At 43.9% G+C, this 227,649-nt stretch overlaps 31 protein-coding genes across 32 annotated transcripts; 19 read left to right on the top strand and 12 right to left on the bottom strand.

The window, feature by feature from the left end:
• Window positions 1-4,844: 4,844 nt before the first annotated feature.
• LOC6608193 (gram-negative bacteria-binding protein 3) lies at window positions 4,845-5,247 on the top strand. The gene has a single exon (XM_002032902.2). It carries the CDS (start codon window positions 4,855-4,857, stop codon window positions 5,155-5,157), a length of 303 nt encoding a protein of 100 aa, XP_002032938.1. The 5' UTR covers window positions 4,845-4,854; the 3' UTR covers window positions 5,158-5,247.
• Window positions 5,248-62,859: 57,612 nt separating this feature from the next.
• On the top strand, window positions 62,860-81,699 carry LOC6608190 (metabotropic glutamate receptor 2). Its single transcript, XM_032715687.1, has 17 exons — window positions 62,860-64,017; window positions 66,103-66,245; window positions 68,432-68,602; window positions 69,097-69,241; window positions 73,476-73,618; window positions 73,978-74,086; window positions 74,191-74,362; window positions 74,486-74,592; window positions 75,106-75,255; window positions 75,377-75,510; window positions 75,749-75,939; window positions 76,515-76,649; window positions 76,731-76,893; window positions 77,008-77,221; window positions 77,623-77,774; window positions 80,448-80,631; window positions 81,167-81,699. Exons 1-17 carry the CDS (start codon window positions 63,114-63,116, stop codon window positions 81,697-81,699), a joined length of 3,750 nt encoding a protein of 1,249 aa, XP_032571578.1. The 5' UTR covers window positions 62,860-63,113.
• Window positions 81,700-83,094: 1,395 nt separating this feature from the next.
• LOC6608189 (maltase A1) lies at window positions 83,095-85,052 on the bottom strand. The gene is given in 7 exon segments (XM_002032898.2): window positions 83,095-83,185; window positions 83,251-83,394; window positions 83,455-83,523; window positions 83,525-83,574; window positions 83,576-83,875; window positions 83,933-84,137; window positions 84,139-85,052. Coding segments are annotated over 7 exon segments (1,728 nt in total). The 5' UTR covers window positions 85,032-85,052; the 3' UTR covers window positions 83,095-83,118.
• A 298-nt stretch (window positions 85,053-85,350) lies between these two features.
• LOC6608187 (maltase A1) lies at window positions 85,351-87,577 on the top strand. Its single transcript, XM_002032896.2, has 3 exons — window positions 85,351-86,926; window positions 87,151-87,294; window positions 87,372-87,577. The coding sequence occupies exons 1-3, from the start codon at window positions 85,356-85,358 to the stop codon at window positions 87,454-87,456; spliced, it is 1,800 nt and encodes a 599-aa protein (XP_002032932.1). The 5' UTR covers window positions 85,351-85,355; the 3' UTR covers window positions 87,457-87,577.
• A 1,400-nt stretch (window positions 87,578-88,977) lies between these two features.
• LOC6608186 (maltase A3) lies at window positions 88,978-91,747 on the bottom strand. The gene is given in 4 exon segments (XM_002032895.2): window positions 88,978-89,919; window positions 89,988-90,583; window positions 90,655-91,111; window positions 91,113-91,747. Coding segments are annotated over 4 exon segments (1,740 nt in total). The 5' UTR covers window positions 91,733-91,747; the 3' UTR covers window positions 88,978-89,852.
• A 56-nt stretch (window positions 91,748-91,803) lies between these two features.
• On the bottom strand, window positions 91,804-94,104 carry LOC6608184 (maltase A3). The gene is made up of 6 exons (XM_002032893.2): window positions 93,832-94,104; window positions 93,314-93,774; window positions 92,804-93,256; window positions 92,291-92,745; window positions 92,093-92,236; window positions 91,804-92,038 (listed from the first exon to the last, which is right to left on the bottom strand). The coding sequence occupies exons 1-6, from the start codon at window positions 94,040-94,042 to the stop codon at window positions 91,870-91,872; spliced, it is 1,893 nt and encodes a 630-aa protein (XP_002032929.1). The 5' UTR covers window positions 94,043-94,104; the 3' UTR covers window positions 91,804-91,869.
• Window positions 94,105-94,837: 733 nt separating this feature from the next.
• Window positions 94,838-96,965, bottom strand: LOC6608183 (maltase A3). Its single transcript, XM_002032892.2, has 5 exons — window positions 96,139-96,965; window positions 96,023-96,079; window positions 95,767-95,965; window positions 95,229-95,680; window positions 94,838-95,106 (listed from the first exon to the last, which is right to left on the bottom strand). The coding sequence occupies exons 1-5, from the start codon at window positions 96,948-96,950 to the stop codon at window positions 94,887-94,889; spliced, it is 1,740 nt and encodes a 579-aa protein (XP_002032928.1). The 5' UTR covers window positions 96,951-96,965; the 3' UTR covers window positions 94,838-94,886.
• Window positions 96,966-99,267: 2,302 nt separating this feature from the next.
• On the top strand, window positions 99,268-101,249 carry LOC6608182 (maltase A3). Its single transcript, XM_002032891.2, has 4 exons — window positions 99,268-99,442; window positions 99,505-100,870; window positions 100,936-101,079; window positions 101,142-101,249. The coding sequence occupies exons 1-4, from the start codon at window positions 99,295-99,297 to the stop codon at window positions 101,206-101,208; spliced, it is 1,725 nt and encodes a 574-aa protein (XP_002032927.1). The 5' UTR covers window positions 99,268-99,294; the 3' UTR covers window positions 101,209-101,249.
• A 163-nt stretch (window positions 101,250-101,412) lies between these two features.
• Window positions 101,413-103,517, bottom strand: LOC6608181 (maltase A2). The gene is made up of 3 exons (XM_002032890.2): window positions 101,993-103,517; window positions 101,810-101,938; window positions 101,413-101,750 (listed from the first exon to the last, which is right to left on the bottom strand). The coding sequence occupies exons 1-3, from the start codon at window positions 103,492-103,494 to the stop codon at window positions 101,678-101,680; spliced, it is 1,704 nt and encodes a 567-aa protein (XP_002032926.1). The 5' UTR covers window positions 103,495-103,517; the 3' UTR covers window positions 101,413-101,677.
• A 1,929-nt stretch (window positions 103,518-105,446) lies between these two features.
• Window positions 105,447-107,700, top strand: LOC6608180 (maltase A1). Its single transcript, XM_002032889.2, has 3 exons — window positions 105,447-106,776; window positions 107,183-107,378; window positions 107,438-107,700. Exons 1-3 carry the CDS (start codon window positions 105,447-105,449, stop codon window positions 107,643-107,645), a joined length of 1,734 nt encoding a protein of 577 aa, XP_002032925.1. The 3' UTR covers window positions 107,646-107,700.
• On the bottom strand, window positions 107,632-112,710 carry LOC6608178. Its single transcript, XM_002032887.2, is given in 12 exon segments — window positions 107,632-108,162; window positions 108,217-108,391; window positions 108,457-108,826; window positions 108,962-109,311; window positions 109,371-109,480; window positions 109,790-110,023; window positions 110,418-110,831; window positions 110,892-111,066; window positions 111,128-111,497; window positions 111,556-111,905; window positions 111,965-112,074; window positions 112,494-112,710. Coding segments are annotated over 12 exon segments (3,237 nt in total). The 5' UTR covers window positions 112,654-112,710; the 3' UTR covers window positions 107,632-107,743.
• Window positions 112,711-114,806: 2,096 nt separating this feature from the next.
• On the top strand, window positions 114,807-118,203 carry LOC6608177 (probable cytochrome P450 4ad1). The gene is made up of 9 exons (XM_002032886.2): window positions 114,807-115,014; window positions 115,765-115,874; window positions 115,928-116,207; window positions 116,783-116,852; window positions 116,911-117,037; window positions 117,097-117,258; window positions 117,377-117,617; window positions 117,672-117,854; window positions 117,910-118,203. Exons 1-9 carry the CDS (start codon window positions 114,849-114,851, stop codon window positions 118,119-118,121), a joined length of 1,551 nt encoding a protein of 516 aa, XP_002032922.1. The 5' UTR covers window positions 114,807-114,848; the 3' UTR covers window positions 118,122-118,203.
• Window positions 118,204-119,324: 1,121 nt separating this feature from the next.
• LOC6608176 (larval cuticle protein 4) lies at window positions 119,325-119,948 on the bottom strand. The gene is made up of 2 exons (XM_002032885.2): window positions 119,858-119,948; window positions 119,325-119,800 (listed from the first exon to the last, which is right to left on the bottom strand). Exons 1-2 carry the CDS (start codon window positions 119,867-119,869, stop codon window positions 119,474-119,476), a joined length of 339 nt encoding a protein of 112 aa, XP_002032921.1. The 5' UTR covers window positions 119,870-119,948; the 3' UTR covers window positions 119,325-119,473.
• Window positions 119,949-121,326: 1,378 nt separating this feature from the next.
• On the bottom strand, window positions 121,327-121,931 carry LOC6608175 (larval cuticle protein 3). The gene is made up of 2 exons (XM_002032884.2): window positions 121,840-121,931; window positions 121,327-121,783 (listed from the first exon to the last, which is right to left on the bottom strand). The coding sequence occupies exons 1-2, from the start codon at window positions 121,849-121,851 to the stop codon at window positions 121,457-121,459; spliced, it is 339 nt and encodes a 112-aa protein (XP_002032920.1). The 5' UTR covers window positions 121,852-121,931; the 3' UTR covers window positions 121,327-121,456.
• Window positions 121,932-122,741: 810 nt separating this feature from the next.
• LOC6608174 (larval cuticle protein 2) lies at window positions 122,742-123,384 on the top strand. The gene is made up of 2 exons (XM_002032883.2): window positions 122,742-122,829; window positions 122,894-123,384. The coding sequence occupies exons 1-2, from the start codon at window positions 122,818-122,820 to the stop codon at window positions 123,260-123,262; spliced, it is 381 nt and encodes a 126-aa protein (XP_002032919.1). The 5' UTR covers window positions 122,742-122,817; the 3' UTR covers window positions 123,263-123,384.
• Window positions 123,385-124,019: 635 nt separating this feature from the next.
• Window positions 124,020-124,554, top strand: LOC6608173 (larval cuticle protein 1). Its single transcript, XM_002032882.2, has 2 exons — window positions 124,020-124,071; window positions 124,124-124,554. Exons 1-2 carry the CDS (start codon window positions 124,060-124,062, stop codon window positions 124,481-124,483), a joined length of 372 nt encoding a protein of 123 aa, XP_002032918.1. The 5' UTR covers window positions 124,020-124,059; the 3' UTR covers window positions 124,484-124,554.
• A 3,086-nt stretch (window positions 124,555-127,640) lies between these two features.
• Window positions 127,641-128,248, top strand: LOC6608172 (larval cuticle protein 1). The gene is made up of 2 exons (XM_002032881.2): window positions 127,641-127,711; window positions 127,776-128,248. The coding sequence occupies exons 1-2, from the start codon at window positions 127,700-127,702 to the stop codon at window positions 128,154-128,156; spliced, it is 393 nt and encodes a 130-aa protein (XP_002032917.1). The 5' UTR covers window positions 127,641-127,699; the 3' UTR covers window positions 128,157-128,248.
• A 2,016-nt stretch (window positions 128,249-130,264) lies between these two features.
• On the bottom strand, window positions 130,265-137,541 carry LOC6608171 (COP9 signalosome complex subunit 7). The gene is made up of 5 exons (XM_002032880.2): window positions 137,268-137,541; window positions 136,955-137,207; window positions 131,039-131,259; window positions 130,700-130,853; window positions 130,265-130,561 (listed from the first exon to the last, which is right to left on the bottom strand). Exons 1-5 carry the CDS (start codon window positions 137,451-137,453, stop codon window positions 130,539-130,541), a joined length of 837 nt encoding a protein of 278 aa, XP_002032916.1. The 5' UTR covers window positions 137,454-137,541; the 3' UTR covers window positions 130,265-130,538.
• A 3,305-nt stretch (window positions 137,542-140,846) lies between these two features.
• LOC116800709 lies at window positions 140,847-141,229 on the top strand. Its single transcript, XM_032717191.1, has 2 exons — window positions 140,847-140,928; window positions 141,015-141,229. Exons 1-2 carry the CDS (start codon window positions 140,847-140,849, stop codon window positions 141,227-141,229), a joined length of 297 nt encoding a protein of 98 aa, XP_032573082.1.
• Window positions 141,230-146,725: 5,496 nt separating this feature from the next.
• On the top strand, window positions 146,726-156,916 carry LOC6608170 (UNC93-like protein). The gene is made up of 6 exons (XM_032716907.1): window positions 146,726-146,843; window positions 153,677-154,068; window positions 155,103-155,648; window positions 155,924-156,351; window positions 156,414-156,576; window positions 156,639-156,916. Exons 2-6 carry the CDS (start codon window positions 153,707-153,709, stop codon window positions 156,703-156,705), a joined length of 1,566 nt encoding a protein of 521 aa, XP_032572798.1. The 5' UTR covers window positions 146,726-146,843; window positions 153,677-153,706; the 3' UTR covers window positions 156,706-156,916.
• Window positions 156,917-157,552: 636 nt separating this feature from the next.
• LOC6608169 (alpha-protein kinase 1) lies at window positions 157,553-225,056 on the bottom strand. 2 transcript variants are annotated; one of them, XM_032716905.1, is made up of 11 exons: window positions 224,537-225,056; window positions 204,597-205,390; window positions 164,932-165,397; window positions 163,644-164,198; window positions 161,735-162,998; window positions 161,445-161,680; window positions 159,444-159,624; window positions 158,668-158,724; window positions 158,181-158,264; window positions 157,937-158,085; window positions 157,553-157,861 (listed from the first exon to the last, which is right to left on the bottom strand). In XM_032716905.1, exons 2-11 carry the CDS (start codon window positions 205,350-205,352, stop codon window positions 157,737-157,739), a joined length of 3,873 nt encoding a protein of 1,290 aa, XP_032572796.1. In that variant the 5' UTR covers window positions 205,353-205,390; window positions 224,537-225,056; the 3' UTR covers window positions 157,553-157,736. The 2 variants fall into 2 exon arrangements, with proteins under 2 accessions (XP_032572796.1, XP_032572797.1); XM_032716906.1 differs by having other exon boundaries at window positions 158,668-158,721.
• LOC6608168 lies at window positions 181,088-182,182 on the bottom strand. Its single transcript, XM_002032877.2, has one exon. It carries the CDS (start codon window positions 181,978-181,980, stop codon window positions 181,240-181,242), a length of 741 nt encoding a protein of 246 aa, XP_002032913.1. The 5' UTR covers window positions 181,981-182,182; the 3' UTR covers window positions 181,088-181,239.
• Window positions 183,177-184,729, top strand: LOC6608167. The gene has a single exon (XM_002032876.2). The coding sequence runs from the start codon at window positions 183,274-183,276 to the stop codon at window positions 184,189-184,191; it is 918 nt and encodes a 305-aa protein (XP_002032912.1). The 5' UTR covers window positions 183,177-183,273; the 3' UTR covers window positions 184,192-184,729.
• Window positions 185,140-185,976, top strand: LOC6608165. The gene has a single exon (XM_002032874.2). The coding sequence runs from the start codon at window positions 185,318-185,320 to the stop codon at window positions 185,795-185,797; it is 480 nt and encodes a 159-aa protein (XP_002032910.1). The 5' UTR covers window positions 185,140-185,317; the 3' UTR covers window positions 185,798-185,976.
• Window positions 186,346-187,439, top strand: LOC6608164. Its single transcript, XM_002032873.2, has one exon. The coding sequence runs from the start codon at window positions 186,612-186,614 to the stop codon at window positions 187,368-187,370; it is 759 nt and encodes a 252-aa protein (XP_002032909.1). The 5' UTR covers window positions 186,346-186,611; the 3' UTR covers window positions 187,371-187,439.
• LOC6608163 lies at window positions 187,589-188,485 on the top strand. The gene has a single exon (XM_002032872.2). The coding sequence runs from the start codon at window positions 187,682-187,684 to the stop codon at window positions 188,459-188,461; it is 780 nt and encodes a 259-aa protein (XP_002032908.1). The 5' UTR covers window positions 187,589-187,681; the 3' UTR covers window positions 188,462-188,485.
• Window positions 188,487-189,670, top strand: LOC6608162. Its single transcript, XM_002032871.2, has one exon. It carries the CDS (start codon window positions 188,625-188,627, stop codon window positions 189,480-189,482), a length of 858 nt encoding a protein of 285 aa, XP_002032907.1. The 5' UTR covers window positions 188,487-188,624; the 3' UTR covers window positions 189,483-189,670.
• On the top strand, window positions 189,744-190,627 carry LOC6608161. The gene has a single exon (XM_002032870.2). The coding sequence runs from the start codon at window positions 189,940-189,942 to the stop codon at window positions 190,462-190,464; it is 525 nt and encodes a 174-aa protein (XP_002032906.1). The 5' UTR covers window positions 189,744-189,939; the 3' UTR covers window positions 190,465-190,627.
• LOC6608160 lies at window positions 190,809-191,777 on the top strand. The gene has a single exon (XM_002032869.2). The coding sequence runs from the start codon at window positions 190,880-190,882 to the stop codon at window positions 191,753-191,755; it is 876 nt and encodes a 291-aa protein (XP_002032905.1). The 5' UTR covers window positions 190,809-190,879; the 3' UTR covers window positions 191,756-191,777.
• LOC6608159 lies at window positions 191,815-193,480 on the top strand. Its single transcript, XM_002032868.2, has one exon. It carries the CDS (start codon window positions 192,045-192,047, stop codon window positions 193,428-193,430), a length of 1,386 nt encoding a protein of 461 aa, XP_002032904.1. The 5' UTR covers window positions 191,815-192,044; the 3' UTR covers window positions 193,431-193,480.
• Window positions 193,456-201,422, bottom strand: LOC6608158. The gene has a single exon (XM_032716909.1). It carries the CDS (start codon window positions 194,342-194,344, stop codon window positions 193,478-193,480), a length of 867 nt encoding a protein of 288 aa, XP_032572800.1. The 5' UTR covers window positions 194,345-201,422; the 3' UTR covers window positions 193,456-193,477.
• Window positions 225,057-227,649: the final 2,593 nt, after the last annotated feature.

Genomic DNA, 227,649 nt, shown 5'->3' with positions numbered 1-227,649 from the left:
CCCATTCGCAGGGGGTGCTGTTTGTCCATTACGCGCACTTGCAGCTACAAGGTTTCCGCTCATCCACTGAATGCTTGCCGAATGAAATTCGCACAAAAGCTAGCTCATTACAAAATTTTTTATGAAACGTTTCGCACTCGAGGTGCAGCTGGTTGCCATTTTTCCATTCATTCAATGCTGTCCAAACAAAACAGAGCCATCGGCACTCTGCACAATTCCTGGCCATTTTCCCAGCTCAGCTTTCCGCCCTCCAATAGCCACCCCTAGCCTCCACCTCACCACACCCACATTAGAGCGCAACTTTCAGCGCCAACGCATTTGCATCGAGTGGTGAAACAATCTTGCAGCTGCTGCTCGTGAAACTTACAGGAGCTGCCGACAGGAACTTTCGCAGACTCGTCGTTATCCTCAGCCAGCTCGCCTCACGAGTTTCACGTTTATTCCCTTTACGTGCGAAGTGGCGACCGGCAGGACTGCACATCATTGTCAGCCAATGATTCCGTATGCAGGAGCCAAACCATTTCCGGACTCCGCCACGTGTGGCGATGCCTAGCGGGAAACTTTTAGAGCATTACTTTCATTTGCATAAGCAGTTCGATAGCGCCAACCATCCGGCCAACTTTGAAATTCGACTTAAATCCTGCGAGAGACAGTATTTAAATTATATTTTCATATTTCCCAACTTCAGTATATATGGTATGCAAACAAAACTAGATATATTCATGACTACAGCCTCGCTGAGAAGTTGATGTTACCAGCAGGATTGCAGGGTATTCCACTACATATAATATACAACTTGGTCGTATCCCCTCATATTTTAATAATTTCGCGATAATGTGCAAACTTTTTGTCTGCGAAATTGTGTGAGTTTTTCACAGAGCCGCTAATTTTGCGATCCCGCCGCGCGATGAGCACTTCTGCCGAGTGTCGCGGCCATTACGGTTTATTAGATGCAGGCGTGGTGTTTCTTGGAGCCGGCGGAGTGGTGCGTCCGTGGAGCAGCGCGTCGCATGCTCCCTGCATTCCGGTAGAATTTTATAAGCTGTGGATGTGCAGGCGGCGCCAACGACCGTGACAACGACGTGCACACGTCACCAATTATGCCCCCTACGCCGGGTGGGCGCGGTCCGGGCCAGAAGTGGATGTTGGCCTTGCCAACAACGGCTCCGTCTTCGCCTTGTTTCGCTCTGATCGGCTCGGCGGCTTCCCTTGCACTTTTTTTTATAAACATGTCATTGTCGGTCCCGGGATCTTCATTTAAAATTCAATGGCGTATGCGAACTGCGTGATTTTAGCCCTCCGTCGCATTCCGTGCCTCCATGCCGCGAATTCCAATCACGGGAGAGCTGGAGCAGGAGCTGGAGCAGCTGGAGGAGTGCCCCGCCCAACGTTTCGGCGAAACATCGCAAATATTTGCATTTGCCGTGGTTGGAGAAAATTTGTAGCGCTAAACTCAAAAGAGATCTCCTGTCGGATTCGCAACAGCAAATCTCGCAATTAGTGACATCGTGGGTGGCAGGTACGCGCTGGAAGAAGGATATTGCTTTTCTCGCCTGGCTCGGGGAATTTTCAATCATGGCAGCAGCACGTTCAAATGGGTTTTAAATACAGGTATTTGTTGTTGGCAGATATGTACCATGCATTTTCCGGGAATTTCACCAGCTTGCTGTTCACATATTTTTGCACTGAACTATATGCTATTTATTTGCGCTGTTCCATGAAAAGTGTGTATTCCTTCCCGTGAAGTATTTCTTGATTGCTCTCTTTACCGCAAACTATTTTTAAGAAATGTCATTCCGGAAACCAACAGAAATAAAATCCTTCGCTATGAGAATCGCTAGAAACTAAGTTTTTTTCTCTTTTTCCTTGGAATTATATTCATAAACTTCTAATTACCAATTACAAAGAAATTTTTAGAAAAAAAGCTCTTTTATTCGAACTTACTCCATATGTAGCAGTTTAAAAATATCCATTAATAAATTATTTACACTTGATTATTGGCATAGTTATTCCTATGAGGCAAGTAGTAATATCCATGTGAGGGAATATTGATGCAACCCACATATATAAATATGTACATGTATGTCACTTCATCCAAGTTTTCATCATTTCGAGAGTTCTCTCGTTCGTTAGTCGAGTGTGGAGTAGCACTTCTAGAAATATCCATCTCCTGAATAAACGTTAATTTCCTGATAAATGCCCATTTGCTCGGCAGAAGCTGGGTAAACTTTCCCTGTGATGTGGAAACTCTTGAGCTTCTCCTGTGCACACTTTTTATGCCTCGATTGACTTAAAGTCCGGTGTCGAGTGCCAGCTGTTCTTAAGTTTGCCCCCATCCCCGTTGCGATGCTGATGTTGCAGTTTTCCGGGCTGCGCCCAGTAGGCCATTTGGCCGGACTTCAAGTGCCCGCTTCTGGCCATTGTTGTCTGCCGTTTTAACTGTTGCATTGTGGCCAGGCCATTTAATTTGACGATGTCTGCCCGGCAGTTGCAATATTGTGAGTTTAATCGGCGAAGGGGGGCTGCTTTTATTGCCGCGACTGATTCAATGACTGCGAGATTATAATGCAATGAAGTGTAATTGTTTCGATTTGCATTCGGTGCAAATTGAATATTTTGTTTTAATTTACAAAATTAATTAAATGTGTCGTCTGTTTATGCGCGATGAAGATAATACAATATTTACAGACCAAGTTGTTTGCCTGGTAAATTGCTAAATTTGGCATTTTCCACGGAAGTAAATCACGCAGGCACACACACATTGCGTTAAACGATTTAATGATTTCGCCCATAAAATTTACGCCTTTTGTTATTAAACTTTAAGCTGCCCAAAAGCCAATCAAAAGTGTGTAAAACTTCTAAGGCACACACACGCACTCAAGCACTCCGCACGCAATTCGCACGCACAAAAGTATGCAATAAATTTGGCAGCGTTTTACGACTGCTCATCGATTTGCTGACTAAAGGGGCTGCAGGGTTTGAAAGTGGGCGAAACCCGGGGGCTAAAACACCAACCGCAGGTACACATTCTGCTAAAGAAAATGGAAAAGGCAAGGCTTAGGGCACCGCACAGAAAAACTTTAATTTTATTGCATTGCCATGGGTGCTTTTGGGATTGGGTTTGGGTTTGGGTTTGATTGCGAATTGAAGATGGAAACGGCAAACAAAACTGACACAATGCGCAGCTTTGCTTGCTCAGCTTTCGACTGTTGTCTTGTCAAGTTGATGTTGGCCAACAGTATTGCCCTTTTTCGGTAGTCAAGAAATGGGTAAGCTCCATATGAATCAATGAATCATTTCTAGAGGTTTCTCTTTAACTATTAACTCTTCATAATCGGAATAGAAATAGAATTGGTAGTATTTATTATTTGTTTGAAGAAACTTCTCTAATTTAAAAGGTTTTTAAGAAGAGTGTCCCATGGTGGCCAATGGCCATCAAATCCAGATCGCATTGAGCTGTAAGACGATGCGCCTTAATGCGGGAAAATTGCATTTATCCGCATTGTTTTAGCCGCTTTGATTAATCTTTAGTTTGCAACGCTGTCGGCTAAAACGGCAAAAGCGTTCGGCTATCGGAGGGCGTTAAATGTAGCACATAATGTGGTTCTGGCAGCAGAGGAGAGGCGAGGAGCCAGGATGTGCGGATACGAAGTCCTGGGGAGTGGGAATTGCTTCAATTCCGGGCTTGCCTTTTAGCGCAACGTAATAAAACGGCATAAAAATGTTGAGCATGTGGCGCCTATTTATAGTGTATGACCGGCAAATGTAGCTCGTCCCTGGCGGGGAATCCCCTGCTAAATCTGCGGCTGGAACCTCAGCCACGCCCCCTGAAAGGCTGGCTGTTCAAACATTTTATGTGTTTTATACAAATGCCTTGTCTTTGCGGGCCATACTGAGCATAAGGGGCGCATACGCAACATTGAGTGGCGCCACACAACAAGAGATTCCAATAAGAACAACAGCAGGAATGGCCGTAATGAAGACTATCAGATGGTCATAAGGATCGGGGGAGGCCATTGTGGCTTTTGTTCAGCCTTCAATGGGTGTTGCTGGCTGTTTGCTTTCCGCGTCCATTCTTTTCATTCTATTTCTTAGTATTTGGAGCGCGTTCTGCTTTAAAGCCAAATAAAGTCAGCCGCCATTAGCCAAGTCAGGGTGGACACATGCACTAAGCAAAATTAATTAACAGATCCTGTTTCTTGACCCAGATCTCTGCTGCTCGCTTGATTTGCTTTACTTAATTAATCAGCAGTCATGTGTGGCTGCCGGATGAAGTGAGTCGGGATGCGATGCTTCCAGAAGGATGCTGTCAGGAGCAACCGAATGGCCTGACAATATTTTCCAATTAAGCGAGAGGCGTATTTAGCCGTCCCTTCGGGTGCATTTATGTGTGAAACTACCGCGTGCCATAAACAATCTGTGGCAAACAATGAAATTCTAGAGAAAAATTGCGTCGAACTATCTTAAGCCCCTTAATGTGTCAATAATGCTTTCTGAAACTATTAGTCATCCGAGAGCCATAACAAAGAATTTCAATGGGTACGATAAACATCACGTTCCGTGTAGGTTAATTATTATTATTATATTATATTAGATAACCCGAAAAGCGAAAGAATATCTATGTGCTCTTTTTTGGCAATTAAATCGGTCATACATATCGACCTTAGATTATTTCGATCAAAATTGCAAGAAACAAAATCATTTTTTTTTTGCTGCATGGGGTTAAAGACCCCAAGTCTACGTAATCTATACGTATTGATTGGTCTTATCTCTTGTCGTGTACATCTATTTACACTGATAACGTGGCTCATATAAGCGAGTGAACTGTTTGAGAACTGTTTAGTCTGCAATATAATGTCCGGCTATCAAGTCCCAACAGCTCGAGTAACTTCTTCAGAACGACGGGGTTTCGAAGTATCTATAGATGATGAGCCGGGAATTTCACTGTTCGCATTTCACGGCAGACTGAACGAACCAATTGTTGATCTGGTGTATCATACCTGGGCGGCGGATATCATTGGGAAGGATAAAGATGGCCGATGGACGTACACCAATCGAGATGTGGAGCTACAGGACGGAGACGTGCTTTACTACTGGACTACAGTGCGGTATAATGGCCGTGACTATCACCGGATGAACCAGAGTGCCAGCTTCTAAAAAACATGGATTCAAAGGAATATAGTATTGTTGTGGATGTTCCGTTTTTAGTTTTTTATAATAAACTAAGCGGTTTGCAAAAACACCGGAGATACTCTTTTTATATACTGAGATTAGATTTTCGCGGCAGTTGCATGATATGTAACTGTGCACTGCTGACAGTTTCTCTGCTGTATTTACATAAAAATCACAGAAAGCGAGCGAAAGATTTATGTTCCATCTGAAATAAAAAGGAAGTGAAAAAAGAGACAAATGAAAATTCCATAAACAAACAACCACTTGAGAAAAAGGACAAAGGAAAAGGAAAATAGCTGCAAGAAAAAGTTATATTTTTACGGTAAATAACTTTGCCCAGAGCTGGAAATTTCTTTGGAACAAAGAAATTGCGCATTCGCCATGTGGGATTGCAGGGTGCACGGTTCAAAAAATATGGGCGTGACAGACGGAGGCAGGTTTTTCCGAATGAAACCGGATGTAAAGAGTAAAAAGCAGTTGCTCGCACAATATTTTCTAGTGAAAATGCTATGCAAATTGATGTAAATTAACTTACGGAGCTTTTCTCCCTAATTATGTATTTGTCGACCTGATGTCGGAATTAACGTGCAACTTAAGTTTTCTCCCCCCAAACTTTCCCCCATTTGACCGGCATTGGTAAGCCCAAGGAAATATAATTCACAAATTGAATATAATTTCGGGCGACAGGCTCTTGATAAAATAAACATGCGTAAATAAGCTGATTACACGCATATTTGCATTTATACAGCTCCATTTCGGCCACGTATAATCGCACAGAAATGTATTCAAATTTTATCATATTTTAGTTCAACTTTCTCTCCGCACTTTCGCTCTTATGATTGCTTTTTTATATTCCCCTGCACCTCTGAAAATTATGTTTGATACCAGCTCGAAGGCGCAGCAAAAATGAAATTTTCGCCGCAGGTGTAATATTTCTTCATTGTGTGATTTAAATTCGTTTCGTTGAAGTTGGAAGTCGGAGCGGAAATAAGTTGAGAGGAGGAAAATGGGTGGCCTTTAACAAGATTTCATTGTCGGTCGCCAGACGCACGACTTTCGTTATTTGCTTATAGCCGTGCTCGTACATTTCACATTTGAATAACGAAGTGAACTTTTAAACATCTGCAATCGCGGGAAATGTTTGATAGTTTGATCCGATCAATGAGAAAGTTGGCCATTTTTGTCAATATCTATGGTTTTCCATTGGCCAAGTTTAGAAATCGATTGCGAAAGTACTTAGGCGCGATTTTTCCGTGCATATTTATGTGAAAACTTCTATCGATATGGTATTAACATTAATTTTTTTTTGAGTGTTCGTAGAGAAAAGCTTTATTACTTTAACCTCTTTAAAAAGCGAAATCCTGGCCAAGTTCATAGCCGCGTCTTATGTATTTGCATAATATGTTTTTGCACTGGAAAATCACGGTCAAAGACTTGAGCTTATTACCATTTGTTTGGACTAGCGGCAGGGCCAAAAACCAATTCGATTTGGGGAACAGCCCGGCTGAAGGACGAGGTTAAAGAAACTATGTCGGCAGACAAACTTGGCTCAAAAGTTAAACGAGGCAACCCAGTCACAGACGTCTAAGGAGAATGGAGAAAAATAAAGAAAATGCCGAAAGTCGTGTATGGCATGCAAAAAAAAAAATTTCACTATGAACTCTGCGGCAGACAAAGAAGACATTTTCCGAACCTCTGGGGGTTCGGTGGGTAAAATATCTGGGTGCCCTGCGGAGCATGTAAATTTCCTTTAAGCTGGATTTTATTAAATTGTTTGTGTCGCTTTTAGCATTACGAGAATTTTATTTGCGTGACGATTTGCATGATCTATGAGCCGGTTGATGCTAAGAAGTGTTTAAGCATCTTAGTCCCGGCCTAATCCTCCTGCTCCTCCTCCTCCTTTCACTGGGAGTGAAATCCTTGTCAATTGCTCTGCGCAGGGTAGTAGAGTCGTCCTTAATTTCGGCTGAATATAGTGCGTCAGATGGGCCCACGTACTGAGCTAACTGAACTCGAACTGAATCTAGACGGCATCAACATGTCATCTGGGCCGAGTCGCACGTTTGAGCCAAGTGCGTGATGAGCTTTTCCTCATTTTTGGTTCCAGCCTGCTAAAGGCTTCTGATTCCACTTCTGCTTCTCCCATTTTCCCATTTTCCAGCAGACAGCCAGCGGGTGCCATAAATCTCGGCAGGAATTGCATTTGTGAGTGAGCCCGGCTCTTTTGTGGTCAGCGAGCTGGATCCGGGTGCTCTGACTCAAAGGCCACCTTTGTCATGTGTCAACCCGAGTTGGTTTGGTTTCCACGAGTTGGTCTCAGATCTACGACCACTACGAGTATGTGCCGCACGCTTTGGGGCTTCTGTTAGAGCCCCTCAGCGCAAATGCCAAAAGGGTTAAGTCTTGAAAGGCTGCAAAGCATTTTATTTGTTGGTTCTTGGCATTTAACAGCTTAAGACGATTAGAACTGCCAGCTCTGTACAAGGAAAAATGTCAATTTAATTGTGTAACAACATCTTGGCATTTGTAAAGATGCTCTATCTATTTATTTATTTACTTAACAAATCAATTCTATAATATAGTTTATTTCATAGCTTGAAGGCATGTAAAGTATCTAATAGCTGCATTCGCAACGAGAGCAAAATATCTCCAAGTGTGGTATTTGACTTGGGTAGTAGTTCCCGCATTCAGATGCAAATCATTTGGCTGCCAGGCTCACTCATAAATTAATTGCATACGCGACGAGCTAGGCAGGCATGGGAAAACAAATTAGATGATTATTTGCCAAAAATTACATTAGCCACAAAATAAACAACTTATGGGCGAAGCAGAGGAAAATCGCCCACATAGTCATAGGGAACGAAATGCTTGTGCGTAAATTACGTAGATTTCCTGCAACTTAATTTATGTTTGCATGGCGACAAGCAGACAAATATTTCCCAATCGCATTTACTTGGGAACCAGGCCAGTAGCTTCGGTAAACATCAAGCCAGGCGCACAAATCGGGCGCATAAATTGTGGCACGCTGACAGGTTAAGGGTCATGATTGCATTTCAGGTAAATAAAAAGGCCACTTAGGATAACAGGAATATTTTATTTATTCCCAGGCTTCGAAATAATTTAAATTACCTTACAGTGGCAGCCATAGTTACTTGGGGCCCTACTACTAAATAAACATATATTTATATTTCGGTTAACATCAATCTTCGAATTTACATTTGATTTCCATATACATGCTATCTTATTTGCATATTTAAACTTTTTTTTAGATTTTAAGAATCAGTTTGATTTAGAAAAGTCACCCCACCTTGTTTTAATGGTACTGCGGGTAGGAAGTTCAGTTGGGCTCAAGAAAGAATCGATGCCCTTTCTGTCACAAAGGGAGGACTCTCTAGCAGGATGTGCCGAAGATTTTCTGTGTACTGGGTATCAGATAGTCGAGGAACTGGGCCCTTTGCATTTAAAATTAGTTTAGGATTTTGTTTTCTTAAGAAAAGAATAATCCCGTCGACTATTATGCAATTCTCAACAATGTGAGCAAGTTGGAATACTTAATTTTTTTCCCGGAACTGTTTTTGCACTCGAGCTATTTTGTTGAAAGCTATTTAGAATTTCTAGCTTAGAGGATGTATGTATCCTTGATTTCAGAATTCCGATGTACCAACAACTAATAACACATGCAGCAAACTGCAAAATGTTGCAGGGTTTCATCAGATATGAAAACAGGGAATGCTCACCTTCGCTTGATGCTGATAAAAAGTGCATAATTATCGCTCAGCATTGTTTTGCTGTTGTTGGTAAAAGGCATAATAAAGAAGAACAAATGTAATCGCAGCAACTAGGCAAAGACTTGGCAACTTTTACCCCTTGGCACTGCATAAAAAGCGCACAAAGTTGTTCCTTGATTTGAACAAGTCACAATTGACTGCCGTTGAGAGGATTACAGTCGCATAAAACGCACAAATGGCATTTGCAATGGCAACAAAATGTCAGTTAAACGTCAAGAGAGCTGTGAAAATAGCAGAGCAAATAAATGAGCTTGCTGCACAAATGCATACAAATATATTGCATTTTTCAATGGGGAAACACACCAATCATAGTCGCCTGAAATGAAGTATACCTCTCATAGCCTGCCTTCATTCCTTTTCTCTATAAAACAGGTCAAGTCGTAAATTCTGTGCAGTTCAGAGTTGAAATCTCCCCACAATGTTGAGTTTAATTCGCCGGCAAGTGAGCTGTTAATTGGTTGACATTATGGGATTCTAGGGTAGTGACCCCCTCAACGATTTGCAGCCTTAATTCATTCATTTTATTGCCGGTTTCCTCATCACCTGGAATGTAATGGACCTGGAGCGCCGAAAAGAAATGCTTAAGGTCGCCGTCAGGCGTCGTATTTTTAAAATTTTACGCCGCACAATTAAAATACAATTCATTTGCAGGCTTTCTCGTGGCTCTTTTCCGCTTACTTATGTCATTTGGCTGGCTACCACCACCCCAAAAATTCTGGCTATTCTCGATGAAGTTGTGTCCTTTGCTGTTTGTCCTTCGGTTTATTGCTATGACAACGCGGCGGCTACTTGATCTCCATAAATTGCCCCGCCCCACGACTTTAATTAGTTTCTCAGAGTTGGGGCTCTCTGATTTAAAAGCAATTAAATTGTTGGGACCATTAACCGCATGGCCACTTTTGAAGTTGCCTCAGTCCTATTTTTACCGTTTGTCCTTCGGCTGTAAATTCTTATTAAAGATTACTATCTCAACACTTTTAAATTGGAATGGAGTCTATAAATTCTCTAAAGCTAACGTTACCATAACCCAATGCTTCATGTGATTTACACATTTGTTACAGTTCGGTATACAGACATTGTTTACTATGATTTCCTCATTTCGCCAGCTGAGCTGAATTGTTATTCTGAATTCCGTTTCGGTCAAAAGAATTTTTACCATATTCAGATTTGACAAACTCAGAGGAGCACAACCAAAGTCAATAAAAGATATTAAAAATTGTTCACCCTACCAAAGGAAAACAAGTCTTATATAGTAAGTTACTTTCACACTAAAGTTACTAAGAAATAAGAATAAGCAAAATACAAATGATTTACTACATATGTTATACTTTTATACCATAAAATAATGTATGTATACATATTTTTTACACGGCTCAGTGGTAAATTCGTAAATATTTTGTATATGTTTAACCCCGTATACCTTACCATACCTTCACTAGACTTGAATGCTTTTACTTGCAGGTCATATATGAATATATAAAGGTAATGTCCAGACTTTTATTACTGTGTTTTAGTGCTTTGTGTTACAAGGCTCATAGCCTTGTGTTGCCATTTTCTGTTTGTGTAGGAATGCAGGAGTGTCTCCGTGTTGTTTCTTGTAATTAAACCTCGTTTTTGCAGGCCATTCGTCATTGCATTTTTAAAATTGCCAATGAAAAACGCATAGACCTTCTTGTTGCCGTAAACATTTTGTCCCGACATCAGGAAAAAACATCAGCTTTCGACAATATGTTGACACATATTTTTGTAGCAGCCTGCCGTCGGCAGAAAGTTTCCGGGATCCAAGCCGATGTGGCACAGTGTGTTGGGGGCAAACAAAAACTGTGGCGCCTATGCTCACTGGTCCGGGGTCAGGGGTTAGGGGTCAGGGGCACCCCTTTGGCAGCATCCCCTTCAGAGCATCTCGGCACTTGTTAGTGGCCATGCAGTGAGGTTTATGCAGTCAACCATTGCGAGCTTGCTCCCGAATTGCATGCCATATTTGCCTTCCACTTTGACATATGCAAATATTTCCCTTGCCTTCGGTTTGCTATGGCTTTGGCTTTGGCTTTGCTTCGCTCCGTTGGCTCTTTGGACGAGTATGAATTGTCTGCTGTTTTCTCCGATTTGCAGCTTGTCTCATTTCCATCAGGCTGCCACATCGCCCTCATATCTCAAGTCCGCACCATCATATCTCGCGCTTTAAGGCGGCACTTAAAGTCGGGATGCTCTGGCTCCCACTGAGAACTCTGTTTATGGGACGCAATAAATCCCCGGCTCATTGCCATCGCTTTGCTACGCTTTGAGCAACCAGTCAGTTTCTAGCACAGTGGAACCTCGTGATCTCGAAAGATATTATTTACATTTATACGAAACTAAAATTAAACTATGCTTTAAAGTGGCTTAAATTCTGGGTTCTTTTAGTTGCTCACATATTCAGCCTTTATGTGTGTAATCAGCTTATTGATTGGTCCGTTTAAGTTAATGCATTAGATGTATATCTTAGGAATACTTAACGCAAGTAGAACAAAAAGCAATAAATTTAAATTTTATATTCCTCCGGAATTCAAAGTACACTTCGTTGGAGCTGAATCTTTTCCATATTAAAACTCTTTTACACAAAGATAAACATTAGCAGACTTTAGTTTCGAAAGAAATGTGAGACAATTAAAAAAAAGCAATGGAAAAGATACAATGGTGAAGCGATCAAAGAACTTGCATTATCCCATAAAAGTTTGCGAACTGAAAGTTTCTTTTGAATTTTTGGCCAGGTATGCACATGCAGCTAGCCACTCAAAGTCCTTGTAAATTGAACTTTAAATGTGCAGCAACTGAAGTTCGACTGTTTTTAAACTGTTTTAAAACGGCTCGGCAAGTTTTTGTGGTTTCAATTTGTTCAAGTTGGCCACAAGCCACAGGAAAACGCCGTCAGTGTGAAGTGTAGAGAATGATTTACTCGGTGTTGCAAGGAACTTAAGTGAATACTTCGGCCAGCAGGATTCATCTGAGATTACGTTGCACTGGGGAGGTAACTTAAATGCCGTCAATTGCTAGAAGTTCGATTATTACTTTTCTTTCTTCAAGTTGTTGCGTACATCCAAACGACTAGCTTTAGTCCAGAAAAGCATTGAGGCCAATAAAAGTTGAAGTATGAACCATAAATTTTTCATTTCTCTATCGGATATTTTGCGATACTCTCGTGGAAAATATGTCGGACACATAAGCATGTTTTTGTGGCTATCGCTGTCTTAATGGCTATTGGTCCGACGTTTGGCTCATTTATCATGATTTGGTTTAAAGAAGTGCTGCCAGCTGCAAGCCGAAATCAATTGATGCTTGTTTGCAATTTCTTGTGGTATCTTTTTATACTTTTGTTGATGGATCTTTGCCGCGAGACCAATAAAATATGACCAATTCCACAGGGCAAAAAAAAAAAATGACAAAGTGCCGAGCCATTCCCCAAATGACAAATGGAGACATAGGATTTAAGGAACACGAGTGATGCAGCTTCATTTGAGCACACTTTACGACTGGCAGGGCAACCAATTAACGAAAGTAGAGCACTTTTTTGCGCATTTGTGCAACTTTACATCGTCTCGCTTTGTTAACCCTGCAAACTACGTTGCCATCCGCAAAGCCTTTTCATGTTAGCACAGTGCAACCAATTGCCCCCAGCGGAGAAAGTCAAGCAGTCGCAAAACGAAAATGACTGCATTTTACCCTTCTCTTTCCTGCCAGCCATACAATATGGTCCAATACTTGGCACAATGAACAAATGTAGGAAAGCTATTGGTGTTGCTGCATTTGATATTAACGGACCGAAAACACAGCTCGACGGTTGCCAGCTCGGTTGCTTTTAAAATGCTGGGAACAAAGCACTGCTCTGGAACTGATCAGGTTTTTGGTTCAAGGGGTGAACTTTTGAAACGTCCTTGACGTTTCGCAATGGCCGACATTTCATAGAGCCTATTTGAGTGATTTATAATACATCTCGTTTGTTTATTTCTATGCCCGATACTTACAGAGCGAAACGTTTTCGACCGGATTAAGATTTAAAAATACTGCCACGCCCACAATCGGCAAACCTGTCACGTCCACATGGTTGAAAAATCTTTGAAATATTTCTCTTTTTTTTTTGTTGCCTTGTCAACTGTCAACTGCTATCGATATGGCAAGAACATGGCCCACAAATTTTAAACCCTTTAGAGGCAAGGTAGACACTTTGCCTTGGCTCATGTATATTAAACATCTAGCGAAGCCCTAAAGAAGTTAGAAAATTGAACATTTCCTTATAATAAAGAGAAGTGTGAGTAGTTAATGTGAGCAACGCTAGGTGGCGCTTGTGCGCAATCTTAGTTGCATTGTTGCTTGCATATTTTCATTTCCTTTTCCGTTTCCGTTATAGTAAAGGAACGCTTTTGTTTTAATTGGTAGTTTTATTATAAAACAAAACACAGGAAATTTAATGGTTTTTCAACGTTCTCTTCAAAAAGATAACAAAAAAGGTAAATATTTGAATTCACAATTTTCCAGGTTGCGACACATCATATATGCACATCATATATGCACACATCGCAAAGATTTAATTTCCTCTCCTTTGGACGTTACCAATGAGTATAAAACATGTGCTGTCACCCGCTAACCGCAATGTGTATAGGCCAAATCTTTTTTACGGCGAGAAAAAAACTAGTTTGATCGCTCGCAGCTTCCCCTGAAATGACAGTTTGTTCATTTTTTAACGAAAACAAACATCCAGCCGGCATCCCGAATCGTCGAACTCTGTGGCCTGGGGCCGGTTTTCGGGATGGTGTTCACATACCCGTTCAAAGCCTGACAAAGGATTCGGCCAGCAGTTCAAAAGTCAGCCATTATTTTCGCTTTTTACAGCTCGCAACAGCTCAGCAATTTGTCAGGCTAACGCGTCGCCAATTGACGCCATTTTTTTATGATGCCCCGTTTTTATGCTGCCCTTTTGGGTGGGCATACTGGCGTGGATATGGGCATGGATACGGCTGAGGGTGGAGGTGTGTGTATGGGTAGGGGCGGGAATGAGGAGCAGCTGGTGCCGGAATGGAATGCCAGCTTGGCAGAATGTAATCGGACAATGGCAACTTGCCAGCAGCAGCGTAAAAAAGGAGAATATGGATCAAGGGTTCGCTTCAGTCAATCAGCAGAGCCGACAAAAGCGGAAGCTTATCTCGAAAACACTAAGCAGTAAGGAGCACTAAGCAGTCCGCATCCAGCAAGCAGTGGAATAGCATCCGGAGCCCATTTGCATGCCAACGTATTGGGGGGCAGGCTAGCATGAAAATAATTTTGCCGGCATGTCGGAGGACGTGCCGATAAATGTCAAAACATGCCAATATGCGAATATATATTTCCATATTATACATCGCTATCTTATGCTATTTTTTCCGCCTCCTTCCCTTTGTATTTGTGCTTTTTGTCTGGAAGGGGCACTGAAGGCGCTGCACACAAAAGTGTCACACATGAGCGCCCGAGCGACTGCATTCGACATTTGGAAGCTGAATGGCACCATTCATGCTCGTTATATACGCCAGTTTATGTCTGGCTTCTTGAAAACCCGGCTAACAAGCACCTAGCTCATGAAGGCCATTCAACAGACACTTCTCGGAACTACGCGCTTGCAGAGCTTGGGGCCAAAAACGCGATTTACATTTCTTAAATCGGCTTAATGGCAGTCGGAGATGTGCTCGCTAAAGGCTTTTAATTTAATTTGTTTTCCCGCACCGATGCAATTAATTTTTATCTTTATCGCTCGAAAGCCTTGCCGCTGCTTGAGTCGGCTTTCTAATTGAAATGGGAAGCCAGAATGTGCAGGAGGTTACAACCTTTTACCCGCCATAAATTATAAATCAATGGGAAAAAAGCCATTCGAAAGCCCACACAAGCCGTCGTCTATGCTGCATATTTGATGGGAGTACATTTTGTCAATTGTTCACTTTTTACGACTGCACGAGGTGAAGCGGGGCACTTCTGGCCAAATGGAGTTCTTTTTATGCTAATGCATTTCCCACAACGGGGACTTCGTTAATATTTATGAAATGGATTTTCCTATTTGGACGCAAAGCCGATTAACGGACTAGCAAGTAAGGATGATTTGGCAAAGGAAAATCTAATTATTTTGGCTGGCAACCATTTGTTTGCCCAGTTTCCCACAGGCCCCGATGACATTTACAGAGTTAATTAAACTTGATTTCGTTCTTTGCCTTTGTCTTGCCTTGCCGCTTTTGTGAAATTTAATTGGCATTCTAATAAAAACCAATTCGAAGCGACTGCAAAGTGTACAAAGTATTGGTTCTTCAATTGCCAAACTGAAGTAAAATATATCAAACCAAATCAAGTGTAAAATGCGATTTAATCACTCAGCACAAGCAACACAATACATCTTTTAAACAACACAATGTTATTTTTGACAAAACAAAAAAAAAATTGAGTGCCATTTACTAAATTGATAAATGAATTTCTGTACTGGCAGCCGCATTCTTCCTAAACCAATGGCTTGTCTGCTCCGAAAAGGGTTTTATTTGGATTTCTTGGCATGTTTTACATGCCAGTTAACGTGCAGCAAAACCAAACAAACACAGAACCAATAGGCAATCCATTCATGTCTATCCATCCGTAGACCCGACGATTTGCGGACTGTCAGCAAATTTCCGGAACAAATGCATTTCGTCGCGAAGCTCCATAAATTTCAATCTCAAACTGAGCTCAATATTTAAAATCAATCTTCCAGCTCGCTTATATGATGCTCACTCGATTACAATTGTTTCCCAATCACTAATCAATTTCCCTAGCAAACATTTCATTTATCAATTACATCTGCAAACGCAAGTCCGGCATTTGAATGCAAATCGACGAAAAACAAGGCCTCACAAAAACACGACACAACATGGTTTCTATAATTAAATAATAAATTGCAAAGATGGTCGTTTTATGTTTTGCCGATACCTTGAAATTATGCATGCAAATTCAAATGGATCCTTCCGGTCGTTTTTGTCCAAAAAAAAAAAACCGTTGGACTGGTAAAAATAATTTGTTCAAATTAAACATAATTTTCGCCGACAATTGGGGGTTTTATAAAACCCAACATAAGTTATGGTATGTTATAAGTTATATTTAACCCTGCCTGCATATGCAGAAACAAGAAATTGTGCAATTTTCGAAATTCATAAATAAAATATTCTGGTTGAGGGTGCCTTAAAAATTATTAAAATATTTTTAAAGGATTTCCGTGATCATCACCTTTTCAATTTGGTTTTACTAGGTTCCTGAATCGCAGATAGTTCAATGTAATATCTGATTTTTCTGATTCCTAAATACATAGAAGTCAATTTTAGTGAGCAACAAAGCTTAATATAAATGTATAAATCGACTTTTAGTTGAGTAGGGCGACAACCTATCACTTCTTGTACAAAACGTGTAATTAAATTTAAATATGATGCTGTAAAACAAAGGCAGCATATTCAAATAGAATGCCGTGATTAAAGTCAGCTCAAATGACAAGCTTTTGTCTAGTCAATTCATAAGCCTAAGGCATAATGATGTTATGTTTTGAATTGGAAAGCAAGGACCAGCCACTTACAACCTACCTTTAATTTTGACCGAATTTATTAAAGAAATGAAAACTTACAGAAACGCAAATCGAGGAGTTCGACTCTTGCAACGCATTTCAGTCAAGTGCCTCGCTCATCGAAGTTCAAAGGTTACTGGCGTTGGTGGGGTTGTGACTTCCCCTGGGTTCTGTGCCACATGTGATGTGGTTCAGCCGTGAAAGTGTGGCATTACTCATGCGATTCTGCATCGGGTGTAAGCTAAATATATGTTGGTACATACATGACTTCGATGCCAAACGCGGCCAAGATGGGCGTTGCCCCAACCATTTGATTAATGTTAGTACCCGAACTTGACCGGATCTAAACGTGGGAGATAGCCTGGGCAACAAGTGTTGCTATTCGGCGGCAGTGCTGTCCGAATCTGCAGAAGCAAAAACATATATATTGCGAAAAGCTGTTTCCAAAAATTGCCAAAAGTATGTCAACATTTGTATTTTTGATATATCGATTTACATAAATAAACTTAAATAAATAACTGAATAGCAATGAACAGTGACAGTATTTACTTTTTTGTACAAAAACAGCATAAGTACGATTTTTTATGAACTGGTCCATTTTTGGATGCAATTGTCGACCACAGTTTTGTAGAGCTTAAGAAACTTAAACAAGTCTGCCAAAACTTTTGTGAGAACTTTAAACAGTTTAGCTAAACTTTCTCTTTATGACATTTTTAAAGAAAATTCATAACGACATCGTCTATGGAAATTACATTCCTTCTTCTTGTTCAAACTTTTTTTATGAAATATACCCAAGGATGGAAATTCTAAAGAAGTTCAGTTTTATCGTAAAATTGCATAAATTGCTAAACTAGCAAGATTTGTGGGTAAAATCACGAATAAAAAGGTTAACAAAATTTTAGGCGTCGCTATTCCTAGCCAATAAATCGCTAAAGTGGCAGCACTGTTCGGCGAGGCCTGCAAGCCAAAAACTAAATGGAATTTATGATGTTCTGCGCTCCGAAATGATCGCAAAAAGGCAATCTAATGGAAAATTCTATTTTCCCCGCATGTAGTGGGTGTAAAGGGTTTCTATTTCCTCGCATGCAACCAAACACTTTCGAGGGCTATTAAAACATATGGCCGAGTTTTGTCCAGTCATTTTCTACAAGCCAGAAGTGCTGCTGTGCTGGCTGTGGTGTCCCTGAAAATTTCTTTAGCTAAAACTGGGTCAGGACAAGTTTATTCCCACTTTAAATCTATTAAATATTTTAGCAGCCGCATGTGCAGCCATAAGTTATGCAGTTTTATCGAGCATGGCCACTTGTAACTGCCACATTATGTTATTTACTTAGGCGATGCATGCTTCGTTAAGTTATTTAATGTTAACCCACAAGTTAAACAAATTATTCAAGCAAATAAAACTCATAAAAAAATGTTATTTATATTGATTGAAGTCGCGCACTTCTCAATACGCCTGTGTTTTAAATTTATTAATGTAGCTGTAAGTTGCAAGCTGGCATTGAATTGCGTTCTTATTTACGAATACGCAATTCATATCTTGAGCATTAAATTAAGCCCGAGAACAGGCAGACTTCATATTAATTCAGGCACATATACAAATTAAGTGCATTGACCATGAGCCATGCATTAATTGCGGCCATTTTTTATTCATGATCCATGAATCAGAAAATACGTCAAGTATAACGAAGGCCGCACTCGGCACTCGCACGAAATCGACATTCTTTATATTTTAAATGTATTGATTTGGTTGCCTGTATAGTCGTAAAATAGTTTTACAATTTATACCGGATTCAAGCACTATTTACATAATATTTAATCACACGCCTCTGCAGCTTTGAGATGCCGACTTAGACGGACATTCAGCCACTTTTTTTTTATGTAGATTGTTTACATTTCTTAATCATGGTCCAAGCTCTTGTCGTACAACTGCAGACAAGAGCGCCATGTCCCGCAAACGAAGCGTGCATATTAAATGACCGGCAACGCGGCGTATACGCAACACAAAGGACACTGCGATCTGCGGCTGAGTGTGAAGTCGGTAGAAGTGTTCGCCCGCTGATTTTTTACCACCCACCTCGTCCGCGCTGTCATTCAAAACCATCCACCCAATCCGCCCGCCTGTCGCTCAAGTTTATGCAAACAAACACTGCGGAATGCGAAATGAGCGAATGCAGCGCGGTTGCATCTGACAATCAAGTGGTGACGGGGGACGTAACACGCCCCGTGAATGCCTGAGTGGGTGCCGACAACAAGTTGCAGCTGCTCATTAAAGGCTTTTTCAGATCCACCGACAGGCGCTTAATAGATTTTTCGAGAGGCCTCAGTTTCGCTTAAATCCTTTCCGTCTGACGGATTTCGCAGAGATCAACTAGCGCAGAACAAAAGTTGTATCTGCGAGATTTTCTCATATCCGTGCGGAAATTATAAACCTACACGTGGCTGCTTGCCGAGAAACAAGTTGAAGTTGGCTGTGTGCTAATTCCGTCGAACTAGTGGCTTTACTGCCAGACTGATATGTGCAACTTGATTTGTTATTTGTATTATTAATCCATAAAGGAGCAGTTCAATTGTAGCAAACATTTCCGCATTGCAAACATTTTATGTAGTGAATTCAATGTTCTTCAATGAAATAAAATCTTTAAATCAAATCTTAATTTTAATGTTTACAATTTTGTCATTCCCTGACTTGCATTTCCGCGGGAGTCCTTTTGCTAATTAGATCCATGACAAACCGCTCGCGCTGTCAGGCTGATGACAGCGTACAAAAAAGGGTTTGCAAACTCAAACATTTTCATAACTTTATTAGCGAGTTAAGAGTACCGACATTCAGTCATTGGCAGCAAGGATGAAGGTCCTGCATCGGAAGCACTCGAGGGGTTTTTTTAATGACTTTCTGGCTTTCGCAACTAGAAGTTGGGGCGGACTGAAGTTGAGCTGAGCGGAGCGACCAGGGAAAAGTGACTATGTCCGAGACGATCATCAATCATTTTTGATGTGCGTTTTCATGGCCTTCGATTACCGCACTAAAAACCCGAGCTGCCAGTGGGCGGATAGGTCGATGGATTGAATATTTAAAGGAACGTTTTTATGATGGTCCGTGAGCTTCGGACTTGAACTGGTCAATAAATAGGGGGTCGGTTCAGTGGTGCAAGAGTCAACTTAAAGTTGATTAAATTAGAAATTTTATGGCCTCAAAACAAAATGTCAAAGTTTTTACAACTGCTGGTCTGGAGCGGCAGCCTTGAAAGTTGATAAATTGTGGCAGAAAGTAGCGTCCACGGCCATAAAAATCTTTAATCATTCCAGTGACACGGACACGGACACGGACTCGGACAGACGACGAACTCTAGGCGGACAGCTCGAGCTCAAGCTCTAGCCGTTCCAGAAGCCGGGGAATGAGAACGAAAGTTTCGGACGAGCGTGTCGGGCCGACCATAAACAGGAGTCGGGTGAGAACGAAAGTCAAGGCCAAGCCGCTCGGGAAACCATTAAGCTCCTGCCAAGCAGCCGCAACAGGATTCTCCAAATGGCAACTGCTAGTCGAAAATGTAAACCAAAACTTTTGCGGCGCGCGAGTAAAACAATTAACTCAAATTAATTCACATCTAAGTTTCGGAGTTGGAAATCTCCGTAGGGTAATGCACTTGGTAAATAAGACAAATTAATTTGCTTCCTTTCCGCTATTGACGCTATGGTTTTCAAAGTTTTTATCAAGTTAAAGGGGCTTAGATGGAAGCGGATTAAAATGAAAATATCCAGGCTGGTTTTAAATGGATTTATGTATATATGGAATTTATGTGTCTTACGATTGCATTCAAATTATTGAGTCCGAAGATTATGTTGTACTGGAAAACCAAGCGGATTCTTGGCCCCTCAAGAGGCAATTTAATTTATTTAAACTCAGATTAGATTTACTGACGATTCGAAAACATTTTACATGTGGAGAAACAAATGCCCGACCATATCCAATATAGAAACCATTTCACTAATCTCCGTGCCCATCGCAGATCTGCTGTCCGGGTGACCTTTGTGACATTTTTATGGCAGACGTACAGCTAACCCGTGTCCGTGTGGAGGATTGCTCCTTTGGCCGGGCATCCTGGACTGGTCCCTTTGCCCGAAGGTTCGTTCCCTTTGTGATTCCGACGGGCGCCATGTGTTTTATGATTTGGGTTGCCGTAGACTAAGCCCAACATGCTCCAGTTGGTCAGCGGCGCTTTTTATGCAAATAACAAGCTGCCAGACAATCGGGCTTGAAGTGAGGACTTTAAGCCGCATACCGCCGCACTTTGCCGTTTAAATCGCTTCCTGCTATTACGAAATGGATGAAATCAATTTTTTACGGTTTGCGAATTTCGCGCACGTTTGCCACGGGGAAAATAGCAGAAAGCACGCCAAATCCGCACAAAACAACGGATAGAGCAACTTAACTCGCTGTCGTACTGTTTTATTTCATTTGAAGGAATTGCATATTTAGCAGAACATTGAAAATCAGGGACCGGCAAGTGCGGAAACCTGCGCTGTTGGTCTTCATTTGCATATTGCTGATTGAGTATGAATTTTGGCAAGCAGTTGCATAGATTTCCATATTTCATTAAGACAAATGTCGGCGAAAGATCAGGGGTATTGCGGTTGAAAATCTTCGATGTAAAAGACCTTAATGTCATATACAATGCAGTGTTACTCTGAAACAGTAATCGATACAAATGTATGTCTTTAGGAGCAACTCTACTTATATTCACTTTATTATTCATATTCATTCAAGATTGTGCAACTTCTTAACTTCCATCATTTTTGTATGCAACGCCTTTAAAGTTTGCTGCTTCTTAAAGAACTTTTAGTCCGAAGTATTCACTTTCAGCTTAATGTTGGACTGACATGTCGGTCCCTTTGACAAGTTATCTAAAATTCATCGGTGGCATGTTTCGGGGAATCCTTTGTCGCCTTTCTCACGTGCACTAATTGGCCTGATTTTATAACCAGGCTGTTTGAGTGGCCGCTTCCGAAGGGCTCACCGGTTTGCAGGCGTCAATGAAGGCGAAAGTTTGTGTACGTGTACACTGCATTTCTCTCCAGAAGCTCCGGTTGTTGTGGCACAATTAAAAAGTTTTCGCTTTAAGGCGTTTGATAATGGGAAAAGTGCACACTCAGTTATGTGCTGCTTGCCCCGCCTTTGGCTGCCGGATTCGCAGAGGAAATTGAAACTCTAATTTCACCATCGCACCGGAGGCAGTTATAATTCGCTGGGCGTGTCGGGTCCAGACCCGTACCCAGAGGCATCATTAGCATTATTATGAGACAGCCCATTACCACGATTATTGTCATGGCAGCAGGACAAAGTTTCCCACTTGCCAAAAGAAAACTTTCCCGTTGGTTTACGAGTGTGAGAGTTCTCTGCGGTTTTCCAAAAACCATAGCTATTTTGTCAGGAGACATTCGTAGTTTGTCGCCATTTATTGCCTGCCTGGTTTGTCGGCCAGGATTAGGAACAAAATTTATACGGCCCATATAGCCATACATGCTAACAATTTGGAAGCAGCCTTATAATTTCAATACTTTTCGATTTAAACTAACTATCGTAAATTTATATATTTCCTCTGGTATCAATACAAAATATGTTCGTTTAAGTGAAATATTTCATTATACATTTTATTTATTTTATCCGGATCACTTTTAAAATATAATTTTAAACGTAATATCCAATTTACCGGCAACAGCAGGCTGAGGCCATTGAAATTAGTTTCATCTAACCACCATAAAACCAAAATAAATAATAAATTTAAACGCTCCACCGTTTTCACACTAATGTATGGGCTTTTCAATTTATCCAAAGCCAAAACCGCAGGCCATCATGTACTTCTAACTATATTGACACGACAAATATCAGCTGCTATTAGGTGTTGAGTTTTGATTGGAGAGTGTTTCGTTACCAAAGCGATTTAAGTGAATGATGACCAAACTTAATCAACCACTTTTACCAGATACTCGAGTTGCATTTTAAACTTACCTGCCTTTGTTCTTGACAAAGTATGAGTCGGGTTGAAGTTAATAATCGTCATAGACATCATGTTCTTCTGGGCAACAATCAAAACAGATCTCGGAGAATGTAAATGCACAACATCATGTAGTGGGGCGAAGCCGGAACACAATAGTGTTTCCAATTTGGAAGGCAAATGCGACTGCGTTCTCCGGGCTTTAAACTAATGCCGTGCACTTTATCATTCGGCACAGTGGGGCGTTGAGGTCAGGCGGCTGCAGCTCGGTGCACAGTGGGCGAACCGATAATCTGGGCAGAGCTCCATAGCTCCTCCGCTCGGGCACTTTATTTATAGCTCGGCATTCCATTGTGCGCAGCACTCCATTTTGGCTGACCACCGGAGCCACCTGCCATTTGCCATTGCCCCACCAGCCGCCGACCGCCAGCCACCTGCCACCTTCCAGCTGATCCGCCGCCCATCCACTGGCACATGTGCGGAATGTGGTATGTCCGGGTCTCTGGGGTCACTTAATGGCGCCACGTCCACAGCCACGTCCATGTCCATGTCCATGTCCGTTGCAGTGTCTGTGTTTGCTTAGTGTCTAGGACTCCCACTGCCACGTCGAAGGGCTGTCATCAGCGTAATTATGCTGTCAACAAAAAACGAGAAAAAGCTCAACGTGAAGGAGAACGGAACGGATGGGCATAGTCATGGACCTGAGGGGTCAGTCCCAGGAACCGAGGGCCGAGAACGGAGAACCGAGAAGCAACCAGGTCATCGTCATCATTATCAGCTGCTTGTCGTCCTGCCGGCGAAAACGGCAAGCAATGGTATTAAATGTTTAGCACGTCTTACCCGGATTGTCCTTGTTCTTGGACTCGGGCTGTTTTTTCAAGCTCTCGTGCAAATATTTATTTAGTGCTCATTGGCACGCACTTTACACGTCTTCTGGCTGACTGCCTAATTGTGCGTAAAGCGTTTAACAATTTTTTGCACTTCATTTGCAGCTGACGACAGACTGAATGGGAGTAATTAATAGAAAATATAAACTTACAAAAAAGCAGTCTTTGATTTACGGAAAAAAGAGCAGGTATCTACTTAATGTGCACGTGATCCTGAGCCAACTAAAATTGGATATCGAATTTATCGCGGGTAGCTGGAATACACTGTTTCAGTATTCAGTATTCCATTAATTGAAGTTATTTGCCAATTTTAAGATAATTTGATAATAATTTAATCATGTCAGTAGAGAATACAATGAAATTGTCTACTTTAGCAAAACAGTTGCTATATATTAAAAGAAAACTGCGACTTAGTTAGAGAAAATTAAGTGAGAAAATAATCAAATTAAATTCAGTTAACGAGCAAAGAGGACTTAAAGTTAAAGAGAATACTTGGTCCTCCAAAAGTTCGATAATTGTTATTATGTCACAACCACACTAACATGTGTGAGTAAGTCAATTTTGGGCTAACCGAAGGAGGGATGGTACACACACATTTTAATCCTTTATTTTTACCAACTGTGATGGGGCCATTGGTTATTTTGTGCCAAGTCCTTGTGTCCTCTTCAAAATTTCTCTCTGCCCCAACTAAAATTCTAGATGATTCCTGTGGAAGGTAAAAGTTTTGCATGTGAGACGGGGGGTGAAGCAGTTTTAAATGACTCTGCACAAAGTCAGCAGAGATGAAGACTTGGTATTAGGTTTTGCGGCTAATCTTCTGAGAGTCCCATACCACGATAAGCTCTTGTTTTTCTGGGTGCGACACATGTTCAACATTTACTTTTGCGGGAGGACGCACTAATCTGCAGATGTTTTGTCAACTATTGCCGTACATTGTCGGTCTGCCCGGAAAAGCCAACCAAGCGTGTTTGATGTATGGCGAAGGAAAAAGTTATGGCTTCCTACATTTTTGATTGCTCACGGAGCTATCAGCCTCCCAGAAAGAAGACGAATGTTCTCCTGGGCCACGAATCGTGTTCCATTCATCAATTATGACTGTGGTTATCTTCTTTTTAGCTAACAGGCTTAAAGACAGCGGAGAACATTGAATCGTTGCCAAAAGGGGTGCTAAAAGCAAATGACCCACGCGTCGTATGCGTAATGTGTAGTCCCATAAGGCACGGTACGATTTGCCCCAGTGAAAACATAATGTATTATTACAGGCAAAAAAATAAATGTATTTTTAATGCATTCCTTCATATTTATTTTCAATAAAATTCTTAGCGCTCGCCATAATTTTTAATATCCTTGCCGAGTGGCAAGTTAACAGACTCGCCTGCAGCCGCTTACAGAGCTCTGTAAAGAAATTTCCCAAACATCAGACAACAGCATCCCGATGTCCTTGTCTCCGTTCGGAAAACTCCAGTCAGTCCCAAACGCGAATCCTCAGAGCACGGTCGTTCCCTTAGCCATTGTCGGTTCAAAAACAAGTTGTGAACACATTTCCCAACGATACAAAAAGTGCAAGTGACTACGTAGAAAACGTTGACAACTGGAGTTTACAAAAAAAAATTATAAAACACGCTGTTTTAATATAAAAATTATAGAAAATTATTAAATTTGTTAAAAATACAGAAAATGTTGTGTGGAATTGCAAAAATAAATAATTGATAAATACAGTGAAAACTGAAAATACCTTGAACAATGTTGAGCTTGTGAGCAACACGAGATTAAACTTACGTGCATAAGAAGAAGTTATGCGGAAATGTAAAAGCTGAATATAATATAAACAAGTTACATAGAAGTGTGTGAAATTTACAAAGCAGAGGCTCAAACTTTAATAGGATAAAGCAGAGAATTCGTGGATAAAAAGTGAAAACGTAAGTTCTTACTGCATCGCAACCAACAATAAATGAAAAATGTTCGCTCCAAGACAAATGCAAATCTATAAATCTCGGTAGGCAAAAATATGGTTCTTAGCTGGCTGGCTTATTGCTATTGTTGTGAGCTTGTTTGCACCGACTTAAATGCAACAAAGCTGATTTATGGCACAGGCCCTGAGTTCGCCTCTCGTGGCCAAGAGGGCGGCAGGGTCAAAGGGCAAATGCCGGGGGCACAGTGGCAACAAAAGGAACCTTGGCCAGTGTCAAAGACGGCGCTCGGTTATATATGACTTACTGATGCTCCGCCTTTGTCGGCAGCCGGGAATGCTGGCTTGGTTGCTCCCGGGGTGACAAATGTGGGGACTAGGGGAAAATTAATTTGCCAGCCGGGACGAAGATCTAATAAAAATCAATTATTCGGTGAAATAATTGCGCGTTCAGAAAATGAAAATTCAAAACAAACAGAGAAAGGCAGAATGAATAAGCGGATGGGTGTTGTAAAAATTAATGGCTGCAAAGTTAAATGTAAATCGAAGGATTTGTATAATAAAAATTGGCAAATTTCCCGAAACGAGCCGAAGCGTTCCACATTTCGTTTAGACTAGAGACTCTGATTTCAATGTTGCCAAAAAGCAATTATCATTAAGTTTTCCGAATCGTAGTGGTTCATTACTTCTGGGAAGGTTTAATTTAATTCATAATTTACGGCTTAAATTCGGCAATCCATAATAATTGATTATTGTTTGAATTTAAGTCTGTAGCTCTTTCCTCCGGAAAATGTAATCATTTAGTGGCTTAACTTGGAGAATGGACTGACTGCAGTGTGTCGGACGTGATTTAATTTGGACTTACATTTTTATATCTTTGATTTCATTCCTTTTTTAGCTAATGGACTGCTTTTGGATGAACTGTGCTCATTAGTAATGGGTCATTGAGCAAGCGAATTAGAACAAATGCCACCATGGCACGAGACTTTAAGAAAATAGTAAAGGTTTTCTTTTGATCTGTTAGGTAAAGTGTCCCTATACCTAGTGAAATAAATTATATCAGTAAAAATCTAAACGGAAAAACTCTTTTCTTAATACCATTTAGGCCCACATTGGCTTCTGTTATTGTTACAACTTTCTCTAAAACGAGCAGGCAGATTATGTGGGTTTCCACATTAAGTTTTCGAGCTTAGTGCCTTGGAAAAGGGTGGTAAAAGGTTTCCACTTTCTTGGTCAGACCTTTTTGGTCAGGTTAAATAGTTAACCTCGCGAACCAAAGGAAACTCTTGCAAAGTTCTCATCTCAAGTATCTCAAAGTTGATTATGATGAATTAACTTTTACGTCTGCAAATACTTGCGCTTACCTGAGAAGTGTGACTTAAACTTTCGCACTTTAAGGACATAACTGCCCAGTTCGTGCTGATTAAATTGAAAAATGGTTATCACGTATTCTCTTGCCGATTTCACACTCCTTGGCCGGGTTCTTTTTGCCCCCCAGCTTACTTAATTAAAATGCCCTTTGCGCCTTCACACAGCAATTATGCGAAGGCGTTTCCTATTTAAAGTGTAGAAAGTCTATTAAATTCAGACGAGGTGGCCGATGTCCTGGGTCTGTGCGCACAAACTGCCGTTTGCAACATTTTCATGCTCGAAGGACTTTCGGCCATTTCGGTGGGGGTGCGGTACCGGATGCGGGGTGCGGTTGCGGGTGCGGGAGCGGGAGCTTTAAGGATATTAGGATGGGCAGTGAGGCGTGGCCACGGGAACGCCTTGCTGTCACTGGATATGCATGATTGATGCTGGACCCTATCATAAATTGAATTCGCCCCAAACGAAACCATTGCCTTAATTAAATTTTCCATGAGCAGATTAAGAACAATAAGTGCTCTAGTGCAAATTAAGCCCGGGGGTCTGCGAGTGCGTGAATAAATAAATATTTTAGGAGCGAAAAAGGAAGCAAAGTTTGTGCGCTCGGAAGTGGTGGCATTCGGGGCCCCTCAGCTGCCATTAATATTTATTATTTCTGCTTTCTTTCGGCGGTTTACGGCTCTTTAAAGCCGACCATGGCTGTCATTAAATGGCCAATTGTCTGAGATGTACCGAGCACGACCAGCGGGCATTTAATAATTTGGGAACGAGGGTCGGAAAGAGCACAGCTTTAAAAGAACTTTATTTGAATTTAAGATAGCTGTCCGTTCGTCCGTCTGTCCTTAAAAAAAAGTCAAAAAGATTTTTTTTCTTTTTTGATTTTTGACCTTCTTTTTCCTTGTAACTTCACTAGCTAATGAACGGGTATCTGATAGTCGAGGAACTCGACTGTATGGTTCGCTCTTGTTTTTGTTAAGAACTATAATCGGCCAGTTGAAAGTTGGGAAAGCCTCTCAAAAATCTCTCTTGCAGCTGCATTTGCATTTGATTGTAATAGGATTAGTTGCAATTTGGTTCTGGGAAGACAAACTTTTAGTTTTGCCTTTTTGTCAGCAATCGGAAGACGAACATCCTGCACTAATGAGCTGCCCGGCACCCAAATTGAAATACAATTGGCTCTGGGATGCGCTTTTGTGCAATTGTTGGAGCCATACATTTTGTATCGCCCCCCACTCCTCAGCCAGTTTTAGGACTTACATAAGCAAAGAAACTTCTTCGGCGAGTGCTTTAATCTCCATTAAATATTTATGCTTGAGTCCTTTGATTTATGAAGCTCCTGCTGGAAGTTCGCCGCTTTTCGTCCTTATTTGCGTTACAAATACGCGACTCATGGCTGAAGTAAGTATGTGAACATCCTCGTACGGGAATATATGAGGGATTACCGTCGTAGATCAACAGATAAGCCAATGTGGCTGGGGCCACAGCCGCTGTTTTCCCTATTTTTCCGCTTTCCCACTTTCCCGCTTTTCCCATTGTGCTGCCATTATTTATTGAGGACGTGTGTGGAGTGCGCACTCGATAAACTTGAATAATGCGGTTAATTATATTCATGGGCAGATGAGCGACTCCCCCGATATTGTGGGTTTGGCAAGTCGGGCCCTTGGGCCCCATTTAATTAGCTTGCTGGAGGTCAAGCTGGGCATCTATTGAATGGTTGATAAGCCTGGCCAACAGTGCAGCCATAAGTTGCAATATGTGCGTTTTGATGGACCCACCCGTTTGATGGGGAGTCTCCATGGCTAATGAGCAGGAATAAGCTGTCATGCGCCGGTATTAGATAGCACGCAATTATAATCCCTTAACTGTCTACTACACTCGGCTTCCTCAATGGAGATTTTGATTGTGTTAAGTTTTAGCATTTAGAACATATTTCCGTACATAGAAATGGTAATCGTTTAATTATTTATAAAGCTTTAAGTGTTTAAAAATAAATAATGTTGTGTATGCAAACACTTTTCGAAATAGTTTGTAAATTGAAACTGTTTTCAAACACACACATCGGGCTGAGGTGAACAAAACCGGGGGCTGTTCCGATTCCCAATTAAAAAGAGAAAGGCACCAAGCGGGGGCAAACAGCGAGTCCGACCAATTTCAAGCACAATCAACTTTAACCTCCTTCGCTGAGGAATCGAAACGACAGGACGCAAGACAAATGGAAATGACTCCCGCTGGTGTAGTCGGGGCATTTGTGGCAACATTGTGTGCCCCTGTTGTCGGGGCAATATCTCCCGTGGAGCAGGACTATCTGGTGCACGCATCATTTGCTCGGCATACGTACGTGAGTGACAACATTAAATAATCCATTTAATGTGGCGTGTATATCATTTCGAATGCTATCAGTGCCAATCTCCATATACACGCACCGCCAAAAAACACAAAATCAATAAACAAACAAACAAACAGCCGCCTTGTCAACAGAAAGAGGCAGGATCCGGAGAAACTGGGAACCGCTTTCCTCGTGGACGAGCTTCCATGCTTTGTCTGGCAGCCCAAGGCTGCTCATCCCCCATCTCCCGCTCCCGCTCCTCCTCCTTCCCCATCTCTTCCTCACTTTTATCCTGCACTGACGGTTTCCCGACTGCTGACAGACAACACAGTGGGATTGAAGTGGACGGAAAGGAGCTTCACTTATAGGCAAACAAGGAAAGTCGAGGTTTCGGAAAATTAAAGGTGCTTTTATGCAGTCTCCTCGGATCCTTTGGAGCATTTTATTCTAATTCATTTCAAATGAACTGATATGCTATTCTTTGCAAGCTTTGTGCATGCCAATACAACAGAATGAGTAAAAAGTTAAAAGGTAAGTCTGAGCATGGCTGCAATTTGCACGCCATGAAACGGAAATTCTAGGAAAACCCTCTTCAAGCCATCCGCTTCAGTTGGCTTCTTTGCAACTATTTTCCAGAACGCGGGTGTTGCTTTAAACGGTAGCAGATTTTTGGCATAACATTTTCGCGAAGCCTGCACTCGAACTAACCATCAGGGCTGCCAGTCGTCTGATAAAAAACGGACAGCTCAGACATAAAAAACGGAACAAATTGAAATTTTTTCTTCAAAAAAGCACAAAAAAACTTAGACAGAGGGTGATCTAAGCAAAATTTGATTTTTGTGGACAATATTGCTGTAGTTTGTTTGTTACTGTACGTTGAGTTTGTTCCTATAAGTTGGTGGCATATGTCAGGCGGCAGCCAAAAATGTTAGTATCATATTTATATGATGAATATGACTAAATACCTTTCTCTGTACATTATTTATTATATTTATTTAATTTTATTATTATTATTCAAATAAAATAAATGCAGTTAAGATAGTTTTCTGGACAGGGACTGTATAAAATTTGTTCCTGCCGTGGACGTATTAAATATGAAAAAAGGCAATACTTCTATCAACCAACATTGAAGGTACCTCATAGCTAATTTCTAGGAAAATTTAGCAAAACTCAGCGACTGCAGTCACTTTACTACCTATTTTATGTATTCATAATATATTGCACTGAACAAAGTGCAAGATTTTTTATCGAAAGCGGACAGCGTGCATACTTTATTTTCTAATGTCTAAAAAAAATATTTAAAAATATATTATATTAGTTTTTAAGATTAGGCAATTTCATATGTTGGTACTCTTATCAGACAGGATATTTTTATCACTCTTGGTAAGCAATAGTTGTACCCTTCTAGGCAGACACTAAGATTGTTCAACCGTTCAGTGAAACAGCGTTTTGCCAGGAAATGGGCCGTGAGCACCAGTGCGGTGTACCCCAACTGTTTCATATGTTTCCAGAGAAAGGCGTTGCCATGCCTTTTACCTTTGGCTCCTATTTCGCCGACGCTCAGGCTCAGTGTTTTGCTTACTTATTCATTTGATAAAGTAAGGCGGAATGTGGGGACCGCGTCCCACTTCAATAAGCATATGATTGCCGGCCCAACTCAAGTCGACTCAACTCGACTCGCCTCGATTCGGGGATGGGAAGGGGAGTTCCTGGTGCTGAACAGCTTCTGGAATGCGAAATGTGCCTGAGCTCATTTCGGTCTGTGTAAAGCAATTTCCGTAATGAGTGCTCTCCTGCAGAGCACTTAAAAGTATTTGGGGCCGCCTCCCTGCGCCGCCTCTGCTGCGTTACGCATACGCCCTGTGTGCTGAAAATGACTTTCGACTTTGTCGGCCAAACGCGATTTATTTTGATTAATTCGCCGCTCCTTTTCCGCACTTGACGTAATCTACTTATGAAATCTTAATACTCTGCACAAAGATTGTTTTCAATTTGCAGCATGTGTGGGCGCGCGCTTGCATATTGGAAATTCAAATGTTTCCAGTTTCAAAAACCAATTAATTAGGGCGGAAATTCGGAGGAGCGCGGGCATACAGCGCGTAAACGCATTGACACAGCATCAATTAACCCGACTAGAAGCCCCGAATCGAGTTAATTACTTAATTTATACCGACCTCCGGGCCCGCAGGCTCACTTGCGAAATGGGATTAATTTGTTTACTACTGGGTCGGAACAGCCGCGAGGAATGCCGCCGGCATAGCTTTATGGCCGTGCCAATCTGTTGGCCCAGAGTCCTGCCGGCAAAGGACATTCGATGGGCACAGGAGGGGGTCGAGCAATGGCGCGTGCTGGCGCGTGAGCCACATTTATTGGCGCCGCTGACCAGAAAACTTTTCGACTGGAAAACTTGAACAAAATCACATTGAATTTAGCACTATTTTCGTTGGCCCTGACTGAAAAACGGGCGAGTGAAGAATTAAGAGTTCTCCACAACTGGCAGACATTTGCATGGAGCGATGCCAAGCTCTCCGACTAGCGTCACAGTGGACGACAGTAGGACCTATGAAATGGTCATGTGATGAGTGCCTTTAAAGCCAACTTGTAGAGCCAGCCGCAAAGCCATTGTTGACCTGGTCAACTTTAAAGACGTCCTAAACGCCAGCGATGACGGGCATGAATGGAGAATCAGCTGCTGCTTTCGCTTCCCTTTCGCTTGGGATTCGCTCACGGGAGATTTGGCTACTCCACGGAGGTTTTTGGCTTATGCATGTTGGACGCCACTAATTAAAAGTTGGCCGAAAACTTTTCCACGGTCGTCTCTGTTCTTACAGTCGAATTTTTTTTATGCCTCGCTTGGCCGGCCAAGACGACAAAGTGAGAGCGCTGAAAATAAATGTTCCAACTTTTTAATTGGCAAGACAATAAAAGTGATAATAAATGAAATTATACGAATAAGATGCACGAAAAAATATTCGCAAACTTTTGGGCCACGGCGAGGAAAGGTTGACCAAATTGCGTGCGGCGGAATAAATTACATTTCACTTATTTTGAATGCTACCCGTGGAATACTCTATTTGGCTTTTATGCATTCTTACTTTGTAAAAGAGTAAACTGGATTCGTTGAAGAGCTTCTTTTTTTTCGTGTGTTATGCCGACAATGGGAGTTATTTAAAGGATATTAAATAATTAAATAATAGATTTAATTGTACTTCTTGTAAAGTGGCAGCAGCCCATTGACTGACTGATTTATAAGCTCATTATAAATTTTACCAACCCGCAGGCGTGTTGACAAATGGCGCCGCACACATTGTTAATATTTAATCTCGAATTTTTGCGCTTGTGTCGGATTGCATATTCATTATGGATAATCATGCTTTAAGTGGTCAGCCGCCAGTCCGGCGATCCAGCCGGCCGCGTCACGTGCCAGCCATGGTCGGGTTAATAAATAATATTTCAAATTGAGAGCCCACTATATGGGTCCACTAGGCTGCATGAACAGGAACAGGATTGGGGGTCATTAATTTTGAATTTTCCCGCAGCCCTTTTCGGGTCTTGCGCTCAGCTGAACTTTGTGCATAATTTGCGCATAAAAAATCATGGCCAGAAAGTGTAACATGGCCATTACCTGAATGGTTATCTGCATGTGTTCATGCACCACATAAAATACTTGGCATAAAGATGCGGCTGAACGAGGGTCGAAGTGCTTCTGCGCTTGAGGCGGAAAATTCTTTGGAAAATTGTAATAAATGAGATTTGGCTACGCGCCTGCGGAGTCTGCAAATTCTGCTTACAAATCAGAGCGATTAAGCGAGCAAAATAATAAATTCAATAAAGTATGCTTTTAAAACGGCCTAAGCATTTGCGTTCCTGCTTTGCAGCCTATTGCAAATGTAAACAGTTGCCAGTAAGCTCTTTTCACACAAATGTGAGCAAACAGAAAGTGCGTAGGCATTAAGCTGCCTGTCCTGTGTCAGCAAATAAGGACATCCGGCTGGAACAGATAGAAAAAAATGAAATAAAATGGTTACGCAAAATGTCACTTGCCAGGAATGGACCAGTAATAATACCCACCCATCATGTTTGAGTCCCAACTTAGGGCTTAGCCGGATGCTTAGTTGCAGGGGCTGGTAATCTAATCAAAGTATTTGCGTTAATTATAGGGGGCTAATTAAATAACAGGCTGCCTGACAAAAGGGCTCGACTAGCTGGGCCGAAAGCAATTAGCCATTTTGTCGCCGCTTAATGAGGCCGTGTAATGGGTTTTCGATGGACTCGTGGGTTGCCAAGCACTTATTTACTCGTTAAGTTATGGTCCAATTGGCAATAGCCTTGGGGTATGTTTGCTTAGCCATTTTTACACATTTATGCTTCATTGGAACAAGGAAATGTTGATAAACTCAGCCGTAGGCATTTAAACTTGAAACAGCAGCTTGAATATGGTCCATGCATTTATTAAAGCCAAGTTTGCCTAACATGCTGGGACAGAAAAACCTTTTACGCCTCTGCTCGTATATTCTAGCATATCACCCAAATTTGTTGACTTTGCCGACAAAAATAGCTGCAGGATTTTCCCGCCTTTCCGAGAGAATCCGGTCACAAGGCCCAAAATAAGTGTCAACTGCCATGTGAAAATAGACAAGATGGGTGGACTGGCGTATATTGCCGAAACGTGGCCATAAATTAACGAGCGGCCCGACTAATGAAAATGTTGGGCCCAGTATCTCAGTCCTGAATTACATCCCAAAAATTTAATTAATCTCATCAATTTGGACTGACAGGCATTGGGCCTTCTGCAGTGGCGAGTGACATTCCTCAAAACGTGAATAATGGAGATATAAACTGGAATGCGCACGATGCGTATTTATCGGGGCAATGGTATAAAACTATTATTATTTTAATTTTCAATAAACTATTGGATTCCGAAATGAATACCCATTTAATTGGGTTTGTTTTGTGTGTCCAACCAATCAGCAAAATAGTTTGGATTCATGACTATTTATTGCCTAAGTTTTCATAAAGGTTAAACTTAAAAAGTAAAAAACAGGTTTATACTTCGAATAAGGATAACTGACATACAATTTTATTTCCAAGACTTTATAAATAGCATTTGGATTAACTTAGCAGTAAAAAGCTATAAAATCTATATAAAATGTTGATGAAACAGCCGCTAGTTGGAGCTTTAAAGCACTCGATCTCTTTAGTCTTTACATTATACATACTTTAAGATATGCATCAGATAGTTCATCTTTTCAACAACATCTCCTCGTTGAGAGGATAACTTTAGCCAAAACGAAAGCGTCTGTGTGCAGCTGTAATAATACAAATGTTTGGCCATTTTTATGCATATTTCCACTGCTCATTAAACTGGCTTAAGTACCAACATTTATAATTCACTTCCCTTCCGTTTCTGGTCGTTGTGCTTTCCTATTTATATCCTGGCTAACTTGAGTTTCCACTTGCGTTTTATTTTTCAGCTGTGCAACAAAGTTGGCAGCCCATAAAAATGCTCTGGACTGGAGTGGGTGAAAATTAGCAGCCACATCAATTTCAGCGGCGAGTCAAACTTAATTAAACGCGTGTTGGACAGACAAATTTTCGGACCCTGTCGAGACTTAATTGAAATTTAACCAACCGCTCGCACCGCGAAGCAAATGCGTTGGCTGGCACTGCTCCTCCAGGCTCTGCTGCCCGGCTAGATTGCCGCTTTCCATGCCCACGTCCACGTCCATGTCGATGTCCATGTCCAAGTCCTTGCCGCACTGATCGCCCACTACAGCTGAAGTGCACCAGGAATAACGATGCCGCCGCTGCTGCTCGCGTTCATATTGCTGCTGCAGCAGCAACAATTGCTGGCAGGCAGCGCGACCGACCAGCAATTAGCCGGGGCGACTGATGACGGAATGTCGGCCGCCGCATTAAGCGACAATTTAAATTCAACGCTTGTACTGGTAGCTGGTAAAACCATAAAAGCCATTGAGCGACAGACGAAAGCTGCAGATAGGGTGGCAGGCGGCGCGACGGATAAGTTGCAAGTGACACCTGCAAACCAATTACCTGCGAACACAGCAGCTACCTCCACTCGCCCAGCTGTGCTCCCTACTTTGGATTCCTTTATGGCCACCACAATGGCAACCGGAAACCAGTTGGGACCAGGCGCACCAAGGGGGATGAAAAGTGCGGCAACCTTAGAAGCAAACTCGACAACAACAGCACCTCCACGAGCAGCAGGTGTGTCAGTAGCAGCAGCAGCAACAGAAGCAGCAGCAATAACTGCAGCTATTCAAGCCTCGGCAGCAACATCGCCGACTCGTGAGCAACACACGCTGCCCCCACGTCCTGCAGTGGGGCAAATGGCACGGATAAATGTAGCAGCAACAATAGAAGACCAAATTGGAAGAGCAGTGATTCCGAGCAAAACAAACAAGGCCGAGACACCAGCAACACCCTCTGCCACATCCACGCCCTGTCCCACGACAGAAATATTGCCAGCAAAAACAAAGCGCAGCGAGTCGGACAAGACCAATAAGATTGGCCAGAGTGTTCAGAGGGACGATATAAAATTCAATCCGGATGCCGCACTAACCCATGGCTATGCAAATGCCACAGAGGCGTGGCCAACAATGACAACTGCCAATATTGTGGCAGGTCCATCCGCACCGACCATATCGCCGGCACTAACGAGCACGGCGACCAGGATTGGTGGCAAGGCGGTGCCCACGCCCCGGTTACTCGGATCCGGTGCGGCGAATGTGGGCCAGATACTGGCCAAGTCCCTGGACAGTCCGTCCCCGTCATCGTCATCCGGCTGGCCGGTTAAGCACGCCGCTGTGCTCGAGGGCGATGTTATATTGGGCGGCCTGATGATGGTCCACTCGCGCGAGGACAGCATCACCTGCGGACCCATAATGCCGCAGGGCGGCATCCAGGCCTTGGAGGCGATGCTGTACACCTTGGACCAGGTGAACAAGCAACAGCTCCTGCCGAACGTCACTCTGGGCGCCCACCTGCTTGACGATTGCGACAAGGACACCTACGGCCTGGAAATGGCTGTCGACTTTATTAAAGGTAAGTGCATCCCGCTCCTCGGCGCTTTCCCAATGAAGTGCAATCTAAAATGGGCTTGCAAAATATATTTACTTATATTTACGCTGCTAATTAATGAGCGAATGCCGTTCCAGAAATCAATTCAATATTTCTGAGAAGTACAATATTATATAAATAGTAAAGTGGGCGTTGGAATCTGCAATTAAATAGTTCTTTATAATTTTTGCAAATGACGCTGATATTTGTGAGTAATAATTTTACCATTTAAAAACAGATTTTGATTAAGTAAAATTTTGTTCTAAAATGAGTTTAAAGTTTATAAAATAAATGAGTTTAAATTACTAGATGGAACCTTTTCCTTTTGACAAATTTACCATGAGCCGAATTTTATGTTTCTCCAAGTTATTCGGCAATTTATGGCTAAACAACTTTTTCCTTCCATTTATTAAACTTTTTCTGTTGCAACAATTTTTTCTTTCAAATTACAGGTTTTATTTTGATTTGTGTGGCAGGTCATAAATTAAGAAAAAATTGTTTTCAGGGTGGTTTGCCACGGTATTGCGGCTAACCAAATAGCAATTGCCATACGGATAAAGCTCAGAAACGTTTTAATTATACCATTAAGATTAAACTCCGCTCTTTTACCAGCAATGTAGAGAATGGCTTTAAAAATAGTTACTTGTTTCGTTTGCAACACCAAATTAAGTCTTTCTCTTTATTTATTGTATACGTCATTCTTCGATTTTTTCCACAAAAGCCTCGTATGAGGCAGCATTTAAAAGGGTTTGTTTGATTGCTTGGAAAAAAGTGCATATATCACACATTTATGCATTTTGACACCGGTGTAAATAAAACTTGTGGGTGGTTCTACCCAGCCATGCCGTGGCCAGATTTTTTAAAGTTTTAATCTCCAGACAAAAAAGTGGTGAATGAAATTTAAATGTAAAATAATATTTACAAAGGGTAGTAAGTGTCTGAAACGAACGAGTGTGAAATCCAAATGAGAATCTCAGAATCCGTGTAAATGTATTTAAATATTTGCTTATTCTACATGTACATGTTTAGTAAGTTCTCTACGGTCTTGTGCCCTTGACATCAACTCCACATTGTTCTTTACGGACTCTTGTGCTATATCACAGGAAGGCATTTTGCAGGAAAATGCAAACAATGAACAGCAAATAATCCTCCCACAAATTGAAATCGTGGTTTGTTCATTTGAATTGCCGTGTCATTAGCATTATTACCTTCAACAAGTATTGAAGACCACCATTGTACACCACTTTTAACTTCCACTGAATAGCGATTGAATCTTTGTTATCTTTCGTTTGTGTGCAAATCGTTTGCCAATATACACGCAAATTCCATGTTTAAGTTCCATCGAATTCAATTGTTGCCTTGCATCACTACCGGAAAAGGGAGTCGCCCGCCCATTTTTCCGGCATTGGGATTGACTTTGTCTGTTTACCGAAGCGCTTTGGGGCACATCACCGCAAAGCAGTTTCAAATTGTTTAGAAGGTAGTTCCCTTAGCGAATAGTAGTAATAGTAGTAAGTAAATATAACAGGAAGTATAATTTTTGCATTTCATACATATGTATTATATACATATTAACTTAAACAAGAAACTAGTTGAAGCCCATTAGCTGCTTCACTGAATATATGTTATTTTAACTGTAAGTTTAAAACTTTATTGATGGTCCCCCAAATTTGTTTAAAAAGTAAACCTCCCTATTGCGCGAAAACTAAACATATGAGCTACAATAATAAAATAATTTCTAAGTTAAGTTGTATTAAATATTAGGGAATTTTTGCTAAAATCAGTGGTTTAATATCTTGGCTGCCCGCAAATACCACTTCTGTTTATTCTTGAACTATTTATTTCAGCATTTTACTACGGCTTTGGAAAATGGCCTTTAAAGCATGTATATATTAACGATTTATAAATTTCAAGTCAGGAGTGCTATTTATTGAGTTCCATGGTCTACAGGATTCCGTGTGGAAGCTATGTTAGTCCGGTATAACAGTCTGTTAGCTTTTGCGTGGTTTGAGTCTCCGGTTGAAATCCAAAGCATAGTTCAAGTCCTGGGACTTTTGGGACAATGAAAGCTCAGTATCAACAACAGTGCGGAATGTGGAGAATTCAAAATTTTTTTCGTGGAAGTGCATACTTCTTATTCCACAAAAAAATGAGAAAAAGAAATGGCTCTTTTCGTTTCCCTTATTTCTTATTCCACGAAAAAAAGAAAAAAGGAGCACTTTTTGTTGCTCTTCCACGAAAAAAACACGTATTTATGCTTTTCCGATCTGGATCTGGTAACCCTGGTAGGTAACACGCGGATTTTAAAACCATGCGATCACTGGATAATTCGATTCAAAATCAATTATGAATTACAAACTGCTATTTGCTTTACGGACGTTTGTTGGAAAGTTATGTTATATTTGTTATATTTAATTAAGGCTTCATTTCTAATACAAAACGGTGCTCAACTTCATTTTATCCGTTTAAAAAAAAAAACCGAACCGTAAGCGGCAGCAGCACCAAATATTCAATTGCATTTGTCTGAAATTTTTTCCATTGCAGATTTCGGCGTCTTTCCTCTTTTGTCTTCCCTTTTTTTTGCGCACGTTTTTCCATCTTTCCCGACTTCCTAAGACTTTCGTACATATGCGGCTTTGTGCGTGCCTGTGTGTTTTGACTTTTAACCAGGATTTCTGGCTTTCTTTGTCTAGTTTCCTGTGCCTGTTTAATTTGTGTGCCTCTAAGCTGGCTAAGCGGGGAATTATGTTCATTCCCATTTCGGCTGGGCTTTCACTCGAGTTTTGATGGGGATAATTGGTGTGTCTGTGGGATGTAAGGCAGAACCTTTGCCTTAACAAATTTCCGAAATACGGTGTATATCGAAAGTGCTAAGCTTTTTAGTTTTCCTGATTCACATTCACGGGTCCCGGAAAAGCAGATTTCTAATCAAGATGCAGTTGTTCAAGTGTGTTTAGTATTTCTGTGTTCTTCTGGTCAAATTTATTTTCTCTGCAATATGGGCGAATGTCCACTTTTTGGTATGGGTTTAAAAAACATAATTACTCATTATCGTCATTAACATTTTTTTAGAAGTTTTCTCATAGTTTACTTTATTTTCGAGAGATATATCTTTTCACAGTTAAACAATTTCACATTAATGATATCTTCTAACAAGAAAAAAAGCATTTGTACTGTTTCCCGACTATCAGGTAAAGTTACTACGCTAATTAACAGTAAAGCTACTGACTTTGAGATTGCACTCACAGATAGACATGGCAACATCGACTTAGATACAAAAGCTTTATGTCTGAATAGATTTTTTTTATTGTACTATACGTGTAACTAGTATTAAGGTATTAAGTAACTAGTATTAATGTGGCAATTTGAATAAAGAAGAGAATTCAGTTATGCAAAGCAGTTTAAATTCTAAGTAGTGCTTCCTACTGTAAGGCCGAAAGCCAATTTCCTTAACTTTCGCCTGAACTTCCTACGTACTTATGCTTAAAATACCTACAAATTGTTCCTTACATTGAAATTGGCATGGCTTCTTGAGTGGTCGCTTTCTCAATCTCTTTCATCTTGAGAAGTTCCAGTTACATTATGAAAGAGTCTAATCATTCTCAATCTCTTTCATTTGGAGAAGCTCCAACTCTATTTTGAAAGGGTCTAAACGTGGGCCGACGTAAGCATTTTGTCCTCTGCTGCAATGGCAATTTCAGATTGTCCTGCAGATGCCATTGGCTACATTGTGTATGTTCTGCACAGTGAGTTTGTATTTTGTAAGGCTGCACTTCTAGATGATGACCATGTTTTTATAAAAGACTTATATTTCTGTGATTGTTGAATGAATAAATATTGTAATTAATGTATTCAGAGGCTCTTTACTTGTTCCTAAATAAACTATTGTTTTTTATTCGGTCCCACAAATGTAATTAGCGATTAATTGTCCGTTCTGGTGTTTTTAAGTCTATTATGCATTCACAATTATTTTTTATGCAATGCCAGCTCGCCTGTGCAGAAATCAATTTGCTGGAATGCTACTAAGCCAGTCGCACAATGGCGGGAAAAGCAAACATCGGCATAAGCAGCGATTCCATGAAAGGGCAATAGTTGTCGGCCGTAAACGACGAACAGTCAGAATGCATAGTTCGAGGGGGTTGAGGGGGTGGACGATTTGGCAGGACATCTCTTGCGGCCATCCCCCACCACCACCCCCAGGCGCATGCTAACAAGTGTTTGTTCCATTCATAAATTCTACTACGAGTGCGAAGAGACCCGAGCAAATGCACGAAGTCTCATTTCTGTTCTACGGTTTTAGCACAACCCGGTCGTGTCCTTATTTTAGATCACGGCTCCTGCCATCGTGCCTGATATCAGTGGAAGTTCAGTTCCACGCCGGTCCTTTAACAGCGCACACGTCCGCGGTGGCTAACCTGGCCTGATTCTCAATCCTTATCGGGCGGAACACTATAAACTATCGTCGGGGGATAAAGCACGTATGAAGTGGATGTGTCGAGGATGCCGCGAATACGTGACAAACAAATATACAACTAAATCAAATTCAACGAAGCTTAAACAAAACAACTTGATTCCCTTTAAATAAATAAAATTACCATAAGTCCGAATTAACAATACATAAAAGAGTGACGGAAACCCAAGGTTCTAAAATATTAGATTTGTCTGAATTTCTGCTAGAGTTGAACTTTAATACCAAATAAACTTAGTGTATGGTAAGAACTAAAGCAAAAGCCATAAATGTGCAGTTGAATCTGGCCAATGAATGTCGCAGCAAATGAAAGCAATATTACCAAATCTAAGCAAAACAAATCTAAGCCAAACAGATCGAAAACCGTATTGCAAATTAAGTGTAAGCCACTGGCTTTGAGCTTTTTAGAATTAAGTTACTATTGCCGCAGCTTAATAAATCTGGAGACGTCTCGCCAGGCAAAAAGATAAATCTTAGGAAGGCCGAAACTGATTTCATTATCAAAATATAAACACAAAGTCTGTGCAGGTCAGACTTTGGTTAACCTTTCCTTTTTCTGTTGGGCTGTAGACTTTTGGTTCGGCCTGGCAGCAAAAAAAAAGGACCAAACAAATATTAATTAATACAACTTCTTAATTATTTTTGGGGGAAAAGTAAATTTGGCCGGACACTGGGAAATAAATCTGAACACAGAAAGTTGGTCAAAGTTGGTACTTAGCTACATTTTTTTTACCTTAATTATAAGTTGTTGGGAATTGGCACAGCAATTCGTTTTAAGGTCTAAAATAGGAAAAGTTTGACAGGAGAATCTGAAGTTGAAGCATTTTAATTAAAGTGAGCAGCAGGGGAGTGATGTGTTGTCATGCCTTTAAATAAAGTGCCAGACCGAAAATCTGTGGAAAATTGAATTGAAGCTCTGTGGATGCTACAGTTGCCATTCTTTTGGATTTATTCATTTGAGAAACGTCCGTCGACGGGCAGAGTATCTCGAACGAATTATCACACATACGCCGTGTGTGCGGCCCAGGTGTTCGGATAAACTTTGCTGCCAGGCTACAGCAATTAGCAGTATTTAGGTGTAATTGCGAAATTATGCAAAAATCACAGACTGCCGGCAGCTCGTTGGCAGATAAGAGGGAATTGGAGTGACGAAAAAGGAAATGGTCCCATAATTTTTAGCACAAAATAAGCAAGCAGGTGTGTGAGCTGATTGTCAGTTGGCGCAGTCCTGCAGCCACAGGATATTCCATTTCCCAGCCCGACTTGCTGACATTTTGTAATTTTATGTTCGTTTATTTCTGACCTTCCTGTCACCCCTTAAGCGTATTAGAAAAATGCCATGGGCCAGCGATAATTGCCCAAGTCTCTGCCAGTTTCATTCTCCAGGGCATGTCGGCTTTTAATGATAGTTTTGGGACCCGGTCGCCGGAATGCTGGGAGCTTCTAGGCCTCGGTCACGTAGCTGTGATGAATGCCCTAGCCGGAGTCTGGGTTTTGTCGTCTTTCCTTCGTAGTTGCTGACCAATTTTTGGCTAACGTCCGCTTTGTTACGACCTGGCCTTTGTTTAATTGCAAAATAGGGCAATTAATAAATTTGTCTGGCGAAATCCCAGCCTTTCCATTACCTTTATTTACCTTTGCTGCTGTCTTCGGTCGTTTCAGCAGTTTTGTCGCCTCCACAGGGATCTGTCGGCACAGGGAGCAGGTCGAATTAAAGGAGTATAGGAGCGACAGGACGAAATGTTTCGTACCATTAAATATCATGGTGCAGTTTAAAGTTGCAACCTTTTCACTTTCACAGCACTAAACGAGACCGTGGCGCTCTTTCATTTGACTAATTTAATGCTTTTGATAAATAATCTTTAAGATATTTCGAAGCATAATATACAAATACGAAGACGGGTGGTAATTAATTCACTTTTACATGCTCGGCACTGCACTGAGCGAGATTGCAACTAATGAGCAGTGAGTGACGTGGTTGTGAGCCACTGGCAGCACACAGAGAAAGCAGCTAATTAGCAAACAAATTCGGCGGGACTACACGCTTTTTGTATGAATGCTGCGGAGATGTCAACATAAATAATCATGCTGCCGTTCAACGGGGCGTATGCTCAATAATTAAATCGAATTAGTGTCTCCTAATGAGCATGCAAGCGGGCACTTTTCTATTAATTTATTTATGGCCCGACAGAGCCATAAAGGCGGAAACGTAAATACACTTTGACTCTGCTCCTGCTCCTACTTGCGCTCGACCTGTTGCCCCCGTGGCCAGGCCATTAATTCTCATGAGTAAAATAATTAGAAAATCAAATAGAACAACGCCACGGCGGCCCTGCGTCAAATGTTTTCGCGGAACTCGGGTGCTCCGCTTGTCGGGTTGTTTGGTTGTCGGTTTGCATCCGGCGGAAGCGGAAATGGCGCAACTGTGCTAAACTATAACTTGCGCGTAAAGTTAAGCAACTGCAAAAAGTTTCAGTTCCAATGCTGCCAACGGGAGGGCGTGGCAAGTGCTAGAGTGTAAGTTCGCCGAGGGAATTCGCTACATTGCCCTCAGAAGGAAGCTAAAAGATTGCGTACAGCGTACAGCACACTAAAAGAAATGCATATTGAATGGCGGCTACATGTTCCATCCATTCCGTCGCAGTTCATCTGCTCGCAAAAATGTTATTCAGTGGTGTAACCAAAGTAGAGTCATTTTCGAATCGCGGGCTGAGATTTTTCGACAGTGCAACTCGCCGGAGTCCGGCTAAAAGGTTGCCAGTCTGAGTTTTAATGTATTAAAGTTTGCTTAAAGTCCTATTTAGAAATATGCATACGAAAACTATGCAGCTGACGAGAGAATCAGCTGCCATATCAACGCGCCTTTGACAGGTGCGAATTAGCGAGGCGAAAGACAAAAGTTCTGCCGCAAACTTCAGTGATTAAATCCGATTTGACAGCGGTAGGCGGGAAAGGTGCAGGTGAACAAGTCAAAGGTAGTGGCTGGGGCCCGGGGTTGTGGGAAAAAAACTGCAGTCAGTTTCAGATAGTTGCGGATTCGGGTCGTGGTGTGGTTTCTGCTGTCACAACTTGTTAGCCAAGTGCTGCTAATTATGCAATTATTTTTTCGCCTTTCCCCACCGACTTTTACGACTTTTTTACGACACTGCGCAACTTTTGCCAACTGTGCGAAAGTTTTTTTATGGCGCCGCGGACAAGTGGTCAGCGATTTAATTTTAATTGTATTTAGATAAGATTTAATGGCGTTTGTTCTGGAGCAGAGCGCAAGCAGAAAGTTAATCAACTCCCAGAGATTGTGATGCTAATTTGCCTGCAGTTCGCGTCCTCTTCTTCCTTTTTTTTTACCACTAAAAAATGAGTCATTGCGATGGCAAAGGACACTGCGTGCGGCTAGTACATACGTACATATGCTTGCGTATGATATATATTTCACGGTGCCTGCACAACAGTATGTGCAGTAAAATATTTAGTGCTTAGTCCTGTGGCCTCCACATGCGCATTTTCGGCGGTTCCGCAGGATTACCGTGTGAGCAGCAGACAAAAATAAATAGTGAGCGCTAAGCATGCTCGAAAACGCCGAACAATAGACCGTGCCTTATGTACGCCCATATGGGCACGTGTGTGTGCATTCGCCATATACCATGCCGTACTATACTCCTACAGCGACAAGCAGCAATAATGATCTTTTTGTTACACATGGGCCATGGGCGGTGGGTGGTGGGTGGTTGGTGTCTGGCTGGGGGCGTGGCAGAGCAAACAAACATCGCACACGCACACACACTCTTGCGCTCAGGAGTGCAAATACCCACACATAGACACACGCACAGGCGGCCAGCATTTATTTTTGTTTGTCATGACTTTGCGCTTTTGCTGCGAACAGAATGGAGCGAAGGGGAAGGAGAAAGTGGGCAGGAGAAAGCAGCGCGGAGAAAGTGGAAATGGGAAAGCGGAGGAAACGAGCGGCAGTACACGCCATTTTCGGCGCTTTGTCTCTTTTCCTCCGCCGCTCTGTTTGCATTTGTTAGCATACAATTTGGCATCGGCACACACGGCGGATGGATTATTATTTTGTCGCTAAAGTCAACAACCAGATCGCAAGGGCTTTTGATGTAAGCGTATGAGGGGAAATTGCCCAGTGGAAGTTGTTAACTACAGTGCACTTTTGTCTTTCCATTTCCCCTGCAAGGGAAACCCTTAATTCCAAGTTCCTATGGAAATTATTCATCTTATTTGGCAATTACTTTTATGGCAGTGGCTTGTGCAATTTCCTTTATGCATTTTAATCTAACTGCTTCGTGTGCAGCTAACCTTTGACTTGCGAACTAGCTTTCGGTAAGGCCACAAACGCTATAATTAATTTTGCCACAGCACGCTGGCAGAATTCAAGATTCGCGACAATTATTTAAGGCCACGGGCAATGGGAGTCCGCAAGCCCTGGCTGAAATATAAAATTATTTGCCGGCCATAAACAGGGCTTCATGGTCAGGCAAGGGCGCACACGCAGTAAGTAGGCAATGGATTTTTTCAATTTGCGTTACTTGCCAAGATGTTATGCAAGTCACGCTCCGATCCGCCCAGCAAACAAGCATATACATACATATGTGGGTGTAGCTATATGGATGTACATACATACATAGGAGTATACACGCGACGGGAAAGTGGGCAGCGGTAATTCACAATATCATGTGCTCAATGGGCTGTGAGGCTGGGGGAATCCCGCACCAGTCGCTGCTGTTGCTCTTTTGATTTATGCGACATTTCCACACATTTGCCTGCCATTAACATTTTGCTTCGTTGCCTGTCAGTCGTCGTCCTCATCGTCCTTGTCGTTCCTGTCGCCAGTGTCCTTGTCCGATGTCTTTTGTGTGTCAGCAGTTCGCAGTTCCACGGCAGACATCATCCTGTTCTTGCCCAGATTGAAATTGATTGGGAACTCCCGGCAGATGCAGTGGGCATCTTTCCGGAGCAACCAACTTTGGCTGAGAGCAAACTTCTCTGCACGCAGCTTAAGAAATGACAGGAAGTTCTGTAACCACGAAGCGAACTACTGAAAACATGACTTGTCTGCTCATGAAATTTTAATTTAAAACTGTTTCCGTAAACAAAAGCGAGAGAATGCAATTGAATACGCTGCTATTGAGCTAAATTCTATTTTGTGGTTTCCATAGTTTCCAAAACGGGTGTAGTATTTTTCGGTCAGGTGGCCACGGGGCGTATGCCTAATGAAACACACACACAACTGAAATTCCGTCATAGCAGATATGAAGGTATCTGGCTCAACTCGAAAACTGATATATTGCTGAGCACAGGCATAAGTATAATATAACCAAAAGAGGTTACTTGGGCCCAATCTCCCATCCATATATGAAAATGTTCGCTGTTGCTGAGTGGCTGCCTAAGTGCCCGGCTGTCTGGACCCGTTTCGAGTGCTTCAGGCCCATCTCCTCATCCGAAACACATGTACGGGCCATATTTACGAGTAAACTACAAGAATAAGCAGCCGGCTCAGCGACCCAACTCCAGGCAGAGAAAGTGGAGAAGGGAAAAGGCACTGTCACCCCAGGAAGGTGGCCTAGGTCGAAGCTCGCAGGATGGCACAATGTGGGTGCCAGGGGGAATTGAAATTTATATTTACGCAGCCCATAAATTTCTGGCTTTTCGGCTCGTCCGTTCTGCTGGGAGCTAGTGCTTAGGCTGCCAGTGCTGCCAAAGCTAACTATTTTCCTGCGATGTTCATAAATATGAGTTGAAAGCGAATAAATCCAACTAGGCGATGATATTATTAGGAACAAAGTTCATATATTGGACAGAGTATCAAAAATCCCATGAGCTTCAAAATAATCTTTGGGTTCTTTGCTCATTTTCTAATAAATTATGAGATGTTTTTAAGGTCGTTATTTAAGCACAACTTAAATCGTAATAAGATTTACATTCTTTTTGTTACAAAATTTTTATTTACACAATTTGATTAGGTTTTTCTATATATTTTACCATTTTTTTATCCCCCACCAATGCCAAGTTCATAGCTCCTTGATGGACAACTCTGTGCACACATCCTGTTTGCGGAAGAGGGTGCGTTGGTGGACGTGAGTGGCGATGTGGAGAGCTGTCATGTTGCTCATCCCAACTTCTTGGCTAACCCACGCACGTCTGCCGGCGACAAGTTTTGGGCCGGGCCCTTGTACTCGGCTTGTGCGTGTCTGCGGCGAGTAATCAAATTAAAAGTTGGAGCAAGGAATTGCTTTTAAAGGCATTAGGCCGGCGTCAAGTCTTTAATGTTTCATGTGATCGTTAGCAGCGGACGGTGGCTGGCGAAAATCTTTACAGCCTGCAATCTTCCTCAATTGACAGCTCCGCGAATGCGATGCTGGCACGCAATCAGCCATCTGCCAGAGTGCCAGGACGCAGGAACAGCAACTAGATAATAACTTAATTACAGCTTAGTGTGCCAGTGGGCCGTGTGGCTCCATATTCGGGCAATTACAATGGGCCAGGCTACACCTGGCGGGCCGGAAACATGTGTATTATCAAATGCCACTCATTAGGCGCCAGGCACCCGGCGCTCCCCCTTGAGTGGTAATTTATCTCAAATGCTCTGCGGCCTACACGTGTACACAGACACTGCCCCTTCCGCACTCCACTCCGCTCCACTCCGGTCCCGATGACAGGAGACGGTGAACGTGGAGCGGCTGAGATGGCAAAAATAATTAAGCCACGCTATGCGTAAAGCATTAACATCGGAACTAGACAGCGGCAACCACATCCACGGCTACATGCTGGCAGATTGCTAGGGAACCAGTGATGGCGGCGTGACAACTGAAAACTTTTCGCTCTCTGAGGACTCTGAGGGAAAAAGTTTCCCAAGATAGTTGCCGTGTAAGTGCAGGAAGCTGCAGCGAAGTAAATTAAGTTTCAGTACTTTTCGAGTGTCGATTGAAGGCCCTGCGCATAAATGACAGGTGAAACCAATTTGATATTTTCCCTCATGGTGTGTCAAAAACACTTTGTTTCTAAGGCTTCAATAAATAAAGTTTATGGCACAATTACCGAAAGTTGGAGACCACTGGAAAAGCATTTTGGAAAAGTGTGCTTCTTAGGTCTTCGGACTTAAAAATACATTTTAGCATACCTTGAGGTAACTTTTATGGTGTATGGGAAACCTTGGCTTATGAGTTTAAAAGGGGAATGGCTTCTCGGCGAATGACTATCTGGCTGCTTGCGCTTCCATTCTCGTTATCAGCGCTATCAGGCCCACTCCGATCATCTCCAGAGCGTGTGGCTGGAACGATTTCCTCTCTCGGCCACTTTAATTGGCCCTCGAGACCACGGCAACGGCGTCTGCTTGGCGTGCACTTTCGCCCGTCGCCATTAGCCACGAAACTTAGCCGAGTGTCGACTAGTACTGTAGTACTCTAGTTGCCCACCCACCCATCCGCCCACCGTTTCGAGCCCTTTTCCACACGCATTTCATTTTTCCTAAATGAAATTTTTTTGGCTAAACGGCATTTATGGTCACGATTTCCCACGGCTGTATGTGTGTGTGCGATGATTTTGCATATTTAGGGACGTCTGCGCCGGCGCCTAATTGAATCTGCAAGGCACGGGCGGCCTGAGGAGGCTGTCAAGTGCGACAGAGTGGTAAACTAATTGGCTTTCGGGCGGAGAGCCAGCTTGGCTTGTTATTTTTAACTCTTTTCGCCAGCCACAAAGTGCTCACAAGGTTAACCCCAACCGAGGCATTGCGGCTCCAAGTCGGCCAGCTGCATTTGTCAACCGCAAAACCAAATCTCTGGTGGATAATTGACTTTGGTCAGGGAATCTATAGCTGATAGGTCGATTTGCATGCTGTGAACTACCCAGATATACGAAGTAAGATTCCAGCGACACATTGTGGAATGTAAGTTGAGTGGCATCGATTTAAGCACTTGAGTATCCGATCTGAAAACTAATTTAATCAATTTAAAAATAAAATTGGGCTTTTTAAATTCCAGCTAACAGTTATTTTCATTAGCTGCAATGGATATTTATCCAATGGAAACAAAAATGCGGCAATCAAAGACAGCGTTCATCGGAGGCCAAAATCGAAGTACAACAGAAACTCAATCCGGAAGTTGAAACCCACTGCGATGTGGGAGGGCTGGGTTGTAATTAGGGCGATCAGAATCCATCAGAGCAGGAACTGAAATTTAAGGGCTTTATTCCCTTTGGCTTACTTTTACGGTTCCAGCTTTAATTAAAAGCAAATTCAGGCTCCACTGGACGGGCGCTGTGACCTTGGCGCTCCGCCCCCCAGAAACATCGTCCGTTATTGACAGCCGTGCGGCGTATTTAAGCCGTAAAGTACAATTTGGGACATGAACGTGGGGGGCCGGGAAACAACAAGAGGGCCGGAAACGTGTGACACATTTGACCCTTTTTTGCAGCTACCACTTGGCATAATCAAATTTACGCAGCTTGGACGCTCGTGCAGCTGTTGTGTCGAATGCTTTTCCGGTTTCCCCTTGACTTCCGTTTGTCTAACTCGCTGGCTGGGCTCTTGCCTATATTGGTAGCATATTAAAATGGGCTGTCAAATGGCTTGAAACTGCTGTCGTTTCCCATTTTCCAATTGTGCTTTGTTTGCCGTTTGCATTCCGGTAATTCTTGAAAGCCGAATATGTTTGAGTCCCTGGCAGAAGTTTTGACAACTGAATATACACGCATTTATATTCGAAGCGAATGTGCGTTTTATATGGTTGTTGGCACGTTTTTGCGTAGATTTCATACTTTAAGGAATGAGAATTGACTTAATAATCAACAAGACAATTTCAACATACACTAGATTTGAGATCCGGCTAATTCACATAGGAAAGCTGCAGTGATATCGTTTATTTGTTTATGAATGTTCAATGACTAATTTTAAAAGAAAAACTCTGACGACGAGCATCTCTCTGAAATGTGAATCTCCGCTTTCGCAGCTGTTGTGTTTTTGGGTCGAATTCCCTTTTTGGAATGTTTTTGTGAACAATTGCCACTCTCTGCTCTTTGGCGACCCTTCGGCCAAGCAATTTAATGTGCTTAAGGAATTTTGACACAATTTCGGCAATAATATCGAAATCGGCGACCCTTTTCCGGGTGTCCTTTGAACCGCTCACGAAGCCAGCCCTCGGCGAGCCGAAAGGTCCTGTGCCTGCAGTTCCCAGCTTGCCAATTACACAAACTCTGGGCATTAAATGTGCTTAAAAACAGCTGAAGCCACCCGTCCCGCAGATCCATTGTCTAACCAGCTCTTGTGGTGCGGCTATTAACGTTTTCAGGCAACAACTACTTGCAGCTGGCAAAAATCGTGGGGATTTTAGATCTTCGCGTCTTTTATTCAGCTGCCTGTTTATTTCTCCGTGTTTATCTGCCTCATCGTAAAAATAGAAATAAAAATAAAAATATTTATGCTGCGCTACGGGCTTTTTTCGTGAGATTTTTTATGATCCCGTCCGACGAGCTATTAAAAGCCGAAAGCGGGGGAATACACATATATTTGAAAATTGGCCGCCAAACGAAAGGCGCGGGCTGGCTCAAGGACGAGCCCAGATTCGGAGCGCGTTTTCGGGGCCCAGGACCTTTTATTAATTCCAATACATTGAATTTTCCGTAGACAAAAAAGCGTGTTTAGCATGGCAAGCCGATTAGGGCTCGGGTCCGCCCAACTTTAAAGCCTTTAAAAGGCTTACCGTGCTGGCCAACGGAATGGCCTATAAATTTTACATTTAACGCGGCCCGAGGATGACTCTTTTCCAGGGAATCAGGACGGACAGCGAATTTGTCCGGCTCCAGATGCTGGCAGCTCGCTGGTCGCCAGGACATTTTTATTTATGAGCTGGCAAATTATGCGCCATCAACGCGGACAATTAGAAACTCAATTGCTGTGCCGGAGCCCAAAAACCTGCCGTCCCTTGCTTCGGTTGGCATTCAAAATGACTTGTCAGTCCGGGCTTAGCAAATAATTTTGCATAGTTATTGGGTCCTTGCCAGAAAGTCATTTCGTCAGAAGGGCTTATAACTTTAAGTGAGCCATCTTTCAGGATTAAAGCTGGACAAACTTTCTAGTCCGCAGTCTAAGCGTCCCTATTTGACATATAAATTAATATAGCTTAAATGCTTGGTTGATTTTGTGAAATAAATTAAATCCGTTTTCTAGCTTGTTTTTAACTGTTATTAATAATTAATCTTCTAATCAAAGAACAAAAACTGAACATGTTATGAGTTGCAATTAAATGCTGAGCGATTATGCACTTATTTAATTGTATATACTAACTAAACATGTTAACATATCACAAATAGCTTGTCACACATAGAAAAAAATGTCAAATGGTTTCTATTTTTATGTTATAATTGTCTGAGTTATTTAATTAAAATATCCGGACTGAGTCAAATGCTTGAATTAAAACATCCGCGCTCAATTTATCATCCTTAAGGCCATATAGCCTTGAGCAGGTTTGTTGTAAAGATTTATCGGCACTGTTTTAATGCTCTGACTTTACTGTCCTTAAGCTATTTTAATGCCGGGTCCTGTCCAGAGTTCGAATCATTTCATCGCCCTGAAAACTAAGTGCACATCAAAAACTTCGGATGGAAACTTGATAGAAACTTTCTGCCTGAGCTACAAAACCCTTTTACGATGTACTAAATTCAACGCTCTCCAAGGTCGCTGGTCAGCAACAATGGCACGGGCTTCTCATAAAAGTCGAAAATCAAAATGGCATTTTTCGACACCATCAAAATGGCATTTCGGTGCACCAAGATGGCTGGCGTTCTAGCCCGGAATGCCGGAAAAACCGCAAATCCGCATGTGAGTCATGGCTGTGCAGTTAACTCATTAAAAACGGCCAAAAAACAAGGGCCGGCGATGGAGCGTATGCGTAACATTGTTGGCGCTTTTATTAGACCTCCTCGTGCTGACAGCCCGTTCTTGTCCTGGCCAACAACTTCCACATAATCAAAAGCAGTTTAGCTGCTTTCAAAAGATAAGCGTAGCTCATTGTGGCCCGTCGCCGCTTTTCCGGCTTTTCCTCAGTCTCCTGCGAGGTCTTGGATGGGTTGACTGTGTGACATCCTGACTGTTTGTCATAATAATAAAAATGCCAATTTGTTTTATGGGCGACAAGTTAAGCTTGCCTTTGCTTTGCTTTGATGTTGATTTTTATATTATGATGTTGGAGCGCCCATCCCCCATGCCCCATCCCTGTTTCATATGGGGCCACATCCCGATCGAAATTCCCCTCAGAATTCAGTCAGCTTGTTTGTTTTCTGTTTCGGACCTGGGCAACAGACACGTGCTTGTTGATACATATATAGTAGGAGCATATAGCGATTGTCTGCTGTACATTGAAACTGAAGTGGGAGCTCTGTGTTTCTGTGTTTAAATCGTCATGCGCCAATACGTAGTTCGTTAAATATTTAAAAGTGCTACAGCCTCTTTGGTCTGAAATGTAAAAGAGTACGGATGTTTGATCGAAATATGTCCATCAAAAATAGCTGAAAGGGAATTCGTTCGACTTGCCATAAAATACCGAAGGAATTAACTGCATCCTGCAAGTTGGAGCTGCAATCTCCCAAAGCAATAAATCATAATCTGCCACAGGCCATGGCCAAAAAGGCAGAAACTGTGCAAACTACAAACTACTACATGATTTACGACACTTTAAAAACAAGCTGGAAATTGGCCGAGAAACTGAGTTTAACTTTCATTTTGTTATGAGTTTTAGCACCAGTCACATTCTAATTTTATTCAAATTTGAATTAAACACGTTTGGGTTATTTTCTGTGATGGAACTTCGCTTTAAGAACTTTACTTTTTAAATTATGAAAAAAAAACTTAAACAAACTTTATATTTTTTTCCAGCTTTTATATGTGTAAAAGCATTTAAAAAATGCTGTGTATTGTTAACGGTCATTTGTTTATTCCCTGCATAATTCAAATAGTTACACATCCTTAAAATAGCGTTCAAATGGGTTCATACAAAAATCATTGCTCAAAATGAGTTATTTTTGCATTCGACCTTGCGTTTTTATGGAAATGTGTTTTATATTAAAAGTTAATTTGTAATATGTAGGGAAAAATGCATTTCAACCTTAAAAAAAAATATTCACCGACACATAGCATAAGTGTCATGAATAGTTTCAATTTAGTTTGGCTTTAAACTGAGAGATGATTTGGCGTAGAACGGATGGACGGATGGCTGTATCGTCTTGGCTGCTAATACTGATCAAGAATATATACACATATATGGTAGTAAGCACCACACTAAGGAAATAGGGAGGCAACCATTTGTATGGTATTTTTTCCTAGAAAAGAGGCCTTTGTCGAAACATATTAAATCTATAAAAATATTTGCTCTATGCTTTTTTTGCAGCAACTTTAGTTTGACTTGTTATTGTTTTGCTTTGCATTTCTTACATTTTATAATTGTATTCATCAGCCGCATATTCTTTGAATTTCTAGCGTAAATAAAAGTTTGTCCGCTTCACTGGCTGGCCGATGCAAATTAACGCCATTGTTTTGAATATTTCTTTTTCCATTGTTTTTGTCTGGCTTTGCGGGCGCACAATTTGAATTATTGATTGCCGAAAGTTTCCTTTTTCGTCCCCGCGAAACGTCCAAATTCGTGTGACACCCATCAGGCAGCCACGCCCACAACACACCTCCGCCCGAAAAGAATTGCTTTTTAGCCAATTTGAATACACTTGCTCTTGTTTCTTATTTTTCATATACACACTTTTCTGCTTCTGGAAATTGTTTTCCCCAAAGTCTTTGTCTTTTGAGCTTTCGCCCCTGTGGCCGACGAGGCTTCTCTGTACACTTGGCTTCCGGCTGTTATCAGCCATCGACACTAGGGACTCACTCATTTGGGCTGCAGGATGTGTCGTCCTTGCCTGCTCCTTCGCCTTGGCCTCCGCGGGCGCGGCGTTAATGTAATTTGGATGCCAACAAATATTGCCGACGCTTTTTGTTTGAACTCCGGCTGACTGGCTCAGTGGCTGGCCGTGGGCCATGCCACGCCCCCTGCCCTGCTCCTTCGCCAGGGGTGTTGACTTTATTGAACCATTTTTTCCATCGAACCTGATTGACTAGTGGGCCATGTTTCCCCCTTCCCCTTGCCCCTTCAGCCCGTATTTTCTTTGCTTCCTGGCTTTTATTTCGCTTGCCGCAAATTTGCTTTGGGTTCGCCTTAGACACTTCAACTCAACCGCAGCGTCAGTCGTGCATGCCCTTTCCCTTTCGGTTCTGCTCGCCGATATCAGTCAATTTCAAATGTCAATAAAATGGAAATTTTATAATTTTACTCCACCGCCAGCGGTGGGGCGCCAATCTCCTGCACTTTCGCACTCTCCTGCGACGCCTCGAACTTAATGAGATTTTATTTATTGACTGTTGATAACAGGAGAGCGTTCCTGGGCGGGAATCGCAGGAAATCGTAGGGATTCGGAGGGAAAGCCTCGTCTAGGAGGCTTCTCATGCGGTTTTGAGTGCCTTATGAAGCCTATTTTATGGCTGCTTTAGTGGCTGAATTTGGTGTTAGCATAAACGCCGCTCGCAGTGGCGCATACAAATTTATCTTTTATCGACATCAATCTTAATGGTGCAGCATTGCTAAGCATGCTCAGTCGAAAGATTATGATTCAGCTTTATTAGTGAAAAGCCACACACAGCCAGGAAAATGCGTGCTCTAGCAACCTACTATAAAGAAGATTATTTTCGAGTGTGGACTCTTGAGTTGAAATCATTTATCTTCCAGCACTTTGGATTTATGTTTACTTTATGTGTACACTTTTGAATAATTTTCTTTTTAAAACGAAGCCCCCTCTGCACGAATCGATTCGGAGACCGAATATATCTGCTAGCCCAAACTTACCAAATGCTTGATGGATTGATATTTATGCGTCTCCTTTTTTTATTTCCCTCGGCTCGACGTATCCTTTTCCAGGCAAATATTATGCCAATTTTTTGCTCTTGGTCGGGAACTCATAAAAATAAAAGAGGCAGGACGTGGCACGCACGAGCTGCCACTTTGAAGTTTCAATTTTCGGTATTTTATATTAATTCTGTCTATGGTTTTCTGAATTACTCCAAATGCGATGGCTTCACGTGTGTGTTTGCCTTGGCACTTACCACGCCCGGATGGCTTACTTCGTCTCTGGCCGTTTTAGTTTTTATTTTCGGGTAATGTGGCGCATAAATGTGGCAAGGCACGTCTGAATCGCTCCCCTTTTGCATATCCGCGCACATTTGCACGTAACTTGGAATGACAGCCCACAAATGCGCAAATGAGTTTTAATTAAAAAGCCGGAAAAATAAAGAAAACATCAACATTGCACTTTTACCCCGTGTGCATGCTGAATAATTGAAGCCCCCGCAGAAGCAGAGGATCGATTTAATGCCGTGGGCGGCGCGTTAAACATATAAAGCCGCTTAACTTCGGCGCATTCTTAAATATTGTTTCGTGATAATTGAAAAGCATTCAGATTCGGAGATGGGCCCCAAAAACAACAATATATCGTTGAAAAAGGAGAGCAATGTGTTGTATTTACAAGTAATTGTATCGCAAAGACTGTATATTAACATTAAATATAAAAATGTTTTTCCACTTGTTGGCCCTTTTGCATTTCAACGCGAATCAAAATGTTTCATTTAAATTTTACATAAAAAAGTGAGTGGCAGCAGCACCTGGCGTATTTTACTTAATTGTGCGACACCCCCACAAAGTGTTTTTCAGTATTGGACTGCCAACAAGGCGCATGGGGGATTATTAAGTTTTTGCCCGCGGAGCTTTTTGCTGGCCAAAGTAAACACAGCTGCCGCCAGCGATGTTTTCACAAACGAAAAAGTTATATAAATTTTCTACTCAGCTCAAGATGTCCTCTGTGCGCTTTAAAATTGCGAGGTATTTAAATTAAATAGTGATAATCAAGCAGTAGCGTAAAAATTATCTTGTTTGCTTTACAATATAGTAATCCCTATTTACTCGAAAATGTTAAATGCAAATTTTGTATTGAGTGAATTTTTGCAATTGCTGTTTATGTCGCCTTAGCTTTTATGGCACAATCCGAAATACGGACTTTAAACACATTTTCAAGCGTTTTCCCCGGCACTCAACTGAAATTCACACTTTATAGCTGGGACATGAAAAGTTACACATACGCCACGTAAGCCGGCAGTAAAGTTAATTTTATTTTACACGAACAATCATAAAAAATGCATTGGCAACTCAAGTGTCTTGTCAGACGCCTTCGAAATCCGAAAACTCCAACTTGAGACCTAATTATTTACGAGTTGCCACGAGTCGAACATCGTCCGACGGCGTTAAAAAGTCAAATTATAATCATATCGTAAAAAGTACGACTCTACGTGTGCTCAAATTATATTTTGTACAACCAATTCGTTTCATTTCGTTTACAGGCATAATATTTTCTGTGTTAGCACCTATCCACCTAATTTGACGTCATTTCATGTAGCCAGTAAAAGTGCTCGTTCAGCCATTTTTCCCTGGTCATCCGGGTACTGGAATATTCATGAAAGGCCCCAATTTCCATGAGTTCACAACTTAGCAAAAGTTCTGTGGCCCGTAGTCATAACATCCAGCCAAAGTCCAGGCTTGGCATAATGCAATGTATTATCTCGGCTTATTTTAATTGCAGCTTGGCCTAAAGCCACGCCTCCGGGCTCAGTGGGCGTTGGTCCCCTGTGGCCAGTGAACTCCATAAAATATTGTTAACACCATGTGCAATTTTCAATTTGCATTTCTGCAGCTTTTTGCACAGGACGCTCCTCCTCCATCCTGTTGCATGTCGAGAGCTCCTAAATTCTCAATTTGTTTTGTGATTTATGGGCCGATGGGGGGCGGGGGCATGGGAGTGCATGCTTAGCTCCGCAAGTCGTGTAAATGATTATCCGTGGGCCAAATTGCAGTTTCCCTAATCGGAACTTAGCTTGCGGCATAAATTAAAACTGCGCGCAATTTGGTTTTTACCATCCTGCAAGCTTGGCCAACTTCTATTATACTCTTTTTGGGGTTTCGGCCATAAAAACGCCATAAGCTGTCACTAGCAGCTAAGAAGCGGAAGGGCCATAAAGCAATTGCGACTGCCCTTTTTGTTCCAAGTACATTGTTTATATCGTTTGTGCAGGATGCGAGTGTGGTTTGAAATAAGTAAAATTTAAATATTCATATAAATAATGAGTGCAGTAAGCTGGTAACTTTTGAACTAATGTATATCTACCGTATATGGCAGTTCCGGAGCAGCACTTTACAGCACTGCCACCAATAATAATATTTTACGCATATGCATATTATTTTTAAGCATATGCAATTTCAACTTATATTAATTGAATTTAACTTACAAGTTTTAAGCCTCTGGTAAAGAACGCATTTCCTTTTTTTCCTGAATAAATGTCATAAAGTGTTGATTCGCCCGGCAGCACGGAACTTCATAAATACCCACATTGGATAGGCAAATAAATTTGAGCCCGGCTGAGTGCATTCCAGCGTATTGTGCCCCATGTCAGCATTCGATTTCCGAACCAATATAGTGTCAGATTGCCCTCGCCAGCTGGCTGCTGCTTTCCGCTGGCTGCCACTGGTGGCAGTTTGCTGATATTGACTGTTAGCCAGCAGCAAGCACACACAAACTTATTTGCGCTTGCTGAGTTGCCATAAGGATCTCGGTCCTGCCAAGTGGCAAGCAAACATGGTGTGGATTATTTACAGCGCCGTGCACAACCATTTGCGAAAACGATGTCCTGTGCGCCGCACTTCCCGCCGCTTCCAATCCGGGGGAAATTAAGGGAGAAGTGTGAACCTCTCCGATAAGCGGAGGAATTCCGAGGGCTATCATGCTTATGACATGGAATTGTGCAAACCAGATCGAGTAGCTGCACCCGAACAGCAGACTCCACTGCTCCTCTGCGTCTGCCGCTCGAATCTGTGCTTTTCCATGACTTACAGGTGTTGAAGGTGGCAAGGTGCATAATTTAATGGAAAGTTTAGTCTGAGCAAAGTACCCTTTTCTTCAATATTCCACTATGTTGCAATTTACACCAAACTCTGAAATTCCTTTAAATAAATATCCATTGGAAAAATTGATAACTTAGTGTATGTGAGCTAACCATATACCCAACGTCAAAAAACCCTAAGTAGTAGAATGCCTAAATAATTGGTCTAAATATTTTTTGTGTACATTTACACGAATTCTATGCATTATGAACATACTTTATGCTTTACGGATCAGAAAGGAAAGTCCATTGGCCGTTTGTCGTAAACGCGCAGCGGAATTCAATTAGCCAAATGACCAAAAGCTGGCCAGTATTCAAATCGAATTTTATAGGAGCTAAGCCCACCGAGTATGCTATGCATAATGGGCTAGTGGTTGTTTCATCGGCCAGCGCGATTATAATTCACCAGCAGTATCCGAATCCGTATCCGTAAGCAAGACCATGGGCGTGGCACTTGGCCAAAGTGCCAGGTGAGCGGACAAAGTGCGCTTGAACATGCCGAAGGCTTTTGGGGAGGGGGGATTGGACGAAGGGAATCCGAGGAGATGGGTCCAAAATTAATTATGAAAATTTTCACTTTACGGCCGCTTGCTGCCACCACGTTGACTTAGTTAGTGTAATGCGTGTATTTGTCGAGCTGAATTTAATTACTGCAGAATAGAAAGCATTCTCGCATTTCCATTGAGATTGGTTCGATGGACCCAGGGAAATATCATACGCAAGACAATAGACAATACACGTGGTGATTGGTGGAGCTTCACTGGCAGCAAACTATTCATTTTCAGCAGGTTCCGGTTTGATTTGGCTCTCTTTGCTGGTCGGTATGCCATTTGATTAAGCTCAAGGTTTGAGGTTTTCCTGCCACTGCCACATGTGGAAGAAAACAATTTGCTGCTAAATTGCTACATGGCGCTGCCTGTTGATTTCCTGTCATCCGTTCCCTAAACGATTGTGAGTGGAGGTGGGTGTGCGGTGGTAGTGTGTGTGGCAGGATAATTGCATTTTTATATGAGACTTCCGCTACATTTCACTTAATGGCTCCGTTTGATTTCCGGTTCTTTTGTGCCACTATTTGATTTTTGCCGCCTTAAAGGCATGTGATTGCTTTCCAACGTCCTTCTATTAAGTGGCATTTGTCATTGCGCTGAATTGAATGCATTGTTTCAATAGTGCGCGGATCCTTTGTACTTATTTAATAGGTATTAATTTATTACAAAAAGCTTTTCATACATAAGAGTATCAAATTGTTATGTTATTGTTGATGACGATTAATTCAATTAATTTGTTGGCTTACCGGCCATAACTTTATTAAAACACAAGTTGGATGCTCAGCATTAACATGGAATTTAATATGCCATCGCTTGCAAATAAGCCAAGTCCTGTAGCATATATCTCCATTACGGTCATTTCAGTACCGACCCCGTTTCGGGCCAAGGAATGGGGCCATCTAGGTTGGCCCCAGGCGCGGAGGGTTCGTCCTGGCCAATACATAAAAATACGGGCTGGCGAATAACAATAAAACCTAGGAAATTATTGATACGAGCCCGGCAAATGGGCATGGAAATTGCTTACCAATGCGCAGAAGTCCACGTGTAAGGACTTCCATTTGGCGGGCCAGAGGACTGAACTAAGCAAATATGAATAGACTAAATGGAGGGCACGTCATGCATGCCGAGGACCCACTAATATCAAAACAAATATGCTCGGCCCACGCAGGCAAAGTTTTATGCCAAATACTTTAAGGCAAACTTTATTAGCTCCCAAATACCTGAGATTTCGCCCGGATTGAGCGGAAAAAGGGAAAACGGAGCAGCCTGCAACCCGAAGGCCCAGGGCCAATGGAACTCTAGACAAAGCTCCATCTGGACCGGAGTGAAAGGCAAGGGGCAGCTGTGCCTACACTAGAGAAATGTAATTGATTTCATGTGTTTGACGCGCTTTTGCCCCGGGGACCTCTTATAATCCCAACTAAGCACGCAGACAAACAGAGCCGAAATTAAAGGGAAGTCCTGGCAAGAACATTGAACTGTTTGACAATGCGGGGAAGTGGTAGACTGGGTGATGGAAGATTTTCCTTAAATTTATTATTAGCCCATAAAGAAAACTCAGAGCTCTGTGTAGCCCTTGCGCGCTTACGCATACCAAATATCTTAGTTCTTTGGAACGCTTTGGGTTGCCAAAAACTGGAACCTCGCCACCCATACATTGTTTGTTTGTGTGTACCACTGAATGCCGTGTGCTGGGAATATGAAATGGGCGAGCGGAAATCATCTGATTGGATCATTCACCGCAGACATGGCCAATTTCATAACTTCGGGCCACCCGAATCTTATTGCCCGTAATACATTTGCGCGGTAATAAAATTAAAAAATGTATTAACACAACTGTCACAAATTCGCAGGAGCGTAGGCGAGACGTATCTGCACATGGAATTTGCAATGTCGTGATTACCAGCTACCTGATCCCTCGTCGCCGGGGAGGCTGCCAACTTTCTGTGTTCCTGCCATGTCAACGAAATTTATCACAGACTCACATTTGTAACTGGCAAAGGACGAGGAGATGTTAGGCATTTGCATGTCTCGCCCCGCCGAATTATTCATATTTTGGGTGCGAGCGGCGTACTTCTGGGGCCGCCTTGTGTTACTATTAATTCTGTGTTCCTGCCGGCAAATTGAAGGCGACGCCTGAACCTGATCCTGGGCCAGAACATTAGCTGCAGCCCAAGAGGCTCAGGTGTGTGACAGGTGATTGAATGTTACTTGATGTGAAATTTTCTTTATTGTTTCGCCCACGAGTTTATGCAAATGCCGCACTTCGTCTGCATTTTGAAAACGACAGCAAATGAGATGTGAAATTAGAGTGGGTGGGCCATAAATCACCTCGCACTGACACTAGAAAGTTAACAAAATCAAGAGCACAATTGTATGGCCAGGCAATCTACTTTGCAGCCAGAGCAACCAATAAGTAGTTTCTGAATAAGAATACACAAACTAAAAGAAACAATTCCCTAATGAGTGCGCTCGTTATTTTGCGATTTACACAACTGAAGCATTTCCTTTGATATATTAAGAAAGCCTACTCTTGAACATGCACATTGAAGAGCACAAAGGCTTTTTAACACTGAGTAGTGCTCGAAAATTAAATGTCAAAGCAAAAGAAGGACTGAAGTATCGAAAGGACGACTTAATTTATGCCAGAGTAATGTACACGCCACTCCAAGGTCAGATTTACATGAAAACTCATCAGAGTCCTTCACTTTATGAAACTGTAAATCGCATCGACGAAATCAATTTGCACAACAGACCGATTGAACGAATGGAAAAGCCAACAAAATGATGTCGTCTGCGGCTCTTAAAGTCTGGCCGGGATTACATAAAAACGTTTCGGTGACAGAGAAAAGCGAAATTTAACGAAAATTGAAATCAGCGAAAAGGGACTCGGCGAACGAACAAAATGCTCAATCAAATCAAAGTCGCCATACAAAATGCAAAATAAGACAATGACAAAGCGGAGTGGGTGTTCAGCTGAGTTGGCCCAGACTGAGATGGGTTCGGATGGGTTTGGATGGGTTTTCCAGGGTATTCTAGGGTTTCTGGGGATTGGGCGGGGATCGCTCCTCGTAATGCTCGCCATGAACATTGTCCAACAAAACACGTTGAGACAAGTGTCACTGACAGCTGGAGGCAGTGCTCGTTATGCAAAAAAATCTCGAGAAATGGCCAAGAATGGGAAATTACGTGCCGTCCCTCCACTGAAATCGATGTGAACCGAAAATGCCGAAAAAATCCTTTAAAAATTATTTACATAAAGTTTAGTATGTGCAATCCAAGAGATCAGAGTACAAATAAGAAATTCTCGGAAATTCTCAACTCTTGGTCGGTACTCGCAAAGGAAGTTAAGGCGAATTCCCAGAAGGTTGGCTTTATTCTGTATAAATAGGTTTACCAAGCTCATCCGATAATAGAATCAAAAAAATTATTGGTAAACGTGAGTACTCCTTAAAAGGATTTATTCAGCATTACACTGATGAAAACCGCTGTGTTATTAACTTTGACAGCTTAGTCGTTCTACGGACTTTATTAAGGGCGAAGTTGAGATTGTCCTAATTACGACTTTGTACCATCACATTAATCGCTGATAGCCGTAGCTGAGAAAACATCTACACGGACAAGTCGATGGGCCCGGAGTCACAGGATAAGCGATTGTCGGATGAGAAGATACTCTGACGGAGCAGCGACAGATGTAATCAAAATAAATTACGAGCGTGTAAGCAGCCTCCAGTGTCTATTACGCACAATAAAAAGGGAAAGCACCATTTGTTTAACGCAATCTCATTATTCGATGCGTCCTGGAACCCGGAGGCGCAGATGCTGCAGCCGGCGTGGTTGGCGGCACCCCGACAATTGGCAAACTTGGAGCCGTTCAACCACCCAGCCACCCATCTAACCGTATAACCAGCCACCCATCAACCCACCCACTGACCCACAGACCCCGGTGTCATTCCGGGTTACCTTGATAATGCCGCTGATTACACTGATGATAAGTAATTTTGTAAACTCCAACTGCAGGCCTTGTCTAAAGTGGCGTTAACGCGTTTGTTGATTAGTGGGGCGGGTGAAGTAGACGAAAGATGGGCGGCAAGGACGGGTGACCGGCAGGGGGGGCTGGAAGCACTGAGAAGCTCATTACGATGCCAACAATTTGATTAATTACCGTTGGCAACCCTCCGGCAAGACCGTCTTTTCGCTTCTTTTTCCACTGCCCGTGGCAAAGGATTCCTTGCATTTTGCCCGTATTTTCCTCGTCTTGTGGCGGCGCGCACAATTTTATGCAAATTTAATTTACCTCAGGGCAATCATTTTTATGGGCAAATGCCCATGGGCCACGCCCACTTTAGCCCCATATTCGTGGTAGGTTGACAGTTATAAGCTTGGGGCTTGAAAACCTTTTGGGGGTTTGGTTGAAATGGAGGTATTTCTGTTAATATTGCGGGGTGACCACGTCGTTATATTTAAACTTTTAACGAACTTATGGACTATTTACAATGAACATAAGTATAAATAAAAGAACTGAAATAAATATTTGTGAAGATCATTTAAAAATAAACTGATCGAGTATATAAATCTATCAATGAAATATTTGAGCTTTTATTTGCTGTGACATTTAAGCCTGCAAATTATTTAAATAAAATGTTAACATAAACGGTATGAAAACAATAATATTGTAAACTAATTTGACCCGTTATCGCTAGTTGAAAATATTTATTAGTATATCTGAATAAATTCAAAATCAATACAGCTGCAAATGCAGCCACGGTTAAAATGCAAAAGCGGAAAAAAACCCATAAATTGTGAGAAATCAACGAGCACAAAGCCCAAAATGCGTCGCACATATCGCCAAAAGCAATTGAACTGTGAGCTAATCCAAAGCATATCCAACCCAAATCCGCGCATATAAAAATAAAGCGCGATTCGCGCGAATTTAGAATATATCACGCTAAAAACCGAAGCCAAGGCCAATATGAAAACAGTCTGTGACGACAGCAAATGGTCCGTGCAAATTTGCTTGCTACTGCTCCTGGTCGTCCTGTCCACCTGTCACATCCTGCAGACCGAAAGCCAGGTGGTCGGCGACATCGAACAGGCGGACGACGGGCTGGCGTCCAGTCATCGTCGCAGTCGCAGTCACAGTGCCAGTCACCGAGCTCACGTTGGCAATGGCAATCATCCTGGCTGCGAGCACCTCCATCATCGTCAGCATCGCGGCAAAAGTCACGCCCGGAAGCACAGACAGAGCCATTACGAGATGCTCGAGCTGGAGCAGCGGCAGCAGCAGATGGGCAAGCACTGGCGTCAGTGGATGAGCCACCTCCAGTCGCCGGATTATGCCAACGATGACCCATCGCCAGATGGCAGGCGCGCCTCGCCGGCTAATGCAGACCTTACCTACGACCACTTCGAGCTGGAGGACTACCAGCGATATGCTAATATTGACCTGGCATCGCCGCGCTCCGGTCGTCATCGCGGTCGCCACCTGCCCCTGAACAACATGAACCTAATGCTGCCGCTCAGCTCGGCGGATGGAAGTGGCAAGTACCTGAGATCCCTGCCGGACTCGGTGAGCTTCCAGAACGATCGATTGTACGCCACCCAGCCGCAGAGGCACTGGCCCGTTAAGCGGGAGGCCATCGTGGAAGGCGACGTCATTCTGGGCGGCCTGATGATGGTCCACTCGCGCGAGGACAGCATCACCTGCGGGCCCATCATGCCGCAGGGTGGCATCCAGGCCCTGGAGGCCATGCTCTTCACGATCGACAGGATTAACCGGGAGCAGCTCCTGCCGAACATCACGCTGGGTGCTCATATTCTCGACGACTGCGATAAGGACTCGTATGGCCTTGAAATGGCCGTGGATTTTATCAAAGGTAAGCAGTAACTGTGAGTGAGCAGTTGCAAAGCATAAGTAAAGGTAAAATCAAGAATAGTGACTCTCGAATATTGAATATCCTTTACTGAGCTAGGGAGCGAAATCCGCATTTCTCTAAATATTTAATATAAATTATAAAATGGAGATTTGATTACTAGGTTTTAATACTGCTTAAATTTCAAAAGTAAACTGAAACACATTTGATTACCAATAATTACGTTTCACAATTTATTTTTAAAATTTTCACAACCTTTAAAAGTTGATTTTATTTACCTACAAATTATTAGAGACCAAGCGCACAGCGTACACATTGCTCATACGCCACGTGAAACAGCCTCGGCTTATTTTCGCATTTATATGCAAATTATGCATACCTCTGGTTGTGAAACTTATGTGGATTTCATTGTGAGTAAAAGTTGTTTCAGTTGCAGTTGCATTACAGCGGTTGTTGTGTTGTGAAAGCCACGGGTGGAAACTGTTTGCAAATTTATTCAGGCAAATGATAAACTGAATTAGGGAGCGGTATCTCTGGGGCTTGTGTAATCCAAACGCTCGGCTCGGTGAAAGTGGTTGCTCAACTCTCGTGCAACGAATCAACATCCCCCAGATATAAATTTCATTAATAAACTAAATTAATAAATAAATTATGGGATTTCCGGGCGTAGGATGGGAGCTCCCTTGCCAACTAATATGCATAATTCCCTTAAGACAAAACGGCTGGGCATGAGATTGCCTTGCGCAAGGACATCGAGGGAAGATCAAGGACACACAAAATGCCGCTTATTACTTTTATCGGGCCGAACAAAGAGCTGCACACACTCAGTGCGCGCACACAACACACAACACACACACACACAACACACCCACACACACACACATAGTGAGCAGTCAGCCAACGATTCATAATCAATTGGGCACAGAGCCAGCATCCTTGTCATCGTCCCAGAACACTTTCTAATCTCCATAATTTCATTATTTATGTGCGCGGCAAGGATTTATTTGAGCGACGTGCTGTGCTCCTCTCTATCTCTTTCGCTCCGTGCATTCCCGTCTCGGTCTTTGTTGCGGGTGACGTATGAAAAACATAATTTTCCAAGTCACTGAATTATATTGACAGGATTAGGCAGGCCGTAAACTATGGCGATGCCCCACTGTGCCCGCACACACATTCCACATTCCACCACCGCGCTCCGAAATCGTGTGTATTTGGTTAATAATAATCTAGTTGGGCATCGATTGTATGGCCAAAATGAAGCCACTATCCGTGGCGGAGTGTTAATTAATTTGCACTTCAGCGCAGCTGCTGTGAGCACTTGATAGTAGTGGGCATGGCAATTCTCTTGGGCTTGGCTTTATATAGTTTAGCGTTAAGGCGTTAACTTGTGGCCTTCAAAGTTCTTAATTGCGGCATTTTGCATAAGGAAAGTTTCTATGAAAAAAATAAGTACGTACATAACTATAACAAGAAAAGGAGCAAATGTTTATATACCATTGCTGTAGTTATTTATTTGAATATTAAATATACAAAAACTGAATACCTAATAAGAACACTTTATGATTAAAAGCAACAATTATTGATCAATCTTCTTCCGATTCTTGGTGTTAAAACTTGTATAATCAAAAACAACTAAGGTGCATTTATTTCCATTTAATTTTCGATTGGCAGCTATATAATAATGAGTTCCAATCCAACTTGGACCGACTTAAAACCTATTTTGGGAAAGTTTTATGCAGACTAGTTTATGTTGAAACGTAAAAATATCCTATTTTGTATTTCTATTTTTGTATTTTGTAGAGAAAAGTTGTGAGAGCCATATTTAATTTTGCACACATGAGCATTTTAATCAGTTTTGTATACATTATTTCTAACTAACTCTTCACCAACAGAATAAAATGAAATTAAATTGGTCCGATATCGGTGGCCAAACAAAATAAAGGCGCATTGAGTTGTGCCATGTTGCAGGTGGAAAAACTAGCTGCAATATAAATGCTTTTGAATAATGCGAATTTCGGGGGAAAATCTCTTTTACCAGCACAATATAAACAAAACTGCTCAACTATTCCTCGATATTTACATTTTCAGGGTCCATCAGCAACATAGATGACGCGGAGTATCACTGCAACAAGACGCAGGTGCGCAAGGTCATCTCGGGGGTGGTGGGTGCCGCCTCCTCGGTCACATCCATACAAGTTGCCAATTTATTGCGGTTATTCCGAATTCCCCAGGTGAGTTTCCATTGTGTGATCACTGACTGTGCGACTCAGTGCGTGCGAAGTCCAAAGGTCATGGCACAAAAGGGCATCCTTTTTTGTTTTTAGTTCAGATTTTGCTTTACGCTCGCAGCTACATGTATATGTGCTAGTTTGGCCAACAAAGGTTTCTCCTATTTCGTAATTAAAATTTCCAGAAGCCACATGGTAACTGTTGTAATGGCTGGCAGGTCTTTCGGTTGGCTTTGCCGATTCATAAGTGTCTGCACGTGCCACTAAATTAGTCGAGTCCGGAGGCCAACTAGAGGAACAAAGTGCAGCAGTTGCAAGGAAGTGTTCAGCTGGGGTGCTCTCAGCAATCATAACAATTAATGTAATTATTTTACTCTATGTTCAATTTATCTTTGATATTCGATTTCAAAATGATGATTTTTAGCCGCTAAAGAACTGACTTACTTATAAATGTCCTACCAAAACCAATAACAAACTGGACAGATCGACTATCAGATACCCGTCACTTGCACTACCGTTTAAAAAGCTTGTATCTAGAGCATTGGTCGTATTTCAACTGCAAGCGACATTGCATTTTTTGGGTGTTCTTCATGTAGTGACTAGAGCGTGAAAAACGCCACAAACTAATATCCATTTCTGATTCAGGAAGGAATGTAACATTTTCCGAGTGCCGGCATGAATCACGTGCTGGAAGTTGAAGGAGATTGAGTGCCCGGTTCGGCTGCTCCGGCAACGTGAGCTGGAGCCAAAAGTCAACAACGCGACAATAACTAAGTAGCCAACTGCCACCGCCTGACTGCCAGATCCCTTCTCGATATATATAGTATGTGCTCAGTACTACTTGGATGCCATTAAACGCACACGAAGTGCCAGTCGAAGGAGCAGCAGCCGTTCCATGCAGGCCCAGCTATCGTCCCGAAAGGACCTCATAAATCAGCAATAAACATTTGATTGCATTTGGTTTGCACGCGTGGATTCTGCGCTGGCTTCGCATAAACAGCACTTTCGAACAAATTTTGTGTGTTCTGCAATTCAAATTTCTGGTCGATAGCGACTTAGTGAGTTTCGTTTAGGCTTAGCGGAAATTGGCAGCAATGAAATGTTCGCAAGGACACAATTCGAATGACAATGCAGTTAAAAATTCCGCACATGCAATATTTTATGGCTTATCGTATTTGGATAATAGTGTTTTAAATGCTTGAACAAACAATACTTTGCTGTCTTTTCGGTTTAAAGTAACATTTTTGCCGTCAGAAGTTGCTGTATTAAATTAAATGGTTATTCAAACATTTCATTTTATCTATCTTGAAAAAAGTACGAAAGTACTCGTATATATATAATATATATATTAAATATAATATATTGTTTTTTGTATGGACTGACAAGTTTTTCACCATTATTCATACTTCAATAAAAGTAAATATTTGCATCTCTAGTGAGTCAATTATCAAAAGTCAACAAAGCCAGAGCTACACAATCATTTTGTTATAATTCGACGCTTTAATGAAAATCTAAAGTACTTCTGATTAAATGAAACTGAGAACGCCGTAAACCATAGGTAAATTAGTCACAGAAATAAAGTCTGGTATGAGTTGCAATGCCTGTCTCGCCATGAGCGTTTGACAAGTAATCAAGCACTTACCCAGAAACTGTTGACTAATGGTAATGACACTTAATTAGAAGCCAAGTGGTTCATTAAACACTTGCAGTTGACTTGCCACGCCATCGACGATTTGCCCCAGGATGCACCTAGTGCCTGGCCCAAGTGTTTGTGGGCGGATCCTCCTCTAACCGAACGGTTTATGTGTGCGTGAAATTGGTTTCCCGGCTTGGGCCAGGTCACCACAGTTGGCCTTTTGCTGCAGTTGCCACAGCTTTGGGTTTCGCAAGGTAATGCCAGCTGATGTTTTCTTTGACAGCAGCATTGTTTGTGGTTTTTGGGAAACAGCTTAAGCGGGAAAATATGAGCGAAAAACTGGGAAGGAGCTTGCGAAAGGTTCTGCAGAAGCGATAGCCCAGAACGAGTGCGAAAAAATATGAAAATTAAATGGTGAACCTTAAAGTGAAAGGGGTTCTTACATAAAATAGCACACTTGCCACTTTGTGCCAACCAAGCAATAGCAATAGTTGAACACTAAAATGTTATCCCATCATATTGTAAACCGCCTCCCCACATTTTTTCCATCCAGGTGTCGTACTTCTCCACCAGCCCCGAGCTGAGCAACAAACAGCGGTTCGAGTACTTCTCCCGCACTATTCCGTCGGATCACTACCAGGTGAAGGCCATGGTGGAGATAGTGAAGCGGATGGGATGGAGCTACGTCTCGATTATCTACGAGGAGAGCAATTACGGAATCAAGGTGAGTGTTTATGTATGGAACTTTGATTAAAATGGAAGAGAGGAGTGCATCTATGGTGGAGAAAAGGGTTTAAAGAATCAGAATTCTATGTTTAAAAAGAGCTCGTTAAAATTCAAATTTAATGTATGTTGCATTTTACATTGTATTGAAAATCTATACGAACAGAGATCTTTAAACATTGAAAAGTGTTCAATTAGTTTCAGGCACTCAAAGTTCCTCCTTTTTAAAGAACTACATTCCATCTTTTTAATTTTACCTAATAAGGCAAGTCAAGTTGACTAGTAATCCTTAAACGGTGGCTCTTCAAAATAATGCCAAGTGCCGTTTAAACTCGTTAGCAGCACTCCATTATCATATGTTTATATCCTCAGTCGCGTGCAGTGTAAACGATATACATTTTAAGTGAACGCCTTGTATCCTTGTACCTGCGTCAACATTTTACCCATCCCACCACATGCGTTTTTATGGCTCACCCACACTGCACTTGTTTTCAGGCTTTCGAGGAACTGGAGGAGCTCCTGGCACGCCATAACATTTGTATTGCCATCAAGGAGAAGCTGGTGAAGGATTCGGGAGTGGCCGAGGACATCGCCTACGACAATATAGTGCAGAAGCTTCTGACGAAGCCGCGGGCTCGAGGTATGTAACTGGGGAGTGGGAAGTGGGGATTGGGGATAGGGGATAGCAGGCGATGCGCGATGCGGCGGAGGAAAAGTGAATTTTCAACCGGAACAGCGACTAAAGTCTGCCAGTCAAAATGCAATTTAAAATGAAAATGTCAAAGCGAAGGCGCAGTGCAAATGCGAAAGGAAAGCCCTTCGCAACGCCCGCGCAATGAATGCGATCCGGAGTCGGGAACTATGCTAGGATTTTTGGCTGGGCGACGGAAATTGCGTAAATTAAATGAAAATATTTAAAAACTCCCTCGCCAGCGCGCCGTTGTGCCATCTGTCCCAGCGGGAAATTAAAAAGTTCACGACAAAACAAACGGAAAAGTTATTTGCAAATAAATTGAGAGATAGTCGCCCAGAAGTGGGCTAACTGATACGTCCAATACTGTAGTGGTGCAAAAAAGTGTGTATTTGTAATAGCCAAAAATGAAGGTCCTGTCCATTGTCCGCGGACAAAAAGCCAGGAGTAGTACTTGGCGTCCCCGAGGTCTGATGAATGACACCACCTATTTGACATGGCAAGCAATTAAAAATTCCAGTCAGGGTTGGCCAAGTTCAAATTTATCGGAACGATTTTTCAACCTAAATGAAAACGATTTTTCCACATGGCATTGCTCCAATCTGCGGCAATCATGCGATTCAGCGGCGAGATAAACAAAAAATAAATGTCAATCAATTTGAGTTTTCACATTTTGTGTTCCCCTGTCGAATATCAGCTGCCAGTGGCAGACGCCGAAAAGAAATATAAATTAAAAATAATTACCGCCCACAGCTTTGCGCATATCATTAGTCAGTGCCGCGAAAGGGTGAAGAATATCAGGGTCGTGCCCGCCAATAAAAAGCGCCAGGTCGACCAATAACAATTGACTTTTGTCTGGCAAACAATTTTTGATTTACATAAATGCGCCATCAGGAGTCGTAAAGCAGTCGGCCCAGTCGGTCGCCCAAGAAAAGGGTTCCTCCGCCACCATTATTTATTGTGATTTGCGATTTGACGCCGCTTACAGGGCGCTCGCTGCCTCGCAACGATTAATCAATTTGACAAAGTATTTTCCCTGGCATCAGTTGTTTAATTTTGCATATCGAGGGTTCTTTCACTGCTTCCGGTCCTGCTCCTGGTCCTGGTTCTGGTGCGGGCTCCAGTTGGGTCCCTGAAAAATGATGCCCTTCCGGATCCGTAACTGCGGCTGGTAACTGCCGCCAGGGGTGAACTTTACGCTTGTTCGGATCCCCACACATGTCACTCCGGAGCTAAATGGAATGTGGGCGGGGGGCCGACATGTTTTTCCTTTTTATCGCCGATGTGCCAAGCTGATGCGATTTCAGCCAAGACATGGCCGGCCCCCGCCCGTTTTAGATCACTTTCTGGCCCGGCTTTAAAGTTTCCCCCTAATCTGCATAAATATCCTGGCGAGTGGACTCTTAAATTAAATTTGATATCCCTGCTAAGAATAACCGTGGTGCTCGACTGCTATAAACAGGCTACTGTGTACGAGAAAGCCGCTCAAGTGTATGTCTAAGGCAAAATGAAAATCCAAGGAAATTATCCTTCACTTCACAAAAGTATCGACAAGTTTTCCCCTTGTCGCCGCCGCTGCCTTTGAATAAGATTCCCTCCTCTTACGTCGAGTGGCGGAGCGGCAGTGGCAAATCGATACCGGGACATGTTGAAGGGGCAAAAAATTATGGCTAAGACAAAGGACCTCTTGGGCGGACAAGTTTGTCCAGAGCGAAACAATAAGGGCTGAAGAAAGCTTAAGAAAATTTGGTGAGCACCTAACCAAAGGATATTTTTAGGAGCTCCTGAGTTCCATCCACAAGACCACAAGCGACTTAGGTGTCGGCTTTGCCAATTAGCCATTGGGAACGTTGTTTGCTTGGAGTTTCTAATGATATCTCCACACTTTTTTGGACTTACTGTTCGCTTTTTGGGCCCAATTAAACTATTGTTTTTCTTGCAAATTGAAGAAAAATACCTTGGCAGAAAATCTAAATATAGTAAAGATACGCCGCCATATGCACTGTGGTTTTTTATGCGTTTTTTTGGCAGAAAGTCAAAAAAATTTTTGAACGGAATAAAAAAATTTTTAGTTTCTTTATATTTAGGATAGTCTAATTAGATAAAAAAAAGTCGATTTCTACTTTTTTATGCAACACTGCCTTATTGCCCACCTCTCAAAGACAGCTGATTGTCGATAACATGCGTAAGACAAAATTGGCGGCAAATCATTGTGCAACATTTGTGGTTAATATTTCCTCAGAGAATTAAAAAGTTTAAGGTGGTGTCATGGAAAACATTAGGCCAGGTATGTAGATTTGTAGTTCAGTAAAATTTTTGTGTATTTTATATGTTTTTGTGTAGTTGTATCGTGTTTTGTTTATGTACCTTTTTTACAGTCAACTTAACAAATGTAGCTGTGTTTCGTGGAATATAACTTTTGTATGGCAAACCACTTCAAAAGAATTTTAACGGCAAGTTATTAACTAACATGTGTATAATATTATACAACTGTTTTCATATGCACCTTTTTGTTCCTTTTTGAAAAAATTACGTTTTTGTAGATGAATACTTGTTTGGGCATGCAGAGCTGCTTGACATTTGGAGCAACAATAGTCGCTCTGAGGATGCAGTTAGGCAGCATATATTTAAAAAAATTGGTCAGAATAATTTAAATGAATGTTGTATTTCATTGATAAATAAAAAAGTTTAGTCCTTCTTTGATTACATAAGGAAACATTTGCCAGGTTGCAATAGACAGACTGTCGCTGGACAGTTTGAAGAAAAAACACTTCAAATGGCTGGCATCTAGTATTTGTATAATCGCTGATTGGAAAACTCCAAACAAAGTTGGTCGTCCAAAACTAGTTTATGAAAAGGCTAGTGACAGACTTAAAAGAAAATTAGCTTCGGACCTTGCGGATGAAAATAATAATTCTGTACCATTACTCTTGCATGCTGCTTCAGTTTCGGCTAAAAAAGGAAATGAAAAGGACATGGCAGTTGTATTAAAAGCAGCTGGTAACAGCGATAATATCAATAATATAAAAAGAAAAATGTTCTCTTTTGAGCCCACACAAATGTCCGTCGACAATGCATTAGCCTTTTTATTTGAAAAAGGATTTACAAAAAGCCAATACATCAATTTAAAACGGAATACAAAAGTATACGGCTTAGATATTTACCCATCATATCCTGATGTTCTTAACGCTAAACTAAAGCTTAGACCAAATGGCATCGAGTATTTTGAGAATAAAGCGCAAGTTGAGTTACAACAACTCTTAAACCACACAACTTCGCGGATTCTTGAAATGCAGTATGAAACTTTCAAAGCAAATACCAACTCGATAGAATGCCAATTAATATTTAGCTATGGATATGATGGATCAACTGGTCAGAGTATTTATAAGCAACGTTATGAGGAAATCGGTGCTGTATATGATGGATCGCTGTTTGTTACTACAATTGTACCATTAAAATTAGTAGACAATGAACAAAAAATTATTTGGATCAACAGATCGCCACAATCTATACGGTTTTGTCGTCCTTTAAAAATTGAATTTATTAAGGAAACTCGAGAGCTTATATTAGCAGAAAAAGAAAACTTGGATACCCAGATATAATATCATAATATAATATAATTAAAAATAGATACAATTTTTTTTTTTTGGTAATGTAAATATTTTTATGGCATATCGGCCAGATCGTTTATATGGCAGCTATATGAAAGTTGACCAAATCACTTGAAACTTTGTGAATCATCTTGGGGGAAGTAAAGAGTAACACAAACCAAATTTGGTGAAGATAGGTCATCATTTCGAATTTCTGCGAAAAAAAAACGCATAAAAACCACTGTGATATGGTGAACATCTGAAAAAGTGGTTGCATTACATCAATATATACGCTTGGTCATGTGTACTTTTGAAGACTTGCATTACGCCTAACGGCTATAATAATCCCACTTAATTTATACAGCATTTGCGTAATTAATATTCAGAGCGAAATAATGGGCTGTCATTTAATACTGTAAAAACACTTTAAGCCGCCAATGAAGGGGCAGCCCTCGAAAAGGAAAACACAAGAGCAGTTGGCAGCTGCAGATTGTTTTCTTTTGCGCACAAAAGCCGCTCATTTACTATTGATTGCAATTAAAATTAATTTCTTCCTTCCTCCTTTCGCATCCTTTTAATCCGCCGCTGCCCAGGGGCCATTATCTTCGGCTCGGATCAAGAGGTGCGACAAGTGATGCGGGCAGTCCGCCGGGCGAATGCAACTGGTTCCTTCTCCTGGATCGGATCCGATGGCTGGAGTGCGCGGAATTTGGTGTCCGACGACTACGAACCGGAGGTAGGTGAACTATTTCGTCAGATCGGATGACGGGCCAGTTACCGTCAGCCGGAAATTATGAGCCCAAATGGGCGGAACAACTAGGTTTGATTAATGGTTCGGATTTCGGTCACATACTCACGCACATACGAAAGCCCAACCCCACGACATGATAACCAAAAAATTATAAATGATGGCGGCCCAAAAGAACACTTTCACACGCCCTTTCCCATGATGAATTATGGTTCAATTTGGATTAATCGTGTCTGCGTCTGTGCGTGGCTAATTAATTTGTCTAAGCCCTTCAAGCCCAGAAATGACCCTCCTCTTCGATCAAGCTCATTAAGTATACGCCGCGTGTGTCTTGGTGTCATCAACAGGTGGAAGGCACACTGTCTGTGCAGCCGCAGGCGAATCCGGTGCGCGGGTTCGAGGAGTACTTCCTCAGTCTGACGGTGGAGAACAATCAACGCAATCCCTGGTTTGTGGGTAAGTGAATTACCGCTTAAAATTAAAGTGGTGTTCATTAATGCTCTGATATAAGTAGTCCTTTTTTAGTTTTCCCTTTCGCTAAATGGTTATCTTGATTTCAGAATTCTGGGAGGATCATTTCCAGTGCCGATATCCCGGCAGTACGAGCACTCCGTACAATAACTACACCAAACAGTGCACCACAAAGGAGCGACTTTCACGCCAGAACACTGACTTCGAGGACCAGTTGCAGTTTGTTAGCGACGCAGTGATGGCATTTGCATACTCCCTGAGGTACAATAAAGCTTATTTCGAAAGCAACCCAGTAACACTTTAAACGTATTAAGAAAGTTATAGTTGCTTTCTCAGCCTAGGAGGTAGCAATAAATAAAATGTAATGTAATTTCCTCTCCTCAGGGACATGCATCGCGACCTGTGCGGCGGAGGTCCTTCGCTCTGCGAGGCCATGAAGCCGACGAAGGGTGCAGACTTGCTCAAATATTTGCGAAAAGTGGAGTTTGAGGGTGAGTGAGAAATGAAAGCCGTATATCCACTTGTGTAGGATAAAAGCAAGTTAAATTAACGGAGTAACTATTCCCGGGGATTTTTAAAACAGGATGTCAGACTGACTCAAATCCCTTCGCTCTCGATTAGTTCCTTCAGCCGGCAAGTGTTGCGCAAATAGCTTAAGTGGAAATTTCCTGCCAACCCGTCCTTTCAGTTGGGCCAAAAGCCACACACACACACACTCACTCACACACACAATGGCATATCTCAGCCTGCGAGAGTCCTACAAGGCGCATTGGCCATGCTTTCGAGTGGAAAATGGACTTGCTTGTCATCGTCATTGAACTCGATTGAAATTCAATAAATTACACAGACAGACGGACGGGAAGAGCCAAAGGCCCTGACTGACTAGCGCAGATTGTCAATTTTCTGATAGGGCGAGCGGGCAAGCGGCAAAGTCGGCGAAGTCGTCCCTGGCAGGCGTGAAACCATAAACCCATTTAACTCCTATTCGATCAATCCCTCCGCAGGCCTCAGCGGCGACGAGTTCCGCTTCGACGGGAACGGCGACGGTCCGGCCCGGTACAACATCATCCACTTCAAGCAGTCCCAGGCGGGACAGTACCACTGGGTCAAGGTGGGCGAGTACACCGAGGGCGAGCTGCGGCTTAACATGTCGGGTAAGATAGAGCCCCATTGGCCTCCCAGATTTTTAAATTCTAAATGTGTTCGGGAACTTACCAAGATGCGTTCCTCCTCCTCATCAATAATAATTTTGATTTCATTATCCCGCTAACCCAGAGGTGAAGTTCAAGCGGCTGAGTCCCAAGCCACCGGAGTCTGTTTGCAGCCTGCCATGTCTGGTGGGTCAGGCCAAGAAGTACGTGGAAGGCGAGAGCTGCTGTTGGCACTGCTTCAATTGCACAACCTATCAAGTAAGTGAAGCCCATCTGGGGCCAGTAATTTATTTGTTAGCCCTTCGAATAGATTGAAATGTAGTGAATTATTCCGGAACTAACGCGTTGACGGGAGATGGGAAAAATGGTGACTAGCAGGCAAAAACAATTAAGCCATCAGGCCTGAAAGGGGCTGCAAGTGAATGGCAAACATGCCGCCTTTGTGCTCGCCCCATCCATTTATCAAGTGTTCCTTTGTGCGGTGCGTCCATTGCAGATCCGCCACCCGGATGACGAGACCCACTGCAAGCTGTGCAAGCTGGGGACTCTTCCCGACGCCCACAAGCAGTACTGCCGCCCCATTCCGGAGATATATTTGCGTCCGGAGTCCGCCTGGGCCATCGGTGCTATGGCATTCAGTGCGACCGGGATCCTAGTAACGCTCTTCGTAATGGGCGTATTTGTCAGGTGAGCAGTGCATACACCGCGATAAAAGCGGTTTAATTGTATTTAATGGCTTTCATAAAACCATTTAAAACAATTCAGAATCAAAAAACTGATCATATCATTAAGAAAACATTCAACCAGTAAGGCCGTTTTTAATAGTAATGTGAATATTTTTCTTAACTTCAAATAATTTTACCAATAATAAATTTAATTCTGAAGATAAGGTAGTTATGTTCTTGTGTTTATAAGTATAGTTATTTTAGTTGTATTTGTGACAAGCTAAAGGGCATCGTGATCTAATTGCTAAAAATTTCATGAGGGACTGTTTTGTAAGCTGTAAATTTCCTATGAAGATAGTTTCAAATAAGGCATACTCTTGATTGATTTGTTTTTCTCTGACTGTATTTATTGGCACAACACTGTGCGCTTGTATGGATATGGAAAGCAATTAAAAAGTTTCACCATTTCCGGGCAAACTTCGCCACAAAGTTAACCAGCAGACACATAAAAATGATGCAGTAATTGGCTCAAGAAAACGTCGTTGCAAGTTTGAAACTGAAGTAACGCCTTTCCCTCCTCCACTTTCCACCCAACAGGCACAACGACACGCCCATAGTGCGTGCCTCTGGGCGGGAGCTGAGCTACATCCTGTTGGCGGGGATTTTCATGTGCTACGGTGTCACCTTTGCCCTGGTCCTGAAGCCGACCAACATAGTGTGTGCCATTCAGCGGTGAGTGTGCAAATTGCCGAGATGATGCGTGCGAATTTTCATCCGAATCTCCTGCTCCTCCGCTTTTCCGCTTTCCCACAGGTTCGGTGTCGGCTTCTGCTTCACGGTCGTTTATGCAGCACTGTTGACCAAAACGAATCGCATTGCACGGATCTTCAAAGCGGGCAAACAGTCCGCCAAGCGGCCCTCCTTCATTAGTCCCAAGTCCCAGCTGGTAATCTGTGCGTGCCTGGTTAGTGTGCAGGTGAGTGTGTGGAGTGGTCTGGCGGCGCCCCTGGCGGTGACCCACGGGGCGGATGTGGAATCGAGATGCCCTGCGATGACTCCGTGTCATTCGTTCCATTCACTCCATTCGCAGATACTCATCAACGGCGTTTGGATGGTAATTGCGCCATCACATGCCATGCACCATTATCCCACACGCGAGGATAATCTGCTCGTCTGCGACTCGTACATCGACGCCTCCTACATGATTGCGTTCTCCTACCCAATCTTCCTGATTGTTATTTGCACGGTCTACGCGGTGCTCACGCGAAAGATTCCGGAGGCTTTCAACGAATCTAAGCATATTGGTGAGTTACAGTTTTTTATTTCCAGAAGAGCTATAATTCCGCGTAATTGGCTTTGTCTTGGAAGGGTCTGTACAAAAAGCCCTGCATGGGTTTGCATTTTTCATATCATGGGTCATTACAGCAGCAATGCTATTAACTGGTTTATTTAGTGCATAAAATAACCTCACATGCGCATTACATAGCATCATTATTGTATGAATAATCACCTCCTCATAATTAAGTTATGTGTATTGTATATTTGTAATTTGGTTATTTCGAAACAATACACGAATGAAATATTTATGGGTCTATATTTTATGCATTGCAACCTCAGAGTTCTAGTTCACAAATGTTTTATAATTATGAAGCCATAACGCACATAATTGGCCATTTTGATTGATTGCTTAACCCTATTGTTACAGGATTCACCATGTACACGACTTGCGTGATTTGGCTAGCTTTTGTACCGCTCTACTTCGGAACCGCCAACCACGTCCCGCTGCGCATCACCAGCATGTCGGTGACTATCAGCTTATCCGCCAGCGTGACCATCGCCTGTCTCTTTTCGCCCAAGGTGAGTCCGGATAGCTGGGAGTGGGTTGGGCTGGCCTTCAGCTTGGGTGATCCATCTCCGCCCGGGTCCTCTGTAAATTGATTGGTAATTGCGTTATGCATTAATTATTGCGCATTTATCTGGCGACCGTTGAATGATTTTGGGTGCCGCAGTATGCAGTAGCCATCGGCGATTTTATTCCATTTCATTCCGTTTATACCGGACGCTGGGACGAGTGTTTCATTAAAATGCAATAAGACGGATGATGAGGACTGCCGGGAGCCAAGGGTTTGGTAATTCAACAACTGGCTGCATTGATTGCGATGTGTTGCTTCCAACCATATTGTTTTTAATGCCCACCCTTCCTCTGCGTCCATATTCCTTGGTCCTTGGCCATTTCATAATGTTCCTCCGAGAAGAAGCTTAAATGTCAACAAGCCATGTCCTCCCACGAAGCTGAACTGGTCATGATCTCCTCCCAAAGGCGCGCGTCCCTTATGTTGGCATACTCGGTCCCCATGCCAACATATTTTTTAATACGCCCTGCTATTAGCCATTAAGATGCAAGTAAACTGCCAGACAAGCCAAATATAGCCAGCCAGTTGAGTTCATGGACTAGATGATGCAGCATGGAGGAGGAATCTTACATTCAAGCACTGATAACTTCATTACACGGAAACACGACCTTTGACAGCAATGAGAAACGCAGGAAAGGAATTTTATAAGGAAATGTCGAATAGCGTGTTTGATTATTTTTTGGAGAAGTATTCCAAGCATGAAAGTCAGATCAGATAATACAAGTTATATTGACAAGCAATGGAAGTCCCTCAATTGTATGGCTATTGAAAGGGAAAGACTTTTCTAGTTAGTTTCCAAAGGCTTTCATACATCACTTAAAGGTGCCTTTTCGCCAGTGTCTATGCCATTTAAGAGCAAGGAGGTAGAAATAGTCAATCAGCCAGAAACTTGATTAGCAACGGAGCGGGGCTCCCACAACCGCACACGTCATAGATCTTGGTCCCGGAGCGGAGCGGGCTACAGTTTATGGTCTGTCTGCATATTCCGGGTGCAAAGTAGAACATAACCCCGGGGAGGCGAAGGGCCGTAAACACTCAGCACAGGGCTATTATTAAATGTCGGAGCGGAGCATTCTTCTTGGCCCAGTGGCTGCTAACCGGGCCAACTGTACGCTATCAGATGTCACCTAATGCACGGTTGGTTTGCGACGAGGAAGGAACACTGTACTGCGCACACGGCAAATACAGTGTGCACAAGCACACGAACCGCATCGTACACCTTGAGCCATAAAAATGCAATTTACAACTGCTTGTGTCTGGCAAAAGGAAAACAATAAAAGGCTGCCATGAATGCGGCATGCCACACAACAACTGGGGATCACCGGACTAAGAGGCAACAAACTAAGGCCCTGCCGCTAAGGTGCCGGCAGCCACGCCTCCTTCCGCAGGACAAAGGCTGGCAACCGAGGTGGCAAGCCATTCCGACTTCCGACTGCCACGCGCCCTTTCTGCTGTCCGTCCGGCTCTGCCTCAGTTTGTTTTCGAACTTGCCGCGTTTGCTTGCGGTGAAAACAATAACAAGGGGCGTCCAAATGGCAGCCAAACAATGTCAAAGCACAGCTGAAATGACCCACCGTGCTACGTAACACAACGCAGCGTATCGCAAGTTGAAACCAGGAGCACTGCTCGCAATTTGCGCTAAATTTTCACTAAGCGTTTAATGGATGCTGCCATTATAGTAAGGAGTATGTGTGCTCTGTACCAGAAGCTCGCTTTCGTGGCCAAAAAAAAATTCGATTTGACTTTAAAGCATATTAGAAAGTCAGGACACATCAAGAAATTGGTCTAATGTGTTTTCATGTATTGTCTTAACAACATTGAATAGTCATTTTATTAGCGGTATTTTTTTACCCCTTACTAATAGAGTAAAAGAGTAAACTAGTTTCGTTGAAAAGTATGTAATAGGTAAAAGTAAGCGTAAAAAATATATATTCTTGATCAGGATCAATAGCAGATACGATCTGACCATGTCCGTCCATGGAACTATATATGCTAATAAGTTGAGATAGAGCATGCTGATTCCAGAGACATAGACGCAGCGCATGTTTCCGTATTCCGTATCTGGTCCCGCTGACGGTATGGCCGTGTCCTGCCAGAGCCCGCCACGGATCCCGTCACAGATCCCGGTAGATCTTCTAGCTAAGTAACTGGTATCTGATAGTCGGCGAACTCGACTATAGCATACCCTCTTTCTTTTTATTCAAATTAATAAACAAAATAAACGAATGCGTGATTTAATCCGTCCAAGTTATATTATTCTTTAAGTGTACGTATGGTAATATGGGGCTTAGGCGTGCACTTCTGCTCCCTGTAAACGGCCCAAGTCGTTGGCCTTTGCTTTGACCACATTACTGCTGGCCGTCGAAGCCGGAAATGGCTAATGACACTTGGGTTTGGATTGGGAATGGTACTTGGCCACTTGGGCGTTGCAGGTCACGCACTGACTTCCAATCAAAGCCGTAAGATAAGCCATCTTGGGGAGCCACGAAATTGGATATCGCCTCCAAATAGCTATTACACACAATGGGTCGTTCGATTAATGCCTCGAACGGGAAATTAACCTAATTGGAAAGACGCACTGCTTTTCTGACTCGACCCTACGCTTGCGTCCTTGCAGCTGTACATAATACTCATACGCCCCGAGCGCAACGTGCGCCAGAGCATGATGCCGCCTCGCTACGGCAATATGCACCGCACCGCTGGCACAGGACCCTCGTCCATGATGGCCGCCGCCGTGGTGACCGCCGCCACCTGTGCCCAGGAGGAGAAGATCCAGAAGCATATCACTCCCACAAACACAGGTCAGTAATTAAGGGATATCGGCTAACGTGTGTCCCGGGTCAGTAAACGCAGCGCTCAAAATACACACACTTGGTGTCGAGCAAATGTATTATTGACATATGTAATTTGCTGTTGAATAGTGCAATTAAGAGGTATAACAGTTGCTCGCCTCGTTAATCATTATCGATCAATTAATCAAATTATTGAAAGTGAGTCGATTTTATCTCCTGACAATGTATTAATCGTATTTTGCAAAGAATTTATATCAATTAAAATATATTACTTTATTAACCCTTTGCACCAGCTGTACCTATCTCTCGTATTCATTTTTAATTTTTGTGGAAATGTTTCAATTAATTAAGAAAAGCTTACCATAAATTGGGTAATATAGCAGGTCTTTAAGTAACTTTAGCTGTAAAAGCTGTACAGTTTTATCTAAGAAATAGTAAGGTCAAACTAAAGGTATATCCTTATTAAATTTAATTGATTTAAAAATGGATAGGATAGAGAAAGAAACTCAATTTATTTTTATCATTCACTACCCATAACTTGCAGAAAACTCGCTAAAGACGAAGAAATTGTGCGAAATGGCCACTCAGACAATTTCCAGTATAATCACGTCGCTGGACATCAATGCGTACAATCAAATACCATATGCCGATCAATATGTGCCAAACAATGCCACAACGGCCACGACCACGCCCACAGATAAGGGCAGTGGCAACGGCAACAGCAACAGCAATAGCAATACGAATGGTAGTAGCAATAGCAACGGCAACAGCAACAGCAATGGCGATGGCGATGTGGCAACAGAGAAAGTCGTGGCCAACAATAATAAAATCAATCAGCGGCAACATGGCCAGCCGGCCGTGGCATTTGCCATCACATCGACTAACAATCACATAAGCGGCCCAGCAGCAACCATAACAACAACAGCGGCAACTGGCGAAAGAACAACAGAGGCGCTGGTGGCTACAATAACAACTCCATTGGCAACGGGGGATGTCAGCGAAACCGTGTCCGTGGCGCCCAACAATGGGCATGGAAACGGGAGCCAACGTCCGCCGGTCCTGCAAACAAACTTATAGCTAAACGCACAACAATTGCAGCAGCAGCTGCTGAAGGAGCAGCAGCGACAACAAGCCGAGCTGCAGCAGCAACATCCGCAGCAGCAACATGGAACACAAAGCTCTTCCAGCGACACCGGTAGCACGGGCAGCGGCAGTGCGGCGAAGAAGCGGGCCGCAATTCCCGTTTAGCTGCCACCGGAGATTCGAGATTCTCGCAACCATACGTAAGTAGAGGAAAGTGTCTGTTGACCCAAGCGATTCCCGATAGGGATGCGGAAAAGCAGACGGAGGGGAGGGCAGGAGTTCGTGCCAGGACGGGACTAAATTGGGAGTAGCTGGGCCACAGAAATATCTTCAGATCTTAGAAGGCGAATTAATTCTAATTTATTTCTTATATAAGTTTGTTTTATACCTTCCACAATATTTCGAAGTTCTTATATATTAGTTTCTCGATAGCTGTACAACAATGTATCTCAATAGTGAAGATATTTCTGTGGCACCTAAGACTTTCTTCAGATTTTAACAGACACGCAAGAGTTGTAAGTAAGTAAGAGTCGGCTGATCAAAAACCTTCGCAACTCTTCCCAAAAACAAATGTGTTTCTCCATTTTACACTTCAGCACAAGAGTTAAAAAGCTATATTTAAAATAACTTGTCAACCTTAATATATCAATAAGTGTTTAGTACTTAAGCTTATCTAGAATTCTAAGCGTTGTTTCAAAGCGTTCCGAAAGAAACAAAAAAATGAAAATGTGATATAATTTGAAAAATGTGTTTTCTACAACCGAAGCAACTTGCAAGCTATCTGAATAGTACACGAAACTTATAGGCTAAGTGAGGCAAACGCTGTACAGTGAGCACTGGATGAAGAGGACTTTTCGAGGGCGCAATTATGTTCCAAAAGGGCTGGGACACAGCCCCTTTGCAATGTAGCAGCTAGTTAGAACAATTACAATTGCATTTATTGTGTTGTTTGAGCCCATCAACATGGTAGATTTAATTGTTGTCCAACTGAGATGTACATATGTATGGTATTTAAGGCATAATTTTTTAGTCGTAGCGACACCTCGATGTGAATTCGTATTAAAGTTAATTGTGAGCAGCTTTCAACTCGAAATGTGCTATCTCCGAAAACGCATAGTTAAATATTTGTTATAGAGCGCAAGTAATGCAATTCATGTCTAGCCAAAACATGGGGTACAAAAACTAGCGAAATTTGTTCGTTTTCCGTGTCTGTGTGTTCAGTGTAAATAGTCGTTAATGAGAATCCCATAGAACATCCAAGAATTGAATGTCTTTCGAATTAGTTACTTGATGTATAGTTAATATTACTATTATAAACAAAACGCTAAATGTTTTTTGGCCGCATATGTATTTACGAATAAAGCAAGACGAATATCAAAGAATCAAAAACACTTTCCATTTAAAAGATGAGTTTTATTCGGTGGTTAAGACTAAGGCTTCCGAGGGATCCAGGCTCAAGGCTTTCGGATCGTGCCGAGTGCTGTTCAAAAGACAATGAGTACTTATAAAATATCATAATTAGCTGAGGAGCTCTGCTCCACTTACCCCTCCTTCTTTGTGGAATCAATGCTTCTTATGAGCAGCTGCAGGCTTTCGGTACGGCTCTTGTCAAACTGACTCAAGTCAACGGTTTTAGCTACCGATCCGAAGTTAATCACAAGAACAATGGTGTCTGATTTGGTCAGAGATCTACAAAGTGCGAAACCAGGTAAGGTAACTACTTATCAGGAAAATTATCCCACCACCTACCGTTGGACTACGAAGATGTCCTCAGAAAGTGCCTGGTACTTTTTGGACCCATTTTGCAGAGTTTTGGAAGTGTGAGTGATCATCGCTCAATTCCTTCTCAACATTTATCGTTGAGAATAAAGTCAGCAGCCAGAGGCAACCAGGTGGTGGATCCATTCGTGAACCCGGCATTAGTGCCTCCAGTCCACTGGAATGGTGTCCTCTCTGGATCACGGGTGTACTGTTCGTAGATGTTCGGATTCGAGTTGCAACCCCACGGATCGACAGTGTCCTCCCAGCTGATCTCGCCATCGGTCATGCCGATCTCCTCGCCCTGGTAGGTGACACTAACTCCCGGCAGGATCATCACCAGCATGTTCATGCCCTCCATGTGCTCTTTTCCATACCGACTGGCTGCTCGTCGTTTGTCGTGGTTTCCTAGCTGAAGTCGTAATTATTAGCACCAGATAAAGATCATAGGTTAATGGTTCCAACTTACCACCCAATTGGGCGTGCGACCTGCTGGAATGTTTTTTAGCCACAAATCGATTACCTCCTGTACGTTGCTCGCAGAAAGACCCTTTTGTTCCATCACGGTAATAAGGTTGAATTTGAACGGTAAGTGGGCTCCCTCTGTGCTTCTATTTCCGTAGAACTGCATAGTAAACCAGGCGGGGGAGTACATCTCTATCAGCAAAACACTCGTTGCCCCCGAAAATGCGTTTGTGGTCATCAAGTACAGTACGCCACTGATATACCATATCGATAGTCTCTGGCTGATTTTCGATGTACGTGGTGGTCAGATAGTCGCGATCCTCTGTGTCCTCGGTGGCCCCACTCACAACCTCATCAGGAAATTGACCGTCGCCATCGGGCACGACCTCAAAAAGCGGAGGCAGTGCATCGGACCGAAATCCAGAGACGCCCTCGTTCAGCCAGTAGCGCAGCACCCGCTTCATCTGCTCCACAACCAGGGGATTGCGATAGTTCAGATCGGGCTGCTGCACAGCGAACTGGTGTAGGTAGAACTGCTGACGCACCTCGTTCCATTCCCAGGCACTTCCACGGAAGTACTGTAGCCAGTTGGTCGGAGGCTCCCTCTTCCCAGTGGTGGAATTTATCTTCCCGTCGTGCCACACGTAGTAGTCCTCGTAGCCCTTCTCCCTTTTAACCGACTTCAGGAACCACTCACTCTCGTTGCTTGAATGGTTGGGTACGAAGTCCAGAACGATCTTCAGATCCAGCTCCTTGGCTTTCTTGATCAATGTACGAAAATCTTCGAGTGTTCCGTACTCCGGCTGAATGTCAAAAAAATCGGATATGTCATAGTCAAAGTCGACCATGGGCGACTTGAAGATGGGCGATAGCCAAGCAGCCGTTACGCCCAAGTCCTTGAGATACTCTAGTTTGCTGGTTATGCCGTTCAAGTCACCAATGCCATCGCCATCGGAGTCTTTGAAGGAGCGCGGGTAGATCTGATAGAACTGGGCGGTTTGCCACCAGTCCTTGGTCGTTTCACTGGAGGAGCTCTGCACTTGACATGCCTCATTCGAGGCAATGGCTAAAAGCAGAAGTGTTAGTAGCGACAGAAGCTCCATTGCCTGGGTCAAATCAAAATACCTTGTGCGAGCAGCCGGCAAATGCTCGCCCTTTTATAGACTGTCCACTCAACCGGTTAGATAAGACCTCAAATTGGAAATGTTTGATTAGTCTAGGGTAAGTCCGCCTAATCGATTGTGGAGCATTCACATAGTCATCTCCGGAATTGTTATTGGAAAATTTCCAGCTCAAGTGCTCTTTCGAGTGTTTTGATAAATGCATACCCTACTTGATGTGGGGCTATCATTTAAGCTCTGGTAATCCCGTTTCCGTACTATTGTATAAAAGGAACACCGCTGAGTCCTCGCTATCAAGTAAGAAACATGCTGGGAACGCGGTTAGATCTTTTTGGCTTACTGGCTTGTGGGCTGCTTATACTGGCACATCCTAGCTGGTCATGTGAAACCACGACTTCGACGACAGTCACAAAGGACTGGTGGGAAAATGCCCAGTTTTATCAGATATACCCGCGATCCTTCATGGACTCCGACGGCGATGGAATCGGAGATTTAAATGGTATCACCAGTAAATTGGAGTACCTGACGGATCTGGGGGTCACGGCAGCCTGGCTATCGCCCATTTTCACTTCGCCAATGGTTGACTTCGGCTACGACATATCCGACTTTTTTGACATTCAGCCGGAATACGGAACACTCGATGACTTCAGGGCTCTCATCAAGCGGGCAAACGAGTTGGACCTAAAGATCATTCTGGATTTCGTGCCCAATCACTCAAGTGATGAGAACTCTTGGTTTGTAAAATCTGTAAATCGCGAGAAGGGCTACGAGGACTACTACGTTTGGCATGACGGGAAGGTGAATTCCACTACTGGCGATCGGGAACCCCCTTCCAATTGGCTGCAAGCTTTCCGAGGAAGTGCGTGGGAGTGGAACGAGAAACGTCAACAGTACTACCTACACCAGTTCGCAGTGCAGCAGGCTGATCTTAACTACCGAAATCCCTTGGTCGTGAAGCAAATGAAGCGAGTGCTTCGCTACTGGTTGGACCTTGGCGTTGCTGGCTTCCGCTGCGATGCCGTACCAGTGCTCTTCGAAATCGAGCCGGATGCAGATGGTCAGTATGCCGATGAAGAGCTTAGCGGTCTAACGGACGACGTCGACGACCGCAAGTACCTGAAGAGCGATCTCATCGAGAACCGGCCGGAGACCATTGACATGGCGTACCAGTGGCGCGTGGTGATGGATGACTACCAGCGCATCCACGGAGGCGATACGAGGGTTCTTCTAATCGAGACCTATGCTCCGCCCTCCTACACAATGCAGTTTTACGGAAATCGCTCAACGGCCGGTGCCCATCTGCCCTTTAACTTCAATCTGATTACGGTTCTGGCCAGCGATGGTGTCTCTGCCGGATCCATCAAAACAGCAGTGGACAACTGGCTGAACAATCTGCCTGCCGGACGCACCGCCAACTGGGTTATAGGTAATCACGACCAGCGTCGGGCGGCTAGTCGATATGGAACCGCCAATGCAGATGCCATGAACATGTTGGTCATGGTTCTTCCCGGAGCTAGTGTCACCTACCAGGGCGAAGAACTGGGTATGACCGATGGCGAGATAAGCTGGGAAGACACCCAAGACCCAGCTGCCTGCAACTCGAACTCGGACATCTACGAGCAGTTTACACGTGATCCCTCGCGGACTCCCTTCCAGTGGACGAGTGGCACCAACGCCGGGTTCTCCACTGCATCCAAGACTTGGTTGCCACTGGCAGCAGAATACAAAACGCTAAATGTGGAAACGGAGGCGGCAGCTCAGCGCTCTCATCTGAAAATCTACAAGGCGCTGGTGGAGCTGAGGAAATCGTCGCTGCCACTGCAAAACGGATCCACTAAATATGGAGTCGTTGGGGAGAATGTGTTTGTGGTGAAGCGGTAAGTAAAGTTTAGCAACTAATTTCATATTTGTCTCAAAATGTGGGGATATAAAGAGCGTATAGAGCCCCGAGCCATAATAAACTGGTGAGCCAGTAAGTCACACTTCAGAAATGAAATATGCACACCGCATACAAGTAGTTTCTTCGCCAAGAGTTATGCACCGGGAGCAACGTATACTGCAGAAATTCCTTCGAGTACGTACCGAACCATTACCTTTACAGTTACATCTCCGGCTCTGCATCCATAATTTATGTGGCCAACTTTGCCAGCAAGGGTGTCACTGTGGATTTATACGAATTCGACAAGACGCTGCCCACCCACTTGACGCTCCTCATCCGCAGCCTGCAGTCCTCGAAGGCGGAGGGGTAAGGCATCTCGTCCCCATGTTGACCGTCTGACTATCTGACCGACCGTTCTGACATTTGTGCGGACATCTTTTCAGCTCTCAGTTCGAGGTCACCGGATTGAGTCTGGCTGCCGGCGAGGCCTTGGTATTGAACAGCAGCAGTTCTTCCCGGTTCGATTAAATGGCGATTCCCACCAGGCGCACTTGAATCACACTGAGTCAGGCCACTCAATCGGTATTTATCTTCGGCTCAAAGCAAATATGCCGTGGCTTGCATAAATAAATATATAAGTGAAAAACCAGACAAACAATCCACTCCACCCCAGATACACCGCACATATCCTGAAATCCCCCCCAGCCCCACTCGGAGATAAGCTCAAGTGCCCGGCATACTCTTTTAATTCCCACTCGGCGGCGGGCTCCGCGTTTAAAGTGTTTACACACAAATTAAAGTCAAGCAAAAGTCCCGGCCTCGCCAAGTATTTGCTGTTTCACAATGTGTGTGCCTGAGAGCTTAAGAATGTGTGCTACACACAATGTAAATACGGACGGCGACCAGGGACTAGGCCTAAAATTGTGGATGTTGGCCTGGGACCGGGCCCCATCATCTCGGAGCACTTTGAAGTCGGGACCCAAATAGGTGGGGAGGTTTTCATAGCTAGATTTATTACCAATCTCGGAAATTCGTGAAACAGCCCTGCAGTATTTACTCTTGTATTCGCGTACGAAGGAGAGGGCAGGCGAAGGCAGAACTTCAATTGCGTTATAAATAATTAAATTGCGTTTACACATGGTAATTGGCAGACGCCTTGCGATGCCCGAGCATCAAGTATACGCACCATACTCTTTGAAACTTATTCCGCTAAGCATACATACTTTGGTGGCCAACTTGAGTTGGCTAAGAAGTTGGGTGAAGTTGGCCTTTCGGACCGCTTGATCCGTCTAAAATACCGACTCGGTAATTACGACTTGTTCGAGAAGTATGACGAGATTGAATTACGGAGTAAAGCATTAAGCGTTTGCCTCGAAATCTCTTACAAATTATTGCGTCCCTTTCGGAAATCGCCCCATTCGATTTGTTCGATTTTGCTTTGACGCTGAAAAATTAGCCGTCTCTCCTGGCAGAACCACAAAAATGAATAAAATGGAATCTTGTAAATGGCTGCGTGACCCGTCAGCCCATTAAAAAGGTCACCGACACGGCGCCGAGTGACTGGGCCACTTTACCCCTACGCACGTGACCAGAAACCTTAAAAAAATGAATGAAACTGTGAAAATGAAAACCGCAGCACAGACAGTGGACAGCCAGTCGGAGGTCCAGTCGCACAAAGCCATCAGCCTTTTGTGCATTTCATTTTCGGGCAGATAATGAAGTTAATTTCCCAAAGAGTCTGAGCCACAATGTTTGATGAAGGTGCTGGGATGATTACATTTAATATGATTTTCATGATTTCCATGACTTTCGCAGATTTACGCAGGTCGCACAGAAGTTTGCTCCCCTTCCGATTGGAAAACTTTTAAAATGCATTAAGCTCGCTGTAATCTGCAAGGACTCATGGCCCAAAAAGCCGGAAGCAAGCAAAGCACCCCATCCCGGCACATCCTTGCACATTTGGGAAACGTATTCGAAGCTCCGACAGCGTTTGCATATTAATTATGCGAGGCTAATATTTGAATTTGATTTCGGACCAGATCCTAACGAGCTGCTCTGCTGCTCTCACTCCCTGCTCCCTCGCTTCTGATTTGGCACGTGCCACCTGCAGAGCTGGCCAGGTGAGGCCTGAAAGTTAATTTAATCACAGGTCGCTCATTAATTGCACCGCAAACATGGCTCATAACTGGCGACCAACGGCTTGTCGGCACTCGCTCATTTGAATGGCTCTCACGTACCTGATGTTTTGCGGGATGATGTTTTGGGTACTGTTGACGTTTTTGGGGAAAGGGTTGCCAGCTAATGCCGCAAACAGCGTGCCGATGACAGAACTATTGTAGGTGATGAGCTCTGGGGTTTTCAACTGGGCCTGATGATGGTGCACAACAGTTTAAAGTGATTTGGTATATCAGAAATTATGCTCGTGCTGACTAAAAATAGCGATTTTGTCGTTTTTGCCATAATTTCACTTAATTTTTATGAGTAAATTAAAAAGCTTAACAGGGTCCTTCTACATATGGCTTTTAAGTGCGTAGGCTATACTCACTAGCGCACCCAGGCACCCACACAGGCAACGCCCACGCACGCTCGCTTATGGTTGCCTCATTTCCGAATCACCTTCTGCGGTCCTTTGGTTTGCGTGGCAGCAACGCTGCGTATGCGTGATTTGTGTGTCTTATCAATCACGTCTAATGGAATTTCCTTTGCCTCCACCAGCAGTCCTCGGCGCGACTGTGACTCTTGAGCCAGGACAAAGTTCCTTAATAATTTATAATAAGTTGGCCCAGCACGCGACCCTAAAATTGAAAAGTTTTGCAATGTCGTTCGCGCGAATGACTTATGCGCCCATATAGCAAGACATTATCGATGTACTTTATGTATACGTATTGTTCTTCTTCAAACTTATGATTATGATTATGTAAACTCTAGACAGACTCCAAAATCAGGGCTGCGTAAGGCTCCAGCTTCAAGTTGCTCAGTGTGACGCTATCACTGGGATGAGGAGAGGCAAACGAAAAGTTAGCTGAGGACTTGACTAAGGGATGGAAGAGGAGACTTACCCAACTGTGGCCTTGGCTTGCGGATTGAGCAGCTTGATTTTGTAGCTTCCAGTCGCATATATGGCACTGGCTACGTCTATTCCAGAGACACTGGTGTCCAGCACATTGGCAACCAGCACATAGGTGGGCTCCCCGCTCAGATACCTCCTAATGGCCACCACATTGTCGCCCACATTCGCATATCGAGTGGCGCCAAACCGCAGAGTCTTGGATTTTCGTAGATCCACCAGCTGCTTGTACAAGCTCAAATGGCTGGGACTCGTGGAATTCTCCGCCTTTGCATTTACGGTAACATGGTTTGGATTTATTGGCAGCCAGGTGGTGGCGTTAGTGGAGAACCCAGCGTTTGCCTCATCGCTCCACTGGAATGGAGTCCTGGCGGGATCGCGAGTGAACTGCTCGTAAATATCCGAGTTGGAATTGCAGGCCGCAGGATCCCGGCTGTCCTCCCAGCTGATGTCCAGGTCAGTCATTCCCAGTTCCTCTCCCTGGTAAGTGATGCTCACGCCGGGCAGGAACATCTGCAGCATGTTCATCAAGTCGATGCGGTTCTCGCCGTAGCGACTTCCCACTCTCCGCTGATCGTGGTTACCCATCTGAAGATGAAAAATATTATGTTAAATTTTGAATAATATAAATATAGAAGTGAATGTCCTGAATAACTTACCACCCAGTTTGCTGTCTGGCCAGCCGGCATTTGGCTCAACCAGCTACTGATTATCTTCACGAAGCCCGACGCATTGAGCTGAGTGTTGTTCTTGTCCCCATTGCCGCCAATAATGAACTGAAAGTTAAAGGGCATCTGAGCACCCTTGGTGGTACGATTGCCATAGAACTGCATCACATAGTCCAGGCCGGAATAGGTCTCCACCATGATAACTCGCGTGTCACCGCCGTGGATGCGCTGGTAATCGTCCATAAGAGTGCGCCACTAGAAAACCATCTCCACCGTTTCGCGCAGATCCTGAGTGTAGATGTGCTTCAGATAGGAGGAGTCATCCGGATCATCGGTGTATCCACTCAACGGCTCGTCGGGATACCGACCATCAGCGTCTGGCAAGACCTCAAAGCACCACGGCACTGCGTCCATGCGGAATCCAGCCACACCTCGATCCAACCAGTAAGGCGAACTGGTGTAGATAGTATTGCTGGCGTTCATCGTTCCACTCCCAGGCGCTTCCGCGGAAGGCTTGGAGCCAGTTGGACGGTGGTTCCCTTTTCCCGGTAGTGGCATTCAAGTAGCCATCGTGCCACATGTAATAGTCCTCATAGCCCTTCTCCCTCTTGACCGACTTCTGGAACCAGACGTTTTCATCGCTCGAGTGGTTCGGCACAAAGTCCAGGATGATCTTGATGTTCCGCTTTTTAGCCTCCGCGATCAGTTCATCGAAGTCGGCCATTGTGCCGTACTCCGGCTGAATGTCGAAGAAGTCGGAAATATCGTATCCGAAGTCCGCCATGGGCGAACTGTAGATGGGCGAAAGCCAGGTGGCAGTCACTCCAATCTCCTTTAGGTAGTCCAACTTGGAGATGATACCCTGCAGGTCGCCAATGCCATCGCCATCGGAGTCCTTGTAGGAGCGCGGATAGATCTGATAGAATTGTGCCACTTGCCACCAATCTCGAGTGGTGTTCGTGGCCGTAGTCGCTCTCTCAAGGTCGAGATCCACTGCCGCTGCACTCCCAAGGGCGCAGTGGATCCCCAAATCGAGTATCGCTGTGATTAAGATTTTAAAATACGCCATGTCTGACTGACCAAGTGAGCTGGTGGGATCCCGCTTTTATAGACGGCCCCCCAGAGATTTTTCAACCGATATCAGCTCGAGTGCTTTGGATGACTTTATTGTGAGTATTTTATTATTAACTAGCATATGGTGGGAACTCATCGGTTGCTTAGATAGAGCCCCACTTGAGCCAGCCATAGATAAACCCCCAGCACGGGAAGAAAACGAGCTTCTCCGTTGGTGGCATAGCTATAATACGAGGAGGTGGTCTGAAGGACTAGCGAATCCTTGGGCTGCAGCTGCAGCGATGTGGAGTTCACGAGATCGCTGAAAGCAAGGGAGATATAAAAAGTGGATTATGCAATTGCTGAATTGACCTACCCCACTTTGACTTGAGATCGCTCTGTGACCACCACAACTTTGAGTTGAGGTGGCAAGTCGGGGAAACTCTGCAGCAGATTTATGGTTTCTATTCCGTCGTAAATGTTCAAAAGGGTCAAGTACGTTGAGTCACGCTCGAGATACCTGCGGAATTCAATTGTTATTGTCGAAGCCAGTGGAAATATTTTTATATGTCACCGTTTAACGGCCAAAACTGCGTCGCTGAGGGCCTTTACTTCAGTTTCGCCGCGTTGAAGGGTCTGGGACTGCTTCCTTAACTGCCAGAGCTGTTTGAAGACGTTCAGGTGACTAAGGGGCTTCTGCCGCTCCAGCTCCACATTCACCTCCTTGTAATCCACGGCGATGGGCAGCCAGGTCCTGCTGGCGTTGCTGAACCCAGCGTCCTGGGCATCGGTCCACTGGAAGGGCGTTCGCTCCGGATCGCGGGAGTACTGCTCATAGATGCTGGGATTGGTGTTGCAGGCAGAGGGATCCACCGTGTCCTTCCACGAGATCCACACGTTGGTCATGCCCAGCTCCTCACCCTGGTAGGTGACACTGGCGCCGGGCAGCGTGGCAGTGAGCATGTTCAGCATGTCGACACGATCCCTGCCCAACCGGGAGCCCACTCGGGGCTGATCGTGGTTACCCAACTGGCAGAAAAGTCAATTAGTTTCAGATGGAATGTTTGTTGTCTCATGGACCACCTACCACCCAGTTGGCGGTGCGGCCTTTGGGCATGTGCTGCAGCCACTTGAGCACTGTTCCCTCGTAGGCGTGCGCATTCGACGAGTTGGACAGCTCACTTATCAGCAGAAAGTTGAACGGCAGCTGAGCGCCCTCCGCCGTCGCATTGCCGTAGTACTGCATCACGATATCTATGGGTGAGTAGGTCTCGGCCATTAAGATGCGGTCCTCCCCGCCGTGCTCCCTCTGGAACGCATCCAGCACCGCTCGCCACGAGTACACCAGGTCAATGGTCTCCGGCTGATCCTTGGTGTAGATGTGCTGCAGATAGCCATAGTCCTCGGGGTCGTTGTCCCAGTCGTTACGTGGCTCATCGCGGTACTGATTCTGATTATCCGGCGCTATTTCAAATACATGGGGCACTGCATCAATGCGAAAGCCGGAAACGCCCTTCCTTAGCCAAAATCTCAACACGTTCTGCGATTAAAAAATATTAACATTATACAAACTATTTTACTTGCTATTTTTACTCACACTCATGGTCTCCCGGACCTTTGGATTCCGATAGTTTAGATCCGGTTGCTTCTTCACGAACTGGTGCAGGTAGAACTCCTGACGACCTTCGTGCCACTGCCAGGCACTTCCCCGGAAAACGCTAATCCAATTGGAGGGCGGATGCCGATTGCCGTTTTCCATACGCCCAGGATGCCATACGTAGAAGTCCTTGAATTCCGGATCACGAGCCGCCGAGCGACGGAACCACTCACATTCATCACTCGAATGGTTTGGCACAAAGTCCAGGATGATCTTGATGTCTAGCTTTTTGGCAACCTCCATTAGGTGTTCAAAGTCCGCCATTGTTCCGAAAATAGGAGCAATCTCAGTGAAGTTGGCTATATCGTAGCCAAAGTCAGCCATGGGTGAGGTGAAGATGGGCGATAGCCAAGTGGCCGTGATTCCCAGCTCCTTGAGGTAGGGAAGTTGCTCCGCGATGCCTGTCAAACACGTTAACTATATGTACTGATACATACTTAATAAACCGCTCTCCTCACCATTCAGATCACCCACGCCATCGCCGTTGCTGTCTTTAAATGACCTTGGGTAGATCTGATAGAAGGCCGCGGTCTGCCACCACTTGAGGTCACCACCATGTTCCCCGATGCCAACGAAATCTGCATGGTAATTGGGATACGGTTGACCCAGAGTTGGGCAGTGTATCTGGAGGAGCACTGCCAAGAACGCTATCAGTCGGTATTTTATCATTGCGACAGCCTATATTTAATAAAGCGGTCTGATTAAAGCAGATCTGCCTTGGGCAGAAGACAAATGCGACTGGCGATCGAATGCAAACAGAATTATGCGAGGCTTTCCGTATTTAAATTTCAGAGAGTGCGGGAGAAAAGTGCATGGGCTTAGTTGTTGAGTAGTTATATCAAGTAAAAATATTGCATGTATTACATAAGTGCATCGAGTTAATTTATTCGATAGATTAACATAGATAGTTATGCAACGAGGAATTTATTGGTCAACAAATATATTTTAAATAAGATTCGCTAATTTGTTAGCCCCCCTTTTGATTATTTTCTACGCCCATGCAGAATATGCATGATTTTATTTATAAACTGCGCACCCGCTCGAGAGAAAAACGAGAGCCACAGCGTAGATCTTGTGAGAAACATGAGCACCGCGCTCAGTATACAGATCGCCGATTGCCGGAGAGGGGTACCTAGTACTTATCAGCGAGGAGGAACATAAACATATTGACTAAGAAAATATTTACAGTACCATAAAAACAAATATCTTGTCCGACCCCCAGGCGTTTTGTGGCAAATCTAGCCCCAATAATCACCACATATAAAGTGTTAGCATTTGGTACTTTTTTTAATAAGCTAAATTTCCTAGTAACAATGATTTTACAAGAAAGCGGTGATCTTTCTTAGCGGTATTAAATTTTCTACATATTAAAGTGCCCCATTGCTACCTATTATTTGTGCTGTCACAGAGATTTTCAGAGCATTAATATAATCGTCACCAAAGGGGAGAGGTCATTTGAGGGAGTTCAATCATAATGCTTTTAAATGGTTTAATTCATCACGAGGGGAGTAAACTAAGCAGTTGTTGTGGAACGCAGCACAATGGCCTCGTGGGGCATGAGGGTGACGCTGCCGGCGGACACCTGGTCGCCGACCTTCTTGATGGACTTCTCGGTGACCAGGGCGTACTGGAACTTGGCGGGCAGGCTGCCAAACACATTGGACAGGTTCACATTCTCGATGGAGTCGAAGATGTTGAAGAGAGAGATGTACACGAAGTCGCCGCTCAGGTGGCTGCAAAGAATGGCAATTGGAGAACGTTTAATTAGTATTTTAATTGCGATTAGGATCTAAAAATCAACCGGAGAAAGTGTTGCTTATGTACTATTGGAAGAGCGCATAGTTCGTGAACTCACCGCTTGACGGCCAGGACGTAGTTGCTAACAGCCTTGACCTCGGCGGATCCTTCCTCAATGCTGGGCTCCTGGCGGAGCTGCTGCAGACGCTTGAACACGTTCAGGTGGCTCAAGGACACGCCGCGCTCGGTCTTGACGTTCCTCTGGCGATAATCCGTGGACACCGGCAGCCAGGTGCTCTTGCCAGTGGTGAATCCAGCCATCGTCTCATCCGACCAGTGCATCGGAGTGCGGGCTGGGTCACGGGAGTTATCCATGTAGTTTTCCTCGTAGCAGTTGCAGGCTTGCGGATCCACGGTGTCCTTCCAGGACACATATCCGTCGAGCATGCCCAGCTCCTCACCCTGGTACGTGATGCTGCAGCCGGGCAGAGTGAGCAGCAGGATGTTGAAGAGGTCAACTCGATCGGCTCCGAATCGAGAGCCCACACGGTTCTTGTCATGGTTACCGATCTGTTTACGGGGGATATTATGGGTTATTAGTCATGAAAACATTAAATTGTAGTGATCAACTAACTGCTAATCGCTAATTAACTTACCACCCAGTTGGCGCTCTTGCCCTCGGGCATCAGATTAAGCCAGTTGTTAATCAAGTACTCGTAGTGATAGGCATCGGAATCGTAGTGCAGATTGCTTATCAGCTGGAAGTTGAACGGTATCTGGGCTCCATCGGCGGTTTCGTTGCCATAGTAATGCATTACGATTTCAATGGGGGACCAGGTCTCCACCATCAAAATGCTATAAAGTGATAACATTATAACTAATCCCTTGTTTACAGGAAAGTCAAAGCCTCACCGCTCATCACCGCCATTGTCAGCCTGGAACTGCTCAAGAATTTGGCGCCATTCGTATCTTTTTATAAAGAAAGCTTAATTGAGTTTCTGGCCATATCCGTAACCATCTAAACTTACACCAAGTGCGGAGTCTCTGGCTGATCCACAGTGTAGATCTTGTGGGTGTATCCGTACTCATCTGGATCGTTGGTCCAATCGTTGCGGGGCTCATCCAGATAGTTTCCATTCTCGTCGGCCTCAATCTCAAAGGCGTGGTAGATGGCATCCACGCGGAAACCGTCGACGCCTTTTTCCAGCCAGAATCGCAGCACGTTGTTCATCTCCTCGCGCACCACGGGATTACGGAAGTTGAAGTCCGGCTGCTTCTTGTGGAATTGATGCAGGTAGTACTCCTGGCGACCCTCGTGCCACTCCCATGCGCTGCCTCGGAAGACGCTCACCCAGTTGGTGGGCGGGCGACGGTTTCCGTCCTCATCGAGGAATCCCGGGTGCCAGATGTAGTAGTCCTTGTACTCCTCCTCGCCGGCAGCCGAACGAAGGAACCAGTCGCACTCATCACTGGAATGATTGGGCACGAAGTCGAGAATAATCTTGACACCCAGCTCCTTGGCGCGGGATACCATATTCTCGAAGTCCTCCATCGAACCAAAAAGAGGATCGACCGCCTTAAAATCGGAAATATCGTAGCCGAAGTCGGCCATCGGGGACTTTAGAAAAGGAGACAGCCAGGTGGCAGTCACACCGATCTCCTTGAGGTACTCTAGCTTCTCAGTCACTCCGTTTAAGTCTCCGATTCCATCTCCGTCGCTGTCTTTGAAGGATCGCGGGTAGATCTGGTAAAAGGAAGCGTTCTTCCACCAGGGTGCCGCGGCATCGACGGCCAGAAGGCCAAGGCCCAAAAGCAGGAACAAGCTATTCCAAGTGGTCATTGCTAACTGTAAGTGTTATGATTGGAATCGGTCTCTTATATAAGGCGATAATCTACAGGTCTTATCGTTTCTAACTCTTCAGTGCGAAAGCCTGTATGGCCACCTGGGGAAAATATATGATGCGACCAAAATAGAAATGGGAGATATTTTGTATAAGTTAGATGGAGTAATTTACTAATTGATTCCGATAGTGATAATATCTGACAATACTATTGGGACTATAATTCGGTTATCTAGGTCTGTTTTTTGGGTGCTTTACACTTAAAAACATGACTATCTGAAAAGGCTATTATTTGATCGATTTCCATTTATTTGATATTGACAGGTATTCCCCAAGGATTCAATTACTGAACATAACTTATAATTTATTTGTTCAAGTAATGCAATTTAAAATGTTTGATAAGATTTTAATGTGCTTCTAAGACTGGTGGCACTCTAAATGGCGACAGTGCACTATGGGGCATTTGGCCTGTTTTTTTTACAAAAATTAATAACTCCTAAACTATGGGAGATATTTAGATGAATTTTTTTTTATGTGTTACATATGCCCCCAGGAATATTTTGGAAAAGTGGGCGTGCCCCCAACTCCGCCCCAATTTTTTATTTTTATTTTTTTTTAATATTATATTTTTAAAGTTAATTTTTAATTTCAATATTGTATACAAATTCATAGTCGTCTTCGTCTTTACAATCAATAGAGTCTGAAGAATCGGTGTCAGGTTCAAATTCGCAAGCTAACATTTGAAATTCAAATTTTGAATGACTTCTGGTGGAAGAGATAGTCGCTTATGTTTTCGAACGAATTTATATTTGCCTTGGCTGGGTTAAAAAAAAGAATTTTAAGTATGTCTGCAAGATCCAGCAGGCCGCGCTTCCGTGCAGCTAGCATTGCAGCTTGACCCAAAAGACGTTCGTTGTGGTTCTGCGCCCATACGAGTTAATCTACTTGATGTCTTCGGCCACTCAAACTTTTAAAATAATATTACGTTTTCGGGCATCCAGCTAATTTCCTTTCCTTTTTATTTTTCTCTTTTACCTTCAGGACTAGGTGTTCTTCTAACCACTTTGAAAAAACTTTCGAAAGTTCATATTGTTTTCGATTGCATTTTCTCCAATTTCGCAAAAGATTGACTGAAAACATTCGTTATTATTACTATTCGTTAATCATTCATTAAAGTCTAGCTTGCTATCAGAAAAATGCCCACTAATAAAAGTGCAAAAAGAATTTTCCTTTTGACGAACACCCTTTTGCTTGCGCCACCCTTCCAGCAGGGCAGCATTGGCAATCGAGATGTTGTTCCCTAAAAAATGAAATTTCTCAAAAACCCGCAAAAAACGCACATAGAGACTACCTGATATGAGTTAGGAATTGAACACACTACAACACACATACTGAACCAATTTGAACAAATTGTTATAGCTCTATTCAAAGTTGAAATTTTTTTCTAACAGCTACATGTTGACACCACATGCTAAATGTACAAATTGTTAGAAATAGACGCATACAATAAACAATATATTAATATATATACATAATACAAACCTGAATATTGATTATCCATTTCAAATTTTACTCTTTTACGATCTTCTTTTAAAATTTTAACACTTTGAAAGTTAAGCTAAATTTTGCGCTTATTGCAACCACCTGGTATATGCTCGCAACAGCCGACTTTAACAGCTGTTATTATAACAGTACACTGTTAAAATTACTTTTGCCGGCTAAAACATAATATTTTAACAATGTATTTCCAATGTATTAATACTAAAATACTTCAATTTTGCATACTTGTGAAAAACACATTTTTGCAAAAAAAACAGGCCAAATGCCCCATAGTGCAGTGGTCTAAAGTCGACGAATATTAATCAAAATGTCTAGCAACATTAGCTTTATAATGACCTACACTCATTTAGTTCCAGTTATTGAATCATTCTAAACAAATCAGTTATCAGTTATCCTTGAACCCCCCATTCTCTCATTATTTTTATTATCCGAAAGACCCAAGTAGGCCAAGACTCCCCCCTGCGAAATCCGAAAACCCAGTCCCCCGATAAGATATGGCTATGCAGTTGGATTCATTTACCAGCCAATCTGTCTCATGATCTCTAGGCGTGAGCTGCCTAAAACAACCGTGAAATTGACTCCAATAAATTCCACAGCCTGCCTATCATGAGAACCCGTTCGTAGTGTCGTGCGATCGTAAATCTGCCATCCCCTCGGAGGTAATCAGAAATAGTTTGCTATATGGTGGGTTTATCACCACCTTATCAATGGGAGCGGTATGCTTAAATAGAGGCACCTTATAATCCCTCTGGCCATTGGCAATCGATCGATTTAGTGGGAGCCATGTTCAAGTTGCTGGTGCTATCGTGCCTTTTGGCTTTGGTTCTACCTTCGCTGGCGGAGGTTGGCTGGTGGAAGTCGGGTCAGTTCTACCAGATATATCCCAGATCTTTCAAGGATAGCGATGGCGATGGCGTGGGAGATCTCATAGGTATGTAGGCGAGTCGAAAGCGTACTACTTAGGCTCTTATCTTACTTCACCCTTGCCATCAGGTATTACGCAACAGCTGCCTTACCTGAAGGAAATCGGAATCACAGCCACCTGGCTATCCCCGATCTTCACCTCGCCCATGGCTGATTTCGGCTACGATGTGGCTGATCTTAAAGGTATTGATCCCATATTCGGCACAATGGAGGATTTTGAGGCGCTGCTTGCGCGCGCCAAAGAGCTGGACATCAAAATCATTCTGGACTTTGTGCCGAACCACACTAGTGACGAGTGCGACTGGTTCATCCGATCGGCCGCTGGCGAGGAGGAGTACAAGGATTTCTATGTGTGGCACACCGGCAAGGTGGTCAACGGTATCCGCCAGCCACCCACCAACTGGCTCTCCGTGTTCCGCGGTTCCATGTGGACCTGGAACGAGCAACGGCAGGCGTACTACCTCCACCAATTCCACGCCAAACAGCCCGATCTAAACTACCGCAACCCCAAGGTTGTTGAAGCCATGAAGGATGTGCTGCGCTTCTGGCTGCGAAAGGGTGCTTACGGCTTCCGCATCGACGCTGTGCCTCATGTCTACGAAATTCCAGCTGATGCCGACGGCAACTGGCCCGATGAACCCCGGAACGAGGCAGTGAGCGATCCCGAGGATTACACCTACCTGCAGCACATCTACACCACCGATCAACCCGAGACCCTGGAGCTGATTTACGCTTTCCGCGATGTGATCGAGGAAATAGACGCCGAGTTGGGTGGCGACGACCGCGTCCTGCTCACCGAGGCCTACTCTCCCCTGGAAGTGTTGATGCAGTACTATGGAAACGGCACCCACCTGGGCTCCCAGATCCCCTTCAATTTCGAGCTGCTGGCTAAGATCAGCTACAGCTCCGATGCCTACCACTACTCGGAGCTGATCCACAACTGGCTGGACAACATGCCAGAAGGTCAGGTGGCTAACTGGGTGTTCGGCAACCACGACCAGAGTCGCATTGGCTCCCGATTGGGCGCCGATCGCATCGACGCCTGCAACATGATCATCATGGGACTGCCCGGCGTGAGTGTGACCTACCAGGGCGAGGAGATGGGCATGACCGACGTTTGGATCAGCTGGGAGGACACCGTGGACCCTCAGGCCTGCCAATCAAACGAACAGGAGTTTGAGCGCCTCACTCGCGACCCAGTGCGCACTCCTTTCCAGTGGAGCGACGAGGTCAACGCCGGATTCTCCAACGCCTCGATCACCTGGCTGCCTGTGGCCAGTAACTACAAGTTGGTCAATGTGAAGAAGGAGCGTGGAATCGCCCTGAGCCACCTGAACGTCTACAAGCAGCTGCGAGCTCTGCGTGATGAGCCTACTTTGAAGCAGGGCGATGTCTCCGTAACAGCCATTGGTCCGAATGTGCTGGCCTTCAAGCGGTAAGCTGGAACAATCGTATAATTTACCCAAAGACTGGATATTGACCGGATTTCCTTATCAACAGAACCTTGGCGGGCTACAAGTCGTACATCACCCTCATCAACATCAACGATGATGTGGAGTCGATCAACTTGGACTCTGTCTTCACCTCCATAACCACGCAACTGCAATATGTGGTGGTGAATGATAAGAGTGTGCGTCGCAAGAAGTAAGCACTGGACACCTGAGAATATCTTTAACCATACAAGACTAACCATTTTATCCTTTTAGCGACCTCACCTTTTCCAACTCCGTGCTGCTGTTGCCCAAGGAAGCAGTTGTGCTGAGCACAGTTTAAACTAATATAATAGGTCCTTAATAAAGAATAACACAAAAATATTTTGATCGCTTAACTTCCTTAATAGGGTTGGACTACTTAACTAACTGCGCTTATCTTTACGATGGCCCCATGCCAACTTGTATAAGCACTGATTAGAAACAGACCCACTGGAAGTTTTGAATAATAGCCATTTAATTTATTGGCCAATTAGGCAATACTAAATTCGTACGATTACTATCGATCACGTTTATTCGCAGATTAATCCATAGCGATAGCCAAGCGACAGCGCAGGCCAAATGCCTATATCTTAAGTGGGTGTCTATAAAATCTAGATGTGGTAATTGGCACTCAAAGTTCGGTTTAATATATTTCTGGGAACACATATGTCGAAACAGGGCCTATCTTTATGAGGGACCCCAGTGCCATTCGTACTGATCAAAACGAACTAAACAAGTAATTCTTGGTACACCAAAATAAGTACAAGAAGTTAAGCCAACCAGCGTAGAACGACTGCTTCGTAGGGCATGAGAATGATCCTCTGTGACAGATCCGCTTTTTGCCTGTAATTCATTTTAAGTATGCTAAAAGTATAGAAATCAAAAAAGTAGAGAAAACCTACCCCGGATAGTGTGTGGAGTAGGCAGTGGCCAGCACATACTCGTAGGTTTTGGGGGCCAGGCCATCGAGGATTTCCATACCGTTGCCCATGTTGACCAGGATTCGATACTCCTCGCTGATTTTGTTTGTGCTGTAGGATATCGGAGCTTAGGATCAGCTATAGAAGAGGATTTGCTTCACCTACCGAATGATCTGTAGAACCTGTTCCGTCACCGCCTCGTAGGAGAAACCTCCATCGTCTTTAAACGCAAGAAAGGCGGAACTGCTCTTAAGTGCTTGAAGACCCTTAAAGATGTTCAGGGAGGATCTGGAAACACCGCGTTCAGTCTGCACATTGTACCTTTGATATTCGGGGCTTAGAGGCAGCCAGGTGGACTCCCCATCAGAGAAGTTGGCATTCTTTCCAGCCGTCCACTGCATTGGCGTGCGCTCTCCATCGCGATCCTCGCAGGAGTCGCCGGTGCACTCCACGTCCACGTTGGACATGCCGATTTCCTCGCCGTAGTAGGTGACCGAAGAACCTGGCAGGGCGTTTACAATCACATTTAGCAGATCCACTTTGTGAGCTCCCATACGATCGGCCACTCGGTTAGTGTCGTGATTGCCAACGACCCAATTGGCCGTCTGGTGCTCCTTCCACATGGTATTCATCCAGTAGTCGATGGATCCCACAACATCCTTGGCGGTGGAATATCCACTGAGATACATCAACTGGAAGTTCATGGGCAGCTGGGTACCCTGATGGGTGCTGTTTCCGAAGTAAGCACTCAGTGTCTCCACGGAGGAATAGGCCTCGGCCAGCAGAACCCGTGAATCGCCTCCATTCTGTGCCCGATAGTTGTCCAAAAACTCACGCCACTCGTACATGAGATCCACTGTGGCCGGCTGGTCCTTGGTATAGATGTGATCGTGGTAGTCGTAGGCATTGGGGTCACTGCCCCAACCGCTAACCGGTTCATCCGGATAGGATCCGTCTGCATTGCGGTGCTCGTAGATGTGTGGAACTGCATCGATACGGAATCCATCCACTCCGCGGTCCAGCCAAAACTTCAAGACATCCAGCATGTGCTCCCTGACCATTGGATTGGTAAAGTTTAGATCCGGCTGCTTCACCTGAAACTGGTGCAGGAAGTACTGCTGGCGCTTCTCGTTCCACGTCCACATGGGTCCGCTGAACACACTGACCCAGTTAGACGGAGGATCTCTTGCACCAGTTTCCTCATTCAGCTTTCCATCGTCCCACACGTAGAAGTCGTCGTAGCCGTCTTCGCGATTCACGGACTTTTCAAACCACACGTTCTCGTCGCTCGAGTGGTTGGGTACAAAGTCGAGGATGATCTTAACGCCCAGCGACTTGGCCTCCACTATAAGGGCATCGAAATCGTCTAGAGTGCCGAAAATCGGATCGATGTCGTAGAAGTTGGAGATGTCGTAGCCGAAATCCGACATTGGGGAGGTAAAAATGGGCGACAGCCAGGTGGCAGTGATGCCTATTTCCTTGAGATAGCCCAATCTCGAAGTAATGCCTTTCAGGTCCCCGATGCCATCGCCATCGCTGTCCTGGAAGGAGCGCGGATATATCTGGTACAGCGAGGCGTTCTCCCACCAATCGATATCCGCAGCACCCTCCTGGGTGGTGGAAATTAGAAGGAGAGCCGCTAGCCCGAGATGTGCCCACTTTGGCATTTCGATAGCGTTTGAGTGGGGCAAACTCAATTTGCTAATACCAATTGCCATGTAGCGATTGAGCAGTCGATAAGGCACAATTGCACCGGCCAACTGGTAATCTATCAGTTTTATCGCATATTTGCTAGATTAAATAACAGCGGACTGGTCTTTCCCGCTCTCAATAGCTTTTTTATTTTGTTGGGCATTCCATTTGGCGGCGAAATTTCGTAAAAGTGCAATAAAGTACGTTTGTTAAAGATATAAATTGATGACTGGCCTGAGAAACACAAGCTGCATCAATATCTTTTAGTACTTTACTATTTGTATGCGGTGCAGTGCGTCACCATAATATACATTCCAAATTCAAATGAAAATCACAAGTATAATATATATATATGGCTTGTAAAATTTATAAAATCTTACAAAAATATTTGTTTTATGAAGGAAAATAATCTTTTGAGTCGCATGGGCACAAGGCAATGGTATATTGGTTGAAATTGGCAAGACAGATAATAAATGGGCAAAAAGCTTTTGCTTTTTAGATTTATAATACTGATTAGGTCACCATTTTCGCTTTACCTTTACTATTCCACATCATTATTCTCCAAAGTTCACAAAAGATGAATACATAAATTCTATGTAGAATTCCTGATACTATTCTAGCCACGATTCGAAGGATGTTTTTGTATTTTCGTGATAAGCTTTTTTAAGTACGGGCACTCATTAAACCACCAGTGGTTTCATATAATCAATGCAATCAACAAATATATTTTGAGTTACCTGTTAAGGTGGCTTACTGCACTAACGCAACCTGGTGAAGGCTGCATTTATTGTAATTGATAGACAGGCGGACGGACATGCCTAAGTGGACACTAAGGTTCTGATCAGGAATATCCTTAGTAGGATCAAAACCACTTCATATTACTTTTTAAATTCATATGAACGAATATAGCATAAAGGATATACATTTCATTTACGCGTATATGTAATTGATGAACTAAAGGTACAAGTTACTGCGGGTAAAATATGACATTTTTATAGAGTTAGATAAAGGCAGGAAATACTTTCCTCAAAACGCTTATCATGTGGATGGTCGACCTACGCTGATACTGACAATAGTTTAGGCATTATTGCAACGATGATTATGTATTGTCACGCGATTAAAATGCCCCCAAAACTTCCATAAGGTTATCTTAAAACATTTCCACAGCATTGTTAAGTGTTAAGTAATCATGGTTTTCCAGCTTGTTGCTTGTTTGCTTGTAGTTGAAGGAGTAGGATTTGTCTGCGCTCCTATCAGGTGACTAATGTCCAATTCAAAGGCCTACCATAACAAAAACAAGAGAGAACAGAAAAGACAGGTGCTTCGTCTATAGGATACCCATTACTCACAATGCAAAACCTTCGGTTTCAGACTGGATCCCAGCAGCGGAATGTAAAAGTTAGTTAATTTTATATTTACTTTAAATATATAGTCTGCTTTTAACCGTAAGAGGGCATGTGGAAATCTTTTGGAACTATCTCTAGATGTGTATGCTTTTCTAGAAGAAAAAGCCTTATTCTCAACTTTTTAGCTATATATTTCTCATTATTCCGATATAATACATTATATAACCTCATAGGACCGGAAACGCTCGTGCTAATATTTTTTTCGCCGAACCTTCATACCCTCTTCCTATTACCGGTAACGAGTATACAAATAATTCCGGAAGATATTTGTCGCAAAAATCGGTATTTTTCCAGCAATCCGAAGACATTTGGGAGTGGGTTAATGGCTTTACGTAAAGCTTCGCTGGGAGTAAGAAAACAATGACAGTTTCGGTTCGACTCGAGCACCCTGAGAACTCATGGGAGCTGTTTGCACAGCAATTCAAATGGCCACTCAAAATGGCCAGATCTCGATAGGTGCCACCTTATCGACTAGTATAAAAGGCACTGTCAGCTCTCCAGCCCAAACAAAATCGATCAAAATGCGCCCGCAATCAGCTGCGTGTCTATTACTGGCCATCGTTGGCTTCGTGGGAGCCACCGAGTGGTGGGAGAGTGGAAACTACTACCAGATCTACCCGCGCTCCTTCCGGGATTCCGACGGAGACGGCATTGGTGATCTGAACGGGGTCACCGAAAAGCTGCAGTATCTGAAAGACATCGGCTTCACGGGCACCTGGCTGTCGCCCATATTCAAGTCGCCCATGGTCGACTTTGGCTACGACATTTCGGACTTCTACCAGATCCAGCCCGAATACGGAACCATGGAGGACTTTGAGCGCATGATCGCCAAGGCCAAGGAGGTGGGCATTAAGATCATTCTGGACTTCGTGCCAAACCACTCCAGTACCGAAAACGAATGGTTCACCAAGTCGGTGGACAGTGACCCCGTCTACAAGGACTTCTACATCTGGCACGATGGCAAGATCAACAACGAGACTGGTGAGCGGGAGCCCCCGAGCAACTGGAACTCTGAGTTTCGCTACAGCGCTTGGGAGTGGAACGAGGTGCGCCAGCAGTACTACCTCCACCAGTTCGCCATCCAGCAGGCCGACCTCAACTATCGAAATCCGGCCGTGGTCAACGAGATGAAGAATGTTATTCGCTTCTGGCTGGGAAAGGGAGTCTCCGGATTCCGCATCGATGCAGTTCCCTACTTGTTTGAGGTGGATCTCGATCGCTACAACCAGTATCCGGACGAGCCACTGACCAACGACCCCGTGAATTGCCCCGACCCCGACGACCACTGCTACACGCAGCACATCTATACACAGGACATGCCGGAAACAATTGACATGGTGTACCAGTGGCGTGAGTTGGTGGATGAGTTTCATGTGGAGCACGGCGGAGATAAGAGGCTGCTGATGACGGAGGCGTACACCAGCTTCGAGAACATCATGACTTACTACGGAAATGGAGTAAGGAACGGCTCCCACATTCCCTTCAACTTTGACTTCCTGACCAGCATCAACAACGCCTCTAAGGCCGGAGAGTACGTAGATCATATTAAGAAGTGGATGGACGCCATGCCCGCCGGCGTATATGCCAATTGGGTGCTGGGCAACCACGACAACAAGCGAGTGGCCTCCCGATTTGGTGTCCAGCGCACCGACCTTATCAACATCCTGCTGCAGACTTTGCCCGGCCACGCGGTCACCTACAATGGAGAGGAGCTGGGCATGACCGACGTCTGGATCAGCTGGGAGGACACCGTGGATCCGAATGCCTGCAACTCCGATCCCGACAATTACTACGCCCGATCCAGGGACCCTGCCCGATCTCCCTACCAGTGGGACGCCTCCTCCAAAGCAGGTATGAACTTGTCTATATTTTCCCTGCTTAGTATGAACAAACTACACTGAACCAAAACATTTGGTTGATTGCGTTACACAGACTCCGAAATCACCTCACTGAAGGGTCATCTGACATTCTTTTGGAATACAAATGTGAACATTAAGAAATGCACTAAGAATGATGGCCGTTTGAATAGAATAACTAATCAATTACATTGACGTTGCAGTGCGATAAGAAGCTTTTTATATTCTGATAACAAAAACATTTGTGATACTTCTATAATACTTATCTAAAATTTACTTATGAGAAGCCCATTGTGGGGGAAATTATGTAGCATTGACATTTCAACACTTAAAATCAGTGAATTTTTCATCCAATTGTAGTTCTTATTGATATTCTATTTATATGTATATACCACTTTCAGGCTTCACCAGTGCCGATCACACCTGGTTGCCAGTGGCTGACGACTACAAAACCAACAACGCCCTGCAGCAGCTGCGTGCTCCTCGTTCCCACCTGCAGATCTTCAAAAAACTGGTGCGCGTGCGCAAGGAACCATCTTTTCGCCAGGGAGAACTCAACATTCAGGCAATCGACGACGATGTGATCATCTACTCACGGCAAGTCTAGCAATCTTTATTAGAATGCCTCGATTACTAATAGTTTGTCTCTCGAATAGTCAAAAGAGCGGGAGCGATCTCTATGTAATCGTTCTCAACCTGGGCAGCACCTCCAAGACCTTGGACCTGACCAAGTATTACGGACTGGGCACCCAGGCGGAGGTCATTACCACGTCCTTGAGCTCCCAGTACATCGATGGCGACGTTATCAAATCTACGGAGTTCATTGCCAATCCCTATGTGGGCAGCGTCCTAGTGGCAGTCTAAGCTAATTTTATTCAAATAAGTGACAATAAAGTAGCAATGTTAATTAAAATGTGAATTATACATGTACTTATCAAAATTTTTAGCCTGCAAGAGTTTATTCATCCGAGCTTCGTCTTCATGCGTATATGCAGACCATTTTCGGACTTCAGAGTCATGGATGCCGACAAAATTGGATCTTACTTATGAATGTGAGCATCAAGGCTCTTCTTCTCCTCCGGGGGAAGACCTAGAGTTGTGCTTATATAGCCATCCTTGGAAACGAGCTCATCCAGAGCTGGCAGCACCTCGAAATTTCGAATGATCTTGGACACCACAGTCTTGATCTCCAGCAGTGCGAACTTCTGTCCAATGCAGTTTCGGGGACCAGCACTAAATGGCACATACTCAAAGGGCCCTGGTTTCTCACGATCGAAGCGTTCCGGCTGGAATTTGTGAGGATCCTTAAAAACACGGTCATTGTATCCCAACATAAGAAGGCCCAAGTTCAAGGTAGTGCCTTTCGGCACAATGTCACCATCTGAAAACATATTCCTGATTACTAATAACGCCTAAATTTGTTTCGAAGATATACCAATCACGTAGTCCTTCTCTGTAAAGCGACCAATGAAAGGGACACTCGGATAAAGACGTTGCGCCTCCTTTATAAACAAATCCAAATGTTTCATTGTGGATATCTCCTGAAATGTGGCATCCCGACCAAGTCCAGAAGCGCCCATCACATCGCACTGCTCTTTAAATAATTTTTCCTGCAATTCGAAAGCAATATTTTATTAGAATTGCTTTGTGAAAATCTTTTCTTCAAATCGGTAACCTGTTCATCTGGATGTCGAGAAAGTAAGTAGACTGCAAAACCTACACCAGATGTTGTAGTGTCATGGCCTTCAAACATAAAGGTGGATACTTCCTCGTAAAGCTCTTGGGAAGTCAGAAGGCGTCCATCCACTGTGGATGACAGCAGAGTGTCCAAAAATGCCATTTTCTTGCGGGAGAACTCATCAGCCTTGATGTCGTCTTCAAGCCCTGATTTTCGGACTTCGATTCTCTTCGCTATTATCTGATTGGTAAAGTCCTGCAGGGTTTTCAGAGTTTTACTATATTCTGGATATTCAGGAGCAAAGCGAAAGAGGTATTCGTTGCGCTTCCACGGACTGAAGGCTCTCATCTTAATGGTGTAGGTAATACTAAAGTAAACAAAAATTGATGTAAATCTGTAGGAAGTAGTACTAAGGCATACTTTGCTTAAGTATGAAAACGTCAAAAGATATACTTAAGCTATAAATATACATTTATATTTTATATACATACATAATACATACTCTTTAAAGGCCTGCACAACGGAGGAACTTCGGTTCTCCATGGCATTGATGGACACACCCATCGCTGTATCGCAAATGACGTCCAGAGTCAAGTAATGTGCCTCTTCCTGGAAGTCGAAGATGTTGCCTCAGTCTGCCACCTTCTTCAGTTGATCTATGAACTTGGTGGAGTTCTCGTTCATCACTTCGTGAAAGTCCCGCAGGATGTTGAAGTGGAAGGCTGGGGTTATCATCTTCCGGTGTTTGTGCCATTTGCTGCCAGTACTAGTGAGGAGGCCTAATCCCAGCCATGGGTGAGTGAGATCATATACATCGGACTTGGATATCAGAGTCTGACTGCTAAGTATAAACTGCGCAAAAGCTGCATTGTACCATCCTCGCCTGAGCGATATAAATATGTCACACTCACCTCCATGTATTTGGGACTAGTGACCATAATATTCGAGTGGTAGCCTATCCAATAACGAAAGTTATCCTTGCCGTACTCATGCCACCAGCCAAAAAATCGGTTCAAAATCTCTGAAGAGCGAAGATAAAACGAATTATATTAAGATTACTTGCTCTACAATTAGATAGAAGCCATAGTCTTTAATACAGCAAATAACGACTGATGTCTTCCCCTGAGAAGAATTGGTTAATTAATCCCCACTGCAGCGACCTTTAGTATATTTAAATCACACGGATCGGGCCAAATTACTATTTAAGTCTCAGTGTTATCATTCGTACACAATTGTTATATGATCAGACACCTATCGAGCGACGTTATCTAGAGGAGACTTTGATCCCACACATTGAGATTTGTCTAGTTTGTCCGGATGGAGCACCTACCTGTGGGAGTCTTTCCCATCTGATGGGCATTGCCCACCAAAGGCAGCATACTTGGGCCCTGGAACTTGTTCAGCATTCGCTTTCGCCGCAGTAGTCCAAACTCGAAATAGGTCACCAAGAACAGCGGAAGGGCAAGAAAAGCGCACAGTACGGTCCACATTTTGAATGCGACCACAGACAACCGATCGGTGCAGCGAGTGAATCGGATTTGAGTAGAAACCTCAAGACTCTCTGCTTAAATACTCCAACCGGTCGCGGCAGACAGTTCTCAGTCTCTCGCACTTTGTATCTCACAAATAGTAAGCAGCCTATGACGACATTATCTCCCAAATTTGAAACTCATTTATGGGCATTCAGCATGACTTTCCATTATGCTGCGATTCAGTTTCTTGATGCACATTTGTTTTAAAAATGGCTTACACGTGTGGAAACTATCATTTCAAATGTTACCATTTTAAACTAATTAACATAGTCCCAATGGTTCGTTTAAAAAGTTGTATGTGTTCTATGAGACGCAGTGATTAACAGATCCCTAATAATTGTATCTGTGGAGACGACACACCTAAACAAGCCCAGGTATGCAAAATTCAAGCACCAAACTTAACAGAGATCAATAAATTGACACTTTAGTGCCTTTCCTTCAGTCGAATGTATAGACCATTTTCGGATTTCAAGGTCAGCACAGCGGAAAGAATCGGGTCGTATTTGTGACGGTATGGATCGCGCTTCTTCCTCTCGGCATCAGGAAGTCCGATAGTGGTGTTTATATAGCCATCCTTAGAGACAAGCTCATCCAGAGCAGGAAGCACCTCAAAGTTCCTAATGATCTTGGATACCACCGTCTTGATCTCCAGCAGGGCGAACTTCTGACCAATGCAGTTTCGGGGTCCAGCGCTGAAGGGTACATACTCAAAAGGTCCTGGTTTCTCCAGCTCAAAGCGCTCAGGTCGGAACATGTGGGGATCCTTGAACACCTTTTCGTTATAACCCAGCATCACGAGACCTAAGTTCAGTGTGGTGCCCTTGGGTACGAGATCTCCATCTATAAGCAAGTATGGTACTGTTATGTAAAGCCCTATAAATTGATTTAATTAATGGTTACCTATAACATAGTCCTTCTCTGTATATCGTCCAATAAAGGGCACGCTGGGATAAACACGCTGGGCCTCCTTGATAAAGAGATCCAAGTACTTCATTTGGGATATTTCCTGGAAGGTGGCATCGCGACCCAGTTCGGAATTACCCATCACCTCGCGTTGCTCCTTAATTAGTTTGCTCTATAATAGAAAGGAAAAATTAGTTATTTAAACATTTGGCGTCTCAAGCGATGTACTAAACCTGTTCATCTTGATGTCTAGAAAGCAAATAGACAGCGAACGACACTCCAGAAGTGGTAGTATCATGTCCTTCAAACATAAATGTGGAGACCTCTTCGTACAGCTCCTTGGAGTTCAGGGGACGACCATCGATAGTGGAGGACAGCAGGGTGTCCAAAAAGGCCATTTTCTTGCGAGTGAACTCATCTCCCGTACTGGTCGAAACTGCACCCGATTTGTGGGCTTCAATGCGCTTAGCGATTATCTCGTTGGTAAAGTCCTGGAGGGTCTTCAGAGTCCTGCTGTAGGCCGGGTAGTCCGGAGCCAATCGATACAGCAGTTCATTGCGCTTCAGCGGGTGGAAGGCTCTCATATTGATGTTGTAGCACATACTGAAAAGTATGAAGAGTCATGCAATCTGATGGTTCGACTACGAAGTACGAAACTAACTCTTTGAAGGCCTGTACAATGGACGAGCTGCGGTTTTCCATTGCATTGATGGACACACCCATCGCTGTGTCGCAAATAACATCCAGGGTCAGATAGTGGGCCTGGTCCTGGAAGTCGAAGATATTGTCCCCGGCAGCAACCGTCTTCAAGTGCTTGATAAACTTGGTGGAGTTCTCGTTCATGACCTCGTGGAAGTCCTGCAGGATGTTGAAATGGAAGGCTGGGGTGATCATCTTGCGGTGTTTGTGCCACTTGCTGCCAGTACTGGTGAGGAGACCCAATCCCAGCCACGGGTGTGTTAGTTGATAAATGTCGGACTTTGTGATCAGCGTTTGACTGCTGAGTATGAACTGAAGAAGTACGAAAATATTAGAGTCATCATTATTGTTGGAAATTCGCTGCAACTCACTTCTAGGTACTTGGAACTGGTGACCAATACATTAGAATACGTTCCAATCCAAAAGACGAAGTTGTCTTTTCCATACTGATGCCACCAGGAGAAAACCGTGTCGAGTATTTCTATATAGACGTGAGAAAAAGCCATTAGTAGGCGGATCGCGTACCAATATCGGTATTCCGTAGGTTATCATTGTTTGTTTTTGGCACGCGATTTTCAGTATTCATTAGTGCAGTAAAATACATACATCGCATATTACACAACACAAATCAAAGCCTCGGCATTATTTTTGCGATTCTCGACCTAGGCTACGATTAGCCCATTTCTACAAGTGCCAGTAGCCCCATTAACTGATAGTTAACACCCTTGTTTTCCGGTCATAAAGTCGCTGGCCCAAAACAACCTTACTGGAATAGCCTCGCCGCTGAGTAGATTCGATGCGCAGTTACCTCAGTCACAACGCTATTCGAGATGGGTAATTTCAGGTGTGTCCTCTGCGTGGCTAAAACCACGACCTATCCAACTACTATGGAAAACCCACCTGACGGATTCTTGCCCATTTGATGAGCGTTTCCCATCAGTGGCAGGCCGCTTGGGCCGTTGAACTTGTTAAGCACTCTTCTCCGCCGGAATGTGCTCAACTCCAGATAGGCAACCAGCAGCAGTGGCAGGGCCAGAAAAATATACAACACGAACCACATTTTCGATCGCGAGTTCCAAGACAACCGTCCAGTCCGCGAATCACTGGAAATATGAGAGCTTATTTGGGCTGGCGGGCGGTTTAAATACGAGAGATACCAATACTCCCCAGTCGCTTGCTCTCTTTCCTACCGTTTCCCTAATCCAACTGTAGTCTCCCGAATATAAGTAAATATTTTGGTGCTTTCAGCATGACTTGCCGAATCAATATCAAGTTTTCTAAGATGAGCCCCCTGATTAATCGTTAGATGAGATGGAGAACCAATAGTTTTCGAGACTGCACTTAAATGTGTAACAGTTAACTTTTTTAATCTGTATCCAGTATATATTGTTTTATGGCGGCAAACAATGGGATAAGACAAACGTTGATAAACATTCGCTCACAACAAGAAAACGAAGTCGAGTGCATTGATGAACACATTATGTTTGCAAAATGTTTTTGAGATTACTCTTACGGAAATTGAAGAGAAGAGAGAGAGTCGCTTGCTCTTCTTAGCTTATCAGCAGCAGCAAGACTCAAATTTGGTAGAAATCACAAACGTAAGGTAAAATCCACCGCAAATTTACATTTACATGTCAAAAATGAATAATTATTTTACACTAACAACAAGATCAAGGCGATTTCCTGGTGTGGAGACTGTTTATGCAGTGAACTTTTCTGAATGCAATACACTTTTTGCGACTTCTCCTTTGGAAGATATTAAATAAGACTTTATTTCAAATAAAAACCGAAATTATATGTTGTCAAAGAAGTATTATATATAGATTTATATTACTTTAAACCATCGAAAGGCAAATCTTTTATATTTATGCCTATTTATTTATTTATATTAAATTTTTTATCAAATATGATTAATGTTTCGATAGAGTTTTCGTGACTGTTTTGGGCGGTTAGTGGGGCTGTGGCAATCTTCTGAAACAAACTTGCACGCTTAGTTTCAGCATTCTGGGGCTTATAATTCCCGAGATCTTGTCGTTCATATGGATACTCAGTCGAACCGACATACGGACATGGACAGAACGACTATCTTACACTTAAGGAGGTCGATACCGCTTCCTGCTACATGAATACAAACCCCATGTGTACAGGGACAAAAAACAAGAATATTTTTATAATGACTTGTAGTATTTAATAATGATTAAAGTATATGGGAAATGCACTCATTCGTAAAAATATGCTTTTATAGAAATCCGTTCAAACACAAGATAATTCGTGAATTTATATAAAAATGAATAGCTTTGAAGATAAATCTAGTGGAAAGAGAAAAAGAAAATATTGAAGAGCAAGACCATTCTCTTCGTTGTTCTTCGGTTATCAGCACCATAATATACATTTTTAAAGAAAACGTGTATATGTCGAATTTATTTAGTTGGTTAAATCAAATAAGTCACTTTGGACGGCATTCCGCCTAGTGACGAATCGCACTATATATACAGGATGTAATGAAAAGTTCTGTGGTTGCACGATCATAACGAGTAAAAGAAAAGTTTATATGTATATGATATTTTTTAATTTTTTTAGTATTTTGGAAATTATCTATCTTTAACGATTTGTTTTAAAATGCAATGCTTTGTAACCATTGAAGTTCCGTATTGATATTAAAATTATCCAAAGTGAATTTATAAATTGCAAAGTCACGGTAAATATATAAATAACATTCAAATTTTATTTTTAAATTTATATGTATTTAATTGCCAATATCAATCGTTATTCCACACACCTTAAAAATCTGATTACTATTCCGAAAGTTATCTATTTGACCTTTTGCGTTAACTATGTTGAACATCTTATCGTTCCGCTGGTTAATCTCTCTTTCGGAACCCTCAATCGAAAGTGTCCCTATTCATAATTATTGCGTGTCAAAAGTTTTGGCTACCGCCCTAATTCATTATCACAAAGCGACTAACAATCGTTTATTGGCCCCATATCTTCTGGCGATACCAGAAGGCCTTTAGACCCACACGTCATCAATTTAGTGAGTCAATTCCCACCAGGTAGTCCACAATATTTATCAATTACCGACGGCAATAAAGTAATAGTACATCGATTGCAAGCAACAAAAAATAAATAAAATGCATAAAGTTCAGATAAGCTATCAAAGGTATAATCGGGCGAAAATTGGTCACCGACTAATCTGCGAAAGTTACGGCAAACCAGTCTGTGCGACATTGCGAGCGAGAACAGTTGGGCGGCATCATGTTCCTAATAGCTATCGCCATCATTTTGGCCACCATTTTGGTGTTCAAGGGAGTGAGGATATTCAACTACATTGACCACATGGCTGGCATCATGGAGATGATCCCAGGACCCACGCCATACCCCTTTGTGGGTAACCTGTTCCAGTTCGGTCTCAAGCCAGCCGGTGAGTACTAGCCAACTAGCCTGCCTATATTTATGAACTCTTCAACGTTTAATGCCAAAGTCGTGGCTCTGACCGAATCCGCAAGCACCTGGGAACTTGCAGCGATTGAATGCGTTCATTTCCCGGTGGTATGGAGTTGCACATTTGGATTTCATCTCGGATTGTGCTGATTTCCTCGACTTATTTATTGTTATATTTGCTACAGCTTTCATCATCAGGCTCCGTGCACATTTCCCGAGTGCCTTTCCTCGCACAGCTGAATAAATTCGGTCCTGTTTTCCGCCCTTCCCTGCTCGTGCCTAAAGTAATCATTTAAAATGCACAATGCCCAGGGGAAAAGCGATGGTGCACTATACTCTCGATGATATAATTCTGCTCCCTGCTCGGCTGGGGTTCCATTTCAATATGGACTGGCAAGAGCTGCACATTGTTGTGGGATTGTTATTATTTGTTATTTTTATGCCAGCTTAGATTGCTCTGTCATGGCTTCAAGAAGACGTTCGAAAAAATGTAAAATTACTCGGTTGCAGTGATTGTTTACTGTCCAGAGCTACAATTAGTAATATAATTACCTGAGGCACACCAAACTGGGCAGAAGTGCAAGAAAATTGATTGCAACTACCAAAATTGACTTGAAGCCTAATTTGCGGAATATTCTGCACAACTGCAGCTGTAATGCTCCGCAAACGAGGCCGTTGGGGCTGGGAGCTAAAGTGTTGTGGGCTCATCAACTCTATCTGTCTCCCACAGAATACCCCAAAAAGGTCCTGCAATATTGTCGGAAATATGACTTCCAGGGATTCCGCTCCCTGGTCTTCCTGCAGTACCACATGATGCTGAGTGATCCGGCTGAAATTCAGGTGAGTCCCCCACCGCGCCCATCATCCATCAGCTCATTGTGTTTGGCCTGCAGAACATCCTGTCGAGCTCATCGCTGCTGTACAAGGAGCACTTGTACTCCTTTCTGAGGCCCTGGCTGGGCGATGGCCTCCTCACCAGTTCCGGTGCCCGCTGGCTGAAGCACCAGAAGCTTTACGTCCCCGCCTTCGAGCGCTCGGCCATCGAGGGTTACCTGCGAGTGGTCCACCGGACGGGAGGACAGTTCGTCCAGAAACTCGACGGACTGTCGGATACACAGGAAGTCTTCGATGCCCAGGAGCTGGTGGCTAAGTGTACCCTGGATATTGTGTGTGGTGAGTGGGGGTGCACTTGTTTATTGAACATGGCATCGCAATTTTGCAGATCAATTTTACGTGCACAGCAAAAAACGTTGTTACCCATCTTTTCACGTAAATCAATACCATTGTATAATAACTAATAACTTTAACTTTAATATTCCTAATTTGCAAATATTCTATTCTCGTCAGAATATAGGCATTTTTTTGGACAGACAGAGCAGACTTATACATTTCCTCTATGTGTACGATTGCCAAACTTTACACATTTGTCCAGTCGTTTTTTCGGCCGCGTTTCGCTCCTCGGGCGCCTCGCTCTGTTATTTTTTGTAATTTATTATGAACGTTTTATAAAAAAGATTTATTGCATAGGAAATGGGTACAAGTGCCGCAGATTGTGCGGGCGGAAAAGTTTCGCGGTCGAGGCAATCGCGCCCATTGATACACACTCTGCTGCATCTTGTGGGGCAAAGGATTTGAAGGATTTTTCAGTTAACCGTTGGTAATTTATTGGGATTTTTCGGGATTCGTTCGGGTTCATTTAGTGAGCTCGGATCTGCAACTCTTCACCATCTCTTCATTTTTTCCGACAGAAAACGCCACTGGCCAGGACAGCAGCTCGCTGAATGGAGAGCCCTCGGATTTGCATGGTGCCATCAAGGAGTAAGTTCATCTGAGTAGTCCCAGGACTAAGCTCTTAATTCCCCCCTCCCTTTCCCAGCTTATGCGATGTGGTCCAGGAACGCACCTTCAGCATCGTGAAGCGGTTCGACGCCCTCTTCCGCCTCACCTCCTACTACATGAAGCAGCGCCGTGCTCTGTCGCTCCTGCGCAGCGAACTGAATCGGGTAAATTCAGCCAATATAGGGCAAGAATTAATAAAACTCGAAAGCTGATTACCTCGCAGATTATCTCGCAACGGCGACACCAGTTGGCTGCGGAAAACACGTGCCAGCAGGGCCAGCCAATCAACAAACCCTTCCTGGACGTCCTGCTGACCGCCAAGCTCGATGGGCGAGCCCTCAAGGAGCGCGAGATTATCGAGGAAGTGTCCACATTTATATTTACGGTACGTAGCACTTAAATATATTAACCCTTGCTCATCAGCAAATATGTAAAAACATTACTAAATGAGTTAGTACTTGTTGCATATGACATTAATACTATAAATAAACATTTTTATATAGGGTCACGATCCCATTGCCGCCGCCATATCATTCACGCTGTACACCCTTTCCCGTCACTCGGAGATTCAGCAAAAGGCTGCCGAGGAGCAGCGGCGCATCTTTGGCGAGAACTTTGCGGGGGAGGCGGACTTGGCTCGGCTGGATCAGATGCATTATCTAGAGCTGGTTATTAGGGAAACCCTGCGCTTGTACCCATCTGTCCCACTGATTGCTCGAACAAACCGCAAGCCCATCGATATCAGTAGGTAATGCGCGAAATGTGGGTTTCGCATATTATAATCTCCTATTCCTATAGATGGCACCAAGGTGGCCAAGCGGACCACGGTGATCATGTGCGTCATTGCCATGGGCTACAACGAAAAGTACTTCGACGATCCCTGCACATTCCGGCCAGAGAGGTTCGAGAACCCAACTGGAAATGTGGGCATCGAGGCTTTCAAGAGCGTTCCATTTAGTGCAGGTCCAAGGCGCTGCATTGGTTAGTGTTCATTGGGTTAGATAGTTTATTTTACTAATTTATATTATTTTTACAGCCGAGAAGTTCGCCATGTACCAGATGAAGGCTCTGCTCTCCCAGTTGCTGCGCCGCTTCGAAATTCTGCCTGCCGTGGAAGGACTTCCTCCGGGTATCAACGACCATTCCCGCGAGGATTGTGTCCCACAGAGCGAGTACGATCCTGTGTTGAATATTCGTGTCACGCTTAAATCGGAAAATGGTATCCAGATTAGGCTTAGAAAGCGATGAATTAACATTAAAGCAACTTATAAATTGATTGTATTCATTTATAAAATATAAAATAAATTTTTACTTTTACTCATTATACGAACTTGAAAACTATTTTATATTCTCCACGATTCGCATTTCTGTGACCATTATAACCCGTTTCGAACAGTTCTCATAATTATTTCCTTGCTAATTATCAAAGTTGACTTAGCAAATATTTCATGTTAATTTGCAGGCATTTGCTTATTTGTTGTTAATTAATATTCATTTCGAGCAGATCACCAGCTTGGCTTTTATTTTATTGCAAAACGGAATTGAGTTCGCACTACTAATAAAAGTGGGATGTGCAGATCCCAGCCGCATAGAAACACCTGTTCGATTTGTACAATCTATTATGTTCCATGTTTATAAAAATTTGTTTGCCAAAATAGACCCCTAGATTTGTTAACTAATCATCATGTGTCTGAAAACTATAGATGAAATTGAAAGTGTCATTCAAAATTGTGTTATTAATAACGTTCGAAAACGTGGCCTAACTTTTACATAAGATAGAAACTATTACAGAATTAAACAAGAGACACCTATAGAATATCGACTATTTGATACCCGATATTAACATGATAAATGGACTAGCATTTACATCTTGAAGAATGCTGCAGAGTTCTGAGAACTCTTTACTCCCAGATTTAAAGGGTATACTAGATGATTGACAATGTGCACGTATGTTAGCTAGTCGATCAGTGTAGTCGATTAGACCAGTGTATCGCCCTCAAAGCGTCTCAATTTGGCACCGCAATACTTTCAATAACGGTAACGACTAACATTTAAACCGAGTAATAATAACAATTAGTATTCGTAAATTTCACTATATCGTTCTTTACTGTTCTTTTAACACTATAAATATAAAAGAGTAAATGTGATGCGCCTGCCAAACAGAAGCAAGCAATCCCACTCCGGTTATATTTTGCTCAGCCATCACTTTTGTTAAATAAAATATTTTATTGCACTTAAAACTGTAATAAACAGACCGAATTTATACCCAAATCTGGTTTGATGGTCTTCAATTCATGTATCGCTAATTAAACAGGTTACTATTGGCTAAGATCAACCAGGTAACATCCAGACAGTTCGTGATAGTCTGAAGCAGAGTTTATTCTCTCAGCCAAAATAAATCAGCGGCCAGGTAACTCGTGCTCCCATCAGAGAATTAAGACCACATTTAAATATAATTTTTGCCAAAGAGTATCGAATTTATTTCCTAACTCGATAATCACTTATAATGTCAGCATGCTGTTTAAATTCTAAGGGTTAGAGGGCATGGTCATTGGAGTTGCACCTCCGATTCGAAATTTGGTCCTGGTCGTGTCGTTTGCTTATTCCTTGCTGGGATGGGCCTGGATGTAGGCGATGGCCTTCAGGATGGCCTCTGGGATTGGAGGAGGAGTGGGCAGCAGGTCGCTCTGGGGCTGGTATCCGTTCTCGTCGGCCTTGTAGCTCACACGGACGTGCTCGCCCTCGGGGGAGACCCACTCGAAAACTCCGTCGATGTTTCCGTGGACATCTCCGGTAGCAGAAGCAGCAGAACCGTTGTCCAGGACCAACTTGCTCACGAAGCCATCGGCTTGGACATCGTTGACCAGCTCCTTGACCTCGGGATTCTCGTTGGCGGCCACCAGGGCGACAAGGGCGCAGACAAGCAGCTAGGATAATCCGGGATTACTCATTGAACTGTCCGGCCTTGATCTTCAGATACTTACGATCTTGAACATTTTGACTTGGTTAGATTGTCAGACTAGAGAGCTCGTGAGACTGATGCCAATTTGGGATCACTCTTCGGCTTTTATACGCTTGTACGCCCTCCCCACGAAATCCCAAAGCTGATGCAACCCGTTTTTAATTAACATTTCGGCCAGCATAGATAGGTCTCGTTTGGTTTTACGGACTGGTTCAAGTAACATGCTAGGTGGCGATAAAAATCGTCTGCTGCACTCGATTTGCTTTCTATTGTCTATGCAAATCGCTACCGTAATTATTCTAAAAAGAATCGGGTTACTCGGAAAGGGTAAGTCCACCTCCTCATTGGAATAATTCGACATCTTCCGGAATATTTACCCAGATAACTTAGAATTACTCCAGACACATCAAATAAAAAATAACTTTATTGAATAACTTTTGAGCTGCTAATAGTAGAAGTTTGATTAATTAGGAGGCTTAAATTAAATGGAAAATAAAACTTTATTTGCGAACCGCTTGTAAGTCCAGCATACTTTTCGGAGCATCATATGGTTTCTATGATGTACTATGTGCGAAATGACTGGAAATCTAATATTATGTGTCCATATTTGCATATCTCTAATTATCTTTAATTTCATCTTAAGTTAATATCAACATTCCCGTGTGGTTTGACAAACACAATGTATACGATTCTTACCTACACAAACACTATTAAACACTTAAATTACAATTTAATAATGTAATCAAAACTCCGAAGGCACAGCAATTTGATTAATATTTCTCCAAAAATCGCTACAAAATCTTATCATATCATAATTGTGACTTTTATGGGAAGTATTTTGTTACGATTATAAATTAATACTTTCTAAAGAAAAAGTTAAAAAAAAGAATGATATTTAAGAGTGTATACAATATTAAAACTTAATTTCATTTTAACTTCTTGGTTCACGATAATGCCAATTTCAGTTTTATACATAAGAAGCCCAATATAAAAACATAAATTCGACTCGGCTAGTGATCATGATCAAGAATATTCATACATTATGGGGTCGAAAACGCTTCCTAATACCCTACACATGCTTTCAAAGAAATCAAGTATACCCTAATACTCTACAAATAATGGGTATAAAAAGTACCTCGTTATTTTCATCATATTGCGATATTGGGATACATCAGTTTGACAACTATGAACTTACCTTAAAATATTAACTAAGTAACCCCGTTTTCGAAAATATGAAATTAATCGGCTTGTCGAGGCTAGATTTTTGTATTGTTTTAATTTATTTTAAATGCTTTAAAGCATTTTTTATTTAACCTCTTTTCGTACTAGATTCCCTCTACAACACAGTAATAATTTAATGAAGACCAAAGTGTCTTTGATTAGTTTTAATCATCTAATTGTACCTTCTTATATGTACATTATATTAACGTGAGCCTTCTTTTTAATCTATCTGACAGATACAAATCTGTTTTACAAAAAACATGCACTTGGTTTATATTGCAAAATCTAATTTATTTTCGAATTCGATAACATTTTTCTTAAATTTGAAACAGCTGGTGAGAGATATCCAAACTCAACCTAGCTGTCTCCAATCTTTCATGTTCCTAGTCGGCGGGTTCACTTAGTTCTTGCTGGGGTTAGCCTCGATGTAGGCGATAGCCTTCAGGATGGCAGCTGGGATCGGAGGAGGAGTGGGCAGCAGGTCACTCTGGGGCTGGTATCCGTTCTCGTCGGCCTTGTAGCTCACTCGCACATGGACACCCTCGGGGGAGATCCACTCGAAGACTCCGTCGATGTTGCCGTGGATGTCTCCGGTGGCGGAGGAGGCAGATCCGTCGTCGAGGACCAACTTGCTGACGAAGCCATCGGCCTGCACATCGTTGACCAGCTCCTTGACCTCCACATTGGCGTTGGCGGCCACCAGGGCGGCGAGGGCGCAGACAAGCAGCTAGGATAATCCAGGATTAGACGGCGAAGTCCCGATGCTCCTCAAGGCATACTTACGATCTTGAACATTTTGAATTGGGTGGATTGTCGGACTAGAAATCTTCTAAGACTGATGGCAATCTATGCTCAAATCGGTGCTTATATATCATCAAAAGCTGATGCAATGTGCGTATTATAATTAAGTCAATGTGATGCATATAATAAAAACCGTCTGGGATGCAAATTAGTCGACTTGAGATGGCTTAACCACTTTCATTAGGAGATGAGCATTCTTGGGTATTTATTCAACCGAAATATTCGCCTTAGCCTTAACAAAATGCAAAGCTAACCGGACCAGAAACTGAATAATTATTAAGCAGTACAATATTTAATTTTCTGGAATTCAACATCAATATTATAGTATAGTTTTCGGTGTCCAATATATATGCATGTGTTTCAACAACTCTGTTGACTTGTTGACAACTCTGGTCAAAAGCTTTCCGGGTTTTTTAAATTAAACAGTGTCATCCAAAATATTGAGATACTACAAAATGTGATAGCAACTACCACGGTAATATGCAGTATCCCTTGCGAACTCCTTTATTCGGGTATATTTTTATTACCACTTGAGGAACTTTTCAAATACATGGGATTGCTATCAAATAAAGTTAGGTTTCCTACAATATTGGTTATTTATGATTATAAAGATAAAGACATGGTCATCTCGAAACGTCATCGATGAGCACAGAATCCAAAACCCGCACTGCACCGCCCCTACAAAATTTCTACCGAAGCATGTTTCATTTCGGAATCAATTTAGCAGCGCAAGACTTGTTTTTTGACATTTGTATCGCAGAGTCAAGTGGAGAATTTATGGGCCCTGCCTTTTGTTGGCATCATGGGCGTTTTGTGCACGCGATAACTTAGATTTGGCCCAAAAAGTAATAAGCAATTCGTTTGGAAAGCAACCGAATTGGGAATCATATAAAAAGGCTCTGCCGACCAAAGTCAGTTATCAGTCAACGTTCGTTCTCGACCAGACAGAAATCAGCCAACATGTTCAAGTTTGTGAGTGGCTCCCAGAATTATTATGAACTCGCCATCTATAATTGGAAGCATTTTCTCTAAACAGGTGATGATCCTCGCCGTTGTGGGAGTGGCTACCGCCCTGGCCCCAGTTTCCCGCTCCGATGATGTCCACGCAGATGTGGTTTCCCGATCGGACGACGTTCGTGCCGATGGATTCGATTCCAGCCTGCACACCTCCAACGGAATCGAGCAGGCCGCCAGCGGTGATGTCCATGGCAACATCCATGGCAACTTCGCCTGGATCTCCCCCGAGGGCGAGCACGTGGACATCAAGTACGTGGCTGATGAGAACGGATACCAGCCCTCGGGAGCCTGGATCCCCACTCCTCCTCCAATCCCAGAGGCCATTGCCCGCGCCCTCGTCTGGCTGCAGTCTCACCCCCCAGCACCCGAGCACCCCCGTCATCACTAGGACTCGTCACCCGGATCCCGGACCACTCCACGGACTGTTCTCCCGAAACAAATCTCCCTAGTTGTTTAGCTGTACTTCTTGACTTTCAAAAAAATACATGCACTTGCTTATAGCAGTAAAAATGCGTGGGTTCTTAATTGCAATTTTTAGGTACTTCTTGAAATAGTATGAGTTTTTATACCTCTATCTACAGTTCTTAAATTCCCGAGATAGTTTTTATCGCTGGGAATGCTTCCTTCTAACTTTTATATTTGATTCACTAAATCCATTTATCCAAAATGAGTATCTGTTTCCATGAAGAAAAGGTGTGCCGAAATAAAAATTAATATAGTCTTTCAAAATATGTGAGGGAACTGTGCAGTTTGAAAGATCTGAAACACAAACAAGCAAATAGATATCTTCTTAAGGATAAGCATAATGTTTGCATACATAATTCTCACTAAAAGTCTCAATGCATTTTTTTGTTTGTTTTTTTTTTTTTTAATTTAAGTAGTATTTAAAATTAGAAAATTCAATATCAATGAACAAACTTATTGAAAAAGAAAAGCAATGGTCAATGCCACATGACCCGATTGTCCCCTTATTGATTTGATTGTTTTATATAGTATATACTCGTAGTACTTATCCCGTTGATTGCCATGTGACGATGCATTTTAATGGGTGTGGGGGCATCTGCGAAGTCAACCCAGATAGATGTAGAGTCTTGATTTGGGTTCAGTTTTGGTGGCAATCATATAAAAAGCCTCTGCCCGACCACAATCAGTCAACGTTCGTTCTCGAGCAGACAGAAAAGTGAAATGTTCATGCTTGTGAGTACCGACAGGATACGAACGCATTCATGCATTCTATGCTCTCCTCCAGGTGGTGATCTGTGCAGTTTTTGGACTGGTTGTGGCCCATTCCCCAGTGCCCCATTCCGTAGGACGTTCCGAGGATGTCCACTCCCAATCTGACGATTTTCGTGCCGATGGATTTGGTTCCAGTCTGCACATATACAACGGAATCGAGCGGACTGCCAAAGCAGATGTCGATGGTATTTTCAAGGGCTCTATTAAATGGGTCACCCCCGAGGGCGATCACGTCAAGGTCACGTACGGCGCTAATGAGAACGGATGGCAGGCGTCGATGCCAGCCATGACTCCGACTCTTCCACCAATCCCGGAGGCGTTCCACTCACCGGTATCCGAACCTCCCCATCATAACCAAGACTCGTCACCCTGATCCCAGTCCCCTCCACGGACTTTTTATCCACATGTTAATTATTATTCAATAAAGTTGCTTACCCGACATAAGTACATAGTTTCAAAAAAAGGAGAATCACCGTGAACGGCATTCCACGTAGTGACGAAGCGCACCAGGAGAGTCTACAAAGGCAACTCCTTCTGCTGTAGTTGTCTATTTATATCGTGTGATAACCCTAAAAAAAATATAAGAAGAAGCACCGACAAAATAATAAAGACTCTGGTTTAAAATAAGCGATTGTTAATAATTTGTTAACGTCCGATGCTACTCTCAAATGAAAGTTTTATATCCGATACTCGTAGGGTAAAATCAAAGACACTAGAATAACAAGATGAGTAACGGCCATACAAATTTTTGGCACGCGATTTTTTGGCTGTGGCTCTAGAGGTGGCTCCAGGCTCTCTTAAGTTTTTGTTCGAGAGAGAAAGAGCGGAGAGCGCTACAGCAAACAGCTCTTTTCTACGCATACAGTGATAGCATACAACTGTATGTGTGCACACGTATGCTCATGTATTGTAAATTTGACAAAATATGCCCTTCACCTTAGAAGTTCGTTGACTTTAAATCTATATTATTTTTTATCAATTGGCACCATGCGAAAAATTCTTGTTTTGCATTGCCTTAACGTTATTAATATTTAAATAAAGCTTAGAAATAGTAATAGCCGAATCTATGTACATCACAAAATGAATTTCGAAAATGACTTTATATTAGAATACTTGTCATTAGGGTATTCAGCTTGCGGCGTGAGAAAAATTAATAAGGCAATGGTTGTTGACTGCTTGTGTCTGCACTTCGTGCCTGACGATATGACTTTTGCAACGAACTATTTTCATATTTTTATTTATTTTATTAATTTTTATTTTCTACTACGTATTATTATTTTGTATGAAATATTATTATGAAATATTATTATTTTTATTATTTATTAATAAAATTATTATTTTTATTATTTATTAATAAAATTATTATTATTATTATTTATTAATAAAATTATTATTTATTAATAAAATTATTATTTATTAATAAAATTATTATTTTTTTATGAATTATTATTATTATTTTTTATTATTATTATTATTATTTTTTTTCTTTTTGGAAAATTTATGTTTCAAATTACAGTAGTTATAATAATTTTTATATAAAAAAAAATTATATATTATATAATTTTTTAATTATAAATATTTCAAGTCGACTCGAAGGCCTAATTAATATAGGACCCCATTACAATTCTAATGGCCTCCCCGTGGTGTTCCCTGGGTACCGAATATTACATATATTACAAATAATTAATTAATATAACATAATATAAATAAAATAAGAATAAAATATAAATATGTAAACGGTAGCTAATTCGAGCGGCGATTTTAACAAGCGAATATAAAAAACTTTAAAATTAGAATAGTCAGGGAATTTTTATTTTATTTCATCATATTGCTACGAAATTGGCCACAACTCCAAATATGTAAATTCGTTTCTTCGATCAGAATTGATTTCGGCCCGAAAATCGTCTTCTAGCACAACACGCACACATATACGCGTTCTCGTCTCTTGTTTTTACTCACACAAGCAAGCAAATTCTATTTTTAGATTTCTTATGCTCTCAGCGTGAGCGAGCGGAAAGAGAGCAAATTTGGCCTTCACCAAAAAAGTGGCTGCATAGTGCCAAACGAATGTATGGCCGTTATGCATCTTGTTATTCTAGTGTCTTTGGTAAAATGGTATGCTAGGTTCGTTGAAAATTATATAACAGGTAGAAGAAAGCGTTTCTGAGCACGATCAATGACACTGAGTCGATGTAGACCGTCAGTTGCTGAATCTGTTCGTATGAACGCCTCGACTTCACGGACTAGAGAGTTGAGATCAGACATGAAAATTCCAGAGACCCACAAACCGCCTAAGACTGCCACGCCCTCACCTCTTGAACAATTCTTAAATTTTTCATCTTATTATTTTCTTCAAAATTTTTTCCGATATTCAAAAAAATATTACAATTTCCCAGTCACACATTCAGCTGAGTAAAGGGTATGTGACTATAGCATTCTCTTTTTTTAAATAAGACTATTTATAACATAGCTGTGTTATAAATAGAAAATGGACAAATATGAATTAATGGATAAATATTTTTTTAAAGCGTGCCGAACGATTAACTTCTAGATATTGTATTTTCTTAGTTGAGTAAAAACTCTTTTTTGTCACAACAGTTGATATCGGAAATTTGGAATGTTAAAGGTGCGCTCGTCACTAGCTTAAACCTCAAAAGAAGTGTTTCGGTTTAATTAAAAATTAATCCTAATCCTTTATCCATAACAAATTTGTGAGGATAATGTGCGGTATAACTGATCTAAAAAACAAACGAGCCCACCTTTTATCTTAAATGGTTGGCTTGCATATTTAAATAGTAAGAAATGTAAATAGTAAGAAATGTATCTATATAAATTAGTTTCAGTTTATATGCTTATACAAGTAAGTAAATATCTTCTTAGGTTAAAATAAGGTTTGCTTAACAATTTTAATTGTCACTAAAAAACTCTGTGTATTTTGATAGCGCCTCTATTGAGCAGGTCTTATTTAATTTTACTAAATTTAGGTAGCATATAAAAAAATATAAGACGCTATGCATGGATATATCATATACACTTTAATTTGGTTAAAATAAAACTGCAACCTAGTTGTCGAAAGGAATTGATGAAAAAGAAGAAATGGTCAAGGTGCCAAAGTAAAGAAACAAGTTAATGTATGACAAAACATCGAGTCTAAGAAGTCGGCGATGCTTTGAAGTCAATGGAGTCTTGATGGCACTGCAAAAGTGGTTCACGGCTTTGCAATGCCAAGTCAAGCTCAAAAGAGGGGATTTAATGAAGGGGCGGGTCAAACTCGTTTTGATTTCGGGATGCCACCCGACCCGTTTGCCCCTTATTGATGCGATTGTTTCATTTTAGCATCTATTAAGCGATTATATATAGTACTTATCCCGTTGCTTGGCATTTGCTAAGCTGTCGCCATGTGACGATGCTTTTTAATGGGTGTGGGCGCATCCGCGAAGTCAACCCATAACTCAGCGAACCAATTGAATGCAAGATGTAGCGTTTTGATATGGGTTCAGTTTGGGTGGCAATCATATAAAAAGGCTCTGCCCGACCACAATCAGTTATCAGTCAACGTTCGTTCTCGACCAGACAGAAATTAGCCAAAATGTTCAAGTTTGTGAGTGACTGCAGGATACGAACCAACCTATTCGATTCCTAACAAATGACTATTTCTCATTCAGGTGATGATCTGCGCAGTTTTGGGCCTGGCGGTGGCCAACCCCCCGGTGCCCCATTCCCTGGGCCGTTCGGAGGATGTCCACGCCGATGTCCTTTCCCGATCCGATGATGTTCGTGCCGATGGATTCGATTCCAGCCTGCACACCTCCAACGGAATCGAGCAGGCCGCTAGTGGTGATGTCCATGGCAACATCCATGGCAACTTCGCCTGGATCTCACCCGAGGGCGAGCACGTCGAGATCAAGTACGTCGCCGATGAGAACGGATACCAGCCCTCGGGAGCCTGGATCCCCACTCCTCCCCCAGTCCCGGAGGCCATCGCCCGCGCCGTCGCCTGGCTGGAGTCCCACCCACCAGCACCCGAGCACCAGCCCCACCATTAGAACCCCTCTGAAAGCGGATCGCACTACGGACTGTTCCCCGAAGACCTTTCGAACTATTAGCTTAAGTAATCTTACTGTTTGTAAAATACACGCAATTGTTAACGGCAGAAACCAGTTCGCAACCTTGACTTTGAATTTGGCAAACAACTGTAACGGTTTCGAACCCGTCCTACCCGTTTACCACCTTCGATTTACTTAGTTGTTTAGCACGTTCAATACAATATGGTAATGTGGTCCAGCTAGAGGTAAACCGAATTCACAACCAAAAGGTACATCAATAAAATGTGCACAAGTACATAATGTGCACGGTTTGTACTAATTTGAGTACATGTATCTTCGTTATCTAGATATCAAATTAGTTGCTAATATGTAACATATACTCTTCCCCTCAAGGAACTTGAGCAGGTTATTTACCTTCAAATTGTAACATAGTGGGTCTAACTACCATATGATATCATATATTTTCAATGGAAATGGAATATATATGTAGGATTTTTGGCTACCACATACGTCAGAATTAAGTGACGTTCCCCAGTGGACATTGCGCTTAAGCCTTTTTTCCAGATTCCATAAAAAATGACTGTAGATAAACGTTCTTGGACTTAATTCGGTATCGGTAAAACAGCTGATTCGGTTTAATTTAGCTTGCTGCTGGCATTATTTTGAGTAACTTAAATCTGCCCTAGATTTTAATAGAGCCTGTCGAAAAGGCAACTTTAACATTTCGAATAATTATCACGGCACAAACCCGATTGCCAATGCAGATTGAAAGAGAATTAGATTTGGAACTGAATGGCAAAAAGCGTGAATCTAAAATCTGAAAAGGCATAAAGCCAGAATTTGTCACCAAGCTGTTAAAATGATAATTTGTACTGTTCTTATTTTCAATAACAATGTTCTGAGTAACATAACCAGTTGAGATCCGGTAGGCGATTCCCATTAAAGCCCCAAACTGAAAACATCTGGAGTGAATCCCAAATGAAGGGGCATGAATGTGGGCTCGAGTATATATGTACTTTGTTTAAGGATTAGTTAAGTTAAGCAGACACATAATGGTTTGAGTTCTTTCGGGATTTATAGGGAATGCTTAGATTAGGCAGCCTAACTTAAGATAACGATACATATAAATAAAAGCAAATAAAAAATGTCCCTTATTAAATTGAAACATGCGAATTACTTTCATTTATGAATTAAAATTACTATTCTTTGCACGATTAATGAGTTCCGACCACTCCGCCATGTGGTGCTCCTTCAACAAAAGGCAGCAATCTGATAAACGTGCGACAAATTTCCATATTGAGTGCAAACATGTAAATTAACAGCTCGCAAGTTTTCCCCGCCAGAGCGGTTTGCATTCGTTCAAAAAACGCTCTGTGGCTTCAGACGCTTTCCGCAGAAACAAAAGCATGAAATGTAATTAAGTAATTGCCACCAGACCTTCCTGCTAATGGGGGAACTAATTTGCACATCTGACAGAATGCTTAATTGTTCCCACTATCTCTTCTCTTTGCTCTGATGATGGGGATGTGGATGTGGGGAAATCAAATAACACACTGCCTCCGATATTTGTGCACTCTGTGACTCCACTGGAGGATTCGAATGAGCCAGGCTTTGTCCAGGCAGCAGGAATCGTCGGTTTTCGCGAAAACGCTCGGCCGCATTTTCGTAATTACTGCAATTAGTTTAGTGCACTTTGTTAATCACGCAAGGGTGCGTATTTCCACGTGGGCTGGCTAATCATACGGTAATTTATCGAAAGCGTGCGAATTTACCATGTGCAGTCATAATTTAACGAAAACAATCCAGAAATGAACACCAGTCCAAGTGCAAATTAGAATTCCCATCAAAGGAGCTACGGATAGATTCAATTTGCTGCAGGTAATTAGCCACATATATAACAACCAAATGAACAAATGTACACATGCGCTACTAAGAGACCACAGCACGCAACGTTTGTGTTTAAACGTATGTGTCGAGTAAACATTTGTCTAAGCCCGAATTATTTTGACATTAATTAAACGCCCATTATAGGCTGTCCGCAAATCACAATGGCATCCCATTTAAAAGAGCCAATCACGCAGATGTGGATAAATAAATAGTCTAATTAATGTGCATTTTGACGTATGGTTTCTATTATTACAGGTTTTGTATTTGTTATTTATTGGCGATCACTTTGATGCTAATTATGGAATCCTTCACGAGGACAGCCTTTATCTGGTGAATCGAACTGAGTTTTGATGGGATTAGCTGGGAGGCGAGTTTCTCCGAAAGCCGAGCGGTTTCCGCCCCTCAGGTGCCGCGTGGAGTTGCCTGCGACCTTGGGCGTCGGCTGGCTCCATTGGAACCAGCTCCTGACTCGTCGTCCGCTCGACCGGCCTCATCTCACTTGCTGAACTTGAGGCCCACTGCAAAAGGACGAGGAAAACGCACCCAGCGGGTGAGGAAATACAATTAATGAGAATGTTTCTAACTAATGGCTTTGTAATGAAGCGGGGGAAGTTCTCCAATGTGATTTCTCCTCCTTTTTTAGCTGCGTTACCTACCTGCCGCGCTGCGTGGATTCCTCAGTTTGGAGGGCTTCTTCCTTAGCTCCGATTGACCCAGTCCGCCACTGGTTCCCGGTCCATGGGTGTCGATTTGCATGCTCTCATCGCTGTCCGAGGTCTGGCTCTTTAAGACCTTCTTAAGATTGATGAGCTGGGGGGATTAAAGCAGACAAATAAAATTACACAATCCGAAATCTGATACTTCTCTTGTAAGTAGAAATGTTTACTTTAAATGTGTATTGTAACGTAATGTAGATTTAGAAGGGATCTAACAAAAATTCGTAGTGCCAATAAATCTAGTATGAAACTTAAGTATATCCATTTTTTGGTACTCACATCTTGTTCCACGCGCTCCTTGTTTATCAGCCTTTTGGATTTCTCGGCGTTCGCGTACTTTATCTGCATTTCGATGCAGTTGGAAACGCTGTCGCAGGAGTTGACCCACGCCTGAAGGGTTTCCACGATCTGGCCAGTGTATCCGGGCGGAATGTCGCGGCCCTGGGCGTAGTCCACCTCCAAAATGCGTGTGTTCTGGAACAGCTTTCCGTGGATGATGTCTGCGTGGAGGATTAAAGGGAAAATTAGAGAGTTTTCTCCTTCTTTTTCTGTTGCCAACTTTTTCTTGACTAATTGCCCAGAACGAGCAGTTTTTGAAGTTGGCCAAAGTGTCGCCTCAAGTGCCAGCTCCTGAGTGCACTGAAGGCCATTGCAACAAGTTTGTTGTGATGCCTATGGACGAATGGAGCAGTTTCCTTTAAGGCAACTGTAACTGAACAAGGGGCTTAAGTTTCTAGAAAATGGTAAGTATCCTTAAAGCAAATCTACATTGAATGGGCTAAAGCAATAAAGCAAGTAGGTCAAAAAGTTAAGCTGGGCACGGTAGCTCTGGAATAACAAGAATCCGTTCTAAACAAGAACGAGGGGCACATCTACGGAGTGGGTAAAGCTGGATAATACGAACGTAGCTGGCGAGGAAAATATAATTTCAATATTTTGCCAATGCATTTGATTATTTATTCAGCTTATAAGTACAAAAAGCATAGACCGATAATTCGCTTGGATTATTTACAATTCCGAAATTAATGATGATTCCCTACCCGGCAATAAGCACGGTGCGCAGTCAATGACGCCACCTTTATCCCACACAGCCAACTCTCAATCAATTAAACTGATTAGAAAACAGTTAGATGAGCGCAAATACAACAGAACGAAGCTGGCTACAATCAAGCAAATGGAAGCCGGGTTCCATAAATCCGAAAATCCGCACAGCAGATTCCCAAGTGTTGGCCAAATACTGTGGTGACCCAGTCACACACAATGGGTAATCAAATAGCAGCGTATTAACTTTTGTTTTCAATACTTTGGGGCGATCTCTTTAAGCCAAATGAAAGTAGCTTTGGGGCGATTAGCTTTGTATTCTGACTCAATTGGCAAATATACTCTGCCTCTACCTCTACCCCGATCCGAACTATGGCCCGAGGCCTTAACTTGCTCGGCCGAGGAAGTGGCTAAGTGACAGCCGCCTCTCCGCTCGCCGGTTTTGGCCATGGCTAAGCCCTAGTTAAGTCCTTCAGCGCTCTTTGCCTTTGACTTTACGACCACTTGTGTCCTTGAGTCTGAGAGTCGGCGGAAAGGCGGACTCGGACTGGGTACGAAGTCTGCGGACCAAGTTTCTGTGTTTATGGCACCGACTTTGCGTCATAAATATTCACTCAAATATGCAGGGAATTTGCCCGAAGATTCAATTTCTCGCATCCACTCGCTCAGACGCCCTGCGATTTGGGTTGACAATTTGTCAGACACTTTTCTAATTAGCTGAAGAGTTGGCGCCAAAATGCTTATTGATTTGATGCCTTCGAGTGCGTCTCGAATAATTGGAAAACATGGGAGAATTTCGAATTCCGCTGTTGCGCGACGCCTTGGCCACAAGTGCTGTAAACTGCCTGCGGTTTTCCGGCGCTGACATGTGTCTGTGAAAACTGTAGGCGCCTGCTGTCGCGTGCGGAAAATTCAACGCCAGGGCAATCAATCATGCTTACTGCTCCGCCCGCAAATTGCGGAAAAAGCCGTTGAGGGACAGCAGAATGAATCTTCGAAGCGGCAGAAGGCGATGATGTCAAACCGCCGACGGCTGTGGTTCTGTGGCAAATGCTGATGAAAATCCAATGGCTGTGGCTATGGCTATCTGAAGATGAATGGAAACGTTAAAAAACGCAGTCCGTGGTACAAAACCTTCAGGAATTTGACCACCACGGCGAGTGCTCTTTTGGTGACTCGGAAAAAACGCGTTTGAATTTGAAGTTGCCATGAAAAGAATGGTACGATTCTAGGAACAACGTTTGAAAAGACAAATTACACCGTTTTTATACGCTTGCTTCACCAAGTAAAGTAGACTGATCCAATTCTAAAATAAATCCCAATTCTTCATCGATTAGGCTATACCCGGCTGTCGTTATTTAGATAGATAGATTTGTAATAGATACACTAATAGTTGTACATACACCTTGAAAAAGACTCACAAACAAGCGGACATATAGGCTTACATACAAACTTTTAACTTATAGGACCTGTACTCATACCATTTACGTATTAAAAAGTAAAAGGATCCATTAGGACCTCGAGTTCTGGATACCTGTCGCTGACAGCTTAGGCAACTCTTCAAACAGTTCCCCACCTGCCCCAGAATATAGAATTTATTAATTGAAATTCCGAACAAACCCGAACGACAGCAGCAGGCAAGGACAAACGGCACAAGACAAAATTTGTTAGAGGCGTTTCTAGAAAAAGGGTTTGGTTCTAGCTGTCTGCCTTCCAGCAGTCATAATTGTTTAATTATTAAATCCCTCTCATTAAAACAGGACTTTCTTTGTTTCGGAAACTATAAGCCCCTAAAATGGACACTGTTCGCAAAACAGTGAAAGTTCCCAGAACTCATTTAAATTCCGTTTTTTTTAATTGTTAAGGAAATTGCCGTACGCAATACAAATAAAATTAGGAATAAATAGTAGTTTAAGCTCCTTACTCACTGATATTTATAGTGCTGGGAGCAGCAGCTCTTTTGGGAACCCCGGGCCATACACTCCACTGCAACCGCAAGCTAGCGGACTAGAAACTTGTGCCATCAATATGAGGCGGTGGATAGCTGCTGCAAAGTTTTCACCTAAAACTGACAAAGTGCTCAGCGCAGCCACCCACAGACACTCGCCCTTCTCAAAGTTTTCCGGGCAACCCACTGCAATGGGCCCGCGGCGCCGAAAACTATGCAATCAGAAGCAGCTGCGAAATCGGCGGGTCCCGAGGAGACGGTTAAGTCCGGATTTAGAGCGGGGTCGGCAAACTGCGTCTCTTTTGGGTACTCGTCTCTGCGGCGAGGTCGCGGCTTGTGAATTAAGGTAAACTGGCCTTTGATGTAACAGCTTTTCAGAGGATAAAAGCCGCTTTCCATGCAGTGTTCCCGTCATTGGAACACTATTAATTAACCGATTGCGAAAGGGGCTTACACTTTTTGCGGCCTACTCAGAAAATGTTATGCACAAGTGGCCAGCGCTTTCGTACTTCGCCGTGCATCCCCCAAACAAATTCATCCTACTTCTCTCAGAATTGCAAATCCCCCGGCCCGGTGGAAAGCTAGTTCAAAAGCCGCTCTTAAGCACCCTGAATTATGCGAAACTTTTCTTTGACACACAAAAGAAATTAAAAAAGTGCACCAAAAAACTAAAATCAAGAAGGCGCATTCTGCGACACATTCTGTAAATCCCAGCAACTCGACACGGCAACAGCGAGGGTGAACTCGGTGGCATTCCGAGCCACCACTCTCGCCTCGACATGAGTGTACAAACCGTTTTGCTTATATTCCTGCGATTCCCAGCATACAGCTACTGGTGCCGGGATGTTATTGCAGAAAAAGTAGTTCGAGGCAGTTGGGAAAATATTTGAAAATGCCTGGGAGATTGAAAACCACCGAGGAGGTTCTGGTGGGGAATGCTCGACTGATCGATTTTAGGAGCAGATACCAAAGACTCCCGCTTACAGCATTTTTGGGGACGGTTATCCGCACTCTTGTGTATTTTTACTCTTCAGGAATTTTTACGACTTACTTAACATTCGTAGAAGTGTTATGAAAGGCGAGCAAAGAACTAAAATACAAGTTAAAGCACATGACATTGTCTTGAGAGAATACTGTTCCATTACTTGCTATTATTATATCTGAAATGAATTTAGATAATTTTAATGTAACCCAAACACTGAGCAAATCCGAAACAATCAAAAGCTGGCCCACTAATGGAACGAGCCGAAATGAATTTCTGGCGAATTTGAATTCTAGCAGGCATTTAATTACCATATCCCCACCCCAACGTCCTGGTAGACAAATTATGCTCTAATGGGATGACCTGGAATCGCGACGAGGGAACCACTCCACCTGCCCGCCGGCTAATGGAGGCCCCGCTCCGTTGCCAACTACATTAAATTGCGATGTCAGATTACGGCGCCTAATAGAACGCAATGATTTCGCATTCCGCCTGACATCTGGCACTTGCCCTCCTGCCACCCGCAATGATGCTCTAATGATGGCTATCATAACATAAATCTTCGCTGGGGCGGGGGAATTTATTTGTCCGTTCATTGCCTGGATTTGGAAAGCAATTAGGAGGGGCAGGTGAGACGATGTTGCGAGGAGCACTCGCCGGGCCTTGGGGAGAATCATTTTTTGTGGGGCAGATGGCGTTGAGTTGTCACTTTATTTGCTTACATAATGGACGGCCAAGAGTCCATTAAAAACTTCTGAACGCTATTTGCTTATCCAGCGCTAATGTTCTGGTACGTATGTTTGGATTGTTCTATACGTCGAGTGGGCACTTGTCGGGAGCCGCTGAAAACCGAACAGGACTAACCAAAAATCCGCCGCCTGAAGGGCTCGTTTTCCAGCCCCATATTACACAGCCTCTGTTTGTTTTCGTTCCGGTCCATAGATCACAGGCCAAAGCTCAAAAATCAACAGCACCAACAAGTTTAGCACCACATTCGAGGGCCCTAAGTATGCTTACACGAACGATGTTTCCGAGTGCGATATTTGGGCCCCGGCTTCTGGGTGTTGCGTTTGATTTAAGGCTTTCGGCAGACATACAATGCAGACTGGGTCCTCGGTCCGGAACTACAAGTGCAAAGTGTGTAAATATGCAGCTGTGCCGGCGCGTAGTGATGGATTTCAAGTTTCTATGCAACAGTGGGAAAATTATGCACATCATCTACCAACAATCATCTTCTATATGCCAACTAAATCGAGGCATAGCAGCAGCTAATTGCCAGTCTCAAATGCACAATTTTGGCTACAAATCTCTGTTAGAATTTTAAGTATTGTATGCACTGATTGTAATCGTATGAAATTACTCCTATTTAGGTACATACAAAACTACTAATGGTCAGCATTTTGACAAAAGATTTTCCCACAGTTGGAAATATTTACGATTTGTGAAACAAACTTTTTATGTGGCAATTACGGAGCGAAGTTTGATTGTAGGCGGCCACCACTGAGGCGTGAGCTCAAAAAGGAAATCATCGAGGCAAAAGTGTTCATCCAGCTGACGACGTCGGCAGCAGTAAAAACTGTTTCCCCGCGGAGATGAGTTGGGCAGAATCAACTGGTGGGGCGCCAGACCGAATGGCTTAATGAATCTCGCCGAGCATAATCCTCGTTTCTCCGCCCAATTGTTTTCGTTTGCCAGGATGCGCCAGCTGTCCCGGCTAATCAAGTGCACTGCCCAAAGGCGGTGGCCGGTGAGTGGTGGTCTGGAATGGGAGGCGCTAGACGGCAGCACAACTTTGTGAATCTACTGCTTTTACGGCTGCTGGGCCGCCGGCGCAGGTGTACAGCTGCTCAAAAATGCAAATTGAACGAGAAGGCGCCCTTTCCATGGTGAGAAGTAGGCAAAAATTAGCATTTGATTTAATAATGGAAGCTGAGGGAGGCAGGGTCGAGATTTGTCAGTTTGGCACTGAATTGGCTGGACTTTCAACTGAAAAATGAATAAGTTTGCAGCCCAAAAGGAAAAGGAGGAAAACTTATTTTGTTGAATGCCCTAGAAACCGTGAAATCTTTTTCATGCGAAAAGGCAAGCGTTTTGTTGACATTTGAGAGGTGGAAACAACTGTTTTAAATGAGTTTTGGGCAAATAAAAGTAATGAAACATTGTAGAGACTACATCGGGGCTGTAAATTTAAAACCCATTAAGTTATCCACCTAGACGAACTCACCCGCATAGATGGCCTCTATGATGATGTCCTCCAGGTGGCGGACGTTGTCGATCTCCAGCTCGCTGAGCAGCAGGGCATAGGGAATGCTCTTTGCCTTGATGGCCAGCGAGACGATAGTCAGGTGCTGCAGCTTCTTCTGCATGGCAGGAGTCAGCTCGATGAACTTTTCCGGCTGTGCGCGGTAATCCTTGTATGTGCCGTATGCGAATAGGTTCAGGGTCTCGAAGTGCTTTGAGTCCGGACCGTCTTTAAGCTATGTGTGGATTTGTGGTTGGTAAGTTACTGCCAGGAGGTGTTTCATTGATGGACGCACCTGCAAAACGGATGGCTCCGCCAGTAATTCGCCAAAAACAAAGACATTCGGCGCTTCCAGGGCCTGGCGAATCACATCCAGCAAGGCGGCGCCGGTGGATGACTTGGCCAGGACACAGAACTTCTCCAGGAACGTCTCCTTGCTCTTGCTCGGCTCCTCGTTGGCCAGCAGCATGTCCTGCGTCATTTTGATAGCTTCAAGTTGGTTAATTTGTTTTAAATTCTGGGATTGTTTTGATTTTTGCAAGCACACTGCCAAGTGTGACCGTTCATCGATGGCCAAATTATATCGACCGGGCATATACCAGACATAAGCTTCAATTCATTCTATCTCATTAGTGTAATTAGTTCTAACTTTTACGATTTACTTACGATTTAATTTTTGTATATCAAACCATCAAAAACAAAGTACAGTAAGTTTACAGTTTTGTAAAAATATTATTTGTTATGGACCATAATAAAATTTTATTAAATTACAGCGCTGAGTAAGGAGAGTGTATATACTGAATATACCAAATGTTGTGATGAACAGAAAAAGGTCACATTATTATTGCTCTTGCAAAAGCTGACTGTCATAAAAGTAAGCGCCAAGTTTAAACAATCTGAAGCTGGACAGGCACAGTGTGGAAAAGTAAGTTAAAAACTTAATGTTTATGCAACCTTAACCACAGATACTAACCCGTTCATTATGCTTATGATTATTTTATGTTCTTTGGGGATACCTCCTCGCTCGCTGCATTGTTTTTCCTAATAACAGCCTACCATTTGCACTTACCTCTTGGAAATGTTGGTCATTATGTTAAAGCAGGGCATCCCCATTTTAAAAACCCTTTTCGCTCCACATTCCATCCGGCGGCACACACAGACGCACCCTAGGGGGCTGTAGAAAAAAAGGAGAGAAGAGGGCGGAAACGGCAGGCTGGGCCTAAAAAAATATATTCCTTGAGCCACTTTGGGCTGCCAAAACTTTGCGCCAGCCACACTTGCTATTATTGCCGTGGGTAGGGGCGGTTATGAGAATACGAGTATAAAAAGGCGCAGGGTCAAAGTTGAAAACCCTTTATTGTGTCTGGGGGGTTGACTTTGGCATGGAAGTGGGAGTGGGCGTGATTGGGACCGCCATTCCCTGTATGAGATGCGCCAGCTCATCGATTATGAAAAGTTAACTAAAGGTCAGGGACCCTCGGGGATACACACACACACACAGGATCTCCGGAAAAAGGTGAGTCCGAGCCTTAAAGACACCGGATCCGTTTTAAAATTGCCCACAGCCATGTGTTCAATTTTGCAGCATATTTTCCACTTGTATCGCTTTGTTTTCCATTCCTCTTGCAATGTCGACACTTCGACAGAAATTGACCGGACTGTTTTGCAATTTTTCCAATTGGATTGGCACGCCTACCGCCCACACTACCATACTCCCAAATTTTATGGGATTTGCCAAATTTGCCAGTACGCAGCCATTACAAAATTGGTTGTGATTTTGATTCTGTTGCGTGCGTTCGGCTGCAGATTCGCTTTTGGCTTCCATCCGGAGCGGCGGATGTGGTTCTTCTCCTGCGGCGACTGCTGCCCGAATTGCATCCGTGATTAGTTTGCCGTGCGTTTGAAACATTTTTGGAATAATGCGAAATCCCGCTGCCTTTACTTCGTTCGCATTTTGCGGCTTGCGTGCGCAAAGTTGCGCCCATCGAGGATATTCGCTCTCCAACCGACGAGAGCCTGTGGCCATTCTTGCGATGGACCACTGGTGGTCAGCAGGTGGGGATTAGAAATTACTTAAAAGATTGGGCATAGCGAAAAAACGTGGTTCGGAACTGAAGAACACCAAGCTGAAATTAAATGGTATCGTGCAGGTTTCCCATGTTCTGAGATTAATCTATGTGCAAATGGATGTAACAAATACCAACTAAAAAGTGTAACATATAAAAAAATAGATCTAAAATTTTAGGTTTTAAGTTAGTCAGTAGGATGCTATATATGGCATGGTCATATATGGTCTCTGGCTGGAAATCCTGCAGAGGGTAAACTATAGTAGACTTTCCGCCTTGCCGCTGATTCTCGCATTTTTGAAAAGCTCTTTGTCACGCCGGCAAACTTTACCCGCTCTGCTCCGTGTTCTGGTTTTTTGTGGATTTCACTTTGTCATTAATTTGGAGCACAATGAATCGGCAGTTGGCAGGTTGTTCGGGTGTTCAGTTTCCCGGGATTTCAATCCTATTTCCGAGATTACCGAACGAGGGCGTTCAATTTAATTTGCGGGCAAAGCAAGGACGTCATTTGCCAAATTCATGTACTCCATCGTCGGTTCAGCTGGCACCGAGCTTTAAAATTAATTACACTTTTTGCCTTCTGAATCCATCATCGGCTTGCACATTAAAATCATTGGCGGGGATCCCCGCCCTGCCACGCCCATCGCCCGACCGACAATTTGCTTACTAGCCCATAAAAATGTATGAAAATAAAATATCAACACAGTTCGAGGGGCCCAAAATGGCCAAATAAAAGGACTCAAACCCGCGAACGCGCGCCGCATGCAAATGTGGGTGGGGCCCCGCCGCCTCAGTATCCTTCAGACTGTCCTACGGCCGTATAACAGTGTACTAAAACGTGTCCTTGCCCCTGCCGCGGCACTTTGACCAGCAGCTGCGGCCACGCTTTCGCTTTCGCCTTTGGCTTATCATTTTTTATCGGCAGGACAAAGACTTGACCTTCCTTTTTAGTGAGTTGGCTGCTCTGCTCATTAGGACTCAAATTGCTTTCCCCGCCTGCAACTGTGTGCGATTGAGCACTACCCGAAAAAATTTATCGATGAATAAACGGGGAATTGAGAAGACATAATATTGTTCCTTTTTTAAAGATGATATAACTATTTTGCAGCTTGATCTTAACTTTGGGCCAAATTCTTATGAGGCTTAATGACTAAGCTATAAGGGGAAGGATTTAAACGACTCCTTTAGGTTTAGATAACACACCTATTTTTTGCGAGTGTTGTACGCGATTATTTGGCTTACTGAACGTATTGTTATTACTGCTGGGGCAGTAGCTCCGCTTATCGATGCAAATGACAGGCGGCCGGGAAACTTGGGCAACTTGGCCCATTTCGGCGGAACGATGTTAACTTGACCCAAATCACGGACTTTTCGCGCGACTCGAGCCGAGGGACACTGCTGGCAGGGACTTAGGGAAAATGGCGTACAGGAATACAGCGTAATAAACAAGAGCCTTTGAATAACTTCATTCAGCGAATGCAGCCAAAGGTTGCACAAAGACTGCTGATAAAAATTCCCCCGCTCTGCGACAAATTACCAAGGATCCTTTTAGAGCCAAACTTTGTAGCGAAATTGCTATGGCAATGTGGGATGGAGTGGAGTAAAAATGCAATTTGTATCGGATTCTCGGACCTGGAGAGCAAAACGCAAATGGACACACGGAACACAGCCACCTGGTTAATTTAAATTACATATTGTTCAGATTCCCTTCCCGCGAAATTCCCGAGTGCCGACCGGACAAATCAAGCAGGGCCCACAATTAGCCGGAAACAAACTGTCAGTTGTTCGCTGGTATTGCAGCGATAACAATGTTACATCGAATTTCATCACAGCCCCCACTTTCGACCACATATCCAGCCAAACGAGAACAGGATGTGGATATGGTAAACTAGGAAGCCACAGCGACCTTCCTTGGCGCAATCCCAATCTAGTCGTGCATGGCGTATTATTATAACGCTCTTTGTTTATATGCACCAGCGACGGGGAAAATCGAGGAAAAACTACTTGCTGTGCTGGCGATAAAAACACGGATACAAACCGATGTCGACTGGTGCCAGGCACAAGGATAACCCGTGGGTGGTGGGTGTGTGCTCGAATCGATGAGCAGCCGGGTCCTGGCCCAACTTGTTGCCAATACAATCAATTCAGCATGTCGCATATTATTTTAGCTGTCTCCGACCGAAGGAACTAAGCCAAATTTGCAACCGCAGGTAGGGATTTTTCGATTAGGTGTGTTTGGATATGTTGCTACTTTGGCTTAGCATCAGTACATATCCTGGTAATGTCTTGTGACACCTAGTTTTAAGGTAAATATATATATACATATATAGAAGGACCGATTGAAACACAAAATATCCTTAGGCATACAATAGAATATGATAACAGATAGAGTTGTAAATGTTTTAAGCTTTATACTTTTATCAAATTCTTGTTATTTAAGCTACATTCTTTGCCAGTGATATCATATTAAGTTTACAAGCAGTGCGTAGTTAAAGCAGCTTACCTTGCAAAGGTGCAGAAATGAGATTAGTTGTCTAATGTTCCGTCTAGTTTGTTACCCTTTTTGGGTCCCTGTCATTTGCTCTCTATCAGCTAAGCTGCAAAGCGGTTCGCCTGACTATATGTACCCCAATTTGTCTGATGTTCTGCCGATACCCGAACTTCGTTGTGCTATCCATCGCATTTTGAAGTGCAACCGGTAAGCACTTTTCACCAGATAGTAATCCTGGCCTTTTGGAATGCTGAATTGCCGGAAAGCCGCTTTTGTCATGTAATCGAGAACTTAAACATTAGAAAGTGGCTGGGGCACTAAGCCCTCTGCCGGGCCATCAATTTCAATCTGCATGCGTCTATTTTTGGGCGCATGTAAGCACCTGACAATGATTGGGATTGGGATGCGGGATGCCGTGTGCCGGGCTTTTAGGTTTTTAGGCATCCTGGGATAATGAAATTGATGAATGTTTTCTGCCGTTGCCCGAACAGCAAACAAGCGGCCCATCAGAGAGCAGGAAGCCAAGACGTGTGTGGAGCATTATCCCCTCGGAGGAGCGAACAAAAAACCAATCAAAACAAACGATAATGCTGGCTGACCCTCCTCGCTTCCGTGTTTGATGATGAGCCGGATACGGATAATCGGGATGCCGATGCTATTAGGAGGAGGGCGGGCGGATTCGATGATGTGTTGATTGCCCCCAGATGACCAGATGAGCTGAGTCGATTGGTCAGCCGGCAGTAAAATGCGCTGCATGTGCGTATATAGAAATCAAATTAAATCACGTTTAAATGGGGCAGTAAAGTGCTGCCCTTTGAATTCCGCCTGATTATGGAGCGTCGCATATTTGGGCCACCGATCGATTTCCATTCCGGCCAGGATTGACCAGTTGGCCCTCTAATTATCGTTAATTAGCCGAATTCGCGTGCAAGTTTTAAGCTGTCGGACATTTTCAGTGCCAGCGACTGCTGTTCGCGAGCCTTTGTCAGCCTAAGCCCCTGGATTCCTTTATTCAGGACTGTGTGCCATTCATCGCAGCTCATTAGTTGCTCTCGGCAGCAAATTAAACTGGCCAACAACGGTGGCCGAAAGTCGATTTTCCATTCATCTTCGTTTCATTATGTTCCTGGCGCACAGCAGATAACCCAGACCCGAGAGCGCGCCATTGACAAATTTATTTATTAACATTCGAGTTCATTAAACCAAAGGCAGCAGCTTGGCCGCCTCAGCTGGCTTTCACACGCTTGGCTGGAAGTTTGGGCCGGGCATAAATCACTAGGCCGTCGATGGTGCCTTAGACCCCGCCGACTTTCGGGACGGAGCTCTATCATTTCTGGTCGCTCCGACAAACTTTTCGAGGTCTTGCCGCGAACAATAAAGTAGTTTTTAAAGCTGCGCCGAAAATTCTTTGTTGAGGTGCCACAACAACACACGCGGCTCGCTTAATCCATAAAGATTTATTTGTCGGGCTGCAGAACAAACAGATTTTCGTCCACTACGCACCACCCAGCACCCACCACCCAACCCACCCGCGATTGGCCAAAAGTTTTTTAATTAAATTTCCACCAAATGGGCGGCGCATTTATATGTAAGTGGAACATGTTAAAGTTTTGCACACTTAGGGCGGCCTTAATAATCTAATTAAAGGAGTTCCGGTTTGTCATCCTGAGCGGATGACTTTGCTGGATTTAAGTTTAAATTTGGAAACGCCGAACAGTGGAATTTTCAATTAGTTTTTGTCCGCTTAATTGCATTTATCGTGGCCCGTGAATAATATATTTTACACGGAGCCCAAAGCACCGAGGAACACGAAATTCTTTGATGAAATTTTCGCCTAAAAGCGGATTGATGTCAGCCGGGCAAATTGCATTTTATATCGCGTATTTCGTTTGGTCCACCTTTCGGACGATTTGCCTGCCCAGTTTCCCTCTAGTTGTTGAAAGTACTGATAGCACTGATAGCCGATAGCCCAGTTGTAAGCCATTTGAACCGCGATAAGGTCGTTAACAACTATAATAATAACTGATCAGAGCCGTGTTTGATTTATGTACGGCTGTTTGATTGCCAGGTGAGCCATGCCACTCGGTATTCAAATTGGAAACCAGAAGCTGATGTATCCATTTTAGGAAGCCATTGCAGATGCGCATAATTGGAGTGCGATTGCTTGTGAAATGGACAGCTTCATTAGCATGCCGAACATAATGCAACATGGTTGTACAAATTAAGGGATCCGAGCACTGAGTTAATGCGGTCACAAATGCGGGTTATGAGCAAGAAAAGGCGTATCATCGATATTTCAGTAAGTAGTTAATATGAATCAAATTAAAATATTTGCAACATACTATATGAAAGAGAGAAGGGCGGTGGCGTTTTTGTATTTATTATTACTTAAATTGATTGCATTTAAGTGGCCTGCCCGGCGTAAATCCAAACATAAAATCATTTTCAAATATTCAGCCGTTGGTGTGCATTTTCGTCGAACATTATTTCAATATGGCTTTATGGTATTGTAATTAACCTGATTGTTTACTCATACATGTACACTATTATTCCAGCTCAAGTAATTTGATAATTATTTTAATTTGCTGCTCCTGCGAGCCTTCGGATGTGTTGGCTTTAGGCTTCAAAAATGTAAATTTGATTTAACAAAATGTTTGTTTAATTTAATGCCTAATTGCTTAGGCATGTTATAATTCAACTACAAAGGCTAAATATTTTCAAATTAGACTTAAAATGTTCAACAGTTGCATTCCAAATTGTTCGGAACTAACTAATACCTAGAACTTATTATTAAGCCTAGATCGTTTTGCATTAATTTATTTGTATATTTTTAAGATATCATGGTGAAACGTAGATCATTGACTCCCTGATGTCCACTTTATTATGCAAAGTTCCCAAAGAAGGTGCCATTCATTAGGGGTGCTTATTTTGCAGAAAAGTTAAATAACTTTCATCGCATTTTGAAAATTAGTCAATTTTGAGTAGTTCCTAAGTTGCCGTCCTGTTTTTAAAGGATGTTGTGCGGTGCCATTCTGATTTCTACGGATTTGTATCGTGTCAGGTTTGTCCCAAATGATGGTTTGCGTGTTGGCTTAAAAGCTCAACAATGTGGATGTTATGTTAATCAGTTATACTGCTCGAAATGTTAGAATTATTATTTCGGAAGGCAATCGGCTTAAATTTCAATATTTAAAAACTAGGTGAAGTACATTTTTAAGGTATACTCCTTTATTCTTATGAATCAATCTTAAATGTCCTTCACTGTGCTACGTTTTTAGTCAAGCAATTACAATTTGAAAAGACATCTTAAGTGTGGGGCATGAATAATCATAATCGCTACGATTCTAAGGAGGTGGGTTGTTTGTTGATGGACTATTCAATTAGTTTAATCAGACAAAAAATACACAGCAGAATAAGAAGAATGCAAATGGTGTAAAAATAAACCATTAAAGCGATTCATTGATTGTATCGAACTAAATAAACGAATGCACCGGATAAACAGCTGCAACAATATTATGTTATAGTAGTATTTAGCGTTTATTCTAATTGTAGCGAGCATTGTGGAAACGTAATTATTCAGTGATTTGGAAACGAGCACTATATTAATAATGAAATTTACCAGGCGGTCATATGAGAAATTGTGTTGTTCAACGAATTAGTAAGACTAATAATGGATTTACATAAAACATTCAATGGTAATGGTAATTGGGTAAAATATTCAAAATCGACATTTATTTATTACCTGTTAAGCTTGCTACAGGACATCTAGCATGCCAAAAGTGTTATATTTATTTTAGATGAGTCGTTTATTAAACGTGCTAAATTTAACCACGCAGATTATTCGGCGAAATTGCATTTTATGCAGCGCCAACAATGTCAACAGCCTCAAAAATCAAAGTCGATTCAGCTGACAGCTAATGGCACAAGTTCACTCCACAATTCATATGGCAAAAGTGTCAACTTAGTTGGGCGGAGAAAAAGGTGCGGAATGGAGTGACCCTGAGACAGAGCGCAGAAATATTGCCGGTGGTCGAGTGAAAGGTGTCAGGCAACTGGAGTTCGAGTACGTGACTCTAATACTTGACCAAATCCATTGGCCAAGTGAATTGGCCACAAGCGCAATGGACCACAAGTCGAGCTGATGTTTGAATTTCGGTTTTCTGGCTGCGAGCTCATAAGCGGCTTATGCAAAACACCGATTCGGGTGTGGAATCGATTTAAAATCGAGTGTATCACTTACTCGACGGTTTGCAGGGCAGCCGGCCAGAATAAACAAAAACAGAAACAGATTTTAAACCCGTTTTAGTTGGTGACGCACCGAATGGAGGGAATTTACGTGTGGAACTTCCCCCGGTTCCCGCGACTCAAATCTGAGTGCCATTTCGGGGCTCAAATAATTGACGCTCTGCGGTTTAGGTATGATTCGCATTAATCACGGTTACAATTATTTGCATGTAATCTTGCACAAATTAGTGCAGTCGAAATGGTTCTCGACTGCGAATGATTGAATGCCGGCGGAGCTTCTAACATTTTATCTCCAACCTCTTGCGACACCCTGTTCCCTTATCGCACCTTATCTGGTGGGAAATTCGGTCTAATTGAGGCGAGAGTTCGATGCATTCACAGCCACTTTCAGTTCATTTTGGACCACATTAATAACAACTGCCACAGGCACTTGTTTCACACTCAACAAACACTCGGCGGTCACAACTCGATGAAAAGTTAATTAATGTAACTGCCCAAAGACAAGCGACTATCTAAATCGAATCGCCAGTGTTTGTCGTTCATTACACTTCCTCGACAAGCAGGCAAGGTTCATTAGCTCGACATGAATCAGTGGGTAAGTTGAGTTGGCGGCGACAACGCGGCGTATGATTAATAACAATTATCGAGATTCTGCCAAGTGAAGATGCCACGCCACCTGGTGGTCAACCGCAGACTTGCGGCCAAGTGGGCATCGGAATTAGAACCTTGACACGCCTCCGCCGGCGTCACGTTTCTTTAACTGCCACAAAATAAGCCTCGGATGCTGATATTGGAGGCGATCAGAAACATCTGAAATGTCGGATTTATGCAAATCCAGCGGCATCAAACCGAGAGCGGAGAGCTCAAACCTGTTGCTGCCGTCGCATTCATTTCATTTCCATTCCATTTCATATTTAGAAGTTCGCGGTCCGAGATGTTAGTTTAGTTTTAATTGCGCTCGTAAACGGTTCACTTCAATCCGATCAGCTCTCTAACGGACACCCGTTCCTAAAAGCCATTCAAATTCCCTTTTTGGGCTGTCAAGATTGAAAAGTAATATTCAATTCAGGTAAACTTTGCCATATCTAGTGCTCTTCGCAGTGTCGTTGTTGGTGGTAATTTTTACTCTATCGCGGTTTTTGCATTTAAAAATTGAATAGCAGACATATTGCAAATAAATGTGAAAAGCTCGACACGGAGCTTAATTAAAAATAATAAAGTGAACAGTCAATAAGAAATTTCCAACAAATATTGATTGAAAAAATTAATCAGCCAAGTGTAGCGACTAAGGGATGCCCAATATGGAATAAGTGTGAACTCAATTAAGCCAGAATGTGTGCACTTGTTTGTCAAATGAATTGAATTGGCTTATGTTTTTTAAACTTAATGCCTTCGCTCAATCAGAGTTCTTTAACTTATTAATGCCATTAAGTAAATGTTTGATTTTCATATTCGTCATCGGGAAGAATGAAGGCCAACGAGATTCCATTTTTAATTAATTATGCCAGCAGGATACGAGCCAGTTCCTTCGGCCGTAATTAACCACATGTGTATTTCATTGGCTTCCACCTTGACTATCTTTTCCCACCCACACTTCGATTCTGGGGCCATGTTCCGTGGTGGTCAAATATTTTTTTAACGAATTAAAGCGGACCCGGAGGCAAAAACCCTTTTGCGGAGGGGAAAACATTGAACGCAAATACGCATATCTATGGAAATTACATTTTAATTTAATTAATATGCGGCTGCGAAAGAGAGTGCATGTCCAACCCATTTTCCGCTAGCTATGTAGATTCGGCTGAATAATAAAATAAATTAAAAACCGGAAACTGGTCAAAACCTTAACCGCCACAATGTGGTATCGTTTGAACTTAAAGTATTTTGAGCACGTGTTCTTTACAAGATTATGGTCGAATAGTAGCTTCAATCCTTGATTTAAGAGTGCATATGCTTGGACTCTAATTAGCCCCTTCTAATTCAAAGCAGATAAAACTAAATAACTGCATTCCGCAGTAATTGGAATATAGAACAACAGCCGGTTCTCAGAAAGCGCAGTACCGCGATTCCCTCCAATTTTTTCAATTTGCTTTGTCCTGAACGGAAAACTTATAAAAATGCTCGGCGGAAGCGTGAAATTGCGCTGCGAGCACACACCATGCGTGGGCGGTAATGGGCGGAAGTGGGTGGAAGTGGGTGATTCACCACATTACTGCAACTGATTGTTGGTAACCAGACAATGCAGCTACTGCCAACTAGTGCAACTTCGCTCATCAGCGATTTCAGCGAGCAGCATGTGGCACCTATTTGTGTTATCGTTTTGTTAGTTAAATAAATTATGGTGAATGTCGTTCGGGGAAGGGCCTCTGTGCTCCGTTGGCATAAATTGCATTTGCAAACTAAGTACGTAGCTGGCGCCATAACATCGAGTTAAGTCCGACCAGCGAAACGTGAGCGTGTCGGGGTACCAGCGGAGTTAGTGGAAATCATTGAGAAAATTGCATCATCAAGAGCCAGCAGCAGCAGCACTTCCCATGCATTCCATGTTGATCGTGCATATTTTACCATTAATACGGAACCCAACCCTTCCAAAAGCATTCGATGTCGTGTTCGTGGTTGTTTGCTGGCATCTCGACCACTAGCCAAGAATTTCCATTAGGCTGCTTCTGAAGTTCAGTTCATGGGAAATGGAATCCAGATAGCCTTCCTTTCAGTCCGGAAGACAATAAATTATAACCAGAATGGGTAATCAAATAGGTCACAATGGCATCTGTTCGAGCCTCGAATCTAGAGTCATAATATGCTTTGAGATGATAAAGACCTTGTCATGGGCAATCAACTTTCAAAAACATATCTCTGTATTCAAATCATTTGTTGGCATTATTTGAAACAAAATTTAATGATTTTTATTGGTCCGATTTTAAATATGAATAAGAGAACACTTCGGTTATATGTTTTGATTACATGATACATCTTAGTGCATTAAAGGCTTAAGCTTCCGTCTTTTGCACAAAAATTAATGCTCAGATTTCTGTAATTCGATTTCCATACACGCTGGGCCAAAAAAGCAAACTATTTACACTTGATTACAAAGTTAAGCACACGCCCTCAAACGCAACTGCCGGAAAAGTGGAAAATCGAGTACATCAACAAGTGCACACACACATAAAGTGCAGTGGGCGAACGGAAAACGCACTCGCACACTGGGCCAAAAGACAAGGCAACCGGAAAAGGGCGGAAACGCGGGAGGGCTGCGGCGGGGAGGCGGCTAGGAGGTGGCAGAGCGGAAATGAGCGGCAAACACGCAGTCCCAAGCGTCCCACCGATGAAAAGTGAATAAATATTTAAAGATTGTCGTAGCTGTTAGTAGGGAGCCAGCAAGTGCATCAGCGGGTCAGGACTTGACATTTAACCCCGTAGCCACATAACCGGGGCGGCTGGGAGTGTGTGTGCCACTTCATTTCCGTTTCCGTGCACTTTGGAGCTGCGTTATGAGTGCGCCCCACCTGGCTCCTGGCCCTGGCTCCTCCGCTTTTGTGTTTCGCACATTGTTGCTGCATCTTGTCGGCAGTAAAGCGTGGAAATTAGTTGGGGCGGCGATGGCAAAGGCACCTAAGTTTCCGCCAGCTGCATAAACGTGGCCACAATGTTGCAGCTGTGAGGAAAGAGCTTGGGCAGGATCAGGACTCATTCGGCTCCAAAGTTCTGGAAAATGCTGTTACTAAGCCTTTACTGTTTCTAGTACACGCGTAGGCCATTTAATATTATTAAAGCAATAAGTAATATTTTAAGCATGGAATCAGTTATATTTTTATCTAAACGTAGTCAAAGCCTGATCAGATTATTGAAATTTACCAATTATAGACTGCATATTTATTTTCCATTTCTGTGCAGGCTAAAATTATCTCATTGACCATCAATCAAAGTGATGGATGCGCCAATATTTCCATCAAGCGATATCAACAGAGCCAGAACTTGTACACTTTTTATTTTCAAACTTCCCTTGTGTTAGTAGCCTGATAAATTGGCTTAAGTCGAATTCAAAGACAAATTAAGGACTCAAAAAGTCTGTCTTAACTCTTTAAAATCAAATTTTAATTTATTTTAAACACGATTTATTCTTTAGCCCGTGTTCTCTTTGCTTCTGTTAAACGGGGACTCTCTTTCGCTGTTAAACGGCGACTGTGCCGAACAGGGGAAATTTTAACAGAACTGTGAACGAATCACGGCCATGTTGCGTTATTAAAGTGAAAGTAGAAATGATTTGATTGAACAGGGTCGGATATATGTACGTGAATATGGTCGGGAGGGGTGGCCAACTCAGCCCACCTACGATACGATGTTATTATTGTCATTTTTATTGGTCCCGAACTTCCGCTGGAGTAATGAAAACGTTTACGTTTGCATTACGCCGCTTTTTCTTTTTATATGGCCGAAATTTTAGGCCAAACTTTTGACGCACTCGTCCACATAAAACCAGTGTCGCGTCGAAATAACTGGGGCATCGTTTAGTAGCGGGGCTTGGGGTTTTCCGGGTTTCAGGTTCCCATAAAAAATCCTGTGGGGCCTGATGGCATTATACATTTATGATTGACATGCCGGCGAATTGGGTATTTAATCGAATTTAAAGAACCCACTCGCCTAAAGCAACTTAGTTGGCCATCATCAACGAACCTGAATTATCTCCTATTCAGTGTAATCAGTAAAATGGCCCAGCTCCATTGTTTTCACTTCCACGAAGCCCGTGATTATGGTCAAAAGGAAGTGCTGCCTGACAGTGAATGAATCAAGAACGAGAATCAGAGATTAGGCAGAGTGGGAGTTGGATTATTTTCATTCAGATAAAATCGACGACGGATCTGGGATTGCCATGATTGCTCATTTCGAACCATCGTTGCCTTCTCATGATTATCCCTGCAAAGATACAACGTTTAAGCAGTTTTTACCGATTTAATTCGTTCTTCGCCATAGCTAGACCTAGCTAGGCCTCACTCACTGGCAATAAAGCAGTTATTCCCTAGTCCATAAGTGGCCCATAAAAATACTTCCTAGCCGGCGGCGAGGCGAAATTTATATACCTACCGCGATGGCGCAGGAATAATATTTTATTTTATCCCTGGCCACGTGTAGGTAGATTTCACTCCATCAGGCGAACTACATGGCGCTCTTTCATTTTCGGCTGCTTTGTTGCACGCTGCAAAGCTTTGCCGAGGGACATAAAGTTCGAATGCCACAATAGTTTCGCATCCCGTGGATCCGCTGCATTGTTAACCCTTTGACGGCGCCATAAAGGCCAGGTAGTGTGCCGAATGTCAAAGGGACTGGATACTGCATTGTATTCAAACCTATTGCCGCGGATGGCGGCGGATTCAGATAGTTCGCGACAGCTTCAAATCAAGGCTGTCACAGCATTGCCACCATTCATTGTTCTCGCCGAACACAGGATTTGATTTGGACGAGTGTCAAAGGTTCCCGGCTGTTCTGCTGCCTAGTCAAGTTTGCCTCTTTTCCTGTGGAAAAACACTCATTTGGCCGTTTTGGCCGGCTTGCTGCCTAATTAACAGGCAAAACTCCAGACTCCGCAGCCACATAATTGATCTAAAGTTAATTGCGAGGCATTAATGCCTGATGAGGCCAACATGTGCGGCTAAGTGCCAAGTTGTTCCGGCCAGGACTCGGATTCGGGCGTATTTATTTGCTCTGTGTCAGCGCCATAAGTCAATCTATTTGTTTGGCCCAAGTCCACAGCATGTACATATGTGAATTTTCCCTTTTTTGGGGCGGTGATTGATTAGTTTTGGATGGGCGCAAGGTGCGTGGGGAGTGGGGGAGTGGTTGCTCCTTTTTTGTGTAAACAAGAACCTCAGCATATGCCGAAGTCGATTTATCAAATCTAAGCAAATGTGAAACAAAGTTGAGGAAATGCAAATTGAAGTTTTCAGCGGAGATTTATGGGCCAGCATCCATACACTTCAAATGTAAATATGTATATTTAATTTCGCACCCATTTCACCGCCACTTTCGGTCGACTGTCTGTCGTCTGTCGTGCAATAATTTAAGTAAATTACTGGTCGGCCGCATAAAACCGAACAGAATCATTGTTATCAGGCCCTGCCCAGTGGACTCTTTCCCATTTTATATAAAGCCGGAATGGTCTTTAACGAGCCAACGTCATGTCCTGGGGCCTGGTTCTGTTTAATGCTGTAGTCCTTTGAAGGTATGGAGTGGCGGTGCGGAGGGTGGTGTGCATAAAAAACAAATGGCTGGCCATTTCGGTTGCGCCCATTTTGATGATTATGCCAGATTTTCATTTAGATGATGAACGATGATGCTCCTCGTTGACCCAGCATTAGGTGAAGCGTTCTATTGGAGCACCCCTTCCCTTTAGGCTGTCAACAAGCCATTGAGAGTTCCCTTTTTAATGGGCCATGTTCTAAATTTCAAGTCACTTCCCTGTCTGCTGGCCAGCTGATAAAGACAATGGCCAATCTGCATGTCCCTCTGATTCGTACTTGAGTTATGTGTAAGTGCACTTGACACTGGCCAATTATGCATGCAAGCCAGTGGTGTTCGTCCCACACTGCGTATGATGAATGTTTTCGCTGTACTCTGGTAATTGTTTCTCTCTGATTTACGGCTCCGATTTCGATGGTCGGGGCCTTTTCAATTGATGGTTGGGCTAATGACGAAGTCAACTTTTGGCCAATTAATTTGGCCACGCTCCACGGAACGCCGCAAGGTATGCAAAATCAATTTCCACTTAAGGCCCCGAGGTGGGGTAACGTTTCAATCGGTTTGTGTACCACCATCGATTTACATTAAGACAAGACAATTGGCGGGGGTGCGGGTGGGCGGCTGTGCAGCCACTCAGAAGTTGGCAAACAAGCCTTTAACATCGTATCAAAGGTGTAAAATTTCATAAAGTGTCGTTGGCAGGGCCAAAATCAAATGCAAACAAAGTCAGTGAAACGTTTTCGGGCATCATCATCCCACACACCCACAATTCGGGGCGTAGACGGGCATAAATTCCTGGATGTCAGACGGGGTTCGTGCTGTGAGGGTGCCCAAAGGATTATAAGTTGCGAGAGTGTCCTTGAGGCAGAAGCATTCCCGAGACTTTTCGGGATATGTGTGTGGGCGTGGCTGGCGCTTCGCAAGCGGGCTTATTGCAAAACCCAAAGCTCCGAAAATGTATGGCCGAGACGAAAGGCGATATGAATAACTTAAAGCTGATCCTGTGGACTTGAGTGAGCAATCAAAGCAGCGGGACTTCGAAGGGTTCGTTTTTGTACTCGAATGGTTTAGAAATTGGCATATCAGAGGTTCTGAATGCGAAATATTCTCGTCCCAATAACCCAGTTCTGTTTCAGCCAACAAAGCGCAATTTCAAACGTATAAATGATTCTACAAATAGATGGGGAACATCAATTGCGGAAGTTTAGCGACTGTAGGTTAATCAATTAATGCAGTAACATTGACTAAATGTAAAACTGCTAGATGTTCAAATCGTTTTACATTCGTTTCCTCACTTTAAACTACAAGGAAATCGTTCAACAAAGTCAACCAAATGTTTAACATAAAACTTTCAACGGGCTTAAATAGCTGATATCAGCTGGGCTTCTTACATAGATGGCTTATAAAATAAGTTTTGTGCTTATTTAAGGAAACGAAATGAAGAACACAAATACTAGTAGCTAGAAAACTTGAGGAACCATAACTCACTGTCCTACAGAACAGAAATCTTTATTTAGCGACGCTGCTTGCAACATGCACCATCTGCTTTCATTCTTATGTCTCAATTGTCGATCCTTAAAAGACCATGTCCCTGGACATCCTTCTCTACTTGTCTGCATTCAGCTGGACTTTGCTAACAGAATACCAAATGACCGCTATTGTGTTCTACAGGGCCTGCTGACCCCTGACCCCGAACTGGACATGGTTTACCCCAGTGACACGTCGGACGCCAACAACGAGGAGCTGGCGCTGGAGCACAGTGTTGCACATGGCAATGTCCACGGCAACGGCACTGGCACGGGCAGCTCACCCGGGACAACAACTGCTCCGAACGGGGACAACAAAGTCAATCAGCGCCACTACGAGCCGGCCGAGCGCTTCATCATCACCAAGAACGTGGTTGTGATAGGCCTGGCTTTCATGATTCACTTTACGGCCTTCCACGGCACATCGAATCTGCAGAGCTCGGTGAACGCGGATAAGGCCCTGGGCACCACCACGCTGGCCGTCATCTACGGCTCGCTGATACTGTCCAACATCTTCCTGCCGATGACCGTGATAAGGTGAGTGGACAATGGTGGGTACGAGGTCACACACTTAAAAAAGTTATTTGAGCTAAGTTAAATACGGGGAAATTGCAAATCATTTGATATATGGATGGTTCATAGTTCACTGACATTTGCTATGTCATAAAACAAATAGCAACACACACCTCTTAACTATTTAGAAATATAGTGACTCCAACAGACATAGTGACCTCAGCAGAGACAAATCTTGATATAAATATCTTGATAGATATTGATCATATATTCCACAGAGTAAATAGAACGGCACATTGCAAGAATAATTAACATATCTCGAGAACATAATAGTAAAAGACTTTGGAGCAAGAAGATAGAGATCTCAAATAGTGAGGTGGAATATCATATCAACTCATGAATAACATACAGTGAACAATGTTATCTTCTTCGTACCCGATGAATTTTCAATGGGCGATAGACCGAACCTGAACGTGTTTCAGAAGATGATCGGCTTAGGAAACAATCGAAAGAGTACTCTTAGCATAATTGCCCATTTTTGTTTCGCATTTCCTGCGCCTCGCGAGTGGATGAGGCTCATCTCGCGACGTGTGGCATTCCATAAAAGTTTCGGTGATTGTCTGGTGGTGTTTTTATGGGGATTTTATGCAGATGTGACAACGGCGAAAGCGCAGTCAGCAGACGCCCCGAAATGTGTGACTCCGAGCGCATTTGGCTGTAAAAATGTCAACAGGAAGTCCTTGGATTATCACAGGTCCTTGTGCCGCTCCGTCCCTGTTCCCGAATGTATCCCAAATCGGGGCGGCCGGATAGCCACCCATGTCTGACATTTAAACAAATCGCTAATTTATAGCGAGCCCCGCTTCACTTGGCTTATTCGAGGCACGAACTGCTGGCTCAGGCAACTTTAATCAGTTAACTCGATTTATTTAGATTTATGGCCTTGGGCCCCGAAATAAATGACCGCCTGCTAAGCATGTGCCACTTGCCACTCGGCGCTCACCCATCCTCTGTGTTTCCTATTTTTCTACTTTTCCATGTGCTTGTTTCATCAACAGATGGTTCGGCTGCCGGTTGACCATGGCGCTGGCCCTCTTCGCCTACATGCCCTACATAGCCGCCCAGTTCTACCCGCGGTTCGAGACCCTGATCCCGGCGGCCCTGATGGTGGGTTTTGGTGGCGGGCCGTTGTGGTGCTCCAAGTGCACCTACCTCTCCACCGTCTCCGAGGCACTTACCCAGGTGCGGGGCAACAAGTCGCGCAAGGATGTGAACACCGTCAAGTTCTTCGGCCTGTTCTTCATCTTCTACCAGATGGCCCAGGTGTGGGGCAACCTCATCTCCTCCTCGGTTCTGACCCTGAGTGCCCCTGCTTCCCAATCCCTGGCAAATGCTTCCTTGGAGCTGGAGGTGCAGCGGGAACTAGAGAGAACCAGGGTGGCCGAACTTTGCGGGGCTCGTTTCTGTCCCGGAGTGGGAGCAGAGGCCAATCCGAACCTTGTGCCCCCAGCTCCGGAGCAGATCCAGCTGCTCAACTCCATCTTCCTCACCTGCATGGCATCGGCTGTCGTCATGATGATCTTCGGCGTGAGTTCCCTCAAACGGTAAGTACACGAATGATTCTGTTATATTTGACTGATCAAACTGAAATAATATTAGTTATATGGCTTGGAAATATAGCTTCCTTCCGAATTTGAATCACCTAATCTTTCAAGGCCTAATAATAATATATATATATTGATATTTTTTTCTTAAATTAAGATTTTAAAATTTTTCGAATGTACATATATGGGCCTTAATTCATAAAGAATTTAAATATGTAATATAAGCTTGCGATATCTAAGACATAATAGGATTTTCTCCAATTAATGATCCACAGCTATGGAGTAAAGCGCGGTGATACTGGCGACGGAATGTCGGGGCTGAAGCTCCTCACGGTGACCATAAATCTTCTGCGGAAACGTCGCCAGATCCTGATGCTGCCCATCACGATGTTCATCGGGCTGGAGGAGGCCTTCCTGGCCGTGGACTTCACCCGTTCGTTTGTTGCTTGCGGATGGGGGATCTCTCGAATCGGGTTCGCCATGATATGCTTTGGCGTGGCGAATGCGGTGGCTGCCGGAATCGCAGGCGCGCTGGTGGAACGCATTGGACGGGTCACCCTGGCCGGACTGTGTGCAGTGGTCAACATCTGCCTGCTTACCTACATGTACACCTGGGAAGCGCGGGAGGGCGACTATATGAGCTACTGCACCTTTGCGGCGGTTTGGGGCATCTGCGATGGAGTCTGGCTGGTTGTGGTCAATGGTGAGTGAAGCTCGGACTAAGGCTTGTCGCCAAGATTGGGTATTAAACTAAGCTATTTGCAGCTTTTTATGGCATTCTGTTTCCGAACCATCTGATTGCCGCTTATAGCAACTTCCGCCTGTGGGAAAGCACTGGTTCTGTTATCGGCTACGTCATCAGTTCGCAGCTTTGCACATCCACGAAATTGGTGATTTTGATTATTTTTATTTTAATAGGCTGCGTGGGGTGAGTTTCCAGTTTGAATTTCTCGTATTTTTAACTGATGTTCGTAAACTTTACTTCAACAGATATGGCCTCATCGAGTACCGCGTTTGGCAGAAACAAAAGAACTTGGAAGTCATGCTGAGTGACTGATTAGCTCCTGAAGGCTAATTCCATAGCTTGCCATTTTCATTTCTGATTAATTTTACCTATTCCTCTAACTCATTTTCGTTAGGGGAAATAGATATAAAGCTTGAATCGGATCCAGAGATAAGAAGTTGTCTTATGTGATATTGCCAAATATTGTTAGAAAATTCGTTGATTTCGTTACTGAATAAAACCAAGTTTGTTTTAATTTTTTAAATAGTATTTTTTATTACAATCATTTAAATATTTGTTCAGTTGTAGCTGTTTTCTTGCTATATACCATTTAAATTTCGTAGTTGAAATATTTTTTCGTTTCTTTTCCATCATAATTTTTGTAAGTTGCTACATAATGTTACTTAGTCTAAACACTTGCTGTCTTTTAGCTTGCTTTTGTTCTTTTTGAGTGCTACCATATAGAGTTATCTTAGTTTTCGAGTCTGAACTGGCTAAATACTAGGGTTATAATTTGTTTTATAAATGGTTGAAATCAGATTCGTTTCAGTATACAAGTTTAGCCAACGCATTAAATGCAAATATTTTAACTCGTCACTTACGAGCTCTACAGAATTTCTTAGACTGTGGGTCACACATAGATTTTATGCAGTTTTGGTTTAAATGTTTTTAAACATTTAATATGTAATTTGTTAGGTGTATGAACTGGTTTGCTTTGTTTTCTTTTTGGAATGGCACATCAATGTGATAAAATTTGGCCTAAAACTGCACAAGTCTGCTTTGGGGACTTTATACTACTTTTAGGCTATTTGGGATATGATAAGTGTTAAGTAGTTACTTAGTTGGCTAAATATTCAATTGGATTGGGTTCTTGGGTTTCGGGTTGCGGTTCGCTTGCGTAAGCCGATGTCCTTTGTAAATGCTATGACACACAGTATTACTTTACATGGCCTAACTGCTAAACTCTAGGGTGTTGTACAACTATCACACTGTAATACACAATCTCTCACGCACACACTCGTTTGCACTCACACTTAGACACCTAGCTATATACACGGCCCATCTATTTACAAGGGCCCCTGGCCCTATACCATTCCCTTGGACATCATGCGAACGGTGTTCTTGAGGGCCTGCCGTTTGTTGCAGAACCAGATCCGGATCACTTCCCGCTCGTATCCCAGCTGATGGGCCAGTCCGGTGATTTCGGTGCCTGTTCGGAGGAGGAAGGGGAGTTAGCAATGGTTCCGGGCACCTCTACTTCTTGTAACTGAAAGTTACCACTCACCCGAAGGATGCGTATTCCGCTCGAAGTGGGCATTCAGGAGCTCCAGAGCCTGCGGCGTGAAAGATGTGCGCCTCTTGCGCTTCTTCGACGGCTCCACGCCGATATAGTCGGTGAGGTGGTTCTGACCCGATTTGTAGCGGTTCCAGTGGCTAAATCAAGAGAGAACACAAGTTAGTCGGGGTTGTCGCAAAATGGCGCCCAACGTGGGGCAAAACGGCGCGTGGAACTGCCTCCATACTCTCACCTCTCTTCGGCCTCCTTCATCCAGCGCTCCAGCACAGGCTTAATCTTCTGTGCGCTCTTTGGTGTGATGTCCAGCTTCTCGAACCTGCGGTTGGGAGTGGTATTTGGGAAGAGGTATGTAGAGAATTAGATCCTGGATCAGATCGCTCGATGGGCTTGTGCAAGCCCGTTATAACGCAAAAGAAACGTAACTAAAGTGCCAGGACATTGTCAATTAGCATTCTCTTTCGGTTCTCTTTTCGGATACGCTCTTTCTTAATCGTTCAGTGGAGAAATTTTGTTTCACTTCGCTTCTGCTGAGCTGATGAAACTCTGCTCGTTGGCAATGCCCTGGCCAATTTTGGGAGCGCATTTATGCAAAATAAACGTGAAACAAAAGAAATACATGGCGAAATGAACAGGTTAATGAGCCTTGCACTTTAGTTAGGTTTCTCTTGGACTGCACACACACACAGCGTACACACATCCTCTCAAGGAGGCACACATACATGTTCTGCTGCTGCGTCGACAGTTGAGCGGCGTACATCTGCGCAGCGAGTGCACTGCTTGCATTCGATAGGTGGCATTCGACATTCGACAGTTGGCATTTGACATTCGACATTCGATATTCGGTTTTCAGTTTGCGGTGGGTGGCATTCGACATTCGATGTTGAGAGAGAGAGGAGTTAGATAGAGTTGGCGTTTGAATCGAAAAAATAAACAAATAAAATAAATAAAATTAATTTAGCATTTAATTGGTTTGTTGTCTGTTTTTCGTGGTTAATTTAGCATTTTTAGATTTGCTAGAAAATGTCCTGGCACTCTTCGAAAATTGGTTCCAGAAGTTTACGAAAAACAAATTAAGGGAAACATAAATATGTGGACTTAAGCAAAAAATATTGTTGAGGAAAATATAATAAAACACGATTGCTTAAAGGGGAAAGTAGCCAAAACGGTTGTCCTAATGCGGTTCACCTTCTACTATCACTTTAATAAATCAACATTGTCATAAAAAGTTTCTTAATTATCGGTTACCAAGAAAACGTTCAAAAAGGGTCTGTAAGTATGCTGCAATTAATTTTGATACGGAAATTGTCAGATAGTGTAATTTTTGTGGTATACTTTAGATTAATTTTAAAACTTTTAAATCTTCTGATATCCTTATAATGGATTGAATGTTATATTCCATTTTATATTTATAACAAAATTGAAGTGGATATCCTACTCTTTTGTTGTTTTTCTTGACCAAATCTTACACGACTGGGGTTGTCCATGCATATCTCACCTGCAAATGGCACTCTGGCTGTAGGCCGGACCCTCGGTCACCGATAAGGCCTGGCCCACCTGGGTTTGTGTGAGTCCCAGGGACAGGCGCCTCAGCTTGAAGGCCTTGGCGAACTCTTTGATCTCGTCCAGATCGATGCCGTCCACCACGTTGGTAGTGGCCTGGTTGATGGTGGGTTCATCTGGGGGAAGATAGGAGAACAAGCTCGGTTAGTAGAAACTCCGACTCTGCCATGGAAGCTTAAAGTCTAGCTATTAAATGGGAAATTAGCTTAGATATCCGTCTTCGCCGTAAGGCCATGCAAATGACTTCATAAATTGCAGCCCCGTCTTGGTCTTAATTACAGTTAATTGCGGTAATGGCAAAACATTATTGCAGTGCAGCCCAGGTAAATTGATAAAGCACACGGCGAAGACACCTGGCAGGTTGTTCTTGTCTATTAGGCAAGTGCGAAACTCACGGCTTTTATCTGCCTAATTTGTTAGCAGCAAGCCTGCAGGATGCAAACTACTCGCGTAGAATTTTGATTTATTTATTAATGATATGCAAGAAGGGAAAGACAAGGGTCCCAGGCAGCAGCAACCAACAGCCAACAGCCAACTGCAACTTCAACGGCAGCCTTGTGTTTTAGCGGTAATTAAGATGCGAGAACGGATTGGAGGCGATGGATGCGGATGGGAAGGTATAGAGATGGGATGCCAGGGTAAAGGATCCGCACGCTCTGGCAGCATCCTTTGCGGGCCGTAACTCAAGCTGTCGTCGCAGCTAGCTGGCTTTGTTCGCCCGGTGTTGTTGTTTGCTGCAGCCTTTGAAATATGTCATTAAATGCGGAAGACATCTTAAGTTTTTGTATGCATCAATTAGTAGTAATTAAGCCGCATATTGTCTGCAATTTGTATGCGCAAACGATGCGATGTCGCAATCGAGACTGCTCGAGGTGGAAGCCATCCAATCCTGATGACTCCACTCTAATGGGTGCTGGGGGCTTGTCTTCAGCTTGTGCTGATTGCATTTTTAATGCATCCAAAAGTTTCAATTAGGGCCCCCACTCTTGCACGTAGATTGGGAATCTAATCAATTGAAAATGCCCTAACAAGAAAGTCCATCCACGTCTATATGGTGCCCATAATCTGCCCCCGGGCTAATCCCATCAGTTCGGCTTAGATGTCTCGATTCCAGCCTGCCGTCTAGCCTCAAAACCTAATCCAATCCCAGATGCGGAGCGTGACAACGTCAACGCAGCTGCTAATTTGCCCAACACTTTCGGTTGACATCTCTCAACTTTGGGCAATGCGTTCTCGCTAGTCTTGTTTAGCTCACCTAATCCCCAGCCCCGGAACGCTGCATCAATTATGAATCCCGTCCGTCGCAGGAAGTCGTGTAAATGCACGCGAAACTTTTCGCACACACGCCAGAAGACACGAGACGGCGGGTGGAGTCGAGTTTCAAGTTGATTTTCTTTTGGAAAATTACATAAAGTGCAGTCAACTTGTTAGGGCTTTTGGCACTGCCAGCAAAGTTGGCTTTCGACGAAAATTTCGTTAATTAATGTTGGCCAAAAAGTTGATTTTCGCCCCGCCATTGTGCGCATATCACTCATACGCCGTGTTGCACTCGAGTGCGGCTCTTAAAATATCAAATCATCATCAGCTCGCTGCGGACCCCAATTATATGTGTACAACTGCGGAGGGCACTCGAGCTTCGTGCCTCCGGCTCATTGGGATCATTACACGCTGAAGGATGCTTAGAACAGTTTTGGGGAATTTGTGTGTGAAATTAATGCTAAGCTAGGAGCTTGGGGTGCTTTAAAATCGGGATGCAAGCCGTTCGAACCTTTAATATATGGATTTTTAATAAATTAAAATTAAAACTGCGCAAACGCTGTTGCAATAAGCACTTTACATATGCGAACTATTATTAAAGTTAAATAGAATTCTAACAAAGGGCTTGCAACCCATCTCTAAAGTACTTTAGTAGAAGAAAGAATCGATCTTTACTCACTCGGTGAATCCATGAGCAGGTCATTATCATTGTCGTTTCCATTGGGCGACAGGTGTGGCGGCTCGCTCCTGGACGATGGACTCAGTTTGAGGGGCTGCATGTGGGAAACACTCGACGTGGATGGACCCGGTCCAGGTGAATCATCGCGTGGCGAGGCGGACGAGGCCCTCGTGGCCGTGGCCGTAGGAGCTCCCAGGGATTTTGTAATGGTCAGCTCGCCATTGGAGGCATTTAGCCTGGAGGAGATTAGTTAGAAACAACCATTACCATCACGGCTGAGTGTAACTCACCTGTTTATGCTGCTAAGTACGTTGGCCGTGGCACTGGATCCCGCCGCTGTTGGTGCTCCACAACTGCTAGTCGAGGTGGCAGTTCCGGAACTGGGTCCGTTGCCCAGGTAGTCCCGCTCCAGACGCGGAGATCCGCCCAGCGATAGGGCGTGGCTCTGGGGCGAGTGGGTGCGGAACAGCGGGGAAGTGTAGCCTCTGTCGCTGATGCTATTGGCCGCCGAGTTCGAGGGGGCGGAATTGGGCGGTGAAAGTCGCCCGGAGGGCAGACTGCCGCCATGGTGACCTGCACTCGAACTGGACGAAACACTGGCCCTGGTGGCCGTCGCCGTGGGCGTGTGCGAGCGTCGTTCGTGGCGCTCCTGGCGCTCAAGTCGCTCCAGTCGATCGTGCCGCTCGTGGTGCTGGCTGAGATTCATTCCCGTGGTTGTGGACCCGCCACTGCCGCCCATCCTGCCCTGCGGACTGTGCTTCGGTGAAACCGTCGACGATCCCCGCAAGCTATGCCCAAAGTGATGACGGGGTGGCGGTGCCGGCGGCGAGGTGCTGGCACTCAGCTCGAGAGGCTTCAGGTCCATTTGCGGAGCGGTTAGCTCATCCGGATGTCGCAGACTGATCTGTGGCAGCGTGGAGGAGACCGCCGAAGTGGACTGCGTCTGCAGGTGATGGTGCAGGTGCGTCTGAGTCTCGGGCTTGATGTGCAGTTGCTGCTGCAGCAGAAAGGCAGCTCCAGGAGGAGGAGGTTGCGGGCCCTTGGCGGCCAATCCGGGACTTCCGCCTGTGGGCGATCCGGCCGTCGGAGATCGCTCCGCTGAGCGCCTCAAATCGGCGGCCAGGTGAGAGTGCGGCAGGTGACCAATTCCCAAGTGCTGCTCCCGTTCCCGCTCCCGTTCCCGCTCTCGTTCCCGTTCCCTCTCCCTTTCCCTCTCCCGTTGCTGCTGCACCTGCTGCTGCTGTTGCTGCTGCTGCTGCTGATGTGTTGCAGCTGCCGCAGCAAACAGTTCCGGATGCAGAGCCGTGAGCAGCTGCTGCACGCCCGTCGAAAACAGATTGGGCTTGAGTAAATTCGTGGGTGTCTGGGCCAACTGAGGCAGGGCGGTGGCATGCTGCAGTGCGGCCAGCGAGGGCGGTAGCAAGTCCCGCTGCTGCTGCTGCTGCTGTTGTTGCTGGTAGCTCGCGAAGGCGCCAAACGCGTTGGGCAGAAACTGCTCCGTGGTGGGGATCTGCGGACTCACCGGGATAGTGAGGATGGTCTGCACGGCAATGCCTGTAAAATAACATATATATGTTAGTAAAGGCTTTCCATAACTGGGATCTAAGATACGCCCTTTTCAAAAAATTTTAAAACGGAAACCCATGTGAAATCCATCTTAAATCTCTCCTTTTTTATACTTAAGATCTGAATTTGTTAAAATGCATATATAAAACCATACTTTTTCAAAACAATCGTTTTCTACCGCTGTTCCAGCTATTAAAACGTGACAAAACTAAGTGCTAGATACAGATTCCAATTTAGTTTCATATAAAGCAGTATTCTGATTTATTCGTAGAATCAATTAGCACTTAAGTTCTTGGTATAAATTGTTAAAATCAGCATTAACATAAATTCGAAAACAAAAGACTTGATGGCAATTTCAGCTCAGCTCTTCAACTTTTGTTTTGGCCTCTAAGGTTAAGCATTTTATTAGTCGCTTTGGAAAGATTACAGCAAATCCTTTTTCGCCCCACGCGAGGAGGAAATTGAAAGTTGCCCTAATCGCTTTACGAGCTTTTTATGCCCCGTGACTCCACCAACCACGAGCTGCGCTGAAAGTCAAGCCAAGTCAACTATGCTATTGATACCCAGACGAGCAGACGGACAAGGCACAACTACTACAACCCGGAGAACTGAGCCCGTGAAGCACACACTCACCTTGGGCTGTGGGTATGAGCAGCTGGGCGCCCTGGACGCCCTGCACCAGCTGTCCGGAGGCAAGAATCAGCTGGGGCATCTGTGCGCTCGACGGCGGCGCCTGCAAGGAGGGCGGGGGCGAGGCGGTGGCCGCCGCCAGGACATTTGCCAGCGAGGAGGCGCTCAGGGGGTGGTGCGGGGAGCTGCTGCTGCTGGGATTATCCGGCTGCTGCTGATTTTGGGCGGAGCTGGTGCCGGAGTTGGCGGCCGATCCGCCGGAGCCGTTGCCGGAACTGCCGCCCTTGGCGGTCTTGCTCTTGCCGCCATTGTGGGTGGGCGAGGTTGGTGCCACCGATGGTCCGGTGGTTGCTGCGGGCTCACCGCCCACGCTGAGGTTCAACGGCGAATTGAACACCGAGGCGGCTAATCCTTGAAGACTTGCTAGTGCGGCGGCCGTGGCGGGATGGTGATGGTGGTGCTGGTGCCCATGATGCGGATGCGGATGCTGCTGCTGTTGCTGCTGCTGTTGTAGCGTGGCCAAATTTTGTAATTTTTGCAAATTTATCATGTCTTGCACTGTGGGATTTTGAACAAGAGTCACACAAAATGTTGTCATTAGTTTTTGTTGCAAACTCCTTGCCGAATTGGTGGAGGGAAGTTGGGGGAGAGGCTTGGGTTTTGGATTGCCTGCCAGCACTAATTGCCAGTTTACTTTGGCCCTGGCCGGGTTTTTGGGGATAAATGACTGTGTCGGGGAGGAACTCAAGGATGGAAACTCGCTGTGCAAAGAAGTCTTAGATAAATTATAGAAAATTAGTCTGAGGGAATTAGAGCGTTAAATGCAAATGCAGCCAAATAAGGTTAGCCGTATATGTCGAGTGCATATAAAACCAGTGTCCTTTTGATCATTGTTGTTACTTGAAACAAATACAATTTAGAACTGAAACAAATTAATCAATGCCAGGCTAGCAAGCAACAACATCTTTGCATTATTTTATTTTATTAATGGGGTACGGATTATATACATATATATTGAAAGGAGTTGAATATTTTAATATGTCCGATTACTAATTCAAATTCTAAAATAAAAAATGGTCCAAGTAACATGGTATTGTCTAAAACACTTGGTTTCAATGCGTAACTCGATCGGCATTCCTGTGATTAGATATGCATTCTAATCCTTTGATAAACTATTGAACTGGTTTAAAATATCGTAATATTAGTATTTAAAAAGGAAAAGGCAAACGTTTCCATCTTTGACAGTGTGCCCTTTGTGTGTGCTGCTGTTTGGCTTTCGATATGTACTCACTAGTTCCGTTCAGATGGGCCGCAAACGCCTTGGCCTGAGCCTGTTCCTCCCGCCGCAGCCGCAGGACTTCCGCCGACTGCTCCTCCGCCTCGCCCTCTCCTTCGCCCTCGCCCTCGTTCTCGTCCTCCTCGCCATCGATCTGCATGGGCAGCGGAAGGGGCAGGGGCATGGGCGGCGGGGAGTGATGGTTGGCCAGGGAGGCCGCCTTGGCCGCCAGATTCTTGTAGAACTCCAGCTCCTTGACGTGATCCTTGCTGTCGAACGGTGAGTGGGAGTGCGAGTGCGAAGGGGGCGGCGGCGAAAGGAGGGCGTGGCCGTCCGTGATCTCCATTTCATCGTCGTTGTTGTTGCTCCGACTGCTGTGGTGGGGATGGTGGTGGTGGTGATGGTGGTGGTGCAGGGAGTGGGCGTGGCTGCTGCTACTGGGCGAGTGTATCTTGTGGCAGCTGATCTCCTTGTCAAAGTCCTGAAAAGAACGAAGGATATGCATTTAATAAGATTGTTTCCATGCGGGACTTTCAGATGAATTTCAATCCCATTTGGCTGAGTAACTGCGCGGGGCATTCTAAATGTAGCTATGAGATGAAGTTTGGTTCTGTAAATTAATATTCACTTCGCATTTCATTTAAGAACCTTTTAACTTGCATGAATCCCAGCGTTCCTCTGGCTAAATTCAATTATATTTTTGCAATTAATGCCGTTTCAATTGTTCTGCTGAAATCCATACCCGAAAGCTAATGACGAGTCCTGAATCCGCATTCATTGTTTGTTGATTGGATTATATATTTAAGCGATGGCATTTTCGGACTCATGTTACATTTCATTTGTGTCAGTCGAGGCGACACACACACATACAATCTGGGCGTGTTAATAAGTTAATTTAATTTTTGTTGTAATTGTCAGCGCACATTTATTGTTTGGCATTTTGATCTGCCAGTGCGGATGAGCTGGCCAATTTATGCAAATTTAATTGGTTGCAATTGTTGCGATTCCAGCAGCCACAAATGGGAGTGCAGCAAAGTGTCAATACGGGCTTGATTAGCCGTTTAAACGATCAAGTGACATTATTTGCCTCTTTAAATTACATCTCCCTGCGAACTTTCCTTTAAAGACGGGCCAAGTGCCCAGCTAACAGGAGAATCCACGGAAAATGGGTGGATAGGTAAACCAATATAATTATTGGCAATTAATGCTGGCGACGCCAAATGCGCTTAGAGAGGGAACTTGGGGCGGAACATTAATGCCAGCACAAACGGAGCAGGACCCTTCTTGCGCCGTGGCGGAGCTTCAATTAAATTTTATTTGCATAGGAAATTAACATAATTGTAGTGCAAAATACAGACCAAAAAAAAAAGCTGGGAAAATGCTAAAATCGAAAAAAGGAGGGACCCAGGGAAAAGCAATAAAAGTAAGCAGTAAACGTGACGGCAGCGAAGGTAAAGTGTTAAAAAAAATATTATGCAAATAAATAGGAATGTTTGGTGGGTGTTGCAAGTGCCGCAATTAAACGGAATTTCTGCTGACCAGCCAATGGGAATGATTTGTATCGGGGTAGACCTTATGGTCTATCAATCATCTAACTAACCAGTATTGGAAGAGTGGACATTAATTAAAGCACTTGATAAATTTCACTGCAACGTGCTGCAAATTCATTAAAAATTGACGTTTATTGGCGCCGTCAGCAGCACAACAGCAACTACTTAAACAGTGGGGGAAAAAAGGGAAGCAGTCCTGCCAGGACGAAGCAAGTTAATGTCATTGAACAGCAAATCGAACTAAATTTATGACACGCCGAGACCGAGAGTGTATGAAAAAGGAAAAGAACTCCCAGCACTGCCAACGTTAATGTCCTGCGAGTGTCCCCGTGTTTTTTACGCTTCTCTCTGTGCCTGTGTGTGAGTGTGTGTGTCTGTGTGCATGTCCTTTATGCAAACAGGCGGCAAACAGACGGCCGCTGACAGCCACTATGGCCAACCCACACACTCGCACACGAGTAGTTGGGAGTCCACTGATGTGCAATGAATTAACTTTTCAACATATTTACCCACGCTCAATCGAAAGGACTTGTGTGTCCCTACGGCTACAGCTGCATTGCCGCTAAAAGTTGAAGAACAAAAAGTGGCCACCATAATGAGCCACCGACGCTGTCTCCCGCCTTTTGTGCCCGGCAGTTCTATTTTTGTAGCCTCGCAAATGAGCGGAAATTAAAAACTGATTTAGCATTGGAAAGCAGAAAAGCGGGCTTTCCCACTCCGCTGGACTGCGGAATCGAGGCGGTTTGATCAAGGTTTCTGCAGCTAATATTTAACAAAACCTAACCGGCTCGATTCAAGGGCCTCCAAAATAGGTCGCTATATAACATTAATTCAGAAATATGTGAATAAATGTGAAGCTGTGAGTAAATTCTAAATGAACTCTGTTTTAGGTAAACCAACGCCTGATAGTGGATTCTTCTAGACAAATTCAAATACGTATCTTAGTTTGTACGCCATTTAAAGGAATTATGATAAATACATTCAGATACAACCCCGTAGATACGTCTTGTTTTCACATTCAGCTTTGGCCGGGAAAGGTAGCCATTTCATTTGCAAACCATATAGGTACGAATATGCAACTCCTCCCCCGCCGAATCGTCGGCACAATCGTCTCCGCTCAGATTCGGACAGTGAAGCCCACTTAAAGCCGCCCAACAATCGCCTGGGCATCAACGTTTCCCTTTGGCTGCCGTTTTGCTGTTTTTGTTGCGCCGCCGTCAAATGAAAATAAGTCAAAAAAATAGAAAATGAATTGAATTATTGCAAAGAGCAAGAGATGCTCGCCATTGTGGACGGGGGCGGGGGCTTTATCCTGCAGGAAGGGGATTGGGTAAGGGGCTGGGGCTGGGCAGTGGGCACTTGACAGCCTCGAATGTGATAAGCAAAAGCCCGGCGCGAAATGGAAAACGCGATGGCAGCCTTTGGTTTTCTTCTTATTATGCTCCTGCAGCTCCCTCCCCATCGTGCCTTCTCTGTCTCCAGCACTCGTGCTGTCTCTTTCGCTGTCTGTGTTTTTTATGTAGCATGCTTTTGAGCGCGACGCGAAATTATAATTCACACATGTGACCAACCAGGGGGAGTGGGGCACTGGGTGCTGGACGCTGGACGCTAGGCGGTGGGTGCTGCTCGCCATTCGCCTGTGGGTGGTTGGGTGTTGGACAGTAAAAAAATGCAATTGCCAAAAAGTAGCCGGCAAAAAGAAAGCGAAAACGAGGAGCAAGTCGACGTAGTCGAACGGTTGCGTTGCTTGTTTGCTTTAATTGCAAATGGCATTTTTTCCCGGGGATCCGAAGGGGCATGGGAATGGGCAGGAGGATGTGGATGTGGATGTGGAAGTGGCGGACATGCACGTTACAAGCTGACCAGCCCGACCACCTCAACCTCCACTTGCAGCACCATCACAGGGAGGCTGGCTCATAAATTGTCGAAAAATATTTGACTTGTTCTATTTTTGGTCACCCCAGGCCCATCCAGAAAACAGTGCCTGCTGTGGCCAGCAATATGCTTCAGCGGCTCCCCTTTTCCCCGCCCCTGGGAAACATTTATGAGTGGTCGACAGGGCGGAAGGGGGGTGCTGGGGCCTTGCACTTTTGCATACTTAATGCTTTGTTTAATGCAAATGCACATAATTTCATCACCGACAGTGGGCGTGTGCGTGTGTATGTGTAGTTTTCTTTCATGCTTCTTTTGCCGAGATGCGAAAATATTTTTCAATTAATATTTATGTTGCTTTATGTGCCTGAATTGATAATTTCCCCATTGGTGACTCGAAAACGAATCCGAATGGTTTGCTAAACTGCTTGGGAGTTGCGGTGGCCGATGCGATGTTGGATTTCTGTATCGATTATGTGGCATCTCTAAAGTTTTTCATTATAACATGCCTCCTGAAGAAACCAATGTTATATACAAGCAATTATCATTCAGAAGGGTAATTCTAAGTTGAATATAAGTTTTCATAAAAAGGAAGGCTTGTTTGTCTTAATAGATATCTTTTTAAATACCTTTACTAACCTTATCTCTAAATTTATATTGAAATGTCAAAATGAGAAATACTTTCTAAAAGATAACTAAAGTTATCCAACGATATTTCATTAGACGTATTATAGAAAAGTTTTTGAACATGTTTTTATTGTTATTATTCCATTATGTGTAGCAATAAAGATTGACATTGATTAAAATAACGTTTAAAATTCTGATTCGATGCCCTTTTGTCCAATCTGTCGAGAATCAGCCTTTAAATCGCTCCGTTCACTCTCTAAACAAATGAGAAGAGGCCATCAATTTTTTATGCGACGTCGATTTCTTGCGCAATTTCGCCTGGGCACAGAGTGTCGATAAAGGGATAAGTTGCACCTGCAGGCGGGAGCATGGTTGCACCAACCACCACCCACGACCCACCCACCATCCACCACACACCACAACCCACTCTGCTGCAAACAAAAGCTGCACGCTGCAGACATTGCAATTTGGGCGAGAATTCGACTGTTTCTATGTACCACCGGCACGTGGGCATGTATCGGCTGTATCGGCTATATCGGAACGTCCTGTGTATATATATCGGCAGTTGTGGATTTTCCATATAAGGACACAGCGCAGCTGACAGTCGCATGGCGAATGAGGGAAAGAAAACAAAAACGAAGCAAAACAAAACAACGGCGAAGCACAAAAACCAAAACAAAAATGTGTAAAAAATGATGAACGACGGGGGGAGTTCAGTTGGAAAATGGAGCAAAACAAAAACAGGAAAAAATAAGGGGCAGCATCAGGGTAGGTCCTGCTGGTCCATCAGCAGCAGCAGGAGCATGAGCAGGAGCGACAGCAGCAACATCAATGGGCGCGCCACTCAATCAACCCCACTTGGCCGAAAGTGGGTGGTGGCTGGTGGGTGGCTAGTGGGTGGCTCGTGGGTGGTGGTGGCTCTCCGCTTGACAACAATGAAGGCCAAGCATTGTCCAGGACTCCGGGGACCACTCACCCATGCCACCCCTGCTCCGCCTACCCTCTCCTCAGATGGTGTGTTTGTGTGCGAGCCTGTCCCAATTTTTTTACGTTTTTCCGTTTACTCCATTTTTTCCACTTTTTGTGTGCCTTTAATTTTGCTTTCCTCTCTCTCCCTCGTTCGCTGGCTGATTTTTTACGGCACGGTCGCCTGCTACAGCTTTCTGACTGCTTGGTCGCTGGTCAGCCGCAGTTATTCTTTGGGGGCGCCGAGCGCTGGACATTGGGGCGCAATCCTGCAGCGGACACTGGTCACCGCTCTGGTCAAATGAATGCAATTGTACGGGTGTACGCATTACTTGCCCGCCCCACCGAACCGAGTGCCCCGCTCCTTTGGGCCGCGCTTGGACCGAGCATAAATCCTGAGCCCCTCGGACTGCAGCCTGGCAACGGCAGCACAGCACCACCCACCAAGCACCAGGCACCACATTCCGCCCAGCACCCCAATAAAATAATATCGAAGCCCCCAGTTCGGAAAAGCTTCGCACTTTTGCTTGCTTTTCACTTTTGGCGGCACACTTCTTTTTTTGGCTATTTCTTCTCGCCCAAAAATAAAAAGTAAAAGTTACGCCACCCACCACCCACTTCTCCTTGGCCGTCGACTTTGCCTGGTCAGCGAGTGGGTGGTGCGGTGGTGGTGCTGATTGGGGTGGTGTTGGTGGCTCGGAAAGTCCTGGTGTCTGTCGCGGCATTTATTGCCGCAATGTAGCCCCAGGGAGCTGATTCGCTCGCCCCTCCGCTGCTCATTTGCATCACAATTTTTAATTGGAATTGGCGCTAGAGATGGCCAACGATCGGGGGTCAAAAGAGTTCGGAGTGAAGGCTTAGCCTGGCCGACAATTGAAGGGCCAAGCTGCAAAACAATTATTTATCACCTTGCTTTGATGGAAAAATTAGATTTTCTCCGACGACCATTTTTAAAAACGAGAGCAAAAGTATTCCGTTGAGTGTATACCACCATGATGAGGCACTTCAGTTGCTGGGAATTGGCATTTACCAGTTAGGGATTTTAACCGAATATCAAGTGAACATAATACTTGAATGGCTCTGTGTATACATGCAACTGAAACCTGCAATCGCATCTACTCAATATACTTATCTAAAATCCATTATATTGCTTAGGCTGGAGTATATACGAGTTTAAGAGACTTCTTGATGTTGCCATCGTCGTGCAAATTGCATATCTTTTTCAACAATGCTTATATTATAAATGAAGGATTAATTTAATGTAGTGAATGCCAGTTAACTCAAAGATTTTTCACAACTGTCTATAGAATTACAAGTCCCGGTGTCCTTTTAAAAATACTCTCCCGCTGTTTCCGTTTCACCTTTGGTAGCGAAGGACTCCTTGAACCCCGCGTTTCACGCACCCTCCGGTCGAAGTCCTGCGCCCATTGTCCTGCGCCTGTTGCCTTGTTCTGCTGTTTTTGCCAGTTTTTCGGATACAATTGTTTTGTTGACTTTTTTAGTGTTGCCCCCTTGTGCTGTCGATCCTGCCACCATTGTCGCATGCTCCATCGCATCCCGTTGGCCGCAGCATTGTTTGCTGTTTGTCTGCCACTGTCTCCTCCTTATTGGCCATACGTGCCCCTGTTATTCTTATTTTTAGGCAACCGTCGAGAAGGCACACACAAGTTTGCCGTTTTTGTGTCACTTTTTTCGTGGCGCTCACATGTGTGCGAGCGAGTGCTAACGCTTTTCCTCTACATTTCTCATTCGCTGCTGCGTTTCCATCAAGAAAACGAAAAAGTAACATTTTTGCGGGCCTCGCTGATTGGTTGCACCCTCCGCTCATCTCAGAGCTTTTCCCGCCCCCACCAGAGCCCTCCACCCCTTTCGAATCCATTTTCCCATCACTGCAGGAACAACACATTTTTTGTTTTAGCCGTAGAGAAACATACCCGTTTTATTGCCTCTGCGATGTTGGTGGGTGGCGCTGCTTTTGGGCCCACTTGGTTGGGCGCTGGTGGAGGGGTAGTGCCATTTCAGCTACTCACCGGAAGCATCTTTCTGTGTACCCACCGATAAGAACACTGGCTAAGTGCGTGATATGAGACTGAATGCGATAACCTTCCTTTAATAAAGGATAAAGGTCCAAGGTAAGCTGAAAGTAACCTTGTTCACTGGATTTGTGAGGCATAATAATATCTATCTATATGCCTTTAGCTTACTATAATATTTTATAGCATACTAATTTGGTTAGTGGTATAAGGGTTCTTTAAGAAATACTCGGGTAACCATTAAATAAACATCAGTGTCATGATGCTCCTTTCTATCCTTACACAATCAATTAAGTTGTTACGCCATTTTGAGAAGATATCGACATAGTTTTTTCTAGGACGAATCCGATTTCCTTAGAGTTATGACTTCAAAAGTTAATTACTTTGTGCTGGCATATTTTCAGCATGTTCCTGGCTCCTTGAACATGCCACACTTTGGCTAGTTTTGCCCCCGCAACTCTTTGGAATTAATATTCGTATTTTCAATTACCACTGACACTTGTCTACGGCAGCCGAGCCCAAAGGGGGTTCCCCTCCTGGTCTGACTCCCACCTACCTCCTCCTGCTCCCACCACCGAGGAGAGCCTACCAGCGTTTCTGTTGTTGTCATAGACATCACACACGCCCTATTCCAATCCCCATCGCTAGTCCAATGCGGAATGTAAAATGTCATTACCGCTGACATAAATGAATAGCTGCATTCATTGCATTTGGCAGCAGCGCCCAGAAAGAAAGAGACGGACGCACACGGCCATCGAGAGAGAGAGAGGGAGCGATACCTGGCTGCCTTGGCTTCCATCTTAGATTGTTGTAATGGCCGCATTAGCGTTAATTAAAGCCAAGTTGCTCGTGTATGCATAAGTTGGACATGAATGAACTGCCCGAGCCATGACAACTGAAAGGAATGTTATCGATGGTACTGCAAATGGGTGAGTTTCAATGGGGTATTTTCTTGGGCGAAGCCAGTGTTATGCTACACAGATAATACTCAATTGCATCAAATACAAAAGGTGCAGAACTGAAGAAAATATTTTATTGAAATTGTAAGTGATTTAAATTTGCCGTTGCAAGCGGAGTCGGTCCACAGGTAAGTACCTCTCTCCGTCGACCAATAGTTCGTTGATTATAGTTTTTGATGAAGCCAAAGTACTGTTCTTAAAATTAACCCCATTCAAGTGGAAAATGAGCCAGTCCAACTAGAAAGCCGGCACATCTTTTTGGTTCCCTTAAACCCTCTTGACCCCAAGACCCCCTCCACCCCTCTGGACTATTGACTAGGACCAACAGCATGTGGAAAATGGGGAGACCGGCTAACGTGCAACTCATATAACATTTCTAATTAAAATTTTGTGCAGAGCTCCCGCCTAAGCCCCCATCGGAAGAAAGGTTATTAACATATTTGCCATAACCAGGGGGCGGCATTCATGGTGGTGTGAGTGTGGGTGTAAGTGTGTGAGCGAGTGTTTGCTATTTGTCCAAGCTGTTGGCCATTAGTTTGGCATGCAATCCGGCAACTTGTCCGAAAAAGTGAGTTCGAAATCGGTGCGGCCATTAGGGCAGAGCTCTGCAGAGGCGACATGTATGCATGCATGGGTGCCTAAGTAGCTGCGCTGTCTTCATTAAAAATTTTGCACCGCCAAACCTCTCAGTTGCCAGCAGCCCTAACGATACACTGAGGAAAACTGTGGAGAAGAGCAGCATAAAACGAATTTATAATTCATTAAGTATAAGGTGAGATGTTTTGACAATTACTCAAACATCAAGCATATTCTCATGTAAATTAAAACATTGTACTTAATGTGATAATAGCAGATTTTAAGTAATTTTGCAAAGTGCAGCAATAGGAGTTGCAGTGTGCTCGCCTCCCGCTCCTTGCCTCAAAGGGCAACAACAAATCGGGCTTCATTCCTAATTTAAATGCAAATGAGATTCATTTGACGACGACGTCGTCCAGGCTGCAGCCATAGCCCTGCTTGGGCGAGCCCGCCCACTCCACTCACCCACTTGGTCAATGCCACACGCACACACACACACACCCTTGCACAGACAGCGGGGCAGACACATGAGTCTGCTGGGCTTTCTCCTTCTCCGGGGACCCCGGTATCTGAATCCTGGGCTTTCTCCACGCCAGCGAGTGTGTTTTCTTTCGGGTGGGCATCTGCATTTATGCAAGTAGCTTAAATGGCTACAAAATGCGTTGCTTTGGCGAGATTTGTAGCATACATTAGGGCGGTGTTGCATGTGCCAGAGTAGCCCGTTGCACGTTGCAGTGTCAATTGCTGGCTACGCTTAGGCGCAACCTTAAGCTCGACAATGGCGGCTCTTCCCTTTTGTTCCCCCCACCTGGTCGGCGCAGAAAAGTAGGGACCACATAATCAGGCTGGGAAATTGCAGTGCCTTTTTGGTTTCTTGATTAGTGCTGCCGCACTGCTGTGGTCTGCTGTGGTCTGCTAATTTGGGCAAATTCGCAAACACCTTGAGAACATTTAGCAGTCCAATCAAACCGTTATCCAAGTAAATATTTCCCCAGCCGCTTTGTATATAGCCAGGGAAAAAGTTATTACTCATGCGCCACGTTGCACTGAGCACCAATCAATATGCAGGCTATCAAATATTTAAACTAAAACTACAAAATAACAAAAACGGCTACGAAAATTTAACTCATGCGTGCGAGCGAGACGGTGCGTTGGAGAGTGAGACAGAGCACGCCCCGACAAAGGGATTTTAATTGAGTGCAATGGCATGTGAGCGATATGTGCAGTAGGAAAATGCAGAGCGAGACAGCCGATAAGGGAGACAAAGACGAAATCCAAGCAATACTATCCAATATTCTTCCACATCCACATCCATATGCACACCCAAGCCCCATGTCCGTGTGTGTGTGGTCGAAATGCATTTTGAAGTTATGAATACACATATATCCTGTTGATTTTTGAAATTATCAAGTCTTAAAACACACTCACCGCCAGATTGTTAGGAAAGTGGGTGGCCAAATGGGCGGCCATTTCCCTGGCCTGTGTTTGTGGCCGTTTTTTGCATGAATTATTAAATGCTGTGTAATTTATTTGATTGTGATTGTGCCTGTGTGTGCTGGCTGCCTGCATTCGTAGTGGTCCGTATTTATTGCACTTAACTGCTTGGGGTTACGTGTAACAGGGCCTCTTTCCCCCGATTTGTTGAAATCTTATGCATTTGTCATGAATTCGAAATATTTTCGGCTGGCTTGGCTCGTTTACTCTCCCCTCACCCCCCTTCCCTGCCCTGTATGTGTGATTGTATGAGTGTGCATTTCAAGGATGGCAGGAGTTTGTCTGCGTTGATGGAGCCACGCATCACCCAGAGGCCTCCCAACCACCCAATCGAGCCACAGCCCCTTGCTAACTGCATCAACTATTTGTCCATACACATTCGGGTTTTAAGTTATTTCTGCTGCTGCAATTTATTGATCAATATTTTAGCCCAGGCGTTGGTCATTAGTTAGTCTGGTCAGGACATCAAGAAGCACTTAGAGCGAGAGAGATAGGTTTGAGCTGGGCAAAAACTGTACACACAAAGTGCGTAAGATACAATGGAAAGTTTCCTCTGTGATTGCAGCTTATAAGCCATCCAATATGCAAGCCCTGCAAAGAACTTCTTGCGGTCAAAACAGGCTGCCCTGGCCATTTAATCAATATTTTAATAACTGCTCCATCGATTTTGTGGCTATAAACTCTTTCAGCTATTTTCACACCACTGAACTCAATTACCAGAAAAAAAAATTAAAAAATAACAGCAAAGCTCCACAATAAGAAATTTGCAATCAAATGGTAAAGAGTTTAAAGGCAAACCTTTTAGTTATGGCTAAAAGTCATATTTGGGTGCCATTAATCAGGCCTTATAGTATAAATTTCGCACGTCAAAATAGCGGTTCCTTCAGTCCTAACAACTCTTTTCACACCATTAGACTTGAGTGTATTATGTGAAATGTATCCACCTGGGAAGGCAAAGTTTGCAAGCAGTTACACCTGCATATCCATCGCGCTATCCTTATCCCGAACACAATCTAATTAACTGTCATTGTGTTAAAAAGACGCCAAACTGGCAACCGAAAACTCGCGTCCCCGCCCCTTCTCTGTGGCCTGCCAGTTGAACAATGACAGCCGCCCCCTTTCCCTACGTCCTTGCAGTAGTTTGCGTGTCAAGTTGGCTCCTTTCAGGAAGCCGCTCCACCAGCCCCCACCAGCCCCCACCAGCCCCCTACCGGTCACGTCATCCGCTGCGCTAATACTAATGCGTTGGCAATAACAAAGGTTGCACATGCTCGCTCCACCAACAACCAACCCAAAGTTGCCGAGTTGTTGGCAACTAATCAATAGAGCAAAATTTACGTTTAATTAAAAATGTCTGCGTGTGTAAACCGGGCAGGTGGCAAGTGAAATCAGGTGGGGAGCCTATGCTGCTTAGGTCCTGCTATCGTGACATTAGCCCAACTGTCAGTTGGATAATTGCCTGGCTTAATGTGCAATTAGGCCTAGAACAAAACCTTAGACTAGAACCATCATCTAGCTGTTTTTTATCTACGATTACAATATGAATATGTAAGAGCGGAATCGCTCGAACTGCTTTTAAGCCTTTAAGCTAAAAGTTGGATCCCAAAACATCAGGGTAAATGAGTAATTCAAATCCATGGTACATTAAATGATTGATTAGGGGAATACAAATAAGAATGTTTGGTGTCCGACAAGACCAATGTAGCTGATTTCTGAGAAAACCAAAATCTTCTCGGAATGACCACCCTTGAGAAGGACCTTTCACCCCGCCACTTTATCCACAATTTACACGAGCCATGATAATTTATCGGCAACGAAATACTTTACATAAGGCTCAGCCCGCTCCTAGTGTGCCCCCGGCCACCCCATTCGAAGATGAGTCCGAACGATGCCGAATGTAATTAGAAATCCTCAGCAAACATACATATGTGAAGCGCTGCTCCTTCGTCCTGTGAGCTCGAGTGTGTGGTGGGTGTAGTGGGTGTGGGGATGGAGATGGGAGTGCTGCTGCAGTTGGTTTGATGTGCAAAATGAAGACATTTGAATTTGCGGTTCGGGCTTGAGCACCGTAGGCTATAGATTTTCTTACGACACAAGCTCGCACATGCAGGTGTTGTGGGGTGAAAAGTGTTCTGGGTTCCGATGTGTTGGGGGTTATATAATGCAACCACCCACCCACACACACACACACACAATATCACCTGCTTTGGCCTTTGTCTGCCCGCTGGCCATGCGAGTGGGTGGTTGGGCGTCATCTCAATATAAACTGCCTTCAACATTTAATTAGTGTGTTTTCGCACACAAGACCCAGACGTCTATGTGTGTGCGTGAGTATGCAAATGGCGATGGGCGCAACTGTACATGCTCACACACACATATCCTTGCTCTCTTTCTCTCTCCAACGCTCTCTCTGAAGACATTGCCGTTCCGTTGGCTATGCAAATTCCATGCCAACACCTTTTCGGCCAACGACTAAGACAAACTTAAGTGGGCGCAGGGGCGAGACACTCTATAAGACCCCTCCCACCCAAAAGCACACACACACACACATGATTGCCAGACTCACATACACATGCACAATTGCCTTTTATAATTAATTTTACAGTTAAGTGTATTTCAAGAAAGTTAAATTTACGTAAATTCGAAATTTTGAAAGGCCATTGCCTTGGCCACAACCCACACACACACAGCCCCGAGGGTTAAGGCCCTGTTAGCAGTGAGGAGTGAGCCAGAGGGGCTAGGCGGAAGGGAGAGGGTAATACCGCACCAGTGTGCATGTGTGTGTGAGACGTCGCTGCGGCTTGTGTCTGAGACATTTGACTGCTTTTCGGGCTAAGCTTTCCCCTTTCCCAACTCTCTCCTTGGCCGACACAAATTTTATTGAAATTGCCCGGACTCCGTGTGCACTGGACGAGGCAACACTTACATAATGCAATCTAATTATGTCTTGAGCTTCCAGTGTGTGAGTGAGTGCGGCAGAACAAAATGGCGTCTTAGCTCATGGGCTTGGGTTAGCCAAGCCAAGAGCAACTTGGCTGGGGACAAACTCGTCGGACAAGAGAAATACACAACTGCGAAAAATATATGTCTATATAATGAAAATGTTTTAGTCGTTTTGAGTTATATAAGCAAAATGAAGATTATCTATATAATGTGACATTATAAGATATACATAATCTATTTCAAGCTTATTAATCTTAGACTGGCAATCCTCAAATTTAGATAAAATGTATTCCAATACTTCAAATATACATTCCGTCTATTCTATATCCCTATTTTCTTTAAACTTCCAACACAACTTAAATGCACACTCGTTGTTGGTAAAAGCAGTCCAATAACAAAGCCCAAAATAACCTAATCCAAACTCTAGAGCAGAACTCGCTGCTGGTCGAAGGAATAGAAAATCAATTTCGTACCCCCAAAACGTCCTCATTAAATTGCTCGCTGTACGACTAATGAAATCATTAAAATTGTTTAAAAGCAAATGCTCGTTGCCCGAGCCGTAGGACAAACACACACGCACACACAGGCGAGAGTATGCAAAATTTATGTGGCAACTAGAAACTATGTTTTGGCAACACGCACACAAACTCTCACACCTATATACGCAGTCGGCAAAGGACATTGCCTTGAGTTAGGATCGGGGCCGAGGACGAGGACAGACAGCAAAAGTTGCCAGCTGAAGGCAGGGGCAAATCCTTAGCAGGGACACCCAGCCACCCCCTGTGACCAGAACCCCCATCCCCGGTCTCACTCCCAAACCACCACCCACACCACCCACAACGCCAGCCCTCTTTTGGCCGCGTGCGCTACTTAAACCCTTGCCGAAAACTATCCGATTGGGGTTGGGCGCAGTCGGGTGGCCAGACATCCAGAACATGATTTTAGTGTTTTCAAATTTGAATTTTAAACAAGTCATAATATAATTTGGCTAAGCAGAAGCAGCAGCCGGAGCAGCAGAACATCCTGCTCCCCGCTCCACGACTTCTTGGTCCAAGTCTGTGTCCACTTGCCGGGCTTTAATCCGCCCAGTTCAGTCAACTCCTTGCCAATCCCCTCGATTGCAACCCTTGCGCGACGGCCATAGAAAATTAGCCGAGGACCTAGCTCATTTTCCAGCTCGGCGTTTTTCTTGCAGCGCCGAAATTGGGAAATTTAAATTAGATACAAAAGTATCTGTAGCCCGGAGGCGGGTGCGAGTCTATGCGTGCCAACTATCCACACGAAATATTGTAATTTTCTTGCAACTAAAGACGTAAACGGATATTAGCAGCAAATTAAGCCCTCTGCCCGTCCCTTTTTTGGTTGTCCTGTTCCTTCGGTAGCGATGGGAGAAATCCCTTATCGAAAATGCTAATTTGGGTGATTGGTTAAAATCGAAAGAGGATTAATTTTCCAGCTATTAGGCAAACTGCTTGGATATAATAAGCGGGTAAGCGAAGATTAAGACGTTCTCCATATTTCTGAACTGGTATAAAAGTGTAAAGTAAACGGCTCTAAAATTGTATCGATACAACTTAAAAATATAAAGATTACTAATATATAAAAATGTCGACGATTATTGAGGCCTCTTAAAACATACCACTTATAGTAATATAGAATTGTTTTAAATTTATTTATTTTATTTTAACACCTTCGATAGTTTTCAATAGACTGTCCCTTCTTTAGCCATAATAAGTAAATCGAAACTGCTTCAGCGACAAACTGGGCAGCAGCATTTGAGAATCGGGTTGCTGCTGTCTTGGGCTTTGGTCTGCTAAAAGGGTCCAAGTGTATGGTTTAAATCATACTCGACTTGGCTACATTTTAAATATGCTTCTTGTGGGTGGGTGTGGGTGTTGCAGATCGTGTAGTGGCAGAGTTTGTGGCGGTTGGGGGTGGGTGGACAAGTTGGGGCGTCGGCTCAGTGTGTGGGCGGGCATTTGTGGGGCGTTGTTATCGTCAACTTGGCTGGCAAGCATTCTCCATTCTAATTTCTAATTATTTCTCCATGTGTGTGTGTGCCTGGGTGAAGTCGCCTGACCAGATGGGTGGGCAGGATGCCGTCCCACCACATCCGTCCGTATGTCTGCCCGTCTGTCCTGCCGTCCGACTGTCTGTCTATGCGAATTAATTAAGTGTTTTCGTGCGCGGGCAAATCCTTTTGCGGTTCAGAAACTTTAGAGGTCTTTGGAGCCAAGGCGTATCGCTGGGCCGGTGGGCGGGGGGAAAATCAATTATAAATTAAACATTTATTAAAGAAAGCGCACACATTGCCCCGGGGGCAACGCAACCGCTTGAACAAATCCCCGCTCTCCCCCATCCAAAATCCCCCATTCTCAAATCCCAGGTTCTTAGCCTGCCTATGCAAATCAGATGCGGCATAAATAATGCGACATCATTATTTAGGCGAAGGTAGGCGAACAACACGAATCCTCTTTTCGGATTCGGATCCGGATCCAGCCTGAACATTTCTGTCGCCAGTCAGCGATCCATCAATTATGTCTGCAGCTGGGGAAGATTCGACGTCTTCGGAGCTGCTGAGCTCTGGAGCTGCGGAGCAGAGGAGCCGGGCCTTGTCTCATTTCGATTGTCTTCAGGAGAAGGCTCCTTCCGCTCCCCTTTTGATTATGCACATGCATTTCGGCTCGTACATCAAACTCGAACTCGAATAAATGTGACGGCCTGCATGCATTCAAAGTTAAAGGAAATACGAAAAGGGAGAGGGACGTCCAAAAAGCAACAGCCAGGGGAATATGCTGATGGATGCCGGGTATAACTGATTTGTGTGTACCCGTATATATCTGAATTGGTAATTTGCTATAAGCGACTTTAATATGGCACGCAGTTGTACGCCATCTCCGCATCCCCTCTTTGGGACACTTTGCATACTCATCCAGAGTCGGGCAAATGTTTTCGATTTACATGGCTAAGTAGCAGCGGCCAGGTTTTCAAAAACCAACGGCCAGCAAACCAAACGGGCATAACAATCTTATGCAACCAGACTCCATAGTAGCCATGTGTGCTTTTAATCCAAATTAGAAATATATGAACATCCTTCCCCAGGAGATTCCGTTCTAAATATTTTATTGAATGAAAGATCAATGCTATCTAATTAATGAAATTTAAAAATAATATTTCGGTTTATTTCTGGTTGGAATTTTACGCACGGTAGAAAAGTTACTTTAACTGGATCGGTTTGGAATATTTAGGTCAACGGAACAAGATACTGAGCGCTGGGATTAGGATTTAAACAGCACTATGGAATTAAGCCCTACTGCCCCCACAGTTTGGCTTCCGTGGACTTCCTTCTAACTTCTTCAGCTCACGAATCAGGTCACAGGAGCTTGGAACGTCTAGGCAGTTGCATTCAATGCCCCGAGGCTTGCGAAGAGGAGCGTGACTGCACTCGGAGAAGGAAGGATACGGGGCCTTGACCTTGACGCAATCGGTCTTTCGTCTGACGACGTGGCAAGAGACGCTACCTACGGCCTTACAGCCGGGCATCTTGATCTTAGGGCAGGGTCCTCCCTCCGTGGGGCATTCGACATTCGTGGGGCACTCGGCGGAAGCCACGAACTCCTTGCGCTTGCGCCGTGGGATCGGCGGCCGAATTCCCGCCTCATAACAGCAGATCTTCTTGGGCTTTATCTTTATGGGCGGACACTCCACCCAGGTGACCTGGTACTTGCGCGTGGCCTTGTCGGATATCTTGTAGTAGCATTGGTCGTACGGGGGGAACCGTTCCGCGCAGGGATCGGTGCAGCACTCTGGAGGCTGCTTCACCAGATGATGGAACTGGAAGCCGTCCTCCTTCCTCGGCGGTGGTTTCTTCGCGAACCGGGGGTCTCCACAAGCGGTAAAATTTCCGCAACCCTTTCCAGCACTGTCGCTGCACTTGGGAGATGGATTGTGGTCCTTTGCGAAGGCGCGATGGCAGACTACGCTCGCAAAGCTGGGTAATACTCGATTTTGGGTTTTCGTTCCAATGCTGCGCCACATAGACATGGCTGGATACGGGCTGATATAAATTTCTCGGGGGGAAAGAAAGGTATCGCTAAATACAACAATTCTGAAACAAAAATGAAAATCCCTCGGCACCGAAAAGTAACCAAACTACAAATTTTTAACCGAATACACAATCAGCTCAACGGAGCCGATGTGAATTTTGGAAGAGGCCGAGAGGTACTGGCATAAAAACTTATTCGACTTGGCTACATCGCATCGAAGTTAATTTCTAGGCCTCCTTTACAGAATATTATTATGTAGAAATAGGAAAAGTCGTCTGTTAACGTCTGTTTAGCGGTTTGTGGGCATTAAAGAGGGCGTGGCAACATGGGTCAACAAAATTGCGCTGCGTCGATGAGTCTTGAATCTTTATACTTAATCTTAACCTTCTATCTTTCATGATTCCTGAGATCAAGACGTTCATATGGTCAGACAGCCATGGCCAGATCGGCTATTGATTCTGATTAAGAATATTTATACTCTGTACTACGCTTCCTTCTGACTGTTACATACTTTTCAACGAATCTAGTATACCCTATTGCTCTACGAGTAACGGGCATTCTTCAGCACTTAGGTCGCGAAAAGTATTTGAAGATAGTTTCTGCGGGAAATTCTACGGAAACTATTCCGTGCTGCGCTAACGTCTTTATAGTCTGGTTGGTCAATCCTACCTTCATACCTTTTTAAGTTCCCGACATGGCCTGATTAGGAATGAACATGTACATATATACAGTCGGAAATGCATCCCTCTGCCATTCACTTATCGTATTTAGTATACTCTACTGGTAGCGGGTATGATAACACCATTCCCACATTTAAACAAAACTTAATAGATTTTACTATAAGTTTTCGAAGGTATTTAAAATATGTACATCTTTAGTTAGATACTCGTTTCCCTGGAAGGCAAATTGAGATGTGCTAGCGAAAAGGGGAATTATAATTACTTTGTGTATGACTCGAATCCAAAAGTGTAAAACATATTTAAGCATATAAGGGCCAGACAAGTTTTAAGGATATGGACCGTGTGTTGTGCTGGTAAAGAAGAACCCTCATAAAAGTGGGAAAATCCGCACTGTAACTGTTACAAAATTTTCAATAGGTATAGCTTAGACGTCTTATCTGAGGTCTTTTAGAATTTGCATTCCAAATTTCCTATAAAGTAGGCTGTGAATGCCCACTCCGAGCTGAGGATGTCGGGTTTTAGTTAGTCTACACTCAGTCCTTGGCCTAACATAACATATTTTCGACTATTTTCGGCTTTGTAAAACAAAATTTGGTAAAAAAAAGGTCAATATGTTGCGAATGTTGCGTCAGAAGTGTCGTTCCCTCGTAGATCGGAGCTTGCCGTGTCTGGAGTCTTTAGTGAATGCCTGTTCTCTATTCAAGGCTGATTGGTCCAAGAATCTGAGCCAAATCAAGACCTCGTACGACTGCGCTGGCTCCAGTGTGCTCCGGCAGCACCTGTTACGACGCAACTACAGCAGTCAGTCTTCCGCCGACGATTGCGGGCGGCCAAAGGATTGCGATCAGGTATCGACCTCAAAGGGCTGTGGTCCTGCTCGGTTCAAAGGCAACATTTGCGATGCAGCCAAGGGCGGTAAGCGCAAGAAGAAGGCAGAGCCCAAAAAGGAAAAGTCCAACAAGCCGAAGCTGTCAGCCAAGATGAGATCCATGTGGTATATACCCGACTGCGAGTACGTGCCCAAGTGCGATGTGCCAGTGCGGTACGACATCCAGCACTACCGCATATCGGACAAAGAGGCCCGCCAGTACCAGGTGACGTGGAACGAGTGCCCCCGGTTGGTGATCAAGCCCAAGAAGGTGTGCATCCACGCGAAGCGACCGCGTCCGAAGCCCTGTCGCCGTCAGCGGAAGACGGTAGTGGCCACAGCCCGTCCCACGATGCCCATGCTCAATCCGATGGAGTGCAAGAAGGCAGAGGACTCCTCACCGTGTCCGCGCTGGACTCTTCCCTGCTGCAAGCCCGCCCGCATTCCGCCCAGTTGCCACCGAGTACGTCGACAAACCGACTGTACCAAGCGCCCGGCGCCGTATCCCAGCTTCTCAGAATGCAAGCGGGAGGAGCTCACCAGCGCACCACCAACGGAGTGCCTATGCCTTCGAGTTCCCATGGCCTGCGAGATGTGGGCAGAGCTGAGGCGAAGGATTGCCCGGGGCAAGGGGGCTGCCCTTAAGTGTGGCGAAATGTAGGCGGCGGCGAAAGCCCAGTCATTCGACATCTAGCTACAACATTCCGGTCACTTTTCCAACTCAGTAATGCACCAAAATTACAGTTTTCCAAAATAGCCATTCCATTATCCAAACACTCTCACTCTACAATCTACACTCTACACATTCAAAATTCAAAATGCTGTTGAAACGCTGCGGGAAAACCCTAATGCCAGTCGCCGCCCGATTGGCCAGTTGTGCCGGTTCCAAGGGCGGTGCCTCGGACTCCAAGTGCAACTCCAATTCGAAGGGTAAATGCAAGCCGGAGCCCAGCTGCAAGCGCTCTGCGAAGAAGAAGAACTGCTCCAAGGTGCCAGCACCATTCCCGAGCTACTCGGAGTGCAAGCGGAAGCAGACTGACCCTAAACCTTCCAAGGAGTGCGATTGCTGGGACTTTGACAATTGCTGATCCCCGGCATTTTGAAGCTCCGGGGATGTCATCCGCTTAGGGCCCTCCCACATTCCTTCACGTCACAAGACTGAGGACTCTATAATAAATATCCCGTTGGTGGCACTGGGAGCCTAGGTGTTTTGTCCATGTCCAACCTTTGCAGTAATCCTGGACGCCTATTCTAAAGCTTTAATCCACGTTAAACTGACCGACGTTGAACGAATAAAAGAATTAAAAAAGTTTTAATCATTGATTTTTAATTAACTGGATGGGCAATAGGGTTCCATACTGGAATCGATATCTAATAATTCGATATTTAAGCTGCTAATGCAAGAATTTCAACTTTCAGACGGCAACCGATGTATCCCGAAAGACATATTCTTGTTACTTCTTTAATTTTTGAAAAAATAGTTGTCCGATAATCCGATAACCATATGGGTATTTGACAGATCGAGTAGGCTATAGCCTATCGAATGCCGTGTGCGTATTTGAAAGATCGCATAATAAAGCTATCTAGTTAGCCCTGGATTTTCATTTCCCCACTAGCTTTTTCCAATACCTTCATTTTCATTCTTGGCTTTTACACATAACAATCTATATGTTCCGGTCTACAAAATTCTATATGTTAATTATCTCTTCTGGAAACTTGTAGTTTATTTAAAAACTAAAAAAAAATCTAAACCATAATCAAATCAAAATAAATCATATTGAAACACAATGAATTCGACAAAAGCTTTGTTAAGCAGCAGGATTGTGGCCTTCGGACTTGGAAGTCTGGTGACGCGTCGCGGAATGAAGCAGCTACGTTTGGATGAAATTCACTACAAACTGAGCTCCAATCATGAGCGAAACCACCAGAGAACTTGGCCACAACCACAGATGCAGACGGAGATTGAGGAGCGCATGGACGACACCAAATACAGGCCAGGTCGTTGGACGGAGCGGAAATTTCAGGCCACCTGGCGGGAAGCTGTCATCCCAAATGAGGAAACCCACAAGGAGGTGAAGGACTCGCGTTCACAGGATGAGCGAACCCAGGTCCGTGAACTCCGCCGAACTACCGACCCCAATAAGCGCCTCCAGAGGATCGCCATGCCTGCTAAACAATTCATCTCGCAGTTTATCTCCACCCAAAGCAAAAACAAAAGGCGTTACGTAGAAGCTGCCGCAGATCGAATGGCGATTGATGGATACTAACTGATCTAAAAAGCCAAGTACCATGGTTTTCGCTATCAACTTCGATCTTAACTATTGTGGATTTAATTTGCCTTTGCTTCATATGTTAGATGTCGAGTTTTAGTTTAAAGTCGAATAGGTTTTCTGTGTTGTATAACAGTAGAAACAAAAAGAAATTAAATTTGCAATCTTTAAGATAATTGTTTGTTTGGTTTTCCTTTACAAATGAAATGGTAGTAAATGGTTTTTGAGGGTATTTTTAAAAAAATATGTGTAAGTTTATACACTTCTGGGCAGGTCTTGTCGAAAAAAAAAATTAATTCCAGTAAACAATTATTTTGCCGTTAATTAGTTACTTGGAGCATCTGTGCATATTAGTTGCATTGAGAGAATGCTATAGTCGAGTTACTCGAAGAAGAGGCGTGGCCATATCATTTTGCAAAAGAATGGAAAAAGATTTTGGCCAATTTTACAAAAGTGTGGCTGCATGCCATAAGCTTGTGCTGCTTCTATTTCTCTGAAATCTAGCTTTATTAGTTCCTGAGATCGACGGATTTTATATATATACTTAATATGGTCGGAAACGCTTTTTTCCTTGTTATACATACATATACGAATCTAGTAACAGGTATACAAATTGTAGCCACCCGAGTAACTTACTTCAAATCACAACATTTGTAAACCGATCACATTCCGTTACAACGCTCATGATGAAATTTTCGCAGTGACTCCCAGTTTTAGTTTTTATTTTAAACCAGGACAAAATTTTTGCGGTGTTTACGGCATTTTTGCAACATAGTTTATACTCCACTTTGAATCCGGCTTCATTGAAACAATGATGCTGGCCAAGAACACGCTCTCCCGAGCACCGATTGCCATAAGGAGTGGATTGACGTCAAGGACCATTCAGGTGCGCATGGAGTCGTTGTTCGATCCGTATGAACATGGCGCGCCCAGGATGGCCACCGAGCGAAAGGATCTGAAGAAGAAGGAACCTGCGGACAATACCAAGGTGCCGGTCAAGGACATCTGCTGGATGTCGATGCGGCGCAGTGAGTACAAGTGTCGTTCCGACCCCGAGTTCAACGTCCCGGCCTTTATTGACTCCCGTAAGAGATGCCTTTCCAATCGCTGTGCGATGGCCTATCCGCCGTCTGACCTCATGTTCTACAAGCCCACCGATAAGCTGAATCGCAAGTACCAGCGCACCTGGTCCGAGTGCGTGGTGCAGGAGCGCAAAAGAAAGGCCGTTTGCCGGTCCCGGCCGCCCAAAATTTATCGACGGAGCCTTCAAACTCCGCCTATGAAGGTTTGCCCCAAAGGCAACAAGAGCCTTGGGCTGGGGCTTTGCCGCCCGAAACCAGCGAAAAGCTCCTGCCCCAGGTTCAAGATGCCCTTCTGCAAGCAGGCCATTACGACCGGCTGCCGGCCAGGACGCCCCCCCTCCAATTGCATTCGCCCCCGGACCAAGTATCCCAGCTTTTCGGAGTGCCAACTGTATCCACTTCCCGATGTTCCGCCCACGCATTGCTTCTGCATCAACCAGCCGCCCATGTGCGTGGTTTGGAACTATTACCGCATGAAGAAGTCCTAGATGCCTAGATCGTCCTACAGTTACCAATTGCCAAACTTAAGATTCGAATAAACAATAGGATATACATTATTTGGGACTAAAGCGGGCTTTATTTTGGGTAATCATTTCTTCCCACTGATGGAGCTATTTGGGTTAAAGCTCGTAATCAGTGGAATCAAACTACATTTAGATAAATAAATTGTACATTTTGGGTCCAATGCATAGAGTCCTTTGGCTAGCATGTCAGATACCCGCAGCCTCATTTCAAATTTCGAACCGCACCCTTTCGGCCAACGCCTCTCTAAATTTGATATTCAAAAAAGCCAGGCACCATGATTACATCGAAGCTGCGCCTGCGTCGAGCACAGATTCCCAGGTTTTCGATCACGAGTCGCTGGTACAATTGGGGCAGCTACGACGCCAGCTCTGGGGAGTGCTGCAAGATGCGCGACAAGGATACCACGGCCTGCAAGGATGGAAAATGGTTCTGTCCGGTCAAGTACGAGCCCAACAAGTGTTACGAGAAACCACCCTTAGCAGTAGAAGAGTACCCCAAGTATCTGCAGGAGATCTATAATCGAGGCAAGACCAACCCCGACTGCTTGCTGAAGCTGATCCGCCACGACGCTGACCATTACAAGCCGTCAGATAAGCAGCGCAAATTCCAGCGGACTTGGCCAGAGTGTCCGCTCCTCTGGCTACGACCAAAGGACTCTTGCTGTCCCGATCAGGAGATATATCAGCCCATGAATCGGCGCATTCGCCCCCCGCAGGAACCACCACTTTCGGCTATTGAAAAGCACCTCTTCCAGATGAGTATCTTTTGCAAGTCCGTCAGAGCTCCCTGTTGTAAAGTAGGTCGACGTCCGCCCAACTGCACCAAGCCGCGGAGGCCATCCGAATGCTGCAAGAAGTTCACTCCGATGCCCAGTTTTTCGGAGGCCTGCCGCCATCTGATACCACGATTCTGTGGCTCCGAGTGTGCCTGTCGTGGAGGGAGCTTATGTGAAATGTGGAACACGTATAATAAGTGCAACAAGTCGCGCAGGAACTGCACCAAGCCGTTAATAGGGTATTCTCCGTTAAGATCCAGGATGCGATTTCCATTCTGAGAGATTCCTAGGTGTGCAGTTGTCCCATTTATTTAAGGGTTCTTCAACAAAGAGTATGCGGTAACTTAGTGAGTGACCTAGTATTCCCGGCCTAGTAACTCACAAGTTCGACAGCTTTCAAAAAATCATTAGGCCAAATCGAAATTTTCCCAAAATTTTAGGCATGCAGTCAGCACTGTGGATCTTTTGCAGACAAGGTTTCAGGAGCTTTGCCACTAAGACACAAGGTTTCAGGAGCTTCGCCAGCAAAGTGACCTACCACGCGGATCCGCCATGCCAGCCTGTCGACCCTTTGTGTCATCATGTTCCAAGCGGGGGATGCGTGCAGGCCAGGGAGACGATCAATCTCAAACTGCCACATGAGAAGTTATTGCAGCAAGAACGCGACCAAAAGAAGGAGAGGAAGTGCTGTGTCCTGCGATCGGCAGCCAAAAATCCCTGCGTAGGGATAAGACGACCCAAAGCCCCTAAGCCGGAGGAGAAGCCATTTCGTTCGATGTGGGAGCCACCTTGCAGGGCGAACGAGCAGCCGTTCTGCAAGGAAATGCTGCCCCGCTTCGATGCGATCTACTACCATCCCTCGAACAAGTGCCGCTGCTACCAACGCACCTGGGTGGAGTGTTCACCCGTTAAGCAACGGCTCAAGAAGGTTTGCTGCCTGGACGCCATCGAACCTCCAGAGATTCTGTACCGGATCAGGCCGCCCTGCCCAGGAACTTGCCCAATCAACTATACGGCTCGCAGGCTTCTCTGTGAGGATGCAGAATGGAAGCGGGACCCAACGAGAAAGTGTCCGAAATTCTTTCACCCCTGTTGCAAGCTGGCTCGCTGCAATCCTCGCTGCTCCAGAGGCAGAAAGCCCACCCTATGCACCAAGTTACGAGCTCCATATCCTTGTTACTCAGAAAAAGTAAGAGGGAGAAGACCGCTCCGAAAAAGGGAGTGCCTTTGCTTGGAGACCATCCCGAAATGTATAGCTCTTGCGGAAAGACTAAGACGCGATGGGTTAAACCTTAAGTGATAATCCTAACGATACACGTAGAAGTGCAAGTTGAGGGTCTGGCTTTTAAAACAAAGTAATAGATACAAATATATGTTTCTATTAATTTGCTTTAGCGGTCAGGTCTCCTATCTTAATAAAAACCATGGAAATTACTCAATAATATGGCATACAAAATTTAAAATTGAGTCTAATAATAAAGCATATAATAAAAATTATATTAAATTTATTTTTGTGGCTTTTTTTCGTACCTCTAAGAAAAATTATGATTTTTTCTATTTGACATCAAGGCCACCAACGCCATTGAAGTCATCTATAAAATGAATCGATTATTTCGGAGTGACCCATTTTTTAATCAAGCAACTGGCTTCCAAATCGAACGTTTCCATTTAGATACCCAACACAACTTCACGCAGACCGAAGCATTCAGGGAAACTAAGCAGCAGAAGAAGCCAGCGAGAACTGGTGAGGATCTGAGATGGGTACCTCTGTATTGGCCACGATGTGTGCCGAGCGCCTGACCAAGCTCCTCGTCCGCTACTCCCGTGCTCAGCCTCCCGTGGGACGGAATCAGTCCCACTGCGTGGATAATGTGCTAAGTCCTTTGCCAAGGAGCGAAGCCACTACCGCCTTCCTGAAACCAATGAACGCTGCTGGCCAGGTCCATCCCCCATTGAAGCCCGCCAACAAGTGGCAGCCGATGGGTACCATCACGAGCATCGGACAGAGATTCCAACGGGAGGCCATGGATGAGATTTGTGCTAGGGCCAAGGACCGCCTGCTGCCAAAGACCGAACCGCAACGCTTGAACTTCTCTAGAAATCACGCCCTTTTCCCCAACAAATCAAGAGGCCTTGAAGATTGGAAGAATCCGGGGAGTGGGCGGTACTCAGCTCCATTTGTCAGCCTTTTCCAGTCTCCGAACTGTCCTAGTTTGCCAAAGAAGTCGTTTTCTCATCCGCTTGCCTTCGATCGTCAAAAACTGTATCGGGACTGCTATTAACAAAAAAAAAATTGGATAGTTCTCGATCCTGATGCCAAACTCATACGCAGACCAATTACTGCACGCGCATTTTAGCGTAGTGATTGGGTTGCACTTGAGATTGGCAACAAGGGTCCAAGATTCTCCACAATTCGACGTATTAAAGATGTAATGTGTTAAGTAATAGTCTTTTTAATCATTGGCCTATATACGGAGTGAAGTCTGGTTATGAATACTGTCAAATGTATTCCGCAGCTTAATGTTGTAGTCCAAATTAGGGTCTTCCGAATAAGAAGCACACATAGAAATTGACTGAAAATGTTAGGTGACAACCCTATATGAGAAACTCAATATTTAGCTCTTAACCTCATACTTATTCATTCGTTTCGGCAACACTTCCTCTGCGAGAAGGAACTCAAATTTAAGTTCACCAGCCATGCTCAACTCTTTGGCCAAAAGAATTGTGCTGATGCCCAGCCTTATAGCACTGGAGGATACGTGTCGATCTATTCACGTTACCGCCTTAATGGCGAGGATGGGTAAGGACTTCTGTCCCGTGAGTGAGGTTCCCGACTGCAAAGTGGTGAAGAAGCGACCTGGCAGTCCCACGGATCCACCAGTTCGTCCTTGCAGCGAGGAGGGCTGCACCCATCCGCGGTACTCATGTTGCGTGAGTACCGGCATTTCGGCGAATCCATGCGCTGATCCGAGCAAGAAAACCAAGTTCGTTTCGATGTGGAAGAGCTACAAGGATGAAGATACTAATCGGCCGGAAGCTATGTGGCACTACCCGGAGGAGTGCTGTCCGAAGTGTGAGGATACGCGATTTGACGTTCTGTACTACACACCGTCGGACAAGTGCCGGGAGTTCCAGCGCACCTGGTGGGAATGCTGTCCGAAAATGGTACCGAAGCGGGTCTGCTGCTGGTGCGACGCCATTCCACCGGAGGTCCTGCGGCGGGATTTGCCCATCTGCCCGCGATCCGCTTGTCTCGCAGAACACGAAAGGAAGCGCTATAAGTGCCTAAACAAAAGGTACAAGGGTTGCTTGCGCGTCCGTATGCCGTGTTGTCGAACCGCTCGAATACCGCCCGATTGCAGGGCATTCCCCGGTCCTTCCGATTGCGAGAAGATCAAGTGCCCGTTCCCGAGTTACTCCGAGTGCGTTCAGGAGGATCCCGCTGTTATCCCAACCCGGCCACCAGAGTGTGAGTGCCTAAAAAAGGCGTCTCAGTGCGAGCAGATCCGACGAGGACGGCACATGGAAAACAACAACATAAGCATCTGGCCCTGTACTTCCAGGGGAACATGAAGTCCATAGTCGAAGGTTATAGTAACTCTGGTCTTCGCTGGAATTTCTGAAACACCATATGTAACAGAAATTCCAACAGAGACCAAAGTCCTCACCGGCAAGCCCTTCTTCACCAGAAATCACAAACTTGTATTTATGATTTCTGGTGGTAATGGGTGTCCCTGTGGAATCCCCATCCCAGCAACCCAACGGAAAATCTGTCAGTTGAAGTACATTTAATATCTCATTCAATTGGCATTCGGAACCCTGTTTAAAATTCAAAATTCTAGGCCTCGTTCAAAATTTAAATATGCCTCGCCTCTCGGTTTTCTGCGGACTATCGCGTAGAATCATCTGCTCCAGCACAGCTCACCGAAATCTTTGGCGACTCTTGTCCGACAGTTCGGATTCGACCATTATCCCACACGTATCGGACAAAACGGAAAATAATGTGAAGAAATTCAAAAAGGAAACGCAGGTGGATCACACAAGTCACCTATTTGTGTGGCCGGAGGCGAAGGACGAAAACGTTCACCATGTTACAGAGAACAAGGAGGATAGCAATGACGATATAACTGCATCGTGGGGCTGGAAAAATGACGAGCTTGACGTGGAGCAATTGGCAGGACTACCAAGTCCTAGTGAGGTGGAGGATCCATACCGGCAGCCAATCAATGAATCTCAGGATGATCAGTTGCAATTCGCTGACGGAGACCAATCAGGAATTCAAGAAGAATTACAATTCGCAAGAACGCGCTCCCTGCGAGAACAGCTCGCCAAGAATCAGGAGTCCCAAGAACCATTTACCAGCTTTGAGAAAACTTCTCTCACATCCGTTCGAAAGAATGTGGACTTCATGATGCAAGAGCTTAGTCAGATTTCACTTATTCTGAATACTATGGGAGGAGGTGAAAAAACAATGGGAATGATTAACTCTGAGCCGGAAGTGGCTTCCTTTGCACTCAACCAACCCAACATAAGTGAAAGTTTGGATCATGAGGAGGAATCAAATCAGTCAGTGGATAGTGCAAGTTCCCATCAATCTCAGCTAGATGTTGCAGATTCTATGCATTCGGAGGTAGGCAGTGCGTTATCAGAACCATCTGGATTGGGTGATGTAGAGAACCTAGATCATAGCGAGAGTTCGAACCAGTCTTTTGATTCTGAACTAACGAGGGATGTCACCGATCAACTTAAAATGGATCACGAGATGGAAGCAAATCAGTCTTTGGATTCTGAGTTAACCGGTGAAATGTCTAATCAATCTAGTTCGGTAGTTTCTGAGGGTTCGATATCCGAGGAGGACATCGGGGAAGAGCTGAAATCTCACGAAATCGACCAAATTGTGTCCAGCCCTTCAAAAACAAATGAGAATACTCCCAAGACTGATGACTCGCAGGACATTCAGCCTAAGGAAGCAATACACACCTACAGGCCCTTTAAGACCATCGAAGTTCCTGCCAAGGAGCCCACTAGTAGCCTTTGCACCGAGTCAATTGAAGAGCAGCCCTTGAACCAGGAACCCCAATTCGCCACAGGTACCCATTTGGATAAAGATGGGTACAAAGTTTCTGCTCAGCTGACCGAGTCCGAGTCCCGTCTTCTCATGCGCATGGCTCTGAAGCAGGCTTTAAACGATCTGGAGTCTGGCCAAAGCAAGTACAAAGCAACAATTCTGGAGGCTGAAACCGAGTAATACAAGAGCACCAATGACCAAAGAAATAAACTTATAACATTTAAAACTTATTTTTTATTTTTATCGTTGTCCTTATCTTTCTTCTTACCCTTGCCCTTATCCTTCTTACTCTTATCATTTTTCTTTTTCTCGAGCATGGCTTTCCTCGCCTTCTTGGCCTTCTTTATGGCACTGGGACAGACGTGGTTCTCACCATGAATTTTGACCCACTGGCGACCCCGCTCCGCTTCGCAGAGGCTCAGAGGGAATCGGCACTCGCACTCCCGAGGTCGAAATGGTCGCTTGGCCAGCTTAGGCTGCTTACAATCCGACCAGCAGGGCATAGGGGCACACAGCCTGCGGCAGCAGGAGGGCGTCTTGGCCGCGTGGCATCTGGGCGGACGACGTCCTGGCACGCAGCGTGCCAAGGGAGCAAAATGGGGACAGGGTCCTGTGGCTGCGGCGCTGAGCGTTGTCCGCTCGCGCCTCTTGGCCACCCGACGGGCGGGGCTCAGAGCCTCCAGCTTGTCGTAGGCGCAGATTATCTTCTTGCGGATCATGAACTTGGGACACTCCACCCAGTGGCGCTGGTAGGGACCGTCCTTGCACGAGGGTCGGTAATACATCTCGTCGAACGAGGGCAGTGGCTTGGTGCAGTTGGGTTCGCAGCACAACTCATTGGATCGGCTGACCACGAAGGGATACGGCGGAGGCAGGTTCTTCGGCGGATCCCACATCGACTTGAACTTATCCCGTTCGGCGCAGAAGGCGGCCGGAACGCAGTGCGTCCGGACCTTGCATTCTCCCTTGGCAGAAGGAGGCTTTGGTGGAGATGGTGACGATGGCGGCTTCGGTGGACTTGGAGGCTTTGGGGGCTTATTCGAGGAGCCGCTCTGACGTGAGCTGAAGCCCCTTAATAGGGAGGACCAAAACATTAGCCAAAACTTTTAATGAAAATGGAATTTTGACAATTTTGTGTACCGTAAGGCCGTTACATGAATCGCTAATTTAAAATTTCTTGCTTCGTAGTCGAAATTTCGATCGAGGCCTGCTGGACGAAAAAGAGCTGGTCGAAAATTGGAGAAAATCGGAAGAGGGTCCTGTCGCACACATTCACTTCTCCTGCAACTCAACTTCAATGCAACGGCGACAGGCAACACAAAATTGCAAACAGCGGACTGCGCATGTTTAAATTTAATTGAACATTTAGCCAAATTAAAATGCATTTTATTACGCAGCCGCCGTTTCTGGCCTGGAAATGCAAAACAACGCGCGCCCAATCAGCCAGGCCAAGTCAAGTAAATCCAGCGGAGTTGGCCATACGCGCAGATAGACGGAGGCAAAGGCAGGCCACACTGGGAGAAATACAATAAACATATTAACTAATGTTTCCAGAATTCGTGTATTTCCTCAGTTTAGATTACCAACTCAAGATACATCCATTCACGATGATATACAAACAGTTACAAGAGTATTGAATGTATACTATTCGTCCCTGTTGATTGCAATTTTTTCGAGTGTAAAGACACAGGCACGGCCATATCGAAAGACGCTGACTGGGCCTAGGCACGCAACGGTTATTCAGTTTTGTCGGTTTTTCGATTTGGCCTTAAGTTGGCTAGGCAGTGCCTATGCGAAATTTGGCACAGATTCGCGGCAGATTCGAAGCTATTCGGCTGGGATCGGATCGGATTTTGGATTGGACCGAGGCGGAACTGCGAGTTGCAAACTGGTTGGAGACAGGCCTAGCAAGCATGCGTTCTGCAATTGTTTAATAGCCTAATTAAGTGTGTGAGCGAACAGGTTGGCCAGGCCGGGAAAGTCGGAAAATCGGAGAATCGGAAAAGTCGGGCATATGCAAAGCCAAAGGAGCAGAGCGACTGTCATGCTTCACCAAGAGATGTGATGTGAAGTGATGTGACGGGACAGTGACTGCCATGCGGGTGGTTTGTCAGCTGCTAATGCCAGTCTGTCTTTATTTTCCTCTTTCTATTTTTTGCTCCTTGTTCTGGCTTGCAATTACATTTGGCTGTTAATTGCATTATGCATATTTATGGAAGCTCTCCGGCTGCAGCTCCTCCCCCGGCAATCGAGTTAGGTCCGGAGCAGGATCGGGAGGCAGAGCTGGGCCAGGAGCAAGGGAAGCAGACGGATCCGGCGACAATGCCGGCTCATTAGCATACATCAGCGCGTTAAGCTCGGAGCGAGTGTCTGACTGAGTTACGACCAGCTTTCCACTGTCTGCAGCTGCCGTCATCATCACCATCGCCATCGCCATCATCATCATCCTCGTAGCCATCGTCATCCAGTGAGTGGCTTAGTGGGTGTTGCCCTCTAATTTAAATTAAAATATGAAAAATACTCAACGAGTGAAAAGGGGTTTGGTTGCGAACAAAAACATCACGCTGCGAAAACTGAGAAACGTGCAGAAAAATCAAATCTAAAATAGCTGCTGGACATGGCATAATCAAATTGTGCGCACTGGGAGAGTAGGGAAAATCATATTTGCCAGGAGATTGTTGTCGCTGTGTGTGCATCTGCAACTAATTATATTATTAAGATTTAAGCAGAAGCATAAATTCTGCATTTCACAGATAAAAAGAAACAAAAAAATATAGAATAGAACTATGGCACATAGAAAGTTATATCTTGTATTTTAGGCACTAGCATAGAATCACCACAAATTATAGAATTTGTTTGCTATTAAAGTATCGTATGCTTTTAGCATTGATCATAAAAAGTGCCATCTGTATATCCCACACACTGAATTCCTGGCCTGAATTACTCTTCACTGCTTTTGCTCGCCAACACCCAAAGTATTTTCTCTGGAATGTCCAAAAGCCATGCTCTCAGTCGAAGTTTTCTTAGCTCATAAGTGCGTGGGGTTCCTAGAAGTGGCGGAGAAAGCTGAGCGACTTGGCTAGGAGACATTCGGCCAAATGGAACCTTATGCTCGCCTGGTGGTCATAAAAGCTGCGACGAGAGAATGCGAGGATGCCGGAGAGGAAGTTGCTGGCACGGAGCAGAGCACGCGAGCGTAATTCGTCCAAATGGCCATAATAAATAAATGTGCCATTAGCCCGGTCGCAAAGTCCGCCTAAATCTACACATGCAGAAATACTAGACGGCATTCGTATATCAATAAGCCAACGGGCGGACGAAAACTTTCTAATCGCAGTATAATTGCAGGGGACCATCAAAAAATATTCGTAAACCGCATTAAGAAAGAAAAAAGGTGGGGAAAAACACGCAGCATTAGCCACAACTAACATGACATGCGCCAAATTATGCTGCCAATTTCGCAGGTGGGGAGCGTAAGTCATGCAAAGCGAACAGCAGCTTATGATTGGGAAACGCTGGTAATCAGTTTGTTAACACCCGGCGACAATTAGCGACTGGGTTAAGTGCTTGGCTATATTGGACCATAAGCCAATTGCCGTCGATATAAATTCACGGAAATTTACTGGACAGCCGCTCGCACGACATTAGCATAATTAAGTTAACTTGAGGCGAGAACGGGTTTCTCTGATCCGCAGATTGATACTTCTGCTCATTGGGGGGAGACTATCTCCGATCGCCGAGCGAAGTTGCCAATGCCAATTAGGCCGGCCCTAATGCCGCCCGGCTCCACCCAACCTATGGAAACAGGATTGCGTTCGGGAGGAGAAGGGCATTGTTTAATTGAAATAATTACACATTAAGTGCATTAATTATTTTCACTTGCATGCAAACAGCCAGGACGCCTGCAAGTCGCCACTGCGCCTTTTGCCTTCTGCCTTTCGCGTAATTATTAATTTAAGCCATTCGACGACTCCGCTGGGTATCGTAGGCCATTACGGACTACAACTCCGGGCTGCAACATCGCGCCACATCGCGCAACATCGGCACGACATCCACTTGCAACTCGTTTTGTAGCCGCCGTTAGCTTAGGTCATAATTATAAACGCAAAATCATAATTAAAGTGTATTTAGCCGGACTTTGAAATATGCTTCGACCGCCCCCGAAGACACAAGTCAGGAGGAGGCAGGTGGAGGCAGGTGGAGGCAGGTGGTCCGGCGGGAGTCGGTAATTAGCCGGAATACGTCAGCTAATGTCGGGGGTATCTAATCGATGGCGTGGCATGGAATAAATATTGCTAGGGATAGCTTAGTAGCTATATATTTCATACTATAAAATTAACCACAATCACACATGTTAATGCTAAATCATTCATCAACTATACTCGTCTTCAGAATATATCCTATATAAATATTGTATGCAAAATATGACTGTCTTTATCCTCATACAACTCATTTTGGTTGTGGAAAGGGGTCAATAGCTTTGGCCAATCACCAAAATACATATATCCTCAATTTACTGCCATCAGTCTCCTGTTTGGCCGTCGCCTTCTCAACTAATTTAAGCATACAATACCCAAATTAATTACTAAAACAGGTTAAGTTGGGCGCATAATAGCCGTCTATGCAGCAACTGCTGTTCTGCTCCCGCTTCCGTCGCTGTTGCTCCTGTGGATCTCGTCCTGTCGATGGATGTTGCTCCTGCACCTGTCGTTCTTGGCGCTTGAATAATTATTGCAGTCAACTACTGTTCGGGTCCGGTATCAACCGGCACTGGGTCTGGCTTTAGCTTTGGCTTTGGCTTTCGGTGCCCTCCCAGCACGTCAATTGTTTCATTAGTTACCCTCAGCGCCGACGAGCTTGTTCGGCGGACAGCCCGGCGTATGTGTAATGTGGCAAGGAACGTGGACATCGGCGGGGGTGCCGCGGGTATGCAAATAGAGTGCGGAATATATTTACTAATAACTATTTTACCTTAGCGACATGTGTCGCGCTCACCAGCGGAACCACATTTGCGTTGTCCCTTTTTGGCCGAAAGTTTTGCGTCAATATTTTTGACTTGTGCGCCTCAAAGGGGCGGGCGTTGGCCACGCCCACTGTTTTTTCCAACTGTGTCGCATATGTCAGCTGCTCCTCTCATAATTTATTGAAGCACATAAATTTCACTTAATTGGCAGTGCCAATAATAAAGCACCAACAGGGAAGACTAACGATGAGACCAACAAAGTTTTGAAAGTCCTTTTTCCATCTCCCTTGTTTTTCCACATGCATATTAGTTGCAATTATTGAGTGGACTAATTACTGAGTTGAGTCAGTGACTTACTAACAGGAATGTTTTGCCACAAATGGCCAAGTCCCAAGTCCCCAAGTGTTCCTTTTTTCCGTTTTCCTTGAGGTATCCAGTACTCACCCACCCACCAGGCAGGCGCGCTCATTAAACAAACAAAATCGGCCACAAAACTCGTTGTTGCCATTGTTATTTCTATTTTTATTATCTATGCCACACCCAATGCATAGAGTAGAAAATTATGCATTTTTCTTGGAAATTTTCTATGCCATCTGCGGAGTGCATCTCGGCCGCCCTCCTCTTGCCCCTCTTCCTCCACCGCCCGAGCTCATAATAAACGAATTAGCGCCTTTGGCTAAATGGAAGTAGAATGCAATTTCATTGCAATTATCAAGTGGAGGAGACTGACTCCTCCTTCCACTGCCGTCCTCCTTTGCATGGCTGGGCTAAATAAACAACCCGGTAAGAGTTCGACTTGGACTGGGACTGGGACTGCGACTGGGTTTCGGACCTGGTCCCCGACTTGGACTTGCACTTGGACTTGGCCCCACAATGAGCACATAAAAAAATTAATGCTCTCCCGCTCGGCGAAACCATAAAGGTATGTCTGCTCATGGCCAATTTCTTTCGGGGCCAAAACGCAATGCTAACAAATAGAAAAATTATCGCAATTGTGGCATCTTTTTTATGTTTTCAGTTTTCCAGCTTGTCTTGTGGGTTTTTCCTTAAGCCGGAGCGAATGTGCATTTAATTTGTGACGCATTCAAACAAATGCAGGGAGGAAAATTAATGCGACCACAAAAATAGAATTTATAATTTAAATTTTTTGCAAATATTAAATTGCAAATAAAAGAAATATCTAGCATATAACACTTAAAACAACCGGACGACGATAGTCGAAATACTTGTTTTCAATATATATTAAATTTAATATTTAATACTAGATTTCTTCTATCTCTTGCTAAAGAGATATGAATCTTCTTCTTCTCTGAATCTTGCTAAAGGAAAAACAAACCGGTCGATGAATCAGATGTAATTTAAAATAATTATTGTAAACATTTAACCTTAATTGGTTAATTTGTTCAAAGCTAAGAAGTTCTTGAAAGATTTTAAGCCCTATTTCCAAATAATATTCTCTGTGGACCTCAAATTGTCCCGCTGATGCATAAAACATCAACAATGCGATGCGAAACGATCCGGCCAATCCGACAGTCGAAAAGCGCGACTCGCTCCTCTCTCGGGAAGCTAGCCAACTTTTCGAGCATTTTGGCCGCAAAAGAAGCGCAAAATAAATGCCAAAACCAACAGCCACAATAACAGCGAGCGGCAACAATAACACAGGCAACAAATATTATGCCTTTTGGCAACGTTTTTCATACTGCGCACTCGACTTCCAGCAGGCAGTCGAAGCCACGAACTCCGAGTCCGAGTCGGAGTTGTACTCTTACAAACATGGTCATAATCACGCGTTAAATTAATGAGTTTAAATGCTATTTTTGGCTTTAACTATTGCACACACACACAGGCTTAATTGAAGCCAACTTGCGGCAGAGTGGAGTGTCTCAGTTTCAGTTTCGAGCTCGGATTCGGGTTCGATGCAATCCCCTCCCAGTCTCAGTTCCCCCGCAAATTATGAGCCACATACAGCCAAGTTCAGGCTCAGCTTTGGACCAACCGGCTTCCACCGCGACGGCTATATTAAATTTATTTTAATGCCAAACTCCTGGCCCAGCTCCGTTCCAGCCCGCTCCGCAGCAATCCGCTCACATGGCCAGTGGGCATGGTTTTTACATTTTCTCCCATGGAGGCCAAGTGGCCCAAATCGCGTTTCGCTAATTATTAACGATCCGATCCCTTTTCCTAGCTGCCAGGCCATTCGGACGGACTGCATCGATTGCTAAGGGCAGATGTGGGGTCAACCGAGATTTGGAACAATTTTCGGAGCCATCTGGCATATGACTAAGGAAAGGTTATGGAGCAAAATGGAAGTCAGTGTGATTCATATGCTAACGGATTCATAGGCTAGATACAAAAGTGAATCATCCAGAGATTTAGGGCATTAAAGCGAATTGCATTTTCTGGGACATCAAAAACATTTATTAAAAATAAAATAATAAAAATAATTAAATACTTAAATGCGCCTCAAGAGATAAATGTTAATATTTACACCGAGTAACAATCAATTATCACGCAATAGAAATTACCTTATTACTTATGATATTGTAAGCCACCACAACAGCAGTTCGTTCATGTTGTTGTCGGCAGAACGTCAGCCACATTGTTAATAATTTTTTAATACCACCATAATTAAGACGAAGGCAATTTGCAGTTTGCAATTTGCCATTTGCAGTATGTTTTGTTTTTTCCGCTCGGTTTTGCGTAAATGAATCGAAATTAAGGCAAGGAGTTGGGGTAGTTAGAGCCGGACAACGTCAAAATCAACTTGCCAGATACTTATTATATTGGCCCGAAGTCGCCTCTGATGATTATTGGCATTACGTGGACGTGCATAAGTTGAACTTACTACTGGCAATATAATTAATTTATACTCAAACTCTCTGACAATTTCAATGTTGCATGCAGCTGGCGCAGAGACGAAAGCCGCAAACAACCAGCTCGACACACAAATTGCTTGGTAATTTATTTGCAATTAATTTTGAATTAATTTCAACGAAAGACGAGCGAACAAAAACGGTCTGCAAAGGAATTTGGGTTGCGCTGTCTTGGCCAAGAGGCCCAAGAATTCGGGACTGCAAGCCGCATTGGAGGGAGTAGAGCACTTTATGAGGCCCCTTAAATGAGGGGTATGTATATACTCGTAATGTGTGAAAAGCTGATATGCCGCGAATCTAAAATATAACCGCTTAAAGCCGAGACACGGTCATTTATCAATGCATCCACCATTTAAATTAACCCCACACCCGACCCCCTTCCCCGTTTTGCTGCCGACAATGGGCCATCATCTTTGGCTCATTTGCAGTCAATTTAGCGCTCACGTGGTTAGTCATAAACATTTTTGCACAGAACATTCATTTAATAAGCAATTATTGCCTGCTCCTCTTTAAGACTCGTATTTTGTTCCCTGCCCGTTTGCTGTGTTGCATTTACGCGTCAAGACTTTCAACTAATTACAAACGATTTACATGCAACACAGCTGGGCGTACGCTAACCAGGGCCAAGAACATTGCAGCAAGAACCAGGCCATGTTTTCGCCTGCTGCTTGCTGCCTGCTCTCCGCCAGCTGAGTATCCAGGTCCGGATAATCCCGACCGAGCATTTGCAACATTTAAGCCAAAATGCAGAAACCGGTTGGCCGCTCCTCATCATCGTGGTCATCATAATCATCACGACATCAGTGCGGCCGGGGAGCGAGAAAAACACCCACGAGAAGGCGAATCAAATCCGCTTGGCACGCACGTATAGAAAGAACATGGATGTGCAGCTCATAGAACGCGCGGTTCATTGCGCATGCGCGACATGCTCCTCTTGGCCAGAAGGAGTGCACTTTGTGATCAGCTTATAATTAGCCAGGTTCTGGTGCGAGTGCCACATCCGTGCTCGACTTTCGCCAGCTGGCGACCAAAGGCCAAAGGCTTGGCCGGCGGACGGCGGCTCATTAGACGCCCATGAGTCACCCAGCGGGTTGGCTTTAGCCTACGGTCGGCTTTCAAGAGCTGCCGCCTTGGCCCCAAAATAAAAAAATGGAAAATGGCCAATGGATATAACTGGGTACAGTTGCGTAGTCAGTGGGTCCGCTTAGATCAGGCATCGTAATTAGCTGTAATATATCTCCGGACAACTCAAGTCCGGTTCGGTTAGAGTATTTTCGGGTATTTTAGCCGACATTTAATGCAATATAGTTGTTATTTATTTTTGAATAGATTGGATAAAACCAAATTGAAGGCATAAAAACATAAGAATAGGAACAGGAAATATAAGTAATGGTATTTAAGTATAATAGCTGGTTAATTTGGGAGATGCTTAACTTCTTAAGTCATTGAGCACATACAATCATTTATACTTGCTAATTAATGTGTGCATGTATAGTATACCACCAATTTAAGTTCGTTAAATTAACTTTTATTCTATTCCTGCACAAGTTGCGAAGAAAGTGTGTTAATTCGTTTCATTGGTTTCCCTGCAGCACATTAATTTTCAATAGATTGTACTTATAACTTTATTTTTTCCCCCGGCCTCTAATTCGATTTTTATTGCACCTGGATTTTCTTGTTTGGCGCTGCCAATAGACAATTTATTTCTCAGGTACACACACACACATTGTGTGTCGAGTGTGTGCGCTGATTATTTCGCGCTTATTATTTGCTGCCTTTGAGCTTGCAGCCTTTTCCTTTATTTTTTTGCTTAATTTTCAATAAATGTTGCGGCTTTGTTGCCGCTTGTCTCTCCGTCGCAGTCGATTACTCATTTGACTGCAGCACATAAATTTTATGCACTTTTCCATTTTTTCCTTTTCTATATTTTGATTGCTTTATTTTTATTAATTGCTTTTTACGGCATTTTGTTAGCAGCTAAGTTCGTACTCATAGTATCTCGCCGCCTGCGAGTGTGCGTGCTGTATCTGTTGAGCTGCTGATTGTGTCATTAGAGTGGATCGCATTCGACGGATACTGAGGCTGCGACAGAGACAAAGCGGCCAAAATGCCACGAAATGCGGTCGAAGAGATACTCGAGACCATGCGGCGAATTGATTTGCCATTAGAATTGGGTCAGCAGCAATCGGCGAGCGTTCGGATTTAATTGGGAATTTTAATGGGTAAATTACCAACACCATATTGGATATGGTAAGTGGATATGTCAAGGCGTGCTGGGGTTTCCTTTTTAGAGGGCGTTGTCTACGAGCCATTTTGCTTAATGTTTACTTGCACAGCTTATGTTAATTGCCTAGCAATTCAACAAATATATTTGTAAACTTTTATAGCTCAGAATCTTTGCATACCAGGGAATGGTAAATTGATAGTCTAATGTTTTTATCCCGTCGAAATGCTGACACACTTCTTCAGCTTGAAGAGCACTCAAAGCTGATTCCTTTAGTTTTCAAAACTCATAATTCAGTCATTTTTACGATCAGCCACAAGAATCGCCTAAGGTCCCCCAAGAATTATCCGAAATAAGCTCGAAAATAGAACTCGCATTGATCAGCGGATCGCTTGTTGTTCCCAATCGGGTTTCTTAGCTGATTCGCCACCAAAGTATTTGTGTGCCACAAGGCAACAAGCAACACAGAAACCCAAGACCGCCAGCAAAATCGAGCTGCGAACCAACGAGGACATGCGAATATTTTATTTATTGCTGACAATTGCACAAAAGTTTTTTCCCTTCTGTGATCGGTTTTTTATGGTCATTAAAATTGGGACAAAAATATTTTGACCGCGCTCGAAGTCAACGTTTTTTTGTTTTTTTTTTTGGTTCTGAATTCTGAAGCTTTGTTCTGGTTGCTCGTTTTGTTATTGGGCAATTCTAGAGCACGCCGGCCTGCGGCAAGAGTTTGAGTTCTGTGTCGCCGATTTGCCCTTGATTGGCCAGGTTGCAACATTCTGCGGCCGCTGGCCGATCGAGCTGATTAGTCGGTTCCAAGGCGGCGACTAATTAATGACTTCGCATGCTAATTAAAAGCGCGCAGGAGAAACCCCCACGTGAGTCCCAAAGGAAACGAAATCGCCACTCGGACAAATTTCTAGACGAAACCAAAGACGAGAACAAGGGTATGGGAAACCCAATCTCAGGGGTGCCTTCTAACTCAACCCTTAAGGGACATAAGCTAATATTCTGGGAGAAAACAGGTTCATATCGATTCTACTAAATTATATATATAAATTATAAGGATTAACGAATTCCATTTAAGGTGAAGCTATCTAGTTATGTGAGCTTATGACACCTACTGATAATTATTAAAAAATTAAGTTTATTTGCATTAAATTCAAATCTTTTCTTAACTATTATTTTATGATCCGAGCTGATTCGGTTTTATTTTGACCACTATCGCTGCAGTTGCTCAGCCTGAAATGGGTAATGCATGGATTCAGCAATGCTGTTCGACTCACCGACTCGGTTTTGATGTTGAGCGCCAGGACGTGGGAGGAGCTGTTGGAGGAGGCCGACGGCGGTGAAGCGGGCGCCGCTCCGCTGCACGGCGACTTGGCGGCAATGGTGGAGGCGATGGCGTTCAGCGGCGAGCGGCTGCTGGGCAGCGGACTGGCCTCGCGGAGCGGACTGCTGCCCGCCCCCGCCCCGATGCCGATGGCCATGCCCAGGCTCTGGGAGTAGGGCGATACCGGCGACTTGTTGGCATTCGTGGAGCAGTTGGAGGGCACCACGGCGGCGGTGGTGCAGCTGGTCAGGGTGCTGGTGGCGGAGCTGGAGGATGACGAGGATGAGGAGCAGGACGACGACGAGGAGGAGCTGCTGCTGCTGTTGTTCGCACTGCTGCTCTTGTTGCATATCATGGCCTGCATTTTGGTATTGTTGTTATTGTTATTGTTGTTGCCGCTGCTGCTGTTGTTATTGTTGTTGTTGGTGGCGTTGGCATTGTTATTGTTGACACTTGCCCCAGCACCGGGCATCAGGCTGCCATCGCAGAACTCGCGCTTCACAATGTTGCTGCCGTTGTTGCTGGAGTTGGCGGTGTTGCCGCCTATGTTGCTGCTGGTGTTGCCGCTGCTGCTGCCGCCGCCGGGTGTCGCCCCAATGGCCGCCTCACATGGCAGCACCGTGCCCAGCATCTTGTCTAGCGTTGTGTACTGCGACTGTGACGTCGTGGATTCAGCGGCACCGGCGGAGTCCTCGCAGCCCTCGGCCATGTCACGTGTCACTGACCCGCTCGCATCCTGGGCCACTCCTGCAATGGGCAACACAGAAGGGGCTTAAGTACCTCGGTGTGCATTAAATATTAAGCCTATTATGGGTGGGGGCTTTAAGGTGATGCGCAGGAAGGACTTAAGCGCAAGAATGCGTTGGCAACCGGCTGGATTGACTTTTATTTTATAAACCTTTTGATTTCAAAACTTTACACCTACTGAAGGAAAAGATGGCCAACTACTACATACCTTACCATTCCCATTCAATAATCACAATGTGGGTTATAAGAACCAGGATTAAAAAGAAACAGAATGCTGCTACCCTTTTTGGCAGTTTCAGCACTGTAAGAGTACGAGAGACCATTCAGAGATGCTAACTTCGCAATTATCTGATATCAACACAACTCCGTTTTACCCCTAAAATATCAAATGACATCTGGCCAAACTCCCCCTCACCTGCCACTCATTCCATTGGCAATCTACGTTGCCAACCCGATAGGGCCATCATAATTTAGAATTTACATTTATCGAATATATTTCGTGCACTTAAAACCCTTGCCCTGACGCATTAATTTCATTAATTATCCCTGTTGCCCGTCGGTTGACCACGGCAACAACGCACAAACAACAATGAGGGCCAAGATGCAAGGGGCTGGCGGGGGAGGGGGGCGAAACGGAGAACCCACACACGCCGCATAATTTTGCAAATGCAAAACGCAGACGGCGCTCCAGTCTGAGGCCATGTCCTTGCCGAGAAACGACGTTCTGCACCGGACAACAGACGACTTTTACCGCCGGAATTGTGAGGAGGGAGTTACACTCAAAGAATTGAGACATAAAGAAGTTATGCAACCGAAACAAACCCGATTTGAACATACTGCTACTGAGGAGAGTCCCATGAAGTCAGATGACTTTATAGATATGAAACCTACATTTCTTAGTCAGCATATTAACTTACTATTACCCCGATTTTCTTACTGTGTGGGAATCGGCTTGATGGACACAAAAGCCGGAGCATACGGGTGGCTTCTGCACAGGAGGGATGCAAGTTCGGTGGAATGTGGGTGGAGCAGTTGGGCGGTCTGCACATTCGTAATCGAAAATTTTACACCTACTCTGCATTATAATTTATACCCGAAGAGGGACAACTGACCAAAAGTGGCCGGGAAGGGGAATGAGGCGAACGTGTCTGGCAAGAAAGTTTTCCTGCATACAAGAAAACGGAAAATACGATGGGAAAAAATTAAGAGCGGGATGGAGAGGGCACAGAAAATGTAATGCCCGAAAATGTTGTTCAAGTGCATGGGGTAGGGGGAAAGTTATCCGGGAGAGATAAGGATAATAAGAAGGCGAATTTTCGAGAGGCGTGTGCACGCACCCTGTGCAAGGACATACCGGCAAAAGGACTCTCGTAATCGTCACTCAACTGAAATAGATTCCACTAAATGTCATTTCTTATGGGATCAGGACGATGGGACAAACTTCGGCCTAAGCTGCACCCAAAGGCGTCTAAATTTAGGCAACAATTTGCACTAAAGAGCTTACCTAACTCCAGCCCACAAAGGAAACATCAATGCCTATGCCTTGACGTTTGGCCCCAAAAAGGAGAGCCACCACTTCGTCCTGGCGAGGCAAGGAAAGGTCCTTCGTTGCATTGTCTGCAGGTCTACACAAAACGGGCGTTGATTTTAATGCATAATGCATACAGCTGGCTCCTGTCCCTTGCACTCCTTCCAGAACCCACAGCTCCCAACCTCGCAGGACCTTTCCTGTATGTCTGTGTGTGTGTCTGTGCCTGTACCCGTGTATGTGGGTGTGTCTGCAGCTGTAATAATGCAAGCAACTGCACTCGGAACTCAGAACTCGGAACTCGAGTCGCAGTCGGACTCGAACTTCTGCGGCTCGGATTCAGACCCTCAGTTTGCTGTTTCCATACACAGAGCAAAAATGCGTCCCTTTATCGAATTGCAAAGGGGACCTTCAACTATCTCTAATGATGCGACGACGCTTAACAATGTATTTTTTTAACTAAGCCACCAAACGGAAAAAGTGAGATGCTCCATGAGGCAAATATATATTATGATATATAATGATGTGAACCAATTATTTTTCCGAGTGCTCATTGTTTGTGTCGACGTTGGCCAGCCGGCAGCAGTCAACGAACGCACTTTTCCGGCCACATAGCCAACGCCGTAATGAGCCACATGAGGCGGGGAGTGGGAGATGCCAGGAAGGGGAAAGGATCTGGATCTGGATCGGGCGGTGGACAAGGAGGGGAAGGAGGCAAGGAAACAGGGGAACGGAATGCCAGGACTGTGCCTTGAAAGTTGGAGTGTGCAGGACATGCAATGCCAATGCCTGAGCCTGAGTCCGAGTCCGAGTATGAGAATGAGAATGAGCAAAGCTCCGTGTTGTAGATTTTGGCCAGGAAAAGGCTGGTTTTCGGGGGTGGTGAGAGGGCGTAATAATTAATTTCGTACGTTGCATGCAAATGTCTGGCCACCACCCCTGCGCACCCCATCTGGCATATGCATAAGAAGCAAAAACAATGCATAATATCAGGGGCAGCAGCAAAAACAGAGTGCACATCGGCCACATACAAAATAATTTCAAGCATGCGTCAACACAAAATGCCAAAAGCCTGCAGAGATGGAATCAAAGGGAACGGGAATGGCTCATGGCTCATGGCCCATGGCTCTCGGCTCTTGGCTCCTAGTTGCAAGTACAAGTCGGTGCAACATGTTGTGAAAGCAAATTGTAGCGACAAAATGTGCAGCCAAATTAAGTACAATTTGCTCATATTAAAGTCGGGCCAAATTACATGGAGCAGCAGCAACAACGGCAACATTTTGTCGCTTCCTGCGATCGCCGCCTGCCTCGAAATCTAATCAATAACCAGCAAACTAGTAGAATTTCATGTAGCACACTAAATAGCACGATTAATTATCGCCATGCTGGCAACTATAATTCAAATCAAGCCCGCTTCATTTTCAATGCACGCCAGCAACATGCCATCCGCAACGCAGTGCTCCTATCGACTTGCCAACGCATTACAAACCGGTCTAATTATACTCATTTTCTTGCTGCCTGCCACATGTTGCTGCTGCTGCGGCAACTGCTGCTGCGGCTATAAATTGCAATTTCCATGCAACTTTCTATCGCCGGTTAAGAAGCGAGCTGGAAAAATTTATCATTCAAAGCTGTCCCTCCATCTCCATGCTGCAAGCTCCATCTCCAAGCTGCATGCTCCATCTCCATGCGGCATGCTGCACACTCCAAGTTCCACCTGGATCGATCGCATATAGTCGTTTGGCGAGCGTTTTGTCTTCGACAGCAATTCGTAGGCAATATTCAAATTAATAAAATCATCAATAATTTCGCCCGGCCGGGACTGGCAAACATGTAGAACATGTTGCTGCTACGGTGCAGCAACTTGTTGTAATTAATAGTCAAACTAAATTGTAGCACACTTGCCATCATTTAGAGTTAGGAGCCAAATGTGGCACAAAGCAATTTTTGATTAGAAACCGGGCTCCCGACTCCCCGGCCAATGGACATCGATCGCCCCTCGGCCCGCAGACAACTTCATTTTTATGGCCAACTCTGGGGTTATTAAGTTTTTCTTTTGATTTGTAATTACCGCAAAATGCATATTAAATAGCGAACGCGACGAACTCGAGTGCCTCGGCCTTTGAGGAAGTGAATGGAGGTTGAGTCACTCGAAGGATAAAGAGATGGGGTGGCGGGGAGTTTTGGGCTGTTTTCGGCTGCTTATTTTAGCAGGGTAACCTGGCCAAAATAATCAATAATGCGCCGGCATTAAGTCATTGAGTTGAACTTATTTATTCACGCACACACACAGGGAGCATAAAAAGTTTTGCAACTTGGCTTTGTTGCTCCTGCTCGATTGCACTGTTTTTGGGGTTGTTGCTGCTTTTCCTATCGGGGGTGTACGGCCGAACGTGCAGTTTTCTTAAAAATTACACACGATTACACATGAAATACACCGGCTGATATATTATGGTAGGGCCAAGAGTTAGGGTGGAAATGGAAAGGGAACTTTAAGTTTCCAAGGTGTCGGAGGAACTGCGACTGGGTGTGTCTTCGAAAGAAATTTAAAGAAATTAACTTCGAAATAAGTATACAAGTACAATGGGTTTCATTATATAACTTAAATTGAGAAGCACAAAGCCCGGATGAATATTGAAAGATAAGAAACAGTGATTCGAATTGGTAATGATTCCATACTTATTGGATATACATATATGATTAAGATATGATCCAGTAAGTAAGTAAGTAAATAAGATTATGCAATGTATTTGTTTTTTCCGTTGAAAATTGATATTGGTCAGGATAAGCTTTGTTTCCATTTTACCACTGAAGGACCAAGAACAATGGGCACTTGCAATCCGGTCAGTGGACTACGGCCAACTGCCTTTCATGAGCGCGTTCCATTCATTCGACAGCCATTCTCCACTCAAATCATTAAAAAAATAATAATAATAATGAAATTTGCGTGATTCAAGCGGAGCACGCACTAGGCGATGCCAATAGCAGCAACAACAATCGCCGGAGGCGTTCTCAATACAACAGCAACAGCTACCATAAACACATGTGCAGTAAACGCCCCCGGAAAAAATGCAAAAAGCGGGAAAGGAAGTCAAAGTCAGGCCCGGTCGAAGCTGAAAAATCAACCCTCTCGTGCCGCGAGTCCTGGGTCCTTCCTGTGCCCTCTCACTCACACTCACACTGCCCAGACATTGTCCGTAATGCGCCGCGTAATGAGTTATTCGCATTTTTCCTGCTTTGTTTTGCGCAGCCGACGACTCCCCTGATCGCCCACATTTGGCGATTTTAATTCATTTAGAGCAGGAAATAATAATGGCAAATAATGGGGAGCACTGGCTTCGTAAAGGTGGAACTTTAAATTCCCTAAGGAGACCGTGAAACGGTGATCCTTGATATAACTTGACTAGAGTAAAATGGCTTCAAATTCATACCCCACTTCTTTATTGTTAAATGTGTGTTATTCTCCAAAATAAACGGTTTTTAATAGTTCTCAAGCCTGAATCGGAGAGATAATAGAAAGCTATCCAATGTCTCGAAACTAGACTTAAGATCGATTGTATCTGAAAATCACAGCTGATCACTATCCTCATGGTAAACATAACATTGCCATTCGCAGTACGTGTTTCTCCAGCAGCTGAGGGACTTAAACTCAACTTGAGCCAGTAACTTTATTAGCCCACATACTTGGTGCCGAATGCGGAATACCCTCGGCAGGGAGCTCCTCGCCTCGAGTGGGTCGAGAGTTGCATGTCCCGTTCCGTGCTGCAGTCGCATAATCTAGGGGTTACGAGGAGGTCTGGGAACGGGCGGCAGGATTGCACTCCGAGCCGCACACGACATCTAGACATGAGAGAGCACAAAACATAATTTCGCTAAATTAGCGAAAAACAAAAGAAATGCCAGGAGGAGGGCCAGATCCAGCTCCAGCTCCTGCTCCTGCTCCTGCTCAGTTCATTGCGGATACTTTCCGTTCGCGTTCGGTCTGAAAACTCCCCAATTGAGCACGCACCAAAATCATTTGCAGACTCGACTCCGGGGGTGAAGCGGTCATAGTCAACGTCTAAATATTTGGTAAAACGTAGAAAAAGAGGGAAAAAAATTGATTGAAACCTGCATTTTGGTGCCGGGCAGCGGACAACTAATTATAAAATTTTGCAACCCCCGAAACGGAGCGGAAACCCTTTTTGGCGAACTGCATGTGTCCGGGGTAAGTGATTGTGTACGTGCTCATTATGGAAATTTCTTGCTTTCCCAATTCCATTTTTTATTTCTGCAGCTCTGCGGCGGTGCAAAAATTAATGCAAAGACCACAGTCGGCGGAGTGGGGCGTTAATGACACGAAGCCGGAATGTGGGAGGGGACTCAGCGAGCGATTCGCTTGACAAAGGTTTATTGGGGCTTTGGCACATGCGATACGCGATTATAATTAGAATTTGGCTGCGGGGTGTTGCACTGCACATGGTCAAAAGCACCTCGTGCGGCATGACATGACCATTCCGAGGGTGGTTCTACTTATCTGGGGTTGTAAAGTGTTTTTATTCTGGCCGACGGGCAGAGTGTTATGGTAATCGAATTTTGAATCGATTAACCGGACAGCAGGCCTTCCACAGCGGGAGTAAGTCACTTAAAATGCCAGGCTTATTTGCGAGAGTTATTTCCTTGAAATCCCCAACGATTGCCTGATCTAAGCCCAGTTTTTAATCAAACATATCACATATTACAAAAAATTGGAGCGTAACTGTACTCTTAAAATTAAGAGCCTCATAAAAATATTGGCGAGTACCAATAAAACTACAGTCATAATCGATTACTTTTTATACTATTAAATACTGGTTTAAAATATTCAGTCGTACTCAAAAAATGTTTAATACGCATATTATTTTTATTGTCAATTAAATGTACAAGATTAGGTAAATTAAAATTGAGCAACTTAAGTACCATAAGCCTTAAGTGTGATATAAAAGTTTACCGATTGCCCGATTACCGATAACACTTTCAAATGCATCAAAATTCAGCCTTTACCATTACCATTTGCATACCCGTAAAATGCAGCTTTATAATGAGCTGCACAATGTGGAAAATCATCTAAATGGCCGCAGTCCACCGACTAAGTTGCATTCAAATTGAGTCTTTAAGCGCTTTATTAACCTCCGATAAAGTAGGACGCGGGCAGTCGGGGGAGTGCGAATCAAATCCAGTGTTGCACTTTGCATGTGCCCTTTGTCGAGAGCAATTAAGCGGAAGGAGACGGCAATATTGTGTGACTGTACCTGGCCGTCCGACTGCACGGTAATTTATTATTTATTTATAATAATTATTTATTTGCTTGACGCGGTCGCTTATTAAAAGCTACTTACAGCCCCACCAGCGAACAATGGGCCGGGCCATTAGGAGCCACCACTTCCATCAAGCCCCCCTTCAAACAGCCATATAACTTGGTCATAATTACTGCAAGTTGCAGTTTGCTCATTGCAAAAACATTCCACTTGATATGCCGGCCACGTAGCTGCACGCACCGCTCGCTAGATGGCGCTTGTATGGTATGGCATGTCATTTGTTTATGACAGCTAACCGCTCATAATCAAGAGGGGTTATAAATTCGCCAGAATATAAGCTGATTATAAGCTGATTGCGAGTGTGGGCGTGGGGCGGGGGTTTTTTAATTAACTTGAGTTAAGGGGAAAGTCATTTGCGGAGCCAATGGCTGGATAATGGCCGAGTTCAACTAAGATAAGGACTGTACTTATTAGTTCTGCTCTGCATGCAAAACTAGCGGATGGAAAACGCAGTCATCGCCGTTTGGAAGTGAAATTTTTGATTTCAATTGAAATAAATTTCCATTAATTTTTGTTAATTGTTGGTTAAGTGAAAGAGGGAGTGGGGGGCGAAGAAAGCAACAATCGTTATATTTGCTAATTGAGATTTGACCTGATGATATGGCGAAATGAGCACAACAATAATAACTAACGATGAGCGAAATTGACGTCAACGAAAAATTGTTGCTAGAAAGAAATTCTGTGAAAGTATGTTAATTAATGGAGAAGAAACAAGAGGCAAGCGGAATGCAAGAAGCTGAGTTTATACGCAACAATAATTGACTTTTATAGCGAATTTTAATTTTCCACATGGAAACTGGCAAAAGTTGCTCCGAAAAAATGTCAAACTAAAAGAAATAATACGATTTGTGTAGTTTTGTTCAATATAATCTCCAGATGACGTAAGTCGGTTCTTTTGCGTCATATCATATTTCTATATTGTAGGCACAAAAGTAGCTCCTAGCTGCCATAGATCCACTTCCTTGAAAGATTATAGTTTATATATCGGAAATGTAGATGAGGAAAATCTAGCTGATAAATGTAATTACTCTATGCAAGCGTTTTTATGGTTCTTGCCACACAACCTTCGATTGGGCGACGTAATCCACGTAAACCCATCAGCCGATTGCCTTGCATTCGCAGACACCTTTCCATTATGCAAAGGCCCATAACTAGATGCCTTCAAATCTGCCCAGACTTAAAGTGCTCCACTCCATGAGCAAATGGGCCTAGCGGCATTCGGCAGAAACCCACTGTGAAACAACGCCCAGCACTTGCCGCTCACGATCAGGATCCCGTCCCGTCACACTTGCCTGTAATTTGTGCCCAGAGTGGCAACAAAATCAAATGGCACGCATGAAATTAAAGTTTAGGCGCGCAAAAATTTATATGTGCGACGCCGTGTGCCAATTAATGTAAATTACGCGACGGCGACGACGGCAACACGACACCGACAACGGCAACAGCAATGGAAATTGCAACTGCAACTGCCACACTGCAGCGATATGGCAACGCCGCCGGGCCTCAAATGAGGCCCCCAAGGGGCGCACCACGCAACTTTTTGAAAGTGCACACAACAACGCCTGCAAGAAATTAGCGCCTGAAAACACACATTGTAAAATATTATTAAACGCGTCAATTTGTTGCCGTCAGTCGGCGACTCAATCTCGGGGTCTCATTAAGTGCGTGACGGCCCCGACTGATGCATAAATGCATGAGGCCAACTAAATCGGTCCGGGCCAACTGTACCTAAAACGTAGCAGATGGCGGAAAGCAAGTAGATCACTCGTTGTGGTTCCAGAAAATGTAGGATCCCTCATCGCAGCGCAATGCTGTTTTGTTTTAAGAAAGTTCAGGTCAATATCTTATTGTTTTAATAGAATGAGGTAATATACTTTAAGTATATATAAAAGTATATATATTATAAGTTTATAAGTAAAAGCTATCGGCCTACGTTTTAGTTAAATGTGTGCCAACTGTACACACACGTTTGATAATTATATTTGAAAAACTCGATTATCTAACATCTAGCTCTGGCCGCCGGCCAGCTTATTAAAAGGTTAAATATCTTTGCATTGAACTCGTTATCGCAATTGCCGTCGACGATATCGTAATATCGCAAAAGTCCAATCAACAAAAGTATATTTATTTAAATGAGTCTAAATTACGGCTCATTGAAAACGAATTGTAGAGAGGCATTCTATGATTGGAAATCAATATGGAAACAAAAGCGGAACGAATACGTAAATTAATAAAATCAGAAATCAGTGAAAACGGCCAGTAAATGTTCAATTTATGTGACAATAATTGAGGCAGGCAGTGGAACTATGACGACAATGAGCCGCGGAGGGGAAGAAAATAAAGAGAAATAACCAATCAGGGCCATATTAATCAATCTTTAATGAAAGTAATTTAAATGTGTTAATTTTTTCAACGTTCCACTATTGTTTTGCTGCTGGTGGAGATTTCTTGGAAGTTGAAGGAGCCAACAGCAAAGTATGCCTCTAGATTTCCTCCAGTGTCTTCAATTAAATGAGGCGTCATAAATGACGCAATCAAGACTTACTATGCTCCTCAATTATGCCCCTGCCTGGCCATAATGCCAATTAATCAACTGCGGCAACACAATACATATTTATTAATAATCAGTAAAAATAATTTAGCCAATTAACAGCAACAACATTCCATGCAGCGTCGACTCAGAAATCACAGAGAACTCAATAGCTCGCAACATGAAAACCTCCGCTCTGCGTTCTTTGTCGGAATATTTCCAATACTGTTGCAACTAGCCGCGCTTGTGGAAAGACATTTTTGAGTTTGACAGATTTAATTATTGTAAATAAAATACGAACCCAGCCAAGCAGGCCAAAGGGGTAATTAAGTGAAGTGGCATGAGGGCTGCTGCGCCGCATAAAAACCGCTAAGTTTGTTTATTCGGTTCTCCAAATTGATAGACTCTTTGATTGTTCACTGCCAAGAGAAAATGCACACTCGTATAATGTTCGATTTCAGCTTGCCAGCTGGAAAATTTTCAAAGTAGCCGGGGTAATAAATTACTATAGATAACTAGATGGATTGAATGCGAAACCAAAATGAAAAAGGCAGGTGCTGTGATATTACACTAAATATTTGTCAAAAACCATATTTGACAATATAAATGCAATTTGGGACATTTGGTTTCTAGCCAAAAAAACAAAAAAAAATACTTAAATAAGTTTGTCCCTGTCTATAGGGCCAATCCAGAGAATTCCTATCTGACACATGTCCCCGCCGCAAAGCTGTCTGTCTCCGTCCGCTTTCCATCTGTCTCTGTTGCTCTGCTTTTGCCAGTCAATGGAAAATTGATCAGAAATTATTGCCAATTGAGCGCCAAAATCGCTGGCACACAGCACACATGCAAAGTGCGCCTGTATACACTGAAATTTGCGCTCATTTAGGCTCATAAATTGCAGTCAAGACATGGATATTCGAGTAGAAAGAGACGCAAGAGCCAGCGAGATAGAGAGAGCACGAGAGGGGGGAGGGAGAGGCAAGTATCGCATTTGGCATTCCTTTGCCAATAGAAATCAGCTTTGTTTGACGCTTTTTACATGCCAAAGTTGCCATAGTCGCAGTGGTATTGTTGGATATCTGCGGCTGTTACCGTTTATTAATTATACCAGCTCCAGTTCGCCGCGGCTTTATGGACTGACTGGGTCGTGAATTTGAAATTATGCTAAATTACATATGCAAGTGTTGATGCCGGTAATGAAAAGTCGGTCGAAACGCTTCGGATTGGCTGCAATCGCGGGGCAATTACACATACGCAGCGTTGGCCAGATCTATAATTGCCAGCAATAAAGCCGAGACTCATTTAGATAACTTATTCCTGTTCCGAGCCCCGCAATCTCGTGGTTTTTTTAATACCAGAAGTAAGGGAACGGGGCATGTCTTCCCAGTCGAATAAACAAACCCTGGCCAGAACACACACAAGCACACACACCTGCGGAGAGAGAGAAAATCAAGTCAGCGGCATAACAGAAGCCCAGCAGACAAAGGCCGACGTCACTCGAATATACAAATATACAGATATATACATACATATACATATATCTGGCAAGTGATGCGCGAAAAAAGCGGCCACAGGCGCCGTGACATTGCTGCCAACTTATGAAGTTGTAAGAGCCACTGCTTAGCAGCGTCTCGGCCATGGCAGAGAAACCAAACTTGGCCCAAACAGGCGGCGCAACAGGCGGCAGCTGCGACAACCGCAAACACGGCCAAACAGCCAAAGCGACACAATCGGCCGGCGCCTCCACTTTGGCTAAGAGCAGCAGGCGCTCAGCACTCGGAAAACATCGCCGCATGGCCAACGGTGAGCGTGCGCGTCGGAAAAAGCTCGCCGGGAAAAGCCCCCCAGAAAACCCCCGCCCACTAGAGGTTGTGCTTATGCTGGCGCTGGTGTTGTTGTTCTCGGCAGTGGTGGTGGAGCTGGAGGTGGTGGCGGCGGCGGAGGCGGAGGTGGGGGAAAATCGGGCAGATGAAGTCAAACAGATTTGAGCAAGTGATTGCACAGGGGAGTGGAGTGATGCGGCGATAAAGTGCCACGAATGGGGCGGCTACTTTTAGAAGTAAGATACAGTAGTTTCTTTGGTGCGGTAATAAAAGATACTGAACTTAAGATATCTATATTCATGGCGATATAGTTAAATCAATCAATTATGATGAAGAAATCGAATGAAAGGGTGGACTAAAAATCTTAATAAAATGTCACCTTACCAGATGCAATATAAAAATGCTTGAGAATCAACTTCATCATATTAAGTTTGATCTATGGGGCTTAAAGTAGTTTGGTGGGTGCTCAAGCAAAAAAATGGGAAAGTTATAGATGCTTAAATAAACTACATTAACTTATTTTATTGATGCTGCACCTATTTTATTATTAGTGATTTATGAATCAAACAAAACAAAATTTAATCTTTATAATCGTAATGTATCTGAAATAAAGATTTTTATTTCTATTTTCCATTCAGTTTCCACTTAAAACTTGCAACTTGATCCCCAAAGAGCCGCCAAGTGCACTTAGCAAACACTCAAGATTTTCCCATTTAACACACATTTTTCTGTAGACAACCACCCACACTTTCGTTCCCTCTCTTTCTCGCTCACCCCTATACCTAAAGTTAACAACCTCTATTAGATACAACCACTAAAAGAAAAATTACAGACACTTGGTAGACACACAGCAGAAGTCAAAAGGAAATACAAACAGCGTTACAAAAAAGGGAAACCTCATTTTTGGCAACCTTTTTCAACTTTGGCAAATCTTTTTGGAAAATAAAACACGACCAACTTGAAGAAACAGCACTCCTCACACCGATGTTTTTAACATATTATTTTGGCACACGACCCGGCAGAAAAAAAAGAAAAAGGCTGTGGCACACTTGTACCGTTGATGGGGAATGGTGAAATGGGGGAGTGAGTGGATGGATGAAGGGACTCAACAGGTTGCTTCTGTCGCCATCCTCAGAAAACTTCCTTTTTCTATGTGCAACTGTATGGGTGTGCCTGTGTGTGTGTGTGTTTTGGCCCTTTTTGTGAATGAGCTCATAAAACGTTTTTCTTTTCACAGCGCCCGGGTGTTGATGTCGTCGTTGTCGGCTGTCGGTTGTCGTTTGTAGGTTGTCCCACGTCCGTCCTTCCGTCCGTCCCTTTTTCAGGACTGGCGACTGGCGACTGGAGACTGGCGTGCGCCCCAAGTTGCTCTTTAGTTTTCAATTTTTTGCCTTTCAGCTCGGTAGCTGGCTTGGCTTTTGTGCTGCCTTTGGCCCAAACCGACGACCGGGGAGCTGCCTTTGATAGTCTCGGTTTGGGCCAGTCCGCTGCTCGTTTTGATTAAGTGCGAAACAATTAAGGCGGCTACTTCTGCTGCCGCTGCTGCTGCTGTTTGCGTAGTTAATCGGGCCAGGGTCACCACAGGCGGAGTGTGGAGGGTCATAAGGTGGCACGACCCCAAAACAGCTGCTCTGGCTAACCGAGCTAACTGCTTGTGGTTGCTTTGACGAGTGTGGAGGGGTGTTTCGGCACTAATACGGATAAAAATAGGTTATAGCTACGTTATAGATGAGGGAGGAGACTAAACAACGAAGTTATATAAAAAAATTGTAGGAATCCATGATAAAGGTGGTTCATCAGCATGATGCACTGCTTTGCATAGTGCGGCTTACAGTATCTTTTCATATTATTTAGTTGCCTCAATAATTACCATAATTTATGTAGATCTCTTACTGGCAATGTGAAATCGTATCCGTCGCAACATAATGTTTCTTTCACACACCAATCAAACATCTCATTAGCAACTAAACCAACCGTCCGTTGCAAGAAAATTTTTCGCCCTGGGCCTTATCACACTCCGGCTGCCAACACCAAAGCCAGAACATGATTCCTTGCCATCTGCTCTCCGCAGACTGCTTAGCCACTTTAGCCATAAAAATATAACACCTGCTTATCTCGAATGCCACCCGGGCGGCAAAGCCCCCAGAACCCCACAAAACCCCCCGAAGAGCAAAGCCACAAGCCTGAAGGCAACCGAAAACATTTCTCAAAACGAGGCTAAACGGGATGGCAGTACTGATTTGGGGTTGGGGGGCTGGAGCACTGGCCGTGGCGATGGGGAGGAAATGGTGCGGGCACTGACCTAACCCCCCGTAAATGCTTGAGCCAACAAATACCGTAAAAACACTTATACGGAATTCCTCAACGCCTGGTAAACCAGGGCTGGGGCGTAAAGTCCACCCCATGAAGCAGAACAGGCAGCCCAGACCCACAATCCGAAATTCAGAGAACAAAAAAAGAGTGGCACAAGCTAACAGAACGAAAGCCAGAACAAAGTTTCGAAAGTCGCTGCCAAGTGCCGACGGCAAATGGAGACGTAACCCAAACTCCGGCAGATCTTGGGAAACATTTAACGGATTTTCTGAGGGGGCGTTAGTCGTTTTACATGCATTATCCTGGCCAGAAACCAAAAGCGCTGGAAAAAAGTGTTGACATTAAAATAATAATTTTAATTGCCTCAAATAACACAAAGGTCGGCGGTGACCCTCGGACAAGGATGCAGCACAACCGTACGCTGGGAATGTGTGAGCGGGGTCTGTTCAAACACAAAGGGTAATTAACATTTTTCTTTTCGTCCGGGTCCTGGCCAAAGGATAAGCAGCTTGTTTAGCCCGGCCAAAGTCAAATGAGCAAAAAAATACAAATGGCAACGGAGCACAAAAAGGACCCGGCACACACATTACGTGGGTTCGTATGGGAGTTCCTTTTTTGCGGTTTCGCATTTGGTTTAACTTAGCTGGTAAGTACACCCCCAGGTTCTTGGGTGGCCCTCCGGATTCTGGAATCTGTATTCACGTTTCTGGATGCGGGATTCAGGATTCAGTCGACCGCCTTTCAACACCTTCAACAAAGCGTGAATTAAGTGCTCGAGATTTTCTACACTTAATACAACGAATTTACAGCGGCTCCGCGCAACATGTGGCATGCCCCTTCGCTCGTCACCCTGCCTCGCCGCACTCCTCACTCTGTCGAGCTAATTGCGCAATTATCTCGATTTGTGGAACATCTGTGCAACTGTGTCGCGTCTCATTAAGTGCGATCTGACTGCTCAAATGCCCAGAGGGCCGTGCAGACGGACAGTTGGAGAGAAATTTTTTAATTGCATTTAATTAAAAATAAGTTAACGAAAAACACTGAAACGAAACATTAAATTAGCTGAAACCTAGACCGAAATTCCTGATCTGCAAAGTGGAATTAGTGGTTGACTGTGGCATACTGTCAAGCTTGGTGATAAATCCATCTAAAACTGTAATGGGGCTCAATTTCAATGTTATCCATAGTATGGGATAAAAAAGATATAAATATATCTTAGCATTCTCAAAGTAAATCAAAAGAAAATGCTAATTCAATTGATAAGTAAGAAAACGTTTGAATTGGAATACTATTATTTTTCTAACCCTTGGAATCAATTATGCTTCAACCTCGAATTTGTCTATCGGCATAATTACCCAAACACGACAGAGTCGCATTACAGCTATCGTTTATCTGGCATCTTTGACAATCCATCCATCAAGCATGATTGAATCCACAGAACAACCCCGAATTTCCGAGTTTAGTTCCTCGGCATTCCATTTCCATACTGCGGTACACGCAATGGCAATGCGGTAAAGTAGTGTTTTTAATGGCTAATTGAGCAAAATAGTTTATGGAATGGAATTAATTATAGTGTTTCATGTTTTCGGACTACGAAAATTCGGCCTGTTTCACTTAGCTCCTCATTGTTCACGCAAAAGCATAAATTGTTTAATTGCTAATTAAGAATAGGAAACGGGCAACAAACGATAAATGTAATGAATTAGAAGGCGAATCGAAGGCAGTTGACATTATTTCAGTTCTAGCGTGTGACAATTCGCATTAATTACAAGAAATGCTCCAAAAAATAAGCCATTAAGCGGGACCATTCGACTATATAGACGATTTCGGGCGGTGGTGGGGGATTTGAGGGACTCCGAAATGGCGAAATGAAAGTGCGGAGATCCCCCGACTTGCCGCATTTGGCGTGTTTTAGGCTGCTGCCGCAGTTGCGCTGCTTGGACACTTGTGACATTTTCTTAATTGAAATGATGCGCGTTCGTTGATAAAATTTCGTTGCCTCCATATACGAGTACGTGCTCATATAAGTACGGAGCCACTTGGACACTCTCCTGCACGTTTTGCTGATGATTATTATTACTCTTCATTATTGTTCATTATTAAATGAGCGGCGTGTGTGCGTGTCTTTCGCTTTTGTGTAGGCTTTGTGGCATGCGCGGCATGCAACATCTTATTTTGGTGGCTCGGCGAAAAGTGAGCCAATCCTCGCCAGATCGTCTCCAAATGGAATCGCTCAGAGAAGCGATGTTAAGCGAAATAATTGGGGATAGTATAAGCACGCGGCACTCGGGAATGCGATCTTTGTCCCACATTATTAGTGCAAACAATGCAATGTACGAGTTCTAATGCTAATTTAATAATAAACATATTTATTAAATTTAAAAAGAGTAAGGAAAAGTCGCTTTTATTTCAAAATCTACGAGTATATACATGAAAATTCTAAATGTACCTAAAACGATATCAGTTGTGTATATCTTTAGATAATAAACAAAATACTTTCATAAATAGTCATGCGTTATATACAAATACAAAATCTACAATGATATAAGTATTTTATTAATTTTTCTGAGCTATCTTTTTTTATGATAAAGGAGCTGCCCACCTGAATGTACGAACTTAAGATATCAATAAGTGGGTTGTTCTACTGATATTCAAAATAATCGCATGCATTTCCCTTTGAATCACCTTATGGTCGGCTGGGCAATGCATTTTCGATTGCAATGGCAGTCGGAGAAACGCACTTCCTGCATTTTCGCCACCCTGCCTGTTTTAGGGCAATAAAATCTCATTTCATGTGTGCGCAAGTTTGCAAATTGGCCACACATCAAAAACACAAGAGAAATCCTTTCAAGATGCCCGGCCCGCCCCGAACTCGCCACATTTGGCCAACTTCAATGCCTTTGCGGGCATAATTATTACTTTAATTATGCTTAATTAAAAGACCGCCCACCGGAGGCGTGGCCGCGGCAGCTGTCCAAAATGCACGGCACATAATTAAGCGTTTTGCTTTGCGGATTTTCTTTCATTCATTTTTACGATTTGCCTACGTAAAGTGACAACGTGACGCGATCGTTGGATATGTGTATCTTTTCTAGTTTTTTTTTTGTTTTTTTTTTTTGCGGGGCTACGGGGGAAATTGCAATTCTGCGCTGGCTTTTGGTTGTTTTTAATGAGTGTGTGTGGTGTGCGGTGTGCGGTGTGTGTGGTGATCGCCTCCTTGTTGATTTGTCCGCAGTCGGTTTGTTGTTTTCCCGCTTCTGGTGCCGCTGCATTTTTATGCGTTCGTCATCCGTTTGTCATAAAAAAGAAACATCCACTGCAGCAACATTTAATTTTTAATTTAATATCTAATCATTTTCTGTCGTCGTTGATTTTCTTTTTCACAGCTATTTGTGCATTAAAAGCTGTCGCGATGCATTTGGTCACTAATGGGTTTTTCTAATTTGCCGAGAGACTGCCACTTCGCATAGTAAAAATCCTTCAGTCAATTTAATGAGATATTTCACTTTCGCAATCAAAGGAAGCCGAAATCGTAAATATTAAGTAACTAACATTCATCGCAAGTAGTAGATTACAATTTGAAGTGGAATGAAATCAAAGGCATTTGTCGGATCGCAGCCTATAAAATGCCGACGGCTTTTTCTAAACACTTTGGATTTGACGCATAGATATCACTATTTTTGAACACTGGACTTAGCTTTAAAAAAAAAATTTGTTTATAATTAAAGAATTCAAATGTATATAGAAACCATTTAACTGCAACAGTACTTTCAGAGTTGGTTGTTGCATAATATGATAAGGAATTTAAACGATCATTTTATGCAACATAAGTTACTAAATAAAACAAATTTCAAGAAATACAATGCATACTGGAAATGTATGATATTACATATATCATACATCATTTATATACATATATATAAATGGAGATCTTTAAAATCATGCGTAAGATATCTAATGTAATTTGTGCAACGAAACCCGCTCAAGTACGTGGAAACCTTAAAGATAAATGCAGCTCATTGGAATGTCATTCCAGAGTTTGGCCAATGCATCTGTGGGGGCCAATGAAACTGCGAGCCCAGTTAATTCTCGCTAAATAATTGCCGGCGATAACGAGGCGTGTGTAACGTGTAGTTGGGAGCAGGGCAATGGCAATAGCTACCTCTGCTTGGCAACGACAATGGAGCAGGCAACAAAGAGGCTAAATTCTGTATTAATTTGCAATTAATGCAGCTAATTATATTTAATTAAATGAGCGGGCCACGCTAACAATGCACTGCATAGATACGTTTTCTACTCGTCGGATGCGGATGAGGGAGGGGCGGTGGGATCAGCGGGATCGCTGGGATCGGTTGAATCGGTGGAAATCGGTGGGGCAGCAGGGATCCAAAGTGGGGCTGAGGGGAGGGGAATCCAAGCAAAGCTTGGGCAGTGGGAAAAATGTAGCGCAGGTTGGTGCGGCTTTGAAATGAAACTGATTATTACAATTGTTGTTACGCCTGCTGGCGCTGTTGTTAGTGCGAATTGTGCGCCGCTGCTGCTGTTTATTGTATCTCATAGATACGTTTAGATTATTTTTTGCAAAAATGACACTGAGCCACCGGCGAGTCAATTGTAATACGTTTTAGTAATTTTTCGTGGGGTGGCAGCAGTCGCAAGGCTCAGCACATTAAACTATTTATGTGTAGAGTTTCATTCTGATTTCGTTTTGGCGATCGTTTGATGAGCCTCATTGTTGCAAATTGCCACTGTCCACTGCCGTCGAGCCGTATTATTAGTTTGTTTATGGCTATTTATTATATTTGGTTTTATTATTAGAACGTCGCAACTATTTTTGAGACCCTCGCCAAGTTTGCTCATGCACATGCCCCCATGCTCGTCATGCCGGTCCAGCGATAATGCTGATGTTGATAAAATTAACGTTAATTAAAGTTATTAACCGCCTGCAGCGAAATCGCATCAATTTATTGGTTTTTGCATACTACCATGTCAGGGTTGAGATTTACATAAAAACTGCATTTGGCTGTTTCGAGCAGTATTCGAGTGAGTGGAGTGCGTGAGAGGCTAAAAAGGTTTGATATTTCTAACTTGATAATGATGAGCACTACACTAAAATGTAATTTTTTTATGGCAACCCCATTATTTGGCTTACAATTTTGGCTTGAGTAGCTGCAATAATGTTCAGCCATGTAGATTTTTTAAGCTTTATAATAGCCGCAATTTATCATAATTATGTAACTGAAATTCATCCGCTAAAATTTCCAACCACTGACACAAAAAAATTTTTGAAAATGTATCAAATCAGGCAATAAAATATATTTTTGCCAATTTTGGAAAAGATATGTTTTTAACTTGACGTACACTTTAAATTAGTGCTTTCAAATTAATTTGATTGTGTGGAACACAAATTATAATAAAAAGAATTTTAGGAAATCAATAATATTTATGAAGAGAAATCTGTTTCTTTTAAATTGGTCCTCATAAAAGATTTCGAAGTAACAATGATCATGTAATAGTCAATTGTATGATATACTTTTTCAAACATATTATTTCATTTGAAATTATTATATTAACTAATCGTCACAAGAGCTGAAATCAAATTCTAGAGATATTTACCGTTATTTAGAGATTCGCAAGCGGTTGCCAAAATCGACGAAGATGTTTTGATGTTCCACTAGGTTTTCTTGAATCCTGTTTTTCATTCACCTTTTAGTGGTCGTTTGGTTTTGATGTGTAATTTCTTAACTCTTATCACAATTGAGCACTGTATTCAAAGTATTCATGAGTACCTATGAGTAACAACGAGTATCTGACAGATGGTTATCACCCACGCACTTGAGATGAGACGATCGCAACGCGCCAAAAATTCGGAACTGAGCAGTTTCGAAACGGTTTCAAAAATCGCGGAGCAACGGCTGTACAAAACACATGGAGCTCAAAAGTTGCAGTGGCAGCTGTTAATGATGAATCGTGGGCACACGCCGAAGTTTATTGGCTTGGGTATTGTATGTTGCACTTTGGTTGTTTGTTTGTTGCACGAGTCGAGGGGCGTCCAATGTGGCCGTTCGATGCGATTCCGGTTCAGATCAGCCGTCGTACGTTCAGGCGCAGCGTCGTCCGTCGACTGAATGAACGTGTGGCGCACGAGCGGCGCTTTGGACCCCCAGCAATCGCAATCATCAGCATAAGTAGCAACAGCAAAGGAGCAGCAGCAACAACAGCAACAACATCGGCAAACACGAGCAAACAAAACGAAGGCGAGGAACCCGAAGCCGCAGCCCCAGCTCAGCGGGTGCGAGCGAGAGCGCGACCGGGGTCTCTCTCACTCATTGCCTTTCGTTCTCTCTCGCTCTGGCTCTCTCTGTCGCTCTCTCACCCACCCCCTAGCCCAAGCCCCACTGGCGGTGCAGCGACGCCAGCAGAGCGCCGACTGCGCAGGAGCAGCAACGGTATATATGCAATTTGCTTGGCGCTGTTAAAATAAAAATAATGACGTCATTAAGCGCACAAATGAGCGGCGCTGCTGCTGCAGTCGACGTCGACCGCGCCGCCGGCGCAGACTGAGCTTATAACTGTTGTTCTGAGAAGGAGAAACTGCACACTTGACGAAAGGCGAGCACTTAACGACGACGAGGCAGAGATAGAAAGAGAAGGAGAGCGGTCCGCGCGAGGGAGAGGGCGCGAGTGTGGGTGAGCGCTTTTGTGAGCGCATTTTGAGCATTTATTACAGCCAAACGTTGCACTTTTTACACCGAAAGGTGAGAATGCATAGATTCTACATACATATCTTCGGAGATTAGCAAAATAATATTCAAATTCTTAAAACTGAACTAATTGTAAATAAATTCTACAAATGAACTATAATTAATTATAATGGAAAAGTAGTAAGTCCGCATTGATTTATTATGCATTTTAATACTTATCGAAATTTTTGTCTTGTATTTATCGTCCCAATTAAGAGACTTAATTAAGATTTTCTTATTAAATGCGACAACCCCTTAAAACACACAACTTAGAATTTATTTTTAGCTTCAGAGGCAATTGTTGGATAAACCAAACCTGTGATATGCATCACAAGACGACTTGTCAAATGCCCCGAAATTTCAACCCAGCTCGACCCCTCGACAACTATTGCTGGGAATTAATAATTTAGGTCTCGATCCGCAGAGCAGAGCCAATGCCAAAAGCTCCAGTCACTCAGCTCGTTGGTCGAAACCCCACTCGAAACCCAGGACCCTCTCGCTGCCACTCCAGCCCTTCGTCCTCCAACTCCCACCCACCCACAATATGACGTGTGCCGTGTCCACTGAACCACACCCCTCCGCCCCTTTTGCAACGGCTTGAACCGCTTCCAGAAAACCGAAAAGTGCCAATAAATATGGAAACGTTTTGCCTTGTTCTGCCCACTCTTCCTCCCACTCTTCCACCCAATTCTCTGCCATCCCTCTCTGCCACGTCTTCTGCTCCTTCTTCGGCACTCTTTCATCTCCACTGGCAAAAACTTTACCAAATTCCTATTTAATTTGTTATAAGGCGGTTCTCACATTCAGTAAGATATAAACATTATGATAATTAGATCTAAATTACAAAACATTAATTTATTTTAACTTAATTTTTAATTTAACTGTAATCAAAACTATTTTATTCATTTAAAAATTGATCAATTGTATGTCGTTGCTTGATTGTTATATCTTTACTATACTATACTTTTATTCTATACTACTATACTATATCTATATCTTTTATTCTTCAATGATCATATGTACAATTTCTTGTTGATAAACACTAACAACCATAAATTTTCTAAGTGTATCCTTGCTCCTTGGCTACCTTTGCACTAATTCACATTTGATGTTTTGTTGTCTGCGCTTGTTGCCGTTGCCGCTTGCATTTTTCTGGTCAATGAGGTTACAGTCAAGTCACTAGACAAGCCCCGCCGCAGTCCGCCCCCCTTCCCACCCCTCCTCCAGGGGGCAGAAGATGCAGCAGCGACCGACCGGTGCGGTCTACAACCGGTCGAGGCTGTCGGTCAGTCGAGGCTGCCAAACGGGCTGCCCCTGCCGATTCCGTCGCCGTCTGTCCACCAGTCTAGCCACCCACCCGCTTCGACGACTATCGGAGGTGTCGATGACGTCGTAGTCGTAGAGTCGTCGTCTGGCTGAAAGCCCCTTGAAAACCCCCAAAGGCCCCAAAGTCCCGGCCAGCCTCCCCCGAAAGCAGAATCTGACTGCAACTGCCTACGCCATTTGATGATTTTGTTGTTGCCCCTCCTAATGTGATTTGCTAGGGTATGCACTTAGGCCTGCTCGGTCGTTTGGCGATTGCCCAGATTCCGAAGCAAAAATCATGCTCATGATCAAAAGGGTAGAGTACGAAGATCAACTCAATCCGAACGAGATCAGTAATACAATGAACTGGATTGCCTAATTTTGACCAATTTTAAACGTATAGCTATGCTGGTATTCTCATGTAATAGCAATGTGTATTACATATAAGCTGAATTCATGATAATTCCCGTAGAGTATTTCAAATTCGCACATCTTAAAAATGATTTGGTACGTTCGTTCGTTCTACTGGTGGCTTATTTTGTTTTTAGTAGCCAATTTTGGTCAATATTTAAGTGCCGCATGATTCTTCCACTTCGACGGGCACTTCACTGTTTTGTTACCCGGTGTCTAGGCCTGGTCCACATCTCCTCATCAACTTAATTTTAGGAATTTTCACTCGGA

Source organism: Drosophila sechellia, chromosome 2R, assembly GCF_004382195.2.
Source record: "Drosophila sechellia strain sech25 chromosome 2R, ASM438219v1, whole genome shotgun sequence".
Lineage (NCBI taxonomy): Eukaryota > Metazoa > Arthropoda > Insecta > Diptera > Drosophilidae > Drosophila > Drosophila sechellia.
Note: the sequence above shows the minus strand (reverse complement) of the source record. Positions and strands in the feature narration are given on the sequence as shown.

Excerpts from the sequence above, each read along its gene's own strand:
- LOC6608187 (XM_002032896.2), top strand. The coding sequence starts at position 85,356 with ATGCTGGGAACGCGGTTAGATCTTTTTGGCTTACTGGCTTGTGGGCTG. Across the intron at positions 86,927-87,150 it reads AATGTGTTTGTGGTGAAGCG|TTACATCTCCGGCTCTGCAT; the intron begins GTAAGTAAAGTT and ends TTACCTTTACAG. Across the intron at positions 87,295-87,371 it reads CAGTCCTCGAAGGCGGAGGG|CTCTCAGTTCGAGGTCACCG; the intron begins GTAAGGCATCTC and ends ACATCTTTTCAG.
- LOC6608184 (XM_002032893.2), bottom strand. The coding sequence starts at position 94,042 with ATGATAAAATACCGACTGATAGCGTTCTTGGCAGTGCTCCTCCAGATA. Across the intron at positions 93,257-93,313 it reads AGGTCCGGGAGACCATGAGT|AACGTGTTGAGATTTTGGCT; the intron begins GTGAGTAAAAAT and ends TTTTAATCGCAG. Across the intron at positions 92,746-92,803 it reads GCCGCACCGCCAACTGGGTG|TTGGGTAACCACGATCAGCC; the intron begins GTAGGTGGTCCA and ends CTTTTCTGCCAG.
- LOC6608181 (XM_002032890.2), bottom strand. The coding sequence starts at position 103,494 with ATGCCAAAGTGGGCACATCTCGGGCTAGCGGCTCTCCTTCTAATTTCC. Across the intron at positions 101,939-101,992 it reads CAGGTTCTACAGATCATTCG|CACAAACAAAATCAGCGAGG; the intron begins GTAGGTGAAGCA and ends GATATCCTACAG. Across the intron at positions 101,751-101,809 it reads TACTCCACACACTATCCGGG|GCAAAAAGCGGATCTGTCAC; the intron begins GTAGGTTTTCTC and ends AATGAATTACAG.
- LOC6608162 (XM_002032871.2), top strand. The coding sequence starts at position 188,625 with ATGCAGTCAGCACTGTGGATCTTTTGCAGACAAGGTTTCAGGAGCTTT.
- LOC6608180 (XM_002032889.2), top strand. The coding sequence starts at position 105,447 with ATGCGCCCGCAATCAGCTGCGTGTCTATTACTGGCCATCGTTGGCTTC. Across the intron at positions 106,777-107,182 it reads GGACGCCTCCTCCAAAGCAG|GCTTCACCAGTGCCGATCAC; the intron begins GTATGAACTTGT and ends TACCACTTTCAG. Across the intron at positions 107,379-107,437 it reads GATGTGATCATCTACTCACG|TCAAAAGAGCGGGAGCGATC; the intron begins GCAAGTCTAGCA and ends TCTCTCGAATAG.
- LOC6608193 (XM_002032902.2), top strand. The coding sequence starts at position 4,855 with ATGTCCGGCTATCAAGTCCCAACAGCTCGAGTAACTTCTTCAGAACGA.
- LOC6608165 (XM_002032874.2), top strand. The coding sequence starts at position 185,318 with ATGAATTCGACAAAAGCTTTGTTAAGCAGCAGGATTGTGGCCTTCGGA.
- LOC116800709 (XM_032717191.1), top strand. The coding sequence starts at position 140,847 with ATGTTACATCGAATTTCATCACAGCCCCCACTTTCGACCACATATCCA. Across the intron at positions 140,929-141,014 it reads GGATGTGGATATGGTAAACT|GCGACGGGGAAAATCGAGGA; the intron begins AGGAAGCCACAG and ends TTATATGCACCA.
- LOC6608163 (XM_002032872.2), top strand. The coding sequence starts at position 187,682 with ATGATTACATCGAAGCTGCGCCTGCGTCGAGCACAGATTCCCAGGTTT.
- LOC6608158 (XM_032716909.1), bottom strand. The coding sequence starts at position 194,344 with ATGTTTTGGTCCTCCCTATTAAGGGGCTTCAGCTCACGTCAGAGCGGC.
- LOC6608167 (XM_002032876.2), top strand. The coding sequence starts at position 183,274 with ATGTTGCGAATGTTGCGTCAGAAGTGTCGTTCCCTCGTAGATCGGAGC.
- LOC6608182 (XM_002032891.2), top strand. The coding sequence starts at position 99,295 with ATGTTCAAGTTGCTGGTGCTATCGTGCCTTTTGGCTTTGGTTCTACCT. Across the intron at positions 100,871-100,935 it reads AATGTGCTGGCCTTCAAGCG|AACCTTGGCGGGCTACAAGT; the intron begins GTAAGCTGGAAC and ends CCTTATCAACAG. Across the intron at positions 101,080-101,141 it reads AAGAGTGTGCGTCGCAAGAA|CGACCTCACCTTTTCCAACT; the intron begins GTAAGCACTGGA and ends TTATCCTTTTAG.
- LOC6608159 (XM_002032868.2), top strand. The coding sequence starts at position 192,045 with ATGCCTCGCCTCTCGGTTTTCTGCGGACTATCGCGTAGAATCATCTGC.
- LOC6608160 (XM_002032869.2), top strand. The coding sequence starts at position 190,880 with ATGCTCAACTCTTTGGCCAAAAGAATTGTGCTGATGCCCAGCCTTATA.
- LOC6608169 (XM_032716905.1), bottom strand. The coding sequence starts at position 205,352 with ATGGCCGAGGGCTGCGAGGACTCCGCCGGTGCCGCTGAATCCACGACG. Across the intron at positions 165,398-204,596 it reads TCAACATCAAAACCGAGTCG|GACTTTGACAAGGAGATCAG; the intron begins GTGAGTCGAACA and ends CGTTCTTTTCAG. Across the intron at positions 162,999-163,643 it reads GCTCATACCCACAGCCCAAG|GCATTGCCGTGCAGACCATC; the intron begins GTGAGTGTGTGC and ends GTTATTTTACAG.
- LOC6608171 (XM_002032880.2), bottom strand. The coding sequence starts at position 137,453 with ATGACGCAGGACATGCTGCTGGCCAACGAGGAGCCGAGCAAGAGCAAG. Across the intron at positions 137,208-137,267 it reads CGGAGCCATCCGTTTTGCAG|CTTAAAGACGGTCCGGACTC; the intron begins GTGCGTCCATCA and ends ATCCACACATAG. Across the intron at positions 130,854-131,038 it reads AGGAGCGCGTGGAACAAGAT|CTCATCAATCTTAAGAAGGT; the intron begins GTGAGTACCAAA and ends TAATCCCCCCAG.
- LOC6608177 (XM_002032886.2), top strand. The coding sequence starts at position 114,849 with ATGTTCCTAATAGCTATCGCCATCATTTTGGCCACCATTTTGGTGTTC. Across the intron at positions 117,038-117,096 it reads TGCGCAGCGAACTGAATCGG|ATTATCTCGCAACGGCGACA; the intron begins GTAAATTCAGCC and ends ATTACCTCGCAG. Across the intron at positions 117,855-117,909 it reads AGGTCCAAGGCGCTGCATTG|CCGAGAAGTTCGCCATGTAC; the intron begins GTTAGTGTTCAT and ends TTATTTTTACAG.
- LOC6608170 (XM_032716907.1), top strand. The coding sequence starts at position 153,707 with ATGGTTTACCCCAGTGACACGTCGGACGCCAACAACGAGGAGCTGGCG. Across the intron at positions 154,069-155,102 it reads CTGCCGATGACCGTGATAAG|ATGGTTCGGCTGCCGGTTGA; the intron begins GTGAGTGGACAA and ends TTTCATCAACAG. Across the intron at positions 156,352-156,413 it reads CTGGCTGGTTGTGGTCAATG|CTTTTTATGGCATTCTGTTT; the intron begins GTGAGTGAAGCT and ends AGCTATTTGCAG.
- LOC6608168 (XM_002032877.2), bottom strand. The coding sequence starts at position 181,980 with ATGTCTATGTGGCGCAGCATTGGAACGAAAACCCAAAATCGAGTATTA.
- LOC6608161 (XM_002032870.2), top strand. The coding sequence starts at position 189,940 with ATGGGTACCTCTGTATTGGCCACGATGTGTGCCGAGCGCCTGACCAAG.
- LOC6608183 (XM_002032892.2), bottom strand. The coding sequence starts at position 96,950 with ATGACCACTTGGAATAGCTTGTTCCTGCTTTTGGGCCTTGGCCTTCTG. Across the intron at positions 95,966-96,022 it reads GACAATGGCGGTGATGAGCG|CATTTTGATGGTGGAGACCT; the intron begins GTGAGGCTTTGA and ends ATCACTTTATAG. Across the intron at positions 95,681-95,766 it reads GCAAGAGCGCCAACTGGGTG|ATCGGTAACCATGACAAGAA; the intron begins GTAAGTTAATTA and ends CCCCGTAAACAG.
- LOC6608164 (XM_002032873.2), top strand. The coding sequence starts at position 186,612 with ATGATGCTGGCCAAGAACACGCTCTCCCGAGCACCGATTGCCATAAGG.
- LOC6608190 (XM_032715687.1), top strand. The coding sequence starts at position 63,114 with ATGAAAACAGTCTGTGACGACAGCAAATGGTCCGTGCAAATTTGCTTG. Across the intron at positions 74,087-74,190 it reads ACGCAATCCCTGGTTTGTGG|AATTCTGGGAGGATCATTTC; the intron begins GTAAGTGAATTA and ends TCTTGATTTCAG. Across the intron at positions 77,775-80,447 it reads CCTGTCTCTTTTCGCCCAAG|CTGTACATAATACTCATACG; the intron begins GTGAGTCCGGAT and ends GCGTCCTTGCAG.